Source organism: Drosophila ananassae, chromosome 3R (assembly GCF_017639315.1).
Source record: "Drosophila ananassae strain 14024-0371.13 chromosome 3R, ASM1763931v2, whole genome shotgun sequence".
Lineage (NCBI taxonomy): Eukaryota > Metazoa > Arthropoda > Insecta > Diptera > Drosophilidae > Drosophila > Drosophila ananassae.
The window spans coordinates 28,557,876-28,809,199 of NC_057930.1; the positions used below are offsets into that span (position 1 = coordinate 28,557,876).

The 251,324-nt window shown below is 41.3% G+C and overlaps 23 protein-coding genes and 2 long non-coding RNA genes across 54 annotated transcripts; 12 read left to right on the plus strand and 13 right to left on the minus strand.

The window, feature by feature from the left end:
* Positions 1-4,348: 4,348 nt before the first annotated feature.
* LOC6497754 (voltage-dependent calcium channel type D subunit alpha-1) lies at positions 4,349-28,413 on the plus strand. 5 transcript variants are annotated; one of them, XM_032451876.2, is made up of 34 exons: positions 4,349-4,492; positions 5,367-5,813; positions 6,145-7,009; positions 8,458-9,725; positions 9,794-10,013; positions 10,678-10,783; positions 11,029-11,168; positions 11,374-11,480; positions 11,852-12,004; positions 12,481-12,662; positions 12,854-13,373; positions 13,434-13,659; positions 13,717-13,927; positions 13,988-14,197; positions 14,259-14,374; positions 14,431-14,489; positions 15,395-15,512; positions 15,917-16,046; positions 16,206-16,372; positions 16,464-16,551; positions 17,113-17,220; positions 18,775-18,882; positions 19,782-19,834; positions 19,892-20,038; positions 20,098-20,569; positions 20,623-20,706; positions 20,766-20,828; positions 20,892-21,080; positions 21,146-21,394; positions 21,466-22,125; positions 22,245-22,696; positions 23,206-23,246; positions 25,763-25,893; positions 25,975-28,413. In XM_032451876.2, exons 2-34 carry the CDS (start codon positions 5,804-5,806, stop codon positions 26,488-26,490), a joined length of 8,169 nt encoding a protein of 2,722 aa, XP_032307767.1. In that variant the 5' UTR covers positions 4,349-4,492; positions 5,367-5,803; the 3' UTR covers positions 26,491-28,413. The 5 variants fall into 5 exon arrangements, 4 of the variants coding, with proteins under 4 accessions (XP_032307767.1, XP_032307765.1, XP_032307763.1 ...); XM_032451872.2 differs by lacking the exons at positions 4,349-4,492; positions 5,367-5,813; positions 6,145-7,009; ... (4 more) ...; positions 15,395-15,512; positions 17,113-17,220 and adding an exon at positions 14,705-14,831 and having other exon boundaries at positions 11,213-12,004; XM_032451873.2 differs by lacking the exons at positions 4,349-4,492; positions 5,367-5,813; positions 6,145-7,009; ... (4 more) ...; positions 15,395-15,512; positions 18,775-18,882 and adding an exon at positions 14,720-14,831 and having other exon boundaries at positions 11,214-12,004.
* Positions 28,414-63,055: 34,642 nt separating this feature from the next.
* LOC26514308 lies at positions 63,056-75,861 on the minus strand. The gene is made up of 3 exons (XR_004310054.2): positions 75,237-75,861; positions 63,482-63,722; positions 63,056-63,403 (listed from the first exon to the last, which is right to left on the minus strand). It is a non-coding gene; the product is annotated as an uncharacterized LOC26514308 (long non-coding RNA).
* On the plus strand, positions 73,761-83,937 carry LOC6497756 (voltage-dependent calcium channel subunit alpha-2/delta-3). Its single transcript, XM_001961383.4, has 11 exons — positions 73,761-74,524; positions 78,201-79,530; positions 79,591-79,764; positions 79,820-79,897; positions 79,963-80,339; positions 80,404-80,555; positions 80,620-81,125; positions 81,181-81,423; positions 81,481-81,574; positions 81,635-82,056; positions 82,223-83,937. The coding sequence occupies exons 1-11, from the start codon at positions 74,364-74,366 to the stop codon at positions 82,331-82,333; spliced, it is 3,648 nt and encodes a 1,215-aa protein (XP_001961419.2). The 5' UTR covers positions 73,761-74,363; the 3' UTR covers positions 82,334-83,937.
* A 265-nt stretch (positions 83,938-84,202) lies between these two features.
* On the plus strand, positions 84,203-86,563 carry LOC6497757 (cdc25-like protein phosphatase twine). The gene is made up of 2 exons (XM_001961382.4): positions 84,203-84,521; positions 84,586-86,563. The coding sequence occupies exon 2, from the start codon at positions 84,594-84,596 to the stop codon at positions 85,917-85,919; it is 1,326 nt and encodes a 441-aa protein (XP_001961418.1). The 5' UTR covers positions 84,203-84,521; positions 84,586-84,593; the 3' UTR covers positions 85,920-86,563.
* A 126-nt stretch (positions 86,564-86,689) lies between these two features.
* On the minus strand, positions 86,690-88,232 carry LOC6497776. Its single transcript, XM_001961381.4, has 2 exons — positions 88,007-88,232; positions 86,690-87,936 (listed from the first exon to the last, which is right to left on the minus strand). Exons 1-2 carry the CDS (start codon positions 88,070-88,072, stop codon positions 86,926-86,928), a joined length of 1,077 nt encoding a protein of 358 aa, XP_001961417.1. The 5' UTR covers positions 88,073-88,232; the 3' UTR covers positions 86,690-86,925.
* A 4,335-nt stretch (positions 88,233-92,567) lies between these two features.
* LOC116654891 lies at positions 92,568-94,032 on the plus strand. Its single transcript, XM_032451438.2, has 2 exons — positions 92,568-92,837; positions 93,961-94,032. Exon 1 carries the CDS (start codon positions 92,703-92,705, stop codon positions 92,820-92,822), a length of 120 nt encoding a protein of 39 aa, XP_032307329.1. The 5' UTR covers positions 92,568-92,702; the 3' UTR covers positions 92,823-92,837; positions 93,961-94,032.
* A 1,068-nt stretch (positions 94,033-95,100) lies between these two features.
* Positions 95,101-98,294, plus strand: LOC6497758 (protein tyrosine phosphatase type IVA 1). The gene is made up of 4 exons (XM_032451437.2): positions 95,101-95,243; positions 95,311-95,477; positions 96,693-96,824; positions 96,885-98,294. Exons 1-4 carry the CDS (start codon positions 95,124-95,126, stop codon positions 96,994-96,996), a joined length of 531 nt encoding a protein of 176 aa, XP_032307328.1. The 5' UTR covers positions 95,101-95,123; the 3' UTR covers positions 96,997-98,294.
* A 209-nt stretch (positions 98,295-98,503) lies between these two features.
* Positions 98,504-102,698, minus strand: LOC26514131 (nuclear pore complex protein DDB_G0274915). Of its 2 annotated transcripts, XM_014906813.3 has the most exons (5): positions 102,516-102,698; positions 99,602-102,326; positions 99,373-99,538; positions 99,169-99,306; positions 98,504-98,892 (listed from the first exon to the last, which is right to left on the minus strand). In XM_014906813.3, exons 1-5 carry the CDS (start codon positions 102,576-102,578, stop codon positions 98,682-98,684), a joined length of 3,303 nt encoding a protein of 1,100 aa, XP_014762299.3. In that variant the 5' UTR covers positions 102,579-102,698; the 3' UTR covers positions 98,504-98,681. The 2 variants fall into 2 exon arrangements, with proteins under 2 accessions (XP_014762299.3, XP_044572391.1); XM_044716456.1 differs by having other exon boundaries at positions 99,602-102,698.
* A 7,206-nt stretch (positions 102,699-109,904) lies between these two features.
* On the minus strand, positions 109,905-127,527 carry LOC6497775 (trafficking kinesin-binding protein milt). Of its 6 annotated transcripts, none has more exons than XM_014906331.3 (6): positions 127,082-127,527; positions 124,956-125,205; positions 124,676-124,885; positions 114,301-114,579; positions 112,526-114,140; positions 109,905-112,437 (listed from the first exon to the last, which is right to left on the minus strand). In XM_014906331.3, the coding sequence occupies exons 2-6, from the start codon at positions 125,125-125,127 to the stop codon at positions 111,357-111,359; spliced, it is 3,357 nt and encodes a 1,118-aa protein (XP_014761817.1). In that variant the 5' UTR covers positions 125,128-125,205; positions 127,082-127,527; the 3' UTR covers positions 109,905-111,356. The 6 variants fall into 6 exon arrangements, with proteins under 6 accessions (XP_014761817.1, XP_014761815.1, XP_032307710.1 ...); XM_014906329.3 differs by having other exon boundaries at positions 126,980-127,527; XM_032451819.2 differs by lacking the exons at positions 124,676-124,885; positions 124,956-125,205; positions 127,082-127,527 and adding exons at positions 118,733-119,703; positions 123,161-123,305.
* Positions 127,528-127,540: 13 nt separating this feature from the next.
* LOC6497772 (RNA-binding protein 39) lies at positions 127,541-132,476 on the minus strand. Of its 5 annotated transcripts, XM_044716175.1 has the most exons (8): positions 132,138-132,474; positions 130,964-131,038; positions 130,597-130,771; positions 130,372-130,523; positions 129,735-129,886; positions 129,264-129,659; positions 128,654-129,197; positions 127,541-128,560 (listed from the first exon to the last, which is right to left on the minus strand). In XM_044716175.1, exons 6-8 carry the CDS (start codon positions 129,440-129,442, stop codon positions 127,922-127,924), a joined length of 1,362 nt encoding a protein of 453 aa, XP_044572110.1. In that variant the 5' UTR covers positions 129,443-129,659; positions 129,735-129,886; positions 130,372-130,523; positions 130,597-130,771; positions 130,964-131,038; positions 132,138-132,474; the 3' UTR covers positions 127,541-127,921. The 5 variants fall into 5 exon arrangements, with proteins under 5 accessions (XP_044572110.1, XP_014761813.1, XP_014761814.1 ...); XM_014906327.3 differs by lacking the exons at positions 130,372-130,523; positions 130,597-130,771; positions 130,964-131,038 and having other exon boundaries at positions 132,138-132,277; positions 132,346-132,476; XM_014906328.3 differs by lacking the exons at positions 130,372-130,523; positions 130,597-130,771; positions 130,964-131,038 and having other exon boundaries at positions 132,138-132,280; positions 132,346-132,474.
* An 86-nt stretch (positions 132,477-132,562) lies between these two features.
* On the plus strand, positions 132,563-134,533 carry LOC6497759 (ras-related protein Rab-30). Of its 4 annotated transcripts, none has more exons than XM_014906321.3 (2): positions 132,563-133,029; positions 133,081-134,533. In XM_014906321.3, exon 2 carries the CDS (start codon positions 133,109-133,111, stop codon positions 133,784-133,786), a length of 678 nt encoding a protein of 225 aa, XP_014761807.1. In that variant the 5' UTR covers positions 132,563-133,029; positions 133,081-133,108; the 3' UTR covers positions 133,787-134,533. The 4 variants fall into 4 exon arrangements, with proteins under 4 accessions (XP_014761807.1, XP_001961411.1, XP_014761808.1 ...); XM_001961375.4 differs by having other exon boundaries at positions 132,563-132,925; XM_014906322.3 differs by having other exon boundaries at positions 132,575-132,663; positions 132,718-134,533.
* Positions 134,529-136,059, minus strand: LOC6497771 (mitochondrial magnesium exporter 1). 2 transcript variants are annotated; one of them, XM_032451594.2, is made up of 5 exons: positions 135,827-136,059; positions 135,655-135,775; positions 135,165-135,597; positions 134,926-135,102; positions 134,529-134,859 (listed from the first exon to the last, which is right to left on the minus strand). In XM_032451594.2, the coding sequence occupies exons 2-5, from the start codon at positions 135,772-135,774 to the stop codon at positions 134,687-134,689; spliced, it is 903 nt and encodes a 300-aa protein (XP_032307485.1). In that variant the 5' UTR covers position 135,775; positions 135,827-136,059; the 3' UTR covers positions 134,529-134,686. The 2 variants fall into 2 exon arrangements, with proteins under 2 accessions (XP_032307485.1, XP_001961410.1); XM_001961374.4 differs by having other exon boundaries at positions 135,655-136,058.
* Positions 136,060-136,290: 231 nt separating this feature from the next.
* Positions 136,291-138,824, plus strand: LOC6497760 (probable basic-leucine zipper transcription factor R). Its single transcript, XM_001961373.4, has 4 exons — positions 136,291-136,379; positions 136,554-137,191; positions 137,252-137,688; positions 137,936-138,824. The coding sequence occupies exons 2-4, from the start codon at positions 137,138-137,140 to the stop codon at positions 138,510-138,512; spliced, it is 1,068 nt and encodes a 355-aa protein (XP_001961409.1). The 5' UTR covers positions 136,291-136,379; positions 136,554-137,137; the 3' UTR covers positions 138,513-138,824.
* An 852-nt stretch (positions 138,825-139,676) lies between these two features.
* Positions 139,677-150,204, plus strand: LOC6497761 (trifunctional purine biosynthetic protein adenosine-3). The gene is made up of 7 exons (XM_001961371.4): positions 139,677-140,121; positions 144,820-145,067; positions 145,129-145,778; positions 145,845-146,070; positions 146,286-146,707; positions 146,778-147,827; positions 148,743-150,204. The coding sequence occupies exons 1-7, from the start codon at positions 139,945-139,947 to the stop codon at positions 150,044-150,046; spliced, it is 4,077 nt and encodes a 1,358-aa protein (XP_001961407.1). The 5' UTR covers positions 139,677-139,944; the 3' UTR covers positions 150,047-150,204.
* On the minus strand, positions 141,533-142,550 carry LOC6497770 (pupal cuticle protein). Its single transcript, XM_001961372.4, has 2 exons — positions 142,332-142,550; positions 141,533-142,260 (listed from the first exon to the last, which is right to left on the minus strand). The coding sequence occupies exons 1-2, from the start codon at positions 142,341-142,343 to the stop codon at positions 141,715-141,717; spliced, it is 558 nt and encodes a 185-aa protein (XP_001961408.2). The 5' UTR covers positions 142,344-142,550; the 3' UTR covers positions 141,533-141,714.
* Positions 150,205-150,316: 112 nt separating the features above from the next.
* On the minus strand, positions 150,317-151,738 carry LOC6497769 (dnaJ homolog subfamily C member 28). The gene is made up of 2 exons (XM_001961370.4): positions 151,403-151,738; positions 150,317-151,345 (listed from the first exon to the last, which is right to left on the minus strand). Exons 1-2 carry the CDS (start codon positions 151,496-151,498, stop codon positions 150,353-150,355), a joined length of 1,089 nt encoding a protein of 362 aa, XP_001961406.1. The 5' UTR covers positions 151,499-151,738; the 3' UTR covers positions 150,317-150,352.
* A 673-nt stretch (positions 151,739-152,411) lies between these two features.
* Positions 152,412-152,958, minus strand: LOC26515454 (essential MCU regulator, mitochondrial). The gene has a single exon (XM_014906948.3). It carries the CDS (start codon positions 152,856-152,858, stop codon positions 152,661-152,663), a length of 198 nt encoding a protein of 65 aa, XP_014762434.1. The 5' UTR covers positions 152,859-152,958; the 3' UTR covers positions 152,412-152,660.
* A 557-nt stretch (positions 152,959-153,515) lies between these two features.
* On the plus strand, positions 153,516-184,035 carry LOC6497762. Of its 7 annotated transcripts, none has more exons than XM_032451635.2 (14): positions 154,349-154,479; positions 155,702-155,951; positions 164,497-164,658; positions 169,431-169,512; positions 171,881-173,311; positions 173,375-173,577; positions 173,643-175,133; positions 175,198-180,516; positions 180,570-180,945; positions 181,017-181,142; positions 181,279-181,374; positions 181,654-183,041; positions 183,106-183,216; positions 183,280-184,035. In XM_032451635.2, exons 3-14 carry the CDS (start codon positions 164,544-164,546, stop codon positions 183,309-183,311), a joined length of 10,770 nt encoding a protein of 3,589 aa, XP_032307526.1. In that variant the 5' UTR covers positions 154,349-154,479; positions 155,702-155,951; positions 164,497-164,543; the 3' UTR covers positions 183,312-184,035. The 7 variants fall into 7 exon arrangements, with proteins under 7 accessions (XP_032307531.1, XP_032307530.1, XP_032307529.1 ...); XM_001961369.4 differs by having other exon boundaries at positions 154,349-154,474; XM_032451634.2 differs by having other exon boundaries at positions 154,349-154,474; positions 155,705-155,951.
* A 704-nt stretch (positions 184,036-184,739) lies between these two features.
* LOC6497768 lies at positions 184,740-186,694 on the minus strand. The gene has a single exon (XM_032451644.2). It carries the CDS (start codon positions 186,532-186,534, stop codon positions 184,912-184,914), a length of 1,623 nt encoding a protein of 540 aa, XP_032307535.1. The 5' UTR covers positions 186,535-186,694; the 3' UTR covers positions 184,740-184,911.
* A 241-nt stretch (positions 186,695-186,935) lies between these two features.
* On the minus strand, positions 186,936-209,327 carry LOC6497767 (cartilage oligomeric matrix protein). Of its 4 annotated transcripts, none has more exons than XM_001961367.4 (14): positions 209,231-209,327; positions 208,465-208,741; positions 202,570-202,745; positions 201,255-201,321; positions 200,869-201,184; positions 200,675-200,804; positions 200,423-200,563; positions 197,878-198,069; positions 197,591-197,708; positions 191,114-191,235; positions 188,911-189,233; positions 187,365-188,848; positions 187,173-187,306; positions 186,936-187,110 (listed from the first exon to the last, which is right to left on the minus strand). In XM_001961367.4, exons 3-14 carry the CDS (start codon positions 202,652-202,654, stop codon positions 187,040-187,042), a joined length of 3,183 nt encoding a protein of 1,060 aa, XP_001961403.1. In that variant the 5' UTR covers positions 202,655-202,745; positions 208,465-208,741; positions 209,231-209,327; the 3' UTR covers positions 186,936-187,039. The 4 variants fall into 4 exon arrangements, with proteins under 4 accessions (XP_001961403.1, XP_032307532.1, XP_032307534.1 ...); XM_032451641.2 differs by having other exon boundaries at positions 209,224-209,320; XM_032451643.2 differs by having other exon boundaries at positions 208,465-208,601; positions 209,231-209,312.
* A 2,465-nt stretch (positions 209,328-211,792) lies between these two features.
* On the minus strand, positions 211,793-216,434 carry LOC6497766 (gonadotropin-releasing hormone receptor). Its single transcript, XM_001961366.4, has 7 exons — positions 216,272-216,434; positions 214,983-215,215; positions 214,003-214,275; positions 213,751-213,850; positions 213,129-213,620; positions 212,731-213,053; positions 211,793-212,237 (listed from the first exon to the last, which is right to left on the minus strand). The coding sequence occupies exons 2-7, from the start codon at positions 215,129-215,131 to the stop codon at positions 212,198-212,200; spliced, it is 1,377 nt and encodes a 458-aa protein (XP_001961402.2). The 5' UTR covers positions 215,132-215,215; positions 216,272-216,434; the 3' UTR covers positions 211,793-212,197.
* Positions 216,435-217,645: 1,211 nt separating this feature from the next.
* On the plus strand, positions 217,646-219,354 carry LOC6497763 (protein Aatf). Its single transcript, XM_001961365.4, has 2 exons — positions 217,646-219,053; positions 219,112-219,354. Exons 1-2 carry the CDS (start codon positions 217,759-217,761, stop codon positions 219,212-219,214), a joined length of 1,398 nt encoding a protein of 465 aa, XP_001961401.3. The 5' UTR covers positions 217,646-217,758; the 3' UTR covers positions 219,215-219,354.
* A 67-nt stretch (positions 219,355-219,421) lies between these two features.
* On the minus strand, positions 219,422-228,511 carry LOC6497765 (homer protein homolog 2). The gene is given in 7 exon segments (XM_001961364.4): positions 219,422-220,909; positions 220,961-221,095; positions 221,313-221,585; positions 226,984-227,062; positions 227,131-227,561; positions 227,620-227,908; positions 228,375-228,511. Coding segments are annotated over 7 exon segments (1,605 nt in total). The 5' UTR covers positions 228,380-228,511; the 3' UTR covers positions 219,422-220,516.
* Positions 228,512-228,558: 47 nt separating this feature from the next.
* On the plus strand, positions 228,559-235,311 carry LOC6497764 (liprin-alpha-1). 3 transcript variants are annotated; one of them, XM_032451824.2, is made up of 15 exons: positions 228,559-228,776; positions 229,214-229,515; positions 229,576-229,677; positions 229,850-230,197; positions 230,264-230,365; positions 230,437-230,604; positions 230,663-230,782; positions 231,128-231,268; positions 231,915-232,838; positions 232,914-233,545; positions 233,606-233,808; positions 233,873-233,980; positions 234,040-234,359; positions 234,425-234,541; positions 234,605-235,311. In XM_032451824.2, exons 2-15 carry the CDS (start codon positions 229,267-229,269, stop codon positions 234,692-234,694), a joined length of 3,624 nt encoding a protein of 1,207 aa, XP_032307715.1. In that variant the 5' UTR covers positions 228,559-228,776; positions 229,214-229,266; the 3' UTR covers positions 234,695-235,311. The 3 variants fall into 3 exon arrangements, with proteins under 3 accessions (XP_032307715.1, XP_032307717.1, XP_044572487.1); XM_032451826.2 differs by having other exon boundaries at positions 231,128-231,256; XM_044716552.1 differs by lacking the exon at positions 231,128-231,268.
* Positions 235,312-238,061: 2,750 nt separating this feature from the next.
* Positions 238,062-239,192, plus strand: LOC123257436. Its single transcript, XR_006507515.1, has 4 exons — positions 238,062-238,300; positions 238,357-238,577; positions 238,672-238,960; positions 239,023-239,192. It is a non-coding gene; the product is annotated as an uncharacterized LOC123257436 (long non-coding RNA).
* Positions 239,193-251,324: the final 12,132 nt, after the last annotated feature.

A 251,324-nucleotide genomic window follows, 5' to 3' on the forward strand; every position in this document is an offset into this window, starting at 1 on the left:
CTTAAAACTGTCATTGTGGTGATGCGAATTTAATTAAGCCACTTTAAACTCATTATTGAATATTCTGTGAACTGTAATTAAATATCTCTGAAGACATTTTATGAGGCGGAGCTCTGTTTATAGTTACATTTTCAAAGCATCCCGTTTAAGATTTGACTGTTTCAGCATTAAAACGAAGTAAACACAGTAAAATCCTCATTTTCAACACAATTTTCACATTGCAACACAAATTAATTTCCTTGGAGATTTGACTTTTGCGCAACTTTATCGAGTGTCCTGTGAGTTGGCGAATGGTCGTCCTTGCTGCAGTAACGTTTATGTATATTGTTCCCCCTACTACCGTCGACGATGGCCTCAGAAAACCAGAAAGGTCGCAAAAGTATGAAATGTCACTTTACAGTTAAAATGTCCAGAAAATTATCAACTTTAACATTTTGTTGCTTGTTCGTCCTGCAGTGAGAGATAGGAAATGTAGTTGGCCAGTTATTTGCTTGGTTGGGCTCCTACTGCCGCAGACGGAAACTTATAATGAAGTCCTCCCGGACAAGGTTTCCCAAAAATCTCTCACAGTTATTTTAATGCAATTATCTTACCAATTGCTACTTTTTGGTGGGGGTTGCGTGTGTCTGTGGCCGTGCTACTGAACGCATTTTGTATTTTTTGAATATGTTTTTTACTGGGGAAAAAATCCCTGATAACAAGCAGTAAAAAACTTTTAATTAGCCCCACAACTTAATAACATGCATTTGCTACGTTGAGCCACCAAGTATCTCTCAAATAATTTTACTTAAACTCAACAGAAATGGTATACTTCAAAACTCAAACATGTATTAAAAATTTTTTGATATTATGGAATTAACAAAGATACTCACAATTTCAAATTTTGTTTAGAATAAAAACTTTTCAACATACATGTTTTTATAATATTAAAATATTTTTTTTCAAACGAATGAATTATACATAAATATGTTGAAGGGAATTAAGTGGCTTACCTTATAAAATTTAATTCACTTTGCCATTATGTGCAAACAAATGTACAGCAAAAAGAATTTTCGCCACATCCCACCTTATCCTGCAGCAGGGAAGGATATTCCTCTTCCTGTTGATGGAGTTTTGCTTACAATTTTCACTCATGAAAATATGCTACGTGTGCCAAACGCATACAACCAAAAGTTGCACTAACAGTTACAGTTTTCGGTGTTTTACCGACATAATCATACGTTTAAACATTTTTCCTGTTTGTTTGGATTTGTAATCCTGTTTATGTGTTTTGTAACTAATATTAAATGATTCTGTTTTGTTATTGAACACATTTTTGAATTAGTATTTTATTAAATGATTAAATGAGCCGTAGGAGATTTTTAACTTAAAATACTACTCATATGCTCTGCATTCAGCATCCCATTTGCACCTTAAATACTTTTGATATTTAAATTTTACGGTCTTAACTGCCTTTAATTGTACAACCTAGGACATAACCTTTCGATTTAGACACTATGCTATGCTAGACAACATTGCGTATGAGTAATATTTTAAAAAATCTCGTGACCTAATGAATCAAAATGGTTCATATTTTGTTTTGGTTTTACTTTATTAATATAATATAATCTTTTAGATACAATGTGATAAATTAGATTCTAAAACATTTATGGAAATCTAAGAAATAAAGAACATTCACAGAACTATGAAATTAAGGTGGTGCAAAAAAATTCCAAAATAATTTCCTAAATTTTCCCGCTTTGATATGGGAAAATACCGATTCTATTGTTCACCAACGAGGCCAGAGAAAATACACCCCATTCACCAATCTGACAGTTCTCGGCTGATCGTTCGCGTGATTTGGTTTGGGTCGGACCCTCGCTGCCAAACATCGCGCAACGCGCCCGTGTGTGTTCAGATTTATTTTTAAGCTAACCACAGAAAATAGTTTTTTTCTGACAGGGAAAATCCAAAAAGTTTCATTAGTTTTTGAACTTTGGCATCAGTTTTTGGTCATTTTCGATCTTTTGAATCAATCTGCAAACCTGAAAAATAAAATATTCAACGGAAATAAGTGAAAAGTTAAAAAAAAGTGAAAAATTATACATATAGAACATATATGTATTGATATTGCGTGAGGAAAATCTATAATGCATATTAAACTGGCACAACTCGAGCAGCTATATATAAATAAAATAAGGAATTAGGTTCATAAAAGAATACCAAATAAAATAATTCAACAGACATAAAACAATAGTAACTAGTTCACAGATCAGATCAGTGAAAATAAAAAGAAATCTTCTTAAGCGAAACAAAATATATACTAGCGAGAAATATCTCCCAAAAAGTTTAAAAATATCAACGCCACGTATGCTGCCTTTGCCTTCTTGGCTCGGGTTGTTGGTACGCACGACTGCCCCTCAACAAATAAAAATCGCAGCGTGTTTTTATTGTTGCCACGCGAGGGAGGCACCGAGGGATCATCTTGTAAGTGAAATGTTCAAACAAGCAGGCCCGCAATTAACTAGATCAAGAGTATACACTATATGCACCAATATAGCTGTTTAAAAATAGCAATTAAAGTGTTCCATGTCTTTTCAAGCTTTTGCATTGTTCTATATATTTAGGTATCGCTGAATTGTGGAATTTAATTTAACTAAATAGGAATAAATATATTTTTACTGTATGTTTTACAAAAATGGTTTGCAATTTTTGTAGTTTCTCACCCGAGATAAGGCCACAAAAGAAACAACATTGCCGCATTGACAGATCCAACTATGTGTGCTTGTTCTAATTATAGACGAACGCTAAAGTCTTCTGGCCCAAACAAAATTACCGAATACTGAAGATACACTTTTATCATTTACCCCTCTTCAGATTCGCCCTCGAATATCAGCCTCTGCAGATATTCTCTTGTTCTAAACAAAGAAAAAAAGGCATATAATTCCTTTTAAGAAATAATTTAAAAGTCCCATTTATTGTAACATTTACACCTTCATTAAAAATCATGCAAATTTTAATTAGAAACCTAAAAACAAGATCGAAACGACTAAAAGAGCTCCCCATAATCTAAAATATTTTTCCCATTTATTTATAAATTGGTAGTAAACAAATCACAAAAGGCACGAGCAACTAAACTGGAAATCATCACTGTATCCTATTACAAACATTCAGTTACAAACAAAACAAATTGCTTGACTAAAAGTTTTTCTAATTAAACGACAATTTGTGAAAATATATGTCACAGCGTGTTAAAAAATTCCAACAAAAAACCGGAAATATGTGTATCGTTAGCCGAAATATCTCGACAAGAAGTACTCGACAAGAAAAAATTAAATTGTATTAAGCGTTTTGATATAGAGCCGAGCGTCAGAAAAGATTTTGCAATGAGTCAGACAATCGCCGTGTTAGTGAAGTTCAGGTCGGCGGGTGTGAAAAGGGGACCAAGTATCGCCCGGAAAAAGTCTGTTTTTAAATTTTGACATTTGCTCTCTTGCATTGCTCTCCGAAAGAATTGACAGAAGCTCTTCCCAACTGTCAGAATCCCTAAGCGCATGCGTTCACCAACGTCAGCTGCTTGACAACAAATGTGAGTGCGAGTGGGAAAAAAAAACAAAAACTCTGAAAAATTCGGGAAAACTCTCTCGATCTTTTCATAAAAGTTGGGGCAGCTTCTAGTTGGGGCATCTTCTGGTAAAAATATCTATAGCAGCTGAGGGCGAGAGCAAAAAATAGACTACAAATTATCAAAATAGAAGAAATAAAATAATGTTCGGTCCCTGCTTTTCTTTCTTCGGCACATTTTAGTATTCGGTTTGTTTGTAAACAAATCGGATGCACTCTAGCTCTGAGAAATATCAATGGGGCTTCCCTGCCTTCAATAAATTCATAGGCTATGCATTTAGTTAAAATTTTCTTTGGCTTATGCACCAATACATTAATTTATATATTAATAATTAATCATTATAATATATTATATATATAATATTAATATATATAAATCATTTTCGATATCCAACTGTTTGGTATTCTAATATTCTAATAAATGCATTTTTGGAAAAAAAAAAATAATTTCCCAATGATAAATAAAGAATTTTACTTTTCCTATTTACTAACAAAAATTCGTAAGCCTAAAAGTGAAGGTTTATATTTAGGTCCTAGAAGTAATAAACAAGTCTTTGCCTTTATAAGTCATTTTACCAAGGAAGAAACTCCATTGAGAAAGCTCGTTCAACTCCAAAAAGTGTTTTTCCATCCGATTCCAAAACCTTCACAAAGATAAGCAAGTTTGAAAATGTAAGCTTTTCCTGAAAGCCTTGCCTTCGGTAAACGTCAACATTTTCGCAGTTGCCTTTGTGAAAAGCTGTAATTTCCTGCACAGTGTGCTTTTGTTGCTGATTCCTTAAACTCGTTCGCGTTGCTGCTGGTCGCGTGTGAAAAAAAATATAATCCAGAGAATATAACCCGCATAAAATAATATAAAACGCAGAGTGTAATCTCTAATAATGACCAAGTAGGAATCGAAAAGCAATATGCAAAAACTGCTGGGAATGAGAAACGCTTTCACTTTCTTCGCATTGCGCGTTTCAAATTTTTCACATGTTCATATGTGTTGGTGTTTCCACGACTCGGGTGTGCATGTGTGTGAGGGGTATTACATTTACGTGGGTAGGTCAATCGGTCAGTTAGGACCTTTTAGCGTGGCTAAGAGGTTACTGCTCAGACTAAATACAGTAGGTAAATGTAATCAGCGGGAAAGCCAACGCACAAAAGTATGCTCTTTGAATTTCCCAAGCGTGCCATCCAAAGCCAATGAGCAAATGAATTTTTAGTGCCGAAAGCGCGCACTTGACCTCATTTCGTTGCCGTGGGGTTTCTGGCACATTCCTGGAACTCGTGTACGACTGGTTTTCAGACGTTTAGGCACATTAATCAGTGACAGATTGTGTTGGGATGGCGGTCTACAATACAACACATATCCGAAAAAAACACTCACTTCTCTTTGCTCCCCATTTGAAAAACAAAATAAAACGAGATATAGTATTTTATTGCTTTTTTGGTACTTTTGAAAAAAGTTTTATTTTGTTTGCTGTAAAAAGCTTTCGCTGCAAACGAAGCTTAGCGGAGGGAAAGCGATAAGAGAAAGGCTCTCTTCCTCTCAACCAAAGTTGATTGGCCATTTGACAGTTTGTGTCCCAAAAATGTTGTTGCGACAACAAAGGTAAAACGTAAACATTGGGATTGTTTTCCCTTTTTATTTTGATGCTCACTACACACACATGCGCGACTTGGGTTATATATAGAAAATGATAATCAATGATAATTTATTATCTCTAATGGAAATTTTGGCTATTCACTTAACTGGAATTAATCTGATTCCAATAAAGTATGCGCTAAAATAACGAAACTTTTCGAAGGACCCAAAATATATTAATTCACTCCCGCGCTTTGGATCTCAACATCAGTAACTCACCTGAACGCCTAACGCAGACTTATTACAATTGCCAAATTTTCAAACCGTCGCTTTAAAATCGTCCAAAAACTCAACCAAAATCGACAAAGTATACAAAAATATTGCACCACCGACAAAGTTCTACACATTTTTCCGGAAAAAAGCTTTTATGCGTACTAGAAACCTATGCTCCTATTTGTGTGTAAGGCCAAGCACACCTGTTGCCGCAATGCTTCTGATTTGGCCGGCTTGTTGACCGCGTGTTTGGTATTGGCCACTTGGCAGGAACCTTTCTCTGCCAAGAAGAGTTCTTAAAAGTGTATTTTGAATGACAGGCAAATTAATATTGTGCGACCGAAGGAAACTTCAAATATGAATACAGGTACAAGGTGTTGAAAAATCTATATTGCACTTCCATTTCTTCACTAGTTCAAAATAGTTTGCTTTATAGTTTATTATTTATCATCAACATATTTCACTAGACTATGTTCCTCCGGAAACGACTAAAATACTGATTATAAGTTTGGGCCTTATGCCATCATCACAATGTTAGTCATTCCCTTGTTGTTTAGTTCAATCAAAAGTTATGATTTTGCTCAGCATGCCACATCGTGCTGCACATTGAGTGCCTGTCACACAGAGCTAATTAATTATCCTCTTTTCTCACCAACCCCCACCCACTCTGCTTAAAACTATAATAATTTACCGATAAGGAGACCATAAAGAGAAAGCCTCTCAACATCAGCAACAAACGCAACAATTACAACAACAGCAGCAACCCCAGCAACAGCAGCAACCACAGCAACAGCAGCAACAATTGCCGCAGCATCCAGACCAACAACAGCAACCAATTAACAGATACGATGCCTTGGACAATTCTAGTTCGAATAATAAATTAAATCGTAAATACAATAACGATAAGGATAAATCTAGCGATAGGAATCGGGAACCGAGCAGGGATTCGTCGCTGCTGCCCGCCAGTGTTGTCATAATCGATGAATCATGCCCTGTGAAGAGCCAGAAATCACCGACCGGCATCGAGCCGAGTTCGTCTATTATTCCAAGAGGTGGAACCTCCTCGTCGCAACGACGCCGGCAATTGCAATTCCAGAGACAAAAGGAGGCCACGCTTTATGACCGTGGAGATGAGGCGACTGCCGCGTCCTCGTCCTCTGCCCCGCCCCCAGCCACTGGCTCCAGCTCCAGCCAGAGTGTAAAAGGAGGCGGGGAGCTGGTGAATTGTATAGCCTACGATGACAACACCCTGGTTATCGAGCGCAAGACCTCGCCCACTTCCCCCGCCACCTCGCGACGCTATTTAAAGGCGGACACCCCCACGCGTGGCAGTCGGAAGTACAACCGCAAATCTTCGGCGGCCAAAAGCGATTTGGAGGTGGTCATGGTCAAGCCGGAGCACCATAACCAGCACCGGTCTCCGACGATAACGCTGCCGGTGCCCACAACACCACTGACCACATCGGCATCGGCGGGTACTTCTCCAACCGGAGCGGCGCTGGGTTCAGGACTTGGATCGGTGTCGGGATCAGAAACGGGAACAGGAACGGTCCTGCAACAAAGGTACTTGCAGCTCCAACTGGAGCACGAAAAGAAATACATTTTTCAAGCAATGCAAGAGTTTGATTATATGGAACAAACTAGGAGCTCTAGGGCATAGTAAGTCAGCTCCAAGTACAATTATACCCCAAACTGCATATCGTACTCCTATCGTGACTCAATGTTGTTGTCCATTGTCCTGTGTGCGTCGCCTATTTTTTGTGTGCCCTGTCTGTGAGACTGTCTCGATGTGAGAGTTAAGTCGCATGCAAATAAAAATAAATGTGTAAGTTCTGGATAATACGTCTTTCCATCCTCTAAGGCAAAGGATGGAAATATTTACAAAAAATATAGACAATTTTTAGTATGTGTTTCACAGTCTACATCGCATATGGTAAAATTGCCATAAGAGAGTCGGAAAAGGAATGTGTTCATATATGCAGAAAAATTAACAAAATGTGTTTACAATGGCTTCATAAATTTCATTCGTATTTGAGCAAAATTCAAATCATAAACTGCTGAAATAATTTTCACTTTTCAAATTTTATAATTTGGATGTAGTTTATGAGGCCATTCTTCTTCAAAGCTAGGAATAATTTCCAATGATCCTTTAAGCCACATTTATTTATTCCGGTGACCCTGAAAATATTTCAAATAATAAAATTCGGTGCTACTTTTATTTAAATAAATAAACCAGTTTTTATACCCTTGCAGAGGGTATTATAATTTTGGTCAAAAGTGTGCAACGCAGTGAAGGAGACATCTCCGACCCTATAAAGTATATATATTCTTGATCAGGATCACCTCCTGAGTCGATATGAGGATGTCCGTCTGTCTGTCTGTCTGTTTCTACGCAAACTAGTCCCTCAGTTTTAAAGCTATCGAGTTGAAACTTTGCACACATCCTTCTTTCCTTTGCAGGCAGTAATACGGCCGGGATCGGTCGACTATATCCTATAGCTGTCATATAACTGATTGATCGGAAATGCAATAACTTTGGTGTTTTTCAAGTTAGAAGGATGGGACTTTCTATGCATTCTAATTTGGGCCAACTTATCCGATCTGCCCAATTTCATAAGGATCAGCCGTCTAGCTGCCATACAACTGATTAATCGGAAATGCCATAACTTGGTTGTTTTTCAAGTTAGAAGGATGGAAGTTTCAATTGATGCCTCTTTGGGCAAAATACATCGATATGCCAAATTTTATAAGGATCGGCCGTCTATATACGATCCGTTACATATCTATTAATATAAGATGCGTGGCGCCACCTAGCGGACTGCGACTCAACTGCAAGGGTATATAAACTTCGGCTCCGCCCGAAGTTAGCTTTCCTTTCTTGTTTTTATTCAAAATGAACAATATACGAGATATTCTAAATGACAACCTTGAACATTGTAGTCGTACCGTAAATGATTGATAACATGCACATATAAAAGTTTAACAAAACCTTTTTCTCCGCCCACCCACAGTTGCAGTGCCCTTGACCAGCCGGAGAACGCCGGCCAGGCCACCACCTCCAGGAGGCGACCCACCAGCACCGAGCTCGCCCTCAGCAACGTCACCAGTCAGATTGTAAACAACGCCACATACAAGCTTGACTTAAAACAGCGCCGACGAAGGAGCAACAACGGGGCAAGTGACCTAGTAGCAGGAATAGCCTCAGGATCCGGGTCTGTTTCCGGGTCAGGCACGAGTCCGGGCCAGTCGGCGGCACCTTCGAACGGCGGAAGCCGGCGACGCAAGTCAAGTTGTACGAGCTGCGGGGGCGGGGGCATTAGTGCACCGGCACCCAGGCTAACGCCTGAGGAAGCGTGGCAGTTGCAGCCACAAAATAGTGTGACAAGTGCTGGCAGCACCAACAGCAGCTTTAGTAGCGGCGGAGGACGCGACGACGAGAGCAGCTACAGTGCCGTTGGTGGCGACAGCAGCAGCAGCAACAGTTGCAACTGCGATATCACCGGCGACAATAGTACGTTGCATGGTTTCGGGGTCGGTGACGTCAGCAGCTTCATTGGAGACGACGAGTGTGACGAGGACGAGAACGACGCTAACCACCCAGATCTCAGTTCGCAGACTCTGCGCACCGCAGCCATCGTTGCGGCAGTTGCGGCCGCGGCCAAAGAGCAACAGGACCAGCAGGATCAGTCCCTGTCGTTGGGGGCAGCGGCCACCGACTGCGAGAGCTTCAGCGACCGACGGCAGGAGGCCGATGAGGGCGTACGGATCATCCAAGAAAGTGGTGGGAACAACGACTCACTCGAGGACGTCGGCGAGGTCGATGACAACGCCGATGTTGTGGTGAGAAAGAATTCGCGCAACCGACCCTCGATCAGGAGGACATGTAGGATTACAGAAGAGGACGACGACGAGTTTTACGAGGAAGATCAAGACCAGCAGGGCGACGACGACGAGGAGCCCGAGGGCTCCACCATAGACATTGATGAACAGGGTCAGCAAGAACAAGACGACGACCCCGAGGACGACGAGGACGTGGATGAGTACTTTGAGGAGGAAGAGGACGACACTCAGGCCTTCTCACCCTTCTACTCAAGTTCGGCAGAGTTGATAGATAATTTTGGCGGCGGTGCGGGCAAATTCTTCAACATAATGGACTTTGAGCGTGGTGCCTCCGGCGGTGGCAGCTTCTCCCCAGGTGGCAATGGACCCGGAAGCGGAGAAAACTCGGCCCGGTACGATGGCGGCGAGGGGGAATTGGGCGGCGGGAACAACATAATGGGTAAGTGATCTAAGTTCCAAACTAACAGTCTCTAGCGCCATTAACTCCATTGCCACCCTGCTTTCAAGGAATCGACTCCATGGGCATTGCAAACATTCCGGAAACTATGAACGGCACCACCATTGGACCCAGTGGTGCGGGTGGCCAAAAAGCTGCCCCTGGTGCCGGCGGCCAAAAGCGTCCTCAACGGCGGGGCAAACCGCAACCGGATCGTCCACAGCGAGCCCTTTTCTGCCTGACCGTCAAGAATCCTTTGCGAGCGCTTTGCATTCGCATTGTGGAGTGGAAGTATCCTTTTGAAATCGAAGGCAAAACTAGAATAAAAACTTCGCGTAGAGCCAAAAACTGGATAACGCAGCATAATATGCCTTTTCCTTTTAGTTGGCCGCATACGATATTGCTTTCACTGAGAATCTTGCCTTCCAATGCAATTTGAAAAATTTGCAAATTTTGAATCTTGCCTGTTGGCTACTCTGACCCTAACCCTCCCTCCCATTCTTCATCATTTCCAAGGAGACCCACCAGATGATTCGACAAAAAAAATTACAAAATTATTCACTCATTATTTTGATATAAATTTAAACAGATTCGATCTACCAATCGTTTAAGGTACTCCAATGATTTCTTCATAATTTTGAAGAGGACCACCAGAAAATATGACAAAACGCCTGAAAAAATTAGTTTTCATTTAAATTTATCTAAAATACGAATCGGATGATCTTTGATAAGATTAGATAAGATTAAGAAGGTCAACCATACATCCTTCAATTTTTAAGTAGAGCACCAAAAAAAACTATATTTAATTTTTAATTTTGATCCTGATAATATAGAACATATTTAAAAAAAAAATTAAATGTATTCCGTTTTAGAATAACATAAATATGGCCAAAAATTGGTTGAAACCCCTAATAAATATTGTTATGGCTTTCCTTAACGGCATTTACCTTATTAGACCATTTGAGTTCCTTATTTTGTTAACCATATTTGCCAATTGTGTTGCCTTGGCCGTTTATACGCCTTATCCGGGCAGTGATTCAAATGTTACGAATCAAACCTTGGTAAGTAGTTTTGTTACCCAAACTAATGGGCTTATGATCTAAAATTTTACCTATAGTTTACTAATAAATTTGAATTTCTTGTATCTCTTATATCCATTTCATTCGCATCTGCACTGTGAATCCACAAAATGCATAAATACATCACCGATTCGAATCCTGAAAACAATCCAAAATCCTTATCCAAAACTGAATATTCATGCACTCCAACATCAAAAACTCCAAAACCACAAACAAAATCCAAACAGGAAAAAGTTGAATATGTATTCCTAGTTATATTCACAGCGGAATGTGTTATGAAAATTTTAGCATATGGTTTTATGTTACATAATGGTGCATATCTAAGAAATGGATGGAATTTATTAGATTTTACAATTGTAGTTATAGGGTAAGCATACAAAATATTCCAGTTAAAAGCGCTTAGCGCCCAGGCCCATCTCCGGCCTCGTTTTAACCATTTTCTATGTTACCTTATATCCAATTCAATCAAAATTTGCCCAATCGGAAAAAGAACATTGAAAATTATATTACAAAATTTTATATAGGTCGAAACTGAGACACGTATAAACTTTGTATGCCATACATTTTTTCAGAGCAATAAGTACAGCACTTTCTCATTTGATGAAGGATGCCTTCGATGTGAAGGCCCTCCGTGCCTTTCGAGTGCTGCGTCCACTACGACTTGTATCGGGTGTACCAAGTAAGCGCTTCTTTGCACCATAAAAAATTCACTAAAGCTACAAAATTGACTAGCCCTGCTATCTAAGACAAAATGTAGAGAAAACTGCGGTTCAGTCGTAGTTAAATGCTGCACAGATCTATAAATATATTTCAATTCAATCAGGGGGTTGTTTCGGGGTAAATTATATGTCCGTATTACTTTATGTTTTTATTCTTTTAATGTAGTACCAATTCTCCTACTTGAGTTACATTAAATAAAAGATATCCTGTAAGTCTGTGCCGTGTTTCTCTTGCTTTCAATGTAAGCACTAGTTTTCCCGCTAATCAATCTGAGCACCCCAAGAATTGATGTCCAACGCATTACTGGTTTTTCATAACGCTATTCTGCAGGTCTACAGGTTGTGCTTAATTCAATTTTAAAGGCCATGGTGCCATTGTTTCACATTGCACTCCTGGTCATATTCGTTATTATTATTTATGCGATCATCGGCCTAGAGCTCTTCTCAGGCAAACTGCACAAGGCATGTCGCGATGAGATCACAGGTAAGCGGAGATTCTCGCATCATCAAATCGTACAATATTTATACGTTGTGCGAATATCATTCAATGTCTTGAATGCCACCAGATATGTCGCATTAAAAAATCTGAGTCCAATGGTTCTATCACTACCAGATTAAACCTAATGGGAACTGAAGGCTACAAAAAACTCAAAAAAAAAATTGTACAATGTAAACTTGAAACACCTACCAACGGAGAATGTTCGCCTCCATTTCCGACTAATCTGCTAGTAAATAGATCTATTGAAACTATTTTTGGGACAAGTCAAATATGCCAAAGATGCGGCATATTCCGCAATAACAATTGAACACTGAAATACCCAAGAAACCCAAATGGCATTCCCTTAAACAGAACAGAACCGTATCCCAACAATATCATCTCATATCCATTCCATTTCATTCCAAAACCTCATTAAAATCCACAAACCTAAACCAAAACAATCCAAACGAATCGGGATCTAGGTGAATATGAAGATGACATTCGACCCTGCGGGGTAGGCCGCGCCTGCCCAGACGGGATGAAGTGCTACGGTGGCTGGGAGGGACCCAACGACGGTATCACGAACTTCGACAACTTCGGCCTAGCCATGTTGACGGTGTTTCAGTGCGTCACTTTAGAGGGCTGGACTGATGTGCTCTATAGCGTAAGTACTAATCCGTCAAACCGTTGAAATTGTATGTTTTTTAAAAGGATTCTTTGATATATATTTTAATTAACTTTTAAATTTTATATACCCTTGAATATTTCTCTTTCTACAGATTTTGCTTTTGATTACATTAATTTTTAATTTTTAATCCAAAGCCACTAATATACCATACATTTTTCACTGCTCAGATCCAAGATTCCATGGGCAGCGACTGGCAGTGGATGTACTTTATTTCGATGGTTATCCTGGGTGCCTTTTTTGTGATGAATCTCATTCTCGGTGTGTTGTCCGGTGAGTTCTCCAAGGAGCGTAACAAGGCCAAGAATCGCGGCGACTTTCAAAAGCTGCGCGAGAAGCAACAGATCGAGGAGGACCTTCGGGGCTATCTCGATTGGATTACCCAAGCAGAGGACATAGAACCTGATGCCGTGGGTGGTCTGATACCTGATGGAAAGGTCAAGCAGTTGAATGAAATGGATTCCACCGAGAACCTGGGGGAAGAGATGCCCGAGATCCAGCTGACAGAGTCCCGATGGCGCAAAATGAAAAAGGATTTCGATCGGGTTAACCGCCGAATGCGGCGAGCGTGTCGAAAAGCTGTCAAGTCGCAGGCCTTTTACTGGCTCATTATTGTCCTGGTTTTCCTTAACACCGGTGTCTTGGCCACAGAGCATTATAGGCAGGTGGATTGGTTGGACAATTTTCAAGGTTAGCTGTTTGAAATAAATAATCCATCTTTAATATATTTTAATGATTTCAACCTCTCAGAATACACGAACGTAGTCTTCATCGGTCTCTTCACCTGTGAAATGTTACTGAAAATGTACAGTCTGGGCTTTCAGGGCTACTTTGTATCCCTGTTCAATCGCTTTGATTGTTTTGTGGTGATTGGCAGCATTACAGAAACACTTTTGACAAATACAGGAATGATGCCGCCCCTGGGCGTGTCCGTGCTGCGTTGTGTGCGTCTTCTGCGTGTCTTCAAAGTTACCAAGTAAGTGAAAATATGAATAAGTCTAAACTTCCCTATTCAATAATACTTTTACTTTAGATACTGGAGGTCCCTTTCAAATCTCGTCGCTTCCCTATTGAACTCTATACAATCAATTGCTTCGCTTTTGTTACTGCTCTTCCTATTTATTGTGATATTTGCTCTACTGGGCATGCAAGTCTTCGGCGGTAAATTTAATTTTAACGGCAAGGAGGAGAAGTATCGGATGAACTTTGACTGCTTTTGGCAGGCTTTGCTCACAGTCTTTCAGGTTGGTAATTAGCTTTTACTGCCTCAAGTATAAAACCTAACTTAAAGCTATGTTTTCTAGATCATGACTGGTGAGGATTGGAATGCTGTGATGTATACCGGCATCAATGCCTATGGTGGAGTTTCTTCTTACGGTGCTCTGGCCTGTATTTACTTTATAATTTTATTCATTTGCGGCAATTACATTCTTTTGAATGTGTTCTTGGCCATTGCTGTGGATAATTTGGCTGACGCGGACTCACTATCGGAGGTGGAAAAGGATGAGGAACCAGTGAGTTTACTACTATTTAGGGAAAAAAAGATTGTGAGTTGGCCCCTTTTTCCATTTTTAGCACGATGACTCCGCTTTTAAGAAATCCCATAGCCCCACTCCAACCATTGATGGCGAGGATCATCTGAGCATCGACATAGACATGGAGCCCCATGAGTTGGATGACGAGGAGAAGATGTAATAGTCTCTATTAGAATTTTAAGATTCTAATTAATTTAAAAATTAAATTGCAGGGATCATGAGACCCTTTCCGACGAAGAAGTTCGTGAAATGTGCGAGGAGGAACAAGAAGGTATCAATTGAAACAAATATGTAGCTAACGCCCTGACTAAGCCTAGACTAAGATCTCTACATAATTTAAGGCCTGAAAACTTAAGTAATTTAGCTTATGCTTAGACCCACTAAAGACTAACAAGTATCGAAACCGAACAAATATTTCCAAAAACACGCCGCCGATGCCTATTTTACTTGGAAACCACAATTACACTCGTTAATATTAATCGAAAGACTCCCATTCTGAAGTATCAGCACATGCCACTGCACGACCCCGGCGTTTATCTGAAGTCAGCATGAAGAAGACTAAAAAGCCCATTCCGCGAGGCAGTGCATTTTTCATTTTCAGTTATACGAACAGGTAATTCAAACAATCAATCATCACTGACCGACAATCCGCAAACACTCTCGCTCACTTTTAATAAATGGTTATGTGTCATGTGATTGGAGTTATTTTCCTTTGATATTTTACCATTATTTGCACACTGGTTTAGCATGTGGCAAGAAATTGAATAACTATTATAAACTGTAATTCCTTATCCTTAGCTGTGTCTAATCCATATTGTAATATTGCCAATGTACATAAATAACTTGTTCATTTTTAACGAAACTCCAAACACCAAAGAAATTTGTAATGGTTTCGACTAGTTTTAGTTCTCTTTTGTTTTTGCATTTTTCTTTTAGGATCAATCGGTTATAAATAATATACCATTTATTTTTAGATTTTTAGACAAGGAAACTACAATAAAATATTTATTTTTTTTTGTTTTTTTGGTAAGGAACTTAGTCTAATTTTAAGGTAGTTTTAGATTAATTGTACAAATGGTCCTCGGTTAAATTCTCATAAATGTGTTTATTATTTTTTCCAAATTGGCAATTTGCATATATATTCGTAATATATGATAAAATTTGTATTGCATATAGTGGATGAAGAAGGCATGATTACAGCACGACCCCGACGTATGTCCGAGGTTAATACGGCAACGAAAATTCAACCTATACCACCGGGCACATCATTTTTTCTTTTCTCACAAACGAACAGGTTTTTATATTATAGTTTTAATTTTCCACAAATTTAAACCAAAACCGAACCAAAAACACTTCTATTTTGTGAATGTGTGTGTGCAATGTGCGTCTGTGTAAATCCTTATACAAATTAAATAATAATCATGTATTTGTCTTTGTTTAACCCATTTGTGTGTATTGTCCTTAGTAATCAAAAAGAACTCAATTTATATTTAGTTTGGTCAGTTTTTAGTAAACCCAATATAGTAGTCGAACCACGATTAGAACATAAACCCTAGATGCTTCTTATTATATGATTTAGCTTTTATAACGTGTCTTTTGAGAACTCTAACTGCCTGATCTGTACTTTTTTTTTGTATTTGTTTGTTTCTCTTATATTTATAATAGTTACTCTTAACTAACTAGCTTAATCCTCAACAGATTCCGAGTCTTCTGTCATTGGCTTTGTAACCACAGCAATTTTGGCAACATTATCCTGTGTTGCATCATGTTCTCATCGGCCATGTTGGCGGCAGAAAATCCTTTAAGATCCGACGACGATTTAAACAAAGTAAGTAGCTCCAGTTCCGACCCAGAGAACGGATACAGAGATTTAAAATTTGTAAGTTAACGATTGAAGCTTAAATCGAGTGGAAAAAATTTATTTATGAGCTATGGTAACAGCACTCACCTGTCACTCAATGTCCGACACCGTTCCTTTGTTTTTCAGGTGCTCAATAAGTTTGATTATTTTTTCACGGCAGTTTTCACAATAGAACTGATTCTGAAATTGATTGCATATGGCTTCGTTTTACACGACGGAGCCTTTTGCAGATCCGCATTTAATCTATTAGATTTACTTGTGGTCTGCGTATCTTTGGTATCACTAGTGTTCAGGTAAACAACCATCAGTATAACTACTTTAACCCAGTAGTTGTGATAATAATTATATCTTGAACATAAACAATAACGTCGATTTCAACTGCAGTTCGAATGCGATCTCAGTCGTGAAAATTCTACGTGTGCTCCGTGTTTTAAGGCCACTCAGAGCTATTAATCGTGCCAAGGGTCTCAAGGTAAGAACCCATCTTAAACTCCTTACTACTCAAAAATCAAATGCTTTTATTAAAATTGGGTCAATTTACTTTTTATTTTCATTTCTATTTTATTAATTTTGATTTTTATTATTTTTTAATGCACAAAAACTATTCTTCTTATTACTCTAAACAAAAACTTCTTTAAATAACCAAAAATAAATTCTTTCTTGGAACAAGAAACAAATCCTTGAAATGCTGGGTGTAGGGTGCACCGATATAAAATATATATATAATATAAAATTATATACCACAAAATCAAGAAATGTCCTATCCTACACACAAGCGACAAAGTAATCTATCTAATTTTGAGCTTCAGAACCTACCTTACGAAAATGGGCGTGGAATAGAAATGTATGGGCGTGGCTTGGGCATAGATAAACCTATGTAATAACCGATAATACTAAAATACACGACCACCCATCTGTAAGCGCAAACACAATAGGTCAAAAAACAACAAAAATACAAAATAAAATAAATTATAATTAGTTTTCTCTTTTAAAAAAGCAATACTATAACTATATATTGTCGATTCACATACAGCATGTTGTTCAATGTGTCATAGTCGCAGTTAAGACTATTGGAAATATTGTACTCGTCACATGCCTACTGCAATTCATGTTTGCCGTGATAGGAGTCCAATTGTTTAAGGTATGATTTTATTCTTAAGTTTTGATTCAGCTTATTTTCCAATGTTTACCTAGCTTAGAAATTAGGTTGAAAATGGAACAGAAACAGTTCAAATTAATTTATGAAATTTTTGTAAATACCTTTACTTTTCTAAAAAAGGGTTTTAAGTTATTGATTAAACTAGATACAAATTATAAAAAAACTCATTCAGAAGACACCGCATACGCACACCGGTACCTTAACAATTGCTATATTTTTACAAATTAAGTAACTATAGGTATTATTATAAATACATTAAATAGAGTTTACTCAGCTTAAAATAGGTTTAGTTAACGCAGATATAAGCTTGTACAAATTCTTACATTATTTTGGGTGCACACACATGCAACTTCAAAAAATTTCCTAACATATTGTCGTTTAAAAATACTTTTCGTTTCCGTTTAAATTTATGCATCTTCTAATCTTGTTTTGAAGTTTTGTTCATTGCTCATTATTCAAAAATTTCTTTAATTGGTCCTACTAAATAAAATCCAAGTGATTAATACCAATATGTAAATAATACAAACTCGTGCTGCCTCGTGAGTATTGCTTATTAATGCGCAGCATAATAATCAAGGAGATCTTACCAATGACAGATATAGCCATGTACCTTCCTCCAGTAAAAGTATTGTTAACAAGCCAGTGGGACAATCGGGGTTAATCTTATTATGATTTAATTTTGGGTTCTTCGCCACACACCTAACACAACTCACACGACCTAACACATTACACATATAAATTGTAACATCAATTCGTATATATTCCACACCCATTTTCTGCATTTGTCCACGTCTAAATGCAACAAACCAACAATAATAGGTAACCAAATGCAATCATGCACATTTATTAGACATTACTATGTATTTCGAAAGCACACACAGCAGCACATAAACTTTTTGGGTCTTTTCCTCAAACAGCAATCCTACCTTGCACCCTAGCATCAAGGCGAACCAATCTTTTCTGAAAATAATATCCTTTTTGTAAAGAACCTCTCAAGTTACGGACCCTCTATGTTAACAACTTCCACCAAGTACCTTATTTGGAAAAATATTGAATTCGCAGTAAACTATCCAAAGCTACAATGGATTCAATGATAATGTAAACTTGCCTAATTTATTATTTTTCTATTATTTTTATTTCCCCTAATTTTAAATATTTTACTTTGTTTTTTAGTTGAATTTTTTAATAGTTCTATTTATACAAGACCAATTCAAATATTTAGACATAAAAAAACCAAATACAAATAAAACCCCAATATTATAAATGTATTTTCTTCCTTTTTCTCTCCTTGAACGTGCTTCGGTTGGTTTGAATTGAATTTTGAAAATTAAAAAAAAACTTTTTTATATTAATATTGACACCAAACCGTTTGATTTCATTTCAAAAACAAATTTAAAAAATGCGACACTCAAAAAAACAATCACTCATTAAATCCAAACAAAAAATAAATTAATTTTTTAACTGTCAAACATTACAAAATATTGGCATAATTCAACCAATTGGCCTACACTGAAACAAATTCTCAAACTTCAACAGTATGTGGTCAAGTGCGTTGTAGTCGCAATAAAAACCATTGGTAATATCATGTTGGTAACATATTTGTTGCAATTCATGTTTGCTGTTATTGGAGTACAGCTCTTTAAGGTAATTTCTTTTGAATTATATTTGAAAAGTCGTTGGTAAAGGGTATTTTTAGACTTTAAAGGCTTTAAATGTGCGCTTCTATTTTCAAAGGATCGAGGATAATAAAATCGATGCATTATATATGTGTGCTTTGAATTTTGATGTATTTTTTGAAAGTGGGTTTCATGTGGTTAGGATTATTTTACGGGTACTTTGAATCTATCCGAAGGTAAATATCCTCAACACTCTTGATCTAAAGAGACCGAATCTGAGTTACGTTTCTTTTTATTTTTCTTTTAACTGATTTAAGATGCTTTGCAACTTTTTTGGTAAACCGAAAACAAAGATACTCTCATGTTTTATCAATCGGCTTAGCTCAGTTTCTAGCTCCTCCAGACTAACCTCAGAGCAAGTGTACTATTGTTAGCTAGCCCCGCTAACCCCATGTAATATATATTTCCGTAATACGTATTCTGTATTCCGCATTTCCTATGTTCCTAACACTCTTATTACTTCCAACCCAGTAACCCCTCGTTGGTGTTTCGTCTGTAAATATTGTGCCGTGACCAGAACTAACACTGTTTCGTCCATCAAATATTTTGAGAGCGTGATGTAAATGTGTTTGTTAATTAAACACCCTGTACATGTGTGCATATAATACTCATATATATATTTAGAGCTAGCCTACCGTTTTCTGCTCTATAATACATCTTAACTAGGTTTTAGAAAGTAGTCCGTACAGTAAAGCAGTTTTAATGATTGTGATTTAAAGTTGACATTCTCAAGCGAAGGATACTTCATCTTGAGACTGCCATGTCTAACAAATACTCATGGCACCTTCCATATTCTAATTCTATTATATTTTAATTCCGTGACCGTGATCACTTCCGGTCCCTCCTCATTCCACTTACAATATCCAGGGAAAGTTTTTTACGTGCTCTGATGGTTCCAAAATGACCGAGAGCGAATGCTAGTAAGTAGATCTATTATTTCCATAGAATTCAATTATTAAATTCCGAATCTTTTTTAGTGGCACATACTTGGTCTATGATGATGGCGATATTCACAAGCCACGGTTAAAGGAGAGAGTATGGAAAAATTATGGTTTTCATTTTGACGATGTGGCTAAGGGGATGCTAACCCTGTTTACGGTCTCCACCTTCGAGGGTTGGCCAGGGTAAGTTAAAAAGTTAAGGACTTAAGAGAGTAACACTGACATGCTTATTCTTCCTGCAGATTGCTGTATGCCTCAATTGATTCGAACAAGGAGAATGGCGGTCCAATACACAACTTCCGTCCGATCGTAGCTGCCTACTATATAATCTATATTATCATTATCGCCTTCTTCATGGTGAACATATTCGTCGGTTTCGTGATTGTCACTTTCCAAAACGAGGGTGAACAGGAATACAAAAATTGTGATCTGGACAAGAACCAGCGTAATTGCATAGAGTTTGCCTTAAAAGCGAAGCCCGTACGTCGATATATACCCAAACATGGTATACAATATAAAGTCTGGTGGTTTGTCACATCGTCGTCTTTTGAGTATACAGTCTTTGTATTAATTATGATAAACACTGTGACTTTGGCTATGAAGTTTTACAATCAACCCCAGTGGTATACAGAGCTTTTAGATGCCTTGAATATGATTTTTACGGCAGTATTTGCATTGGAATTTGTCTTTAAGCTGGCCGCTTTTCGATTTAAAGTAAGTATAGTCCTTTGCAGTTGATGGACCAGTATTTATTTTTGCCGTTTTAGAACTATTTTGGTGATGCCTGGAACGTGTTCGACTTCATCATTGTATTGGGCAGCTTTATAGATATCGTGTACTCTGAAATTAAAGTTCGTAACATGAATGGATTACATCTTCCAATCAATAACATTTTTTTTATAAATTACAGAGCAAAGATACTTCTCAGGCATCCTGTGATATTGTAGAAGGCTGTAAATCTAGAGCAAAAGCTGTAAGTTTTATCCGTTAATCAATTCACTTTATATGCTTCTATAATTGTCTGATAATATTTAAGGCCGGTTCAAATTTGATATCCATAAACTTTTTCCGTCTGTTTCGTGTGATGCGCCTTGTTAAACTTCTAAGCAAAGGCGAAGGCATTCGAACCTTACTTTGGACCTTCATAAAATCCTTTCAGGCTCTGCCTTATGTAGCTTTGCTCATAGTACTTCTATTTTTCATCTACGCTGTGGTCGGAATGCAAGTGAGTAAAAAATATTCCTTTTTTTGGAACCATTTGTTTTATAAAATTCAAACATATTATTTCAGGTTTTTGGAAAAATTGCTTTGGATGGTGGAGGTGCCATCACTAGCAACAATAACTTCCAGACCTTCCAGCAGGCAGTACTCGTGCTGTTCCGTTCGGCCACCGGCGAAGCCTGGCAGGACATTATGATGTCCTGCTCTGCCCAACCGGATGTAAAATGCGATTCACGGTCAGATTCGAAGGGTGAACTCTGCGGCTCTTCTATTGCCTATCCGTACTTCATTTCCTTCTACGTCCTCTGCTCCTTTTTGGTAAGATTTCTGTTTATTATGAGTACCAGAAATTCGAAGCTAACAGTAATATTTTAATAAAAACATTTTAGATCATTAATCTATTTGTTGCCGTCATTATGGACAACTTTGACTACTTGACGCGAGATTGGTCCATCCTGGGACCGCATCACCTGGACGAGTTCATTCGTCTGTGGAGCGAGTACGATCCGGATGCCAAGGGTCGCATCAAGCATCTAGATGTGGTGACCTTGCTGAGAAAGATATCACCGCCCCTGGGATTTGGAAAGCTATGTCCCCATCGAATGGCCTGCAAGCGCCTGGTGTCCATGAACATGCCGCTCAACTCCGACGGAACGGTCCTCTTCAATGCCACTCTTTTCGCAGTGGTTCGGACCTCCCTAAGCATCAAAACTGATGGTAACATCGATGATGCGAATGCGGAACTGCGCGCCACCATCAAACAGATCTGGAAGAGGACCAATCCTAAGCTACTGGACCAGGTCGTTCCGCCACCCGGCAATGATGACGAAGTGACAGTAGGAAAGTTTTATGCCACCTACCTGATCCAGGACTATTTCCGGCGCTTCAAGAAGCGCAAGGAACAGGAAGGCAAGGAGGGTCATCCCGACAGCAACACTGTCACACTGCAGGCCGGTCTGCGGACCCTGCACGAGGTCTCCCCGGCACTCAAGAGGGCCATTTCTGGTAATCTTGACGAGCTGGACCAGGAACCAGAGCCCATGCATCGGGTAAGTTTTTTGGAATATGAATACGGTACAGTTTGGAATACTCTGGAATATTTAATATTAAAAAGCAACCGAAATAGTGAGATAATAAAAAATGTACTTCATTCTGTATGAATTTTCAGCGCCATCACACTCTTTTTGGAAGTGTGTGGTCCTCAATCCGCCGGCATGGTAATGGAACCTTCCGACGCAGCGCCAAAGCCACCTCCTCTCAAAGCAACGGCGCTCTGACGCTAGGCGGATCCGCCTCAGGGGTCGCCGGTGTGGGTGGCAGCTCCTTGGTGCTGGGTAGTGCGGATCCGGCCGGGGGGGACTACCTTTACGACAACCTGAACCGGAGCGTGGCCGACGGGGTCAACCACATAACCCGGAACATCATGCAGGCCCGCCTGGCAGCAGCAGGAAAGCTGCAGGATGAGCTCCATGTGGCTGGCAGCGGCGGAGAGCTGAGGACCTTTGGCGAAAGCATCTCCATGCGGCCTCTGGCCAAAAACGGTGGTGCAGGCGGAGGTGGAGTGGTTGCGGCCACGGTAGCCGGAACGCTGCCTCCAGAGGCGAATGCGATATCTTATGAGTGAGTATGGGGGTGGGCGGAAAGCGTCAGTGGAGCCCATTAGGCCAAACTTGGAGTCGATCTTTTGGCTGTCACTTAGCCAAAAAGACGGAAAAAAGAATACACAACGCTCCATTACCATATTACATGTTATTGTGGCTTGCTGTTTAGTGAGTTTATCAATATTCTTTATTGCCAACAATGGTGGTTTTTGTTTTATGACATTTTGTTTGGTCACCTAGTGAAGAACGCCTTAAAGTTTGTAATGGACAAAAGGAGCTGAGTTTTAGCGACTTGGTACCACCCAAACAAATACGAGTTTTCAATTAGTTGACTTAGCGATCCTAGTTGCAATCACAGAATACCCTTAAATCTATACCTGATTTAACATAAACTAGCCAAATAAAAAATAATACATGAAACAAATTTTTTTTTTTTAATAAACAAAAATGTCCAATCAGCAACAGTCTCTTTGAGAAAAATGGAAACATAAACCAAACTTTTACTCAATCCCCAAACATTAATTTCAGCAACCGCAATCGTGGTATTTTATTGCATCCATATAACAATGGTAAGCCTAAAATGCTGCAAATTGCAATAATAAAAATTAAAAACAAAACGTAACACATAACTTCAGCAGTAACTACAACAGCAACCACTAAAATGCACAACACTTTATTCAATTTGTTTAATGTGTTTATGTTTTATTCCTTTTAAGCAACAAAATTCTAAAATTAATTCTGAGCAAATTGGTTCGTTTGTCGTTTACACACACTTCCAAATTGATCTTTAACAGAAATGCAAAAAAAGATAATAACACTCCCATATCTGGTTGTTTGACATTTTATTTGTTTCGTTTAAACAACGGTTATGTAGATGCTGCATTAAAAATATCGCAAATATAAAATAATGTACAGACTCTAGATCACCGCATTCTAAAATTTGTTTCTGCCTGCGGAATGCCAAAGTGTTGAAAACAATAATTCAAATTAAATTCAAATGCAACATTATTAACTAATCGGATAAGATAACAAAAGGTTATTTTGTTTTAATGTGACTACCTGGCTTCTTGTTAATCAATATCAAATCTAAGCAATTATGTTTTCATAACATTCGTAGTAAACATTGAACATATTTTCAGACTTAAATAGAACTTATTTAAATTAGAGTAGAACAGATTCGTAGATTAGTCGATTTGGAGTGCAGCTTATACGTACAGCTAAAGTTTATAATGCTTTCACTGCCACTTAGTTGAAATCAAGCCAGACACATGAACACCACGATCCATAAGCATTTATTTTCTAGAACGTTTTACTTTCAGAAAGAGCTCCCTTACAGGTAAAATCAAAAGTAATACTCATAATATGTTTTTAAAATTCAATAAGGGATTTGTCAAGGGTTTACCTCTAAAAGTGCAATACTTTATTTTTGAAGTATTTATTTCTTAATTTATTTTATTTCAAACAAAGATGCAATATTTAATGTGTACATCTGACATTTAAATTGGCTGATCTATCTGTCGATACTTGAAACTACTTATCTATCCCGGTCACTCTTTTTCTATCAAACACAATTCCGTTCTCCGAAGAAAATATAATACCCGCTGTAACCAATTAATCCAATTAATCACAGTGCCTCTGGCTCCTTTTGTAAATTACAAACTAACCAACGGAAGAAGAAATCGATGAATTTGGAAAATGAAATCATGTCAATTGTGTCTGTTAAAGTAATTTGCCTTTATAACTTTCTCTTACAAAAATCTTTATTGTAGCATAAGTGATTCGAGTTTAAAGACCACCGAGTGCTGAAAAATTCTAGCAGGATGACTGTCAAAAAAAGAAACTGGTTTTCTTTCTTTGGGGAAACCATTCCTAAAATTTAGTTTTCGTTTTGTTATGTTTTTATTGAGTTTCCGATGGCACGAAACATATTGTCTTTTTCCGCTGTCGGCTCAAATTATATAATATTTTGTGAAAACGGTTTGAGAGTGGAATAATGACATAACACCTACAACAAGTAAAACAAACTACAAGAACCAGAAACAACTTTAACAACAACAATGTTTAACACGCAACAACAGCAACCAGAAAGAACGTAATTAAATTCAAAACCAAAGCCCGATATCAATGTCTATATATTCCATATATATAAAATGTTTATATATATACATATGCCATATAAACGAACAGTGATGTTGTGCCCATCTACTCATAAGCCTTGGCCTTGGCTTTAATGAGCCTTGTCCCCCGAAAAAGTGTTAATGTGTGCCTTGCGTCCATATAAACCACATCTAGTATAAAAATAACCCCAAATGCAAATATTCAACTGAAACTCTAAACGTTGTCTCTTTGTTATTGTTCAGAAAATACGTGTTCCATTTTATTTCAATATTTCAACTTGCCGTTGTATTTCAATGTCGCATTATCGTCGCTTTAATTTTTATTTTTGTGTGCTGGTCCCAAAGGTTTCCGATCTTATTTTTGTTAAAAAAAAAACATGTAAGTAAATGTTAATACACCTACACATTAAAAAAAGTATACACCAAGCTGTCATTTGAAGACTATACACATATACATACATATTAGGGTCGCTTGCATTGTTCATAGAACGCCTAGTTTTAGAATCCGTATGAGTGTTATGCCACTTAGAAAAAGTACATACTTAATAAATTTGTATCGGTAACTGCCTGCTTTAGCTTATCGAACTTATGATTTGTCTTATTTTGTGCCTACGGCACTCATTGTAAATTATAGGCTATTAACCAGAATGAGAATATTGAAGTGTCATGTATATATTGCTTATATCGAATGCCTAACTAATAGTTAACTGTAACTAATAATTAAATAAAAACGAATAGGCTTGATGATCATTTAAAATCAAAAAATACATATATTAAGATGACAATAAGAGTAATAAATTGGTCTATATTTAAAAGTAAAAAAGGATTGTAAATAAGCATATAGCTAAAAATGGTATCTTCCTTATCTTTGGGATCATCAAGACCTATTCCACATTTGAATGCCCAATGAAACGTCTTGTTTTAAAAAAACCCTAAATATTTTGTCTTATATTTATGGAAACATGCAGTCTACGCACCCAATGGTGCTCTTCCTGGCCACGAACGCATGATCCAATCGACACCAGCTAGTCCTTACGATCAGCGTCGTTTACCAACTTCATATGAAATGAACGGCCTAGCCGAGTCATTGATTGGAGGGGTAAGTGTAATAGAATTACTTATAAATATAATGTCTTGGTTTTAGCTGGATTTGTCTCGATAATAAATGCACAAATTTTAGGTACTCGCCGCTGAGGGATTGGGTAAATACTGTGACTCCGAGTTTGTGGGGACGGCAGCCCGCGAGATGCAGGAGGCCCTCGATATGACACCCGAGGAAATGAATCTGGCCGCCCACCAGATCCTCTCGCATGAGCATTCGCTGAGTCTGATCGGCAGTAGCAATGGTAGTATCTTTGGGGGATCAGCCAGTGGCCTGGGAGCCTTGAGTGGTGGCGGGGGCGGAAGTAGCAGCATTCGGAATGCCTTTGGTGGAAGCGGAAGTGGACCATCCTCGTTGTCGCCCCAGCATCAACCGTATTCTGGAACATTGCAATCGCCACCGATACCCGACAATCGTCTCAGACGGGTTGCCACTGTCACAACCTCAAACAATAATCATAAGTCCCCAAATAGCCAAAACAAAACGAGTAATTTAAATAGCAGCCAAATGACCATGTCGCCCACAATGCAACAGCAACAGCCACCACAAAAATCGCCACCGCGAGGTCAAGGAAACCACACCTTTTCCTCTTAGCATCCACATTGTAATCTACACATACGAAATGTCTTCTTCATGGAATTTTAAACGTACATTTACTAGAATCAGTTCAGCGTCAACTGATTGTGTCCTTTTGTATAATTTTTAGCGAACAAAAAACAACACTTTAGTCTTAGCAACGAGAATTGATATATTTGGATGATGGTGTAGAGGAATTTGTAAAACTTGTAAAAAGTAATCAACATACTGTACATTTATAATAATTACACAGGCCGACAATTTCCAACTTTTTTTTTCCTCCACGCATAATTTTACCTGCTCCATAATCTTTAGGCTCCCCTGAACCAAAGTCCAGAACAAACATAGGTTCTATCACCCACCGTTTCCGCGGTACACGTAAGAGAAGAAATTTATCAAATTTTACCATATATTGAATTATGTAGGCCGTGTAATGGCTATGACCATCATTGTTTCCAGTACATTTCATTTTTTAAATGTATGTGTACCAACTAAAATTAAATAATGGTATCTAGCAGTTACCATATCTTTGGAATACTCATCAAAAGTTGAAATCTCAGATTTTCTACGTTAATTTTTTCTCTTCTATGATTTTTCCCCAAACATTTTTCTATGGAAGATTTTTATTTCCTTATTGAAATCAGTAGATCATACCATGTTTTAATTTTGGATTTAAGGAAAAACTCGAAATAATTTTATTGAATTTAATATAGGCGGTTCAACAATATTTTCTTCAATTAAATTGGAGTTTTTAATCTCATATTTTCAAAAAGTCATGGCTATCTACAACTGTAGATAAAGCTTTACTAAACAAGCTGAACCTGCAATAGATACGTTTTGAATATAGAAACAGTTGTAGATAGCCATGACTTTTTGAAAATATGAGATTAAAAACTCCAATTTAATTGAAGAAAATATTGTTGAACCACCTATATTAAATTCAATAAAATTATTTCGAGTTTTTCCTTAAATCCAAAATTAAAACATGGTATGATCTACTGATTTCAATAAGAAAATAAAAATCTTCCATAGAAAAATGTTTGGGGAAAAATCATAGAAGACCAAAACTTAACGTAGAAAATCTGAGATTTCAACTTTTGATGAGTATTCCAAAGATATGGTAACTGCTAGATACCATTTTTTAATTTTAGTTGGTACACATACATTTCAAAAATGAAATGTACTGGAAACAATGATGGTCGTAGCCATTTCACGGCCTACATAATTCAATATATGGTAAAATTTGATCAATTTCTTCTCTTAGGTGTACCGCGGAAACGATGGGTGATAGAACCTATGTTTGTTCTGGACTTTGGTTCAGGGGAGCCTAAAGGTTATGGAGCAGGTAAAATTATGCGTGGAGATTTTTTGCTGTTGGCCTGTGTTATTGTGTTTATTTGATTTTTGAAAAGTCTATCGTTGGCTTATCGCCCTTAAACGAGCTACAAACTAAAAAAAAAACAAAATATGTAGCTAAAAATCATAATTTTTATTGTAAACAACAGAAAAAATGTATATTTTTTAAAGCAAACTAAAGTTTAATATCCCAACTGATAACGCCTAAATTTCATTAGTAATGGACCTAAAAACAATTACAAAAATAAAGATTAAAAATAAATAAGCAACCACAAAAACATAATTGATTAGGTATTAATATTCAATAAAAAACATAAATTAATATACAACAACATTGTACTTACATTATTGAACGACAATGTAACTACATATTTCGATTTAGACGCATTTTATTTTTTAAGTATTTAATATTTGAAATCTAATGAATGGATTTGTTTTCTTAACACGACAAACAAATATTAAAATGTATAAAATTAATAGCAAAATTTCAAGAAACGGGAAACCCTTTAACAATGTAAGAAAACTGAATTTTAATTGTTATGATTGAATTTTATAAATAAAGTCAGACAAATTTGAGCAACTTAATAATGAATATTGTGATTTCTTACCGTCATACAGCTCCATGAGATTTTGGTTATAAAATTTATGGAATGGCCGAAACACTTTCCGCCATTTTCAATCAACCAATTTGAAATCTGTTCGAGCCAGGTCTGGGCTGTGCAAATAAAGGAACTCCAGCAATAAAGCATTTAACAAACCCGGTTGACAGAAGCGGTAGAAAAGGGAGAAAACAGAAGTTTAATTAAAAAACTGCAAATTGATTTTGCGTGTTAAACGATTCGAATAGGTTCGACTCCGGCAACGCGAAAGAGTATTAAATTTTGTGGAAATATGCATTGGTATACAGAAATTTTATTTTTTATTTGCACACAAACGGATATTCCAATTTGTATACATTCCGCTGGCAAGTGACCTTCTGACTTATCTTTATTTTTTGCCACAGCTCCGTGAGCTCGCACGTATTAATCTGCCACACAAAGGATTTAGAGTGCCTCCTCCCCCACAAAGGAGAAAAATCATAAAAAAAAAGAGAACAATAAAAATAAACAAATAAACACAACTGAACAGAAGAAAACAGAGGCAAGTGGCTAACTTTTTTCCATCGATTTTCTGTCTGGTGCATTTTCTTAACAACATTTGCCCCAGCCGCCCATTTGCCCCACCGCCCCATCCTTAGTCTTCTGTTGGGTTCTGCACGTTGCAATTTGGCGCTGCTCTTCGGTTTGCCAATGCCATTGTTTGACTTGGGCTAATACGAGTATGAGCCTCAGCTCTGTGGACGCTTCTGCAGCTGCAATCGAAGGAAAAAACAACAGAGGGAGCAACGAAAGAAAGCGGGCTGGGGACACGAAGCTGGAAAGGAATGGGAATTCAACTGAGATTTCCAAAGACAAGACAGGACAGCACTGGCACTGGACAGGACAGGACGGGACACGCCACACCACACCACGTCCCATGGTCGAGGATAACGCAAGAAAATGTTCTTAAATTAAATATTTGCTCGCTCCAAAGCGGGCTTAGAGCCTTAAAAGCAGGAAACTGGGAACTGGAAGCCAGAAACTCGGACTCTTGGAGCTGGTATTGGTGGGTTAAGAGAATATGCAACTAATCATCATGACATCCACAATGCCCCTCCATAAATATTTCACATGCTCTCTGGCGATTTCCGTGCAAATATCCAACGAAACGAATTGTCACTGTATGTACGGAAATCTTTTATCACGTAAGTGGGTTGCATGGTGGGATTAAAATAAAGTTTTAAATTCAGTTAAGTTTTTTTTAGAAGCTGCTGAGCTAACTGACGTTAGGCAAATACTTTGGTATTTGCGTTAATTTTACAAATGAATGCCTTATTAGCCTGTCCAATAATCAACATTTCTCAAACAAATGCATTATGTACATTGTACAATGTTCATACATATATTGGAATGTAAATGTATTGAAATAAAACCCAACTTTATCCCCGATTACCAAAAAGCATTCAAATAGCCTCTTCTAATTACACAATTTTTTAAGATAGCTGCAAGCTTTATTTTTATTTGTCACGAATGGCTGAACAGTATTAGTTTTAAAATAGTTTTTAATTATTTTCGCCACTTTTGTGTACCAAAATGCGCTTATCCTTGTGAAACAAAAATGCAATAAAAATGCAGGATATAAGGGTATTGATTTTGAAGTCTGAAAAATATGATCATTTAAAATTTAATAAATGGAACAAAGCTTATTTCAATAAAATTTAATAATATTATAGTTCATTACATTATTGGCCCTCTTGAGTGTGAAGCAAATGCATACAAAATATATTCCATGAATAATGGAAAATAAAAGGGCCACAGTAATGCCAATCAACTACTATTGCCACAATAAAAAAAAACTTTGACCAAACGACATTCCAGCCATTTTTAAGTAACAGAAAAGGGATCAACATTTGGTCCAAGACAAGTCATAAGACGTAAAATGAAACTTGAGGCAACTCTGGCAATTCAAATTGCATTCGCCTGTGGAAAGTTCCGATCCAAATGTGGCCATAAAATGGCGCATTGCCAATTGAAGGAGGTCGCCAGAAAGTCTGGGGAGCATCAGCATAATCCGAGCATCAAATGACTGACAAACAGCAAGAGAAACATTCAACTTCTGATGGGAGAACTTAAAGCTGTGAATGCCAATACGGTGGGACTATTTGAGGCCGCCTGCGTATCCGTAATTGCGAGGGAGTGTGGATGTTGTCTGGGGGGGAACGCAGTCTTGAATATTACGCATAGTTAGCCGAGCCATTACACAAACTGCACACGGCATTTAGTTTTTGCCTCCAGCCTAATTGGCCTCATTATGAGTACAAGGAACAGCGCTGCTCATCCGCGATTAACCGCACGTAGACCATAACTACAAACAAAGCGTGGGTTAACCAAAACAATAACAAAAAAAAACCCACAAACGAGAAAATTCCGGTTGAAAATCAACGGTGAGTTATATTCTAACGTATGTGTGGCACGGAAGGGATCTTCCAGTAGCCTTTGGCGGTATCCTTTGTGCTTATCAGTACAGACAGAGCCGGAGCACACAGAGCACAACCCAAATATATCTCGTATCTCTATTAGAAAACGGCTAATTTGGTTTTGGGCTTGGGTGCAAATACTTATTTACCTGCCGGATGCTCAGTGAAAAAATCAACGACTCCGTAGAAGAAAGCATTCAGCATCGGAATACAAATTACATTCGCCAGAGGGCTGCACAAAAAATGTTGATAAATGTATGAAAATTAGTTAGAAGGAGTCAGAAGGATCCCAATTACGGAGTTGCTCAACAATACACGTGCCTGTATTGTTACTTTCATTATATCCTGCATAAGTATTTTGCATTTTATGCCAAATCTGTCTCATAACTAGTTCATATTAAAGAACGTAAGTTCCAACAATCTCACAATTTAACATATTAAAACAATAAACCGCCCGGAGATGATATATGCAATAATTTGAGAAGAGCACACACGCTGACATTGTTTATAAGATTAAATAAAAAACGATTATAAAGAAAAAAAATACAACGGAAGGAGAATAAGCCACAAAAAATGTGTCTGGCTGGAATGAAACTTATCACGCAGCGGGTAAAGGAGGAAAATGGCTATAGAAATATGTCACAGCAGGCGAAAGTGAAAGACAGCTGCAAAATCCGAGGTGTAATATCCTGCTTGACAGTAAAAAAAGAAAACAACTACAGGACAGCAAAGTGGGGTTCGCGTTCCATCAGATTCTAAAGTGAAAAAATTGTTCAAAATGACAACACAGCGACGGGTGATGGACCCCAACCGTAGAGACGTTACAAGAGGGAGCTTAAGCTTATTTCTGCGGTCCTGTATTAAATGGGATCCCCATGCCACTTCCAACTACCAGTGTCATTCCATGGCGGCTTGGCTTAAAACACAATCGACAAAATCTTAAAAACTCAAGTCTGCTTGTTTTTGTATAAATGTACATATAAAATGTAGCTACAACTCTTAAATGAAACGGAAACCAAGCTTTAACAAAAAATCAATAACAAAAGAAACGCAAAAGGACATTCTATAAATACTTGATCTATCATCATTCTGGGTCGACGTCCCGACCCACAGGAGTCGAGCTCCAGACTAAAAGCAGCTGGAAAATAAAACAAAATAAATAATGTAAGCTGTTGACGCCATCGAGTCGGCCATTCCAACTGCACCAACCGAGGTCTGAGCTCGAAAGGGGGAGCCTGGGCTGCATTGGAACCAAATCCGCTTTAACAGGCCGCCTATAGACCAGGCCAACAGGCAGCCAAGAGCAGAAAGGAGCACAACTCTCCATTCAATTCATTCATCTACCTACTCAGTCCATACGAGAACGAATGATGCAAAGTTGTAAGCCGAGATGGTTGGACTGGTAGCTAAAAATGGGCAATACGAGTAAGTAAGTAAGTCGTTTTTCAGCCATTAGATATGCGTTTACGCATGTTTACTTCTTTAAAAAACACTAAAGACAACATATTATTTGATTGAGGGCTAACTAATAAGTTAACCGGCTATTCTTAATAATTATTAAAAAATGCCACTCAGAATATCATTCACAGAAGATTTACTTTGCAAATAATAATCACACCATATTTTTTTTGTCATAAAGATAAATCTATACCATTCCAAACTCTTTGCAACAATATGGTTAATTTTTTTAATAGAAATCAATAGATTTCTGTTTTTTAGAAAATATTACTCATACGTAGTGTGAACGTTCTATAACTTCTAGCTTTGTAATTCAAAATAATAATAAATAAAATTTATTTTAATGCATCAAACATTGTTGGCAAAAAAATAAATATGTAACAAAATATAAAAATTCACTGAAGACGTCAAGATTTTAGTCGTTCTTGACGACTACTTGTCACTTGGCAGTCATATTTATGAGGAAAAGATGTCTTCTGGTTCAGGGGAAGTTTATCACATTTGCAACAATAATAGACTATTCACTTCTTGGTTTGATAAATCAATTTTCTCGCATTGATAAAATTTGATTTCTTGCAAATCCCAGTAAATTGTGTTTACGGCTGTTGGCTGTTGAAAGAGGAATTCGAATAGATTAAATGTGTTTTCTGTTTGAATTATTTGAATTGCATCGCCCTGGCATTACATTAATCAGCGCATCCACTCTGATTTTCCACTCACTCCCATTTAAAGAGGACGTGGCTCATTTCCGTTTAGCCAAAAAAATCACTTGTTGACTGCATTAAAACAAATTTCTTTTACAATTTTCCAACGCGTTTCTGCCTCCACTATACTTACGCTTGCTTTTTTACCTTGGCACGTGAGTTGATTTAAGATTTGGAGGAAAAAGGTCGTTGAAAGTCAACGTGAATTTGTGAAATCAAAGGTAAAGGCAAACTTAATTTTTACGGAGAAGAATTTTTGATGATCAGAGATGGAATTTTAGCGCATGTAGGTAACAAGGTTAAAAAAGGAATTTTACTTGCATAAAACTTATAATGTAAAGAGGACTTAGTTTGATTAAATAAGACACGGTTTCCATTAAAAAGCTAACAATTTAGGGACATTCATTTGAATAATTTTAATCTGAGCCTGACCTATACTAAAGTCAATTAATTTTCTTGCTACGTAGCCGATACCCATGTTCTGTAATTTATGCTCAACTTCCATGGGTCAAACCTAATTTTCTGGCTTTTGACAGAAATGTGCGAAATTCCAAACCAATTTTTGGTGTTTCCGCCGCGCAAAAGTAGTTTTCGGGCGTGTAAAAGTGTAGAAGGCTGGAAGTGGCTCTTCAATTTGGTCCTGGCCGAGGGATATGCGTTCCATTGGCCTGCCAATGGGTCGGAGCGAAGTGCTAATTACAAACATGTCACTGTTCCATTCATTCGGCCGGGGACGGACTCTATTTTCATGTCCGGCTAGCATTTTGTGGGGCCCGACTGCAGCTGGTCCTTTTATTTTCTATGCTGGGTTTGATGGTCTTTGATTTGTGATTTCGCTTGCGGTTGAAATTACATTTTCAATCACCAAGCATACAGCTGATTTAGATAATTGTGCTGCACGGCCCGGGCTCGACTCAGCATAAAGACCATTGACCTATCTGACTCTCAAAATGTAGACAAACAAACAATGAATGGCTTTGTTCGCATTCAGCAAGATGCTGCCATTGTTTAGAATTTATTAAGTGCTTCCTGAATTGCTGGCACTTAGGATGCACTTACAGATGTTACAACTTGAAGTCTCACATATCACACATTTCGGGTTCAAAGTTCAACATTTCACTGGCCATTTCCCGCCACACATCGCCCCCGGTGTCATAAGCGTATAATGGAAATAGCTAGTCCAGTAATGGACACAGTCTGCTGAATATCAGAATGAGGCATATTTATGCCTTGACAGGGACTATCTCCAAATGTTTTAGTTTTTCCTGAAACTTGACAGATTAAGGAACATATTTCGGCAGCATTCTATGAACACAAGCCGGAGAAGGTGGACACAAATTGATTTATATCGCAAAGTGAACAATTGGAAGGTCTAAGAAACATTTGCTTAGTGTATTTAGTGTCTTTGTTGAATAAAATACTAGGTAAGTAATAAATTAGTAACAAAGAACAAAATAGTTTAATCTAAGACAACACTCATTAAATTTAGTTGATTTTCTTCCATTTCGACTTTACTTAGATATAAATTTATATTGATAGCCAATTAATACTACTTTGATGCATTTTAGTGTTTTCGTCCAATAAGCCAGAAACCAAATGATAAATATTTACTAAAGGGTAAGCCCAAACACTGTGTGTGATTTGGGCAGCTTCTCATGGTCTGTCACATTATTGGCGGCCCAAATATATTTGCATTCTCAATTTTACTGAGAACATGAGTTGCTAATTAGTTGCTATTCTGGCTACCTAAATTTATGTTCATTGATCGTATTTGGTCAGATTTTGGCTTGACTTGGTAACATGGTATTCGGTGTTTGCACATTTATGGCCACAACTATATGATGACAAAAGTTTCTGGCCGAACTTCCGGTTGGTTTGTTTCAGTTCAGTTTTGTTTTCCTTCCCTGTGCATATATTTTATGATGGAAGTCAGAATGTGTCGAGCCAGGGGCGAACGGGAATCAGGCCAGTGAAAATTTTTGGGGGGCTATGTTAAATTAGTTTAGAAATTGTTGTTGCAATAAATATGAAGATTTGCATATCTCCGTGTCCCTTCATGTAGCCATCCTTCTTCCAGTTCTTGTTGGTTACATTTCTGGACTAAAACGAATATAAACATTACATATGTTTGTGCTCTCCTGTGAACCTGAAGAGTCCTAATTTTCTTTTACGTTCTCAATGGCTATGCATCGGTATATTTTACTTCATTAAATCTTAATTTAAAACCTAAACTCTCAGGTCGGTTCGTGCTTCGTATAACATCTGAAGGAATGACTATCAGCTTTTCTTTTAAAAACTATTCTTATTTGTTTTTTCCATCCCTCCATAACACATTATTCAACCGGGGATATACTTTGGACCTCAATCCCACACACGGACAATCCAACAAACTTGACACGCAATCAGAAAGCCTCAAGCGCCTTGCAGTATGCAACAAGTTTTCCACATTTATGCTCATCTTACGCAATTATTTGCGCTACATTTCGCAAAACTTTCGCCAGCGGCAACTTTGACTCCTGACTGCGAGGCAGCCACAAAGGGCTTCGCATTTCTTTTCCTCCGTCTCATTTCACGTGACTGACGCCGGAACGTTAAGCGTTGTCACGTGCGATACACTTAAATTGTTTTTTGGACTTTCCCAGCGAAAGTATCCAGGGAAATGGGGAGAAACTATTGGACTTGAATGCAACATATCGAGTATGATTGCAAGGAAAGAAGATATTTCTGGATTGGTTTTAAAATTTAAATGGGAAAATAAAACGCGTAGTGAAATTTTCTAAAAACGTATGCAAATTGCGAATACATTTTTTATAAGTATATAACTCAGAATTTCGAAAATGTTTCAGAATTTTCATTTGTACTGACGCTTTAGATAATAACTCAAAATAATCCTTTCTTCGAATGTATGTTATTGCAAAATATAACGATTTATAAATGTAAGTATATTTAATAAATGTAAGCCTCAAGTTCACCATTGAAAACTGCTTGAATTCAACATACTGTATCAAACAGTTCACTTTTCGAATTTCCCCTTACAGGGGAAATCTATAATGCTTGAAGCCCCCAACAGTTTCCCCAACGAATAAAAATTATTTTGCCCCAAGCCGGCAACCACTTGTTGCTGTCCTGTGGTGAAATGCAATTTCCGGAGATGCCCCACTTTCAAGGAAGAACCTTTTGCGCATGCCTGAGAGTCTGGAGATTCGGTAGAACAAGTCATATGCTTCGTGTCAGAATTGTTGTCGGCCAAAAAATGTATTTTCTCAATGCGTTTGTCACTTCGTGGCCGGAATTCGGTTACCATCGTCATCATGGTTAGCGTTGCAGTTTTTTCAAAAAGGAACCAAAAAAGACAGACGTAAAATCAATGCCAAAACCAAACAACCAAATCAGACTACCAAAATTATGTTAGTGTTTAGACAACATTTTATTTCAACTCTCGCTTGAGTGAGCCAAAATGCTGGTCAATCATTTAAGGCAGGCAACTAGGGGTCAAACTGAAAGGGCTGATTTAATCCCACTTATACACCCATTCACTTTAAAAAATCCATTAACAAATAAGTTTAAAATCCTCTTTATTCATTCTATGAAGTGGTATTTAATTATATTAAACAAAATGCACTGCATTGCAAAGGCATCAGAACAGGACTCGATCAAAGAGGATAATACAATTGTTATGCCATGGTGTCATTTAGTAAAAAGTTTTCGCTTGAATGTGATTTTCCTCATTTTTCGGACGTCCTTTTTGTCTTTTCTACAGTTGTTTTCCAATTTTTTTGTTTTTTCCAGACAAACTAATGCAATAACATTCGATGCTGTTATTATTGACGAAGTTTTTTATTTTGGCCAAATTTGATTGTCCGGCCCCCACATGAGAGTATTGCTTTTATTTCGTTTATTTACTTCTGTTTGATTATTTTTTGCACACAAGATTTTCCTATAGTGCCAGAGCTTTTTGTTGCCACAATTCTCTTTGGATTGTTTGCATTCGGTCTTCTCGTTTAGGTGTTTTCTTTAATCTCTTTACGCATTCCATTTCCATATAAAAGTCAACGATTTCACATTTTCGCCTCTTTTTTCTTAAATGTTTTTTTGCGTAATTTTTATTTGCCAATTAATGGAAATATTGTTTGGGAAATTGCGTTGAATAAAAACATTTGCGAATGGAGAGACTTAAAATGTTTTTTCATGAAAATTAAGTTAAACCAAAACGATGATATTTTATAGTGACACTTAAAAGGGCGGATTATCCTTTTTTTGTAACTCGACTGATTGGTAGTAGTTTTTTTTCAAATACAAAAAAACTTATTTCTTATGCTTCTTTATCTAATTAATCAAACTAAAGAGACCCAACCCTTCTGATTTAAATCGCAATAAATCATGAGACATTAAAACTAGCTTCAGCCAAAGTTCATCAATCTAATGAAATGGAAACCAAACTACCAAAAAAGGTACGAAAAACTATTGAACAGAATAAAACCCATAGAAATGTACGATAATATTCGCGGTTGTAATCGTAATCATAATAATCCTAATAATAATAATGGCCATTAGGCAGGAACAGGAACCGAGCAGAGCAAGCCGGCAAAATGATTTTGCCATTGAATTCTGTTCGTGCGGAAATTATTCATTATGAATGAGAAGCCGAAGACAAGGCAAAAGCCAAAGGGGTAACCTGTGATGCTCGACCCATCCACTTCCCCCGGGGGCCTCACCGCAAAAACGCTCGCAAATCAATTCACGAAAACGTGAACGTGAGCCACGTTTTTCCTTCAGTTGTATAAGCCCCTCAAACCCCAAAAAACCGTTCGGGGCTGGCCGGAGGAGGAGGAGCCGCAGGGAAAGCCGCCGGAAGGAAGAGTTCGAATTATTTCTGGAATTCGGGCAACTCAAAGTCGTAGCCCTAAAATGTCAGCAGTCGGAAACAAATGCGTGCTTGTACCCTGTTTAATACAAATAGATATATTCGTAAATTATAGTCTTCCCCTTTAAATTAAAACGCAGACATACCCTAACAATCCAACAACAAAACTTTTCGAAAAAATGTTAAATAACTCTTTTTATTTTTGATTAAATTTATCTTTTCTATAAATTCTTTTTTGCTCTAAATATGATTAAGTCAAGTTTTGAATGCCGACATGGTTTAAAAGTGAAAAAATGGAGGAGAAAGTTAAAGTGAGAGTGCAGGCAATGCTTTAGAAACATTATGCGCAGCATAAGTCAGGATTATCACTTAAATGTAGCCCGCCCCGGGCACTTCTAGAGCTGCGTTGCAGGCACTCCAGTGAAAGTCGCGGGAGAAACTTAAAAGAAAGCCAACGCGAAGAATAGGAAAATGCACCCCGAACTGTTGAATGCCAAGTTACAAGAGAAATGGCCCGCTCGCATTCCTTGAACGTGTTGAAAGACAACGAGAGGAAGTTCACTAGGATAGCGAAACGGAGGGAAGCGAGACCCTTAAAGCCCGACAACTAATAGTCGAGGACAGCGTCTTGGCCAGGCCGTAATCATCATCGTTACAGCTCCGTTGCAGCCCACATCGCTTATTCTCTGCCAGACAAAAAAAAAAGACTGAGAAGCTTTGGCTTCTTCACTTCATTTAAAGGCCACTTGTCAATGTTGGAATGGAATGGAATTTAATGGAAAGAGGCCATCAGAACAATACAGGATTCTGCCCCTGGCATTCGACAGCCGGGAACTTAACCCTCCACTTAAACTCCGTCTCTATCCTTCGACATATTCATCCACAACTATGCTGTTTACTGTAAAAAATAGAGAGTTTGTTTTAAGATAATAAAAACATAAGCCAAATATATTTTTATAGTACTTATTTTTTGATATTAGAAAATCAATGTAATTCTTCCTGTGACTTGCAATAACAATTTCAATGCAGATTCAGAAGCACCTAAAGAAAGGCAAAAGACAACACATTCCGAATAAAACTATAATAAATACAGCTTTGTATCTGTGGAACAAATACAACCCCAACAAAAACTTTTCAGACCACTCTTGGCTTAAAGTGCGCTTTTGCCAGTCGACTTTACAGGCTCTCCTAGCTAACCGACACCAACACACACAATTGAATTTAAGTGTTTTTGCACTTAAAAGTTTAAAGTTTAATCCTTCAATAATATTTTTGCCAGAGTGCAAAGTTAGATCCGCCAACCCGCACCTGTTTGGTGGGACCCCGCTCCCCTCCAACAAACCCCATCGCCATGAAATCAATTATCCGCTAGGTGAGGAATTTAAGAGCGTGGAGGGCATTTCCAACACGAATTTACGTGGTAACTGGTTTCCCAAATCAATGAGCTCAACGAAAAATGCACCAGCGAAAACAATATCGAGTTTGAAAAATACCACCTTTCAAGAAGATAGGGCGGACTTATTTCCAACCAATTTAAACTACGTTTAAGTCGATTCAAATTTAAATTCAGCTTTAACTGAACACTGTTTCTCTCTCTTTCATGCTGCGGTTGCAATGCGCCATAATTAGCTAATTGATTTCAATTTGTGTTTCGTGGCTTTTTGCGACAACGTCGATTGGCTTTTTGCATCAAAATGCGGTGAGCTGGGCGGGTAAGCTTAAAGAATGGCTTTTGCGGCCTCTCCAGGTGCGTGTATTTATCTATTAAGATTTAATAAATTTCATACAATTCTTCAATATTCTTAATAAAAAGGAAATTAATTAAAAACTTATGCACTTTTAGGTTTTAAAAGAAAATAATAATGAATCGATCTAAAAATCCTTGAAGGTATTCCGCTTAAGAATCGGATGCTTTTTGGCAAAGTTAGAGCCTCTACTGAGGCTCATATTGGTCCTCTCATGCATTCTTCGTAATTTTAGCGGGTAGAAAATATAGGAAAAAATTTAAAAAATTATACACCTAAAGATTTTAACAGAAATTGATAAAGAATCGATAAAAAAATCGTTTAATATATTCTGCTCAAGAATCGAATAATTTTTTGCAAAGTTAAACCCTTTGTTGTAGCTCATATTGGTCCTCTCATGCATTTTTCGTAAGTTTGATGGGCAGAAAATATGGAAAAAATTTTAAAAATTAATTTTAGTAGAAATTGATAAAGAATCGATCTACAAATCATTTAGTTTATTCCACTCAAGAATAAAATGATTTTTGTCAATGTAAGCCATGTCATAGTTTTAACTGGTAGAAAATATGACAAAGAATTTAAAAATTATGCACTTCAAAATTTTTATGGAAATTGGTAAAGAATCGACATACATCGATCCGTATAAACCAATTTGTATTAAATCAATTTTTAATAATCGACATACATCGAACCGTATAAACCGATTTGTATTAAATCAATTATTAAACCGTTTTATGTATTCCGGTTAATTGACTAAAATATGGCGTTCCCTTTTTGTTGATAATGTTTAAAAACTGTTGAAATTTATAAAAATTTAATTTTTTATTTTGGGTCAATATTGATTATTCTTATCAATAATCAATATTGATTAACAATCAAGAATGATCATCAATACGGATTATGCTTTCAATAAAATAATATTGGGTTCTTGCTGAGATAAGAACGAGAATGAAATTAAGCCCTCTTAGAGTGTCCATCTTATAACTTAAACGTGTGTGTTTTTTTTCTTCTACGCTGTTCTCTCTGCAGTTTGTGTATCGTAGACGCAGAAAATGCAGGAACACTGAAGACTGCATCCTGACATCCTTTGTGGGCTTTCATCTCGGGTAATCAAATGCCTTGGTTTGTGGCTACTGTTTACGGTTGGGCTTACAGTTACAGCTACCTGAACTTTACTAAAATTTCACTGGGTCCTGGGTCTGTGCCAAGCCCAGGCCTAAAAGCAATTCTGGTTACCGACTTTCCTGCTCGGAGTATCCTTGCAAGGCTTCGAAAGCCCTGGCAATGGCTGGCTAATCAAAAAGCAAAAATGCGCAAATCGTCTTTGTCATCATATGTCTAACACTCGCCTCACTCTAACTGACTCCACTCTGGTCTCACCTTCGTCCTTCACAAATTTGCATAGGCGTTGATTTTGGTAGATGCTGCTGTTCAGTTCAGTTGTGTTTCTGCAGCTGAGGCGGAAGGATGGTGGGCGGATAGGTGTTGCGTATGGGTGTTTTTGATGGGTGTGAGTGGGAGGGCCCGTGCTTTGACGTTACGAGCATCAATCAAAGGATTACATATCGAAAGTTGAAAGGCTCTTTAACACACATGCCCACGTACTCGCTAGCACTACGGAAAAAAATGTACAGGTCGGCACGCCATTTGAATGTAAAATAGACTACCTTCTCTCTGGGATCTCTCAATCCATCTCCCAATCTCCCATCCGTCGCCCAATCCCCACCAAACATTAAAAATTGTATGTTTTCATGTGCACGAGGCTTAAAGCTTTCTTTTCGTATTTTAGGTGTGTCACATATTTGAATAACAGACATATCAATCATCAAAAAATACTGATGCAAGAATGCCAACAACAACATAACCGAATCGATTCACTGGGCTAATGAGTGTTGACAGATGTCAGTTACACAGGAGCCACTAAAATGAAGCCAGGGGAAAAAGCGGCCCTGATCCCATTCTGGATGATTGTTAACAAGCCGACTGACGCAACCGCAATGAAATTGAGCATTCCGGGGCATTAATTAAAGCTTTTGACGTTTCCCAAAAAAAAGACGATTGGGTTGTATTTAAATCAAACAAGGGGAATATAAATATTTGTTTCGAAAGCGATTATATATAACTTTTTATATATAAATGGCTTAAGCTAAACGCAAGTACTTTTTTCTCCACTCAATAGATAACACAAATAACATTTTTGTTATCTAATAAATAAACTTTTCAACTTTATTCAGGCTATTTATTTTATCCATTGGCTGAAACACCATAACTCCTGCAACTCCAGAAATTTCCTTGAATCATAAACATTTATGCTGGCATTCTGAGGATCGGATACAAACACGCCCACACCTTACAGCCGCATCGTTAATGACAATTGTGTGGTGTGTGAATGTAATTACTTGCCCAATACTGTGTTGTATGAACTCATCTAGGACGGCGTCACACGCAGTTTGCCAAATGTCCAATGTCCTGCAGAACGGTTAGCAATTGCCTCGACCAGACGCACTCACACGCACATGCCCACGCACATTGTGCAGTCACATTAATCTTGTAATTAATTAAACCAAAGTCCGGGCATAAGCACAAAAAGTGACTACTTAAGCCATTTTGTCTCGGAAGCCAGCACATGGCCTCCCTCACACACACCCAACCAGAGGTCAGGGGTGGGCAGGTAAGGTGCGGGGGAGCGACGTGGCAGCTGCTAACTGACATATGGACAAGCTTGTTGGACATTAACTTTGGCCGCACACACACACTTACGATGAGTGACAGGCGGCGGTTCTTGGTTTTGGCCCCACAATTCCCTTTACCGAAACGGAACAGCAACGGCAACAGTAGCTGAAACAAAATGAAACATTAAGTGAACGGAAACGGAAACGGCGGTCTAAATGCGTGGTTTAGTTTGCTCCCGGCATGGAGGTCGTAAACTGTGATGGCGAGGCCTACTTTCCCTGACCGCCAAGAGAGAACATTTACTGCGCCGCTAGTTTAGCTTTTCTTCCAATTGAGTTACCTGTTGATCGTCCTTACTAAAGAATTCAAACGTTTTCTTTAATATGAAATAAATATAAAATCCTTGGAGCATAAAACATTTGTGCTTTACACAAAAATGTAATTCAACATTCTATCCAAAAAGTTTTTTTTATAGAAACGGAAATATATTTTTTCGAGCCTTATGGATATGGATGCATGCAAATATATCTCTTCAACATATGCCCAAATTGCATATTTGGATTACAATTTTTATTTGTTTATGTCAGTCCAGTATTATTTTCAATGTTTAAAATTCAATCATTTACCATTTTCATAAGGCTCCTCATAAACAATATACATGCCAAGACTTTTTGCAGCATACTTGCTTCGTTTGAAGAAAACTCCCACATACTACATGTACATATGCAGTTCGGCTCGAATGCATTTTACATGTTGCATGCAACCCAAAGAAGGAAATGATAAACAGAAATGTTCGAGCGAATGCAAAGCCCTCGGAGGTCACGCCCAGCATCAGTGTCAAATGGGCATAGTGGGGGAAATGTGCAAAAAGATGGGAGAAAAAAGCTGAAAAGGGCAGGCATATGCAAATGAAGTTCACCTGCGGACATCTGAGGTGTTTCGTCTGCTTTTTCAGGAGATGCAGTCGCTGGGTGGGTGCAAGGCAGAGGTAAGGGTTGCTCCGGGTGGTAATAAATCGGACAGTGATAGCCCTACAGGATATGGGCGTTTGGTTAATGCAAGAGAATTTAAATGAAAAATTTTGACTAGCATCAGGATGCTGGTGAAAAAATTTAATTCGAGTAATAAATAGATTGAATGTCTCTGAAATAGTGCTGAATTAATTTTGCTCCGAAATTATTATTTTTCGACAAAAGAAGCCAAGAACCTTTACAAGCTTTGTTAACTATGAAAATGTATAAAAATGAAACATTTTTAAAACCTGCGTTTTGAACCAAAAACCAATTTTGTTTTTATTAAAAAATATTACATTTTTTACCTTCAAAAATACATTTAATATATATATTGCACATGTAATATTTTATTTACTTTCGCAAAATATTTATCTTTCATAAAAAATACCCATAAAATGTATTCTCTTTTCAACCCAGCCAAATGTACAGCTATACCCCTCCAGGCGACCCGCACTTACCGAATACAAGAGTTTTTTGTTTGGTGCTCTGTCATCCCATTGAAATCAATTGCAGTTCACGTCCATCAGAGGCGTAAACATTTTGCTGTCGGAAATTAACACACTTTCCGTTTCCGTCGCAGCCACACACACGCACACTACCGAGAATGAGGTGGAAAAGGCGGGACAACTTCCATTCCTATATGTAAACATAATTTATTCATATTCTGGCCACCAACGCTGTTCTCGTGCTATTTTTCTTTAACTTTGGTGGGGAAAACGGCCATTTTCCTGCCTCGCCTCGCAGTTCGCCAAACCTTCTCTCTCGAAAATTCGCTAAATAAAAATTAATGACTGCCGGAAGCGAATTGTAATCAAGGAGCCAAAAAACCGAAACAGGATCCAGGAGCAATAAACTGCCCCCAAGCAACAACAATCGAACATTAATGACAACAACAGCGGTAATAGCCAGATATATCCAGATCCATTATGGCATTCACATAACCAATCCGTCGATTCACCTTTTTTTATGGCACGTTTTATTCAATGTACATCTCATTTCCCCAACCTTTTTGTTACTCATTTCCGGTGGCCATTTTTTTATGCTCGTGTCAATCAATTTGCATGGGAAATATATTGCAGTTGTTCGCTCACTTTTTCAGCTATTGTTTGCGACAGATTATTATTTATTGTTCTTTTAATACACAGAAAAGCGGCCCTGAAATCTAAATTATTAAAAGCTGAATAAACAATTACTTCATATTATATATTGACAACTTTGGAATCGACAAACTGAGAAGAAAAAAAGATATTCCGTTATTTTCAGACATTTTTATAATTTTATTGGCCTAAATAGTCATATGTTTGCCTTGAACTCAAAGGCAATTTGTAAAATATAAATAACCACTAATCGGATTAAATATATTTTTAGAAATGATCAATCAAAAATGCAAACAAATAACATCATTGGAAGGCGGGTCTGTGAATACAAAATGAATGCAAATGACGGCCAGCAGCCGGAACTGAAAACTGAACCATCTGTGGTTGACATCCATTTTGCTTGGCCATTTGATGTTATGGCCTTGAGGAGGAGAATGGGGGAATGTGAGGATGGGTCCCCATGGCCAGAAAGCAAACCAATTGCACTGGCAATCGCTGGCGAGCGACCTCAACTTCAACCAGCTGCCATTCAAGTGTCCTGGCAGTGACTTCGGGCCCGGGAACGGGGTTAATCCAACCTGCCAGCTATCCTTGGCCATCTTTCCCCCATCCCGCATCCCGCATCCTTGGCTGTCGCTCAAGGAGTCCTTGCCGGGAGGTACTCATGTTGATGTGCCAAGCCATTGTTATCGGAGCTATTACAAAATTCTAGCCAGCCAGTTTATGGCATGGCGATGGACAAATTGCTTTTAAGGCCACTTCTGAGTAGACGGATGTTAAGCCGAGGCATATGCAATTAGTTTAGATCACATTAGGCAGTGGATTTTCTATTTTGAAATGTACTTGGCAGGAGTTAGCCAAATAAAAAGGTTTCTCTCACCTTATATAGAGGACTCTTGATAAAAACTTGCATCAGGTACAATCAATATAAAGAAAAAATGTCCACTAAAAGAAATCAGTATTCAGCATGCGTCGCTTACCCACGCATTCCGCCAATAAAAATATTTATTTTCTCTGTTTATTTACTTAAGAAGGGAAAATGCAAAAATAAATGTGTTTTTATTGAGTGGAATTTGTGGCTAATGGGGAAAGAAAAGGATTTACCTGGATTCGATCTGACGATGGCATGGCCTTGAATAATGCGCAAGGGTTTCCAGTAAACAGTCCTGAGAAATTACCAAATAAACTTTAAAAATAAGAAAGTCTTATTTTTGTAGAAGCTAATGGGCTGATAAAAATAATGGTATTGCTCACTATCAAAAAAGGAATTCAACTTTACTCCATCTAAATTCAAAACAAATAAAAATTTTTTCTCCAATTACTGCAAACGTCATTATTTCTATGAAATAAATTCTTGGTATTTATACAAGTAAGACGAACAATATGTTTGTTTAATTTTATTAAAACAAAGACTTAAAGATTCAATTCCAAAGAGACTAAACTAAACATGAAATAAATTTATTCGATTGCATTTATTATTATTTTGTTTTAGATTAAAATGTGCTGTTGGCAAGACTATAAAGCATTCATTCATGCCGAGACTCTCAATGAAATTAAATCAAAATGCAAATAGTTGTGTTTCTACACAAATGACCACGCCCACTTCATCAGCGTGCTCACTCAACGCCCACAATCACAGCCAAAAGCAATCAACAAATATCAAAAACTTCGCTCATTCGTGTCATAAACAAAAAGAGCAAAATGCAGACGGGCGACAAACCAAAGGCCAGTTAGCAGTTCGACCTTTCCCCCCGCACCGGGGAGTCGGCCTAACCTTGCCCCTGGAGCCCCTCGAGCCCCTCTAACCCGCCCGCCCGACACCCTGCAGCCCCCCTCTGGCCAGTCAACGGAGTGGCGGGTGTCGACGCACCAGGCCATGAATATTTTAGTAAATGCCGCGCAAGGCTTTGACTTTACCACTTGGTCACCCTTGGTGCCTCACTATTTACCCAAAAAAACCAAAAACAAAAAAGGGTTGGGAGGCTGGGGCGCCCGAGGTGGCAAAGGGTACTGTTTCTGGGAAAACCAACAATTTACGCCATTTTTGGAAAAACTTTTCCTTCTCTGGTGTGCTTGTGTGAGTGTTTATTTTCAGCTGTGCTCAGTTGCACCCGCCCCTCCCGCATTTTTTGGGTAAAAAAAATGTGGAAAGTTTGTTGGTGTCGTCGTCTACGGGCATTTGAATTACGTTATTGCCTAGAAGTATGCTTTAGTATTTTGCGGTTGAAAAAGTTTCAATTGCGTGGGTCGTCGACATCGCGTTTTTTATTATATAAATTGCAATGCCGCACCATTCCATTCACCTCTCACTTTCTCTGTCCCCCGCTCCATTTGTCGCTTTGTTATGCAAAAATTGCGGTGCAAAAAAGGGTTTGCAGCCCCAAACATCCCCATGTCTGTATCCTTCCCCTGGGCCGCGCCAAGTGTTGAATGAAAAAAGCCGACATTGAGTAAACAAGTCGAAAGTTTTCCATGCATGGCCAAAACTGAAAGAAACTTGTTTTTAACTAGAGCACTGATGTCAAACAGAGGTGAAGAAAGGATTGCCGCCGAGGCTTCATTCATTAATTAATGAACCGAAATTAATTTGTGGAGCTCGGTTTTGAGGAAGGCGTTTCAAGCCTAGAAAAATCATTCAAACACTTGGTTTAAAAATATTTAAAACAAACAATATAATCATCATTTATAAGGACATGCAACGGCAAACAAAAGGCATTAACACTTTAATTCTAACAGCCCCGCTGAGGCCAACTTTATATATCAATTTGATAATCCCCTGCGCTTAGCACATATCCGTGGCATGGCATCAGGACCTCCGTAGGCATCCTTTGCGTGCCCAGTTTATTGCCTTGGCGGAGGTTTTGTAATTGTTGTTGTTCCTGCTACTGGCGTTATCCTCGCTGCAGTAGCTTGTCGGCTTGTGCCAGCGGTTGTGCCTTCGCAGACTTTTGCCCAACTCCAGTTGTTAGTCCTAATTAATTATCGCAATTAGTTAAATGCAGCCAAGAAACTGGTGGCACGGAGGGGCACAGCAGATAGCGTCAGCTGACTGCGGCAAAAAATGAATTCTCCGCTTTCATTTGCACGAAATGCTCAGATAATTTTCAGTTTTCTGTCTGCGTGTCTAATTTTCATTTTCATTTAATTTGTTCTTCTTGTTTGCGAGATGTTTTTCTTTGTTTTTATTTTGCTTGTTTATGTGTTGTTTATACTCGTAATTGAATTGTTTAGAAAGGCCAAGAGGGTCCTGGGATAATCCCAGACTTAACACTCAATACTCAATGCCTTTGTTTTTATTTATTCCTGTGAAGAAGACTCAAACAAGACTGGAGAGCAATCGAGTGGGGTAAATCTTTCGATTGGTCGTCTGATGAACCACAGACTTTTCATTTCTTTAATATCGCGTACATTCATCAACCAGCACGCCAGAGCTCGGCAGAGCAGATTCCAGAGAGCTTGGGAAGTAAAAAATAAAATCAAGGCAATTCGCATCGGAAATTCGAGCCACTGCAAGAAGCCATCGAAAATAACATCTAACATCAGTAAACAATCTGCATTTTCAGAAACAAGACAATGCTTATAGAATTTCTAACGAAAGGATACACACACTGCCTTCAGGACTCTTCCACATACACATGTGCTAGATTGTTAGTGTGTGCGTATGGCACTAAGGAATCTTATGCTGCACACATGAGTGAGCCCAAGAAATGCATAGAAAGGGCGGCGAAGAGGCAACAAAGTAGTTGCACAATCTGCACTGATAAATAATAAATCTTCAACATCAGCAAGTAGTCCCAGGGAGGCGAGTCCGCAGTCTGCCATCCTGGCATCCCGTTGCCCTGGAGTTCTGGTGCCCTGCCGTTCTGGCGACGATTCAACTCAAGCATAGACAGGCCAAACTTTTGATATATTTGCATTTTGCTACAAAATGGCGAGCCAGACAATGCGGGAAATCTTTAGTAATGAACTTTAATGGTGTCGTCATAAAATATTCGACATATGCACAATGTCTCCAATGGGATTGGCATAAATTTATACATCGTAGGGATTTATGTTAAAAGTTCAAATAAAAATTAATGATAAGATTTACATTTTCAGATTTTAGCTGAAACTATGCTTAAATTTACGGGAAAGACGAAAATAATAATCATGCTCGATACAGTCTATGAAAACTATTGGTGACGGAGGAAACTCTATACAAAATTAGGTGGTTATATCAATAAATGTATGATACTTTTTCCGTTATGGAGTATCTACGATGCACTTGCAAAAATTAATAGCTTTTCGGTGTTTGCTCGGTTGCTGTGTTTTGGCGCAGATAAGAAAGCTGTGGCATCCCGTGCTTCCTGGGCATCCTCCAACCCAACAAACCGCTCCGTCACCAGGACGCCCAAAACTTTTTGCGGCCATGCTGAAGACACGCCAGAGGTCCAGCTCCAGCTCCTGTTTCGGACCCGATTCCTGGAACTGTTACTCTGCTTTTGCTTTGACACAAAGCTGCAAGGCAAGCGGAAAGTTTTCGGTGCACCAAACTTTTGGTCAATGCAGTTGCTGTATTTATATGGCCGGGGATGTTTCGGTAGCTGGAGTTTTGTGTGTAAACGGGCCGGACTGGCGTGTAATATGAGCCGTGCGGGGTCAGCTATCCTGGCCATGCTGCCTGGTCCTTTCGTGCATACACATTTTCCCAGACATACAAGCGCTTACGTACCACACATACACATTCGCTTATAATTAAGCATAATATGAGCCAGATCCTGGCCGCCAGCCTCCTACCAACTTGGTGGGCATTAAGTGTTGGCATGTGGTTTTTATTGTTGCCAGGATTGCGTTGTCCTCTCCGCCATGGTTGTTGCTGTTGCTGCTGCTGTGGTGGCTAGTGCTCTGCCATGTTCTGCATTTTGTTATTTTCTTTGTTTAGGACTTGCCCCGCATACGATCATACAAACATACATACATCAGTAGGAGTGTGTCCTTGTGTTTGTTTGTTTGAGGCTTGTTGGTCGGTATTCCTTTGCAGCATAATTTGCACAATTAACATTGCAATAAAGTTTTTGCGCCAACAATTAAACGACGGGGAAAGGAAAGTTTAATTGGCGAATATTCGTTTAAAATAATTATAATACCCAATTAAAAGAAATGACAAAAGTTCTGCGGGGACTAGCATTAAGGATATTTGGCATGGCATACGTTTTCTCCATTAAGGTAAGACATCTATTCAAGTAAGGTTTCTTTTCTTACTTTTTACTCATTCCCTGATCACAGTAGTTCACTTCCACACCTAGTAATTTATGAAAAGTCTTCATTTACTACTCAACTTGATTAAGTTAATTTCCGCCAACTCACTAATAAGTCAGACAAAGCAAGGCATTTTTCATCTTCGCCCGGGAGCCTGAGAGGCTGAAAGCCAGAAGCGAAACCATAAGGCATTTGCAGCTTATTACGGCTCATTTCACAGGCATTTCTGGTTCATCAACGTGGTGTGGGATAAAAGCGGGAAAACTCAGGGAAAAAAGCCGGACAAAGGAAACCAAACAGAATGGGAGTGAAGCCAAAGTAAACGATCCGTGCAGCAGCCGGTAATGGACAATGGCTCAACAAAGACATGTGAATTATGTCATCTATTGTTTCTAGATTACATCCAGGATCTAAAGCGCACATGGCTACTTTTACAGTTTCGGCTAAGAAAAAATCCCATGGCCCATCCCACTTGGTTCACCCGATCCACTCCAATCCACTCAACGCCACTCCGCAGCACTTCGTTTCGTTTCGATTAATTAAATTGTGTTTTGGTTCACTCTTCTTATTATTGCAAAAGCCAATTAAATCGGCAATGAACCACGGAGAGCGTTAAATGAGATTTTAAGCTTTTGACAGATTGACTCAGGTATTGAATTCTGATTGGAAACCAGAGCGCTGAGAGTGAAATTGGGATTGCACTTTTAGTGGGCGAATTGGCGACGGTGGCATTAATAAATTTCCAAGTACTTGAAAGACTCGTGTGTCCTGTGTGTGTTGTACCCAACCATATATTTTATGGTCTGGACCACGCACAAGTGTGTGAGCCGTGTGTTGGTTGGGTGTCGGACAGAGGGGGCGGGACAAGGATATTGTCCTGCCGTGCGTGAGGCCATAAAACACTGGAGAGTTATGGTCTTCCTCGGAAGGCTAAATGCATTGGTATGCGTAGCGTAACGAAAAACAATTAGCTGCGGCCAAATAAAAGTGGCTAACATATACCCACACTCATTGTTGTGCGTTGTGTTGGTAAAAACTTTTATATGGCTCGGTTGGCTTGTTTCCTGTCCTGTTGCAGGATCAGACTTCTGTATGTCCTGCCGCCACCCACATCGGGGGTCTTATCACTCTGTACTTCGTCCGCCACCGAGCTGATCGGATTGTTTGGAGGCGGTCATGTCCTGAATGACGAATTCCAGCCGGTATTTTGTTCACGGCCCACTCGCCCAAGCCTCGCAAGGCAAACGAAATTGTTCGGCCTCAATTGTTTGCATTTTACTCTCTGATATTCAATTAATTGAAGTTTTATTTGGCCGATTGTGTGATTGGTGCCTCCGACTGAGCCCCCGTTAAGTGTATAACGACGAACAATGAAAATAAATAAATTCATGAACACAGCTTGAATGTTTCAACAGGTATTTTTTGGCTTATAACTTGTTGAATCTCTTCCATCAGATCAGAAGTTGGCATGTAATTTTGTTAAACGTTCAGTCTAAAATATTTTCTTCAATACATTAATGACAACTATCTCTTTTCTAGCATACATTATATTGCTTTTAATTTCCTTTTGTCCTCCGGCTAGATACCTAGGAGTATTTTAAACATTCCACCTGGCGGCGGATGGAGGATATAGATTGCAGGTTGCCAATGTCCCTATTATAGTAAATTCCAAACTACGTAATCCTTTAATGCCCTTTTAGCTGGCACTGCAGGAGACTTCGGGAGACTACGGGTACTTCAGCTGCTGCTTTAGATCCCTTCAGTGCCGGTTGCATCTCGAATTCCTTATTTACTTTATAGGTGAAGGCAAAGTAAACCAATACCGAAGCTATTTTAGTCGCTTACCGTGTTTCCTCATTTTTTACTTTTCCGTCGCTTTTTTTGTGCTTTTGAGCTTCTTCTACGGCTGACTTTAATCAGTGGCATTCTAGGATGCTTCGCTTCGCATTCCGGCTTTTCCTTTAGGTCCTTCGTCCCAACCTCCCTTCCTGCCGTTGCAGTGCCGTTGTCCTGCACTCAATTCGTTTTCTTTATTTTCCATCAGGCGGAAGTCATGTGTGCCGGCTGCACATCCTTTTCGCCGTGAAAAGGAAAAGCAGTGGAGCCGGAGCCGGAGCCAGAGCCGGACTCCGAACAGGAGTCGTCTGGCAGCTGCAGTCTACCAAAGGCACTGCAAGGACTTCAGCCGGACGGACTAGTCACACACACACACACAGGACACACTCATTTTTGAGTCATACATACAGATAATCGCTTTACAATCAGGCAGGAAACTATTGCAAGCATGATTGTTTCCGCGGAACGTGTTTGTTACCGAACATTTTCAGCCAAATATCAAGAATAAGGAAATACAACTTTTAACTGGCTATTTTCCCTCAAAAAATATGAACCAGAATGGCGAAGCGACTTAAGAGGCTAAGATCTCTGGGGCTAATGAACGCTGCAATTTAGACGCTGCAATGTACTTTCAATATTACCTGTAAAATACTCTATTACTTCTGACCTTACCAGAGAGAAACCGCAGACCAAAACACAATTTGAACTGTCAGTCAAATAAGAAAATGGGCCGCTGGTGAAAATTTGCCTGACGGAGGCCAGACCGAAACCGCAAATAAATTACGAGGCCACGTTAAAGATTTGTTAATAAAGATAAATTTACTTATCGTTTATCTTGATTATGCAAAAAGCCTAAGTGAAAATTCAAAGACCTTTGGGGAGGGGTCGCCGCAAGGAATACAGGACTTCGGCGAGGAAAGCATTGGGAAGCACGAAATGCCAGAGACGCCTCCGGCAATTGAACAAGAAGGCCGAGTAAGAGCAGCAGATGGGCCTAAAACTTTTTCATTTCCTCAAGCCGACGAGCCAACAGAATGGCCAACGAGAACGAGAAGGATGTGTAGTAGGATGAGTCGGGAAGCTACGGCCGGCGGTATATGGGCCATGAATAAACATAATACATATTTCAATGTTTTATACTAAATTAAATAACTTGCCGGTCGATCTCGGAGAGGCTAAGCAGCAATTGCCATCCTCCACCAATCTTCTGGACTAAGCATATTTGCCCCGAGGCCAAGGAATCTTTTTCCACAAAATCATGCCGGCTAGTGTCATGGGTGCCCGAGTCCGGAGCTCCTTGAATAGCTATTGCCCCGCCACTGTCAACAGCTCCTGATTAAGTCCTTAACGGGTCCTTGAGCCCTAGCACAAGGAGTTTGCTATAGAATGGCATTGGTTTTCTTGTGGAAAGCACACAAAGAATGTTTACACTTTGGCAAGGAATTAGTGGAATGGTGAAAAACTGCAGGAAATTGCTTATAAATTATTGCGAATTCTTTGCTTTTGGCTGGGTAATTTTTTGGGCCTTTGAACATATGGAAATTGTGGCAATCTTTCAGTTACTTTTTTCATATTCAGTAAAAACTTATGTTTTGAAAGAAATGGCTTTCTAGGGCAGGTTTTCGGAACTACTAGGATGCAGAAAAAGGCGCCTTTGGTGTCTAATCTCATTGCCTTCACAAAGGCAAGCTGTTTATTATGGTAAAACTAGGCTCTTTATTAGAAAAATATAAAGTTCAGTTGAAAGTCCACCTTCATTAGTAAACCCAAACAAAAATGTAAAAATAATTCAATTTTGGCAGCATTTATTATGCAATCTAATGGCCAAAACCAAGTGCAAATAGTTTTCTGACAAAGCACAGGACGATGGGAGAATGGATACCATTGAAAAGCCAACAGCTCAATCAACGAGGGCAACTTGGCCGGAGCAAAGTTCAACTAACAATTTGTTTGAATCTACATCTGGGGCTATCTGTGGGTCATTTAGGAAGTGTCTCGGGCCAAACAGATTGGTGGGTTCGCTTGGTTACAGTTTGGTGAACACACTTTAAAATGTGCTGCTCGGCTTGTTGTTTTGGGGCCAGGCCAAAGGTTTTTATTTATTGGCATATAAACCACAAATAGCAAACATGCCAAGATGGCAACGCACCCACAAAACTTTCGGGAAACCCACAATACATAAATATTTCATGTCTTGACTTTCAATTTCAGTTTTTTCCTCATCTAAGGTTTTGTCCTTTACCGTTCGCCCTGGTTTGTTTATTTGTTTCCTTTCGTTTCCTTGCGTTCCGATTCGAATGTGTTCGAGGGTTTGGGGAGTAGACCACTTGATTTAAAATGTTTTATTTATGCGCACGATTATTATTTTGGGTTCTACGAATATCTTTCCAGAATCCTGATCCTAGTCCCTCTCGCCCTCTTTTTTTGGGCCCTGTGGTCACCTAAAGGCATTTTATCATAATCGAATGAAGAAACCGGATGGAATGGGTCGGAATTCAGTAACTGTGGTCATGGACTGCCTGATTGCTTCAATGGTTTCCTTTTCTTGATGCGGGTCCATTGTGCATATAGCCACATATCTGTAAGCACAAATGCACACATATGTACAAACACATAAATATGCCAGTCCCCCGAGGGAGCATTTTGTGTTATAGTTGTATTTTCCTGAAAACATTTTATTATCGTATTTATTGACCATCATATTTACAAGGATTTTATGACATGTTAAATCGCTTAAAAAGCTTGCCAAATTTCAATTCCTTTCTCTCGGTCCGCTTTCCTTATCGATCTTTCTCTCATAAATGGGACATCACTTAAATCACGCAAGCATTATAGCCAATTTAATGTTCGTCTCGGCTAATTAAATGCTTTCAAGTGAAAGGCTGCTGAGTTAACAATTAGAAACCTACAAATTCCATAACAAACCCATTTAATAAATTTAATGAACTGCTCTTTACAATAGCACAAATTCCATATCACACATTTCCATTTGACCATGTATGGTTGAGTGGATTAAAACCGATTTAGTTTGAGCTTTACCAATAATTGGTTACCAAAGTACTTAATGCAATTATGGGGCTCACTTCAAGCTTTGTGTGTTTTAAATGAGGATTTTGCCATTTTTGATTATTGAAATATCCTGGCTTTAGAAAAGTACTCTAGGTTTGTTTATTAAACTAATTGGCCAGATTAAGACAGGCCAGCTTACATCCGAATTTTTTGAATTTAATTATATTTGAATGAAATGAAAGTAATAAAAACAATTTAAATATTCATTCACTTTCTCATACCAATACTTGAATGCAGTTCACCCAATTCCGCTTAGAACCAATTTCAAAGCAAAAATTAGGTCAATTGATTTTCACAACAAAATGGTTGGCAAACATATGCCATAGGAGATACATTTATTTTTTTAAATCTATTTAAATACTTTGACAAAGGTAAATTTTTTATATGAGTGTTGTTCAACAGTTGGATAGTCTTTTAAGAACTCAATTTTTTCGTTGGCAGGCTCATTAAAACTAATAACTCTTTTATGACTTTTGGACTGGACGAGGAGTGTGTGAAGTTTCTCGAACACGCGCAGGAGGCAACATACGCCAAAAGTTCATAAAGGATAAAGTTAGGTAGGTCTAAGGACCAAGGATTATCTGATGTCATTAAACCTAATGACCATGGCTAGACCAACTTAATGGCTGGACTTTAGCTCAGTTAACGAGTCTCTGTGTTTTGCACTTTTTTTCAATTAAAACATTGCAGATAAACCGAATTTTTATCTTTTTTTTTGGTCAGATTCATATTTAGATTCAGATTCAGATTTTAGTATGCATAATTCAACCGTAATCAACATCCTACACTGATTTGTTTATTTTCTATTTGTTTTTGATTTTTTCTCCTCTGATGTAATCGTCGTATTCCTGGATTATTTATGAATTTGCTGAGCAACAGCAATGCATTTGACTTTAATTATGCAAATTGAATTCCATTCATGCATAAATAGACTGAGAGACTCATACTCCGGGAGTCTGACTTTGTTCTCGGTGACAGCCACTCACGATTTGCATTCACTTTTGAATTTTTATTAGAGAATTAGCTCTTATGTAAATTTTTTTCGAATTTAACTGCTTTCGAGTTTCATATTTTCCGTTTGGCAAGACGAGCTTCGTCGAGATTTCAAGTGATGAATATTAAAATGTCGAAATTTTATTGCTGCAGTCAGCAGGAAAATTGCTATATAGTTTTCGATTCATCAAACCATACTCACATAAATATTCAATGAAAGTTATTGAAGTAGAAGGTTCATACTTTGGTAAGCAAACATAAAATTCCAAAGAATCAAAAGAAAACGAAAACTTAAAAGTCCCTTCCGTTGAAGACTTTTTAGTGGCCTTTGACTTTAAGATATTTTACTCAAGTGCCAGGCATTTAACTTGATTTCATGCCACCTGAGGTCAAGGGAATTATTTATATTTCTTTGTTCTCTGGTGTCCATTTATTAAAATCATTGAAATTCCTCTTAAGCCTCTTTAAGTTAAGGCATTCCAATTGGCTACTTGCAACCAATCTTGCAATACTTATATTATATTACCCAAAATGTTTTTGTATAGAGATCAGCTGAAAAGTAAGTAAAGATAAGCGGATTTACAAAATTCGGTGCTAAATAAATTTATTAAATTAACAAAATTTCATTTTGATCAAGCTCATACGAACATACAAATCAATATATTAAATTTAGGAGAGCAGCATTCCCATTTATATTATTTTTTAATGAGCATTCCATTACACATTTTTGGCCAGGCTTTATTGAGTTATTTTTTTAATGGTTATTTAATCGCAGAAAATGGAAAATTTGATAAAGTTGAATAATTTTTGCATTTCTGAACTGTTTATTTACAAACGGGCATTACAGGTATTTTCGTTTGTGTTTATTTCATTATCGATTTCATCGAAGCCCATTGACCAAATTACGGAAAGTAGTGCGCTTTGGGGTTCTTGTTTAGTTTGGAATTTTGTGACTCTAATTCAATAGAATAATCAGAGCATATGCTCCTTGATTAATGATGCAGATTAAATGACTCGCTTAGCACTTGCTTTTGTTTTCATTTTTGTGTGGCGCTGTTTGTATTAGATATTTGGGATTCGTTTATCGCTTTTTATATTAGCTTAATTGCCATTGGGCTCTGAACTGACAAAACCGAATTTGCATGAATTAACAATAAAATGGGCATAGCTCCAGTGCGCTGGTAAATATATGGTAAATTTACTTAAAACAAGCATATGAATTTTGAACGTTATTTATTATTCAGCAAGGGTAATATCGACAAAACTAGAAAATGCCTTTAAAAATTTTAATAAACAAGGAGATTAAAAAGTACTTTGTAATACAACTTAAGCCCAGCAGACCTATCCGGCTCACAACTAATTGGCAATATTCTAGGCCTGATAATTATTTGGCAAAACTTTTGATCAAATTAGTAACAGAGATGGAAAGATACCATAGCTGCGTCGTCTGGTAAATTCAATTCATGATATTCTGGTAATTCAATACACTTTCTACCAAATTTTCTTCAGTTAAACTTGGCCAAAAGTACTAAATGCAATTAGCCTTTGTGCTGGGGATGGGAAGGAGATGTGGTCTGATTTGGTTTGGCTTTTGGTGGTCTTGCATAAATCATGAAACCAAAAACAGAAATTTACAAACGGACTACAGATACATTTATGCCACACAGACCACACAGACACGTGGAAATGGCGCATATATAATGGCTTAGAAATAGCTTGACACAGCGGACAAAACGCTCATTGTGTGCGTTCTTGGTGAAGCTGCAACGCATAAATCTCTGAGATTTGAAATCTCATTGACAATTGGAAATGTGACCAAAATCATGCATTTCCGCAACCCAGTCTCCCACCTCCCTGGGCCAGCCAGGGCCTGGGCCAATTGAAAATACATTTTACACAATTACAAATTGCAATGAAATTGATTTATCACGCACAAATGCACGAAGGTCACGCAATCCTCATAAATTTTGACACACCAGAGATGGAGCCCGGTTGGTTGGCTTTTGGGCCGAGACTGGTGCTGGTTCTGAAGCTGGAACTGGATTCTGCAATTTGCCACAGTTTTTGGTCCGCTCACTCCCCACAATTTACATACATATTAGGCTTATTACTGGACAACCATCTCTCAGCCCCTCCCACGCGGCTCGGACATTCTATTTAACGCTTTTAAGTCCATGAATTATGCGCATTGCACTTTGCCACAAACATCACTCCTCGTGTCGTATGTTTGTGTCCCGCTTTGGTGCACATTTTATTATCAGCTGCATTAAATTTCATAAAATATGTATGTTTGTCTGTCTGTGACTACTATCACAGTGTGGGTGTGGGCCTGTGGGGCGAAAGTTTTCATCGTCCGGTTCAGATGGTATAGCTGCAGCAACTGCAACTGCAACTACCACTGCTGATGCCCATAAAGTATGCCGAGTAATTGGGGAGGAAAGGGGCTCGCCTACGTGACGCTTCAGCAAAATTTCAACAAAAAAAGAACAAATAGTGGAATATAACATACGAATTCCAAATTCTGACCACTAAAGAATTCAATCCAAATTAAATTGTTTAAACCTTGGGATTTCCTCTTCTATTTAAACTCTAATATGTATTGGGAGGTACTGTTATAATGTGATTATAACATATAGCTACTAGCTTTAATTCAACAAGTGTATATTTTAATTTTATACCTAGTATAGTATATAGTACCCCCGTAGTTCTCTAATTAAAAATATTTCTTGCTTCCATTTTTCGAGTGGTCGAAATTTAAGGGATCTGGAATGTCAACCCACTTTTTAATGAGACCGTCCACGTTAATGCAATTAACTCGGACTCCTCCCCCATTGAAGCCTCAACTTGAGTTTGTCCAGCTGCCAGTTTGTGGACATCTCCAACCCAACCTCAGACCCAAAAACCCGGGAAAGAAAAGTCCCATATCCCGGGTTCATTCAAGACTTGAATGACTGAGTTGTGGAGTGTGTGTGAGTGTTTGTTGTAAATAAATGATAATCGCTGTAGTTGTGCGCTTCCATGACTCGCATGCATTCAGTGACGGACTTTCTGTCTGTTCCCTGACTACTTTGGCTGATTGTCGGACGTTTCTACCACTGGCGGTGTAATGTGCCTCCGCACTGACACCAACTCCATTTTCCATTTTCCATCTTCATTGTCATGACGTTTTATTTTTAGTACGTGTTGCTGCATACTTGCAGAGAAATGCTATTTATTATTGCAAAGTATTTTGTATGCCTGCCAAGGTATTTCCCCGGAATGTATGATGAATGTACATTTTTCATACTTCATTTTATGTTGATGTTAAAAAAAAGGTATTTATACTCGAAAAGCTTAAGACAGTAATTTTAGTGAATGATGCATAAAGTATAGTGCACTTTTTGGGGCAAGTGCCGAATTCTAATTTCTATCTTCAGGCTTTGATTAGAATCTAAACTATATTTACCCAAGCTAATAAATATTAATAAATAAGCTCTTCAAAAAGAGCATAATCAAAAAAATTTCAATCAAAACCAATTAGTTTTTGAAATTTGATTACCTTTTATTTAAAGAAAACATTAATTGATTTCATTATAGACTTGGATACCCGGCCCCCGGCCTCTTAATGCAGGAAACACTTCAATAACAAATTATTTTGCACCAAAAACTTATCAAATGCAATTTCATTACGCAACCCAGAATTTCATTTATATCAATAATGCTGCTTTAATGAAAAATAATTGAATATTTGTCATGCATTTCACCTGCAAACGCATTTACACACATGCCTCGCTGAACTTCCTGAAAACAATCAAATTGGGGTCATTTTTGTAAATTGTTGTTGCTGTCATTGACTTCTTTTGTTGTACTCGTTGTTGTTGGTAAATCTTTTGTGTTTTTGTTTTCGAATGAACCTTTTGAAATATGCTCGATTGGTTTTCATTAAGCTTTGCATACTGATAATAACTTTCATTTGGCTCTTGTGCCATTTAAATATAATTAATCGAAATTAGTTGGACTCGTTTTCTGTTTTTAATTATTGAAAACTTTTTAAATACTGAGTAAAGAGTGTTTCAAATACTGAATAAAGTAATTAAATCAATAACAATTTAAAAATGGCTAATAGAGATTTATTTTTTACGATGATTTTTTAAGCGGTTTTTTTTTTATAGTATTTATCCACTATTGAGCGTCCTCTGTCGAAACATTTGAAAAGCTGTTTATTCCACTGAAAGCTATACTTAATAGAAGCTTTTTATTACAATTATAGTTCTGTAAAGGGTGCTTTATAAAAGCTTTAACAGAGCTTTATGTCTAGACTACTGTTATCCTTTATAAAGCTCAAAATTCATTTTATTGAGTGACCTTACCCTTTTAAGTAAAATTGTCACAAGTTTGCGAGTTTTCACTTTCTACAAATGTTGGAAACTGATATAAAACATTTCCAGAATCCAAATCATTAAAAAAAAATATTTTCTGCGTTAAAAAAAACTAAAATATGTAATAAAAGATACATTTTAGTCTTCCAACTACCTATATAAAATCAGAGTACTTTTTAAATACAATTTTAAAAACTTTTTAAAATCATTAAGCCATAAATTATGGATTAATGAAGCCAAAAAACTTTTGGTACCATAGCAGTTATTTAAAAAAAAAAAATAGTTACATATCTACTTTATGTTACCTACAAAATTTAGAACCAAAATACCCTCTACAACCCTTTATAATTGAACTCGAAAAGATTCTTTTATTTGTGGCATGTAACAATTTTCTTTTTTTCATTTTGTCACGAATTTTCATATTCAATTATACCTCAAATCGATTTTACTGCAGTCGCAAACTCTTTAACACACAAGCCTCACATTGCACAGGCAGAGGCAGTGGCATTGTCATCGCAACATTTTCCTTTTCGTTGGGCTGGGCTAGTTAAACTCGTGAAATCCACAACCCATTGGTATTGTTGTCCTTTGGCTGCTCCTGCTGACGACTTTGATGACGACGATGATGCCACCATGCGTTGCATAATGCATGAGCGACGGGATTTTGACTAGCCTATGAATATTCAGGCCGGAAACCCACACCCTGGCACACCTTTCGCACCCCACTACGTAACCTATAGGGAAGCCGTTTAGTAAAGTGTTGACAATACTGCCAATCGTCTCCACAAAGGCGGATGTCTTTATGAGTACTTAGCCTTTCTGGTGTGTAAATTGCCTCCTGAAATGGATGGTGACCCTGACAGGCTCATGACAATGCCACCGAATGTCATATGCATTACGTTTCTGAAAAAAAGAAATTGGAAACCCATCAAATAAATTAAGTTTTAGTATATTTGCACCTAAAAAAAATAAAACTGTACATATTTCACCTTTCCCAAAGATTTTTTAGGTTAAAAAGTTTTATATACCAACTATAATAAAACCAAAAATTATTAACTATTTTTATTCTTATTCAAGCATCCTTATTTAAGAATGGGGTTGTGATCTCCGAATCTGTCATTCCAAGCCCTGTTGCGAAATTCCAGTTGAACCTCAATGTGTCAGATACGTTCCTTCGCCTTGTGACTGTCATTACCATTGTTTACCCTTAAATTAGACTCACAACGCAAAGGATTCTTGGCACTTGTCAACTCTCAGGCTTCTCATTCTCGTCCTTATCATCGGGACGTTGTGCAGGTGTCAGGTGTTTCTTTGCAATCAGCCTTCTTCGGCTAATGCGATGGGGCAATGCCAGTGGCAGTTCGGCCAGCTGGGTTAAATCTAAATGGGAGTAACCAGCTGAAGGCAGACCAAGTTATTTTCTTCACAATGGAAATCAAGGATAGACTTTTAGGGAAATTATTTCTAAAATGTTAAAGCAAAAATATTCCCCGATTTAATCCACCGCAATTTCAGTCAAAACAATTGGATAAAATCCTTGTCACAATGCTCTCATTGGATTTGTCTCCAGATCCCCGTAAAGCTATTTGCGACATTGTTTATTTCGCAGCTTAACTGTTTTTGGCGTGATTTGATGCGAAAGGAAATGGTCAGGACTTGACGCTTGTTTTCTTTTCACTTCCGTTTTAATTAAGCGAAAGAGCTTAAGGCCAGAATTTTTCTTTGAGCCCCTCGGCCAAGCACTCTTCTTAATTTTTTTGAGCAACTTTGGTCCTTGGCTGAACCTTGCTCTATCAACTTGACCCATTTCAAGCCGCTCCACAAAAAATCAATTTTAGTGAAACAAAAGAAACTTGTAATGTAAAACTCCAACCACTCCAGCCCAAAGCATCCCAACATTAATAGGAAATCGTTTGGCAAGTTCATGCTAATTATGCCAACGCCTCGGAGGTATAGATAGAGTCCACCCAACCAATAAATCGATAATTGCTTTTGTGGTACGCCTGATTCACAAGCTCAATTACGGGGAAATTTAATTTAGCGAACCACAAATTAGTTCCCTACTTGATCATGAGGTACATCTTAGAATATTGCTGTCGGTTTGCGGCCACTCCTAATGAAACCCGGCTTAATACTTCATCATTGTAAGGCATTTACGGAGGATTCATAATTAATTTCTTGTGACTTAACATCCAAAAGTCTTGCAATATGGGGCTGGACTTTGACACTTGCCAGAGAGGTGGACTACCTCCTGGGGAATCAAGAACGTTTAACCTTGTTACTCGTGACTCTGACAGACAACCGAGAAAAAACGCTCCTCATCCGCCCACTATCCATCCAACGTGGGTGTGGTTTCCTAGAAGGACACGTCCATTGTCCCGTTGACTGATGATGTGAACCGTATGATTTATGAGAAAGCTGCACAACATGTGGAACTACCTTATTCCTCTTTTTTCGGCATACATTTTCGGTTAACATCGAAAAACCGTTAACTGAAGTTGGCTTATAAGTCGCCTACAAAAACGTTACATTTTTTCCAATTTTGGTCACACACTCCTTACGAAGCGAAGTTGCCTTTCTGAAAAAGCTATCGGAAATTGATGAAATGTTTGATCAGGTTTGTTAAGTTTTTTTAATGCAGGATAAAGTTTATTTTCGTTAGAAGGAAGGCATAAAGTACATTGTATCTCATTTTATTTCCATAAAGTCATTTTATAGCTGCAATAATTTTAATATTAAAGTCCAAAAATGTCACAACAAATAACTAAAAGCCGTACGTGATTTTAATTTAGACATTTTGAAAGCCAACCACTAATTAGTGGTTAACGTAAACGAATAATACCATATGTCATACTTGCAAATGGTACAGTTATGGTGCCAGCGGGCAAATAGTACGAGCAAGTATTAGAGTTGACTTGGCATTAAATTGCATCAATTGTGTCGTGATGCTAATGAGGGCATTTTCGCTTCTGCCACATTAAAGAGACAAATGTGAATGGGGAAAACTGGCAAATGTATTAGTGTCATTGTCAGTCAGAAAGGGTGTACCAGAGGATGCCAGAGGGCACGTGCTGGGGCCGTAATTTACCGGGAAACAAGAGGCCATGAAGTGGGCGCTATAGTCCATAAATTATGGCACTGGCTATGCCAGAATGTATTTGACACTCAATTCGCCTCTCAACTGCCAGCACTGTGTGCTCTACCGTTGTGTTTGCATTTGGGGTTTTTAACACGCTCTGCGTAATTGATATCCAATTAAATCAAATGCTAAACACGAAATCCCCATAATCCCCAAAGTAATTAAATCACAACTGAAAATCCTAAAAGCCCTCCAGTAAGTCCAGGAAATTCAGGCGAACGCCATTTTTTCAATTTCGTAAAAACACCAACGTAATGATACCTGATACTTACAACTTTTTAAATAAAAATTAAATATATATTTTGTTGTTTGAATCCCGACGTAAGTAAGAACCTATTTAATTTCGAATAAAAATATATTGTTAGAAAACTAAGTAGGGATTAAAAACAAATATAACTGATTTATACCCACTTTAAAGGTATCACGTTATACACCATCATTATGGATTATTCGAAACAAGGTAGCTTGTCCAAACTCTTAACTTGCTCTGGGTGCCTGTTATTTCCGCTCAGTGAACACACATTTATCGATCACGACCAATACTTTGTACACACAAAGATACACCCGTACGAGGACAATTTCGGGCAAAGGACTTGCGGTCAAACTGTGTTGCGGCTGATGTGCTATTCGACTATAAACCGTAGCCAGTCATCTGTGAAAAAAACAAGGAAATGGATACAAAAAAATATTTAAAAGGAAACTCGTTTTCAGCAAAGAATGATGTTAAAGTTGAAAATATAACTCTTTTTAGCTTCACAATTTCGGTTTATTAATAGTGAAACACATTTTTGGACCAGAACCAGAGTTAAAGAATTTAATGTATAATAGCAGAATGAAAACACAAAAGGCCATAAACAAATGAAACATTCACAAGGACGTTGGCAAAATTGTGTGCACCAAATTGACATAAAGGATAAAAAACAACGAGTAAAGGGAAAATGTTCGCGCAATTGGCACCAATCCAAGCAGTAAAATGGAAATGACAACTGACACTGGTGTCAACCTATTTTCTTTATTTATTTTTTCCCCTGCTCTTAAAGTTGCAATGGTGACCCTAGTCAACACCAGCGGGAAATAAGGAAAAATTTCCTTGGTTTCTCATAAAAAATACACCCACATAGGGTGATGTTAAAGGATAATCAAATTTAAAAATAATAAAGATGAACACTTGTTAGGAACTACATATTCTAAGCCTCTTAAATATTTTGTATGATATTAATTCTCAAAAAAAAACAGTAAAAAAAGAAACCCCCATCAGAAACACCCTGTTTTAAAGAAATGGCAAAGGAGACAAAAGTTGATGTTGCGAAATATTGCCGAAGAAATTGCCGTCAGGGGTCCTTGCCTGGCAAAAAGTTTAGAATTGCCAAAAGTTGATTATATGCTCCAAGGCGTTCGACTCGATTGGAAATTCTTTTCTGGTCTATCTGTCTCTAATTGAAACGAGTTCTGCTGTGCTGTTGAAACTTCCCAGAAGGCACTTATCCCTCGCCCCTCGAACAATACTTTGCCCGAGAAAATGAATCGAAAAATAAATTGTACAATTTTGCGTATGTCATAATTTTATGCAAATGAAATGCACATTGCGAAAAGTTTGCGGTTTTTCAGCGCCTCGCTTTTTCCACACTTGAACCACCTAATGATTATAACGCCAAGCATGCTTGGTGGGGAAACTCACGAGCCTGTAGAAGGGGTAAGCAGTTGCAAGAAGCCATTGCAAATGGACGTTACCAAGTACTTGCCACGGGTGAACCCACTTTTTACTCATATAACCCTCTTTTAACACCGTCAGCGCTTGATTTCTTCATAATTAATGGATACTCTATGGACAGGCTACAAGTGAGAACACTCCATGAGCTCTCCTCGGACCACACTCCTATTCTAGCCACACTCCATTCTACGCCTGTGAAAAATCCGCAGCGCCCACGACTCCTTGCCAGAGGTGCTAACATAAACTCTTTCAAAAACCACCTAGAACAGCTGGGCGAGATTAACATTCAAATCCAGGATTCTTCTGACATTGACAATGCTATCAGTACTTTCATGCGCTTTATAAACCAGGCTGCTGAGATAGCTGCACCCAGCAATCATCGAAGTACAGATACCTCTAGACATCCCCACCTACCACCAAGAATTGCTGCGCTCCTTAACCTAAAGAGAAGAGTCAGAAGAGAATTTACAAGAACGGGAGACATCCGAATCCATCAGATATATCATCGGCTGGCTAACTGTCTTAGCAAGGTGCTCGCCCAGAGAAAACAAGATTCTATAGACCGAATTTTGGAAAGCCTGGACACAGACGCTAGTTCTAACTATTCACTGTGGCGTATCACAAAACGGTACAAAAATCAGCCAACTCTAAAATCAGCCATTAGAAACCCCTCAGGTGATTGGTGCCGTACGAGCCTAGAAAAGGCTGAAGTGTTTGCTAACAACCTAGAACAACGATTCAAGCCATTTGATTATTCGCCTGAAAGTATACGTCAACAAGTTGAGGAGTTTCTGGAATCTCCGTTTCAAATGAGCCTGCCTGCTAACCCTGTCTCACTGACAGAGGTGAAAGATCTTGTTCGTAAACTTTCGCCAAAGAAAACCCCCGGTGAAGACCTTTTGGACAACAGGACGATTCGACTTTTACCGGATCAAGCCTTGCAATTTCTGGTGATGTTGTTCAACAGTGTACTTACTATTGGATACTTCCCGAAAGTTTGGAAATCGGCGAATATACACATGATCCCAAAACCTGGAAAGTCGCTAACTGACGTAGACTCATACAGGCCCATTAGCCTGCTACCATCTCTGGGAAAAATCATGGAAAGACTGATACTGAATAGACTACTTTCTGACGAGAACGTCACCAGTGTGATTCCGGATTTCCAGTTCGGCTTTCGCCTTCAGCACGGAACTCCTGAGCAACTACACAGAGTTGTCAACTTTGGCTTAGAAGCATTAGAGAGGAAGGAGTATGCAGTTGCTGCCTTTCTGGATATTCAACAGGCTTTTGACAGAGTGTGGCACCCTGGGCTTCTGTATAAAGCTAAAAGTATATTTACACCGCAAATGTTCCAGCTTGTAAAAAGCTTTCTGGAAGATCGAACTTTCCATGTATCTGTAGATGGATATATGTCGTCCATTAAACCGATTTCTGCTGGAGTTCCCCAAGGTAGCGTCCTTGGCCCTACTTTATACTCCATTTATACTTCGGATATGCCTACCCAAACTCCAATTACGGAAGTGAACGAAAATGATGTTTTAATTGCGACATATGCTGATGACACTGCTGTCCTAACTAAAAGTACCAGTATCTTGGCGGCTACTTTTGCTTTGCAAGAATATCTAGATGCGTTTCACCAATGGGCTATGAACTGGAACATCCGAATAAATGCGGACAAATGTGCTAATGTTACATTTACTAATCGAAGAAGTACCTGCCCTGGAGTCAATCTTAATGGAAGTCCAATAAGAGCTTTCCCTGCATATAAATACCTTGGTGTCACCCTGGATAAAAAACTTACTTTTGGCAGACATATAACATGTGTTCAAAATTCTTTTAAAAACAAAGTTGCTCGGATGGCCTGGTTACTTGCTCCACGCAATAAGCTTACGCTAGGATGCAAGGTTCAAATTTACAAATCTATTTTAGCGCCAAGCCTTTTCTACGGGCTACAGGTTTACGGTATCGCTGCCAAAACCCATCTAAATAAAATCCGGGTTTTACAAGCAAAAACCCTTAGAAGGATCTCTGGAGCTCCGTGGTTCATCCGAACAAGAGACATTGAACGCGATCTCAACGTGCCCAAAATCGGAGACAAGCTGCAAAAGCTTTCTCAAAAATATATGCAACGATTGAATGATCACCCCAACAGCCTTGCCAATAGACTTGGCACCGCAGCTATTAACAATGCTGATCCACGAACAAGAGTCAGGAGAAGATTAAAAAGATTTCACCCTCAAGACCTACCAGACCGGATCTTGACTTAAAATTTTCACCAAACACATTTTATTTCTTTCCTGTAATCATATCTTGCCCTAAGCACCGCTTAGACATAGTTTTGTTATTAATTTTGATAAGACGATTAGATTAAGCTGCCATTTGGGTAGCAGTGCGCTAATCATGTGAATAAAATTTCTACATATATAAAAGTAAAAAAAAAAAAAAAAAAAAAAAAAAAGAACCACCTAAAAAAAGAAGGGTCTGCGGGGCCGTAACAGGATAGACAAGCACACACGAGTTGTCCCGCATTTTCATCCGGCAAATGTGTGTTGTACAGCTGCCACAATTATGTATGTACATTATCCGTGACTGCGGAGAACCGGGGCGAGGATGGCAATGTATGCCCTCAAAAGTATGCTCATAATTTTGCCGACCTGCCGTATGGCAGACATACCTGTGGAAAAACCAAAAAAAACGTAAAATGCCACTAGTACAAACTTTCTGCGCTTGTCCCTTTGTCAGCACAAACTACATGCAACTGCACTTCACGAGTACCCTCCATCATGTGCTCCTCTAGTTGTTGTTTTTACCCCCAACACCCTCCATCCAAATGGGTATGATATATATTTCCGAAAGTGTAAACATACAAAAAGTAAAACACGCATAAACCAAAATATTTTTATACAGAAAATATTTGCTTGCTATTTAAAATATATGTCCTATGTTAGCACTTAGTGGTGCCTAGTAGTTTCTTTTTTTTTAAAGACTTTTGAGAGACTTAAATAATAAATCTTAGAACTACTTGCTGTCGGAAAATATTTCTTGAATGTCAAATTACCAAGTATGCCATAGTCGTATAATCCTCAGTTATTACAGGCTCTCTGGGCAAGAGTAAAACGATGTTGAGTTCATTAAAAATTTGACTAAGTGCGTTGTCATCATCATCATGGCAACCTCCAACTCGGTCTGTGATGCTGGCTCCTCATAAATGTCGGCCCAGCTTCATGTGCGCTGTAGCCTAGCATCCGGCATGTCCTTGTCTCTATGAATGCCCATGTATGTATATGTTACTATATGTGTGATGTGTGGTAGGCGTACTTGAACTTTGACGTTTTGTGTGAATATTTTTTTTGGTTTTCGGTCGCCAAAATTGGATTTTTTGTGCTAAACGCACATAGAATGTTTGAACCAGGATTATGGCAAGATGATAGTCCCCAAAGTCTGTTTTCGAGCTCATAAAATATGCAGGAGGTATATGATTGTGACTTGGCAATTAAATTAGTATGTAGGTTATGACAAAAATCTAAAATATATTTTGTTTCAGGTATTACGCTTGCAAATCATATAATTGGCAAAAAAAAAACATTTTATATGCTAAAAACTTGAAATTTTTTATATCAATTAATAAAAAATCTACCAACAAATCGTTTAAGACATTCTACAATCGTATAAAATTAAAAAAAAATTTAGTTTGTAGGTTTTAGTCGAAATTGATAGAGAATCGATCTACAAATCGATTAAGCTCAAGAATCGGATGGTTTTTGGCAAAGTTATAGCCTTCACTGGGGGCAATATTGTCCTCCCCATGCCTTCTTCCAAATTTTTATGTGGAGGCTCGCGAAAATTGGACAAAAAATTAAAAACAAAATTCGTTTGTAGGTTTTAGTCGAAATTAATAGAGAATCGATCAACAAATCGTTTAAGGTATTCCGCTCAAGAATCGGATGGTTTGTGGCAAAGTTATAGCCTTCACTGGGGGCAATATTGTCCTCCCCATGCCTTCTTCCAAATTTTTTAAAGGAGCCTCTCCAATATTGGAAAACAAATTTAAAAAAAATTTCGTTTGTAGGTTTTAGTCGAAATTAATAGAGAATCGATCAACAAATCGTTTAAGGTATTCCGCTCATGAATCGGATGATTTGTGGCAAAGTTATAGCCTTCACTGGCGCGATATTGTCCTCCGCATGCTTTGTTCCAAATTTTTATGTGGAGGCCGCGAAAATTGGAAAAAAAATTTAAAAAAAATTTCGTTTGTAGGTTTTAGTCGAAATTAATAGAGAATCGATCAACAAATCGTTTAAGGTATTCCGCTCAAGAATCGGATGGTTTGTGGCAAAGTTATAGCCTTCATTGGGGGTGATATTGTCCTCCCCATGCCTTGTTCCAAATTTTTAAGTAGAGCCTCTCAAAAATTGGACAAAAAATTTTAAAAAAAATTTCGTTTGTAGGTTTTAGTGCAAAGTGATAGAATAGCGATTTACAAATCGTTTAAGGTATTCCGCTCATGAATCGGATGGTTTTTGGCAAAGTTATAACCTTCACTGGCGCGATATTGTCCTCCGCATGCCTTGTGCCAAATTTTTATGGGGAGGCTCTAGAAAATTGGACAAAAAATTAAAAAAAAATTTCGTTTGTAGGTTTTAGTCGAAATTAATAGAGAATCGATCAACAAATCGTTTAAGGTATTCCGCTCAAGAATCGGATGGTTTGTGGCAAAGTTATAGCCTTCACTGGCGCGATATTGTCCTCCGCATGCCTTGTTCCAAATTTTTATGTGGAGGCTCGCGAAAATTGGACAAAAAATTAAAAACAAAATTCGTTTGTAGGTTTTAGTCGAAATTAATAGAGAATCGATCAACAAATCGTTTAAGGTATTCCGCTCAAGAATCGGATGGTTTGTGGCAAAGTTATAACCTTCACTGGGGGCAATATTTTCCTCCCCATGCCTTCTTCCAAATTTTTTAATGGAGCCTCTCCAATATTGGACAAAAAATTTTAAAAAAATTTCGTTTGTAGATTTTAGTGGAAATTGATAGAGAATCTATCTACAAATCGTTTAAGTTATTCCGCTCAAGAATCGAATGGTTTGTGGCAAAGTTATAGCCTTCACTGGGGGCAATATTTTGCTCCCCATGCCTTCTTCCAAATTTTTTAATGGAGCCTCTCCAATATTGGACAAAAAATTTAAAAAAAATTTCGTTTGTAGGTTTTAGTGCAAAGTGATAGAATAGCGATTTACAAATCGTTTAAGGTATTCCGCTCAAGAATCGGATGGTTTTTGGCAAAGTTATAACCTTCACTGGCGCGATGTTGTCCTCCGCATGCCTTGTGCCAAATTTTTATGGGGAGGCTCTCGAAAATTGGACAAAAAATTAAAAAAAAATTTCGTATGTAGGTTTTAGTCGAAATTAATAGAGAATCGATCAACAAATCGTTTAAGGTATTCCGCTCAAGAATCGGATGGTTTGTGGCAAAGTTATAGCCTTCATTGGGGGTGATATTGTCCTCCCCATGCCTTGTTCCAAATTTTTATGGGGAGGCTCTCGAAAATTGGACAAAAAATTAAAAAAAAATTTCGTTTGTAGGTTTTAGTCGAAATTAATAGAGAATCGATCAACAAATCGTTTAAGGTATTCCACTCAAGAATCGGATGGTTTGTGGCAAAGTTATAACCTTCACTGGGGGCAATATTTTCCTCCCCATGCCTTCTTCCAAATTTTTTAATGGAGCCTCTCCAATATTGGACAAAAAATTTTAAAAAAATTTCGTTTGTAGATTTTAGTGGAAATTGATAGAGAATCTATCTACAAATCGTTTAAGTTATTCCGCTCAAGAATCGAATGGTTTGTGGCAAAGTTATAGCCTTCACTGGGGGCAATATTTTGCTCCCCATGCCTTCTTCCAAATTTTTTAATGGAGCCTCTCCAATATTGGACAAAAAATTTAAAAAAAATTTCGTTTGTAGGTTTTAGTGCAAAGTGATAGAATAGCGATTTACAAATCGTTTAAGGTATTCCGCTCAAGAATCGGATGGTTTTTGGCAAAGTTATAACCTTCACTGGCGCGATATTGTCCTCCGCATGCCTTGTGCCAAATTTTTATGGGGAGGCTCTCGAAAATTGGACAAAAAATTAAAAAAAAATTTCGTATGTAGGTTTTAGTCGAAATTAATAGAGAATCGATCAACAAATCGTTTAAGGTATTCCGCTCAAGAATCGGATGGTTTGTGGCAAAGTTATAACCTTCACTGGCGCGATATTGTCCTCCGCATGCCTTGTGCCAAATTTTTATGGGGAGGCTCTAGAAAATTGGACAAAAAATTAAAAAAAAATTTCGTTTGTAGGTTTTAGTCGAAATTAATAGAGAATCGATCAACAAATCGTTTAAGGTATTCCGCTCAAGAATCGGATGGTTTGTGGCAAAGTTATAGCCTTCACTGGCGCGATATTGTCCTCCGCATGCCTTGTTCCAAATTTTTATGTGGAGGCTCGCGAAAATTGGACAAAAAATTAAAAACAAAATTCGTTTGTGGGTTTTAGTCGAAATTAATAGAGAATCGATCAACAAATCGTTTAAGGTATTCCGCTCAAGAATCGGATGGTTTGTGGCAAAGTTATAACCTTCACTGGGGGCAATATTTTGCTCCCCATGCCTTCTTCCAAATTTTTTAATGGAGCCTCTCCAATATTGGACAAAAAATTTTTAAAAAATTTCGTTTGTAGATTTTAGTGGAAATTAATAGAGAATCGATCAACAAATCGTTTAAGGTATTCCGCTCATGAATCGAATGGTTTTTGGCAAAGTTATAGCCTTCATTGGGGGTGATATTGTCCTCCCCATGCCTTGTTCCAAATTTTTAAGTAGAGCCTCTCAAAAATTGGGCAAAAAATTTTAAAAACAAGAAAGGAAAGCTAACTTCGGGCGGAGCCGAAGTTGATATACCCTTGCAGTTCAGTCGCTGTCCGCTAGGTGGCGCCACGCATCTTATATTATTAGAGATAGAGAAAATCGTATATAGTCGGCCGATCCTTATGAAATTTGGCAAATCAGATCATTTTGTCCAAAATAGAATCTGTACCAAGTCCCATCTTTCTAACTTAAAAAACACCAAAGTTATGCCAATTCCGATCGTTCTATGACAGCTATAGGATATAGTCGGCCGATCCTTATGAAATTTTGTACATAAGATATTTTGGTCAAATATAACATGTGTAGAAACTCCCAACCCTCTAACTTAAAAAACACCAAAGTTATGGCATTTCCGATCAATCAGTTATATGGCAGCTATAGGATATAGTCGACCGATCCCGGCCGTTCCGACTTATATACTGCCTGCAAAGGAAAGAAGGATGTGTGCAAAGTTTCAACTCGATAGCTCTAAAACTGAGAGACTAGTTTGCGTAGAAACAGACAGACGGACAGACGGACAGACGGACATGCTCATATCGACTCAGGAGGTGATCCTGATCAAGAATATATATACTTTATAGGGTCGGAGATGTCTCCTTCACTGCGTTGCACACTTTTGACCAAAATTATAATACCCTCTGCAAGGGTATAAAAATTTCGTTTGTAGGTTTTAGTGCAAAGTGATAGAATAGCGATTTACAAATCGTTTAAGGTATTCCGCTCAAGAATCGGATGGTTTGTGGCAAAGTTATAGCCTTCATTGGGGGTGATATTGTCCTCCCCATGCCTTGTTCCAAATTTTTAAGTAGAGCCTCTCAAAAATTGGACAAAAAATTTAAAAAAAAATTTCGTTTGTAGGTTTTAGTGCAAAGTGATAGAATAGCGATTTACAAATCGTTTAAGGTATTCCGCTCATGAATCGGATGGTTTTTGGCAAAGTTATAACCTTCACTGGCGCGATATTGTCCTCCGCATCCCTTGCGCCAAATTTTTATGGGGAGGCTCTCGAAAATTGGACAAAAAATTTAAAAAAAATTCGTTTGTAGGTTTTAGTCGAAATTAATAGAGAATCGATCAACAAATCGTTTAAGGTATTCCGCTCAAGAATCGGATGGTTTGTGGCAGAGTTATAGCCTTCACTGGCGCGATATTGTCCTCCCCATGCCTTGTTCGAAATTTTTAAGTAGAGCCTCTCGAAAATTGGACAAAAAATTTTAAAAAAAATTTCGTTTGTAGGTTTTAGTGGAAAGTGATAGAATAGCGATTTACAAATCGTTTAAGGTATTCCGCTCAAGCATCGGATGGTTTTTGGCGAAGTTAAAGCCTTCACTGGGGGCGATATTGTCCTTCCCATGCCTTGTTCCAAAGTGGAGCTTTTCGAAAATTTGAAAAAAAATTTAAAATAAATTTCGTTTGTCGGTTTTAGTGGAAATTGATAGAGAATCGATCTGCAAATCTATTAAGTTATTCCGCTCAAGAATCGGATGGTTTTTGGCAAAGTTAGAGCCTTCACTGGACTATTACAGAAGGACCTAGAAAAACAACAATGGAACAAACCATAATTGTTTTGGAATCAATTATGAAAAATGATCCAAACGATTGGAGTGACCTTCGCAAAATAGCGAATAATAGTATATGCCTGAATATGAATAGTCAACGAACCTGAATATGAACTTCATTCGGAGCCTTTGAAAAATATTTATTTAAGCCCACACTTGAAGAGTCTCTCGATAAACACTCTTCTCGATAGAAAACTCTTAAAAAGTTTAAATAAAAAAAATATAAAAATAACAGAGACTTTCCTCTCTGTTGTGAATATGCGGCATAAAGCAGACGTTGAAAATTCTCAACGGATTCCCTTGTGACAAAATCAATAAGTAAAGGAAAGTCGAACCAGAACAGCTGTTCCTGCTCCAAGTAGTAAACAACATGAGCCACTAAATATAGGGCTTAGAGAGAGGTCAAAAGAGCGAAAACGTCGGAAAATGCGAGAGATAGAAGAGAAAGCCTGTCGCTGGCTGGCAATCCGATTGGGAAATCCGAATGGGAACATGTTTTCCCATTCAGTTGTTCGCAGCTCTTCATCATTGGCGGTTCGTGGCACGGAAAACGTGAAACGCGGAAAATTTAAAGCCGCCCGACCGCTCACACATACAAGCGCAGCCAGTAACAGTGTGTTCCATATGTGTAATCACAGAACGTTCGCAGCCCCGTCGCCACTAAGAGCAAAAGTTTATATATAGAAAATTTCAACGCAGGCATCTGAGGGAAACTAAAATACGAAAATAAATTACGAAAATCGTGGCCACTTTCAGAAACGAAAGAAAATATTTGGGTTTTTAGCTGGCTACGTGGCCTGCAGGCGTTAAACGCCGTTATTATTATTATTATTACTCGTATTACGCATACGCTCCGTGAACCGAGTCTACCGTGCTGGTGTTTGTGTCAGTGCCGCTGAGAGCGAGAAGATACGCAAAAAAAAGAGGAAACCGTCAGTGCTGCTGGCGTCGCAGTCGGCGCTGCGACTCCACCCAAAATTGTATATCAATTTTGAAGGGTTTTCCGAGTGCCGTTCTTGACCAAAAACGGGGCCAAATGCTCCTAGAGTTCATAACCAATCCCCAGTGAGAATCGACGAAGCACAAAAACAACAGGGAAAATGCGAGAAACATGTTTGGTTTTTTCGAAAAGTTGATGACACATTTCGCTGTCATTTTGACCGCATTTTTCCTCTCCCAGCCGATACTGTTGTTGTTGATCTGCGGGCCGCATGGCGGCTTTATCCCCTCATCCTCCTCTATTTTGGCGGAGGCCTCGGCTGCGGATGAAGCGTAAGTTGTCAGTCCCCTAGACTGTTAGTCCCCAGAATATTCGTCCTAGAACTGGATGCGTCCAGTGGAAAAAAATAAATTAAGGGGCGCGTTCAAATCATCCTTGTTGTCAGACCTTCCCCAAGCTCCTACCCACTGTGTTCGCCTCGTTGTCAACGTCGCTCGTTAATTTTTTTACATTTTATGCTAATTTCCTTGGCAGGCTTCTCCCACCACGTGATTTTTCTTTTACGAAAAAATCCCCCAGGGTATTAAAGGGGCCTAATGGAGTAGTACTCACTCATACCCATAATAAAATAAACACATCCATACATCTCTCATATAAAAATACAGCATCGATATTCTCTCTGCACCTATGTATATTGCACCTACATTCCTACACCTACATCTATATTCTAGCCTATACGCTTATAAAAGGACTATTAATATCAAGATATATCATATATTATCGATATCAAATACAGATTTATATTAAAATTTGTCTGTTTAAAAAACCTTAATTAAAATTATGTTTATTGATTATTCGAATTTTTGGATTCTATTTCAATATGTAGTACGAGATGGACCTGCATATAGTGTTTTTTAAACAATTTGAAGGTATTCCTCAAGTCGAATCCCTGTTCCCATTTCTCTATCATCACACATTGCGTGTTTTTTGTCTTTTGTTCCCAACATTCTCTCTACTTAATTTTGCGTCAGCATTTTTACCTACCGTTACTCATTTCCACCACTTTTCCTTCTTCGATGTCTTTGGTTCTGGCTCGAGGGTAGCGGCTTTTCGCATTTTTGTTTCGGGCCCCGAAACTTTTCATAAAGTCACATCAAGAAATTATTTGTGTGGAATTCTGGCTGGGGGATGCGAACAGGTATGGCTGGCAGTAACTCTGGCGCCTATTTGGGCTAAATGAATATTTTATTGGACATTTTGCTGGGACCGCTAAACACGCTGCCGAAAGTTGTGCAATTAATTTAAGTAAACGCGGGCCCCGCGACCGCATAATGTATTATTGCGGTATTTATCTAATTTCGTTGTAAACGGCCTATGAATAAGAGATTGTTAAATTGATTTAAAATAATTTTTACAAAAAAACTCTATACATGATTATGCAGCTGTTTTCCGTGGGGAAAATTATTTGATTAAAAAACTATAAAATCGAAGTGAGTCACAAGCACAAGTATCGCAAAGCTTGATACATAAAATAGAAGAATATATCCAATTAGCGATCCCTAGGCAGCATCATAAATAATCAAATATTAAAGACTCCTAATAAAAATCCTCCGTCGAAATTAGCGCTGCTTAATACCCAGAAAATTGTGGCCTAGACCAAGAGGAGGCTAAAAATCATTTGCTCGCATTACAAAAATGATAATAAATGGATGTCGAGACTCGGAGCAATGCGGAATGTCGAGCATTGTCAGAATACGACCTTTAAAGCCCATGGGAATAGTAATAAAAAATCAATCCAAAACTTACGAGTAAAACAATGTTAAAATTTCGCTTGGCCAAACGCTACAAAAATGTGGACGTTTTATATTCCGGCCCGGACGAAAACACATTTTCATTGGCATTAGATTGTAGTTGTTGTCGGACGTGGATAACAAGGGACCTCTACAACAATGACAGAAGAGATACTAAAGGCAATGGCCAAATTAATTGACCAACCCCTGAATCTAAAAAAAAATAAATAAATAGAGGCCCTATACGTTTCCATACAGTGGATATTGGTTGCCGGAAGCCAATACATAAAAATTTACTGCTAATCTTATTATTTGAAGATTCACTGTGCCCAAGTTTATGTCTATGAATGTTTTATTTTGAAATGGCCAACTGACAGTTTTTCTTCACCTTCCATGTCTTAGTTTAGGACAAATTAAACGACCTATCGAAGGAATCGAGTTGAATTATATTGCATATAAGACATATTCACTGTAGCGACGTACAACAAACATTTTTTTGAGCACCCGCCGGGCCAAAGCACTCGAGTGGGTGGCTATCGGTGTGTGTGTGTGAGTGAGTGTGCCAGCGGAATAACTGTGTCAAAGGCAACGCCGGCGACAGAAGTGAAATGAAAATGGCCGAAGCAGCGCCGCCGGCGGCGTCGGCGACATCAAAAGCCACGTCGAGAACGAAAGAGAGAGATGAATAGTGCGGTCATGCGCAGGCATTGCTTCGAAATATAAATGTTTATAATAAATAGAAACTGAAACTCCAACGCATGTTAGGCCAGCGTTTCCCCTAGGCGCTGCAATTTTAATTAGGTTCAAAGCCATTAAGTTATGCACGTGCAAAGGTCGTCTGTCAAAGAGGTCTTATATTATATTGGAAACACTAAATCAATTCAAGCTTCAGCTTAGTGACTCGTTTTTCGGATGTGAAATGGTTTGGATGGTCCCTAGCCTTTAATAGGCTAAAGAATAGGGATAAAAATAAGGAATTTGCAGGAACAAATACCACATTTATTGGGAAAAGTAATTCGGGATCCACAACCCTGTCACTATTTACAGATTTTATGTTCCATCGAAAATAAAACAAGCAATGGTATTATTTCAAAATAAAGTTTTTAAAGATGTTCCAAACATTGCCGTAATTTTGGCTATTTTATTGGGCGTGTTTAAGGATTAATTTCAAAATAATCACCGCTTTTTTTATGTAAATACTTTTAAGATGTTACCATCAAAATCTGTTTATTTGAAAATAAAGAAATCCCATAAACATTATAAACTCATATATACACTATAATGCCTATAGTGAATTTATTTGTATATTTAGTTAGTTAATATTTGTGTACATTTACTTTATTATAATAATTATTAAAAACCCATAAGTACAGTATTTTAAAAGTACACTTCGACTCAAAGTTCCTAAGCACTAGTCCAAAAATGTCTACCAAATCGTCCTTAACATATTATATTCTAATCACTTCCATCAACTAATCAAATCACCCGACAGCACGCTATAGGTTAAGAGAAAGTGAATTTAAGAGTTCAAACGAGAATTAGGAAACCTTTTTTAAAAGAGAGAAAAACTGCGCACGCAGGCACTTGTTGATTTCTCTCAACCAGCTGTTTGTGGTGAGACGCTCGCGACACTGGCCGTAGGACGACATTGTCCCCTCGACCAGGTGCGAACACACCTTTTGACCCCCCTGCGCGCCTCTGGCAAACATGTGCGATAATTGAATTAGTGGAGCTCGGACAGGTGGTTGGCATTTCGCAGGAGAAATTGTGGCGACGACAAAGAGTTGATTACTTTTGCCTTTCAGAGACAGCGGGCGTATGAAAAAGTGCAGAACTTTTTTGGATTGGCAATCAACCCAATAAAATAACTAAACTACCTATTTTTATAACTAAATTATTTAGTCATTTTCTTTATATGCTTATTTACATATTAAGTCAACAAATATTTATTTTAACGTTGCGTATACGTAATATTAATAAAACTATAAAATTCGATAAATATAAAAAAAGAAAATAGTTAAAACTTGTGTTTAATTATTAATATTTTAAATTAATATTTTAAAAATAAGTCTTAAATATATAATAGACTTTTGTATATATTGCTACACTAGGCGTATACTTAATATGTATACTCCGCTTTAGTGCGTATACTTAATATTTTTTTTAAATAACTACACTTTTTACGTAAATATTCATAACTTTTCCCTCATTTTTCCAGCGTCGGAAAATGGGCCACCAAATTCGGCGACGAGCTATTCCTGTTGGCCCAGAAGATCACCAAGTCGCAGGAAATCAAGGAGAAGTACAAGGAGTACAATGCCCGCGTCGAGCTGAAGAACGGCACCGAATTGATCCAATCGATCACGGACAATGTGGGCAAGATGCTGGCCCGCAAGATGGATGCGGTACGGTGCATCCAGGAGCGGGCGGAAACCGTAAACGAGAACTTCGAGTTCAACCTTACTTGGGCGGAAACAAACTTCACATACATCTCCAGCAAGTACTCGACCTTCAACGGAAACAGTTCGGAGGAGCTGCAGCCGAATGAGGCCGACTACGCGTATATGTACCGGAAGATGGACCTGAACCAGGACACGCACTTCTACAACACACCGGTAGACACGGAGCATAGTTCGGTGCATGTGCCCTCGAATGTGTGGGACCGCTCGGAGCGTGTCCTAAAGACGATACAATGGTCAGAGCAGTTGGACGAAGTTTTTCGCCAAAACTACCAATCCGATCCTGCACTCTCCTGGCAGTACTTTGGCTCCGATACGGGCATTCTGCGACACTACCCGGCAGCTCAGTGGACAGATTCGAGGGCGAACCGGCAGGATGCCGACACCTACGATTGCCGAAAGAGATCCTGGTACATTGAGACGGCCACCTGCTCTAAGGACATTGTCATTCTGTTAGATCATTCTGGTTCGATGACAGGATTCCGCCATCACGTGGCTAAGTTCACCATCCGAAGCATACTGGACACCTTCTCAAACAACGACTTCTTTACCATTTTTCGGTACGCGGCGGATGTGGAGGACATCATACCCTGCTTCAATGGAGCCCTCGTCCAGGCCACTCCCGAGAACATTGAGGTCTTTAACGAGGCAATCGAAAAGCTTGACGATCCCGAAGGATACGCCAACCTCACCCTGGCCTATGACAAGGCCTTCCGCCTGCTCCGGACCTACTACGACAGTCGGCACTGCAACAATTCCTCAACCTGCAACCAGGCCATCATGTTGGTCACGGACGGTGTGGCCGGAAATACCACCGAAGTTTTTCAAAAATACAACTGGGGCGACGGCGAAAACGGCACATCCGAGATGAACGTTCGCGTCTTCACTTATTTGCTGGGCAAGGAGGTAACCAAAGTACGCGAGATCCAATGGATGGCCTGCCTCAACAGAGGCTACTACTCCCACGTCCAGACCCTGGACGAGGTCCATGAGGAGGTGCTCAAGTACGTCGACGTGATTGCTACGCCGCTGGTTTTGCAAAACGACAAGCATCCGCCCACCTGGACACACGCTTTTACAGATAAGACGGTGGGTTTTATGTTTATTGTTGAATTATCAGTTTATAAAATTAATTTTGCATATTTTCAGTATGATCCAAAGGAAACCGATACGAAACCCCGCCTCATGATAGCCGTCGGCGTGCCTGCCTTTGATCGGTTCTATCGCCACGAGAACAGCACAAACCGGAGGGCACGTCTGTTGGGAGTCGCTGGGACAGATGTGCCCGTGGAAGATATAGACAAGCTGACATTGCCCTACAAGGTACGTTTTTCCAGATATTCAAAGATCAAGAACAATAACATCTTGCATTTCATAGCTGGGCGTCAATGGCTACTCTTTCGTGGTGTCGAACAATGGTTATGTCCTTCTGCATCCTGATCTGCGGCCCCGTGGAGTATGTATTGGAGTATCTATCAGTTTGAGTTCCGCTCTACAAGTTTCTCTCTTTAAATAAACCAGGAAAATGGAATTATAAATCCGAACTATAATAGCATTGACTTCACGGAAGTGGAGCACCTCTTTGAGGACCAAAGTCCTAGGGAGCCGGGAGACTCCATTCTGATGATTCGTAACGCTATGGTACGACATGAGAGTCAAGAATTCAAGGATATATCAGTGAAATTCCATTACGACAAGATGCGCCGCGTATCCGAGGAGAAGCAGGACTACTTCTTCGCCCCCTTGCCCAATACTCCGTTTACCTTGGGCATCGTAATGCCCACTGAGTATGGCAAGACCTGGATAAAAGTGGGCGAGGAGGTTCTGAAAAACAAGCACATGAAGGTCAATATATCGGATTTCTTCGTTGGCGAAAACTGGAAAGTTCACCCCGATTGGTAAGTCATAAAACTCCCTCTTAATTTTTAAAATTTAGACACATTTTAATATTTTAAAATTTAGGGTCTATTGCAAATATCACTATCTGGAAGGCCACGAGTTCAACAACTCCGAGGCAGAGTTACGTACATTTCTGAGCAAGATGGTAAAGAGCGACTGGAAGTGGTCCGAGCAGTACGACGAGGACGAATCAGATCGGAAAGGCAACAATGATTGTAAGTACTTTTATTTTCACAGATTTTCTATTAAATATATACTAATCCTTCCTATTTCGTTCAGTGAACTGTGGACGCAAAACTCTTGACGACGACGCCTACTACTGCAACAAGGAGCTGGTTCAACTGCTCATTTTCGACGCCAAGGTGACCAATTCCAGCTACGGCGAGTGGCGATTCGAAAACGAGGAGGAGAAGAGGTTGATCGAGCGCTTCGGCGCCGACCTTCGGTTTGTGGCCACAATGAGTGGCCTCACTCGCTGGCAGTTCATCTTCGGGGAGGTAGAAGTGGAAACGGACCGGGAGTTCGGTGACTATCACAAGACGGCCATCGACGAAACCTGGTACAAGAGCGCCATCCTTCAGCATCACGAGGACCGAACCGAAAGCTTTGTCTACTCGGTGAAGTACTACGACGACCCCATGGAGGACAGCGAGCTGAAGGTTACCGCCTCCCATGCGATCTTCCCGCGAGACGGCGGCAAGGAGGCGCCCGCCTGCGTGGTGGGCTTCCAATTTTCACACGCCCTCATGTGGGAGCAGTTCTTCGCCATTACCGCTGTGGATCATGTAAGTGAAGAGGAAGTACACGATTCCATGGGATTTTATTAAAATTTCATTTTAGTGCGACGGTTGCATGCCCATCTGTACGAATGATGACGTGGACTGCGTGGTAATCGACAACAACGCGTACATCGTAATTGGCCAAAACATCAACACCACCGGCAAATTTTTCGGCGAATTCCACGGCGATGTCATGGCCGCTATGGTGGAAAGGGGCATCTTCCTGAGCATCGAAGTCTACGACTATCAGTCCCAGTGCAAGGAGGAGCCCATAACCAATAGCGATGGCCATAGTCTCCTTCACGTAGGTGCCAATATTATACATTATCCGATACTAATAACATCTATTTGACTATTGCAGCCTCTTCGTTTATTAAGCTTAGGCTGGAGGTGGTTTGTGGCCCAGCTCTTCTTTCAGTATCAGAGAATACAGTGGTGGGTGGATGGTGCCCCATGTAAGTTTGATCTTATCATATTCTCATTTAAACCCATTTTAAATCAATGACGTGATTTAGTTATGGAATATACGGACGAAATCGAGGATGAGTACGTTGCTGTGGGCGATGGCGGCAAGGCCTCGGCCTCCAAGCCCAAAAGTGATGATGACGACGAGGACGCATTATTCGATGAACCCGAACCAGATCCCGTTTACAAGCCCTGCGACATGCGATCCACCCTGTACGTCCTGCAGCCCAATTCCCTGGTGGGCATCAACGATCAGGTGGTGGCGCCGTCGACTAGGCCCTTCTTTGTCAAGAAGATTCCCAACTCGAACCTGGTGCTGGTTGTGGTCAATGTCCTGATGCCTTCGCGCAGTATCCGTCTGACAACGGAACCCCAGCGCATGAACTACCAGACTAACTTCCCCTGTTACAAGCTCAACATGAGTTTCTACGAACGGAGACGCATTGAAGAGTGCTATACAATGCACAAAGAAGTAAGTATCCTCTTTTAGCTGTATATCCAGCCGGTATTTTTAGAGTGCAAGGCTATAAAACTATTGCCTATCTAAGCATTTTTGTCGTCGCTTCAATATAAGAGATTCTACGGACTATATCTTAGATAAAATATGCAATTATTTAACATTTTTATCCAATTCCCAGGAGGAACTGTACACCTATTGCGGAAAAGCCTCGCGGCTGGGTTTGACGCTTCAGCTCCTGCCGCTGACCATGATTTTGATGTTTTACTTGACGCGCTGCTTTATGCGTTAGAGGATATATACACACAACTACTTATATATTTTACAACTACTATATGCGACCACGATCGGTTTGTCGTTTATAGATGAATATATATTTTTGTTTTCTAAAGATTCTGAACTATGCCGTAGTCCAATATTTGTCGAATGTTTAACAACTACGCTAAAAACAAACCAAACAGGCACAATCTTCGGAACTAAAAACCACTTTTAGCAACACTTCAACACTTAGACTTAAAACCGCGCCAAACTTGAGGAAACTGGTCTTACTTTACTTAAATGTTAAAACAAAACCGAAAACAAAAAATGTAGAAATTTTGATGGATGCTGCTAACGAAGGTGGCGACTTAAAGACCAACCGCAAAAAGGATGAAACCCTTTTAAAACAATAAGTTTCCCCAGCTGCTCCATCAATAGTCAGTTTCATAGTGAATTAACGAAAGATAAGTTTTTATATTTGTACCTACCTAATGCCTATAGCTAAAACCCACATTTTATTGACTATTTTGATAGTTTAATATGGTAAAACCAACGCCAAATATTGAAAAAGAAACAAGAAAATGAGCAAAAAAAATAGTAAAAGGAAGCTAAAATAATTCAAATGACAATTATTTTTGTAATTTTACAAAACTAAGTTGAGTTTTTACAACAATGACTTATAAATTTGATAGTAGGAGTAAAACGATGGCAACAAAAACACAGACAGACGCACTTATATTATGAATATTTCGTCCTTTGTCCCAATCGAAAATATGAACAGATTAAACCATTTGTTTAATTGTGAACATCAACAAAATTGCTCGTTTTGTATGAAACTAATATAAAATGTTGAATGTTTAAATAGCAAAAAAAAGGGATTCCTCCGTTGTTTTGTAATTTGTAAAATTTTTACGGTTTTAATGGAAAAACAACCTTAAAACGCCCACACAGAATTTTAAAAAACCACAACTATAGGACCACCTGTAAAGTATGCAATACTTTTCGAGTTTTTAGTTAAAATCCCATCTAGTACGATTATTTAATGCTCCTTTCTTAGCCTTACTCTAAGTCGGAAAACTTTAGCAAGATTTACACGGCGACGAGACGGAAAACTAAAAACATAATAAATACCAAACCTAAATGCCTTCGTATCGTATTTCGAATGTGGAAACAATTTATGAACTTTATGAATTTATGCATAGATACAAAAAAAAAAAAAAAATAATATTATAAAGATGAAGACAATTTAAATTAAGATTATTTTCAAGGAAATGAAATCAAAATAAGGACGGCGTGTTTATGCTGAGCTAGAAAGAATGGAAAATTGAAATGAAAACAGTTAACTATTAAATGTAATTTTTTAAACAAACTGAATTACTAATATAATATTTATTTTTTGGAGTGTTTAAACGTTGTAAAATGTAAAAAAAAACTAAAATATTACGAAATTTAATCTAGTCATAATGGTATACGTGGATTCTCTGCAAATTCATCGTCCATATGAGTTTTAACTCCTTTCTAATTAAACTTGTTTCAATTTCGACACGTATACACATAAAAAATGTCCACTACAAATTAAAAAAAACTATAACCATTTTAAATTTCCTTAGCCAAATAAATGATCTAACCGTCGAGTAATTTATGGTCCTTTTTTTGGGAGAGGGAGTACAGTACATATATGTATGTAGTTACTAAAATACTCCTGGTGGTGGCACACACACCTCCATACTTTCTTTGCGATCGTGACAATAGTTTCAAAATGGCTGCCGCCAATTTAAACTTTATCGACTTTAAGCGATAAATAAAAGGATCTTTTTTTTTTTTTTTAATTTAAAACCAAAAAGTTAATTTATTTGAAAAAACTTATATATTTAACTTATGAAAAATTGAAAAATTTTCAATCTCACTCTCATATAAACTTTCACTGCTCTGACAAACAATTTTTCCTAACATGCAAAAATCTCCAAAGTGATAATAGATTCAAACAATAGATTTCCACCACGATTAGGGGCGACTTCGCTGTGGTGAGTTCGCCTCCGCGTGGTGAGCTTCTGCGGCTCCAATGCGTAGGATGGAGGTAGGAAGACAATAGGCGCGAATAGAAGAGCCGCGAAAAGCAATACTCGGAAAAGCCACCAGAAACCTGAAGTAGTGTATCGGCTGCGGATTCGATAGAGAAAACCCTTATTTCCATTGACAACTAGCGGCGCCAGCCATCCCAAGTGAGTGAGGCGGAGGAAACCGGCTGGCTCTTTACTTTTTACAGCTGATTCCAAACTTTTCCAACTGCCGCCATGGCCAGCAAACGGCTGATGCTTAATGAGGAGGAAGAAGAGGATTTGTGCGGTTCCGAGAATGACGAGCAGATCCAGGAAAATCGGTCGGCTAAACGCCACAAGAGCGGAGCGGGGGAGACTCCGATGCAACGCCTGCTGAAGCGTCACATCCTCGCCGGAGGATCTGCGGGCACCACAATCCTTTCGCCCATTACAGAGCTATCGCAGAACATGCGTTGTACCACCTTGGATTCAGGGGGCGGAGGAACACCCAAGTCCACCCAGCGAAGCTCCAAGACCCTCAATCACTTCAACAGCGTATCATCCCGTGCCCTGAGCAGCTTCGACAGCGTGTCCTCCAGCTACGATTCGGGAAACTCACTGGACGACGAGTACTTGGCCATGTTCGAGCTGGAAGCCGAAGACGATCCCAAGCTGGGCCTGCCCGGGGACCTGGAGCTACTCATTAGTGGACAACTAAAGACCCATCAATTACCCGACGCTGCGGAGCCTACAACGCGGTCAGTACGTCGCTGTCTAAGCATGTGCCCAAGTGACCAGCACGACGGAAAGGAGGAGTATCCAAGCACAGAGACTTTTAACCATATAGGCCACAAATCCCCAGTTCGGAAGCTTCAGAGAAAAACGCTCTCCATGAACGATGCGGAAATTATGAATGCTCTGGGCGACGAACCAGAGTTGATTGGAGATCTCAGCCGGCCGTGTGCGCTACCTTGCTTGCTCTCCGGCACCCGACACCGTGATCTGAAGACCATATCAAGTGACACTCTGGCCCGTTTGATGCAGGGTGATTTTGCCGAGCAGCTGGGCAGCAAGGGAGGGTACCAAATCATCGACTGCCGATATCCATACGAATACCTGGGCGGGCACATACGCGGAGCCATGAACCTTTACACCCGAGGACAGATCCAGGAAGCCTTTCCCAGCTTTGCAGAGCAGCTGCAGCGAACCGAAGAGCGTCGCATCTACGTATTCCACTGCGAGTTTTCCTCGGAGCGTGGTCCAAAGTTATTGCGCTTCCTTCGGAGCAACGACCGCAGTCTGCACGCCCACAACTACCCGACTCTGGACTACCCGGAGTTATATCTGCTCCACAACGGTTACAAGGAGTTTTTCGGGCTGCACGCCGAGCTCTGCGAGCCGGAGGGCTATGTGCCCATGCTGGCTCCTGACCACAATGAGGAGTTCCGCTACTTCCGGGCCAAGACCAAGTCCTGGCAATGTGGAGAAGGCGAGGGCGGTGACAGTGGAATCGGTGGGGGCGGTGGAGGTGGCTCGCGCTCCCTCAAAAAATCCCGCTCTCGTCTGGTCTACGCCGAGTGATATGTCGAGGAAAAAGCATCCTCCAACTACCCAAAAACTTTTCTAGGACGCAAATTTTTAGTTTCGTTCCGTTGCGTTGTCCAAAGTGTCCTTTAGATTTACTCTACGTTGTATTCCGTACTTCAGTTTTTTGTTCAGCGTTGTGAGTGTTCATCGACCGGAAGGGAAAAGGAGAGCCTAAGCATCGGGAACAGAAACGGAAAGTGAAAGTTGTTCTCTAGTCAGTGAAAGTTAAAATTTCGAAATTTCATATAGTTTCATTTTTGTGTTTGGCATTTTCTGGTTAAGTTAACAGAGTTATTCATATTCAATTATAATTAAAAATAAAGAATTATACAAATATGTAATCATAAGTCCAACAAATGAAACCTTTCAAAGAACCTTATGTTGATGGAAAAGCCCTTAAGCCCTTTAAGTTTTATTGTCTCACCAAGTAGAAAGGTGGGGCCTGTTTAAGGACTAAGTCTAGTTTAAGGAAAACAATATAGGTTTAAGAAAAGACTTGAAAATTTGTGATTAATCCCCTACCAATTATAGGATATTCTATACACATTATATACTTTTAATTTCACACTCCTCTGCAAATCGAATAGTGTAATGTATTTTAATGAATCAATAAAACTGTAAGCAATATGTGAATGGGACATTTGGTTTTTTCCTCTTTATAAATTTGTGTAACTAACTATATAAACGAAAATGATTATTGTTTAGTTTCATTGAAATTTTATTCCCCTTGCTAGGACCCCAGTCAGTAAATAAAAAAAAAAGTATTTAGAGAATACTTTCCACTCTTAAATCTTTTTATTCTGATCATTAAATGACATAATTTTTCTAAGACTATAATTCGAAATACAAAAGGGTTTTAAATAACGGCTTGTGCGGTGATAAATTCAAAATATTCGCATAAAATTGAGAAGAAATACTTAAAAAACGAGCAACAAACCAATGACGATTCCGAAAACGAATTAACATTTCCAGGAAACCAAAAACTAGCCGGAACCAAATCTTAATCTTCGGAAACTGCATCGAAGGGCGCCGTGCAGCCAGCCTTTTCGTAAAAGGCCAGCGGCAGGGGGTCGTCAAGATCAAAGTAATCCGAATCGCGGGAGCAGCTCGGGCCCAACTCCAGCTTGACCATCTTCTCTCGCCAGAAATCCAACAGCTCTCGCTTGAGAACTTCATCCCGGAGCGTCACAATCCATTCATTAAAGCCCCACGGGCTGTAGAACCCGGCATCCCCCTTATACTCTTCTAGCAGCTCCGCCGCCTTCTCCTGATCCTCCTTAGACGGTGTGCCGTCGAATAGTAGCTTCCAGATGATGTCCCTGGCGGCCGCACCCATTTTATCCACACTGGCCTTGTGCACATCGTCGGGGACAATTATGTTGACCAGCACGAACCGTTTCATTAACGTTCGGTATTCCTCGAGAGGGTTTTCTTTGGTCAGAACTGCCTCGAACTGGCCGGTTAGAGCTGCTGTTTGGTCAGGAGTGAGCTCCCCGGGGGTGGAAGGCTCCTGAGAAGCGGGCTCTAGTGAAGCTTGGTGCTGTAAGGCCGCACGCACTTTCAGGCTAGCCGCGAACGGGGCTGAGCACCCGGCGTGAGCGTAGAACTCCAGCGGTGGCTCATCGTCGCCGTCAAAAAGATCGCAGTCACGAGACCAGCATGGTCCCAGCTGGTTCTTGACAATCGACTCACGCCAAAATCCCAGCAGCTCCCTCTTGAGAATCTCATCCCGCAGCTTCACAATCCACTCGTTGTAGGGCCAGGGGTCGTAGAAGCAAGCATCGCTGCGGTACTGCTCCAAAAGATCTGCCGCCTTCTTCTGACGTGATTCATCCGCAGACGTTGCATCGTCGAAGAGCAGCTGCCAAACGGCCTCCCGAGCAGCTGCAGCCGTGCGGCGGAAATTCTTCTTGGTGACATCATCGTCGACTATTTCGTCTACCTGGACTCGCGTCTCGATCAGCCTCTGGTAGTCCTTAACTGGATCAGCTAGTCCAATGGTGAAATCATTCTGCATCAAAACATTCCGATGGGTATGATTGGATACAAATATTTTGAGAATGACACTTTTTGGTACACACCTGTGCATCCTGTGCTGAAGCGGCCATAGTTTCCCCAGGAGCGTCCTGTGCTTTTCTCTTGGGCATAAGCTGAAATAATATTGAAAAGATCCTTTGTTCTTCTAAGCTAAAGTTCTTTTAATTTTGGCACTGAGCTGCTTGTTTGCCGGCGTTCAATACAAAATCCATTAAATGAGTCATTTGTATAGATCACCAGTATTCCAGTGTGACCACACACAGGAGAGGAAAATACCAATTGAATATTTCGAAAATAAATATTTAAGTTATTCTATATTCGCTAAAAAAATGTAATTATATTTTAGTTTACGTTTATTTTATTCCTTAATATTTCAATTTTCAACAGTGGATACATCTGATACTTCCTTTCTTCTGGAAAATATTTTCGTTTTCGTTATGTTTTGGTTCGTAAAAAACTTTTCTATTGAATTCAAAGAACTAAAAACCGTTTGTATTTGTTTTTGGTTTGGTAAAAAGTGTATGTGCATAATATATTAATTTATTGTGACAAGAGCACCCCCTAAGTCAACAGTGTTTACACACCAAATGAAAAGTCTCGAAGTTTTTGGTATATTCTTGCAAACAACACTCAGCCACACTTGGCACAGATTTTTCGGGACAATTGTTAGCAGGTCGGTGAATCTTCTTCGATTAAACATTGACATCGAGGAAATCTGTTCAATTGTGTAATACAGGATCGATTAGAAGCATATCCTCTTCGCGTCGCCCGTTGTGAATCGATAAGCAGCTGCTCCGTGAGGCGATCCAGTGACTCCGCTCCTCTGCGTTTGCGTGTGTGTGTGTGACAAAGAAGTTTGAGGTTAAGCAGTCGCTCACGGCAGACGAATACAGCGTTGATGTCGCCCAGAAGCAACCAACTGCCCACAACATCCAGCATAAAACACTCTTAGTGCAAGGAACAGCGCCAGGTAGCAGGAGACGGGACCCTTGGTCGGACAGTCGGTGGAACTGCATTCGTGGAATTGTGTCTGTGGGAGTCTCTCGGCGCGTCTGTGTGCGTGTGTACGTGAATTCCGTTCGCTCGCGCACGAAGGCAACGAAAAAGCTTCAAAAGTTATACTCAAATGTGTATGGCAATTGTGGTAAGTGAATGTGGGTGTTGGCAGCCACCGCAAGACTTTCGTCGAAACCCAGTTACTGATAATCGCTCGATTTTAGCCAATTGTCAGGAGCACGGCTGCCCAGAGTGGGCCAGAAGTACCCCTTCCACCAGAAGCTTCCACCTCAAATGTTTGCCTTATCTGACCCAAGTTTGCTTCCCGTGTTCCCTCATGAGTGGCGGAATTATGTAAATTGAAGACTCTGCCTCCGCTGGCCCAGTTACCTGGTTGAGTTCATTAATTGCCTGCCCGACGTCGCCAGTCGAAGTAAGTGTCGGCAGTCGTTGGTGACCCAGTTTGCCGCCGAGTAGAACTAGGACGGGCCAGCAGGAGCGCTTCTGCGTTGCCCCAGAAAGCCCGCAAACATTGCCCTACAAACGCGATTTTTGCAACATTTTTTTTCTTCTGCGGTCACGTAGGCTGAGAGATGTGTCTTATCTGAGGGGCATTTAGGCGGATTTATCAAAAGCACCGAGAGTGCAAACCGCAAAACAGCAGTGTCTAAGCACCCGAATCAGTTTCCATCTCATCCCAAGCTGCAGAGGACGCACAACACTGTTGGTAACTAGTCCATAGCCCATCAGCTGCTTCAAAATATTCCAAATCTCAGGCCTGATTGGCTTTATCTCTTGCCTGTCGTTCTCACATGCCTACTTTTTATCTTTATCGCAGTGTGCTGGTGCCAACAGATTTAATTTAAAGATAAAGTGTATAATTGCGTCAATCGGAGTGGAGTTCAACGGAGCTGGGTGTTGTTCCAGAAAGGCTTACTTAGGAATTCTTCTCCTCTGTGGGATTCCGTTCTCAACCTCTTCTTTTTCAACCCAAAAGCCTCTTGTCCTTGAACAAGTTCAATGATACGGCGACCGAAAAGCACTCGGCTGACTGGGCTTTCTCTTATAATGCTCGTTTGTTTATTTTTAATGAAATCTATGGAAGATGTTCAGCTGGTCGAATCGAACGTAGTTCTACTAGGCGTGATATAGGGCTGTGTTTTGAATAAATATTAAAGGAATAGTTCTGAAAGGGTCAAGATTGTATTTTTGGATATTTGACGTTATCTGAAGAATCTTTTCAATGTAGGATCACTTTAAATTGTTCCATCTCTTTCACTTGGCATCGCCTCCCCTCATCGCGGGCAATAATTGCCTTTTTCTGGGCTTATCTGCTTTCAGCCAGTTTCCATCCAACCGAGCCAGCGGACGCGAGTGCCTCGATTCCGGAGAGTACGCGGCTCCCTCGCATCTATCGGTCTTTAAACTGTCTTCAATTAGTGCGAGGTCATTCGACCTTATTGAAATTTATTAGAGTTCAAACGGCAGCTCCTGGGGCAGAAAAAGCGGAGCTGATTGGCAGCCGAGGAGTTGCGACTTTCCGCGATTCCCTTCCCGCTAACATATAACGCTGCTGTCACGTTTTGGCAGCTTGTGTGCAGAATTCCACCAATACTTGTCATTTCTAAAAATACACCGAAAACAAACAGCACAACATGCAATTCGATTTACAAACGTCAGAGGGCGCGGGTGGCAGGGTGCCCCTCCGCCCACACCAACCACCATCGCAGGCTATATATAGCCCTATAAATGTCGGGCGGCCTGTCCCCAACAGCGCCCTGCCCTTGGTTAAGGAAAACCACTGAATAATGGGCCAGTTGTTTGCAGTTTTGGTAGTCGGCCTTGGAAGACATGCACTTCCCAGCCAGCCCGAGCGACGAGCGCTGGATAATTGCAATAACAGATTCTGCTTTTTTTTATCAAAACAAACAACGCCAGCGCCCCGCTCTCAACCCCCCCTGGGCCAAATGCGATAAAACTGGATGACACATAAGAAACCCGACAGCGTCACGGAGCGGCGACTTGGCGCTTGGCAACTGAGACACGGATACATTCTAGTATCCTGAGCTTCCATTTCCGGCTCATCTCCTAGTTTCGCCATAATTTCCATTATGGCGAAATGGCTCGCCTGCGGAAGGTCGTCGCAAATCGATAGCTTAGTCCTTCGCCATTATTTCACAGATCAGGAAAGTGTCTGGTTTTCCTGGCAATTCTGGCCAAAGTCTGGCAGTTTTGTTTAGTCTTTGAAGGAATACTTGCACTGGTGTTCTTTCCGTTCTTGTTTATGCCGCGTGTGTCTGCGTTGTGTCTGGGGTGTCTGGCCTGCTCAGCACTCTCAGCCCTTTGTTGACACCTGTGGCCACGAGCCTGGTCGAGTTGCAGCTTGGGGACAGCTGCCCTATTGGGTTTCTCGTTAGACGTCTTCAATTTGTTTAAAAAGCGCCGAGTGCCATGTGATGGAACACGAGTGAGGTGAGACCGAACGCCCTGACTGCGAAACACAATGGAATCGGAGTACCTTGAACCCTGGCTCAGAGCTCTCACTTTTCGCGGAGTATCCCTCGAACTTCCCTTATCGAGTCTTCCCTTATCGTTTTTTCGGTTCCTGCTGGAGTTCTTTGTCCCTGCGTGGTCTGCTGTCTGGTCCTCGTCTCAAAAGAGTCAATCAACTTTACCCTCAGAAGTACCAGCTGCTGGGCAAGGGAAGTCCGTAAGCTCCCGACCCTTTTTTGGGCTTAAGATTTTAGTAACTGGGATTTGATGGAAAGTAGATTTCATTCCCAACACTTTCCACTTTCCTGGAATAAACTTCCGTCTTGATACGGAATTCCAGTCCAGTCCAGAACTAACTATAAGATATAACTACATGATGTGAGCAACTTGAATTCGAACTATATTCATATACAGTACTAACTGGCATTCGACGGCCTCAAGTCCTCGTATTAAGTTACAAGTTATGGCAACAGATAGCCTTGATTTGCATTTAATAACCAGCATTTAGCTTTGTTTATTCTCATTAAATAACGCCTGACCTTGAAAAGCTAGCTCGCAATGCCACTGAAAAGTTAGTTTAATGCTAAGAACATTTTTCATTTAATATAATTACTTAAAAGCGGCAGTGGCATTTATTCCATCTCTATCTCTGTGGATCAAACCCCTCAAAAAGCTGAAATGGCTGGCCGCCATTTGTTTGTTTAAATTATTTATTTAGCGATGTTCACATTTCTATACAAATATTTTGCATATAGAGCGGTACAGGCCGCTGTCCATTTGCACGACCGACTCTTCGAAGAGCTTTAAATATGCAGCAGACTGTGAAATGGCTTGTCGGCGAGGAGGAGTTGCGGGGGCGGCTCGCGTCAGAGAGTGGCATGAAACTTGCGTCATACAGAGGGAGAAAATGTGAGTTAGGGATATAAAATGTGCTCAGGAACAATTCAATAAATTTAAAATACATTTCGAGGGTAATCATTGAGTCACTGACTCTAAATATTTGTTTTTTGAATTAATTATTAATAATTCCACGTCCGAGAACTCTTTCTCGCGGTGTAGCTACTCAGGCAAGTTTCACACTCTCCGGACTTCGTCACTGGCCCAACGGCTCTCTCTCTCTCTGGCAGTAAGTTTCCATCTTTGGCTGGGGGCTTTGGCTTTCTCCCATTTCTCTGGCAGGTATCCACTGGGCCGGAGAGCCAGTACATATGCCGGAGCGGAGGGCCTGTGATAGCCAGTCGATAGCAAAACATGAGAGAGTGCTCATCGCGCAACAGTCCGAGTCTTAGTGTGGCAATCGATCAGCGCTTGAGAATCGACACCTGTCGGTATTTAATCGAGATCCTGTCGCGTCGCATCACCGGCGACTAACGGTGCTAATTGCAGGTGATCCCCGTTCTGAGTGAGAAACTCTCCGCTCTGAGAGCGCCCCTGGCCAGAGCCGAGCGGGTGGTGATGAGTGGTCCGCTGTCAGTTGCGGTCATAACACAAGACAGTGCTCATCGAGGGGGCGAGTGATAAGGACGGCAGCTTCTGCGGATCGATACAATATAGATCTTATCACCTCCAGCCAGCAACAACCCGTTTGTTATCCGAGTGCTACAGCGCTGATTTCCCTCACTCGCGATTCTGGCAGTTGTGTCTGTGTAGGAGCACTTATTTTCGTTGTGCGACTTTTCAATTTCGCCAAGACGCAAATAACAAAAAATACATTGCATAAGTCACAAGCAGCCGTCAGCAATAGCATCAACACAAACTTTTGTTGTCTACGTGTGTCATGAGGTAAACAGACCCGAGCACACTCGCACCTCTTATCTAGTATGTACTGGTCCGCTCGCCATTGTACCTTACCTCCCAGCGCAAGTGAAACTTTCGAGTTCCGCGGAACAAGTCCGTGTAGCGATAAATCGGTTCATTTACTTTGCACTCGCCTCCTAATTTTTTGCACGCGCATCTATTGGTCTGATAAATAATCCCCAATGGATTCCCGGCACTACTCCAGTGCCCTTACCGGCGAGTTTCAGGGGAACTGCTCGGCTGGGCTACCTGTATTTCAGCCAAACAGTGCGAAAATAAACAGAGCCAGTGGCTGTGCAAATCGAATGGTTGCCCAAATCGCTCTCGTTTAGATATTCTCGTGTGTACATGGCGGGTATATACTTTCTGTGGCTCCTATATATGTATTATACAACCATTGTTCTGGCCGTCTTATTTGTGGACACGAATAAATATGCTTCTTCAGCGATCAACAACAAAATTTAAATAATGTAAATCGGGAAGATGGGCCCCGTTGGTGTTGGTGGAAATATCTGGACCGCCTTTGGGAAATGTTAAAATGCCTCCGTTCAGGTTGGGGCGACCCACTTATCGCGCATCTATAAGTTTTAAAATATTCACTTCGCGCGACACCCGCCTTGTAGATCACAAAGGAAACGGGTGTACTTTTCAGATTTTATATTTAAAACAGTTTGACTCGATGAGTAATACGTGTGTTTGTTTCCCTTTACAGCTGGCTAGACCTGTTCCCACATCTATGGAGTTTCATCTAGACAGTGCAGAATACTGCCAGGCACAGCACAAATAAAAAGTAAGTTCCATTCCGAAGCTCGAAGCTACTATTGCGAAAGACGGGCAGTTTCCGCGTTTCGTTTCTAATTAATTGTCTCGGTCGGCCCACGCCAAGGGGCGTGGGTGGTTGTGGAAAGGTCACCCGCCTTACACACAATGGAAGCGAGCTCGGTGACCTTTCGGGCCGGTTGCTGACTGGCTGTCCAACTGGGGCAAGAAACAGTGAAGCGTGTCCGACGAAAATTGCAAAATTCTCAATTATTTTATTGCGTGTAATTGAGCTAAATTGTTATTTAGGCTCCCCGAATTGTCATCAATTAGTGGACAATGAGGCCCAGTGCAAAGAAGCTCAGTCCGATTAGAACCAGATTTTTCCGAGCCACTTGGCCAAGCCCCGACTAAAGTCTTGTTTCATTCTGTCGCAGGTAATCATCCTCGTACAAGGCGGAGAAAGCCCGAGTGAACACGGTCACCTCTTCGGGAGTCGACCACGAGCAGTAGTGTGGAGAACAGCAGCCTGATTCAGTCAGAGGACCAGCTGGAAGGAGCGAGAGGAGCGGGCCCAGGACAGCCCGAGCGCCACAAGAAAATTAGGATTTTGCATCGCAGCGATCGCAGCTCGCAGATCATATCACAGAAGATACATTTTAAATTATAGCATCGAACTTGAGGGAAATCGTAACATTTTCGAAAAACATTGCGGCACCAAATCGATTTGAATAGATTGAAAATCGTGTGACACTAACAGGGAATACTTTGTGTGTATAAGAGAGCGTCAAAGAAAACAAATCAATTTTCTTTGTGATAGAAGAACCCCAATTGTACTTAATTATTAAAGGATAATTTTACTTAAGATTCTATAGATTTCTGTCTTGATGTAAATCGCCTAAGCCTACGATAAGAGAGGGACTTCATTATATTTTTGTAAGAGCAAAATTTTAAGTGTGAGCATCCAATCGCTGAATTTTACATTAGAAATCGAACTACTTCCGTAAAGAGAAAACAATTAACTTATTTTAGTGTAACTACTTTTGTGAGGGCGAACCCAATTAATTAAGTGCACACGATTCAGATTGTCTCCTTCCTACCGCTTTGTAATAGTTTATGAGCATCAACATGCGTCAAAAAGATCTGCGCCCCGCCCCCGCTCTAATCGAGTACAAGGGCATGAAGTTCCTAATCACCGATCGACCGTCAGACATAACAATTAATCATTACATTATGGTGAGTCTGTGAGATACTTATCCGGCACCTTCTCGTCATTAACCCGCTCTCCCACTACCCCTGGCAGGAGCTTAAAAAGAACAATGTCAACACTGTGGTGCGTGTGTGCGAGCCGAGCTACAACACGGTGGAGCTCGAGGCACAAGGTATTACCGTGAAGGACCTGGCCTTTGAGGACGGCACCTTTCCGCCTCAACAGGTCGTCGACGAGTGGTTTGAGGTCTTGAAGGATAAGTAAGTAGAGACGATAGTGCCGCTGCGTTTATGTAGATTGTCGGCTCAGTTGTTCTTTAAACGTTAGTCCCATTTCTACATCGAGCATATGACGCTTAAATATATTTTATAACTGACTGAGCTTGAGCCTTGATTAGAGACCGACCTCCCTTACGCAAACGGTTATCATTTTGTCTTATTACCACACCAGGGCTCTAGTTCACACACATACATTACCTAGCCATAGCTTAGACCTGAAATATTGTGTTGTTTCTTAAGCATTTTGTTTGCTAGTTGCCATACCTCATTCTCGAATTATACAAATGCGAATTCTCTGAGAAAAACCTCAAGTGATTTTTATCAATTTAATCAGTATTATTTGTTGCTTTGTGGTCACAATAAAGTCAAGGACTATGTAATATTTTACATTCTAAACAAAAGCAATTAGGCTGTGCTAGCCAAAAAACTCAAGGAGCCTCTAAAAATCGAACTCAATCATAATGTATAAAATAAAAACACCGCTTTTAGTAATCGCCGTCGCCCTAGCTGCTATCCACTTATTATTTAAACACGCCCTGCCACTTAGAAGTCGGACATCAGTTGCTGTACAGTTTTATTTAACTTATTTTTAATACAGTCTTGGCACATCCCCCCCTCATACTTCTCTCAACCTTTTCGGTTTGTACATTTTGAATTTACCCTCAACATCCAACTTTGAACTTGTAACAATCAATCTTGATCTAAGAGAACTTACCTACCTTCCTTTATGATTCGTTTCGTATGTGTGCTATTTATGATACCGCCGCTGCTGTGCCCTAGTTTTAGAAAGTCCACAAGCGCTACACTATCCTACTACAAACATAAGCGTTTCTCGCTTAGACACATACCAAAAACAGATCCACCAACAACAGTAACTGCAACAGCAATACGAACTTCAGCCACCAGAGCCAGTCTCTCTGCAGCATCAGGTCGAGCATCCGACACCCTTCCCCTAACAGCCAATGAAAAGCTCAATGACACTGGCGAGGCAACCTCCGCAATTTATAATAATACTGCATTTGTTGATAATGAAACTTGTCGGTAAGCGTAGACCCAGAATAAGAGACCAAACAAAACAAGCTAGCCAAAAACAGTTGTAGTTTATTATCTAAAACTAAACATACATGTCGATTATGTGTAGAAATAGCTACGTGGTTTAGCAGTTGAATAATGTCGTTTCCGTTTGTCTCCACTCAGATATCAACAAACTCCCGAGGCATGCGTCGCCGTTCACTGTGTTGCTGGTCTGGGACGAGCTCCTGTCTTGGTGGCCTTAGCACTGATCGAATTGGGCTTGAAGTACGAGGCAGCCGTTGAAATGATCAGAGAGTGAGTATAAATCAAACAGGACAAGAGCCCCCCATACAATGACCATACTTTTCATTCTAGTAAACGACGCGGCGCCATCAATGCCAAGCAACTTTCATTTTTGGAAAAGTACAAGCCAAAGGCGCGGCTAAAGCACAAAAATGGCCATAAGAATTCATGTTCTGTGCAATAGATTTCCAAAACCATTTGTATATTCCCACCAGATAAAAAGTGTTCATTTTTTCAAAAACAAAAAAAGCAAGCTAAAAGTAAAGCAAGTACAGAAATGTGGGAGGATAGGTAAAGAACAAACGATAGCCGACATATTCTAGTACCACAGAGATCGCAAAACATAGACGAAGAAATTGAATCACAGCCCCAGTAACTATTAACCCCAATCCCCCCAATCTCAACTTAAAATGTATTGGCATCAATTATGTTATTTGTATGTATTAATTAATGTAACTTATTATTATTTTACGATTTGATTTCGCCACCTTGTCCGAGAAGAAAAAAGAATTTTCATTTTGTATCTAACGCATATATAAACAGACTTAAACACATAATTGTGTGCGACCCCCATACCCCATTAAATGGTTGTAGAAGGCGCGCCATTGTAGTTGAAAACTATTATTCTGGGTCAAAATGTAATGGAATAAACCAAATACTTAAATGCAACACATAAAACACCAACCGTAAAGTGAATTAAAGCAGTCCCGTAGGAACTTAACCAGAAGCAAGTATAGAACGATAAAACCTAACAGTTATGTGCTAAAGCAGACAAGATATTGTTGTACTGATGACAGACGGTTCAGATGAACGGAAAATGTACTTAATCGCATATTAGTTGGAGCTCAGCACCCCGAAAAAGCTTTTAATATATTTTACTGTTATATTTTTTACTCTGAACAATCTTAGCTATCAACGACGCGGAGCAGATATCTATACATTGGGTTTTAAAGTGCATTACGCAAAATACATATACTTATATTTGCCAACTTTTTTATGTGCTAACACAATGCTTATTTGAAGGATACAGTACCAATCAACTTGCACATATATACATAAATGTGTGTGTGTTGCAGATCTGTGCATGAATATGTATATATGTGTAATAAAGGATTATATATATAAATATATATGTATATGTATTATAGAACTTAAAAATTTTACATTAATGACTACATACATTCAAACTTAAAAACTAAACAGCAATAACCAAGAAAATAAGCAAAATTACTTCAAACAGCAGCTAACAAAAAATACAAAAACAAAAATTGAGAAAATGAACATGAAAAAAAATTAAACCTTATTGTATACAACAAATTAACAAATTATAGTTTGTGTGAACATAATGATGAAAAAAGGAAACAAGCCGAAAATAAAAACAAATATAATGCTTACAAAACAATTTATCCAAAATATTAAATTGTAATTTTTTAAAATGTTAGTCATTACAAGGAAATAAAATGATCTATATTAAACATTTAACTGCTGTTTTTTATATATTTGATTGGCGCATTAGAACTAAATACTTCGGTTGCTTATTTATGGATATTAGAAAAAATGTTTATTTTCAGTAATAGTTTGGTTTCTCGATGATGAACCAAATTTAACAGCATTATACGTTTTTAAATGATCTTTGAGTTGGAGTGTGAAAATGTCTTTTCAACAGATTTTTCTAATCCCGATCTGCTTCATCTTAGACCTTGGAAATTACCTTGGTATTATCCTCGGTATTGGCAATCGCAAATCGGTCGAAGAAAAAAAGTAATTTCAAAATCATCTTGAATTTTCCAAATCAAATATTGAATTGAAATTAAAAGAAAACAGTTAACATATAAATTTAAAATTGATCTTTTTTTGTCACTACATTTTTTAATAATCTATAAACCAATTTGATGAATCATTTACATTAGCAAGCAATGGAACCCTAAAATGGTCAGTTATAACCTCTGAGAGGTTCCAAGGTTTCGATTCAGAAAAGGGTTCATTTATTGTTGTGGACTTGGTAGTTACCCATTCACTCTCAGTAGAGTAATTCAGTGGGAAAAAGCTGGAACGATATTCATTTGCAATCAGTATCGATCTGAAAATAAAATATTTTAAATATCTTATATAAGAATGTATTTCTTCAATATTTTTCTTATGAAAGGTACTGTTTGTGGCGGTAAGAAAGGTAGTATTTTTGTGAGACGATAATTTCGGAGTGTGGTCCTCAATTTTTTGTTGCACTGTGGAGTGTTGCTCCAGGAGTTTGGAACTCTTAGAATTATTGCCAAAATTTAATTCAGATGTTCTCTAAGTTTATGTTTATTTCCGCCTAAAAATATGTAAATTTTGTATCATATTTTAAAATGCTTACTTTTGCTCTTCATTTATTTCCTCACTGCTGCCGTTTTTGGATTCCTGGGAGTGTATTATTTGGGTTCTTGGTTTGGTCCGCTTGTTTGAAGATTTTAATTCCTTTAGATCTTGCATTACTTTCATTATTGTCTCCATTCTTTAAAGATTTAAATAAAATAAATGAATATAAAAAAATGCAGTGCTAGATTACTTATAAGTTTACCTGTCTACTTGATCTTTTTTGAATGAATTAAAGTCATGGTACACTGCCATTTTCAGCTGTTGAATTCCGTCAACAATGGCCTTTAGGTCCAGGTTTCCGCTAATATTGTAATTATTGTTAGTTCCCGATGGTGCACCAGAGGGATTGATGGTACTTTGGGTGGTATCTAAATTTAAAGAGGTTGTAGTAAAAGTCTCTGTCTTGTAATTGATTGTTGTTGTAGCGGTACCTGTGGCTAAAGGAGTTGTGAATGAGGAAGTCTTGGTTTTTGTTGTATAAGACTCTGTGGTTGTTTTACCAGTTGTTGGTGTAGACCCGGTGGTCGATTCTGTTGTTGACGGAAGCTGTTCTCCCAATAATTGCTGATACAACTTTTCAAAACTGTCTAAAAGTTGGACCAGTTTCTCTTTCGACAAGTCTGATCCCTTTGATGTATTTGGTTTTATGGTTGTGGAAAGTAGTTGCTCCAATTCAGCAGAATTGGTTTTTTTTAAATCTACCTGACCAGTTATGATTTGATTTAACATTGATCGTACTCCCTCTATTAGCTCCGGTGAAATTTTTCCATCTGACTTTTCGACTATCGTGTTTAATATTTTGCGCAATTTTTTTAAAAGGCCGAGTATATTCATTAGTTTAGTTATTGATGCTTCGTGGGAATTATGAGTCTCCGCTGTTGAATGAGATGTGGTAAAAGACTCTGTCGTTTTGGTAGACTCAGAATCGGTTTTTGTTGACGTAGGAGAAGTGGATGTTGGGGAAGTTGTGGAACTACTATGAGTGGTCGTTTCCGGAGGTTTGTCAGTCCATGTAGAAGTTGATGAAGGAATGGAAGTGGTGTCATGAGATGAGGCAGTTGGAGTAGAAGTTGAAGAACTCTCTGTTGCAGATGGAGATGTATCAGTGGTTATGAGGGTCGTTGCAGTATCCGAAGGTTTCTTAGGCGAAGTAGAAGTATATGAAGGAATGGAAGTGGTGTCATGAGATGAGGTAGTTGGAATAGAAGTCGAGAAACTCTCTGTTGTAGATGGAGCTGCATCTGTGGTAATGTGGCTAGTACTTGTATCCGGAGGTTTATCTGTGGATGCAGTTGATTGAATAGAAGTCGATGAACTCTCTGTTGTAGGGTGCGACATTTCTGTGGTCAGACGAGGAGTATGAGTTGACGGAAGCTCTGAAGTTGTGGATGATATTTTAGGAGTAGAAGATGATAAATCTGATTGCGTTATAGATTGTTCTCTAGTTGTTGCGCTGGATGCTACTTTCTGTTCCCCCAGATGTTCAATTAGTTCTCGCAGCCTCTTGATCAAGTCCTCCATTGCGATTTCACTAGCGTTGCTCTCCAAACCTGGTTTTGTTTCCGGCTTGAGACCTGTTAGCTTACGAACAGTATCTAAAAAGGAATCGATTGGGGTTTTTTGAGTCTCTATCCACTTCTGAAGAACTCCGTCGATATGCTCCTTCGTGTCCTTATTTGTGCTTCCATGTGATCCATTTTCCGGCTTTTGACATTTCTCTTCTTTTAACTTTTTTATAGCGTCCACAACTTGCTTGAGCAAGTCTTCTATACCACCAAGCTTTTCTGGAGTAACATTGTCTGTAGGGATTGGGTTTAAGTCGTGTGATTTTAAAATTTCAGTTATTGCTTTAACGAAGGAGTCCACCATCAGGCGTTGACTTTCAGCCCATTTTTGAATAAGATTGGTTGCCTTTTCACGCACACTTAAACTTGCTTCCTGGTCTTTTTGACCGGAGCGAAACATCAGTCGTCCTTTTTTAGAATTTATTTCTGAGACTGAATCATTTACAGACTTTCTTTGGTTGTCTATGGGTTTGTATTTTGCTTCTGTCTCTAAAGTCCTTTGTATATTTCGCATTTGCTTTTGAGCTTCACGTATTTCAGCAACAAAATCCGTTTGTCCCTTTGCACTCTTCAGTGTTTTATTGATATTTTGTATCGATCTAATTTTAGGAATCATCTTTTCCATAGTCAACTGTTCTTGAGATAGTTGGGATAATAGGTTGTTTACATTTTTCTGTAGGAGCTCGTTTTTATCTCTTGGACTTAGTTTGCTTTGATTTTGTATAGTTTCAGAATTTTGAAATTTTTTCGTATTATGCTTCTCTTCATTTCCATTATGCCAAACATTTGGTCGTAGGTCCTGGTTGATAAAACGATGATTTCGACGTGAATCGGATAATATATCATTCGATATTCGGTTTCCAAACGAAATTTCGTTTCCATCTGGATATCTATGGGTCTGGTGTTGATGATTGTAATGGCGTTGCAAGGCATTATTTCGCTTGAAGTTTTCATACAAGTTTTCGTGATTTCTATTTTGTGAAAAAAAAAATCGATTCCGTTGCCGTTTAATTGGTTGGCTTACTCGCCAATTTTTATAAAAATGATTTTGGTGACGCTCATTTGGAATCATAAATCCTTGAAAGTGTTTATTCCACTCTTGATTATATTGGTCTCTATTATTAAAATGGGAATTTCGTTTCTCATTTTTAAAAACTATATCCTCGTCTGGGCTTCTTGATTCTCGTTCATTGTTCTGATATTGATCGGCTTCTTGGAACCGCTGAGTTTTATTTTGATAATTGTGTACATTATTTTGTTCCATTGATTCTGATTGATTTTCTTGAAGTTCTTGCTTTTCATCGTTTTCAAATTTTTTTGGTTCATACTGATACTGATTTTGATCCAAGCTCTTGAGTCGTGGATACCGTTTATTGTATGTTTCTTCAATTGAATGTGGTGTTTTTTCTTCAGACAAACTATCGTACTCATTAAATGCGTTTTGATCTCCATCTTTATCAGTTTGGTATGTATTATGAATGTTGTTTACTGGATTAAAGTGCTCATCACTATTATAATTTTTATTGGATCGAATTCCGTGGTCGCCTCGAGGTGCATAATGTATCCATTTTTGAATATAACCTTGGGGATACTAAGAAAAACTTACCTTGATCTATAATCTTTGGGCACATTTCATAAACCATATTTGAAGTGAGACACTTGATTACGTTGGGAGCCATTCAATACCCAGATTTAGCTGTTTTAATTCGTACCAAGATGACAAATTTTTTTGTATTTATGAAATGTGCCGCTTAGTTTTTGAAATACTTAATTCTCTTACATCTGCGTAAATTTTGGAATACATTATATTTAGTAAAATTATTGCTTGACTAAAAGAATACATTTTAACCAATTGGTGGAATAACTTATCAATAGTTAGTTGCAGTTTAAAACGGAATGAAATAAACTACGGCAGAACAATATATAATTTCAACAGAGCAGAAAATATAATTATGCACACTGCTAAATATACACACATGAGCATATTATTAGCTACACTTACCCTACTTTCAAATAATAAAAATATCATTTTAAAATTATCAAATGGAACTGGTGGCCATTGTCGTCTATGGGTGGTACACGATTCTGTCTCCAGAGTAAAATATGTTTCATATGTCAACTTTTTAGAAGGCGGCTTGGATGAAGAGGCACAAATATAGCCTTTACTGGGGGCGATATTGTCCTACCCATGCCATGTTAAAATTTTAAAGTAGCGCCTAGCTAATTTGATAAAAAATTAAAAAATAATTGTTTTTAGGTTTAAGTGGAAATTGATTGACAATCGAAATACAAATCGTTCAAGGTATTCCGCTCAAGAATCGGATGATTATTGGCAAAGATATAGCCATCGCTGGGGGCTATGTCGTGGCTCTATGAATTTTTGAAGGGGATCCTCCAGGAAACTTATCAAAAAAAACTTAAAAACAAGAAAGGAAAGCTAACTTCGGGCGGAGCCGAAGTTGATATACCCTTGCAGTTCAGTCGCAGTCCGCTAGGTGGCGCCACCCATCTTATTTTATTAGATATATAGCGGATCGTTTATAGTCGGCCGATCCTTATGAAAATTGGCAGATCAGATTGTTTTACCCAAAATAGAATCTGTACCAAATCCCATCTTTCTAACTTAAAAAACACCAAAGTTATGCCAATTTCGATCGTTCTATGACAGCTATAGGATATAGTCGGCCGATCCTTATGAAATTTTGTACACAAGATATTTTGGTCAAATATAACATGTGTGGAAAGTCCCAACCCTGTAACTTAAAAAACACCAAAGTTATGGCATTTCCGATCAATCAGTTATATGGCAGCTATAGGATATAGTCGACCGATCCCGGTCGTTCCGACTTATATACTGCCTGCAAATGAAAGAAGGATGTGTGCAAAGTTTCAACTCGATAGCTTTAAAACTGAGAGACTAGTTTGCGTAGAAACAGACAGACAGACAGACGGACAGACGGACAGACGGACATGCTCATATCGACTCAGGAGGTGATCCTGATCAAGAATATATATACTTTATAGGGTCGGAGATGTCTCCTTCACTGCGTTGCACACTTTTGACCAAAATTATAATACCCTCTGCAAGGGTATAAATATTCGTTCCTAAATTTTGATGCAGATCGAGAGGGAATCGAAATACAAAAAGTTTAAGGTATTCCGCTCAAGAATCGGAAGATTATTGGCAAAGATATAGCCATCGCTGGGGACCATATCGTGGCTCTATGCATTTTTGAAGGAGATCCTCCAGGAAATTTAACAAAAAATCGTAAACATTATTCGTTCCTAGGTTTTGATGCAGATCGAAAGAGAATCGAAATACAAAACGTTTAAGGTATTCCACTTAAGAATCGGATGATTATTGGCAAAGATATAGCCATCGCTGGGGGCCATATCGTGGCTCTATGCATTTTTGAAGGGGGTCCTCAAGGAAACTTAACAAAAAATCTTACATATTATTCATTCCTAGGTTTTGATGCAGATCGAAAGGAAATCGAAATACAAAACGTCTAAGCTATTCCGCTCAAGAATCGGATGATTATTGGCAAAGATATAGCCATCGCTGGGGGCCATATCGTGGCTCTATGCATTTTTGAAGGGGGTCCTCAAGGAAACTTAACAAAAAATCTTACATATTATTCGTTCCTAGGTTTTGATGCAGATCGAAAGGGAATCGAAATACAAAACGTTTAAGCTATTCCGCTCAAGAATCGGATGATTGTTGGCAAAGATATTGCCATCGCTGGGGGCCATATCGTGGCTCTATGCATTTTTGAAGGGGATCCCCCAGGAAATTTAACAAAAAATCTTACATATTATTCGTTCCTAGGTTTTGATGCAGATCGAAAGGGAATCGAAATACAAAACGTTTAAGCTATTCCGCTCAAGAATCGGATGATTGTTGGCAAAGATATTGCCATCGCTGGGGGCCATATCGTGGCTCTATGCATTTTTGAAGGGGATCCCCCAGGAAATTTAGCAAAAAATCTTAAAAATTATTCGTTCCTAGGTTTTGATGCAGATCGAAAGGGAATCAAAATACAAATCGTTTAAGGTATTCCGCTCAAGAATCGGATGATTATTGGCAAAGATAGAGCCATCGCTGGGGGCCATATCGTGGCTTAACAAAAAATCGTAAACATTATTCGTTCCTAGGTTTTGATGCAGATCGAAAGAGAATCGAAATACAAAACGTTTAAGGTATTCCACTTAAGAATCGGATGATTATTGGCAAAGATATAGCCATCGCTGGGGGCCATATCGTGGCTCTATGCATTTTTGAAGGGGGTCCTCAAGGAAACTTAACAAAAAATCTTACATATTATTCATTCCTAGGTTTTGATGCAGATCGAAAGGAAATCGAAATACAAAACGTTTAAGCTATTCCGCTCAAGAATCGGATGATTATTGGCAAAGATATAGCCATCGCTGGGGGCCATATCGTGGCTCTATGCATTTTTGAAGGGGGTCCTCAAGGAAACTTAACAAAAAATCTTACATATTATTCGTTCCTAGGTTTTGATGCAGATCGAAAGGGAATCGAAATACAAAACGTTTAAGCTATTCCGCTCAAGAATCGGATGATTATTGGCAAAGATATAGCCATCGCTGGGGGCCATATCGTGGCTCTATACATTTTTAAAGGGGGTCCTCAAGGAAACTTAACAAAAAATCTTACATATTATTCGTTCCTAGGTTTTGATGCAGATCGAAAGGGAATCGAAATACAAAACGTTTAAGCTATTCCGCTCAAGAATCGGATGATTATTGACAAAGATATAGCCATCGCTGGGGGCTATATCGTGGCTCTATGCATCTTTGAAGGGATCCTCCAGGAAATTTAACAAAAAATCTTACATATTATTCGTTCCTAGGTTTTGATGCAGATCGAAAGGGAATCGAAATACAAAACGTTTAAGCTATTCCGCTCAAGAATCGGATGATTATTGGCAAAGATATAGCCATCGCTGGGGGCCATATCGTGGCTCTATGCATTTTTGAAGGGTGTCCTCAAGGAAACTTAACAAAAAATCTTACATATTATTCGTTCCTAGGTTTTGATGCAGATCGAAAGGAAATCGAAATACAAAACGTTTAAGCTATTCCGCTCAAGAATCGGATTATTGTTGGCAAAGATATTGCTATCGCTGGGGGCCATATCGTGGCTCTATGCATTTTTGAAGGGGATCCTCCAGGAAATTTAACAAAAAATCGTAAACATTATTCGTTCCTAGGTTTTGATGCAGATCGAAAGAGAATCGAAATATAAATCGTTTAAGGTATTCCGCTCAAGAATCGGATGATTATTGGCAAAGATAGAGCCATCGCTGGGGGCCATATCGTGGCTCTATGCATTTTTGAAGGGGATCCTCCAGGAAATTTAACAAAAAATCTTAAAAATTATTCGTTCCTAGGTTTTTATGCAGATCGAAAGAGAATCGAAATATAAATCGTTTAAGGTATTCCGCTCAAGAATCGGATGATTGTTGGCAAAGATATTGCCATCGCTGGGGGCCATATCGTGGCTCTATGCATTTTTGAAGGGGATCCCCCAGGAAATTTAGCAAAAAATCTTAAAAATTATTCGTTCCTAGGTTTTGATGCAGATCGAAAGGGAATCAAAATACAAATCGTTTAAGGTATTCCGCTCAAGAATCGGATGATTATTGGCAAAGATAGAGCCATCGCTGGGGGCCATATCGTGGCTCTATGCATTTTTGAAGGGGATCCTCCAGGAAATTTAACAAAAAATCTTAAAAATTATTCGTTCCTAGGTTCCTGATGCAGATCGAAAGAGAATCGAAATATAAATCGTTTAAGGTATTCCGCTCAAAAATCGGATGATTATTGGCAAAGATAGAGCCATCGCTGGGGGCCATATCGTGGCTCTATGCATTTTTGAAGGGGATCCTCCAGGAAATTTAACAAAAAATCTTACATATTATTCGTTCCTAGGTTTTGATGCAGATCGAAAGGGAATCGAAATACAAAACGTTTAAGCTATTCCGCTCAAGAATCGGATGATTGTTGGCAAAGATATTGCCATCGCTGGGGGCCATATCGTGGCTCTATGCATTTTTGAAGGGGATCCCCAGGAAATTTAGCAAAAAATCTTAAAAATTATTCGTTCCTAGGTTTTGATGCAGATCGAAAGGGAATCAAAATACAAATCGTTTAAGGTATTCCGCTCAAGAATCGGATGATTATTGGCAAAGATAGAGCCATCGCTGGGGGCCATATCGTGGCTCTATGCATTTTTGAAGGAGATCCTCCAGGAAATTTAACAAAAAATCGTAAACATTATTCGTTCCTAGGTTTTGATGCAGATCGAAAGGGAATCAAAATACAAATCGTTTAAGGTATTCCGCTCAAGAATCGGATGATTATTGGCAAAGATAGAGCCATCGCTGGGGGCCATATCGTGGCTCTATGCATTTTTGAAGGAGATCCTCCAGGAAATTTAACAAAAAATCGTAAACATTATTCGTTCCTAGGTTTTGATGCAGATCGAAAGAGAATCGAAATACAAAACGTTTAAGGTATTCCACTTAAGAATCGGATGATTATTGGCAAAGATATAGCCATCGCTGGGGGCCATATCGTGGCTCTATGCATTTTTGAAGGGGGTCCTCAAGGAAACTTAACAAAAAATCTTACATATTATTCATTCCTAGGTTTTGATGCAGATCGAAAGGAAATCGAAATACAAAACGTTTAAGCTATTCCGCTCAAGAATCGGATGATTATTGGCAAAGATATAGCCATCGCTGGGGGCCATATCGTGGCTCTATACATTTTTAAAGGGGGTCCTCAAGGAAACTTAACAAAAAATCTTACATATTATTCGTTCCTAGGTTTTGATGCAGATCGAAAGGGAATCGAAATACAAAACGTTTAAGCTATTCCGCTCAAGAATCGGATGATTGTTGGCAAAGATATTGCCATCGCTGGGGGCCATATCGTGGCTCTATGCATTTTTGAAGGGGATCCCCCAGGAAATTTAGCAAAAAATCTTAAAAATTATTCGTTCCTAGGTTTTGATGCAGATCGAAAGGGAATCAAAATACAAAACGTTTAAGGTATTCCACTTAAGAATCGGATGATTATTGACAAAGATATAGCCATCGCTGGGGGCCATATCGTGGCTCTATGCATTTTTGAAGGGGATCCTCCAGGAAATTTGACAACAAATCTTAAAAATTATTCGTTCCTAGGTTCCTGATGCAGATCGAAAGAGAATCGAAATATAAATCGTTTAAGGTATTCCGCTCAAAAATCGGATGATTATTGGCAAAGATAGAGCCATCGCTGGGGGCCATATCGTGGCTCTATGCATTTTTGAAGGGGATCCTCCAGGAAATTTAACAAAAAATCTTACATATTATTCGTTCCTAGGTTTTGATGCAGATCGAAAGGGAATCGAAATACAAAACGTTTAAGCTATTCCGCTCAAGAATCGGATGATTGTTGGCAAAGATATTGCCATCGCTGGGGGCCATATCGTGGCTCTATGCATTTTTGAAGGGGATCCCCAGGAAATTTAGCAAAAAATCTTAAAAATTATTCGTTCCTAGGTTTTGATGCAGATCGAAAGGGAATCAAAATACAAATCGTTTAAGGTATTCCGCTCAAGAATCGGATGATTATTGGCAAAGATAGAGCCATCGCTGGGGGCCATATCGTGGCTCTATGCATTTTTGAAGGAGATCCTCCAGGAAATTTAACAAAAAATCGTAAACATTATTCGTTCCTAGGTTTTGATGCAGATCGAAAGGGAATCAAAATACAAATCGTTTAAGGTATTCCGCTCAAGAATCGGATGATTATTGGCAAAGATAGAGCCATCGCTGGGGGCCATATCGTGGCTCTATGCATTTTTGAAGGAGATCCTCCAGGAAATTTAACAAAAAATCGTAAACATTATTCGTTCCTAGGTTTTGATGCAGATCGAAAGAGAATCGAAATACAAAACGTTTAAGGTATTCCACTTAAGAATCGGATGATTATTGGCAAAGATATAGCCATCGCTGGGGGCCATATCGTGGCTCTATGCATTTTTGAAGGGGGTCCTCAAGGAAACTTAACAAAAAATCTTACATATTATTCATTCCTAGGTTTTGATGCAGATCGAAAGGAAATCGAAATACAAAACGTTTAAGCTATTCCGCTCAAGAATCGGATGATTATTGGCAAAGATATAGCCATCGCTGGGGGCCATATCGTGGCTCTATACATTTTTAAAGGGGGTCCTCAAGGAAACTTAACAAAAAATCTTACATATTATTCGTTCCTAGGTTTTGATGCAGATCGAAAGGGAATCGAAATACAAAACGTTTAAGCTATTCCGCTCAAGAATCGGATGATTGTTGGCAAAGATATTGCCATCGCTGGGGGCCATATCGTGGCTCTATGCATTTTTGAAGGGGATCCCCCAGGAAATTTAGCAAAAAATCTTAAAAATTATTCGTTCCTAGGTTTTGATGCAGATCGAAAGGGAATCAAAATACAAAACGTTTAAGGTATTCCACTTAAGAATCGGATGATTATTGACAAAGATATAGCCATCGCTGGGGGCCATATCGTGGCTCTATGCATTTTTGAAGGGGATCCTCCAGGAAATTTGACAACAAATCTTAAAAATTATTCGTTCCTAGGTTCCTGATGCAGATCGAAAGAGAATCGAAATATAAATCGTTTAAGGTATTCCGCTCAAAAATCGGATGATTATTGGCAAAGATAGAGCCATCGCTGGGGGCCATATCGTGGCTCTATGCATTTTTGAAGGGGATCCTCCAGGAAATTTAACAAAAAATCTTAAAAATTATTCGTTCCTAGGTTTTGATGCAGATCGAAATAGAATCGAAATATAAATCGTTTAAGGTATTCCGCTCAAGAATCGGATGATTATTGGCAAAGATATAGCCATCGCTGGGGGCCATATCGTGGCTCTATGCATTTTTGAAGGGGATCCTCCAGGAAATTTGACAACAAATCTTAAAAATTATTCGTTCCTAGGTTTTGATGCAGATCGAAAGGGAATCGAAATACAAAACGTTTAAGGTATTCCACTTAAGAATCGGATGATTATTGGCAAAGATATAGCCTTCACTGGTGCCGACTTTGTTCTCCCCATGCTTTTTGAACCATACAAATAATAATTCGTTCCTGGTTTGTGTTTAACGATGTTCTCTTTATTTTGCAGATTTAAATAAATATATTCGTAATTACAACTAATAACTTTTACATTCGGTTTTCCCCTTTTCTTTAAATTTATTGTTTGAGGAGCACGTACTCAAAGGCGTGTTATTTTAAATATGCCAACTCCTTTTCAAATAGAATTTAAACAAAAATTCTCAAAAACGAGTAGTTTCATTAAAGTATGATAATTCTTGATTTTTATAGTAGTTCTCTTATTCTTGAGAGTTTCGATTCTCGAATCAAAATCATAAAGTCGGAAAAAGAAAAATTTAATTCAATTCGATTTTGCACCGTTTAGATATGGGAATCCAGCTAATAGACTGCCACTGCCATAGTGTGTTCGTGTTTCAATAACATGTGTGTAATTTATGCTAATGCTTCGATAGCCTTCGGTGCATTGCTTACCATCAGCAATAATAAATATTTGACTGAATATTGCTGTTGTTCTCGATTAATGTTCCTACCAGTATGCATTCTTTCACACAATTTGTTCAACGTTATATGTTTTGTTTCTAGTGATGTGCGCTCCGTTTGAAAACTATGCTTTACATTTTCCGCATAGCCAAACGAGCACTGACTGACCCAGAAAAGGACTAGAAAAATAATAGTTTCTCGGTAGATTTGATGTATTTCGTATGGCAGTGCACAAAGCACCAAAATAAAAATTGTGATTCAAAGCGATAGTATTTTGAGTTACGGCTTTTGTGATATATGTATGTTTGGGGTGGTTGGAACAAGTCCCTCTAGTGGAAAGCAATAGGAGACTACGGGTGTAAAAAAATATATGTCCCTTTTTGCTTAGCCACAATCAAGTTACAGATTGGTTCCTCTCATTTTTATATACAAATTTTCATCTGCTTCGACTCTATACATAAATCATTAGCCCAAAAGAAATCATTAAAATAAATGTATACACGTTCTAGGTGTCGTTTAAGTCGTAATAAACACAGGAAAATAAATACAAAATTGGCAAAGTATTGTTTAAATTAATAGTAGCTGCTTTGGAACTCGGTTTTTAACGAAAAAACTGGCCATCGTTTTGTTCCTCTATATACGTATGCCGTTTGTTAAAGCAAAAATAATAATTATAATATGCGAAGTACTTGATTAATAACTACTAAATATAAACATTCCTCTAAATGTATTTACAAATCACAGCTACGAACACTAAAACATCCTTCCAGTGTTTCTTAAGGTTGCGATGACAGGCATTTGTGGGGCTTTTACGGCTGGGCGGCAAATAAAAATAAACTTAGTATACAATACACACGATTACATTACAATTCGTTATTTAACTCGTTCCGCATTGTGCTTAAATAAAAACTAATTGCAGCTTGCAAAGGCGCTGTTCTTTAGATTAAAACTAAACTATAGTCACCAGCAAGCGTAAGAATAAGGTTGTGAATGATATCAGCTCTTATTTTTACAGCCAGCCGCCCTTGCGGCCGAACAGCAGGGAACTAACTGAACCCACAAACGCCTGTGTTATGCTCTGGGGCGCCGCTTCCTCCTCTTGTGCCGCCTTCACATCATCCCGCTTTCCAGTCATCTTGCTGCCGCTGTTGTCGGACACTCTTCCCAAGTCGGGACGCACTCTGCCGCCGCCTCCTCCGGCCCCGGCAATGGTGCCCAGGTCAGGTCTTTGGCTAGCCATGCCGTTCTTTAACTGCCTTCGTGATTTTTGGCGCTGCATCTGCTTCAGTCGCGTCTCGCTGGCCGTGGCCCCAGGTGCCCCCGTTGCTGCACCCGCCCCTGACGTTGGCTGACTTTGTGCTGCCGCTGTTGTGGTTGGCGTCGAGCTTTTGATCTTCATAACCAAGCCCTGGTCGTCGCTATCGTCGCTATTATAGGCGCTGGTACTGCTGCTCGTGGATATGGCAACGCCTCCGGCAGCAGCACCTGCTGCCGATGCTGCAGGCGTCGGCGACTTAAGTCCACGATGCAGGACACCCTTGATCTGGGCCCGATCAAAGTGTATGTCGTCCACAATGCTGTTGCTGCTTGTATGCAGACTTTGCAAACTACCACTGCTAAGTGGCGAGCTGCTCCTGTTCGCGATTCCTGCGCCCAATCCGCGCTGTGCGCTGATTATATTCTCCAGTCCAATACTCTCCACCTTCTCAATCAGATTCAGTGATCGCAAGGCCCGCCGCTCCAGGTGGGACAGCATAATCTTTTGTTGCTGCTGCTTGCTAAGACTGCTTCGTTGCTTCTGTTGCTGCTGTTGGTGTTGATCGCCAACGATTTTGCGGCGGATGAGATCCGCCCCAGAGGAAAGAAGACCAAAGAGGGGCTCTGGCGACTGGGCACGCGGAGGTGATCCTTCAGGGCTGTTGCATGGTGTCACCGTGGGCGAATAGTTGGGACCGGCGGGTGTGTTTAGGGCACTGGGCGTCACTGCCTTAATTCCTCGCTCATTCAGCATTCCAGCGAGTCCGAGGTTCACCGAGAAGGTGGAGCAAGAATTCTTGCGCGAAAGTCCAGCTCGAGGCGTAGCAGGGCAACTGAAACAAACGAAAAAGAAATAAATATATGTTGTATAATATTAAATCCCAAAACCCATAAACATATCCACCAACTACGATCCCTTACCTGGGCTGTCTCGATGTCGATGTAGAAGCCATGCGCGAGGACATTTGCGACTGTGAGAGGAAGGAAAGGTCGTTGACAAAGCCATCGTCCGGATGCATAACCATGCTATTGGTGTAGGTGAAGGTACAGCCGGGCGCATCAAACTGCTTTCCGGGCAGATCCTCGCTGACGTCTTCTTCGACGTCCGACAGCGTGTAAACTTGCATTCCCAAGTCATCCAATCCACGGCCACCTCGAATTGTGACGCCGGGTCTCTCATCTAATAAACCGCTCAGAGTTGGCGTGGCTAGACGCGACCAGTGGTGCAGCGTTTGCGACCCCTCCATCGGCTTAATGATTTGCAGCTTCTCGGGCAGACGCCACTGGTGCGACATAGAGGCGGACATATGATTCGACGATCCCGACATTCCAGACGAACCCGTGGACATAATACTGTCCGGCGTTCGCACGCCCAGCGGCAAGTTCGAGTTTCGCTCGTGTCCTGCTCCCCCAGCTCCGTGGGTCATTGGCTCATCGTAGTTATAGGTGCCGGCAGGAGCGTAGGAGAGCATTGCACGGCGGGCCAGAACCTCCGCTGGCGTCAGCCGCTTGAGGGCCGCCTCCAGCTCCTTGGCGCCGGGCGCTCCTGGCACACCAGAAGGCTGGGCTGGGTAGCCGTCATCGGACTGGGAGTTGAGACTTTCGTTGGATAGAGTTTTAACGCCCAGTGATTGATTGCTACCGCCCCGATAGTACGAGCCCGCTGGATACGCCATTGAGGCCATGCGTGGGCCCGAGGAGCTGCTCATCGACATGGCTCCCAACTGGGTCATTGACACATTGCCGCTGTCCATGTAGTTGCCGGTCTTACCAGCGCATCGCACTGTGTCGAATACCCTCTTGTAGGGCGGCACGTTTCCGGCGCCGGCATAGATACTGCCGCCCATTCCGGAGGAGCTCATGCTGCCGGGTGGCAGCTGCATCATCATGCGGCTGATACGGTCTGCCGACCTCTGGCTGTCGCCAGAAATGCCCGAGTCGAGACTATTCTCCGAGTACATCGAAGACTCCATCAGTTCGCATTTTAACGAATCGGGCTGGAAGAAGCCACCGCTCAGTCCGGCTCCGCTCGTTCCCATGCCGCCCAGGAAGGAGCTCCTTGCCTGCGGTTGGGATCGCTTGCGCTGCTGCTTTAGTTGATCCTGCGCAGAATGCAGCAAGGCCAGCACCTCCTCATAGCGCTGCTTAAACTCCACCAGCTCAAGAGCCAGAGCATTCTGGTTCTCCTTGGTCACGTGCAGCAGGGAGAGGTGCTCGTCATTGTCCTGCGTCAGTTGATGCAGTCGCATCTCCGCCTCCGCCAAGCGAGCGGTCAGGCTGACGATCTGCTCGTGCTGCAAACGATTCTCCTCCCGCTGGCGCTCCAGCTCGAGGCTGAGGTTGTCATACTGCGAGTTGGCATCGTTCAGCTGGGCACTGATGTCCGCCATCAGCTGACGCTCGTGCTCCTCCACCTCATCCGTCTTGTGGGCCAGCTGGGTGGCCTCACTCTTTAGAGACTTGTTCTCATCCAGCAACGTGTTTACTTTCCGCTGCAACAAGTCCAGGGTAATGGACTTGGACATGGTGGGCGTGTCTGCAAATGAAAGGGCAATTAAACTAAGTGTTTCGAAAAGACGAAGCTATTTTTCAAGCTTTTGTGGTCTCCAATTTGGCTAATCCCTAACTTCCTATTGCAGCTATTGAAGAAGACTATCCATGTACGCCTGAGCTAAGTACACCCCAAAGGCACTCACCTGCATCCGTGCCATCATCTGCATCGTTGGTCAGCACCGAGATGAGCTCGTTTTTCTTGTGCAGCTCGTGCACCAACTGAGCCCGATCGTCGTTGGCAGACTTAAGGTCGGCCTCCAGGTCGGCGACCCTGGCCTCGAGGGCATTGTTCTGGGTGAGCAGCTCCTTGCCGATCTGGACTGTCAGCTCCAAGTCCTTTTCCTTCTCCTCCAGCAGTCGGGTCACGGCTTCAATGTCATCGTACGCTCGAGTCATCTGGCTAACGCGGTTCCCACATAGAACTGCAAAAAATATAAAATGGAAACTCTGTTATAACACCAACTGAATCCAGGAAATACAATTAGTAATATAGAGGTTGGGAATTGGGAAAGCTCTCTAGTAGATGTTATAGATTTGACAGGGACTTATCGATCGTCGCCATGCCAACTAGGGCCTAGCTGCTAACTTTTAACCACCTTCCATCAGCAACTGCTCGTTCTGGTGTTCTCCGGCTGTCAGAGACTCCATTGGCACTGCCGCCCCGGCCCCCGGCACTCCGGATGCGCTGTGGCTGCTGCACAACGAGAGCTCATCGTCATACTCAAGTTCATCGTCCACGATGCAGAATTCTTCGTGCAATTGCGCCCAGCCGCTTGCGGCCGCTTGGCTTTGGCAAGCCTCGAAGGCGAAGTCTTCCAAGCAGGTTATTGCCGTGGCAGCAGCATCCACGGCCTCATTGCTGCCACTGGCTAAAAATCGATGTTGCACCTCACTGCCGGCAGCAGGCTCTTCCTCTCGCTCGCGCCCTCCCTCTGGCTCTCCGACCCTCTCCATCTCCCTGCTGGCTTTAGCGTTGTTTACGTGCGTCATGCTATTTCTTCAATTGAAATTCTTCTCTTAGTCACCACCGCTAACTTGCAGCATTCCTTTCTTGATTTAGATTTAATCTGAGCAGCGTGGCAGCGCCTGGTGCGTTCTGTGCGATTCCCTTTCGCCGTATTATGTAATTTTAAGACATTTTACAAATTCTGCCAAGGCACTTTCGGTTTGTTTGGCGGCGGTCGCCAGCAGAGCAGGGCTAAGGATGGAATTTTTCACATTCCCCTCTGTCTCTGCGCTTTTCCGAGTTCCGAATTCCGCTTTCCCGGGGTCACATGATCTTGCCGCTTTCCGCCGAGCACTTTTTTTCAATTGCGATGATAGGCACAAACATTAAATATAATTGCTAAATTAATGCGAACCGCCGAGTCACAAGAGAAACTGGCTGACTGTCACTTCGGTGGCGCGGCTCTCTCGTCGTCACTTTGTTTTTGTTGCTCCTCTCTCCCTTGTTATTCGTTCTCTCCTCCACCCACCAGCTGTGGAGCATGCGCAGTGCCGATTGGAGCTCGTTAGTTTATTTTGAAAAGTTGTGCTTTGCCCAAAAAATTACTCGCTTGACTGGTCACTGGTGTCTTTTATTTTTATTAATAGCCATGAGCGCAGCTTGGAAACCCAACCGAACCTCTCGCGCGACACTCTCACACGGACTGAGGGCTGCGATGCTGGCGCGGCAGAGGAGAGCCGGCAGCGCAGCCAGGCAGCAGCCTGCAGAGGAACTCGGACAACAACAACAACAATAGACGACGATGACAACAACAACAAGGCTGGCTACAGGAGCAGCCGCATTCAAAGTAAAAGGCGTTTTCCCACACATTGCGAGTGAAAGGAAAATGGCAATGGCCATGCATTTTTGCCGAATTTTTCGACTCTTGATGGAAATTCTGAACTGGAAATCCTAGCCATGAAACTCACATGTTCGAAAACAAGCTGCTTCCTCCTTTTGGTGCGTTTCTCTTCACTGCACAATAAGCCAATACACATAGCAGCCAGACAAGGCTATCTAAGGTCCAAAGGTGAGAGGCATTAGCCCCAACAGACACGAAAATCGCGAAAACTTCCAATCTTAGCCGAAAGAGCAGCAGCAATAGAAACAATAAAGCAAACTACGCTCCAAAAACTCGTGACGAACTACAACACACACCACCAAAAAGAAAACACGCACAAACACAGCCGTCAAGTAAGTTGCTCTTGGGGGTTATTCTTCTTCTTCAGCTATTTGCGTGCTGGGCTGGCTTCTGTCTGGCACAGTTCTTTGTAAATATCATCTGCTATCACTAATACACATACTTTGGCACTTTATTCCTTGGCTTTGGCCACTTTCCCAAATGGCTCCGTAGCTGCACTTCGAATTTTGCACAAATTGTGTAATTTACAGATTGCAGATACTCGAGAAACCCAAAGAGAGTGAGAATTTTGATTAAACTGCTTGTACACCCTGTGTGCAGCCGTTTTGCCGTAAACGCCCTGTGCGAGAGCACGTAAGAGAGAAAAAGTGTTGCCAGCGTACAAAAATATATACATATATATTGCGGCTCGAATATTTGATACTTCTTTTTTAATAATTAATTTTTTATTGAAATTAAAAATTACAGTAAAATTCTCCAATAATTGTCAAGATATCAATGTTCAAAAATTATTCCTACTAACAAATAACTTTATTTTTGAGGTATTGGGCAGATTCTGTTTATTTATTTTTATTCTTATCTCATTAGAATATTTTAAAATTCCAGATTATTCGAAAACTGCATGTTTTGCCAAACACTTTCCCAAATACCATGTACCCTCTTTTTCAGGTAAACGACATGCATTTAAAAACTTCAAGTTAAAACCGGAACCATTTTCCGCATAATCCTAATCCCATTCATGAATAGGGCGCGAAAAACTACCCGGGGAATTTTCCGCGTACCACATTGATACAGAATTCCGCGAATTTTATATAACCAAGATAAGCCAGGTAAAATCACTTTGAACAGAATGAATCCGTAGGATTAGAGATAAGTATACATTTTACGATACTTCCGAACTAGACCCGAAACTTTAAACGGAGTTTGTGAAACGAAGGCCCACTTAATGATTTACAGCACGTGTCGGCCAGTCGTAAAATCGCAGTAAAAACTTATTTATCTTATATCTGTGGTTTCAGATAGTTTTATATTCCTTCTAAATATTGCTACATTCGACTGATTCCTTACTATAAAGTGGGAGTAGGAGAGGGAGGGTCCTATAACACTCATGAAAATATAAATAGACTAAAAGAAATGGCACTTGTATTAATAACCGAAATATAAACCCATTCGATTGAGCTATCTAGGGGCATAAAGTTTCCATGAACCGATGTTATCTGGATAGCTTTTCTAAACTAACACCAAGTCATGGAAGTACCTAACGCTTAAAAAAATCCAATAGAGCGTAGCTGCTTAAAAGTCGTAAAAAGTATAGTTTGATGGCTTTTTGGCAGATTTGCGCTAATAGAACTTCAATAACCATTAAAAAAAGGGAAGTGGTCATGTGTTTTCGGCAATAAGTGGCGGAGCTTTCGTCTGAATCAATTAGGCAAGATAGTTCGGCGCAAACACATGATAAGTAAAGTCCAAAGCTTCCCTCCCGTACAGTCGAACTAAATTAATATGAAATTGCGATAAGCGGCGGCCCTAGCAATTTGATCCCAGACGCAAGATGAGATCATGTGCTATTTGCTTTCTCTCCCCCCCACCGACCCAACAGAACCTAATAGTTTTCCTAATGAATTGGGGGAATAGGAGACCATCATGTTGTGCAAATATCGAAATGGCAGCGAAGGCTCTAATGATATGGGCGCACGATCAGTATAGTATTCCGAAAACAAACACAAAGTCTGAAATACACCCCATAAGCAAATAAATACGGAGAAATGGAGAATACTTTCAAGCCTATATGTGCAAAAGTGGCAGTCGTGTTTGTTCACACGTCGTCCACAACAAAGGAACTTGAGTGAGCCGAGGAAACAACAATAAATGAAGTCTATTAATTGCAAGTACACTAAACCTCTCGATAAGATACGCTTGGCTAAAAAAGCCAACACAGATGAGTGGGCCGAAGCCCCAAACCTTGCAGGCTGCACTCGAGTGATAAGCGATCGAACTGAAGCCTTTATCGAAGAGGCATTATATTAGGCCTGTTTAGGGATTATTTATTTGACACTGAGAGAAAGAGAAATGGGCTTATTACACATATATCACAAAGACAAACTACTTAGTCGCATTGGTTGGGCTTAACTTTCATTGATGAGTCGTCTGGTTAATTTATTGTGTGAATCATACATTAGCAGATCGGTCGATTGCACTTTGTTTGAAGTACATTTAGGTTTTCCCTTTAAAACATTAGCACACATACTCGATTGCTGGTTGGAGTTGATTATCGCCGGCCCCATTATCCACTCCACCAGTTAGTATCTCATTTAAGTGAGCCGAGTTACATTACACCAGATAGATATCTGAGCTACTCAGAATCTGAACTTCAGGGCAGGTTCAAAGGTGCGATTGGGAAGATGAACAACTAGCCATTACTCTGCAACCACCAAGCTGTCACTCTTACCTTTGTTAGTCAGCAGACTGCGAACAACCTTAAGACAGTTCGTGCCATCGACGTTCTTCGAGGCGTAGTACATAAGCTCCCCGGAGTTGGCGGCCTGCAGCAGCTCAGGAGGCAGCTCGAACTGCGGCGCCTCCAGGGGACCACTGATGGGACTGGGGGCCGGTGTCCCCGGGGTACTGGCCTGACCCTTGCGTTCACCCTTGGCAGCAAAGTCGTGCAGCAGGGCCAACAGGGGGGCTGAAGCCCCCAACGCGGCGTCCTTCGACCTCGGCCCAGAGGACTTCATCTGCCGGATGATGCAGCGCATCCGATCCACTGCCTCTAGTTCCAGTTCCAGGCGGGTGGGCGGCGGCTCGGTGCCATTGACGATCGCAGACATGGAGGAGCTGGTGCTCGAGATGCTATCGAAGTCGGTGCCCGATCCGGATCCATGCAACTGCAGCATCTTGTCCGCCGTCCGCTGGCCCTTGGAGTCCAGGTGCTGGCCCAACAGCTTGTAGGTGTTGTCGAAGTGTTTACTGGAGTTTGAGGGCTGGCTGGTGATCAGGGTGCTGGCGCCGAGCGACTCCTCCTCCGAGGTGTTGGACCAAAGGGAGCAGCTCGACTTGCTGGACACCATGGAGGCGTCTGAGCCTCTGGCATCGGCTCCGTCCCCCTCATTGCAGGTGCTGTTCAACTGACCCCCGTTCGCAAAGTCGAGCCCATACTCGTCCGCCTCCTGTTCGGCAATAATGGGCAGGGAGTCCAGCTTCTTGGCGGCATGGGGCGCTTGAAGCTGGCGCAGAAGCTCGAAATCCGACTCCGGTTCTGGCAGATTGCTTTTACTTCGCAGTGACTTGTTGAAGAGTGGCATTGTGGCCCTGGTGCATTGTGAGCTCGGCTAGCCTCTAGTTATTTGTTATTTTTTTTAATTTTGAAGCACAAATAAACACACGATGAACTTATGACGAAGAATTTAAAGTTTTTGTTTTCTGTGTGGTGGGGTAATTAGAACAAGGTGTGAGCGAGTGTTGTGTAATTTGGCAAATGTCAAAGTTCAGCAGTGTTGGCACCGAGACCTGCTTTCTTTCTTGGTCTGTAGTGCTAATCTTTACTACCGGAATTTTGATTATCGAATGTTACTTCTGCCCGCGACTGCCGGACTAGGGGCGGCTCTTGAAGCGCTGTCTGAATTTCTAAGCAAGGCAGCCGGAAGGTTTCCAAAAAACCAACAATAGAAATTTGTAAACATGCAGATGCACATAATTCCCAACATTTGCATACAATGCCAGTCGAAAAATAAATCACAAATATTTCAAAACGGCGTCTTCACACCACAGCGCCGAATAAAAGAGTGGACAGACTGTGAAAGACTGATTTCGTGAAAAGTTAGTGGCTACTGCTAGAGGAGCTGGTCCCAAACTAGTTTCATAGACAACACGATGCTGCGAGGCGTCTGAATGAAGATTTCTGGGTCTGGAACATGGCCAAGATCACGTAGGTCTCTGGAAACACTGCGGAGTCGAGAACAGGTGGGAAGCCAGACGGAAAGGCGTGGGCTGGCCCAGAACGCCGCCCAGCGAGTGGGAAATGGTGCACATCCCCTGAAACTGTGCTGGACCATCTCACTGGACGCTCTCAATGGCCATCCGATCATAATCTACACCACCATATACCACCGTCTGAAGTGAAAGAAAATTGAGCTGAACCCATCAGCTGCCTAAGCTGCGCTAGATACGAGATGCTAACGGTTGCGCCAAATGAACGGCAAACATGAGATGACCAACATAAATCTGGCCCAGCAGAAGCCCCGGCCATGGGATGATTCAACCGAAGCCAGTCACCGTTTTAGCCGATCTCGTCCCTGCGACTGTGCTATGCGTTTTGCGAAAAAACCACATTTCAGGCGCAGTCTCCCAGGTTCATCGACATGCACAGAGCGTACAAGCCGTGTGCACTTATGAGTCATGCGAGGCCTTAACGACCCGCGGCTCAAACCTAAAAACTTAATTCATTCGAAGGGAGTGCGAGGCGAGGAACAAATCACATTATGGCATAGATAAATAATACGGCATATGACAAAACGAGCTCCAAGAATGAAGACACACGCCACTCGATTGGTTGATTGGCTGATTGGGTTTGAATAAAATTTAATGAAGGGAAGCAACTGAAAAGTGGCCGGCGCGGGGTAATTATGTAAAGACAACTGAGTAAATAGCTGGGGGAAAAGCAGCAAAACATCCGAAAAGGCCAATCAAGTCGTACACGCGAAAATAAAACGAAAACGGCAGTGGCAGTATCAGCAAACTCTGTTTTTAAGCTTTTTCGATGTATTTGGCTCACAAACTTTCACAAACGTTGCTGGTAATTAATTATCGGCTAAGTTTGGTGCATTGTAGCTTCATGGTCAGTGCGAGATCAACCTGTTGGCATTTCTTGGACGAAAACAACACCCACATGGGGACAACTTCGCCAAGCACTTGCAAAGAAATGGAATTGATTGGTGTTGGAGCGATTCGGGGAAGTTCGATGGCCGTTGCAGTCGCACTGTCCATTTGTTGGATCACATGGCAATTAAGATGAAACAGCTCTCCGAGCCACACTTGTTGCACTAATTGTCGGCGGCAATGTGAATGTCCCGCTCAATAGGCCAGTGACACACAGAAGCATCGCCGGAGGCAGCGGAGTGGCCCGCAGGTGGTGTCTGTTGCGAAATGACGCAACGAAAGTGTGTCAATCCCAGCGACGAAAGCACACAAAAATGTAAACCATCTCAGAGGCGAAATATGTTTGCTAAAAAACGAAGACAAAGTGTAGCATGACCAGTCGGACATAAGCGGCTTTGCAGCGCCCAGCGAACATGACACAAATTTCGAGTGTGCCATTTGGTTCGGCGGAAGCTTAGCGCCAATAACAGAACAATTGCGAGGCCGGTTATGACTGGCTATTAACGTGCCAGATAGCTCATAGCGGTTCACACATTGTATCCATTGGGGCACTGGATGAGCCCCAGCGGCATCGGCAACGGAACGCTTTTTCAGCTCTCCAGATAAACCGGTGATTGATGCGGAAGAGCCACTGATGATAATGGCGATCAATCAAGCCGTGCCACGAGTCTGCAGTGGCCACTTGCAGCAAAAGAACACAGTGATAACGGCTCATTTCAGTCCATCGGAGGTGGAAGAACTTTTGGTGTGAGTTTAAATCATAAAATAGTTCGCACTCGTTCTCTAAGATATTTTTTTTTTCATGAATCATTCATCACTCATTTTATTTATTTATCGTATGTCCGTTTGCAAATGGGCCAAAATAGGGTATTACAATTATCTGTAAAAGGGGTCTGAGGGGTTCTGCTCCTACTGAGAAAGATATACTGCCAAGATTAGGCCGAAATTGGAGCGAATAAAAGAGGGAATATCTCTGAAGATAAGCTATTTCGCGTAGGAATACTCCAACATTTATTTTCTTATATTGCCATTTTCTTGTTTTCGGTGCCCTCCGCACATTAACCCGTGAAATTTGTCAGCATTTCCCAGTTCTACGACCTTCTAATTAGCTAGAGATCACTGTAAACCGGCTGCACTCCAAGAACTGGACGGGTGGCATTCGTGTAACGGTACACACCCAAGACAAACAGCGGCCAACAGCTGGCTGGAATGGGAGAGCAGGACGGAGAATCGATCCGAAGGAGGGGGAGGGCTGGATGACAGGAAATTCCGATAGAGGGCTAGGCTAGGTAGTGCCAGACTGCGCTGTAGAACGTCTCTTATCAGCGCCAGAGGCGAAAGACGGAATAGAGGCGCATGGAAAAGCGATTATGTAAAGAGTGAAGGCGAGGCGGGACGAGACAGAACGAGGCGACAGAACCTACAACTGCAGCCAGCAGAGTAGCCGTACAAGGGCGGCCCCTTTAAAAAAAGGAGAACAAATTGAGCTGACAGGCAAGCCCTGCCCGTGGCCTTAGCACACCCACTGGTCCCATTCATTAATCGCGCTCCCTTAAATGTTTACAACAGAAACAGTTTTCGTTTTCATAATTCACGAAGAGCCAAGAAATAAAGTTTAGCACTCAACTGCACACAGATACGGAAAACACACACTCGCTCACTAGTCGTCCTAAAAATAAATTCAATTTGTATGACGGCACGAGTGAGTTCGACTGAGCGACTGAACACTTGGAGAAATTCCAAATGTTCAGCTTTGTTTTGGCACACACGGCGTATGAATAATACACTACAAGTATTAATAATTTTGCGTTAATGATTTTCGGTGCCAGTGGCTCGGTTTTGGCGTTGGTTTTGCTTTCGTTCGGCACACATATTTCTGAGTATATTTTTGGCAATTATGCCAGGCGCGCACGCACAATTTCACTGCCAACAAAACACATTTTGCTTTTCTTTTCCCAATCTAGTTTGTGTGTTTTTGAAATGGCTAAGCAGCGCCGCTTACATTTTTGTTTGGCACACGGTTTCGTATTTATTTGAGGGGCGACGGCGCGGCGCTAAGACTTTTGAAATCCGCACACATGCTCCATTTCCTTTCTTTTCCCCACCGGCGCGTTCAACAGACAGAATCAGTATTGCCGGGCGCCCCAATACAAAACGCCTCACAAAACGCGTGGAAATTATGATGTTGCCTGGTCTCACTACTATTAGCTCCATCTCTTTTTCTCTTTTGTTGGAGCCCAAACATCTGTTGTGGGGGCATACGAGCGATGGGGAATGGCAATCAGCTGTTATCAAACAGCACCTAACAACACTGCACACGCAACAAGTGTTGAATCGTGGTATAAATAAGAAATTTCGGAGTTGTTGAAGTTGGCGCAAAAATTTAAATTATCCATAGCTCCGAAACAAAATTTAGGGTATACGAATTTTATTAAGTGAAGAGAATGAAGGGAAGACCACATAAAAACTCTTTGAGGACTTTTTTTTTATAAAATAAGCAATGTCTTCATAATATGAAGTTCACGAACGCAGAGATTTATAATTTTGTCCTTGTTCATGGTCAGATCCTTGAGTCTACTATTTTTTTTTTATGTTTGTTGCTCGACATAAACAAATAAGCATACACTCTTCCATTTTATCAAATCTTAGAAAAGAGCATTTGAAACATTAACAAAAATATTGGCACAAATGGCTTGCCCACAACAACAAAAATACAAAATATTTGCATGTGATACAAAAAAGCTGAATATAGTATATTTAGAAATTTATTTTTAATCTGCCTTCTTGCGTAGATAAAAGAAAATTGCGTTTCTTCAAAGTGAAAGTGGATAAACAATCTGAGGAATACTTAAAAACCCATAAAAAATACAAACGGGAAAGTATTCTAACAAGGGAGATGGCAAGCAGACATGTCCATGAATACATTGACATTTATATAGGATATATAACAATAAGATTGAATAACACTCTGTGTGAATATGATTGAAACACTGGCCCCGCAAGTTCCGCTGATAAATTTGTATTAATTGAGCAATTGTACGAGCAACGCTAACCACCAGGGCTATAAAAATACATCTATTAGGAAACTCGTCCCCTAAAAGGCTTCGAATGGGTTTGATTGTCCAAACTGTGTTTAGAATAATGAAAAAACTCTTCGCAGAAGATGCGTCACTTCTTTGGCTTTGTCTCAAAAAGGTGTACTGCAAACTATTCCAGAAATAAGCTCTCGAAGTTGAAAGACATGTACCTAAAATTTGTTATTTGTTAGATTAAGCCCTGAGTTGTTCTGTTTTGGTTCACAATTTAGGCCTTTAAATACATCATTGACAGCAGATTTTCCTTTATGCCTGTTCTTATTGTTGACAGAAAATCAATCATAGCTAAGTCACGCAAATTATTGAGTCATTTTTGGAACGAAAACAAAGCAGTCTCTCCAAATTGATTCAGTTCATTGCAGTGATAAGGTACAGAGAGGAAGTACCTTAAAACGATAAATCTTAACCAGATATTAACTTACGGAAATAGTTTAGGCACTCTCTGGTCTGCTCCTTTGTTAATCCGAGGCCCTCCACTGGGATAGGCAAAGCTGGAGCCGGAACGAACCAATCCTCGTTCGCATAGCCAGAGAAGTTGGTGAGGAAGTCGTTGCGCACCTTGTACTTGGGTATCTGCTCCTCCAGCAGCGAAAATATCTCCACCTCGGGCAGGTTCTCGCTACTGCACAGCTCTGAAACGGTTATATGTGGAACATTAGTGTCAAGCTGTTAATTAGTTCCGAATTGGAAATCATGGCTCACCCGTCAGGCAACTGGCATCGCAGGTCTGGGGCTTCGGCGATGCGGACACCTGGGTCGCCGACTGCATCAGCCGCTTCGCCTGGAGGCGCGGCAGATGTTTGCTGAGCGTCGCCTGGGCGGAGGGACTGAGCGGCTGTGGGCCGCCATTGGCCCCCAGAGTTGCAGATAGCATTAAATGGTGAGGAGTTCTGTATTGTCGTCAATTTGTTGCACTTTGATTGTGGTTACGGGGGGTTGCTTCGCTCCTTAGCTGCAATGGGAGAGAATGGAGACGGAGGCGGGGCCGTGATAATTGTCTGGCAATCACATGAAACTAATAAGCCAACTGCCAGCGACTTTTTCCACTCTATTTTCACTGTTTGCCTTTCATGGCTAGGTATGAGTTCACTGCCAACAACCGATCGGGGGAACGAACGTTTGCGGCTGTAGCTTATCTTTGCTGATAAAGACGGCGGGGCAAAAAAAGAGTGAATGATGATTATTAATACTATAAATATTAGCGAAACGTCAAAGGATTTTCGCCCATATTTATCAACTTCTAAATTGGCAGTCGCCAAGTCCCCAACGCTCACTCGAACACACGTTCGTAATGCTCCAAATTATTTATGAAATTCTATTCATTTAATGAAATACTAAAGGAGGCTCTGAGCAATACTGATGCCAGTAAGCTTCGCGCAGGCGTCTACTGATCTTTCTTGGCCGCTGATGATCGAGTGAGCCGAGGTGGCGAGCTTTGCCGAGTCACTTGAGGCTTTCGAGGTCGGAAGCTGGGTAGTCGGAGGCACTCGAAGAGCAAGACCGAGATCCAAAGAGATGGCCTAAACAAGTGAAGCAGGCAGAGTACGTGCCCAGAGGCGCGTTGGCTGCACCCCGGTGGTGATAATAACGCGGAGGCGAACGGGTATGATGAAAAAATGTGTAATTGGGCTATAAACATCGCGATAGTGGGGTTTGGGGGCACGAGAACCACGGAGTGTGAATTGGAGTTTTCAATTCGCATCTTTTTTGTGAAACACGGTGACGCACAAAGTGCAGACTTCAATCCAAATGACGTTGAACAAAGGCCTCCTGGTGGGTGTTCCCTCTTCGGAACCGCGATATGATAACACGAGGAAGCCGTTGGGAAGTGCCATTCTCTTTTTTCACCTATTTGGCTGCAGTTTGCCGACATCGGTGTTGCGTAACTCGGGCAGGAAAATAACAAATAGAAACTAGAAAATCGAAAAGCTGAGAGCGATTTGGGTATAGCTTGGGGCATAGCCAGAAATAACAACAAAACGAATTCGTGAATGGAAACCGGCGGACGGTAATAGTTGGACGCGCCGTCGCGTCGCTGCTGCTGCGCTGCAACTGCGCCGCGATGACGCTGCCAACTGTCAAATAGACTTGACCCCTTGCCCCCACCCCCCTCTCTCTTCAACGCATTGAGTGGCGGAAGGCATTTTTCATTCCTTTTTTCAGGCGTAAGCGCGCAATTGTCCGCCAGAACCGAACCGAAAAAAACACTGGCGTGGATGGCATAATGCTCTAAAATTAATTTCGAAGCAACGCCAACCCTCAGACGCTTGCCAAAAGCGAAAATTTGTTAAAGTTGCCGCGTTCCTTGTCGAATTGTTTTGGCTTGGCTGATGGCTGATGGCGGATGGATCGTTTTGTTGTTATTCTGGGCTATTTTCACGCCGCATACGCACACACCGACACCCAGTCACTTATATAAGCCGCGCTGTTTGCTGCCAGTGGGGCAGGGTCATTATACGACACCAAGCAGTGGATCTTCTACACATATTCCCATATCTTTGGGGCAGTGTAAGCGATTGAGGGACGAGCTGCGTGAATCAGCTGGGGCAGAGGCTGGACGCGTAATTGGCGCTTGATGGGACCAGGCGGGGTGGCGGATGCGTGGGGGAGGTCAAAAATTTAAACACAATCTTGCGTGGGCGCAGCTGAGCGAATTATAAAACACTGTCACACTTCTGCTGGTCCTCTCACATTTCATAATAGCTCTTCGCTCTCGGAAAACTAACCTTTGCGGAAAAATCAGCCAAGGCGTCCGATTATTGAATTTTCTAGTTGACCCTACAGTGCTTGGCTTTCATTGTTGTTGCCGTTTCTACTCTGGTACCTACATTTGTTGTATTTGTGCGCTTGTATTTGCCATTTTTTTCGTCGTGCTGCTTTCCCGAACACACACGCACACCAAATGGAATTGAGGGGTCACATGGATTTTTCTTCTATTTCGCGCCACTCCTCACGATCGTCAACGGTTGGAAAATAATTGCAAATGGTTCAACTTATAAAAGACAAACGTCGAGAGTCTGGGTGCGTGCCCAGTGGCAGAGAATTAAATTAAAAACTTTAACTATGTTCCGATTTAACTAAATTTTGGATACAGTATGACCAGATGGGTAGGTTTCGGATATACCAAACGCTTCCTTATACCAACGTATTAAAAATACTCACTTTATGAAAATACCAGATCTCTATCGGCTGTTTCTGCTTGAAATATAAAACCAATTTATATGCTTGTAAGATTTTATTTTTATTAAATTTTTCCTAAAAATATTAAAACAGTAAAACTTCGGAGGTTATGTATTTAAAATTTACTCATTTTAAACTTAAATAGAACCCAATATTTTTCTTTTATTCCTACATTTTTGGCGGTCAAACAAAATTAAACATAGTTATTGATAATCAATAAATTCATAATTTGCAGCATTTCAGGCGATTTACAAAAATTTTCGACAAATGAAAGTTGTATTGAAAAAATCCCCAAAAACAGCGATTTTGCGTGTTAGGAATGCCTAATTTACATAATTTTTGTTATATATTTGTATAGATATATATTTGTATCTTAATATGTGCCCCTAATTTTCAGCTTGCTTCGAGTCTTTAAAAAAAATTAAAAAAGTGTTTTGACCAAAAAGTATTTTTGTAACGAATAATAACAATTGTTCGCCGCCTGCCGACTAGTCGTCGGAGTTCTTGCGCGTGGATGCAATGAGGTTGGCGGCACTGGTGGCATCCGGGAACATGGAGTGGTAGTTGACAAGGGGAACATACGCCGCCGTTATGACCCGACCGGCGAACCAGCGGCCATGCAGAGCGTTCACCGCCAGAACAGCCGTCGTGGTGCTCGGACATTTTACGTAGACAGTGCCCGTCGGCGACACGGTATCCACATGTATATGCAGCACCCCGCCGTGCTTGGCGCACTCCTCCAAAACGTCATCCCGGATCTCAGCATCCCAGGTGGGGTTTGTCTCCGTGCGGGGATCGAACATGTTGGACAATATGAAGCACTGCGTAGCTATCGATGGCGCCTGCTGTTGCTGCTGCACCGGCGCCGGCTGAGGGGCAGTCGCCAGCAGAGCATTGGCAGCAGCCTGTGGCACCGCAAGTCCGGCTCCCTCCGCCAGTTTGAACATTAACTGCAAACGACCCGTAGCACCCAGGTCGATGCCGGTGCGGTCCATTTCGTCAGTATCCAGCGAAGATGTATTCATGTCCAGGCGTTCAGTCACGTTACCAACCTTCATAAGGCGACCGGCTAGCTCAAACCCGTTCAGTTGCTCCAAAGCCTTTTTAGCGTCGTCAGCATTGTGGTACTGCAAAATATACAAATTACGTTTGCATTAAAAAAAAAAAAATGATATATAGCAAGAAAATCAAAAAATTAAGTATTCGTTTTAAAAACTTACCGTAATAAATCCGTATCCCTTGGACCGACCCGTCTCGGTATCCATAATCAGTTGAATGGCATCGATCTTGCCAAATGGTTCAAATATACCCCTCAGCATGTCCTCGGTGATGTTAAAGTGCAGCGATCCCACATACAGTCGCATGGGTCCTGTGTGGCTCTTAGGCTGGAATGCGGGGGCAGCATTCTGGAGACGATTCTTTTCAGCCTGCGTATGTTGTACCATGATAGGCACTCCAAGCAACCGCTGGCCAGATAGACCGAGAGCCAAGGCCACGGACTCGGGGTCTTCGAATTCAATGTAAGCAATGCCTTTGAATCGCTTTGTCTTGTTACACAGGATCAGGCGCACATCCCGAACCTTGCCCACACTGGAGAAGAACTCCTCCAGATCTCGAGCCCGCACACGTTGTGACAGCTGGATGCAGAAAACAGTTCTCGCGTCCCGCTCCTCAGGGCTGAGCTCGGTGGGAGGAGTTCTATCGCCTCCAGCTCCGTTTGCCGGGGAGCGGCGGCGGGGAGAGTAACTGCCACGCCGGCGACTACTGCAATTGAAAAAGGTTATTTTGTTATTTTTGTTCAAATCATAATTCAAAATGACTACTACTAACTTTCTGTCCTTTGACCTAGAATGGCTGCGTTTGCGTTCACGGATAGGACTCAGCCGTTTCCGCTGATCCCGCGAGCGGCTGCGACGACGCCTGTCCCGAGACCGATCTCTTTGCATGGACTTGCTTCCGCCGCGACGGTCTCTAGAGCGTCGTTCCCTTTCCCGATCGCCATACCGCATGCGACGATCATCTCCGCCACCTCTTTCATCCCGGGATCGACTCCGGCGAGATCTGTCGCCCCGGTCACGCTCCCGCTCCCTGTCGCGCTCTCGGTCTCTCTCGCCACCACCACGTTTGTCCCGATTTCGGTCTCGCTCTTTGTCCTTGTCTCGGTGACTGCTGCGATCATTGCCGCGATCACGCCGGGATTTGCCATCACGCGACCCGCTGCGACTGCTGCAAAGTAACAAATACATTAGGATTTAGTCTAAGCAACTATTTTCTATTGATAACAGATACTGTAAAACTTACCGGGATCGTTTGCTATATTTTTTGTTAGAACTTCCACTGCCGTTGCGAGCTCCTCCGTTGTTCTCGGCATAGTCATCATCATGGCCACCTCCAGGACTGTTGCTGCCGCTGCGCCGGCGTCCGCCACGTCCCACGCTGCCCGCACTGACACTCTGCACAGATAGGTTTGGTTTTGTTCGTTTTTTTTGGTTTTTTTTTTGTTTAGGATTGGATGTGGGTTGGGCATAGAGGATGGGTGACGAAGGGAAGACGTCAAGCAATAATTTACATACAAACAATTGAATTATTTTTGACGATTGGTATCGGTTTTGAAGTGGGTGGGAAGACAACGGGAGGAGTAGATCGTTCGTTACGATGTCGTTGATGTTGGTTGATTTTCGATTATATCATTTGAGTTTGTTATGATATATTATTTTTCAGTTTCGTAATTATATTTTTTTTGAATAAGAGAAAGCAAATCAAAGTAAATTAGTTAAATTTTGGAATCTGCAAGTATATAAAATAGAAATGCTTAAGTCAACAATGACCATGGCGGGATCATTGCCAATTTATAGCAAGTTGGTAATAGAGAGTATAGATATCTTATACGTATTCTTGATTGATCAATAGATTAATATATATTGTATATGGCACACACACAGATGGTTCACGACGACGAGAAATGTTGTCTCCACATGGGCAAATTTCTCATGCTCATTCTCATTCTCAATCAGTTCAGTTTTGGGGAATGTTTAGCGCTGGCTAGTGGAGTGGAGTGGACTGGTTGATTGGTTCTCAAAAAGACGTCGTCTATATATATATAGGACATAGACATTATATAAGTAAGATTGTAATGCTATATAGTTTAAGAATTGCTTATTACTTTTTGTTTATTGGTTCAAATAAGTTTGCTTTGACTTTTGTGTTGGTCATTACTTATTTTTTGACTTTCTGTTTATGGTAATTCTTTAATTTTTGAGCGATACTTTCTTGTCTGTCTGTGAGTGAGAGTAGTAGTAGTGCTGCCTGCTGCCCCAGACAAGTTAGGAGGAGTTTATCTGAAATTTAGTGCACGTTCAGTTTCATTGGTTTACAAAAAGCAGTAAAGTAACGGAATTCAATTGGATTGTGTTCAAAAAAACTCAAACATAAACAGATTATATGGATTACAAATGCCTAGATATGTTTTGGTTTTTTTATTTTATATTTGTAGTTGGTTTTTTTCAGTTTCTGGCACATTCAAAACTTACCAAATGGTCTCCAGCTTATTGTGTTTAGAATGACCAAAACAATCTTTAGCAACAATATTGAGCTTATACGATTCTCTGCAAAGACATTGTACCCTTGAGGATTATTCTAGCTTTTTGTTTTCTTTTTAATGGTGATTGTGTGAGGGTATTTTTGATTGATCTAAGTGAGACGGCAGAGAGGGAGAAAAAGAGCACTTAACTCCAATGTTGAAGATTTTCGACAAGTAATCGAAAAGATAGACTATTTTTGTTTTGGAAACAAACAATAACTCCGTTTGAACGGAAACTTTTTATTTAATTTCGAAGTTTCAATAATACTTCCGGTGTTTGCTACAAATTACATGTTGGGGATGTTCAAGTCGGCAATTAAACCTCAATCGGACAATGATTGGTTTTCCGAGAATCATTTTCATAAGCATTACTAATATGAAATCACACTACTATTCATAGCTATACTTCCACTAGTATTGTTGAGCTATAAATAATTATAATGAAAATAATAGTGTCTCAAGAAAAGGCATATAACTTTTAAAATGCACACATATTTGCATATTTAAATCGCACCTAACGTTGATGGCGTAGCTAATGTCAAAAAACATAATTAATGAACGCAGATGCTAATATTGATATTGAGGACTCCTGAGCCAAACCAAACCTCTGGTCCTACCTTGGCTCCTTTTGCCACCCACTGTACCTACCCCTCTTTAATCGGATACGTATCTTTTTACCTGAACAAAGTAAACAACGTGCTCGTTGCACACAATACCTACACAAGTATACTTTCGCCCGCCGTGAAGTTGCCGAAATATTCTGCTCGCGTGCAGGCACAATGAAAAGATTCAAAGGAATACAGATACAGCGGCGTTACGCCTGACGACTTAATTCAGCAAAAAATTTAGGCTAAAAATCGATCTAGACTGGCGGCCAGAGTGCATTTAGTGCACATGTATGTATGTACATAAATAGGTTTCGGCGTGTGTGTGCCCCAGACGACTTACATACAAACACAAATGCACGTACGACGGCGCGCGTGTGGGTGTCTATGTGGAAAAAGTATACAAACAGACATATGAAGTAACTGTTTTTTTCGCAACAAAACAACCGCATTAATTGGTACAAACCACTTGGACTTAATTTAAACATAATCACCTGGTGGGTGGAATTAGAAACTTACGTTCTTCTGGTATGGCGCCTCTAGCATCGCCTCCACATCAAAGTCCTCGGCCATGTTTGATTTCGGTTCGCTGATATTTTTTTTCACTAGCCAACCTTCCGCTTCTGGTGCGGGGTGTCCTTTAAAAGTCTGCTGCTCGGCTTCTGACACGTTTTGGAGAAATCAAAAAGGGGTGCAGGTGCACAATGCAATTTGCAGAGCCACTTACGATCTTCGTTTGCAATGATAGCGCTAATCAAGATGCGATTCTTCAATTTTGTCACTAGATTTTTTTCCCTAGCGTGGCTGCTTGTTTTTGGCTTCAGAGATGTTATGAAAACTATCGATTTATCGGAATATCGTTAGGGTACTTCAAAAAATACTGTCTTAAAAGATGCAACTTTATTTTACGGTATATTTTTAAATTATGATACTAAATTATGATACTGAAATACTATTTTATTTTTATGGAATCCTAAATACGTGAAATGGCTACACTAAGTTCAATACCATCACAAAAATCGAAAAACGGCAAAAAATTCTGTTGGTAAACATATGCGAAAAAACGTTGGCAATTAATGCACCACCATGTTATCAGTAGACTTGAGTGAATGCAATCTTCCTGAACTGACCCAGGCATTTTGAATGGATTCCTGCGACTTACCTGTGCTGAGATAGAGATAAGCACCTGCAGCTGCCGTTGAGTCATCAACCAAATAAGCCAAAAACAAGAGCAACAGAGCAGCCTTGGAGCCGTACGTTAGCACCACCACCCGCCTCCAGGAAGAGAGCAGTAGTAGTAGTCCCAGGTGAGAGGCAAGGCGTAGTCTCCAGTTGGATGGCGTAAGCCGATCCAACAGCCACCCCCACCGACAAACTCATTACTATCTAACGATACGCGTCGCTGACTAAGGTGTGTCTAAACTCCGAATTGGGACCAACTAACTTTCGTCTACGTTTGCAGCTCGAAGCACAGACAGGGAAGGGTAGAAATGGAAGACTACAAGTTCCTGTTTAAAATCGTCCTTGTGGGGAACGCTGGCGTTGGGAAGACCTGCCTGGTGCGGCGCTTCACTCAAGGGCTGTTTCCTCCGGGACAGGGAGCCACTATTGGTGTGGATTTTATGATTAAGACTGTGGAAGTTGAGGGGGAAAAGATTAAGCTGCAGATCTGGGACACGGCCGGACAGGAACGATTTCGCTCCATCACTCAAAGCTACTACCGATCGGCTCACGCTCTGATCCTCGTTTACGACATCAGCTGCCAGCCCACATTTGACTGCCTGCCCGACTGGCTACGCGAAATCCAGGAGTACGCCAATTCCAAGGTTCTCAAAATCCTTGTGGGAAACAAGACGGACCGGGATGATCGCGAAATTCCTACACAAATCGGCGAGGAGTTTGCCAAGCAACATGACATGTATTTTCTAGAGACATCCGCCAAGGAGGCGGAGAATGTGGAGCGACTGTTTTACGAGATCGCCGCCGAACTAATTGGCCAGGCACGAAGTAAGGACGGAAGCAGTGCTGCAGCAGCGGCGGCAGCTCATCGACAGTCGGAAGGCAGTTCTATAGGTCTTGGGAGTTTCAGTGCCAAAGCAGCCCAAAGCAATTGTTGTGGTGGAGGGGCAGCTGGAAGCGTTGGTTCTAACTCTAGTCAAGCAGGCTAAAGATGGGGCCAAACGGGAAACTAAGAAAAGTTTGAGTATACATAGTTTAGACTTAATCGTGATATTCCATTGATCTTTTAAGATCTTTAAGAATTTATAGTTTTTTTTACACCCCTCGACTCGACAAGATCGCCTCTATTCTAGATACCTTATCCATTTTACTAAACAATTTTATTTGTAATACTTTTTTGATTATTTTTCTATGAAGTGTTCCACTATTTAGATACAACTTAGATTCACTAACGATTTTATTTTAAGTTCCGATTCCGAATATCACGATTAAATCCACTCCAAAACTAAATGTCAATGACTATGGATGCTATATATTTGTGTTAAGAAAAAACTCCATTGGATGTGTAGACTTAAAGCGCCTGATTTTCTTGATTAGTATTATTAAAACGTATTAATTCCATTGTGGATTAGTTACCAAGTGAGCATCACATGCAGTGCTTCAATGAATTAATGATATCAGCAATGCTATGCACATAGTTCTGTTTTATTAAAATTGTTTCTTACTTGTATATTTTATAAATTGTATTTTTTTATATATATACATTTTGCAATATACATATTTATTTAGTTATTTTTAAATTTTATGATTAATGTGCAATTTTAAATGGTACTCAGAATAGCAAGTAAGGTGATTTTATGACATTCCAAAAATTAAATATGTAGTTGAAATAATGAGATAGGTCAGGAGGATAAATGGAAGACAAGAAATAAAAATAAACTACTATTGTAATTAAATTTTTAAAACGTTTTATTTATTCTATATTTCAGCCGCATCTTTTGATTCAGCATAATTCTGGTTGATTCATGGGTAATGAAAGTAATTGTGTAAATTTTTCTAACAACGTCATATTATATAAAACAGCCTCTCTAAAATATAAATTTACAAATCTATGCTTTCAAAAAATCATTGGCCAGCTCCACACCAAAGAATACAGCAGCGGTTGAAGGAAAAGCACGTAATAAAATAGGAAAAATGCCGCGAAAGAGAGCTTTAGGGCCTTCGTTAGCCATGAGGTTCCGAAACACACTGCGAATTCCGTGTTTATAAGTGCCTTCCGGTGCTGTAAATCGAGAATGATTTATTAATCCCTGCAATTGTTAGAGAGTCTGGTGAAAAGCTGACTCACCCGATTGGAGGCGACTTTTAAGTACGTCGAAAGGTACGGCCAAAGTCCAAAACACCATGCCAGCTGTACCTCCGGATAAAATGGTCGATGCAGTGCTGATCTTTCCCGTCTGCGACTTCTTTCTGGCCAAATCCTGTAGGAATTCGTAGGTCACAAAGTAAAAGCCGGTAGGGGAATCTGAAAAATTATGAAATTTTAAATACAATTTTGTTAAATGCTATTTGGGTTAGCCCAAAAACCTCTAAGAATACAAGCGCAAGTTCCCTTGAATAGGCTCTTGATGCCCCCCTGCCTGTAGAGTTTTATTGCGGTGTCTAATGTGCCGTGATAGAGCACGGGTCCACTAGAAACTGTTTGTGTTTGCAGGAGGACTTTAATGCGATCGGAGGGCACGGTGACTAGAGCGGAACAAACCCCCGCCAGAGCTCCGGCTACAAAGATCTGCGGATAGGTGAGCGCTATATTGTCGTCCGATTGAAACAATCGCTTTCCCGCTGCATAAACCGCAAAGTCTACAGCATAAATGGGTGTAACGCCCATGAGGGGAGCAGAAATTCCTCTATAAAAGCCTCGGATTCCCTCCTTTCGAAATGTCTGTACGGCACAATCGGCGACTCCTTTGTATCTTGCGGATTGTCCTGGTAAAGGCAATGGCATGGTTTGAAGGCGAACCTAGTTTAAAACCATGAAGACATTAATTTAAAAAGTCAACTCTATTTTTATGCTTACTTTAATCGTGTCCAGCGGATGTCCAACAATAACGTTGCACATCCCGCCAAAGCCTCCAGCAATAAAGGACTTGACGGGATTGGCCTTTTGGGCTGAAGACTGGGTAGTGTTCTCCATCATTCTGTAACTGGGACTGTTTATATAAACAAAGCAGCAAATCCGTCGGACGCACGTGTGTGGGCTTCGAAGATTTTCTACTTGCGCCTACGTTATCTTTTGGCAAAGTGTGTGCTGACCTATGCTAATAGAGTTGGATTTGGGAGGCAGTAACGCTACTTCCATGATCAGTTGGCGGAGCTGTTATCTATTTAAAAATTTCATTTGATTCCATGGAAATTGCAGCGGTTTAAGACCTGCCAACCTAGGCGAAAAGTCAGACACCACAGACGCCCTTAAAAGTTTTGGCAGTGATTAGTTAATAATTAAAATGTAGCTTAAAATTTAGCTAGAATAGTACCAAAAATTTACAAGCGCTGTAGTCCGATTTTTACTGTACATATAATTTTCCCCTAATAATATGAAGATTTGTGATATGTGTACACAATGTGTATATGCATTTGTTCTAGAGAATCAGTGATTTCAAACTTAAGTAGCATCTCAGCAATCACTGAATATTCTTTGTCATTATTTAATTCTCAAATATAAATACATTTACATATGCTTGGAAAATATGATTTTTAAATTTTCTCCAGTCTAAGAAGCTGAGATGTGGATCTAATTTCAATGTAAGGCTCTTAATGTCTTCTTACTATACAGCAACCAATAATTGCCAAATTTGCACAAACATTTGAGAAGTAAATGCAAAAAATATTTAAGATATAAAATTACAATAATCATTTGATTTTGAACTGCTAAATTGTTTTGGAACATCGATAGTAATTTATTTTTATTGTTTTTAGAAAGAGGCTGTTGCGATTTTGTTATCTCTAACTAAAATGCCATCGCTGAAACACAAACGATAACACTATCGATAACTTGTCATCCCCATGCAGAAAAGCAAGAATGTTTAAAAATTAAAACTGAATGCAAAACAACTGTTTTTATCAGAGGAGCAAGTGTAAGAACACGTTTGGCATCACGCATGGTGCTGTTTTCGCCGCTTCCGTTTACCAAGCTGCTATCGAAAACATCAAATACCACTTCCATTTGCTGCTGACGCAGAAGAAGAAGAAGCAGCAGAAGAGCAACAAAAACAACACGAGCAGCAGTCCAAATTGTTGCGTATTGTTTTTTTCATTTGCTGTCGAGAACGGATTTCGTGCAAATTGTGGTGTCCAGCATATGCATAACTTATGTCTGATAAAAGTGCGAAGGAATCATGTATCAGTCGTAGTGCGATCTGCAGCAGCAGGCGCAAAAGAAGAAAGTGAGGCGTGGAGTGGAGGAGCGATCGAAAATCAAGCAACGTATATATATTGAAGCGCTAGCAGGCACGCAACGTGTTCTGACTGCCATCAGTCAACTCAACGAGCTGTGTTAAACAATGTCCCATGGCGAGGATGTGCTAGACAACTGGGAAGAAATTGACGAGGCAGGGGTAAGCGAGTAACTGCATCTGAAATCATTGTCTATAATTAACGAATACAAATTATCTTAGCTCTCGACGACATTGCAAACAAAATTGCAGACAAGTGACGAAAGGCCCGCTAACAAAATGAAATTGCTCCAGCGCCCGCAGAGTCTCCAGGAGAGCAATGCCAGCGCCAGTGCCAGTGGCGGCAATCCACCGCCTAGGCAAATAACTATTGCGCGAAAACCGCCTGTGACGGTGCTAGAGGCTGACCAGCAGGCCCAACCCGTGATGATGGTGCTGCACAAATCGTCGAACGAGTACGATGCGGCCACCTACGCAACTCCGACCAGTAATCAGACGGTAAAGATTCTGCGACGGCCGGCGCAGGCTGAAGAGCGCAGGGACACCAACGGAGTGCGCCCAAAACAGCCGATTAAAACGCTCAAGCAGCGCGAACAGGAGTATGCTGAGGCCAGGCTGCGTATTCTGGGTGCGGCCAAAAATCCAGAGGATGATAAACCGTTAGTAACCTTGCACTCTGACTGTAGTTCTTATAAATTATATTTTACATTCCATTCAATTGACCATTTGGTTGGCTTAGACTTTGGTAGTTAAACGATCTCTAATGATCTTGTTAACCAAGTAACTTTAAAAAATCAAACATTTGCATGCTACAGCTTTAAAACTAAAGTTTGAAAAATTGAGATCATACTTTTACCCGTTTTTCTAATTAAAATTAATCATAATTGTTAATTTTCATTATTCCAGACCCGCCACTAGCACCCCAGCTGGTAACAATAGCACTGCAGCTTCCGTGGCCGCAGTGCCACCTGCCACTCAAGCTGCAGCCAGCAGCAACAACAATGTGAACAACAACAACGGCAGTCATCCGGCCTCTGGAATGCACCGATCGAGTTCGGCACCCAAGATGTCTCAGGTGTCACCCATGTATAATAACTACAACAGCTACTTTCCGGGGCCGCACAATCAGCCTGGTCTGAACTTTTACTACCCGCAGCAGCAGCAACAACAGCAATCGCCTTCGATTCAGCCGCATTACAACCAACGTTTGCCGCCATACGGAGTTGGCGGAGGGCCTGTGGGAGGCGGTGGGATGTCGGTCCAGGCGCCGACACAGAACGTGCCAAATTCCCAGCAGAGCTGGTCGCCCGTAGTTGGTGGCAGTGTGTCGGCCGCCTTGCTGCGTCAGCAGTCGCTGCAATCACCACAGCAGCAACAGCAGCAGCAGCTTGCTCAGCATTCGCATCCTTACAACGACAATGTCCTTCGACTGCCTAGAGGTCCTTGTCCAAACGGATCTATTGGCTTCCAGATGCGCCGGTAACAGACTGCAGCAATGGAACGTGGTGTCTCTAATTCAACAGCTTCTATTATCATCTTGGTACATTGATTCCAAATGCATGTTTTTATATAAAACACCACTGAAAACCACCCAAACAATTCATTTTGAGATTCTGTGGCATTAAACATTGTGACGTTTACGTGTTGCTTTATCCACAGGTTGAACACAAGCATCAACAAATTATCTAAAACAAATTTTATGACGGACTATGGTAGATATTTTGTAAATTTACAACTCACACCACACAATTTTGTATAATGCGTACTAATAAAATAAAATTATTATTTTAAAATATTCAGATGGACGTTAAACTGGATAATAGCTTAAGTTGATTAGCTAATGAAATAACAAAATAACTAAGTAATCGGTAGAAAGTGTGAAAAATAGTTTTAGTTTTTCTTTACATTTTAAATTCGGTTTTTTTCTATCCTAAATAGTATTAAAACTCAATGAATCATCCAATATATTTTCCGCCTTTCACGCAGTATGGATTTGTGTGGTACAATGATCCCTTGAATTTTTCATCCCAGAATTTGATATTGTTTATGGCCTTTATACGTTCAATGACTAATTAATCACAATATGTTTCTGAAAAATGTGAGTGAGCTCAAAATACATTTGCAAATACATATATTAAGAAACTCGTATCTAAGCTAAGAAGATTGTATCTATTTTAAAGTATCTTAAGTTTGGCCAGTGTGACCCTATTCTAGGGATTGAATTTATCGACGCTGAAGGACGGATTAAGCTTTAAGCCATTCTTCTAAGAAAAGCTTTCCCCGACAGCTGATTCAACAACAGCCAGCAATAGTGCAACTGAATTCCAGATCTTTCTCAGATCCTTCAGTGATAAGGACTTCGACCCCCAGTTGTAGCAAATACAGTTACATTTACCCCCAGCGATCGTTCGGTTTTTGGGGTCTTGGGAGGCTATCGACGTGTTTTTGTTATTTATTCCCAATTTCTACAATCTACTGGTGGAAAAGAAAACAACAAACTGCAATCGACGCCCATGGAGACGGGCTCTTATCAGCGCAAAAATAGAAGGAGAAAAAAACAAACATAATCGGACGCTGACGTCGCAGTCTACCGTCTACCTAGGCCTAGGCGATGCCCCACACATGAAAATACATTCAACTCCGATTCCAGATTTCAGTTCAAAACGAGGCGTCGAGCTGTGCGGTTTATTAAAATAAATTTGACCAAAAAGTGGGATCCAAGAGAAGCATAGTCAAAAACATACAAAACTCTCTCAGTCCAAACACGCACACTCTTTGTTTGAAGCTCTCTCGCGCCACTCTCTCGAATTGGACGACACGCTCAACACGTGGGCGCGTCTCGAAAAGAAAATATAATCATTTCGCTTTGGAAACGTGATTAGTGCGATAAGTTATTGTTGTATCCGATCCGAAAGATGTCGCATCGCGTGTTGGTCATTGGCAGCGGCGGCCGGGAGCACGCCATTTGCTGGAAACTGTCGCAGTCCCCAAAGGTGGGCCAGATCTTTGCCCTGCCTGGTAGCTACGGCATAAAGCAGGTCGCCAAGTGCCAAAATCTGGAGGCCAGGACCCTGGATCCAAAGGATTTCGAGGTACGTTCGGCCCTTCGTCCCCTCGTCCTTGACTTGACCTTCACCTGGAGCTTAAAGTTGCAAACGCATTGTGTCTGGGATCACGTTAATTAAGTCGGGGTTTTCGATCTGCCGTTGGGGCAAAAAAAAGTTTGGTTTACTCCTTATTGCCTCCACTTTGCTTTTTATGGCTTCCGATCTTAATGACTATTTTATGCTCGTCGAGAGTCTAAAAGTCACATTGAATCCGCAATCGAGATGCTGGGAAAGCGTTGCAGTTGCTGTGAATTAACCCTTCGGTGGAACTGGGGGCTTGCGATTACGAAATGTGCTCCAATTACTGATAATTCTGCCGATCTGTGAGTTGAGGTTTTAATCTTTAAGTGGAATCTGAATTGCGTGAAAAAAAAAACTGTGCTCTTGTAATATTTCAATTATATTTAAAAAAAACTAATGGTATTAAGTAAAATTAATTAATGCAATTATTTGTTAATGTTTTATGTTTCATTGCTTTTTTTCATTTTGGAAATACAAGTTAAAACTCAAATATCTTTCAAGCTGAAAAATTTAAAAAGTTGTTCATTTCCAATTTCCTTAAAATTTTATGGTAAATCTGTTCTGTTCTGTTTTTATTTACTAAGCAAATTTAACAAGCAAATAACTCATTTATTTACTCTTGTTATTTTTAACTGAAATAAATCTGTGTTCAAACAAGTTTTTGAACTTTTAACATAATTAATTGCAACAAATGCTTGGCGAGAGCTCCAGTTACATCCAGTTACAGGTGCTTCAAAACATATATATACTTTATCTTTTCTTCTTTATAAAAAAAGGTTTCAATTTTAACCAGATGGTTAGTCTTCTATCCTGCATAGTTAATTCCATACCATTTAAGTTAACATTTAAAACTCAAAAATTTATTGTAAACAACCCAATTATGCTCTTCCGTTATGTTTTTTATTCGTTGAAGTTCATTAGAAAATATTGATACTTTTAGTAAGATTATTTTTTATTAAGCGGAATTCAAAGATCAAGTTTTATTATATATTAAGGTCTCCCTAAATGGCTTTAACGATTTAAAAAAAACGGTCATTATTTATTAGGTTAAAAATATAAATCCGGGTTATTCCTTCAATACTGTATAATATTTTAAAGCGTTTCCTTATTAAGGTAGGAATTTCGAAGAAAAAGAAAAAACTTCTCCCAAGTCCGAAAAAATCCACTAATGAATTGTTATCTGGCCTAAATTGAGTTTGCATTTTCAATTCAAAAATTTATTTAAAAAAAGTATGCAGGAAAACAAAGCATGTTATGATTTATTACTTGAGCAGTAAAACAAAACGACTTCCCATATGAAACGTAAATCGATCGAATTTCATAAACAAACTCCACTTTATCGTGATCTATGGTTCCCAATAAACAATCCAGCAGATCGGCTAACAAAGACTGTCTATTTTGTTATTTTTCACACTTTAGCTTACGTTTTCTTAACACTTCTATTTGTTGTTGGTGGCTTAAATAATTGTTTAGATCAAAATTCACAGATTCGCATGGTGGTTCGGAGACCGGCCCCTTCCCCGCCAAGTGGCAATAGAGACTCTCAGCCATCAGTCATCAATGTCTGGAGTAGCTCCGTCTCTGGCGCAGAGGTCGCAGCGTTGTCGTGGGAGGATGGGTCAGGTAGATGGTCTTGGGGGTGGTGCTTGGACGGGAGCGCGGAGTGGTTGACTCCTGGAAGTTGCGGGTGTACACATTGAAGGCGGCAGCATCGTGCTCCACCGTCTTGAGCTCGCCAGTATAATAGTCCTTTACCTGGTAGGGATGCGTTCTGATGTACTCCAGGGCACGCAGGATGTAGTCCGGCACTTGGGGAATGTGCTGGCCCACCGGGTGGTAACCGAACTCATCGGCCACGTAGTTCACACTGATCACCTCGCCCTCTGGAGATGTATAGCTAGATCCACCCTGGACAGAAACACCGCCCAAGCCGGCCTGTGAGGCGGAAATGCCGTTGGAGGTCTCGTAGGCGTACCGGTAATTGCCATCCCTGTCCACCTGCAGCTCGTTCTGGAGAGTCCGTGTGTCCCGATCTGAATCCGGAACGTAGGCGGCCGCCTGCACTTGCAGCACGCCCAGAACCATGACGACGATGGAATTTACCTGCGGGGGTGGACAAGAGACATCGATTATAATCCATTTTGGGGAAGTCCCAGGCGACTTGGTGGTCTTACAAGCAGATACATTTTGGAGGTGCTGCCGCGTTCAAGTTTGGTTCTAAACTGATTGCCTGCTTGTCGGACGCTTTCGTTTTTATATCCATCCGCTCGCAAGCAATATTTTGGGCAATTTCTCGACTCGGAAACCCAGTCGCCGAGCCGTCGTCGCCGCCGTCTCCATCAGTAACTTGGCTCGTCGTCATCATCTCCTCATCATCGCCGCTGGTTGCCTTAGTCAGTCATAAATAAAATGATTTTATTTCTTATAAGTATTATTTTATATAGGTATCAACGACGTTATTTGTCGCGGTCGCCGTTGCAATTCCTAAAGTGTGGGATGGGGGACCAACAAATAAAAATCCAGACCCAGTAAAGAGTCAAAGTGGAGCCAAAAACATAATGAAATGATTCGTGAATGGTATGCCCTACCCGAAGGTTGGGGCACTTACAATATGATAAGTATGGTGGCTGATCTTGAAAACACCTTATTGCCAGGCTTGACTTACATTCTCAAGGAACTCTAAATACCAAGGCGTTCACTGAACTCCAAAGTCGTAAAAAGGCTTGGTCATTTAAATGTTTTTCAGTTTTTAATTAAACTATTCTAAGAATGCGATTTAGTTTCTAGCTTGTTAAAGTTTTGTAAAGCGTAATCTGCCCAAAATGGAGAAAGTGCTTACTGCTTGGATATAGGCGGCTACTTTGTAAATTTTGTGCGATTCGCAAACTTGTTTGATGACAATAATTATGGAAAATTCTGGTGCTTAAAAGCTTTGGATTAGGTTACTTTATTCGAGTATAATGGTGCTTAATTATATTTTGAACCCACTTCGGCTGCCGCCGTCTTTGTTTGGTTAGATAATTTTAGAAATTGCATAGTTCAATCATTAAGCTCGGCTTAGCACAGTTATTCTGATAAATGATCTCTGAAGTGGTATCTCCAAGCATATAATTCAATCGTGCGGCAGAACTTTTTTCCCAAACATTTCAGCAAACTCCCAGCTGTCTCCAGTTTGATACTTTTTTGGCCGATTCCCAAAAACCCGTCCGACTAATTCAGCAAAGCGTATCTAATTCCTTAACTTATTCGCAAACAAATGTGGCAGCATTCTTTGGCAACCTCCCCCCTCCAGATCCCATACCATCACCCACTTAATTTGCATATAATACAGTAAATCATGAGCGCACTCTGTAAAGCATAAAGACGAAAACGTTCTAACCAAATTTGGCAAGTCCCAGCTGAAAGAATCAACTAAAATCCAGTATAAAATGCTGTTGATCTGCTCCATCTCTACATCATCTCCTTCCCCTTTTTCTCTTGGCCAAATAGCCCGCTACAAGCCAAAATGTTTTGGGAAGCCTTTCGCTTCTTCTTAACCTTCGTTACGGGAAATTAAAGCCTTGGCCGGGTCTTAATTCGGAAAGCCAAATAGCTCAATAAAAACGTCATTTTTGGACATCATCCAACGACCGTGCGACCGTTCTTGAACTCTGTGAAATTGGTGAAGGGGAAGAGGAAGGGGCTTGGACGTAAGGAAATCGGGATGAATCTTTGCCAGGTGCTAAATGGTCTGGAACGCAGTCAAGTGCACCTGAGTGGGTAATCCGCGTTCTGCGTTGGCGCCAATTCGAATTAGAGCTGAGTAACGATATCGAAGTCACGCCAACCACCAAACCGGATGAGCCAGCTCCGGGCTGGAGCTGGGATTAACTTGGTTTATTGACATGACTTGGTTGGCATAGCTGGTGCCTGAGTCAGTTGCTTGGATTCACCCGGTGGAAAGACAATGCACCCACCGAGACCGAGACCCAGTTTAATGGCAAAACAATTAGGAAGGCATTTAGTATTTTGGCGACAAATTGACGATGGAACCGGTTAAGTACTTAGAGGAGTGTTATCTCCCACTTGGAATGTGGGTACAAAAATCAAAACAACACATCGGTTATGCCAAAGAAATCGGCAAAGGCTTATGACCCGGTTAGATGGGAAAAACCAATTATGATCTTAATTTTAAGATAGTCTTTTTGAACGCCAAACAAAGATTGTAGTGCAATTAATGAGATTACAAAGGCTAATAACTAAAATAAGTTAATTTAAGGCATGAATGGTATACATTTCTGTCAGTGTAGCATTTATTTAAATTAAAGCCATTGCCAATTAAGTAATTTGATTTGAGTTTAACAAAATCAAACGCAACGGTTCTTTCATTATGATTTCAAGGCTTGAATTTATATGTCTTAATATGTTTTAATTTCTGCATTATCTTTTTAATGATTTGGCAAACTTGTGTGGATTTGTATCACTTTCAAATAAAGCTTTTAAGTTACAAGTTTAACTTATAGAAGTGACACTGATTAGTGTTTCTTTTTGTGTAATTGGGTTATTTACTGGTTAAAAGTGCAAAAATAAAACATGAACTTATTGCATTTACTTTATATAAATAACACATTATGTTTAACACCAAATATCATTAAATAATTCTTTATGTTTCTTATATTTTAGGGGATTGCCATGTGGAGCAAGGAAAACAAGATCACCCTCGTGGTCGTGGGCCCCGAAGATCCTTTGGCTCTGGGCTTGGGGGATGTTTTGCAAAAGGAAGGCGTGGCCTGCTTTGGGCCTGGAAAGCAAGGAGCCCAAATCGAGGCGGATAAAAAGTGGGCGAAGGACTTCATGCTGCGCCATGGCATTCCGACGGCACGATACGAGAGTTTCACCGATACGGAAAAGGCCAAGGCGTTCATAAGAAGGCAAGTTAAAAACAAGAAAACCTATTTATTTTTTTGAAGTTTATACGGAAAACGTTTTTAGTGCTTCCTACCAAGCTTTGGTGGTGAAAGCGGCCGGCTTGGCCGCCGGAAAGGGTGTAGTAGTGGCCGCTAATGTGGACGAAGCCTGCCAAGCCGTCGACGAAATTCTGGGAGACTTAAAATATGGTCAAGCAGGAGCGACGCTTGTGGTTGAGGAGCTGCTGGAGGGCGAGGAGATATCCGTTCTGGCCTTCACGGATGGTAAGAGCGTACGCCCTATGCTGCCTGCTCAGGATCACAAGCGCCTAGGCAACGGGGACTCCGGACCGAACACCGGGGGAATGGGCGCCTACTGCCCATGCCCGTTGATCAGTCAGCCGGCCCTGGAACTGGTCCAACGGGCAGTTCTGGAGAGGGCTGTCCAGGGTCTGATCAAGGAGAGGATTAACTATCAGGGGGTCCTTTACGCGGGACTTATGCTAACACGCGATGGTCCTCGTGTTTTAGAGTTCAACTGTCGTTTTGGTGACCCAGAGACTCAGGTCATCCTACCCCTACTCGAAACAGATCTATTCGAGGTAATGGAGGCCTGCTGCAGCGGCCAGCTTGAGAAGCTACCTCTGCAATGGCGAAGTGGGGTCAGTGCTGTTGGTGTGGTCCTGGCCAGTGCTGGTTATCCGGAAACCTCTACCAAAGGATGTGTTATAACAGGTACGATTTAAAGCTTCTCTTAACTTGGAACCTATTGATTAATAATTTATCTTTCTTTTTTAAAAGGCCTTCCCACTGAAAATACGCCTACACAACTGATATTCCACAGTGGCTTGACCGTGAACCAAAAAAATGAGTCCCTGACCAATGGAGGACGTGTCCTGATCGCTATTGTCCTGGACGGAAGTCTGAAGGCCGCAGCAGCCAGGGCCACTAAATTGGCCGGCAGCATCAGTTTCTCCGGCAAGGGAGCTCAATACAGAACGGACATTGCCCAAAAGGCTTTTAAAATGTAACGAAAAGTTAAAAAATCTTAAATTGGATATCAACAAAACTCAGCCATTTCATTTCTGTAGATCATAAAATATACATATATTTAAATCTAAAATTAAGTTGCAATGGAACCTCATTTTGGTTACTAATGACTTTTGTCTAAGGGTTACTTTTCACAATTACATCTATCTTCTACTGATCTATTTACTTTTCTCTCCAAAAAATCCTAAATAGAGCCACAGCCAATCCCCCGAGCTTGAGCTACAAAGACAGCGGGGTGGACATTGATGCAGGGGACGCTCTGGTCCAGCGCATCAAACCTCTGTCCCGTGGCACTCAGAGACCTGGCGTTCTCGGGGGTCTGGGTGGTTTCGGTGGACTGTTCCGCCTAAAGGAGCTTAGCTACATGGAACCTGTAATCGCCGAGGCAACGCAGGGAGTGGGTGCAAAGATTCATCTGGCCCTGCAGCATGAGCTCTACGAGAACGTGGGCTATGATCTCTTTGCCTTGACTGCCAACGATTTGCTAGAGGTGGGAGCCGAGCCAGTGGCGTTCCTGGACTATATTGCCTGTGGCAAATTGCACGTTCCCTTGGCTGCCCAACTGGTCAAGGGAATGGCCGAGGGATGCCGGGATGCGCGGTGCGCTTTAGTAGGTTAGTTAGTAGTTTAAGATCCTTAATGGGTTGTACGGCCTAAAAAAATCTTTAAAAAATTTCTCTGCAGGTGGCGAAACAGCGGAGATGCCTTCTCTCTACGCGCCTGGTCAACATGACATGGCTGGCTACTGTGTGGGAATCGTCGAGCAGTCACGGATTCTTCCCCGTTATGATCTTTACCAGCCAGGTGATCTGCTCGTAGGACTTCCCTCATCTGGCCTCCATTGCGCCGGCTTTAACGAGATACTTACCCAGTTGGTCGCCTTAAAAGTGAATCTCAAGGAGCTTTCTCCGGTAGAAGGTGGAGAGGACGGCCTTTCGCTAGCTCAAGTCCTTGGTACACCCACCCGGCTGTATGTGAAGGAGTTGTTGCCACATCTACAGAAGGGAGAAGAGATCAAGTCGTTGGTTCAAGTGACACATGGTCTCATTAAGGATGTGCAGCGTCTCTTGCCTGAAGGGTTCGAGACAACGTTGGATTTCGGTGCGGTTCCAGTGCCGAAGATCTTTGGCTGGCTGGCGGGAAAGTTGAAGCTTAGTGCCCAGACATTACTGGAGAAGCACAATTGTGGCATAGGAATGGTGATGATCCTCCCACAAACTAGTCAGCTTTGGAGGACATCCTTGCCGGGAGCCAAGGTATTAGGTATCCTACAAAAGGGGACAAAATCCAGTGGTTCTCCAGTGCAAGTTCGGAACTTTGTGGAGCAAATAAAATCTGTAGCCTCGAAATTCGGAGGTCTCGGTGAACGAAAACTGCCTGAGGAGCTAAAAGAACTGTCGGCGAAGAGCTTCGTGACGGCTCCTCGCTCTGAGTGCTTTGAGAATGCCGCAGGCCGAAGACTAACTCGCGTTCCCAATAACTATAAGGATCCGATTCTCATCCTGGGAACGGACGGCGTTGGAACCAAACTTAAAATAGCTCAACAAACAAATAGAAACTCTAGCGTGGGCATTGATCTAGTGGCCATGTGCGTTAACGATATTCTCTGCAATGGAGCCGAGCCCCTCACCTTCTCCAGCTACTATGCTTGTGGTCAGTGGCAAGAGGATTTGGCAAAGGAAGTGGATGCTGGAGTCCAGGAGGGTTCCCGTCAAGCTAATAGCAGCTTTATTAGTAAGTAAAAAATAGTTATTGCATGTGAAGTCTTTGAAGGTATTCCGCCCCAGAATCGGAGAATATTTGGCTAAGTTATAGCCTGTGCAGTGGGTCATATTGTACTCCCCATGCAACTTTCAACATTTTGAAGGGGAGCCTGTAGAAAATTTGGAAAAAATTTAAAAAATAATGTGTTTGTAGGTTTCGATGGAAATTAATTCAGAATCGATCTACAAATCGTTTAAGGTATTCTGCTCAGGGATCGAACAAAAATTGGCCAAGTTATAGTCAGTGCAGTGGGTCATAATGCACTCCCCATGCATCTTTCAACATTTTGAAGGGGAGCCTGAAGAAAATTTTACAAAAAATTTAAAAAAAAATGTGTTTGTAGGTTTCGATGGAAATTAATTCAGAATCGATCTACAAATCGATTAAGGTATTCTGCTCAGGGATCGAACAAAAATTGGCCAAGTTATAGTTGGTGCAGTGGGTCATATTGTACTCCCCATGCATCTTTCAACATTTTGAAGGGGAGCCTGCAGAAAATTTGGCAAAAAATTTAAAAAATAATGTGTTTGTAGGTTTCGATGGAAATTAATTCAGAATCGATCTACAAATCGTTTAAGGTATTCTGCTCAGGGATCGAATAAAAATTGGCCAAGTTATAGTCTGTGCAGTGGGTCATATTGTACTCCCCATGCATCTTTCACATTTTGAAGGGGAGCCTGAAGAAAATTTGGCAAAAAAATTTAAAAAATAATGTGTTTGTAGGTTTCGATGGAAATTAATTGAGAATCGATCAGCAAATCGTTAAAAGTAATCGCTCCCAAAAATCGCTATGATTTCCTATAAATACCCTTCTTGTTTGGGTTTTATTTTTTGTGTAGACAATGGAAATCAATCCATTTTAATTCATTGCTTTATCCGTTTTAGGTTCGCACAGTGCAGCGGTACCGCTTCTTTATGAGCCAAAGGTTTATGACTTGGCAGGTTTTGCTCTGGGCATTGCAGAACGCTCAGGAATCCTGCCTCTCTTGGATGCCATTCAACCTGGTGATGTGCTCATCGGATTGCCCTCTTCGGGAGTTCACAGCAACGGCTTTAGTTTGGTCCACGCGGTACTCAAACGCGCTGGTTTAGGACTCACCGACAAGGCGCCTTTCAGTGAAAAAACGCTGGGAGATGAGCTGCTGGTGCCCACCAAGATCTATGTCCAGGCACTGGCCATCCTTCTTACACGCCCAAATCACGGTGTGAAGGCGCTGGCGCACATAACTGGCGGAGGATTAAGTGAGAATATTCCAAGGGTTTTGCGAAAGGATTTGGCTGTTCGGTTGGATGCCAACGAGTTTCAATTGCCGCCCGTATTTGCGTGGCTGGCCGCAGCCGGAAACATCAGTTCTACAGAGCTACAACGCACTTACAACTGTGGATTGGGACTGGTTCTTGTGGTTTCCCCCACCAAGGTCGAGGATGTTCTTAAAGAGTTAAGGTATCCGCAACGTGCTGCTATCGTGGGAGAAGTGATCGCCCGCAAAGATCCTAAAAAGCCGCAGGTCGTGGTGGAAAACTTTGACGCTGCAGTGACGAGGACCCAGAAGCTTTTATCTTTACCAAGGAAGCGAGTCGCTGTGCTTATCTCGGGTACCGGCAGCAACCTCCAGGCACTCATTAATGCCTCACGGGACTCTGCCCAGGGAGTGCACGCGGAGATTGTTCTGGTGATTAGCAACAAGCCCGGCGTCCTTGGCCTAGAGCGCGCTGCTAAAGCGGGCATACCTACACTAGTCATTTCCCACAAAGACTTCGCCAACCGAGAGGTCTACGATGCTGAGCTTTCGCGAAATCTTAAGGCAGCTCGTGTAGACCTCGTTTGTCTTGCCGGATTTATGCGAATCCTCAGCTCTCCATTCGTCAAGGAATGGCGTGGCCGTCTCATCAACATTCATCCATCATTACTACCCAAATACCCCGGTCTTCATGTACAGCAACAAGCTCTGGAAGCGGGCGAAAAGGAGTCTGGCTGCACGGTTCACTTTGTGGATGAGGGCGTGGATACTGGCGCTATTCTCGTCCAGGCTTCGGTACCAATTTTGCCTGGCGACGATGAGGAAGCTTTGACGCAGCGCATCCACAAAGCCGAGCACTGGGCATATCCGAGAGCTCTGACACTGCTGGCCAATGGATCAGTTCGCCTGAGTCCGGAGGGAAAGTGCATTGGCAGGGATGGCCAGTAAAAATGTTTAGTTCGTAATAGTTTGTAAAAAGCCCTTCAGGGTTTTGCCCGGATATCACAGGGATGAATTTTTATATATATTTTGACATTTTTATTTTTTGTATGAAATTTTGTTTAAGACTGCACATGATTTTTAAAAAATATCAATTATTTACAATATTTGGCTTTAATTTTTTGGGGGTAACCTAAATGTTTCATAACCATTGCATTTTTGACTAGTTTATTGTTACTATCTACTATAATTCTTACTATTTTTTTATCAATCACTAATTTGGGAGAACTACACTCTAATATCACCATTGCCCTATCACAAAAAGTAAGTAAAAAGTGAAAATAGACTTGAACCAGAATTCGACTGTGTTTCCCCCTGGTCACTTGACTTGGCATCTGCTAAAGGCCGCTTGACATTTCGCTTTAAATCCGGATCTTTGAATATGGGCTCGGCCATTTTGTCCAAGTGTAGCCTAAAGAATTGGTTTTGCAGGACGGGCACAATCAGGTTATACTTGTCAATGAGCTTGTTCAATTGCTGAACATCCTCCTTGTGCTTTTCATTGAACTTTTTCCATGATGCCAGCTCTTCGGCAGTCTGCATGGGCCATTCTCCGTAGTATATGCGTTCCTGACGCAGTTGGTTTTTTAGCTGCCTCGTAGCATCGCGGATGTCCTTGCTGAGGCTGATCCACTCCGGTGTAAATCCGTTGTCCAGCATTATCTTGTTCAGTTTGTGGGTGGTGAAGTCCAGATATGGATTTTGCGACTGTAGGGCCGAGAGAGGCTTGCCAGCGCCATCGAGATTATTAAAGTCACCCTTGGACATGGCCTCTTGGATTAGATCCTCTACGACGCGCTCGATGCCGTACTTGGTTTTGATGGCATGCTTACGAAAGTGATTCCCTTCCTTAGACATTAGTGTGTTCTCGCCGGCAGCGGCCTTGTCGATGCGGTGCTCTAAGACCCTTTCCTGAGCCTTCATTGCGCGCACCTGTTGGTACTGTTTCTGGCGCTGAAAGGGGGTGCCCACGCCGATACCCTCGTTTGACAGATACTGACGATGTTGTGGAGCCGTGTGCTTGATGTCGAACTCCATGGCTTCCTCTTCGTTCTCTGGGATATTGCGTCGCCCCTTGGCGAATTTTTCCTGCAGCAATCGAAAGGCCTCGTCCACCTTTTGGAATCGTTCGGCGCTGGCTTCCTCGGTTCCAGAATCCGGGTGCACCCGCTTGACTAGATCCAAGTAGGCATGTCGTACGGTGTTCTGATCCGCTGACTCGTGCACCCCCAGGATGCGGAAACATTCCTACGGAATCAATATTCCATAACTAGGAGTTTAAATAGAGGGAGTTGCTCTTCTCACCAAATAAACCTCCCTGCGTTTCAGGTGCAACAGGCGATGGGATCCCTCGGATAGAATTCGAATGGATCCGGCGAAAATTTTTCCCGTTAACAACATTTTCTCCTTTGCATATGTACTTAGATGCTACTTTGCTTTTCGGGTCTGAACTGACATGAAATTATTTCATATTGAGTATTTTTAACAATTAATTTTTGTTAGTTGTTGCTTTTGAATCCATAACAAAGGAGAATATCGTATAATGGTAATTTTAAAGGTCCTTTATTATAAATTAATCACGTAATAAAAAGAGATTAACTAAAAATATAAACAGAAATCAGCTGATGTTTAAAGCAATGAAATCCACAACTGTGGATCGTCCCTCATGTAGAGGTATATTGGTATTTTTTGGTATTAATCGTTGACTGCGAACAAAAAATGTGTAAATACGTTAAGTAAAGTTTTTATTTTCTTGTTTTATGTAAATTTTTTTTTTTAATTTGAAACTACATACTTAATTTTTAAGTACTTATTTTTTTCTTATTCTAAAGATTTGAATCTAAACGGTCTGGATCATTTTAGAAATAGGTGTTGTAGTTAAATCATTAGCTAGAATTAAGAATTTATTTAAATTCAAAAAATTATAAAAGGGAATCGGTCTAAAAAGTAAGTAGAATGTGTTAACCTAAAAATTTAAAAAGCCGACGCTCCATTCTATCATAAACTTCTGGCGCTAATGCTTGGATAGAAGAGAAGTAATGCGTGTTTATTTTTAATGATTGTCTACCCGAATCCATAATAGAACATTTATTTAAAATATTTAATATATAAGCATACAAACAATGTTGTTTATCAAGCTGCAAGAATCAAAAAACCTTCACGCTCTGTTTAATTTAGAATAAAAAAAGTTTAAATTTATTAGATCTTTTCTACAATAAATAAAAATACTTATAATCTTTTATAATGCTTTTTACAAATGACTAATTATCAAGATCAAGTTATACAAAATTTAATTAAGAAAAAAATTACTTCGTAAACTAAATTTATAAAATTTATTACGAAGTTATTCACAACTTAAGATTTTGGATGTTTAAATATATACATGTTCGCGTGTCTTTGGCTTTACTCTAGTTGGTATATTGGGGAACAAATATTTCGCAGCATCCCGTTGGCATGTTTGGTGTGACACATTAGCATATATAAGAACAGGATGTGGAACAGGCTTGCTCCCAATTCTAAAACTTTATCATGCCACATCAGTTTTTACTGTGCCACATTGGCTTTAGTCGTCATCCACAATATCGGGCGTGAACAAATTGCAGATTTCAAGGAAATGAGCCAGTTTCTTGCCAATATAACCACCCAATAAAATACCTGGTATGATCGTGACCATTAGACCAATTCGCGAATATTTGTCCCGCCTGTGAGCACCCCTCACTTCGATATAGTCAATGTGTTGATCATTGCGACCATAAGGCATGTTCAATATTTTTGAGAGAGGTGGTGTTTTTATTTTATTTTTTATGAAATGATATACAACATTTTCTGATGGAAATGTCAAGACTTTCTCCAACCAAAAAGGGACAGGCACGCCCCAAAACCTAAACTCAAACACAAACCCTCATCAAGTATACGTGCCGCTAGAATATTCGACTGTGCGCCCTATATGGGACTTCCGTTCTGGTGGCCGTGCAGTTTGAATTTATAGTCCGTCTGATTGTAACTCTTCAATTGTCTACATTTTCTTCTACGGGACAGTCGATTTTAGTTAAAGCCGAGCAGCAGAAGCCAGAGTTTTAACAGCTCCAAAGACTGTAGAAAGGATGGTTGAAATCAAGGGGTAATAGTGTGTCCCACAGTGGAATGTGCAATTAGAGCAATTATTCGTAAGAAATTTACTCATCGTGTAGTTTAATAGTCATTAGTTAGAATTCGTTCAGGGAACAGTCCATTTGGTCTAGCATAATCACATGAAAAAGACACATGAAAGAAGAATTCAATTACGATAAAGTATCTATAAAAAAAATTAAATTTGAAAAATTTTGACAGAAACTTTACATGTGTATTTTAGCTTCTAAAGAAAATATATTGCTCAAAACCTCCTAAGACATATATTAAAACCTAAAAACTGGCGTCAGGATACTTTATATGATTAAAAACAAAAACCAAAACAAAGACCAAATATCCCAGGGAGTAACAAAGGACTGCTAAGGGTAAGTGTGACAACCCAAATTTTATGGCCGACTCTTTTAGCAAGTTCCTTGCTTGAGTCTTTTGATTGTCTCTTAGTGGATTCCGCTTCCGTTTGCTATTTTATAGCATTTCGAATTTATGGCTCTGTAAATGTTTGAAAACATGTATTGGGTATGGGTTAAACCCACCTAGATAGCGCACATATCCCGTGCAATTAGATGGAATTTCGCAGGAAACAGGGACAACCCCTCGACTAATCCACCAGCAGTAGGTGAGTCCACGTACTTGGCGAATATCCGTTAGGTAGATGTGCTTCTAGTTCGCTGTTAAATTGAGTGCCGGCTAGAAACTCCGAGCCGTCTTTTAAGCCGAACGATCGCCGGCAGCCGGCTGGAAGATATGAGGAAGCTTTAACATTTCAGTATGCATTCGACTGTGGTGGACGACGGTGTTGAAAACGGCGGAGAAACGGCAAACTCGTATCCGTATGTATCATCTCCCAACTAAAGCAGCAGAAACATCATAAATGTGAGTGTATCTGAGTGAGGCTGTCCGAAAGCCGTTAAGAAGCCGTCGGTTGAGTCGTCTGAGTTGGCAAAGACATACTCTGTAAGCCGCGCAGCCACAAGAAAATCTGTAAAACGGGCACGTTGAGCTGTTTTATTTTCTTCGGTTGTCTCCCATTTCTACCTATTTTTCTGCCTCGCCTCTACCTTCTTTTTCTCTGTACTACCTTTTTCTCTTTTACCTTTTTTGCTGTCGTGTCTTTTGGTCTTTAGTGGCAGTGTGTGAGTTCGTGTGCCCGAGATTGTGTGTGTGAACTGAAACTTCAGGTGCAGGCCGCGTTGATTTTTCTTGAACAAGTTTCAGTCTGAGTTTGGCCTTCGTGTGGTACAGTACATGGTACAGTATGCGATCTTTCTATCGGATTTTTACATATCTATATTCAAACAATAAGTGCCTGTTCAGTTTTTTGAATGTATTTGCCTTGAAACTGGATTTTATTTAATTGTTTTTCCAACCAATGTGATTGATATTGTGTGTGTGTATAAAAAGGATTTCTCTGCATTTTAATCGAGGCGCGTGTTGAGATCGTGTGTTCAAAATATGCCAATCCAATAAATAAAAATGGCAGAATCCAAGGAATTTTTATAAAAGTGACTGCACCATTCAGGACAAAGTGAATCTTAAATGTTATGTTTTCATGAATTTATATATTTTGAGAAACTAAAAGAATGCTATTTAAAGTCGCTTAAGACAAAGCCGCTATTATGTTCGCTATTGTTTTTGGTTTGTTGTAAGTCAGTCAAGTTAGTTGAACTTCTGGTAAAATTTCTTCTTGCCATTATCTTTGCTTCTTTATAGTGAGGCTGCCCGGTTTTTACCACTCCATTAACTTGTCTGTGCCTTTTGCACTTTACTTTGTAGCTGACATTAGTCTGCTGCTATGAAGAACACCATAGATCAAAGCATATGTAGTACATCCATCCATAGGGAGTAACACACTCTGGTACTCGCTTCACATGCCAGCTGCGCATTTACGCTCCCATTAACCGGGTAGAAATAACAAACATTTGGGGTAACAAGAAGCAACAGCCGATACTCAAAGCAACAACTGGCCAGAAAGTGTTTTGCGCAATGGCCAAGAGAAATAGTGCGGCCAACAAAAAAAAACGGACTGCAACACACATCAAGTTACCAAAAAATAATTAGGGATACAAAATTGCAGTTTTGTGGTTGAATTTAGTCTACAATAAGTAAGTTTAGTTTGGTAGGGTAACTTAAACCTTCGCAAGTTTGTTGCTCAAGTCTTTCGTCGCACAAAAATCTGGAAAAAGAATTTTTTCGGTCCCTTCTCAGGGGACATGGTTTCACCTAATTAGCATAACTAATCTTCGAAGATTTTGGTGAGCTCGAAACTAAAATGTTCCCAGCACATTCCAAAGACGTGCTTTGACTTGAGAAGAACTCTTGGCTTGGCTTGTTTCGGTTGTCTTCCACGGCATACATAATTAAACAGACCCAACCCCGATAGAGAAAATATAGATAGAGTCACTAGCCGAACGGATCATAAATTACTTTTATGCGTCGCGTCTCTTCCAACTTATAATCAACAAAAATATCTCCCAGTAGTGCACCACTGGCCTTGTCCATTAAAAACTAAAAGAAATACTAAAAGATCCGAAAGTTGCCATATAAACCCGAAACCGATCGAGTTGTCGAAAAAGGGGAAACAAAAACGTCGGCGTTGTGGCTTTTGTCGACCTCAAGGATAACCAGCTGTTATGCCACATAAATTGGAATACTAAGCATACGCGAAACGATACATAACGCACCTATAAAGTAGTTATATTTATACCAACTGCTGCATTCATAAGAGGTGAGTTGCATATTGAAATGACGGCGAATGAGCCGATAACGATGAAGGAGTGTATAACTGGTGGACTTTCGAAAAGTTTAAGGGAAAGAATCGTGCTCTTTCATATTTTGAAAGATGGTGGATATTGACATCACAATCAACGAAACAATAAGCTTCCAACTATTAATCAATAATCAATAAAAAACACAAAATAAAAGTTCAAGCCTCGCCTCATTTTGAATTTTTTCATGGCACACATATTTGAATATAAGTAATTGAATGCTTTCGTCCCAGGCAATAATATTTAAATATAATTTGATTTTATTGTGTTTAATCATTGATTGGTTCCTGCTATTATGGTAATAGTGTGGGCCACAATGTAGTCCGCCATTTACCCATAAAAAGTAGCACACACACACATCGGCAGCACAATAAGAACAATTTCTTTTACTTTCTATTAAACAAAACCCGAAAAAAAACTTCGATTGTCTACCGGCCGTGTCTGACGCGCCTTTGTTGTCACACTCATTCAATAAAGGCGAAGTCGGCTTCCTCCAACCGCCCCCCGGTGACCCCAAGGAGCTCTGGGGGAGTCGAAAAGCGAGAGCTACCAAGCAGTTAACCTCAATTTCAAGACGCACTCGGCAAGCTGTTGCCTTTCTGTTGTTGTTTCCTAATAACATAAACCGAAACAGCCACAATGCCGCATAGAAGTTGTAAAAAATTTCACTCAATTTAACTTAAAGTGAAAAGCAGAACAAATGACTCATCCGATCTGTAAACAGCGGATAAAATATTTTTTTGCCAAAGTTATTTGGCAAATATAAATAAACTCGTTTCTATATGAAAATTTGTTCCATGATTAAGAAAAAAATCTCTAAAGAGATGAGTTCTACTTAAGTCATTTCCATAACTCTGCTAAAAAGTATCGAAACAAGTAAAACGTGTTTTAGCGCGTGCTTTGTGGCTTAATCGCTATGGCTTAGTCATAACTATTTTTTTGTATTGGCTTTTACGTTAAAGCATCTCAACGGAAGTTGTGCCAAAAAATGGGAATCTAATTTTTGCTTTTCAAGACTTCAAGTGTTTGCACGTTTGTTGCCTAAGTCTTTTGATTTGGTCATGTTAAATTTATCCCATTATCTTCTGTAATACAAAAAATCAAAGAGGGTTTCGAGATTCTTTTAGCCTTTGCACTTATACCTAATCCTCAAATTCAGAGAAATCAAAGACAAAGTCAGATCTCTGAGTCAGATGATGAGTATTGTAAAAAATCTACCTTTTCCGAGGGTTTATAACTGGCAGTTGACGCTGATGTGCCGGCAGGTAGATATACACAAACACCCTAAGAAACACAATAATAGCAGAAGTAAAAATCAATTCACAAAAATAACAGGTAACAGCGTAGAATGCATCCATTTTTCAATCTATTCTGAATGTGCAAGAGGTCATAAGAAGTCAGTAGATAGGGATTTATATTGAGGCTCCTTTTTTGAGGATTAATGGAGCCTGAATTACGGCTAAGTGGAATTGTGATTAATCTCCTGCCACAAATCAAGCCGCCATTACAAAAAAGAAATGAGCTTTTTACAGACGCATGTCTGACGATCATCAAATCATTAAATAATTACAAAAATTTGATTGGGTCAATAATTTTCTAATCAACAACTTTTTCTCTGTAACAAAAGTTTTAATTTTTAAATTTTTTTTCCTATTTTGTTATTTTCAAATTCTCAACTTCCGCCTCATCAACAGTGAAAGTCCGCACTAATACCAAACTCATTCTAAAAGCGAATTAATGGTCATCTTTTCGCTCTCTATTTCTGTCTTAGGAAAAATACAGCTTCATCATGTTTGAAAAGCAGTTGACAATTTCATAAGTTTTCCAAAGTGGGCGCTTTCACGGCGCCATCATCTATTGCCCGACGATTGGTTACAATTGCCACAAATTTTCTTTTTTTTTGTCTATCTGCACCGGCAAGTGCGAGTGCGTTTTCTGTTTTCTTCTTTTATTTTTAATTGTGAGAACTATTTGGAAAAGTGGAGCTCTCTCACTGGGAAAAAGCGAAACAAAACAAAAAACATTTTACGCTGTCATTGTCGACAATTGTTGAAATTAAAAAAAAAGTGATTTGGCTTTGTGAAAGAGATCTGATTTTTTTCACAATTTTTTAAAGCAGTCCTTATAATCAGGCTACACTTCCTAATTTGGACTTATTTTTCGTTCTTAACTCCCATTCACTTTCAAGATTATCGGCGCTTCCTGATCTACCGAAACTTCAAATGCTCATTCAAAAATAATTTACATGGCTTTTTCACACTGTTTACGTATCTTTATGTATACGAAGCTTCTTTACTTCAGACTGTCTGACTCTTAATACTGGTATGCATATTTTCGTTAACCAGTTTTGAGTCTGTTTCTTTTGCCTTTTTGGCTGCATTCTTGATGGCTTCTCGTCGCGGGCCCCGCAACCAACGTCTTTAGTTTCAAAAAGTTGTTAAAAAGTGCAACAAATAAAAAAACATACTTTAGTCCGAAGGGTTTTAGTGTGAAATAACGATACTCTTTGGAAAGGTGTTTCATATTTTAGAAAACAAATTTTTTTCATTAAAAACTTAAGAAAGTTTATAATTAATAATATAATATAATAAATAATATTAAAGTTCATAATACTATTTATAGTTTTCATAAGAGTACATAGCATTCGTTTTTATTTTTAATTAAAAATTTTCTTCATTGTTTTGAATTATTTATCCCAAGATACCATGGGAGTGCCTTTCAGACTTGGTGGTTGTTTGACGAGCTGCTGACTTCATTTTAGCAATTCGAGTGCTTTTGTGTCGGTGGGAGTAGCTGTGAGGTGCGGCTAGCTCTTGCATTTCAATTTCTTTGCTCGACCAAGTCTTTTATTTCCAATTACAAAACCATCAGCAAAACAAAACTTTTCCATGTCTATTTACGAATTAAATATAAATTGCACTCGGCACCCTCTTTGGGCCCCCCACCGCGCTTTTTTCTTTTTTGCTTGTGAAAGCGTTTGCCAGTAGAAATCACTTGACCATTTGGTGTCCAGCTTTCGTCGGCTCGGCTCTGCCTCTTGCTATTGCTCGTGCTGGATATGAAAACAAATGGATGTTGTCGGAACGCGTTGCTATCGGTGGCAAAAAAACATAAATACAAATATGAGTATAGTGAAAAGTGTTTAGTGGCCAGTCAGACAGGCAGCAGGAAAACACCAATTTCGAAGATCAAACAAGTTTATTAACTGCCAGTGATATGGATCCAATTTTCTAGTGACTAAGTGCAGTTTAGTGACTAACCTCAGGTCAGCCTTCATAGCTCGATAGGTGCCTTTTCTTGGTCTGGCTGATAGAAACCCCATTAAAGTATTATTGGTTTGGCCGCAACTTCGGCCACAAACACAATTCATGTAACCCAAATACCAAGGCATTAAAAAAAAATCAACTTACATACCACACGCCCGAAACTAGTTCAATGGGTCTCTCTACCGATCGGGGCAGCTGCCCCAGCTGGTTTTCTCTTCATAAGCTCTGCTCCCTGCGGCTCCAGCTACCTGACCAACAAAATTAAACACAAATTTTTATGTTCGGCCAAAAGATCAATAGCAGCAAAAGGCAAAAGAAATCACGAAGTCTATAAGAACATAAATTTACATAAAGAGCTGGTTTTTTCCTCGATGCCTTCTCCCTCTTTCCTTTGTGGTATGAAATTATACCCATAACGGTGGTAAAATACTGGATTATGGAAATATCTTAAATCCAATGAGAGTGAGTCTGATCGGAAAACAAAGAAGCCGTCTTGATGGTCTATATTTGTATGTAGTATCCACTTTATACAATTAGATCAAACATAATTTCTTCTGATCAAATAGATCACGAAAGTAGTGAAATGTCACTATTATTATATTAAAGTCAATCACAATCGATCTGAATAGTAAATTGGTATTTTTTCCAGCTTAGGATTCAATTTTCTCTGAAAAAATCAATACTTATCTTAGGCATTAAGTTGTCTGGTTGAGATTTATCTAGTCTATTCGTTTGCTTTCCACAAAGTAAATGTTTCTCCAACTGATCCGAATTAATACACAAATACCTATCAAATTAAAACCGGACACTGATGCACTCTCCCTGCCACTATAAGACATCCCAGTTTCTCTGCAACGCCATGGCCATAAAAAAAGTTAACTAAATTTGCTGGAAATAGTAAAAAACCAATTGACCTTCAGGCCAAACGAAAAACCAAAGTAAAATAATATTTGGTCATTAGTTGGACAGAAACACTAAAAACAGAAAACATGTTTTCCATGGCCCCCCTCACCCAGGTATCGTTTCGACAACGTCTTCCAGTATCGATTTGTGCGAGCCTAATATTGGCAAAAACAAAAAAAAACCAGCTACAAATAAAAAACACCAAAAAGCCGAAATGATCAGACAAGTGTAGAAGTGAAAGTCTTTGGTCTTAGGTGGAAAACTGTGATCTCGTGTGAAGAAATGAAAATGGAAAATTTAAACGCTGGCTATAAAAGGCAAACATACCAACAGCAGCAGCTGCATTTCCTATCACCTCAAATCGAATACCAGCAGCACATAAACTTCACCAAATATTATTTGCACCCCGTTTGACTTTTACCATTTGCTCAACTTAGTCATCATCTTCAAGTTTTCGTTTTTGAGGTTTGTTTTTCTTTGTGCATTTGTTTTTGTTGTTGGCATTTTACCCCGCTAAATGTCGGAGGTGTCATCAATGGTGGCCGAGCCATGTATAATACAAACCGGTTTGTTCACAGAGCGTTCCGTTTCTTGTTTGATATTCAGTTTGCATACACACATGTGTGCCTAGAAAATATTTGAATTTTGATTGCTACTGATGCAGCCGTGATGCAGATGGCGATTACAAAACGTCTGCAATTTCGGATGGTTTTTCTGTTTGGTTGCCAAATTCTCGATGGAGGCTGTAAAGTTCGTTTCCTAAGTCATTTGTTTTCTAGCGCGTATCAGAAGGTCTAATATTAATTTATTTTCAGGAAAGTTAATTAATGTGACCGTTTATCTAACCACCTTACCTAATAAGCTTACATTTGCCTATCTTCGGCTTAATCAACCTTTAAACGATTTGAGTCTTGGGAATTACGAAAATCCACACCGAAATTACCACGAAATTATATTAAAGCTTCCCATGCCGCCCATTTTGATGCAAATTTTTTTGGGAATCTTTCGAAATGATTTTTAAGACATTTTGCTGGGCGTCTGCATATTAAAGACACACGCAGACATGTAATCAAAGACAAATCAATGGGCAACAAGCCGTAGACGCTAAATCAAATAAAATGCTGCCATCACAGACCTTTCACTCTTGTCGTCGTGTTTTTGCTTATTTACATGCTAAATGGCTGTTCATTTTACTTTTGTTTATTATTATTTATTATCCAAGTCAACATTTGCATACATTGTATGTATTTCAGTCGAGTGCAATCGGTTGCAGTTTTCAGCTTGCAGTGAAGAAAGAAGAATATGGCTTTGCTTATGCAAGGCTTTTAGCTCGTTTCGTGCTTTCGTCATTAGTCGTGATTATATAAGGCCCTGTTATTTTAGCCACAAATTTTTGTTGCATTTTTCCTTCACAATCAAGAAATTACCTACCAATCTAGAAATTAGGATCCCAAAAGCAACCATTAGTATTATTATTGGTGCGGGTTAGGGGTATTTTAAATTTATGAAATTAATCAATTAAACTTTAACACTGATGGTAAAAATTTAAGTCTTAAACAAGTTTTTGTTTTTAATTTTAATGAATATTCACCTATAGCATCCCGTGTTAATGATGATGCTGTTTAACCTTCAATGAATTCACAAATATACAGACTTCCCAGCCGGCTAATGACAATGCTGTCTTTTGGTTGGGTCAAAGCCTGCACCCACGCCCTTGGCTCCGGCCACTGGGCCCGGTCCGCCTCTTTTGCCTTTTTGTGTCGCTTCATTAAACAGAAAAGTAAATAAATACTGGGTAAAGCTGTATAATTTTCGGCGCCTTTTCGCTGAATGCTACCAGACATCAATTTGCCTTTAGTTTGTCTTGACTTTACGCGACATGGTTAAGACAAACAATGCCAACTTCACCCACACACAAATATTAAAAGCCACCGGACAAGTTGATAAACAACGAAAAACAGTTAGCCATCGAACAAGTTTGTGGTTTGGTGGCTGCAAGTTGCTTTCTGGGCCAAACCACATAGCCAACTAATTGCACAAAAAATGTGGCATGCCGCAGCCGCAGAAGCAGTGTGGCAGGCAGCTGCTGCAACTAAATTTTCAAACTTTAAATTGGGAAAATGTCATGCGAAGGAAAACAACAACGCATTGCATAATTCGTTGCCCTTTTGCTTATATTACTATTTTAATTATAATTTTTGAAAGAGAAAAAATTACAAGCTTAAAAACACACAAAACAAGAAAGGAAAGCTAACTTCGGGAGGAGCCGAAGTCGATACACCCTTGCAGTTAAGGTTGTTCCATTTCCGATCGTTGAAATATATGGCGTCTATAGGATATAGTCGGCCGATCCTTTGGTAGATCGGATTGTAATGCCCAAAATGGAATCCGTAGAAAGTCCCATCATTCTAGCTTAAAAATCACCAAAGTTATGCCAATTCCGATCGTTCAGTTATATGACAGCTATAGGATATAGTCGGCCGATCCTTATGAAATTTGGCAAATCGAATTATTTTGAAATTTTGTACATAAAATATTTTGGCCAAGCATGTGTGGAAAGTCCCAACCCTCCAAAGTTATGGCATTTCCGGTCAATCAGTTATATGGCAGCTATAGGATGTAGTCGACCGATCCCGGCCGTTCCGACTTATATACTACCTGCAAGAAAAAGAAGGATGTGTGCATACTTTCAACTCGATAGCTCTAAAACTGAGAGACTAGTTTGCTTAGAAACCGACAGACAGACGGACAGACGGACATGCTTATATCGACTCAGGAGGTGATCCTGGTCAAGAATATATATACTTTATAGGGTCGGAGATGTCTCCTTCACTGCGTTGCACACTTTTGACCAAAATTATAATACCCTCTGCAAGGGTATAAAAATAAACAAAACAAGAGTTGCCATAGCTATTTTTCTTAATTAGCGTCGAGAGGTGCGTGCAGTTGGGTTACTTGCAAATTTATTTAGCTGTCTTTTTCTTTCAATAAAAGCCGCCTGTCTGGGATTTAAACCGCTTCTCAATGGCTTTTATTCATTTTTTAGCTGTTGTTTATACATTTTTTTTTACTCTAAGCCTTTGCTCGCATGCAACAAAGTTATCTAACATAATGTTTCGCTTTTGTTGATACTTCTGCAGATGTTGATGTTGCAGAGTCTTTGTATCATATTGAAAATATGCCAGGGCGTGTGCCTTCGCATTTGACTAAATTTTAAGCCAGTATAAAGATTTTCCCCACAGACAATTTCCGGATATTGTTTATGGTTTTTGGAGTGTGTGAGTGGTATGTTTTATGGTTTTATATTACTAATGCAATTGGGAAATATTTATCTTTGTTATTCAAGAAAATTAATAACATTATTAAATTTTGAAAGGTTAAAACATAAAAGTTGATGAAAAAATGCCACTAGAAGTCTTCACCTCAATTATACCAGCCTTAACCCAGCCTCCACCTCAAATGCCAAGTTTTTAGGAAATTTTAATAAAAAAAACTGTAACAACAGCAACTGTACATCTAGTGTAAGCTAGTCTATAATTACTTGACAATAACGGCAACCTTGCGCCTCGATCTTCGTTTTCAAAAGTGGCAGAGGCGGTGGCCGGGGGTTGGGCGGTTAAGACATGAATAGAGCTCACCTGAGAAACCTTAGAAACCCCAGACAGACTTTATCTGGCTTTGGATATGAATGAAAAGGCACACACGCACATGCAAGCACACTGAATGCAAACAGGTTTAGATAAATAAACGTTATTTGACAAAAACAACAGAAAACCTCAAACTTTGTGTCAAATATTTAATTTATAATTAGAGAGTTTAGTGTAGTGTGAAGTTAAAACCTAAAATTAAATTTCTAAGCACATCCAGTTGTTGTTTGGAATTTCCAAATTAATTTCTCTTGCTCGAAAGTCATCTTACACGAATACCATTATCAATTAAAAGCAACGCATTAAAGTGAGCATGAACATTATTTATGGCAAACTCTGTGTTAAAAAACTTTTTGCGGAGAGAGAAGGGGGATCGTAGTGTAAGCAAGTGTATGCAAATTCTTTTGCTAGCTGCGGTTGGCAGACTTCTCGACAAACTTTCTAAAACCGCATTCACTAAACGCGAAAGGCCGCAGAAACACGTGCTCCGATCGCAGGCAAGTTGATTCTGAGTCATTTTGGCATAAATTTGCTAATCATTTATTTTTGTGTATGAGGTGTGAACGAGGCAACTAGTTATTATCGATAAAGTAATGTTGCTTCGATTATTTCACTCGATTAGGATGTTGAAAAATCAAACGGAATTAAATTAATATTTCTTTTCCCTTTTAATTTTTACTCGATTTCAGATTGGTAACCAAACTCTGGGCTTAATTGTGAATTAAATCGGGCCAACATGAACCAACCGACGGCAGCCAATTCGCATTGGCTGGCCGCTTTGCTGTCGTCGTTACTGTTTTTCAATTTGCTGCACTCAATCGGAGCCGACGAGGCGTTTTCCTGTCCAAATGGTAAGTTAACAAGCCTGCCTTTAATCCTATATCTACCAATACCCAAATTAAGTAAAAATTCAAAATTGCATTCCAAGAAACATGTGCGTGGATAGCGGACGCAGGTGTGGCAAGCCAAAAATCGTTTCGGCAAATAAATCATAAGCGAATATATTTAAAGGCAAGCTGAGCCAATTGGTAACGACATCGCTCTCTGGGGGTGTTCCTGTTGGGTGTGCTTCTACCATTGGCAATTATATGTTTAAGAATGTTTTGTCTTTTATTTTATAAAAACTTATAATTACCTAATTGAATTGGTTCGAATTTTTTTTGAGTTGGTGAACGATTTCCGGTTGTTAAACTGCCTAAGAAACATAAAAAGTTAGGATATATATATGCATGATTTTGCGCCATAAAAATTCTTAAGCTAATGACAAAATCCACAAAAGTCAACAAGCAACCTGCTAAACGAGTTAACACTCAACGAAACCAAAAGAATCCTAAAAAGAATAACCATTCAGTGAGCTGAAAAGTTTTCAGAAAGTGTATAGATGACGGAAGTTATGGCGAAGCTAATCAATCAATGTGTTTTAGTGTCTTTGGTAATAGATTGGGTTGTGGGGAGAGGGTGACATGGTGTACAACACTTAATACAGCCTTTCACTTGGCTTTGCCACCTACAACACCTGGTGGAGTGAGATATAGATAACGGTTATTGCATATGCCAAAACATGTTTCTCTCTTGGCCGATTACCATGTTCTCTTCTTCTTCTTCTGTAGAATTCCATCACAGCATATACATAGTAGAATGCTCCAAAAGTAGAATTTCCAACTCTAGACCGCAAACAAGATTTCTTAACGGTTTTCCGCTGCCGCGTTTTCAGACGTAGTTGTTTATTTTTTTTTTTTTTTTTTTACTTTTTTTCACTTGGCCGACTAAGTGAGTGAGTGACTCCAACTGGCTCTGGCTCCTGGCATCTCTTAACTATCTGCAGCCTGTTTTGCTGATTAACACTTGTGCATGCTTGCACACACAAATCCAACAAAAGCACACACACGTCTACTGTGCCACCACCAAACAAGTTCGTTGCCTAAGTCTTTTATTTTTGAAATATTTTTTTTCATCGCACTTAAGTTTTTTCCATATGCAGGTGTCTAGGTATCTGAGACTTGTCTTTAGGTGCAGTCAGTTGGCTCTGGTTACCGACACACATACAATGCGGCTCAAAAAATAGGCCAAACTCTTGCTAGTTATTGCAGTTTTTTTTACCACTCCATATTGCATATTGATAGTTGCTAATACACCGAAATCGACCAACATATGGGCTAACAACTGATTTATTTTGATTTTATAACTCAACTAATGGAATTATGATGCTCAGCCTTTAGTTGAATTGTTAAATACGAATGCTATTTGGCGGATGACAAATGATGATGATATGGCCAATGGAAATTATGTACTTCTGGAGTCTTGAAAAAAATCAATTCTCCTGCGTGTCTTGGAGAATTCCTCAACTCATTTTTAGTACAACCAGAAGTTTAACGCTACCATCGGCCTTTGTCGGCCACTTTTGGAATCACGCCTAACTGTAAAAGCTTCAAATTGATGATGACCAACCTGACTTAACTGATAGGCTGAAAAATAGAAAATAAAAAACATAGCTTATGGCAGTACTGAGTCGATCGTGAAGACTTAGAACAGCAACATCCACACTTGAGCTTGAGTTAACACTGGCGTTTCGACAGTTTCAAGCCAATTAAATTAGCATCTTTTTCCTTCTTCCCTCGTGCCTACACTGCCAGAAAATGATCTCGATTTTGATTTTGATACAACATTTTCTAGGTCGTTGGGCACACACCAAATGATTTATGAAATAGCGACAATGTGTTACCACCCCATATGTAAAGTTTTGTTTTTTTGGTTGAGAGTATTATTTATTATATCAAGGTATTTAGAAAATCATAAAGCGTGAAATGCGCATATGCTTCGGTTAGATTAAACAAATTCTGTTTATTTTTCGGCAGCATATGTGCTTTTTGTCGGTTTGTTGGCTTGTCGGTTGGAAGTGAACGCTTTTTCACTTGACTGACTTCTGTGAGAACCAAACAGGTGTAGATGTAATGTAACTACGATGAAACGCATACGGATACAACTCATCAGAGATCGCATAGAACTTCCCAGAATCTCTTGCTTAAGTGCCCTTACTTTTCTACCAAGCTTTCTACGCACTTACTAAAATTGAGATCTCGTTTTCTTGCTCAGCTTCGTAGAGATTTAATGTGCAAGATACTGGGTATCTATGCTGGTAATGGGGTTAATGAAATGAGCACAAAGAAGAAGATTTATTATTTCTAACCGCAATCAGGTTTTCACTTTTTCTTTTTCTGCAACCAAAAAGCTAGTGACACTCCAAAATGAGTAGTTGGCCAAAAAACAGGGCATGGCATATTTTTGTATTCCAAAACTGGTAATAAACCTGCTGGCCAAATCTGATATGCTTATGAAATTACATGATTAGGGCATTAATGCCCTAAGAGCAAAATAAAACGAAACCAACCGGGTCGGCTCTTGTGAAATACAAAAACTCATTGAATTGCCTTACTAACCTCACACTTGAGATTCTCACACCTTGACATGATCTGAAAAATTGCAATTTACTGATGTTTATTAAAACATTAACTTTCGCAAAGTGAGAAATTGCAAAGGCCCTAGCACACCATAGAAAAATCGTTTGCATATTGCGCCTAATACACCCGAGAAATAAAATCATATGTGCTGGTAAATAACTAGATGATTTTTACGTAAGAAATTCCCACATTATTAATTTTGTATTGTTTTCACAAGATCTTTTCTGTGCTGCAATCACTGAGCTTGCTCTGCACATTATACATATATCAACTTATATGTGTATCTATATGTATATAGACAATGATCGGGTATAGTCACACAACCATGGATTACCAAAGCAGAGACTGAGAGAGAGAGAGCGAAACCCTTGGTGAAGTCACGCAGCAAGCATTTGCATAGGTAATGGAGCAAAAAGCAGGAGAAACAAACTTCCTGGCAAGAATTTAAAATATCTGGCACACAATTCAATAAAACGAAAAAAAACTCCTACTTGGCTATTGCTGAAGCCAAGGCGCAGTCGCGGATGGAGTCCACAACAACAAAAACCGGCTAACCTTGTCCAGTTTCTCGGGCTGCACCCAAGTGGTCGAAGACCAAAAGAATTTCCGAAGCCAATTGGCAGTTACGTGGCTTTAATTGCTCCTCGCAGAACCCAGCACTTCGTCGAAGTTCTCGGTTGGCATGTCACGGTGACATGGCCCGAAGGTGCAGAATTAAACACACAAAAGCGCAGAAAAGTATCTTGGCCGTAGAATGAATTTGCAGCCATTAAAAACAATTACAAGAGGCTTCTGCGCTGATTTAGATTTCAATTGAAGCGTGTTAGGTAACCCAGAAAATAACCACTATTCCCCCCAAAAATGAAGTCCAGAATGTCCAACTTTTCCGTCTTCGTATTCGTCTCTGCCGCCGTCTCCGCCCCAAAACTTCTCTTCCCCCACTTTTAGGTGGAACACCTTACAGTTAAGTGTGGTTATTTTGGCATTGAAGCATGGCTAACACAAAAATTGATAGTGGTAAATGGGCAGACAAATAAATAAATTCGAACAAATTGTGTGGCACATAGCGGTTTACTCGACCAGTTAGCCGAACAAATAAGCCGCAGACAGAACGTTGACTAACTGTAAATTGGGCGGAGCTGATTATACAAATTGGTAACATCTATGAAATTTATGGACACATCGATAAGGTGATTGAAAGAAGAATTTTTTGGGGGTACAATGTTATATGGAAAAATATTTGTATAAATGATAAAATATAATAAATCATATATTTTTAGGTAAATTTTATTTTTAATTGAGTATAAATACCAATTTCTAGTGGGCTTGCCTTATCGACAGGAAATGCTTGTTTCTTGGGAAAGCCCGCCTTTCATTCGAAATCGTCACGGAATCGTGAAAGTCCTCTGAAATGATGTGTGGTTTTTGGCACCCATACGAATCAGAGTGCCCCGAGACAAGTCGGCTTTTCTGAAAAATCTGTAACAACTCATTGGTTAGCCACACAAAACACCAAATATGCACAGCTCATTCGGCAGACAACACTTTCGGCGACCACTGTGACTTTTAAATGCAGGCGCGTGCTTGTGCACATAAAAACCACAAATTGTTTAAATACTTTTGCTTTTTGTTTTGGTTTCGCCTTGGAGCATATATACATATTTGTCGATTTGATTTTAAATGAAAGCTGTCAATCAAGCTGAATGCAAGGCGGGCCGTGTCCACGACTAGTGTGCAACTTTCCCATTTTTTGTTGTTTTTGGTAGAAAAATCCTAAAACATTCGTAGGAAAATGAAAGCGACAGATCGTGGCCCAAACGTGGATTAGGTTAACAGTGCCCACAAATCTAATGTTCGAGATCACAGCGTCTTTACTAGATAGTTGCACAAAATTCTTGCTCTCATCGAAAAACTTGATAGAAAAGGCAAAACAAGTTTAAAAACAGATTGGGCCACCTCTCGCTCTCTTTCTCCAGTAATATATAATGATATAATGCATTTTATTTAATTTCCAAAAACTCTTTGGGATTATGATTAATATAAGATACAAGTCTGAGTGGTCCAGGAACTGAAATTCTTGTAGTAGGGGGAAAGTTTTAAAATCTTAGAATATTATTTAAAAAATCCTTGAATAATTTGAAAATATGTTTTTCCTTATTTTTCAGGCTGGGAACTGCGCGGCCTAAATTGTTATAAATATTTCAACATTAAACATTCGTGGGAGAAAAGCGCCGAACTGTGTCGAAGGTGAGTGGAATCCCAACCATAACTATATGATAATTTCTGTAGCCATGTGAGATGATGATAATATTTTTAGAGAGGAAGTGAACAGAGGGGCTGCATCGCCGCCAACTTGTGTTCCGCTCTTAGTCAACAATCAAACCAGAGAATAAGGCAACAAAAGCAATCAAGTTTGATTTTTTTCGCCATCCACGCTTGAACAAATGCGCTACCTGTTGTTCTTGATGGATAGAGATGGCTAGATCGATGGTTGGTTGGTCAGATATAGATTTATATATGTACTTGTTCCAGCAATTGCCGTTACAGCACCGCATTGCATTTCCGTTGCCGACAGTTAACTGTCAATGCCAAAGTGAGCACCAGTCAGAGCCAAAAAAGTTCAAAATAAAAGGAGAAAAAAGAGAAACAAGTCTTTGGCGGTTTTGCTGACCAAGTAAGCAATTGCCCGACTGGGCAGGCAGGGCCACCAATAAGCCAAATCGGTACTGAGGTGATTCATAATTTTGTTTTCCTTCGCCGGCAACTCCCTCTTTATTCTGCGATCCAAAAAGAAAGTCGATGAAATGCTTCCGGAAACTTGTTCCAGGCTTTTATTTTTTTTAGTTAACTGCTGACCCAAATATTTGAGGAGTGTGGTCCACCTGACAAAGAATCTCCCAACCCTCCTGAGTGGCCTCTGGAAATTGAGAGTGTTTTGATAAGAGAGCTTGAGATTTCTGGTCGCGGCTTAATGAACGTGAGAATGGTGATCTGACCCGCAGGGCAACAAGTGTGTAGGGTGAAAGTTTGGCTCTCCGGTTTTTTGTTTGGCCTGGTCAGTTGGTTTGGCCCGGCATAGACGGAAAATATTAATAAAGCTGTTGGCATTTGGATGATTAGCCCCGTCGAATGTCAATGCCCTACGCAATATCTCCGCACCATCAACGGCGTTAAATGACACTTAACTATGCCCGGCACATCGTGGCTCCACAGATACCACTCTCAGTCGACATGGCTACTCGAAGACCACTGCTCCTAATGTAATTTACATGCCATAGACCTCGCCCCAGTCAAGTCCAGTTCATTTAAATGCCAGCAACGTGGCTACTTGGGTTCAACAAACGTTAGCTAGCAGCCAATTGTTGACTCTGTTTCTTAAAATGGTGGACTTGCCAAAATGTTAAGTGTAAGTTTTGGCCAACACACATATGGCCACAAGTATTGTGTTTATCAGCGATGGGCGATTGCGTTGGCAGGTGTCGATGGCCAGTCCACCTGTACAATATTTCTGCAATTTACTTTTGGACTTTTTTGGTGAAATTTCTTTTTGACGTGCATGGCATGAAAAATGTGGTAGAATCTTCCAGCCGTTGACAAGGCGTTAACATTTCTAGTTAACCGTGTTGAAAAATAAAACTGTTGAAATGGCTTGTTGTAAAAATTGATTTGTTTTTACAACAAAATTTAGCATTAAGAAATGTTTACCCTTTTTTAACAATGATTTTAAAATCTATTTTAATAAAAATTGTTTATTTCTAAACTAGAGATTAAACCTTAATTCTTCCTCTAGAGATTTGAACCAGAGATTTCCTTAATTCTTCCTTAACTACAGCGTTTTAGCCAAAAATTTCTTAAAAAGAATTTGAAAAGTAAATATACATTTCGCTAATTGAGAAATTTTTTTAGCGAAAATTGTAGAACTACCCAAGTTGATAAATGGTAATTTAAACATACCCAAACCATTTTGGCTTACCTTTAAATACTCACTCACATCCACACCCATATATGCACAAATAAAAAATCCAAAAGAAATAATGTTGACTTATGGGCCCTCGACTGAAGTTTTCACTCTTGTGAGACCCGTAACAAGTAATTGATAGCAAGGGAGTGTCTGACATACATAATTTTGTTAATTTTTTTCACTTTTTTTGGCATGAACAACTGCAGCGAATGGCCAACGGCAACCACGTCCCACGTGGCGAATGCGTAATGTCGCAATGGGCTTCAGATTGAAAACTCGTTTTTCATTCGATAGTCTTGCGAAGAACTTGGAGTTATGAGATTGAAATCAAAGAGAGTTTTGCGATTGCAAATGAAAGTTTTACTTGGCGCAGTGTTCAGTGTACAATAGTACTATGTAGAGTGTGTGCTGGATTTCCCCTGATCCGCATGGGGCACTATAATTGAGATAGAAACCGAAAATAGAAAGTAAAGCGCAGCTGCATAATTGACGTTGCATTACGGCTGGCAGCGGAAGTTTGATCAACACCAGCTTACTAATCGTTTGCATCCTATTTCTTGTCTCAAACGTTATGAAAATCATTTTATTCAGAAGAATATAATTTTCTTATAGTTAAAGTTTCTTTATAGTATGTCTTATGTTGTTATTTTTTAGATACGGCGCAGAGCTAGTGGCCATTGATAGTTTTGTGGAGAATAATGAGACCTTGTCTATTGCCCGTGCTAGTGATCCGAACCAAAGGGCTTCGGACAAGTACTGGCTGGGGCTCGCCTCCCTTGACGATCTCCGTACCAACACCCTGGAGTCCGCCTCCGGGGCTTTAATCTCCCAGTACTCTGGCTATTGGTCGCTGAATCAACCGAATGCCGATTCCGGCGAGTGTGTGGCCGCAGGATTTGCTGGAAAATCACAGAGCTGGGACCTGGGAACCTGCGAATCTCTTCTGCCCTTCATGTGCCGTGCCCAGGCGTGTCCCCAGGGTGCCCTGCACTGCGCAAACGGTAAGTGCATAAACCAGGCATTCAAGTGTGATGGCAGCGACGATTGTGGGGACGGCACGGATGAGCTGGACTGCCCGGCCCAGTGTCATTTCCACATGCAGTCTGGAGGAGATGTGATTGAAACACCCAACTACCCGCACAAGTACTCTGCTCTGAGCAAGTGCAAGTGGACTCTGGAGGGACCTCTGGGCAGCAACATCATCCTGCAGTTCCAGGACTTCGAAACGGAAAAAACCTTCGACACTGTACAGATCCTCGTAGGTGGTCGCACCGAGGACAAGTCCGTGTCGCTGGCCACTCTGAGTGGCAAGCAGGACTTGACGACCCAGCCTTTTGTCTCGGCTTCCAACTTCATGATTGTAAAGTTCACTACTGACGGCAGTGTGGAAAGGAAGGGTTTTCGGGCTACCTGGAAAACAGAGGCTAAGAACTGCGGCGGAACCCTGAAAGCCACTCTGCAGCGGCAGATCCTGACTAGCTCTAATTATCCGAAGCAATATCCCGGTGGCCTAGAGTGTCTCTACTTGATCAAGGCCCAGCCTGGTCGCATAATTTCCATTGAAGTGGACGACCTGGATGTTGCCGAGGGACGCGACTACCTTCTAATTCGTGATGGAGACTCGCCCATGAGCCGCACCATTGCCAAGCTGACTGGAAAGACGGCCCAGAATGAACGTATCATTATCTCTACGGGAAATTCCTTGTACCTCTACTTCAAGTCCAGCTTAGGAGAGGCCGGCAAAGGCTTTAGTCTGCGATACATCCAGGGCTGCAAGGCCACGATCACCGCCAGAAATGGTACTGTCACATCACCTGCCTTTGGATTGGCCGACTATCCCAAGAACCAGGAGTGCTACTTCACCATCCGCAACAATGCTCGAGCTCCTCTTTCACTCAAGTTTGACAAGTTTACGGTTCACAAGAGCGACAATGTCCAAGTTTTCGATGGATCCTCCACTTCCGGATTGCGTCTTCACTCAGGAAATGGTTTTACGGGCACTGCTGCACCCAAACTTACCCTGACTGCCTCTTCTGGTGAAATGCTTATCAAGTTTACCTCGGATGCTCTTCACAATGCAGCTGGGTAAGATCTGTAGTAAGATCTATACATAAAAGCTCTTCTTATTTAGCTGTTCCTGGTTTTTAGATGGTCCGCCACCTTCTCAGCTGATTGTCCAGAGCTACAACCTGGAATCGGAGCATTGGCCTCCAGTCGCGACACCGCTTTCGGTACGCTGGTCAGCTTTACATGTCCCATTGGACAGGAGTTTGCCACCGGCAAGACGCGTCTGGTTACGGAATGTTTGCGCGGTGGCAACTGGAGTGTCTCCTACATACCGAAGTGTCAGGGTAAGTCTCAATTGATTTATTTTCTGGCCAATGTTCGCTCAAAATATAATTTTTATCTGACAAAGAGGTCTACTGCGGTCCTGTGCCACAAATCGACAACGGCTTCTCCATTGGCTCTTCGAACGTGACCTACCGCGGGATCGCCATGTACCAGTGTTATGCCGGATTCGCTTTCGCCTCTGGTACCCCTATTGAGAAAATCTCGTGTCTGCCGGACGGACGGTGGGAGAGGCAGCCTAACTGCATGGCCTCCCAGTGCGCTCCGCTGCCTGAGGTGGCACATGCCAATGTGACGCTTCTAAACGGAGGCGGTCGTAGCTACGGAACCATTGTTCAGTACGTATGTGAATCGGGATACGAGCGGAACGGACATCCGGTGCTGACCTGCATGTCGAATGGAACCTGGAGCGGCGATGTGCCCAGGTGTTCCCGCAAGCGTTGTTACGAGTTTCCCGACATTGACAACGGATTCGTGGTGGACTCAACGAGGGAGTACCTTTTCGGAGACGAGGCCAGGGTTCAGTGCTACAAGGGATACAAGCTTATTGGAAGCAACATCATGCGTTGCAGTGAGGCCCAGAAGTTTGAGCAGCCGCCGATCTGCGAGGACATCAACGAATGCAGCTCCTCGCAGTGCGATCTAACCACCACCGAGTGCCAGAACACCAACGGATCCTTCCACTGCCAGTGCCGTGCAGGATTCACTGCCACCACCGAGTGCCGACCAGTCGCAGACTTGGGACTAGGCAATGGTGGCATTCCGGACGACAGTATCAGCTCTTCCGTGAGTGAACAAGGATACAGCAAGACCCAATTGCGGTTGAACACCAATGGCTGGTGCGGTGGATCCTCGGAGCCAGGTGCCAATTGGATCCTGATCGACCTGAAGGCCCCGACCATACTGCGCGGCTTCCGCACCATGTCTGTGCAACGACCAGACGGCAATGTAGCCTTTAGCTCCGCGGTACGTCTGCAGTACACCAATGATCTGACTGATGTGTTTAAGGATTACGCCAATCCCGATGGTACTGCAGTGGAGTTCAGGATTCTAGAGCCCACATTATCCATTCTGAACCTGCCCCTACCCATTGAGGCTCGTTATATCCGCTTCCGCATCCAGGACTACGTAGGTGCTCCTTGCATCCGTATGGAGCTGATGGGGTGCACCCGATTGGACTGTGTAGACATCAACGAGTGCAGCAAGAACAACGGGGGTTGCGACCAGAAGTGCATCAACTCTCCCGGCGGATACGCCTGTGGCTGCAACACTGGCTACCAGCTGTACACCTCCAATGGAACAGCCGGCTTCCACCTGGAACGCTCGGAGTCGGGTGAACGCGACGGAGATACATACCAACGCAACAAGACCTGTGTGCCTGTTATGTGTCCGGAGCTGGATGCCCCCGAAAACGGTCAACTTTTGAGTGACAAGAACGATTACCATTTCGGCGATGTGGTACGCTTCCAGTGCCACTTCGGTTACATCATGAGCGGAAGCTCGACGGCTTTGTGTCTCTCCAGCGGTCAGTGGAACGCCAGCGTACCAGAGTGCAATTGTAAGTATTTTTCTAGGAGTCTAGCTTATCCATTAAATTTCAAAATAAATTGTCTTCTCTTCAGATGCCAAGTGCGTATCCTTGCCTGATGACAAGCTGGAGGGTCTTACCGTAGCCCGTCCCGATCCTGAATCCGTCCTCGTTCCATTTCGTGACAACGTGACTATCACCTGTGGCTCCGCTGGTCGTCAATTGCGTGCCACTGCCTCTTCCGGCTTCCGTCAATGTGTCTACGATCCCAAGCCCGGTCTGCCAGACTACTGGTTATCGGGAATGCAGCCTTCCTGCCCCAGGGTGGACTGCTATGCTCCCATGCCCACGCCAGGAGCAGAATACGGGCAGTTTGTGGACACACGTTTCCAGAGCAGCTTCTTCTTCGGTTGCCAGAACACCTTCAAGTTGGCTGGACAGACCGGACGTAATGACAACGTGGTGCGATGTGGTGCGGATGGCATTTGGGATTTTGGCGATCTGCGCTGCGAAGGACCCGTTTGTGAGGATCCTGGGCGTCCAGCCGATGGTCGCCAGATTGCTCGCAGCTACGAACAAAGTTCGGAAGTCTACTTCGGTTGTAATCGTCCTGGATACATCCTGATCAACCCGCGACCCATCACCTGTATCCGCGAACCAGAGTGCAAGGTCATCAGGCCCCTGGGTCTGAGCTCTGGAAGGATTCCCGACTCCGCCATTAATGCCACTTCGGAGCGACCCAACTATGAGGCTAAGAACATCCGTCTGAATTCGGCCACTGGATGGTGTGGTAAGCAGGAAGCCTTCACCTACGTGAGCGTGGATTTGGGACAGATCTATCGTGTCAAGGCCATCCTAGTCAAGGGTGTGGTTACTAACGATATTGTTGGTCGTCCCACGGAGATTAGATTTTTCTACAAGCAGGCCGAGAGCGAGAACTATGTGGTGTACTTCCCCAACTTTAACCTTACCATGCGCGATCCTGGCAACTACGGAGAACTGGCCATGATCACCCTTCCCAAGTATGTGCAGGCGCGATTCGTGATCCTGGGCATTGTGAGCTACATGGACAACGCCTGTCTGAAGTTCGAGCTGATGGGCTGCGAGGAGCCAAAGCATGAGCCTCTTCTGGGCTACGACTACGGTTACTCCCCGTGCGTGGACAACGAACCGCCAATCTTCCAGAACTGCCCTCAGCAGCCGATTGTGGTACGTCGAGATGAAAACGGTGGAGTGCTGCCTGTTAACTTTACTGAACCCACGGCTGTGGACAATTCTGGATCGATTGCCCGTTTGGAGATCAAGCCACAAAACTTCCGAACCCCCAGTTATGTATTTAAGGACACCGTGGTAAAGTACGTGGCCTTCGATTACGATGGAAATGTGGCTATTTGCGAGATCAACATCACGGTGCCAGATGTCACTCCTCCGCTGCTGCAGTGCCCTCAGAGCTATGTGATCGAGCTGGTGGATCGCCAAGAGAGCTACGACGTTAATTTCAACGATACGCGCAAGAGAATCAAGACTTCCGATGATACGGGAGAAGTGAGGCTGCAGTTTAGCCCGGAGAGAGCCACTATTAAGATTGGAAACTTTGAGAACGTGACTGTGACAGCCACGGACAAGTTCAACAACAGGGCCTCATGCCACTTTCAGGTGTCTTTGAAGGCCTCGCCATGCGTGGACTGGGAACTGCAACCGCCGGCCAATGGAGCCATCAACTGTCTTCCTGGAGACCGAGGAATTGAATGCATTGCCACCTGCAAGCCAGGGTTCCGTTTCACTGATGGAGAACCTCTAAAGACATTCTCATGCGAGACATCGCGTCTGTGGCGTCCGACCTCCGTGGTGCCCGACTGTGTCTCCGAAAATACGGAGCAAGCTGCCTACCACGTAACCGCCACCATCACATACCGTGCTAACGGAGCAGTAGCTCAATCCTGTCTTGGCCAGTACCAGGACGTCTTGGCTCAGCACTACACTGGACTTAACCAGCTGCTTTCCCAGCGGTGTTCCGCGGTTAATGTGAACATGAATGTGACTTTCGTCAAGTCTGTGCCCATGCTTCTGGAAGAAAATGTGGTTAAAATGGATTTCATTCTGTCCATTCTTCCGGCTGTCCGACAGCCGCAGCTCTACGACCTTTGCGGATCTACTCTAAACCTTATATTTGACCTGAGTGTTCCTTATGCCAGTGCCGTGATCGATGACCTCCTGAACATTGCCAACATTGGCAACCAGTGCCCGCCTCTGCGAGCTTTAAAGTCACAGATCTCTCGGGGATTCAGCTGTAATGTGGGTGAGGTGCTGAACATGGACACCAGCGATGTGCCCAGGTGTCTTCATTGTCCAGCGGGCACCTATGTATCTGAGGGTCAGAACAGCTGCACGTACTGTCCACGAGGATACTACCAGAACCGGGATCGTCAGGGAACGTGCGTTCGCTGTCCCGCTGGAACTTACACCAAGGAGGAGGGCTCCAAGGCACAGGCCGATTGCATTCCGGTTTGCGGTTACGGAACCTACTCTCCCACTGGTCTGGTGCCTTGTCTGGAATGTCCGCGAAACTCTTTCTCTGCCGAACCCCCAACCGGAGGATTTAAAGACTGTCAGGCTTGTCCTGCCCAGACTTTCACTTACCAGCCCGCTGCCTCGAACAGGGACTTATGTCGTGCCAAGTGTGCTCCGGGAACATATTCTGCAACGGGGCTGGCACCCTGCTCGCTTTGTCCCTTGCACCACTATCAAGGATCTGCAGGATCGCAGAGTTGCAACGAATGTCCTAGCAACATGAGAACTGACACAGCCGGCTCCAAGGGCCGTGAACAATGCAAGGCTGTAGTCTGCGGAGAGGGAGCATGCCAGCACGGTGGATTGTGCGTACCCATGGGCCATGACATTCAATGCTTCTGTCCGGCTGGATTCTCTGGGCGGCGTTGCGAACAGGATATTGACGAGTGTGCTTCCCAACCGTGCTACAACGGCGGCCAGTGCAAGGATCTGCCACAGGGCTACCGCTGCGATTGCCAGCCAGGATATTCCGGCATCAATTGCCAGGAGGAGGCCAGTGACTGTGAAAACGATACCTGCCCCACACGAGCCATGTGCAAGAACGAACCTGGATTCAAGAACGTAACATGTTTGTGCCGCAGCGGCTACACTGGAGACCAGTGTGACGTGACCATCGATCCATGCACGGCCAATGGCAATCCTTGCGGAAACGGAGCCAGCTGTCAGGCTCTGCAGCAGGGTCGGTACAAGTGCGAGTGTTTGCCAGGATGGGAGGGCATCCACTGCGAACTGAACATCAATGATTGCTCTGAGAATCCTTGCCTGTTGGGTGCCAACTGTACAGACCTCGTCAACGACTTCCAGTGCGCCTGTCCACCAGGTTTTACGGGAAAACGTTGCGAACAGAAGATTGACCTTTGTTTATCAGAGCCCTGTAAACATGGCACCTGTGTGGATCGACTCTTCGATCATGAGTGTGTCTGCCATCCGGGTTGGACAGGAGCCGCCTGCGACGTAAACATCGATGACTGCGAAATCAGACCCTGTGCCAACGAGGGCACCTGCGTGGACCTGGTTGATGGCTACAGTTGCAACTGCGAGCCTGGATATACCGGAAAGAACTGCCAGCACACCATCGATGACTGCGCCTCCAATCCTTGCCAGCACGGAGCCACTTGCGTGGACCAACTGGACGGCTTTAGCTGCAAATGTCGACCCGGATATGTGGGCCTGTCTTGCGAAGCTGAAATCGACGAGTGCCTGAGCGATCCATGCAACCCCGTTGGAACTGAGCGCTGCCTGGACAAAGACAATAAGTTCGAGTGCGTATGCCGTGATGGATTCAAGGGCCAGCTGTGCGAGACAGACATCGACGATTGCGAGGCTCAGCCTTGCCTAAACAATGGCTTGTGTAGGGACCGAGTGGGTGGGTTCGAGTGTGGCTGCGAGCCAGGGTGGAGCGGCATGCGCTGCGAGCAGCAGGTGACTACTTGCAACCTGCAAGCTCCTTGCCAGAACGACGCGCACTGCATCGATCTTTTCCAGGACTACTTCTGCGTCTGCCCCAGCGGCACCGATGGAAAGAACTGTGAAACCGCTCCGGAACGATGCATTGGAGATCCGTGCATGCACGGTGGTAAGTGCCAAGACTTTGGATCAGGCCTAAACTGCAGCTGCCCAGCCGACTACTCAGGCATTGGTTGCCAGTATGAGTATGATGCTTGCGAGGAAAAGGTCTGCCAGAATGGAGCTACTTGTGTTGATAATGGCGCTGGATACAGCTGCCAGTGCCCGCCCGGATTTACTGGACGCAATTGCGAGCAAGATATTGTTGACTGCAAGGACAATTCCTGCCCACCCGGAGCCAGCTGTGTGGATCTTACTAACGGTTTTTACTGCCAGTGTCCTTTCAACATGACTGGTGACGATTGCCGCAAGGCCATCCAGGTGGACTACGACTTATACTTCAGTGATCCGTCGCGATCCACCGCCGCCCAGGTCGTGCCCTTCGCCACGGGCGAGGCCAACAGCCTGACGGTGGCCATGTGGGTGCAGTTTGCCCAGAAGGACGACCCCGGCATCTTTTTCACGCTTTACGGCGTAGAATCCGCCCGCATGACTCAGCGTCGACGCATGTTGCTCCAGGCTCACTCTAGTGGCGTTCAGATTTCGCTGTTTGAGGATCAATCCGATGCCTTCCTAAGCTTCGGGGAATACACCTCCGTGAATGACGGGCAATGGCATCATGTTGCAGTGGTCTGGGACGGGATCTCCGGCCAGTTGCAGCTAATTACTGAAGGATTAATCGCTAGCAAGATGGAGTACGGAGCGGGAGGATCTCTGCCTGGCTATCTCTGGGCAGTGTTGGGTCGCCCGCAACCCTATGGGCTCACCAACGAACTAGCCTACTCTGATGCCGGATTCCAGGGCACCATCACGAAAGCTCAGGTGTGGGCTCGTGCCCTTGATATTACCTCTGAGATCCAGAAGCAGGTACGCGACTGCCGCTCGGAGCCAGTTCTGTATCCTGGTCTAATCCTTAACTGGGCTGGGTATGAGGTCACTTCCGGCGGAGTGGAGCGCAATGTGCCATCTCTGTGCGGACAGCGCAAATGCCCTGTGGGCTACACCGGCCCCAATTGTCAACAATTGGTTGTGGACAAGGAGCCACCAGTTGTGGAGCATTGTCCGGGAGATCTGTGGGTGATTGCCAAGAACGGATCAGCCATGGTTACCTGGGATGAGCCTCACTTCAGTGACAATATCGGTGTAACGAAGATTTATGAACGTAATGGGCACCGCTCTGGAACTACTCTGCTCTGGGGCTCTTATGATATCACCTACATAGCGTCCGATGCTGCCGGTAATACTGCTTCATGCAGCTTTAAGGTTTCTCTGCTAAGTGAGTATAATTATCCTCTAAATGGTATGTGAATAAAAATCTGTTGTTTACAGCCGACTTCTGTCCATCACTGGCCGATCCCGTGGGTGGATCCCAAGTGTGCAAGGACTGGGGAGCAGGAGGACAATTCAAGGTCTGTGAGATTGCTTGTAATACTGGTCTGCGGTTCTCGGAACCGGTTCCAGAGTTCTATACCTGCGGAGCCGAAGGATTTTGGCGGCCTACTCGTGAGCCCTCGATGCCACTAGTCTATCCCTCTTGCTCGCCTTCGAAGCCCGCCCAGCGGGTGTTCCGCATCAAGATGCTGTTCCCCTCGGACGTTCTGTGCAACAAGGCTGGTCAGGCTGTGCTCCGCCAGAAGGTTACCAACTCGGTGAATGGCTTGAACAGGGACTGGAACTTCTGCTCCTATGCCGTCGAAGGCACAAGGTATATTCTGAACCATCCATATCTATTTTATCTAAGAACTAATTTTTATCTATTAATCTTTTTTTTACCAGGGAGTGCAAGGACATCCAGATTGATGTCAAGTGCGATCACTATCGCGCCGCCCAAAACAATCGTGTCCGTCGCCAGGCCAAGGATGGCGGTGTCTATGTGATGGAAGCTGAACTGCCAGTGGTCAAGTAAGTATTGCATGAACGGACAGGTGACCCTTTAGAGGTCAAGCATGTTATCTGTCTATGTACTGTTGTGTGTATACTCTATGTATTGTATATGTTACATGTTACATGTTTGTATGTTCGTTAACACAATTTGCAGCGAGGATGATGACGATCTGACATTGACGGGTCGCCAGGGACGCCAACAAACTGGCGGCGATACGTATACCCTGGAGATAGCCTTCCCGGCTGTAAAGTATGTCTAGCACTTGTTCGTTCGTTCAGCCTACGAGTAACACAAAATCCTCGACCAATTGCACCCGATCCGCAAAGCATCAATTCTGCACCTAGTACTACCAACTACTAGCAACCGTCTCAGTCTAATCCAAAGCCCATAAAAACAAAAACACCAAACCAAACTAAATCTAATGCTTAACTAATCTCACAATACATGTCCTTCGTTTTAACCCATTTTATTTCTCAATCCCTGTCCTAACCCTTTAATCAACTAATTTTTATACTTTCATTCCTCCAGTGATCCTGTAATCCATACATCGACGGGCGAGCGCTCTAGCGTGAAGCAACTTCTGGAGAAACTGATTCTCGAGGACGACCAGTTCGCCGTGCAGGATATTCTTCCCAACACAGTCCCAGATCCAGCCTCGCTTGAACTGGGCTCGGAGTATGCCTGTCCCGTTGGTCAGGTGGTCATGATTCCCGACTGCGTGCCCTGTGCCATCGGCACCTTCTACGACAGCGCCAATAAAACGTGCATTCCTTGCGCACGTGGAACCTACCAGTCGGAAGCTGGACAGCAGCAATGCAGCAAGTGTCCGGTGATTGCGGGACGACCGGGAGTCACGGCCGGACCCGGAGCCCGTTCGGCGGCAGACTGCAAGGAGCGCTGCCCTGCCGGCAAGTACTTCGATGCAGAGACCGGATTGTGCCGGTCTTGCGGCCATGGATTCTTCCAGTCCAACGAGGGAGCCTTCGGATGCGAACTGTGCGGCCTGGGTCAGACTACCCGCTCCACGGAGGCCACCTCCAGGAAGGAGTGTCGCGATGAGTGCAGCTCCGGCCAACAGCTCGGCGCTGATGGTCGCTGCGAGCCTTGCCCTCGAGGAACCTATCGCCTGCAGGGCGTTCAGCCCTCTTGCGCGGCCTGTCCACTGGGCAGGACTACACCCAAGGTGGGCGCCTCCTCAGTGGAGGAGTGCACACTGCCGGTATGCTCACCAGGAACGTATCTCAATGCTACGCTGAACATGTGTATCGAGTGCAGGAAGGGTTTCTACCAGTCAGAGTCACAACAGACCTCCTGCCTGCAGTGCCCGCCGAACCACAGCACCAAGATCGCCGGTGCCACCTCGAAGAGTGAGTGCACCAACCCCTGTGAGCATATTGCCGAAGGCAAGCCGCACTGCGACGTAAATGCCTACTGCATCATGGTACCAGAGACCTCGGACTTTAAATGCGAATGCAAGCCCGGATTCAATGGCACTGGCATGGCCTGCACGGACATGTGCGAAGGCTTCTGCGAGAACTCGGGCACTTGTGTCAAGGACCTCAAGGGCACTCCCTCTTGCCGCTGCGTTGGCTCCTTCACCGGACCCCACTGCGCCGAAAGATCTGAGTTCGCATATATCGCAGGCGGCATCGCCGGTGCCGTGATCTTTATAATCATCATTGTTCTGCTGATTTGGATGATCTGCGTTCGCTCCACCAAGCGTCGTGACCCCAAAAAGATGCTGACCCCGGCCATCGATCAAACAGGTTCCCAGGTGAACTTTTACTATGGCGCCCACACGCCCTACGCCGAGTCCATTGCACCCTCACACCACAGCACCTACGCCCACTACTATGACGACGAAGAAGATGGATGGGAGATGCCTAACTTCTACAACGAAACTTACATGAAAGATGGTGAGTGTCTCTTAATATGTGGTTATTTTGTTATGGTTTTAATGTATATATTATTTAATTCAAGGACTTCATGGCGGCAAGATGAGCACATTGGCTAGGTCCAATGCCTCGCTCTATGGAACTAAAGAAGACTTATACGATCGACTGAAACGTCACGCCTACACAGGCAAGAAGGGTAAGTTTATTTCAACGTCCTAATGTTGGCCAAATGATAGCATAATCCTGTTTCCTATTTTAGAAAAGAGTGATAGTGATAGCGAAGTGCAGTAAAAAACAAAAAACGTCTATTAGCAATGATAAATTACGGATAACCTTACTGCTTTAATGTAAAATGTGGTCATAATCAAAAAAAAAGGAGAGAAAGTAAAGAAAGCAGCTAGCACAGCACTGTCCATATAAGCCGTGTTCCACAAAAAAAAGGACGGCGCTCACAAATACTCACTGTAATGAGCCTTGCATTGAATCAACGTAATAGCTGTGTCGGCTCTATTTTGGTCCGAAATTCAGTCCCAATCTGGGATATTACGTGGCTTAATGTAAGGCTTTGGGAGCTGCTTGAAGAAATAAATTTAAAAAAGGAGAAAGACCTTCAGATATCTTTAATTAGTAATACCAACATGTGCTCTTTAGGTATGCAAACTAAATGAAATTAAGTCGAACTTATGCAAAATGTAACAAATGAAATATTGTTTTAATCTTAAGTATTATATACCTATACTGATTATCAAAATTTTCCTACCTGACAGGGTACCAAATTGCAATACATATAAACTTGTGTTTACTTATAGTAATATATTTTGCGAAACATTTCCACTTTATCAAAACTTGTTGAACAAATTCGCGAGTGCTGTAAAAAGCAAATCAAATATAGTCGTTATTTTATAATTTAAAAAAGAAATTTAATTATTATATTGACACTTAATTTTACAAATTCTCTTGTATAAATAAAAGTAAAAAAACAAACGAATCTAATTAAACAACAAATGAGTCATTTTATGCGTGTACTTTATTTGTTTTGGTCGGTGCTGTTAAAGCGTCTCTTCTCTTATGGGTATTAAGAGTGAACGTACTTGAGAAGCCTTTATATGGTCTTCGAATATGACTCTTCGTAGACTCTTTTTTCTGGATTTTTAAAGATGTTCGAAATTTTTAAATATAAATCTATATATATATAAATTAAACTATTAGCAATTAACTTTTAATTGCTAAGGATTCTTTTAAAGTTACCCAGTTGAAAATCGGTTGGCTGTTTATAATAATATTGAAAGGGACACAAATCCTTGGAAAACCATATTTAATAACTTCTGAATGGAGCCAACAAATTTATCGAAGCCGTGGCGCGTAATAAAAAATATATATTATTATATACATATGTCATAAGATATCATAAGATATCAGACGGAAAATCGAACAAATAAATTGTTTATAGGTTTTGGTGGAAATTTAGAAAGAATCGAACTATGATTCTTTTAAGCGGTTTCCCGCTCAGCTACCGTAGGATTTTTGGCAAGTTATATCCAAGTTATTGTAGTGGATGGTATTTCGTCCCTTTGTATTTTTGAACATTTTGAAGGGACTCCCAGAAAATTAGACAAAAAGTCTAAAAAATAATTTGTTTGTATGTTCAATATAAATTGCTAGATAATTAAACTAAAAATCGTTTAGATGTCTTTTGCAACGAATATTAGGAATTAGGGATTTAAAAGATATTTTTTTTTATTTGGATTTTTATTTAAAAAATAGATCTAATTTAGAGCAACTCAATGCCAATGGGTTCGTACGATTTTGAAGTGCTCGATTGGTGCGTTTTAAGTTCGGAACTGAAGAATGGCAGGTCGCGCTTTCGTCCGTTTTCTTTTCCGATGGTGGTCTAAACCTTGCGCGAGAGATAGATTAAACTGAAAGCCAGGCCACAAAATAGCAAGGGATAGCTGAGTTGGGCCATTTTATTCCCTGCGAGACGCTGCACCATGGTGAAGAGGAAGCTCGACGGCTTTCCAGATTCGGATGAAGCCTGCAGCATTGCCTCTTCCCTGTCTTCAGATGCCTCCTCGTCCCCGTTGTCGTTTATAATTTCATTTTCGTTTTCGTCCTCGTCGTCATCCTCTTCCTCTGCTTTAGAATCCGTCTCTTCACTGTCCGCCTCCGTGTCGGTAACCATATCGGATGCCGCATCATCCACATCGGTTCCACCCTGGAGTAACTGACGCAGCAGCTCCACATTCCGTTCGGCATCGAGCAGCTCCTCCAGACGCACCATCCGGCGGTCACTGCCCACTGATCCATCCATATGGCTGACCTGCGACGGGCGCCCCACCAAGGCCACCTCCGAGGTCGCGGAGAGGTCCTCATCCGCGATCTCTGTCGATGCCGTTGTCGCCACTCCTGTTGCATCTGCCTGTACCTGGTGCGGAAACTTCTGGCCCAGGAATCCCGCTGGGCTTGCAGGATCAAAATTTTCCAGATTTTCACGTCTGAACTTCTCTTCATCGGTTTCGGGTGCTGCCCGCATAGCTACTTGCAGTTCAGCCAGTAGCTGTTTTGCCCGCTCCAGGCAGGGATCCACAATCGACTCCTCCACCGACTTTTGTAACTGCTCCTCCATAAAGGATTTTGAAACTGCTCCTCCTCCAGAGGTCGTTGGTTTCTCGCTGGAAGTCTCAGAGCCCAACAGCTCAAACAAGTCCTGCTTTGGCTTGAACTCCTCTAACTTCCATGATTCCTTCAATGACTCCTCGGCTGTTCCAGGATCCGGCTCGTGCAGCGACTTGAGCTCCGCATATCCCAATGTGTTCTTGAAAACCTCCTGGTGGACCTCTTCGACTGGCGGCTCCACATCTGGAAGTACCTCGAAGATTGGTTCCCCATCCGAGTGCGATTGCTGCATATCGTCCTGATCGTCCAGGGCCACTTCAGCCTCCATTTCGGCGACCACACGTTGAAGTTCCTTAAGAGTTTGCTGCTCGGCCCGCTCCAGTTCCAGTTCACTGGTGGTGGTCGGAATCGCTTCTAAAATCGTCTGCAGTATGGGACCCGTTTCACCAGAGCACGACGGCTCGATGTCAATCATTGAAAACTCCATGTTTATGCCGGAATCATCAGTGGTGTTCTGGCCGCCACTAGTGCTGTGATCCTGATGGTGTTCTAGATCTTTTGCACTTTCCACCGAGGTATGGCTCTTGGCAAGGCGCAGCACGCTGCTGTAGTGGCGTCGAGTAGTCTGGATAAAACTTCCGCTGGGTCCCGGCAAAACCGGACCCGGAATTTTGGTCATTTTTGTGGCAGAGCTGACAGATCGCACTTCACCCTCCGACGTGGGCGACAGATCCGTATCAATGGCCACCGCTGCAGCCAAAGCCACAGCCGCAGTCATTTCATCTTGGGAACTGACTTTGGCTTGATCACGTTCCTCCGAATTTTTAACATTCTTGATTGTTTCTTTTTGCTTTAACTCCTCCTGGGAGGGAGTAGACTGCACATCGCAGCTGGCCATCGTTTCTAACTGGACGCTCCAATGGACTCAACTTAATTTAGAACAACACTCTCCCGCTGTAGGGCTCTGTTCTTACTTACCCTTAACAATTTGTAGCGAGACTGACCGAATTTTATTTGGTTAACGAGTTGACTGCTATGTGTATGGTGTTTTCGTTAAAAGTCTGTTTGCCTTTATTTCATAAATCAAAAAAATTGTCCCTAGCTGAGGTGTCTGTTCCTATGAAAATTGAGACAGGCTGTATATGTAAATGCCAGTGACAGCGTCGTTTTCTACACCCTTTTTCCATTCCCATGGCCTACTCAGAACTTTTTTATTATGTTTTATCCAATAAAAGTTATTCGGAAAAGTGTTTCTCAATTTTCAAGTAAACTCTCCCATAAATAAACGAACCGCCTAATTCTTGGGCAGTCACTTTCTTTACTTAGTATATTATTTAGTTTAATGTTAAAAGCAATTTGGTTAATAATGATGGCATGTGAGGCTTTCGCCCCTAAAGGCATCCTCAGTTCTGCAACTCAACTTTCAGCTTGAAATGATCGGGAAGATCGTTGTAGATGAAGGAGTCCACATGGTCTGTTTTTTAAGTATAAAAAGGAGTACAAATGTCAATCTAAAGGGCAGACTGCTCTACTCACTGTTGCACTTGTAGTTCAGATTCGACCATATAATCATTTCTTGGGAGAAGCAGAACACGCCCAGTCGTCCGCCCTTCAACGTGGAATCGTAGACATTGCCCGAGTCGACTATTAGTTGATGGCCATCGAACATTCTATGGGAGATGTAGAGTGAGTATCATGGAAACCTGTCGTAAAATATCTATAACTCACTGCAGGCGAATGAGGCCGATGGCCGGACGATGCACCAAGGACCAGCGGTAGGGAGTACGCTCTTTCCAACCGGCATTCTGCGGCTCCTTCCACAATAATCGCGCCTCGCCAGGAGTATCACCTTCGTGCCACAGGCTATTTCGCATCCATGAACCTGGACCCGTTAGGCTATCCACAAGCTTAATCTGGATGCCCGATGAGGCGGACGCAATAAAGGGTTCCGCGTCCCAGTACGTCTGGGAACCCTTCTTCCACTGAACCACGTAGTACTTGTGGTTACTTTGGTAACTAAACACAAATCCGACATAGTCATCATCTGTGTCATCGTTCACATAGAAGGTACCCTCGAAGTCCACACCACCGAAGGCATCGCGGCCCACCGCCAGGCCTGGATCCGAGTTGAGGGTCTGCACGATCTCAGTGCCATTGGCATGAACCACCCAATGGGGATCTTGCTGCGAATCACCTTGTGGATCCAAGGCGATCGTGCGGAGGGATCGGAAATCAGTGTGATGGATCATCGAGTTGTTGGGGCAATTGTCGATGATGTTTGGCACGCCGTCATCGTCCTCGTCCTCCTGGCACAGATCTCCCTTGCCATTACGATCAAAGTCCAGCTGATTGGGGTTCTTCACTAGCGGGCAGTTGTCCCTGTAATTCGGAATACCGTCGCCGTCCATGTCATCGTCGCAGGCGTCGCCTTTGCCATCCTCATCGGTGTCCAGCTGGTCGGAGTTACTTACCATCGGACAGTTATCCTCCGAGTCCTGGATGCCATCGTCATCGCCATCGATGCCACTGTCACAGGCATTGCCTACGAAGTCCATATCGCGATCTTCCTGTGTGGGATTGGGAATCGTTGGGCAGTTATCACAGCCATCACCTACGCCGTCGTTGTCCACATCCGCTTGGTTGGGATTTGCCACCAGAGGGCAGTTGTCTTTACTGTTGGGTATCGAGTCGTTATCTGCATCTTCGTCGCACTCGTTGCCCCGTCCATCTCCGTCGGCATCCTCCTGGCGGGGATTATGCCAGTGCACGCAGTTGTCGCACACATCGCCCACACCATCCCCATCCGTGTCCACTTGCTCGGTGTTGTACCTCAGTGGGCAGTTGTCCTTGTTGTTCAGCACCAGGTCCCCATCGGCATCTTCGTCACAGTCATCGCCAAAGCCGTCCAGGTCGGCGTCCTCCTGCCCTGAGTTTGGCAGATCTGGGCAATTATCCCGCCGACAGTGGAGCTCCAGGCAGGAGAGTGACTGATCCGGCCAGCCGTCCAGATCCCGATCCCTTCCACATACCAGTCCGTTGCCCGCCCAACCTACACTACAGTGACACTTAAAGCGCTGGTTGTCCAATAGGATACACTGGGCATTCCGGTCGCATATGTTGCCATCCGGACAAATAGCCACGGAGGATCTGTCCAGGCAGCTGTAAGTGCCGTTCTTCACAAAGCCTTCATGGCATTGGCATCTGTAGGAGCCCTTTGGAAATAGCAATAAAATAGGATTCATTCAACTCTGGATTTTTTTCAATTAAAACTTACAAGTTCGTTAATGCATGTGGAATACTCCGGACATCGAAAGAATCCTGATTGGCATTCATTCACGTCCTGGCAGGTTTGTTTACGATAGTCCACCGAAAGATGCTCGGCGTAGTAGCCATGGACATGGACTCCATCATAGCCGGGTGGACAAGGACCACATTGAAAGCCAGGATTAAGGTTAGTACAGATTGTGCGCTCATCGCAGGGATTATAAAGATGACACTCGTCTACATCTCGGCAGCTGGTGCCGTTGATCTCCTGGCCTTTTTTGCAGGATATACATTGGAAGTGAGGTGGGAAACCCACCTGAAGACACTGGGCACCTTCATAAAATATGGTAAAATCAATTTAAAAACCTTGTCTCATCTAGATTATTTTCATTTGTTTTAAAAGAGGAGAATATAATTCAAATTCTTTGGGATTGAATCGAATACTCTTAATTATCGTGTCAATATTTTTTGTATTACAACATACGAAATATAGACAAAAATATACTTTAAACACATAAAAACCCCCGTTTGTTATAGAGAATGAAATGTAATAATCCCATTCACTTACCTACACAGGTATCTTCGAAGGCATGACCAGAAAATGATAGTTTATAAACATGATGATATGATAAATAGCAGTGAAGAGAAAATAAAAATTATTTCAGAAACAAAAAAAACAAATTCTTGCCAATGGTTGAGTTTATTTATTTTATACCAAAAAATAACAGCATACATATATTTTATTTTTTATTACAATAATTCAGAGATTTCGGGCTAAGGGCGAACAAATTTCGTTACACGTTTATAGACTCCACTTTCTGGGCATTTAATTTGCAATTTGTAATGCATCTCTATTCTATAATTAATTTCCAGAATATATATTTGTTTTTAATGTTGGTTAAGTAGCAAAATGAATAATTATTTAGTTATTTTTTTTCGTGGATTGCTAATACTTTGAATTCCGCTGTTTGCCAATCGTAGAGCTTACAACTTATGACTATTTTATATAGGTAGTTATTCAGTATCTGCACTTATGGATTCTTCTGTTTGTAATATATTTATAGAATATATCTTAATCGATTCGGTGTTCGTGCTTCTCCCGCTGTCGATTAGTTCGTTACGACCGAGTATTTGCGGGCCGTGTACTGGCTCTGCCTCTGATAGTGTTGAACATTGTGCGAGGGCACGAGAATGTTGCCTAATACAAATAAGAATTGTATATTAATAATCAGATAATTCATTTTTGATGTACCCCATATGAGTGCGCCGACTCACTCCGCCTACTGTCACGGTGCCCTTTGTGCTTCTGCCGCAAATCAATTAGCCAACTTAACATATAAGGTTCCAACAATCCTAAACGCCTCAGCCACTGAAGGCTCTCTGGGTCTGCGACCTGGGCATACGAGCTCTGATTAGTCATTTTGATTCACACATCCGCAGAAAGCCAGAAATTACCCACGGGTACCATATAATTTTCCAGGGTATTTTATTCAATCAAAGGCCGGCATGTTCTCAGAGCACCAAATTTACCCATGGTGAACCTTAATAAATCAAATAGCCGTGTGAATTGAGTACTCTACATGGGATTGAATGGGGTATGCTTATGCTTTGGATTGCTTGCACTATTTTTGTATAATATTTAAATAGAATATTTAATTATAATTAATAATAAATTTACTAATTTCAGCCTCTTTTTGGACAAATTTCCAAAAACAAAAAAAAAATAATGCAAACTTCCATTGCCAAAAAAATTAAATATTACCAAATAAAAGACATTAACTTGAGTGTAAAATTGGTTCCTATTATTGGGTATTGTGTAAAATGTATTATTTTACAACTCTGAAATTTAAAAACTACAATTTAACTTTAATAATTTAAATCTGAAATGTATTTTATTTTTAATTTTGTGATTAATCAATGAAAACCTATAAATAAGAAAAACCCCAATCCCTGTTTTCTTATTCAATTAACATCATTTTAGCTAACTCAAAAAAACCTATAATAAAATTAAAAATAATCAAAGTATATGATTCTATGTCTGGTAATCAACCCACTCAAACCCGAATTCATGGCACGGCAATCCCAAATTAGCCATAAAATAAATCTGTACCCGAAAAAGAAACTTCGCTTGGCTAACCTGAAATGGGATAAAGACCGGTCTCAAAATAAACCCAAAAGAGACCACTCCAAACCAATTGATTGGAGGAACTTACCTGAGGGGCATGGGGTGTCCAGGCAAGGATTTCGTAGGGAACATGTGCGTCCATCACCTTCGTAGCCAACCGGACAGGAGTCACACTGCGCCCCATTCACAGTATCACGACACTGAACGCCTCTGCAATGGAAAACGACAACACATATTGTGGTTAATGCCGTCGAGTATGAAAGAATCTGTGCTGGGTATATTGTTTATTGCTATTAATACCGACAGGCAGGAATAAACAGCAACAAAAGGCTGTTAATGTTGGGACACGGTCTCGAGCACACAAAGGCATATTTATAAATGATGTTTAGCCGAAACGGTTACAAAAAAGTCAGTAAGCGGTGAAAAGGTTATAGTCGCCAAGGTATTGCAAGGGTGGGAGGGATCTGGGCTGTCAGGGGTACTCTGGCGAGGGTCCCAAAACACCGACAAAGCAACAAGACATGAGGGATTCTCCGACCCCAATTCCACCTCAGGTGTATGTTCATACAGAAAGACAAGAGAAGATTCCAAAAAGAAAACAAATTACAATTACAAGAAAATCTTATTAAAAGCCAACGAAACAAAAATAAATAAAGGAAGACCAGAGGAGACGGACTGGCCATGTGTGTAGGCCGGATAGCCGTTGGCCAAAATAACAACATTGCATGCATGTAAATTTCTCCACAGCCGTTCCTTATTTATGCTCCAAAGTGTGGTATTGCTTATGGGTTGCAAAGTATTTACATATCATGAAATGGTCATTAGTTCGCCAGGGTTCGAGGTTACAGTTACTAGGCCCCTGTGGCTTGCACTAGCCAAGCACTTGGTCGATTTTGCCCTATCTCCATTCAAGTCCGTCTATAGTTAGGCAGTTCCTTTTGCTTCCAACTCTGTCAGGACATTACTCATAGGAGACCATTTTTCTTAGAAAGTCATCCATCTGCAAGAACTACCGTGCCCAACTGACCCAGAAGCCATAGTTTGCAATATTTTATGACTTAGCTCACAGAAAGCCTAATCCTGCCGGAAGTTAAAATTTTAAGAGAAGTTTGGACCTGGCCCAAAGCAACACAAAAAGTTTGCGTTGGACAAAAGAAGATAAGACCTTAAGAAAATCTCATTCAAATAATTACTTGAATTCTAGCAGTTCTTGCAGTTCTAGAGGTTTATATGAGACACTTATAAAACCGAATAAATGAAATCTTTAAAATGTATTTGGAATCCAAACAATAGTTCCTACAGCCAAATAACAAAAACGATTTATGATAAGTATTCTAGCTTCAACACTACTGTGATATTCTAAAAACTCTTCTGTAAATGTTTTGGTTACGAGTAGAAACCCGTTTGGCAATTTAAAGATCTGAATACAGAGTATTTAGGATTTGGTGAACTTTGTTAACGAGCAAGTCGCAGATAAGTTCAAGAGATGTATTTGTTATTTTTGGACCTGTCATTCGTTGGGATTCATCAGCTCCAGGCCCTTGACTTCGAGCCCACCAGTATGCTCACCGGTGGCCAACCGGCACACTTGTCAAGATCCACTCGGAGTTCTTGGGTGGAAGCATTTTTGGGCTTGCCTCCATCTGGTAAGGCGCAATTAGTAAAAAGTGTTAAGTACTTAAGTGGCAAGCATTTGGTTGGGAGTCGAGGCGGAGTACCTGGACTTTATCCGAAGTTGCGTAGGGGTTTTCGCTTTCCGGCTTCATTCTCAGGTATCGCAAGCTCCTTCTCCACTGCATCTATTGGCCCTCCTCCCGGCGGCCCCCGCCGCTGGCCATCACTTTACACTTTTCTGCTTTGTTTCAGTTCATTCGACCATTTTGTCTGGGTCTACCGCGTTGTGGCATTTCGGCATCGTTTGAGTGCTGGGAAAATATCCAGTCAAGCGCACCGAGGAACGCATTAGCATTTCAGCCACTGACCCTCCTCCTACCCAGCCCAGTCTTGACTGCTGTTCTCTTGGGACGTTCGTTTTATTAACCACGTATTCATAATTCATAATTCCAATTTGCTGGCCCGAGCCTCCGATCCTCCGAACCTCTGAACCTTTAAGTCCAGTTCAAATACCGGATCCAAGAGCCTTAGAAGGAGGGTAGGGCCTGCTACTCCCGACAAGGAGCACTGTCTGAGTAATGTGTGAACATGCATGGAAGCATGCAAAGGTTTTAGGACTAGTCCAGACCAGTGATGGTATCCATAGGTTACAGTGATTAAAAAGAAATAAATATTATAACCTTACGATGTAATATTATTTAAGGCCACCCATATACTTAAGCCGGAAAAGTACCTTTTGGGATAGTATTATGGTCAATTAGCCCCTCGACTCGCTCGTAACCCTCATTCTTGTGGCATACTCTCTAAAATTTCGCTCTTCAGCCATTAACCTCTTCCAAGGGCTTCTAATGGTAGCGTATGCCATGCAAGTGCCCACCAACAAAAGAGCTGGAAAATACACCAACGAGCTCCCTTTTTTCATTTCAAAGCGCAAGGAGGAAAGCAATGCCTCCGTCCTTAATCTTCGACAATCCTCGAATATGGCGCACGCTTTCGACAAACTGAAGCTAACTGCCATAAAGCGGCGTCTATTTTGCCACAGGCCACTTATATATGCGGTTGAGCCACTAACTCCAACTCCATCTCCAGCTCCAGCTCAAGATCTTAGCTTGACTCAGGTTCCCTTGGCTCGGGACCGATCTCGACTTGGCCTGTGCCTGAGCATGGGCTTGTTTTTGTTTCCATTGCTGCGCCTGAGCTTTGCCAAGACAACTGGCGTGGCAACAGCACTGGGGCAACATAAAAAGTTTATGCGGCATTGCAACATTATACAATTCTAACGTGGGACGCACATCAAGAAACCCCATCAAAGCAATAAATTCATGGCTGTAGTTCAATCTGGCGTATGAAAATTTCATTTAATAAATTATTTTCTAAAACAAAAATCATTGGGGCTTTAATTAGAGCATTTACTAACTTAATATTATAGCTGACTATATTAAAACAAATATACGGCCTTGGCGTTAGAAAACGTTGTATATCAAGTTATCGTAAACTCTCCCTGGTATAAACATAGCCCGAGCTCAATTCGCTGCCAGTCAACTATTAATTTGAATTCAAGCAGTCCAACGCGAAGTCAACATCCATGGCTACAAAAACAAGCGGACAACAGGAAAAAAAGAAAAAACAACAAATCCAGCGAAACGACTTGGAATCAATGGATCCACTTTTTCCAATGCGTAGGCGAACTTGATTCACACTGAGATATATGCGTTCCACCGAACTTTGATGTCTCGAAGCTGTGAACCAGCTCTCCGCTGCTTCCTTTCATTCGGTTTCCCGCTTTTAAACGTTTTGTTTTGGGCCAACAACCGCCGCATATGACCAGGGGCAAAGTGGGGACGAGACTTTGTGGAGAAGAAAATTGAGATTCTGTGGGAAAGTTTCGACAATCAAATGGTATTCTGTCGCTGCATGAAACTCTATGTCCAACATGCGCGAACACATGTTGCAGCTGCCATGGGTCTAAGAATCACACTCCCAATCGGTATCTCCCATCTTAAGATGGTAATATAATCTTGCTTTTGATCCGAAGTTTGAAGCTTGATTGCATTGCTGATTATTTCATCATATGCATAATTTGAGGTGAACAAAAAAGTGTGCGCAGTGAAAACATTCTGGGCGGAGGCGCCCCAACGGTCTTCGACCTGGGGCCAAGTTATGATTGGCTTTTTAGGTGGTCGATTAGGCCAGGCTCACATAAGTCTTAGCTCTTAAAAATGGAAAGTGCTGTACAAATGCAAAACGCAGATACATATTTGTAGAGGGTTTAAGTTACTTAAAGGTATACGACGAGGTTTATCTGAATTTTACCTATTTTTGTGCCCTGTTATCAAAGTAAATTTTAGTGTATAAAAAAATTGTATTACCACTCAATTTTTTTTTTAGAAATTTTAGATGTCACTTTATGGATTTAGGTGTTAAAGCCTTCTATTCGCTTAGCAATAATTGCCTATGCGGTTCATAGAAACACAAGCCCATAAAAGTATGCAATGGTATAGTGTATCTCATGGTAATCGTAACCACTCCCTCAAAAGCCATTATTAAAATAAACAAAACCTATCCCATGTTTTTTATATACCTTTAAAGGAAAATAACTTTTAAGAAAAATCTTCTTTCAATTTAGAACGCTTTCAAGACACTACCAAGCCCCCCATTTAAGGAATATGATTTCAGATATCACAACCCATAAACAGAAAGCTCTACAACCAAAGGAATATTTTATACATAAACCAGTGGATACCCCCACAAAACACACACAATATCTGCCACGACAAAGGATCAACAGGTGTGCCTGTCATTAGGGCAAGTTTTACGACCTTTTAATAGAATCGATCGAGTTCCAGGGTCTCGAAAAAAAAGGGAACTCGAAATCCAACTCAATAACACAAAGCGCAGGCCATATTTAACCATGACGCCGCATTTGATTCAGATGACATTTGGTGGGTTCTAAATTAAAATGATTGGAATAGAGTTTCTTTTTGGGCCTACCACACACATCGGGCCACATTTCATCGATAATGAAAGATGACAGTAACGAGTCGGCGTCGGCGAGCGTCGTCGTGACAACATTTAAAACAATTTTATGCAAATTAAAATACGGTCAGCCACGGGCGCACCTTGCCGGCAAACAGAGAGTCAGTCCAGACAAACCAATTCAAAAGCAAACAAACCTCAAGCCAGTGGGTCCATCCGATCTCTAGACACCTACAATATACCCGGTTCTATAGGTTCTTATTGGCCGGTCCGGGGGCTCTTTTCAATAATTTACACAAATTTATGGTCGAATGCTTCCTATGCGCGTGGCCAGGAGGACTTGCTTCTCGCATTTCCCCGGGTTCCTGGTGGTCAGGGACCAAATATAAAAATAAAACAGAAATCACTTTAAGTGTTTTGACACAATGAAGTCAGTCAGTCCTCAGAATAGGAGAGTCGGAGTGCTCACACTTTGTAGTATCAGGATTCCACCGAAATGGGTGCGGGTTTTTTTATTCCGGATCACATTTAACTAATTTATGCGGTTTTTTCAAGTGCCATTTGTGGCCCAGACCTCACTGCTTCTCGTTCTGTATTGCCAAAGGTTTTGTTGCATTTTGTAGAACAATACCCGCCGCGGTCTCCGTAGCTCCGTTACATCGCATAACTTGTTATAGTTTTGTTTAACATATTTATGACATTTTCGTTAGCGAAGGCTGAGAGCTGGAAATGTCCCAGATATAATGGTTTTTTTAGGGTCCCCCGGGATATATTTTTAATAATGCGGGTCGCCACAATATTGCCAGCTTTCTAAATTTCAAAATTGTCTTAGTAGCTATTCTGAAGACCGAACAAGCATGCAAAAAAAACTACTCAGAGCTTTCCTTATAAAATAGGTTTCCAGTAATTGAAACCTAATCAATAACAACAATATGGAAGAGGAAGGTTTCATCATAGTTTCATTTATGGATAATTTGCAGAATAATTTTGTAAACTTTAACTCAAGTTTGGTAATAGGAAAACAATACTTTAATGCTTAATGTGTCTCCGACTGCGACAGACTCTTCCGGTCTGAAATCATCAACTTGATATGATTTTGTGGGTGTTTAGTAAAGTTATCATTAACTATGAAAGGGTTTTCTTGTGAGGCAAAGTTTTGATGTTTAAATTATGTTAGCAGTAATGACCAGATTATGAATCTAAATTGGTTTGATCAAATTTCCACCTCCTTAATAATCTTATACACATCAATGAGATCATTTGCTAGATAAGACCCCCTTCTATGAAATCATTTGAATATTTATCTCTAAACTTCATTGATCCAAACAATCTTAGCCCGCCTTGATAAAAAACGAAATGTGTAAAAAAAGGGAAAACTTTCTATGTGACAAGGGATTAGGAAGTTAAATTGACATATCTACAATCTCCAAGAGCTTTATCGAAGGAAGAAATGTAAGAAAACTGGTTCCAGAATATCTTACATGACTCCCTGCCATTAAGCCCAGTCCACATACTTGGTTTTGGATAACTAGCTTAAGGCCATGGCCATTCGTAGAATTAACTAAGCAAATAAAGGCCTAAATGTATCTTCTAAATATGGCCATCACGTGCTTATCAATCACAGATAAGGATATGTATATGAGCGAGAAAAGCGTCTCCGACATTGACGTGTCTGTCAAGGAGTTGCAGCAGGGCCGTTGTTTGGCTAGACCATCAAACTATATACAACATCATATTACCATTAAGGCCAAATGCAAATAATTGCACAGTCAGCTAGGGAAGAATCCCTTCGGATGTCGGCGCCTTTCAACCTCGAGCTCACAGCATTACAAATAAAATTAACATTGATGCGGTGCCACGCCCATGACGCCATTAAAGAACTTCACAAGCTGCGTTAATTTTCGAAAGTTTCGCAAAAGTGCATGCCCAACAGTATGGTTGTATGTACATATATAAGGATGCAGGTACGACTTACGGATAGCACACCAATTGGGCGCAGGTGACGCCCGGCTTGCAGGTTTTGCCATCGCCAATGAATCCAATAGGACAATGGCCACATCTAGGCCCAGACGCCGAGTCCAAGCACTCCACTCCTAAAAGGAAATAGTGGATTTTTAGGTATTGTCTTTAAATAATGGATAAATAGGAGTATTTTAAGAGTCTTTTCTTATTTTCTCTCTTTACCTTTTTTTAAAAGACATAAGCTTTTTCGACGCCACTCAAAATTAAATTATTATTTCTTTTTGGAAATATGTATCTTACCTGGATAACAGGGATTCGCACTCCGGCAGTCTTCGAGACGCAATTGGTTATCAGGAGTCAGGGGACTCTTGCAGCCGGAACAATTCTCCAAGAGCATCCGTAGGTAGGCTATCTCCTGGCGCTGGTGGGCGACGTCCTCGCGGAGGAGCTTAACCAATGCCAGTAAATCGCTCAGCGAGCGTGCGAGGGCGTCTGTTTGGAACAATGAGCCCAACGTACAGTTTAGCATTAAGACGGATTCGAGTTATAAGGGGATAGGGACCTCAGATGTTCGGGACTTTAAATAAAGCAACAATAATTTACCAACACCCTCCAGGCCCTCCCCGACTAAGCGAGGGGTATACGGAATATTGCAAATGTGTGTGGGAAGCGTTCGAGCGTCTGACAAGATTAAGGTCTAACCGATGCGAAAACAACAAACGAGATCGCGATTGGAGAGAGAACAGTGTGTGTTTGGAACCTCTGATTGCAACCTAATCCGCTTATTCGCTCCAATGGACTCCTGCCTCCGGACGTTGGGATTCTAACAGCTGCTAATGCGTTTGACGTTTAAGTACAGCTTAATGCAATGAGACAACAAAGCGTGACTTTCGATCCCGATTTTACGGCTCTCTTTTAGAAACATCTGAGGGGTTTTCTTTGCCAATTAATCTATTTTATGCCAATATTTCGTCCGTGGGTTAGTTTTTGCTAAGCCAGGTTTTAAGCTGAATGGGCTAAGCTGAATATGGTTTAGGGTAAACCTCGCTTACAGTTTTCGATAATTAATTGTCGGTCGGACTTGCCAACTCCTTACAGTGTCCTCATCGATTTTTTCTGTCATCTCTAGACCCTCTTAAGATGTACAACCCCATGTAACAACACACATGGTAACAACTAAACTAGCTCAGCTTCGTGATCGGTACCATAAGCGCATCTGTCCCATTTTGTCGCTCTGGCCAGGGCCCTAAGTGTCTGAATGAGTTTTGTCAACATTGAAAATACCGCCGCCGCCTTAACGCCCAAACGCATCCGTTCCGAGTCAGATCTGGGGCCTCTAGATCGCTCCTCATCCTCCCGTCCCAGTCCCCCGATGCCTGGGTTTAGAATGCTCCAATCTCGTTTTGGTTACATTTGACAACCTTCGCTCGTATCTGTATCTGGTAGGTCGGTCGTCGGCGTAGCCACGTAATTCATTCATTACGTTTTGGCGTTGCTATTACCATTGCCTTTGCGATTTATATGCCGCCCCGTACTCGACTCAAATGTACTTGGAAAACCATCATAATATTATAAATAAAATTTTAACATAATTCAAGAGCTTGAAGTCATGTTAAAATGCCCTTTTTTCTATAATTTTTTTAATATATCATTTGAAATAATATATAACTTGACGGATATCTTAACGCCCATATTATTAGTTCCATTATATTTTTTTAAGTGCATAGTCGAGTTTCTTACTATACATATTTGCAGATTGTGTGGGTACAGATCAGAACGGGCTACCAATTTGGTGTCTTTGCTCTGAGCCAGATAAATTATAATTATGGCGGCTCAACACCAGGCTCAAAACCCATACATACTATTTAAAGGGGCTTTGTCGTATATCGGTGTTCATTAGTGTTGTCGCACTGTGGGCGCCTCCTTCTTCAATCCCCACAGACTCTCTATCATCCCTACACCAAGCACTTAACGGCGACTTATTGGCCAGAAAGTAATTTCAACGAATATATTTATGGCTATATCTCGCTCAAACATTAAGGTGCGTATGCGTCGTTATTAATTGCGTGTCACATTTATAAGGCATTAACGGGTTAAGTGAAGATAGTTTATTGCAGCCTAATGAAGACTGTAATGCACAAGAAAAAAAATTGGTAATGGCGGTAACAGACGATTACAAGGGTGTCAGCGGAGTCCGGATGCTGGCAGTACGTATAAGGAGCGAGGTTTTGCGAATCTGTTGCTTGTTTTGAATTTTAGCCAGCCCACATATGTTATCGGCAATCTTATACTTATTTTTGAATATACTACATCAACAACAAAAAATTTATTATTCTTAATATTTATTACCAATATTTTTTTCATGGAAGTAGAAAAAAACGAAGAACTTTTTCATAACATTCTTTAATTCTTTTTTATCGTTTGATTTTTTTAATATTTTTCTGGCCATTATATGAATTAATGTTGCACTTTTTCCGATCAAGGCCTCGTTCTTGCACATGTCATTGAAATATTAAGCCCCCACTTTGTGCAACAGTCCACTGATTATTTAGGTCTCCAACCTACATGCATACTCTGTTCCGATTCTGGTTGCTCCACAACATTTGCCTAATTGAATTATCTTCCTTAAGTGACATAACGCCAACTGACAAAAGCCAAATAATAATTTCATCAAAGCCAACACCATCGGCCTAACCCTCGATTTCGTGGGAAGCCACCGTTTTGGTAGGGCCACGCCTTTGGGACAAGATCCGTTGACTGGCCCGGGGCTACCGACTATCAGCCGTGGGTAGGGTGATGGGTGGCTGTCTGTCTACGTGGTTGGAAAAAGCACTGGGCAACCTACCTTCACAGTCGCCATTCAGAACAGGGATATCACCACGCTCCACTTCAGTCGGCACCTCCTGATTTCTGTGGTCCTCCCGGACTCTGTCCCCGGCGATCGTTGGCTCATTCCAGTAACGTACATCACGCTTCTTGTTCTTCTCTGGAGTGTTCGGGGTATAGGGAAAAAGTAAAAGTTGTTGATGGTAAGTACATATTAAATTTAAGTTCATATTTTTCTCTTGTCACATGCCGAAGGCGCTTTGCAACTTACCACGTTCGGTAATCTTGTTGCGCAGCATGCGACGATTGCCGCGCCGATGCAGGCCCTTCTGGCAATTGGCCCGTTGCAGAGAATGCTCCATGTCCCCGTCAAAAAGCAGGGGATACTTGCGCTCACGAAACTGTCAGTATAGAAGGTTTTTTCTCTGTCATAGTTTAACTAATCCCACCTGGCTCTTGACTCACCAACTTAATCACCGGATCATCCATTTGAGTGTATAACTTAGCCAGGTTCATGTCAATGTCGTGATGCGTGCTCGCCTTGCAGTCCACATACAGGGTAATGCGATTCTTGGAGAACTGCAAAGCCAGGGACCTGATGGTGCTGGTCTCGTTGATGTTGGGTATCTCGAAGTTGCGCGACTCGGTGGCGCCATTGGCACTGATGTCCAGGGTAACACGCTGCTGCTTGCGGTCCAGGAAGAAGGACATCTTGTGCTTCAACATAGGGAAATCAATCATAAAGAGGGCCTCTATGGAGATGTGCAGCTTACGACGAGGTCTAAGAAATGATTATGGTTAATACCCTCCTTTTACTTTTCTTTGATTTTGGGGATCTTTGAATTTCGTACCTTATATGACGTGTTGAAATAACCACATCTCCTTTTCGTATAAACTGTTCGAGTTCGGCTGAGGCAACTGGTGATCAAAATATTTAAATTAATTATATTTATTTCAATATTTTCTTTATTTTATCAACTGCCAAGTTTAAACATTCCCATTCGTGCCTTATCTTTGTTCCAATTCGGTGATCAGTGGAATCCCTTAAGCAAACTGTTAAGAACCATTTCCGTTCTACCGAAACTAAACATATTGTATTACCAAATCAATACAAATAAATATGAAGATTACGAATAGCGACATTGGGTCATGTTTATCTCCACCGGGTTTTAGCCACTTGCTCTATTTATCCACAAACATTGGCAATCGATCACCACACTTCGCCACGAAACATGAAACTATTTATTTTGGTCACCCCGAGAGATCGCCCCTAATGCCGCGGGCCGTGTTAACCCAAATAAATACAAGCAGTATTTGCACAATCCACCCTAGGAATCCAACCCGCCTGCTCTATTTAAAATTTCACGCATTTGTGCGGTTATTTGTCATGCTGTCTTCGGGCTGCTTTTGACAGGCTCATGCCAGGTGACCTTCCCCACATGAATATGGCTTTGAGCATGAGTCTTTGGGACACGGGCATAAAAAATGCAATCGTGATCGGATACCAGCAGCGCCATTTACGGCATTGGGAGGTCGCTAAGTCAATGACTAGTGACCCTATCAGTCGGGACGGCGACGTTTGCATTGGGATTTACATACAGTTCGAGATTTACATAAATCGCAAAGTTGGTAACCACAGTTTTTTCTTCGCGCGTTTCTCGGCAAATATTGACGTTTGGGACCTTGTGTGATCGTTCGTATTCGAATTTTTCCCAAAAAAACGGTACAAATATAAATATGCTTACTTACACTGAGAAAAATTTCGAAAAAGCATGTTATAGCAAAAATTCGTTTACGAATTCTTGTTTTAATTAAAAATATATAACATGACCTATCTTTAGAATATTTGTCAAGAAAGGTCTTTTGAACAAAATAAGTTAGATCTTCTTATGAAGTTAGGCTATAAAATGTCAAGTACTTCTGTCAATCAAATGCATCGTATGTAAGAACTGAGTTGTACGCATTAAACTAACATACTAATCTCGTCTAAAATAAAAATGCAATTACTATAATTTCAATACTATAAAAAAAAATGTTCAAATGTGCTTTTCTTTTTAGTGATTGGACCTACAATCGAGCGAAAGGTTTTAGCGGATTAAAGGTATGGTAAGGCGGCCGTTTTGAAATCACGCACTCATGTTAAGATATATGTCTGTATGTATGTACCTGGATCCAGTGAGAGTGATGCAACCTCCACGAACGTCAGCGCCAAGGCGGTCAACCCGATTAGCAGCACGCGCATCCAATTCATCGCTGTATTTTTCTTTCGACGTCTTCTCCGGGGAGTTTTGGGGTGCCCGAGTGGGACAGCCTGGCTCTTCACTTCAATGTGTTTCCGTCCACTACAATATAAATAAAAAGAATGAAACGATAAAGTAAAAAATAAGATCCATCCCACAGCCGGTGGTTGTTTATTTACGTTTAAAAATAAATCTTCTAGCTAAAAACATTACGTGGGGCGGAACGGAAGACAAAATAAAATCGTATAAAATAATAAATAAAATTCAAATTAAAAGACTAGAAGGAGAAATGAAATTAGTTAAGACAGCATAGACCTATCGATAAATATTTGGCAGCATTTTTGGAATATCCAACATGATGATCCACAAATTCCTCCTTTCATTTGTCGGTCCCATCCACGCCGGAAGTACTCGGTCGGGTATCACCTAGGTATATCTATATAAATATACATATCTCCATGGACCTTCTCCGCCATATATCTCATCTCATATAGCATCTGTGGGCGTCATGATAATAAAGCATTCCGGAGCTTAAGTTTTATATTTCTTTCTGTAATTTTCTTGTGTTCCAAATGTGGAATCTTTGAGCTTCCAAAGATTTATATTGGATTTTTGCAATCATTCTTTCTGACCTGACTCGTGTTAACTTAAATAAATGTTTATTTAATGTGCACGTTTAGTGTTATTTTCGCCTGCTCTGTATTTTCAGGTGTTTCCCCAGCGGATGTTCCGTGGAAGGGCTGATGGAAGCTCTATGCTTTTCGTTATTCTTTTTTTTGTAATTTTTAGTACATCGCCTAGAAGGTAATACGACCATCCGACAAAATATAATGATTCCAATTTAAGAGCATTCTTACTTAAATTTCTGATAAAATTCTCTTCTCAGACACAATTTTATTTCAAGCAGGAAAGAAACTCACATCGCTTTAAGTGATCCTCAATTCGGTTTAATACACAGATTTAACGATCAATGAAATAAAACAAAATGTAGTAAGATCTAGCTCGTATACTTAAGTACTCACTGATTGGCATTAAACAAGCGGCGATCGTAAAATGGATTGAGTATTCCGCACCCCGCCTCATACAAAAAGAGAACCAGGTTGCAATTAGGCATTTGGCTCATCACTAGAGCACCCACAAAACCGTCAAGAAGTGTTGTAAACTGCATAACAAACAAATCCAATCGAGAGAGTGTTCTCGGCCAGATGCGATCGCATGCTCCAACCTGCAGCCATTTCATGATAAAGTAAAGACAAGAAATGTTGCTAAGATGATGCGGCTGCTGCCCCTTGGTGTTGGCTCAAAAGGTGTCTCTGGAATGTTGTAACGGTCGCAGATGCTCCAGGCAGCAACATTAAGAGTTAAAGTCCGAGTCGAAGTCACAACCAAAAGTAAACGTCGTTATGACCATACCAGAGACGACGACCACTCCACCGATACTGGTTCAAAATGTTGACTGACAGTTATGGATTTATAGTGGCAGTTGTTATTGCTGTCGAGTTTTCGTTCTTTTGGCTACAATGTCACCGAGTTGGATCGAATCTATTCCATTTATGGGTATAAACGCAATTGCCAGAGACCCAAAAGCCCCGCATCGTAACCCAGCACTAAAAGTAGGTAAAATGGTTGCCTTATCCAAAGTAATTTAAAAATATTTCAGAGTCTTTATATCTGAGTACCATCTAGTAGTTATAGTATTATTTAAATAGTTTTTATATCGAACTACTTTTATGATGATGCTGAGGTATTTATTTCTCAAAAGATCTTGTCTGAAAAAAGTTCTATCAAGGTCCCATAAGTTCTTAAGTCATTTATCCATTTCCAAATCCAAGAAAGGTTACCAAGAACTTAACCCAAACATAATGCCCAAAGATCTGTGCCAAGTGTTCATTGAGACGTTTATTAATAGCCAGTTAAGCTGGTCCATCGGCTACCGATCCCAGAACATTTCCCACAAAATGTCATTCGAAGTAATCCCCTTAAGATATAAAAATCAGAAGAGGAACCACCTTCCCAATGTACACCTAAACATATAATCCTCATGCCCAAAATTTATTAAATACTTTTTAATGCCATTGGCTTGGTATAGATCATGCCTAGTCCGGGCATACATATATACATATATATATATACATCTATCTTCCCTGTCTAGCGCCCACGCAAGCCAAATAGAAAATTTCCCTACGGCGACGCCAGAGGGACAACCGCACTCGTATCAGCACAGTGAAGACGAGACCACATCAACTTAATAAAGGGGACAAATCATAAACAAAGTCGGTTGCCATAAAACGATGAGTACATTGATTGACATTTAATTAAGCAAAGGCAAATGCACACGGAAGCCGCAAAGCGATCAGCCGGCAAGAAACCTCAACGATGGATATGAAGGGGGATTAGGAGAGATAGAATCCTCACCCACTAGTCGGGTTAGACCTGAGCGACCCTTACTGATCTGAGCCGATTAAACAAGCTTGGCATCTCGGTCAGAAAGGCAACTGTCACTCTCGTCTCTGGTTCATCATCAGGGGAAATTTGATGCTTATCGGAAAACTCATTTTTATCAGATTAAATGGGCCGACAGCTCGATGTGGTGGGGCAGGAAATCTTTCTGAGAACACTGGGTAGCGAGGGTTGGAAAGCCGATTGTGCTGTATACCCACAAGTTTTAAGCCAAGTTTAAAAAGTGGATTGCACGGGACCAAATTATAGCAAAAAGTTGTTTGATTTTTATCATTAATGCTGTATGACTCAATTACGTTAAAAATTTCTAACTTTTTTGACTCAGTGGGTCACTCTTGTGCCGGCCCTCAGTTAGCATTAGAAATTCAAATATTTTGACTCTTTCCTTAACGTTGCACCAGCATGCAACCGCCGTGTTGCTGTCCCCCAGGGCGTTTTAAACGGCGCAAAAATTAAAACGAAAAGAAAAACGGTTGGTAAGCTACTGCGCATGCGCGACTTTTTCCGATGCTAGTTGTTGGTGTTGCTGCTGCTGCTGTTGGTATTGCTGTTGTTGCAGCTGAAGCCCGACTGAAGTCGCGTGTGGGCAGGACAAGTTTCGCGTCCACTACCGCCCCAGGCGTCGTGTCACTGAAATCAAATCAGCCGCGCTTAAATGCTCAGCCGAAAACTTCGACTTCAGTTCGAGACTCAGCTCGGTATTGCTGGCAAACCTGCTGTCAGTTGCTGGTCTGACATGAAAAAATCTATGACGGCGCCTACGCATCTCTAGTGGCGTGAATGAGTAAAAAAGAGGCAAGACTTGGGGCAAGCTCAGATAGAGACAGAGAGAAAGACATAGAGAAGGCATCGCATAGACCCAACTAAGCCACTTAGGGAAATTCTTCAGCGGATTTTCATTTGCAACAAACTTTCTTCAGCCTTTGTTCAATGTTTCTTCCAGGCACTCCATAATTGGAGGCAAAATTGACTGCAACGCTCTGAACTGAATTGATTTTGTGCCGCCTGATAAATTGGTTTCATCATAATAGACTTTGTGTAACTTCCGGCGCAATCTGTAAGCATGAAAAGTGACACGATTAGGATTTGATTCAAAACCGATTTCAATAGTCCGGAGCCGCACTTGACGTCCTCGTTTTATTGATTTCTGTATCTCTATCGATCGCACTTTTTGTCGGATTTCTCTCATTCACATTTTGACTCTAATTTTTTCATAAACGCAAAGTAGTTGACAGCTGAAGTGTTGACCATTCAGGTGTTGCCCCATAGTGTCCTATTTCATAATATTGAAAGGTCTCTCAATTGCAAGGTGGGTGATGGAAAGGGAATTCTGGTATGGTAATTGCCATCTGCCATATTGTTTATTCCCAGCAACAAAGATGATAAAATTATAGAAATATAAAAAGTAGTAAACAAAAAAAATTTGATAGCAAACTGTCATACATTAATCACATGTTCAACTAGCAAGAATATTATTTATTCATTTATGATGAATACATAAAACGCTAAATCGATTCCTTAAATACGCCTTAACTTTAGCCAGCAGCTAGAATTTGTCTCAAATCATGTTATAATGCCATAAACATACCATAAACAGAGGGCGTATTCCCACCATATAATTAAATGATTTTTTCGGGTGCTTGTAGGACTACAGAATATCAAATTATACAAGTTAAGCAAGTAAACCATAGTCCAGCTGAGTATAATCAACAGGTTATAAATTATATTTTTACGCCCAGTCAGGGTATACATTTTGGCACACGGTTATTCTTTTTTGTTAGCACTCTTGTCAAAACGTTTGAGATCGTATTTAATCTATCATTAGGCAAAAAACCGAAACCCCATTAACTTATGCTGATGAACCATTAAAACGAAGCCGTCTTCTCCATTCCTGAATCAGTTTTGACGCTGCCAGTCCAAACAACGAAAACAAAAAGTCTTAACTTTTATTGTGACTATATATTTGAATTGCAAATTTCGGTTCGAGCCAATACAAAACATTAAAATTTGTAAGACCAATTCCGCCTATGAGGTGTCTGAATGACTTTCCACTGACGATGCGCTAATTTGCTGCTGCAACAATTTTCCAGTTCATTTGCATTTGTTTATGAACTCATAACTCGCTGCCAAGCGGAAATTCCAATACACGAACCAACAATACCAATATTATTTATGTTTTAATAATTTCAAACTCAATCTCCGTATATGGTCAATGCAGGAATATTTATCAATAATAGTGAGTGGGCTCAATTAAGACAGAGGGGAATTTCCCCTCTATATATTGGGGGATCAGTGTTAACTTTCCTAAAAAATTAACTCCCCTTTAAAGTATATTTATCAAATTCTCATTATATATTATAGATGTCTCTGAAACCATTACCCCTTTCGGCCAAGACGCCACTGCCAGTGAGTAATATATTCAAATAATAAAATAACCGCAAGTCTTTGAGACATCTTGGGAAGGCAGTTATAAATTGGAATGGAGATCTTGGCTGTGGGCGTCTTTTAATTGAATTGCTTGGAATAGAGTAGCAGCGGAGATCACAGACCAGAGCCCAGTAGAAAAGAGCTGCCCCATGGGGAAATCAAACCAAATAAAATGAAATATACTACCACAAAATGTATTTAACGTATTTAGGGGAATCAAGCCATTTTTGGGAAAGAGCAATAACAAACTGGGGCTGCAGCTTAGATCCAATTCTTAGCTTCGAACCTAATATGATTTCATAACCATAGTTCTCATGGAGGTAAAAACCTCAATCTGATCTCTTAAATATGTGTGGAAAGTCCAGTAATTAATAAATTATGACTTGCCGCTGGTATTTATGGCGCCTATGCAGATAAGACCCAGAGATCCCCCATAGATTAATGTTGGTCGGTGCCTGTGGATGCCACAGGCCGCTTCGACTGCGCGTTGCGGTTGTATCGGGTGTGGCTAATTAATATGTATCGATAGTATTTGAGTTACAACAACAATTAGCATTATTTATTATCCGATACGAGAAGGCGGTGAAGTATCTTGTTATCTTACGAGGCGCTTATGAAAAATATTCATAAATTTTCAAAGATTATCGTGCAATAAAAGAAGAATATAAATTGGAGCTCAATCACACGATCTTGAAAACATAGTGACAGAAGTAGAATAATAAAATGTTTTCCCTAAAGACCTCTCTATATGACTTGATTGTTAAAGATGTAACTCAAAAAGTTAAGACACTCCCTGTTATTCATTTGGAATGCACTTTGCACCTGACTGCTTTTCAGTCTTAGCCCAGATTTTGGACAAACAAACATTACATATTTATAGTACACTATTCAGCGCCCACAACGCGGTGGTCTGGGTGGTAACCTTAGCACTCACCTCCAAGTCAAGGACGCTTCTCGTCGCTCGAGAGGCTCCCCCGGTTGCTGGTGTTCCGGCGATTTAAGTGAATCACTCGCGTGGACAGACAGCTGGAGCTCCTTGGGCTCTGGATTTCACTTGTGGCTGTCAACGCGCTATTTAGAATGGAAACGGCGTGAGTTATTTTTATGAGTATTTCCACACTTTTCCGCAGCTTCACTTTTTTATTATCTATGTAGGTATTTTCCTTGGACGAAGATCAAACAAATCTCACACTGGCGGGTTGTACTTTACACTAAAAGAATCGATAACGAAACGGATGCATTAGATAATTTAAACCCTTTTGGAAATCCCACCAAATTACTCGGGAAGCTACGGCTTCGATTCAGGCGACTTTAATGGATCCGCGTGGAAAGGGGACACACGCGACGGAGCTGATTTTATTGGAGAAGATAGAGGCGAGGCGCACGCGATGCAATCCTCCGGCCACGGCAACTGCTCCTCAACTGAATCTCATTCGTGCTAATAAAAATTAAAACACTCTGGAGCCATTAATGGAAACGCAGTGCGATCTTGGACCAGGCGAGGATGCTGTTTGCGAAACGATTACGAACATGGAAGATACTATGTCGCCAAAGGATTTATTTAAAAAATTAAGGAAAAATCACATTGCCCTGCTGAAATGGAACGGGCTTTTGTCTTGAGAATTTGTCACCTGAAAGGTGATCTCCAATATCTGATCACTAATCAACAATCTCTAAATACTGGAACCCGTACCACGTACCGTCTCGATCAACGTGCCAACGACCACTAAACGCCGCGAAGGGAGCTGCCGAGGCCATGGCAGCAGTGGCACAGCTATGCTTAGCCGCGACTGCGACGACGGCCGCGACGGCGGCAGCGGCAACTTGTTGTTGCCTTTGCCGTGTTACCTGATTGCAGTTTGTTTTGTTCTCAGCTGTTGAGATGAGATGCTGTTGACTTGTTGCTGAGCGGCTGCCAGCGAAGTTGTAGTTGTTTTCTGAGAGAAACGCGGCGTCGCGGCAATATTTTGTCTTCGTTTGTGTATCTTTTGACGCGTGAGTAAGCTGAGACGCCCACGTGCAAAATTTGCGTAAACATCGACAGAATAACCAGGTAGGAAGCCACCTTACAAAGGTTTGGCCCCCAATAATTGAGGAAGTGAAAAATCGGTAATGGGTTTTTCGCGATACCAAAGATACATGCCTGTAAGATACATCGAGTGAAGATACATCTTTGATAACGGGTGATAGACGTTAGGTTTAGCATGGTCAAAGAAACCAATTATAGAAGCAAATGTTCCATTTTGAGTGAATAAATATATGCTTTGTAAATATGACTAAGATCCAGGAAAACATTATTAAAATTCCACTTTTCAAGGTATGCCACTCTGCGTATACTTGATATTCCGAATGATATAGGGTAACAATTTTAATAAATAAATCAATCGTATAAGAAAACTTGTCAAGTTGGATTGGACCTTATTAACCTATGTATCTTATTTACTATTTTATTATTTAGGTATTTTAGGCCATTTATTAGGGGTAATTACACCAATCCACATTGTTTTAAGCCATTAACCGGAAATTTAAATCCAAAATAATCGTACATTGTTGCTCTGTTTAAGGCCATTAAATCGAATTCATGTGAACCCTTTTTCTTTAATGTGTCCAGCCTTCTTTCCAGGCAGACCTCCTGCCTGGCCTCTGTGTGATCCTCAAATCGGAGGGGAGATGTGCCCTCCACTCCGACAGTCAACAGCCGGCAGACACTCTTCCGAAATGGGGATCGTAAATAAACAGCACGCTCTGAAGGCATTTCAAGCAACCAAAATACTCGTAAAAACTAGACCCCAAAACGATATGCACATGGCACCTATTAATGGCTACTTATGCACTACAAGTGTCTCCTATTTTCGAGGCATCCGTCCCTTTTTACTTTTTGACACGAGACTGATGCGTAACACGACAGTAGCAATGCATTCCGTGGCCCTGTCGGCGGGGCAACTCCCTCCCTCTTAGTTGGAGTGGAGGGTCTGCTCTGCCAGTGCCACGACCTGTTCATCATTATGTCGCTTGCTTACATGTCAGCGGGCAGTTCGCTGCTGCATTGTCCACATCTGCATATATCATGCAGAGTATAGCACCACACCCTGCGAAGAAACACTATCCCCATCAACGCTGCATATTTTTGCCGCTTTTTTTCGGACAGCGGCGACCACTTGCTGAAATTTCATTATGGTCGTGATTTATAAATAAGCTTCACTGCCTCCGACTCCTCCGACCTGCACTCAATCGTTCCGATCCTCCTCAAGCTCTCTTCAGATTTTTCCCAGCATCTTGAGTAAGTGCACTGAAAATAAATGTTAAATGGCACATTAAGAATTTAATATAAAAAATATATTATAGATTCTTATGTCTTCAAATGGGTATAGGTAAAAACAGTTTTCTGATTAATTTCTCAAAACTCATGCGTTTTTTCCAGTGCACGAGGTATGAACGGCCCACGCACTTTTTGAATGCGTTGCAGCAAATACAAAATATCAACATCCAACACAACAGCGATATCTTGCATGTTGGACGTCTGCTTCCCCTCCCAACGCACAACCCCTGTCCAACTCTTTCCTTAGTTCCAGCTCATTTCGTATTAATCATAAAATTGTATTATTAACATGTTTATTTTTCGATCTTCAAGATTCAGTTACATGCAATCTTCCTCGCTTTATTTGATCTTAGAGGCTGTGCGTTGGTAAGTGTTTTTCAGGGAACATGATTTTTTGGCGCAGTGTACGGATGAAAAGTAAGCCACTTTCAAACATGGGTTTTCAATTGCATTAGCCGCATTGCGGCTAATTGGGCTAATGACTGCGGACCAAATATCTGCCACCTGGACTTTGTAAAGGCGTAGGTGGGATAACGGCTTAAAGGCAGTTAATTGGCCAACTGGCAGGAGCGTCAAGTAATTTCCTAGGAAAACCCGATCATAAGACAAAACCCGGCTTAAAACAATTTTGTTCAAACCATAATAATTAATAAAGATTACCAAGATTGATCACAATTTAGTTATAACTTTATGATTGTATATTAGACGCCAATATAGAAACTTTAAAGCATTTAAAGGTCATTCCAGAGATAAAACTGGTTAACACCAATTTAATCCAACATAATGAAATAAATATTGAAGAATCCATTCAGACTGTGACATACACGAGTGTGTAATTAATGTTTAGGGCTTTGGCTATAAAGAAACTGACTAACGCCGTCTTAACAATAGATCCAACACAACTCAATACACATTTATGAAAAAAGAGAAGGGGGAGCTTTAGTTATATTTCATTTTCCATAAATTTTTATTCGATTTCCGTTTACTTTGACTATGGTATTATGAATAAATTATGATAAATTAAGCAATAATCCAATAAACTAGAGTAATCTTATATTAAGCATTATTACGTCTTTGTCGTATCTTGTTTTACAAATATTTGATGGCCTAGACCAAAGACGATTTGGAATTGGAATTTTGACCTGTCCTGGGCCAAGTTAGTTGTCTGACATTTTAATTATTCGTTTAGCTAAATGCAAATGCCAAAAGAATTTATGATAAAAATCCCAAAAACAAAGCAAAGGTTAGCAATTAAATGGCCTTTGTTCCAAGCCGACATCTTCTTTAGACAAACAGTAGCAGATCGCTTAATTAATCCAGTTGCTCTCGCAGCTCCATTTGTTATTGTTTATTTAACCACACTGGTCATTTCGATGGAGTCGCCACAGCTAAAAATATATACAAAATCTAGTTAGACCTTGCTCTTGTGAAAATTTCAATGCGTTGACTTTGAAAGGAGTGTGTTCGGTAATGGATCTTTTGTGACTCTATGATGTAAGACTGCATTAACCCAAATACGTTAAAGGTGCTTTCAAGATAGGATGGTCTTTCACAGTTACTATTAAAATTTATTCGAAGAATTAATTAAACTATACTGTCCACTAAAGGGTGCAACAAACTTAGTTATCAAATACTATGGAATAACCTTTCAAGTATTATATATACTAGCCATAAATTTAAACTTTCCCTTTATCCACAATCCTGAAAATCAATTAAAATTGTAAAAATTTAGACCGCAAAATAAATTTATGAATTTTATGGCGACAACTGTGTGAAAATCGAAAATGGAACATCTTCTCGCGTTGTAAGTCGTTAAAAAACAGGATGCCCTGAAGATGGTCGGTGCTGAGAAGTTATAAAAGGTGTAGAGACCGAAATTACTTCTGGCATATCCTTGGCGGCTCCTGGCATCTGATGGTGACCACACTAAGGCTGGAGTCTTCGTTGGCTTCGCTGTCACTGGCCAGGGCAGCACTAAGATGGCCTGCCGTGAGAGGAGGGGTCGTGGCCAGAGTGGTGCCTTTCGAATTGGCGGTGCTCTTCAGACCTACAACGTGGACCAACTTCGTTGTGGCTGCCACAGCCGCAGCCATCACCTGGCCATGTCCGTTAGCCATCGAGGAGTTATTGGCAGGCGGCTTTTGCACCAGCTGGTTGGAGGAGTCCAGGCGATTCGAAAGTGATGTGTGCCTGTTATTGACCGACTGTAAAGAGAAAAGATTATTAATTAATACGAAATAAAATTCATTAGTGAAGACAAAATATAAATGCAAACCCACCGCATTGTTGTTGTTATTCATGCGACCACGTATATTGTACAGTCCATAGACCAAAGGATTCATACAGGAGTTGGTGGAGGCAAATATGAAAAGTGCCTTTCTCACCAGGGAATTCACTTGCGAGACAGAGGACTTGTCCAGCGAGTACCATATGACGATGGTATAATACGGGGTCCAGCAGATAATAAATACAATCACAATCGTGATGGTCATCTTAAGAGTCCGTTTCTTTGCCCTGCTTAAGACATCGTCGTTGGAGCGCCGGAAGCGCTCTGCAATTACGTCCTTGAGCACCCGTTGGCTCTTCCGGTAGATTTCTAGGTAGATAGATCCGTAGCAGTAGATGAAGACGATCAGGGGAAAAGCGTACATGGCAGACATCGAGGCGATCTGATAGAGCCTGTTGTCAAATTCGTTCCTTAGAGTATGAAAGGTGACGCACTGAAAGTAGCCTTTAACTACGGGATGCTCCTCCACATGAAAGAGAAAGGCCTGTCGAAAGTTGATATCAATTAAGCTATTAGTTTTACAGAGAAAATAATTAAGACCTTAAAAAAGCTTTAGGTAGCCTGATAATTTAAGTAAGCTGATTTATATCACAGTGTATACCTGGAAAACTCACCTGGGGAATGCTGCAGACGATAGAGCCGAGCCAGGCACAGGCCAACATGACGCGTCCCCGGTTGTAGGAGCGCTTCAACGGCTTCAGGATGGCATAGTATCTGGCGATTAGGAGAGCAGGGAGCAGGTGATGAGAAAGCTGGAAAGCCATAAAGAAGGCTGGCAGGCAACAGCCTGGCATCGATTGACACATCGAGCTGCCTTATCTGGCTATCAATTTGGTCCATTAGCGACAGTCAACGGATGGACTCACCTGTCGAGAGATATGCAGACCATCACGTAGCTTGACAGGTACAGACCGAAGACGCGAAAGAAGGTCATAAGGCGGCACATCAGATCCGTGGAGCGCCACTGCACTGTCCAAGCCCACACAATCTCCAGCGGCATCAGGAGGAACGTCACCATTAGATCGGCAATGGCCAGATGCATTAGCATGATATCAATCCTCAAGGGACCCCGCAGTCGTCGTTTGGTCAGAAGATATAGTACTGTGCTGTTTCCAATTGTTGAGACTACAAACAGTATGCTGCACCGCAGGAGAAGCCGTTTCACATCCAGCATACAGCACAGATGTGGAGGCGGTGGTGCAAAGGTGCGGGAAAGGTTGAACAGCGATTAAATTGGTGAGTGGGAAATTAAAGAAGTTCTAGTGACGGTGAACAGTGGGCAGTTGTGTATAAGCGTTAGTGTGGGTGCCACGTGACCGGTAAGTGTGTCAAGAAATAGCAGTAAGGAAACGTGAAATTAATTGGGCGCCAAAAGGCTCCTGGGCAGCCAACTCAGACATTCAGAGATTAGAGTCAAAGAAAACAATCGGACAACCCGTGTGTGTTTTGTTTTATGTTGAATAGCTAGAAGAGTCATGTTAATCAATCAAGCAAATCTGAGTAATTTGAAATGGTGAACCCCATGATGAACCCCGAACGATCAAATTCCAAATAAAAATTTCTGAGTCTCAGACAGATAGCCAGACTAAGAGCTAAGGAGGCATCAGAAACGATGAGGTTAGCATGATTTATACTTATTTATAACAACATTTACAGCTACGTATATATGGGGACTCGAACACCTACACCTCCGCATCGATTGATAAGTTTATACAGATAGTAAAAGTCAAAGCTTATCATCAGCTTGACTGAGTTGTGAGAATAATATTTTAAAAACAATGTAGGAGGTGATGTCTAAGATTGGGCTATAGGATGAATAGGTTGTGTCACCCCCCATCTGACTCACCTGTAGACGATGATGGAAAGGCGATGGCCATCATTGAAGACCATATCCTTAGACAAGTGCGTGGTTCCATTCGTATTGTTGGTATTGAGATGGGACCAATCGTTCAAAATGCGATGATCGTATTCGCTCACTTCACCGGATTGCGCCATTTTTGTTATTATCAGTTTAATAAAATCACTTTTTCGGCTTTTAGTTTTTATTACTTCACGTAAAGAAACCTGTACTCTAACAGTCTAAAAACAATTATTAATTTGATTATATATTAAATCACTCAAAAATATAATTAAGTAAAAACCGGAAATTGTAGGCCTTGATAGAGGACCTTCTGGTATAGTCGTATTGTTTTGGGGGCTTGTCATTTAAGTGCCCAGAATGTATTTTGTTTAACTTTTATATGTTTGCTTATGCCTGCCCGAGCTATATCTAGCGGTGGCGATTCCCCTCAATTAACCGAATCAATTTCACTCATTTCAAAATGTACACTTTGCGATTTCTTTTTGTTTGTAAGGTTCAAGAACATGTTTATTATAATTTTGTTTGTTTTTCGTTTTATTTGCTGCACACAAGGATGACCTTGAGCTAATTACAATCGCACCGCTCTGGAATATTTCTATTTCCAGTTGATAATAAAAATTCCACTTATGCTGAGGCATCTTCCTCAACTCGACATTACAATAGCACAGGAATTATTACACCAGAGAGAATCTCTCGCTGGCTTATTAATCTTTTAATCGATTGTGCTCAATGGAGCAATTGTTCACTCAATTGAAAGGCATTAGAACAGAGTGAAACGGTGCCAAATTATTCTCCCATTAATCCTTGAGTTAAAACTGAGTTTAGACGCGCCGCATTTAATGCCCTTTGAACTTGACATCTAAATGGGCGCAAAAACAAACAATTATTGATGTTTTTAGTACAGCAAAAATAACATTAACCAAATGGCGCTAAAATATATAAAATATAGTCTTCAGCGCCAATTCTATAGCAATTCTATAGATCAAAGATTACCTAGTATTTCAAATAATTCTCTTCCAGCTAATCGATCTTGTTTCGTATATATACTAATTGAAGGCGTAATCAATGATTACGAATGCCCGTACGTGCTATATAATTTCTTTTCATCGAATATGTTCAACTATATCTCTGGCTATATATAAACTTTTTCAATTTCCGTTTTGTTTTGTTTTCTAAACACGCGGGCACACCGTGTTTTCATATTGAACTATAAACTCAGTAGATATTATACATTCTGGAGCAATTTTCGAAATATCCTCTGAGTTGTTACACACCTCAGAGCCTCAATATGGGGTTGGGGGTGGTCTTGCGCCACGCCCACATGCAATGTTATCGTAATCGCATTAACAGTACACGAATCCAGCGGATCGAGCAAATTTATCGCACCGAGCGGATCTAACGGTTCACACCGGGCGGCAAGCAGGAACTGACTGAATCTGCCGCTTGGGATAATACTAGGGAGGCTGCTGGTGCTGCCGTGAAATCAAAATCTCCAACAAAAACTGATAATCCAGCTGGAGGAATAGCAAAAAGTGCGACACGGGCGATAACAGCAGTTGACCTCAATTGTGTATCTGTGTTGTCGACTGTTTGAATGTCGTTGCAGGTCCCGCCCGCATAAATTTCACATTTATCAATGCGTGTGTGCGACTCAAAGTTCACAGGCTGAGAAACCAAAAGTCTGAGAGCACCAAGTATGGCGACTCCTTATCACCGCCGTGAGTCTCACCCAAAAAAGCAATTAAATTGGCATTACTTATTGGCCTTATCAGCGTCTGCTTGATGATTTTGCTTCCCCTGTGTGACTATTGCAAACCTACTTCGGTGTTTATGTATCCTTTACCGTATTGGCGAAGCCTCCGATCCGGTCGCAAGTCCACTGACTTCTGGCACTGGCCACGGCCAAGGTTGACATTTTAACCCCTGAATCCGAGTCTGTCAACACAAATCATTAAATTTAATGAGCGACCAGGAACAGAGTTCGACAAAGGATTTCAAATTCACGTTTACCAACGAGCTTTTGTATGCTAGGAATGTGTGGGTCACCGGTGTCATGTGTGCGCTCTTATCAAGATGCACCTGGCCCACCTGATAAGACGCCATTTAGTCGGTTGGTCCGCCCTAATGAGCGCTCATGTGGCATGTGCATTGGCAACTGCACACTGCAGCTTTAATAGGAGTCTTTAAATGATTATCCCATTTTTATTGACAATGCTTTTGGATAAAAACATGATTAAATGGAATTTGATATGGACTAGATTGATTTGATATGAAAAATATATTTACGGAAATTTTCAAAAATAATTAAAAAAGCATTAAATTTATAAAAGCTTTTTGGTCCTACGTTCAATATGTATGATTTTAAATATAAACGCACAAATTTTATTGTTAAAAATAGTATTGTATAGTATTGTATAGTAAATAGAATAAACTTCGGTAAATATAAAGTATTTACTTCAAAAGTATCCAGTTCGATTCCTCTATAATAAAGTTGAGTTTTTAAAATTATAATCCCTTTTACACAAAATTTCAAAATGAAATTTCTATTTGAAATTTTTCAAATAAGGCGCCTCTTGCAATAAAAAGCAACTATAATATTAGCGCCACCCCGCGGAAATATTATGAACCAACAACAAAGTGCAGTATTTTATGGTATTTTTCATAAATTTATTTTGGAATTTATACACCTGGTTACATTAAAGTCCCATGTGGGTATCAGCTCCAATTAATTTTTTAATTTTTTAAATGAAACTATAGGACAATGCTGCGCAAATCAAAGAAACAGCCCGAGACTGTGGCCGAGAAAGTCAACATGCTGCTCGCTCATCCAAACGAGAGCGACAGTGCCGAGGACTCGGACTTCGACGTGTCCACCGGTCCCAGGCTGGCCGATTTTGAAGAGGGCGAATATGACCTACCGGATGCACGGAGCACATCGTTCCGAAAAAGGAATGCTAAGATGCTTTCGGAGGAGAGCAGTCGTTACAAAGGAAAGATCAGCAGTCGCAAGGAGCTGGAGGAGGAGAATGATTCTGAAGGCGATGAGTTACCCTATGAGGAAAGCGATGATGAAAAGGACGCTCTGGTTGCATTTAATAAGAAATTAAAAGCCGAAAAAGTCCCTGCTACAGCTGAGGAAGAAAATGGACACTCCGAAGAGGATCAGGAAGATGAAGATGACTCTGAAGAGGACATATCCGATGAGGAAGATAATGAAGAAAGTGAGGAAGGGAACGACTACAATGATGATGATGATGATGAAGAAGATGACACCATCAGACCCTCAGATGTCATGTCCAAAACGAACCACGAGGCAGAAATTCAAAAGGGGGTATGTGTTCAAAATCAACTTCGAATCTGGGAACGTCTCCTGGAGTTGCGGATCAACACCCAAAAGTTCACCAGCAAGGCTAACCAATTGCCAGCACCAGAGACCCTGAAGATTCTTGCAACCGAAAACCACGAACTTCAATCGGTTTTGGTTGAGGCTCAGGACCGCTCCTCCAAACTTTTGCAGCAACTCTTGGCCCTCCAATCAGCCCTTCATCACCAAAATTCGGAGATGAGAAAGTCGGTGAAACGTAAGCAACCCGAAGAGAATGAAAGTTTTCCGCCAAAACGGTTTGGTAGTGTTCTGCAAAGCAATTTTCAGCAGATAACTGGCTACAGAAATGATGTTCTGCTGAAATGGGACGACCGCACCAAGCTTTTGACCCCGGGAGCTGGTGTGAAACGGAAGTCTGCCCAGGAGGACTACGACATCATCAAGAAAATCGACAGTGCTTTGGACAATAGGGAATTGATCGTGGAAAAGTCACAGATCCGAAAGAGCAATCAACCTGAGCAGCAACTGGAGAACGCTCCACCGCAACGGCTAACGCACATCTATGACGACACTGACTTCTATCACCAGCAACTGCGAGAACTGATCGAGTATAAAGCCAGCACCGCATCAAATATGAGCGAGATCACAAAGCAGTTCGTGGAGCTGCAGAAGCTGCGTCAAAAGATGAAGAAGAAGGTGGACACTAGGGCCAGTAAAGGACGCAAGCTTCGGTAAGTGTGTTTAGTTGACTGTAATAATTTTCAATGCATTAAATATGTTACTTTTTAGTTATGTGGTGCACAAGAAGCTTGTTAACTTTATGGCCCCAAATGAAGCAAGTGAGTGGACGGATAGCGCCAAATCCGAGTTGTATAAATCACTATTTGTTTAAAAAAAAATACTTAAATTTACAAATCAAAATAAATCTAGTTAGTGAAGCAAATATTATAATGAATAAAATAATATGAACTGAAAAACTACCAATTCCTAAAATAAAACTTGTATATCTTTATGCTAAGCATGAAAACACCATTTCTTGAATTTGACTTTAAATTATATTATATGTATATATATTTTTTTATGTATATTTAATTTTTTGTTTACTTTTAACTGCTAAATTGTATTTTCAACATTTAATTTTTATTATTAATTATTATTTTTTCAACTGGATAATTTATGCATCAAGTGCATAACAATATGGCTTGAATATAACCGCAAACGTTTGTAATTACCCCTTCATAACCATTTCGTTTAGTTGGTGTGATTTTGTGAGTTGGTTGAGTGGTAATTTAGCTGGCTTATTCTGAGTTACGTCTTTATTTTTCATTATTCGATATAATATATATGTACGCAAGCATATATACGAATTATAGTATTTTTTAAGATATTAAACTAGTTTTTCACTGATGCTCATACTTGACTCGTTTTTGTTTATATTTACTTTTCTAGTGTTTTACTTGGGCTTAATTCAGTTTATAATTTTATTTTCAGTTGCTTTATATTTCATACTGCTCTAGTGTGTTCGTCGTCTAAGTCATTGTTAGTTATGAAATGCGTTTATTTTATATTTATAAATATCATGTTTAATTCCAATAAATCGGTGCGTAACTGCAATAAAGGGAGAGGCTTTCGAAATGTGTTTTAAAAATTCAATTGCGATACACCGGTCAAATTAAATTACAATAAATAATCACTATGAATTTATGACTAAAATTTTGAGAATACAATAGGTTTCATATAAAAATACTTAAAAAAATTCGAGCACGTTTAAAAGGTAATCAGCGTGTCAATTGTTCGACAGAAATTCTCGGATTATTCTTTGGGAAATGATATTTTGTCAAGTCCTTTAAAAATTAATTAACAAGTAGCTGAAAGTGAATAGAGCACATAATATCATTCATACATTATTGATAAATATATATTGCACTTTAATGCGCACGAGAATCGATCGACTAAAGCCTACAAATGTGCCACGACAAGGACGTTGAGGAAATACTGAGCCTTGGTTTAATCTATTTTTGAATTGAAGTTACTAAATGACGTTACAACACACAAATGACGATTATAAGCTTGCAATCAGTGATGGAAACTAGAGTGCGTGGGGATTTTCATTTCCCTGTTCTTCTTTACAAACTACCAATATAAAGATTACAAAAATGCCGCTGACTAATTTTTCGTACTCTTTGATTTTTCCCTAATTGTTAATGGAGTTCTTCAGCAACAGGGGCAACCCAGTTTTGGTTTTTGATTTAGAAACGAGTATGGTGGCTGTTTTTGCCCCTCCCGAACCGGTGGCAGCAGCTGCTTCAGCGGCTACGACGGCTGCACTGCGTCTGGGAGCCGCCTGCCGGTGATGCAGCTCCTGCAACAGGGCGGAGTGCTTGTCTAGGGCCTTCAGCTGGGCTGTGTTTTGGGTCTCGTACAGCGACGACTGAAGTTGAGTGTGGATAGAAGTGACGTTGGAGAGGGTGTTCTCGGCTTCGCCTATAGGGTAGTTGCTTAAATATCGTTTACTAGTCGTGGTTGCTGAAGTTGCCGTTGATGTCGTTGTAGTGTTTGCTATTGTAGACTGTTCCTGCGCTGAAACCTGTAGCGAAATCCATTAATGCTATAATAATATTAAGCAAAGTGATCATACCTTTCCCATAACCGCAATCTCTGTGTCTCAAGTGCACTTAGCAGGATGAATAACGTTCTCCATATCCTTTTGCACTGCATGAAGTTCCGAAAGCTGCTTGGCAAATTTGACGTTCAACTCGCTCAACTTGGCCAACTGAAAGTCATTATTTATTATTTACTTTAAGTAAAAAAAAACTCAAGTATGGAACTCAATTTAGGATAAGGAAAATTCAAGTTAGGAATTTCAAAAAATGTATTCGTTCCTTGTATCATTATTATTTTTTAATATAGTCATTTCAGGAAGATGTTTTCACCGTTCAGATTAAAAAAAAATAAAGAGAAACCGTTAAAGAGAATTAAAATTTGCGTACCGTTTGATCATTACATTTTTCGCGTAAACTAATATTGGCAGATTTAAGTTCAATTTCCTGTTGAAGCAATTCGGTTTGCAGTTGCTCTGTTCGCGCCTTCAATGTGGCTACCTCGCGTCGCAGCTCGTCCTCCGTTGCGCCACCACTGCCGGAAGCGACACCCACTCCACCTCCGCCTACTCGAAGCAAGTCCATCTCTCGCTTAAGACGAATGTTTTCCTCCTTGTACGTGTGTAATTGGCGCTTCCATTCGTCTACGTTCGCCGTAGATTCCTAATATAATGATAGATAATATAAAGTTATTTTTTTTCCGTTGAAAGTTTAAACATTTACACTTGTTCAATAAAAATGTAACAAATATTCGATTAGATGTGTGAATCCAATGTTAAATGGACATACATAAGAATGATAAATTGAAAAACACAAAAATCGAACACTAACTTCGGGCGGAGAGCCGAAGTTGATATACTCTTGCATATATTATAAGATAAGATAAGATAAGATAAGATCCTTATGAAAATAATCCGCAAAAAAATCGGACGGAAATTGGTTAAGATACAGCCATCGCTGGAGGCCATATTGTTCTTCAATGCATTCTTTACAAGTTTCGAAAGGGAGCCTCTGAAAAATTTGAGAAAAAATCTATAAAATAATTTGTTCTTACATTTTGATGAAGAACGAAAAAGAATCAAAATACAAATCGTTTACGATATTCATCTAAAGAATCTGATAGAAATTGGTAAAGATTCAGCCACCGCTGCGACCATATCGTCCCCAGAAAACTTTACAAACAATCTTTAAAACATGTTCTTCCCAGATTTTGATGCATAATGATGGAGAATCGATCTACAAATCGTTTAAGATATTCTGCTTAATAATCGGATAGAAATTAGCCAAGATATAGCCATCGCTGGGGCCAAATTGTCCTTGCATGTTTTCACAAGTTGTAAAGGGGATCACCAGGAAATCTCATAAAAAATCTGAAAAATATGTTGTTCTCAGATTTTAACACAGAATGATGGAGAATCTATCTACAAATAGTTTAAGATATTCCGTTTAATAATCGGATGGAAATTAGCCAAGATATAGCCATCGCTGGGGCCAGATTGTCCTTGCATGCAGTTTTCACAAGTTTCGAAGGGGATCCCCAGAAAATTTCACAAATAATCTTAAAAATATGTTGTCCTCAGATTTTAATGCAGAATGATGGAGAATCTAACTACAAATAGTTTAAGATATTCCGCTTACGAATCGGATAGAAATTAACCAAGATATAGCCATCGCTGGGGGTCAGATTGTCCTTGCATGCAGTTTTCACAAGTTTCGAGGGGGATCCCCAGAAAATCTCATAAAAAATCTGAAAAATATGTTGTTCTCAGATTTTAACACAGAATGATGGAGAATCTATCTACAAATAGTTTAAGATATTCCGTTTAATAATCGGATGGAAATTAGCCAAGATATAACCATCGCTGGGGCCAGATTGTCCTTGCATGCAGTTTTTACAAGTTTCGAAGGGGATCCCCAGCAAATCTCATAAAAAATCTTAAAAATATGTTGTTCTCAGATTTTAACACAGAATGATGGAGAATCGATCTACAAATTGTTTAAGATATTCCGCTTACGAATCGGATAGAAATTAACAAAGATATAGCCATCGCTGGGGGCCAGATTGTCCTTGCATGCAGTTTTCACAAGTTTCGAGGGGGATCCCCAGAAAATCTCATAAAAAATCTTAAAAATATGTTGTTCTCAGATTTTAATGCAGAATGGTGGAGAATCGATCTACAAATTGTTTAAGATATTCCGCTTACGAATCGGATAAAAATTAACCAAGATATAGCCATCGCTGGGGCCAGATTGTCCTTGCATGCAGTTTTCACAAGTTTCGAAGGGGATCCCCAGAAAATTTCACAAAAAATCTTAAAAATATGTTGTTCTCAGATTTTAATGCAGAATGGTGGAGAATCGATCTACAAATTGTTTAAGATATTCCGCTTACGAATCGGATAGAAATTAACCAAGATATAGCCATCGCTGGGGCCAGATTGTCCTTGCATGCAGTTTTCACAAGTTTCGAAGGGGATCCCCAGAAAATTTCACAAATAATCTTAAAAATATGTTGTCCTCAGATTTTAATGCAGAATGATGGAGAATCTAACTACAAATAGTTTAAGATATTCCGCTTACGAATCGGATAGAAATTAACCAAGATATAGCCATCGCTGGGGCCAGATTGTCCTTGCATGCAGTTTTCACAAGTTTCGAAGGGGATCCCCAGAAAATTTCGCAAAAAATCTTCAAAATATGTTTTCCTCAGATTTTAATGCAGAATGATGGAGAATCTATCTACAAATAGTTTAAGATATTCCTCTTACGAATCGGATAAAAATTAACCAAGATATAGCCATCGCTGGGGGCCAGATTGTCCTTGCATGCAGTTTTCACAAGTTTCGAAGGGGATCCCCAGAAAATTTCACAAATAATCTTAAAAATATGTTGTCCTCAGATTTTAATGCAGAATGATGGAGAATCTAACTACAAATAGTTTAAGATATTCCGCTTACGAATCGGATAGAAATTAACCAAGATATAGCCATCGCTGGGGCCAGATTGTCCTTGCATGCAGTTTTCACAAGTTTCGAAGGGGATCCCCAGCAAATCACATAAAAAATCTTAAAAATATGTTGTTCTCAGATTTTAACACAGAATGATGGAGAATCGATCTACAAATTGTTTAAGATATTCCGCTTACGAATCGGATAGAAATTAACCAAGATATAGCCATCGCTGGGGGCCAGATTGTCCTTGCATGCAGTTTTCACAAGTTTCGAGGGGGATCCCCAGAAAATTTCACAAAAAATCTTAAAAATATGTTGTTCTCAGATTTTAATGCAGAATGGTGGAGAATCGATCTACAAATTGTTTAAGATATTCCGCTTACGAATCGGATAGAAATTAACCAAGATATAGCCATCGCTGAGGGTCAGATTGTCCTTGCATGCAGTTTTCACAAGTTTCGAGGGGGATCCCCAGAAAATCTCATAAAAAATCTTAAAAATATGTTGTTCTCAGATTTTAATGCAGAATGGTGGAGAATCGATCTACAAATTGTTTAAGATATTCCGCTTACGAATCGGATAAAAATTAACCAAGATATAGCCATCGCTGGGGGCCAGATTGTCCTTGCATGCAGTTTTCACAAGTTTCGAAGGGGATCCCCAGAAAATTTCACAAATAATCTTAAAAATATGTTGTCCTCAGATTTTAATGCAGAATGATGGAGAATCTAACTACAAATAGTTTAAGATATTCCGCTTACGAATCGGATAGAAATTAACCAAGATATAGCCATCGCTGGGGCCAGATTGTCCTTGCATGCAGTTTTCACAAGTTTCGAAGGGGATCCCCAGAAAATTTCGCAAAAAATCTTCAAAATATGTTTTCCTCAGATTTTAATGCAGAATGATGGAGAATCTATCTACAAATAGTTTAAGATATTCCGTTTAATAATCGGATGGAAATTAACCAAGATATAGCCATCGCCGGGGATCAGATTGTCCTTGCCTGCAGTTTTCACAAGTTTCGAAGGGGATCAGGAAATCTCATAAAAAATCTTAAAAATATGTTGTTCTCAGATTTTAACACAGAATGATGGAGAATCGATCTACAAATAGTTTAAGATATTCCGTTTAATAATCGGATGGAAATTAGCCAAGATATAGCCATCGCTGGGGCCAGATTGTCCTTGCATGCAGTTTTCACAAGTTTCGAAGGGGATCCCCAGAAAATTTCACAAATAATCTTAAAAATATGTTGTCCTCAGATTTTAATGCAGAATGGTGGAGAATCGATCTACAAATTGTTTAAGATATTCCGCTTACGAATCGGATAGAAATTAACCAAGATATAGCCATCGCTGGGGCCAGATTGTCCTTGCATGCAGTTTTCACAAGTTTCGAAGGGGATCCCCAGAAAATTTCACAAAAAATCTTAAAAATATGTTGTTCTCAGATTTTAATGCAGAATGGTGGAGAATCGATCTACAAATTGTTTAAGATATTCCGCTTACGAATCGGATAAAAATTAACCAAGATATAGCCATCGCTGGGGCCAGATTGTCCTTGCATGCAGTTTTCACAAGTTTCGAGGGGGATCCCCAGAAAATCTCATAAAAAATCTTAAAAACATGTTGTTCTCAGATTTTAATGCGGAATGGTGGAGAATCGATCTACAAATTGTTTAAGATATTCCGCTTACGAATCGGATAGAAATTAACCAAGATATAGCCATCGCTGGGGGTCAGATTGTCCTTGCATGCAGTTTTCACAAGTTTCGAGGGGGATCCCCAGAAGATCTCATAAAAAATCTTAAAAATATGTTGTTCTCAGATTTTAATGCAGAATGATGGAGAATCTATCTACAAATAGTTTAAGATATTCCTCTTACGAATCGGATAAAAATTAACCAAGATATAGCCATCGCTGGGGGCCAGATTGTCCTTGCATGCAGTTTTCACAAGTTTCGAAGGGGATCCCCAGAAAATCTCACAAAAAATCTTAAAAATATGTTGTTCTCAGATTTTAATGCAGAATGGTGGAGACTCGATCTACAAATTGTTTAAGATATTCCGCTTACGAATCGGATAAAAATTAACCAAGATATAGCCATCGCTGGGGCCAGATTGTCCTTGCATGCAGTTTTCACAAGTTTCGAAGGGGATCCCCAGAAAATTTCACAAAAAATCTTAAAAATATGTTTTCCTCAGATTTTAATGCAGAATGGTGGAGAATCGATCTACAAATTGTTTAAGATATTCCGCTTACGAATCGGATAGAAATTAACAAAGATATAGCCATCGCTGGCGGTCAGATTGTCCTTGCATGCAGTTTCGAAGGTAATACCCAGGAAATCTCATAAAAAATCTTAAAAATATGTTGTTCTCAGATTTTAACACAGAATGATGGAGAATCGATCTACAAATTGTTTAAGATATTCCGCTTACGAATCGGATAGAAATTAACCAAGATATAGCCATCGCTGGGGGCCAGATTGTCCTTGCATGCAGTTTTCACAAGTTTCGAAGGGGATCCCCAGAAAATTTCACAAAAAATCTTAAAAATATGTTGTTCTCAGATTTTAATGCAGAATGGTGGAGAATCGATCTACAAATTGTTTAAGATATTCCGCTTACGAATCGGATAGAAATTAACAAAGATATAGCCATCGCTGGCGGTCAGATTGTCCTTGCATGCAGTTTCGAAGGGGATACCCAGGAAATCTCATAAAAAATCTTAAAAATATGTTGTTCTCAGATTTTGATTCAGAATGGTGGAGAATTGATATACAAATCGAGTTAGGTTTTCCGCTTAAGATTCGGATGGAAACTGGCCAACAAATAGGCTTATATTGACTTGGAAAGTGATTCACTAAATATAGACATTTTACAGGGTCGGAGATGTCTCCTTTACTTCTTTGCCCATTTTTTCCCAAAATTATAATACCGCCAGCAAGAATATAAATATACTTTTATGAAAACTGAGTTCTTATAAAGGTTCACCGTAATAAATAATTTTTTAATGTAAATAATAAAATAAAATTAATGATTTAGAACAAAGGTTCACTTTAGTCACAAACTAATAGATGGGACAATAGTCAATTTTAAATTCACCTGGAGCGCACTGGTCAGGCGAATGTTGTTGTTCTTCAAGGTGGCTAATTCGATTTCCCACTTCTTGGCGTTGGCGCAGCTGGAAAGAAACGGATAACCACGAAAATACTTTAATCACCCAAACGAATTTTTATAATAAAACCTTACCTTTGCGCCAGGGCCATTTTCAGACGCTCATTTTCGTACTTAAGTTGCTGTTCAGCTGTGGCACCCGCTCCTGGACCCGTGTGCATGCCAACAATGCTGCCACCAGAGGAGATGGTGACGCCTCCCCCAGCTCCAACGGTGGGTTGAGGCGATGGCGTAGCCGATCCTATTTCCGATTTCACGTCGTTGGTGTTCAGCAACTTGTGTGAGGGGCTATCCGGATTGGCGTTCTGGGAATTGGTGTTGCTCAAATTCGGCGGCTCCACGGTATGAGGATCGATGGCCGTGTTGTCATTCTGCATAGCACCAACCGCCCGTCCTGAGATGGGCGACGTATTGGCCGATGTGGTAGGCGTGACAGCGTTAGAGCCGTTAGCAGATTTCATTGCGTTCTTTGTGGCCTCTTTGACTTCCTGGAACTTTTCCACAAACTGCAAGGGTAGATGGATTGGGTAACAGTATTCATAAGTGAAACTTTTTCTATCATACCTTAGTTAGCTCCGCCTCGGATGCGAATCCCAGGCCATATACCGTGTTCGCCCTAACATCACTCCACTGGCCGAACTTCTGGGATGTCTGTGTGAATGTCATGTTGGGCGTGATTGTGGAATTTATAACCGCCTTGGAGCCCTCGACACTGATGATGCGGTACAGATTTCGGGAGTTGTCGTAGAAAAAGCTCACGTTGACCGCCTTCATGCTGGCCGTGATCCAGGTTCGCTTCGTCTTCGGATCGATGTGGAAGACGTGCGCCTGGCAGGTGAAAATTGGTTGCTCGCTGTGGGTCATAAAGGGATTACGCGCGGGACCAGGTGTGATTAATTAAAAATTCAATTTCGAAAAGGTAGTTTAAGGCAGCTACTCGTGCTTGTGTGGGTGCTTATCTATTACCTATCCGGTGACATGACACCTGTCTTCGACACTAGTCGTTCTTAGTTCTTCCTGTTATCGGTGGCGACGGCCGAACGCAGACTAAATTGCATTATGTACTTAAACCTTTTTAGAAGCCTTGCTTTTGATTTTGTCTAAAGCGTACACATACACCCGCACACCCGAGCACACACCCAAATAAAAGGCCTACCCACGCATGGTGGGGCAGGGGCTGGCATATATTCACGCCGCTCGCTACACACAGAACGCCAACAACAACAGAAACATGCAAAAATTCCAGCTAGTACGGCGTTGATTTTTCCCACACAATTTTCACTTTTTGCAGCGCTTTTACACTTCATATTGGCCCTTACCCCATCGTTTTCGTTGGCTTCGGCGCTTTAATGAGTGCTATTGCAACGGGTTTACCGTTTATAGGTGTTTATACTGCTAAAAAAAATAAAACTGCCTCAGTGCTGTAAAAAACTCATTTTTAATTTCAGTGCTGTAAAGGCTCATATTAAATAAATGTCTGGTAGCACTCCTTTATTCTAAGTAGCCATACAGTTTCGAAAAACACAACACAGGCCATCACTAATTTCACGCACACATTCCCATCTCTAGTTTCTTTACGTTAATAAATTTTGGGGAAAAAAATCCAGAATTTATATTTGCCGTGATTAAACTAAACCACCCGGATACATATGCAAAGGCCAGTCAGCGGCAATAGTTGTTGTTGCTGGTGCTGCCCCGTCGCCGTGCGATCGATCGCTGGGGTACGTGAAAATAGCCGATTGTAGAGGGAGTTTTTCTCACAGGTTTTTTTTCGCACAAAAGCCGTCCCTAAAAATTAATGTAAAGGTGAAAAATGCGTCTAACCGCAGTGAAAAACGCATTAAACTCGCACCTGCCAAGCTATTGGCTCGCTTTCAGCGATTTGTTGTTACAAAATGCGCCAGCGACACACCTAGAGCATTAAAAATATGTCAGTTATGCGAAAGAGAAAAAGTGCTGGGCCTGTTTGGATGTATGTGTATGTGTGTATTGTGCTAGTATTTGTGTAGAAAACTTGTTATCAATGCGGCGCCTATGATAAAAGTCTCATTAGACATGTTTCTCCCACTATGCTGGCCATTCCATTTGGAGTCGGTGTGACACGGTGTATGTGTGTGTATCTAACGATTTCTCCCCCTCTATCTCTCCCCTTGGGCAGTCTTGGATGCCAGTGTATGTGTGGTGGCGTGCTCTGGCGGCCCCAACTAAATAATGTGGAACATGATGTGCGACGTAATGCCCACAATTTCGGAGGACAGCATCTCGCAGCGGTCCTCGCAGTTCAGCGGCGAGGATGCCAATTTCGAGCAGCTTATGGTGTCCATGCTGGACGAGCGGGATAAGCTGATGGACAGCTTGCGGGAGGCGCAGGAACGGCTTGGTGAGACGGAGTCCAAGTTGCACGACGTTGAGAAGGAGCGGGATAGCTTGCAGCGCCAGATAAACGCCAACCTCCCGCAGGTAATTCTTTTTTCGGCAAATTTTACTCGTAAAATCCACTAAAGGTGTATATATTTACAGGAGTTTGCTACACTCACCAAGGAGCTAACTCAAGCCCGTGAGACTCTACTGGAGCGAGATGAGGAAATTGGCGAGTTAAAAGCTGAGCGGAATAATACTAGGGTAATTATTTAAAAGACAATATTAACAAAGCTTCGCAAAATTATTTTGGCAGCACTTTAACTGAATCCTAACTCCTTTTGATAATGTGAAATTGATTAAAATAAATATAAAATGTAAAATGTTGTAATTATATTGACTAAAAAAGTTAACCAGCTTTTTTTTCATGTTTCAGTTACTTTTAGAGCATTTGGAGTGCTTGGTGTCCCGCCATGAACGCTCGTTGCGAATGACCGTGGTTAAGCGACAGGCTGCGGCCCAAAGCGGGGTCTCCAGCGAGGTGGAAGTATTGAAAGCCCTCAAATCTCTGTTCGAGCACCACAAGGCCCTAGACGAGAAGGTCCGTGAGCGTCTGCGTCTCTCCATTGAGAAGAACAATGTTATGGAAGAAGAGCTAAATGGCGCCAAGGAGGAGCTGGCTCAATACAAGGCGGGTGTTTTGCCACTGGGTGTGGGAAGTACCACAGGAGCGGGAAGTGCTCCAACTGCGGCCGGAGGCACTGAAAACGGGCTCAAAGAGAAGGTAGCACCCCTTGAAAAAATTATTCAACCATGACGGTGATTAAATGTATTTTTTGGTGGATTTTAGATGGCCGGCGTGAGCGGAGGCGGTGGCGTCAACGGCGATGCGAATGAACTGAACGATTACGCAGCCAAGACCCATGAGCTGCAGACGATCATAGAGAAACAGGTGAGACACAGGGAGACATCTCTAAAATGACATTCGTGTTTAACATTTATATTCCCACCCCCTTTATTTAGACCGCTGAACTCTCGCAATGGCAGCGTCGTGTCTCGGATCTAAATAACAAAATCAGCGAACTAGAGGAGAATATGTCGCGGGTTCAAAAAGATCACTGCAAGGCCCAAGACACATGCTCTAAATTGCAGCGAGACCTGCGCGAAAATGTGGCCCAAAAAGAAGATCAAGTTAGTTAATGGTAGTATCTGTTATTGTACGGTATCTAATTAATAATTTTCCGTTCAGGAGGAGCGCATTGCTACGCTGGAGAAACGCTATTTGAATGCTCAAAGGGAGTCTACCTCGCTGCATGATTTAAACGAGAAACTGGAACAAGAGCTACGACACAAAGAAGCTCAACTTAAGGTGAGTAAAATAAAAAGTGCGGACTGGGCTTTTGGGACAGGCAGCACAAAAGATACAAAATATTTATAGATATTAGATTAATATATTCAAGGGTCGGACTTTATTACTTTGTAATCAATTTTATTTGTCATTCAATAATGAATATCCGCCCCAATGAAAATATATATATAAATGAGTCGGCCCAACCAGCTCTTTAATCGTGCCTAAGCCTTCTCACTCATTAAGTTCCTTCAAAGCGTGACTAATAATTGCATTTACATACTCCTGACCAATCCCTGACAACTAATCGAACCCACCCGTCTCACACTCGAAACTTGAACGAACTTTGTCAAACGGCCAATTCAGCTGCATGAGGAGAAGATCGGGGCCATCGAGGAGAAGCTGGAGCTATCCGAGCAGAAGCTTGCCCAGCACGCCAAACTTCAGCCGGACATGGAGGAGCAGCTGAAGGCGCGCATGGAGGCATTGACAAAGGTAGGAAACAAGGTATGCACTCGAACTGATATGCGCGCCGGACAGGTTCCATATGACAAGTATCTCAATTTTGTCCTTACAATAAAATATTTTTTTAAGCAAAGCTCTCTTTTTTTACGTATTTTCCACCACAAAAAACTACTAACAAACTGCAAGTCTCTTTTGCCCTCTTTTTCTTCAACTGTACTGCACCGAACTTTTTACTCTGCAGCACCCTATATCACAACAAAATCAGACCAAACAAACCCCTCTGCCGCTTACAGAATAAAAGTTATTAAAGGATATTTCATGAATTCGAATCATTAATAACTCCACAATAGCTTTAAAAATATTTAAAGAAAATATGTCATATGGCTATGTATTAAATTATTTTGAATTTTTTTTTTTATTATTTTCTATCCTTAGAAATACAATTTTGATCCAGATCCCATTATCGAAGATATATATCTTTTTTTTTTATTTAATATTATCACTCTTGACTTACACATGACTTATTCGTAGTTTATTCTACAAATCCTGAAATAACTCCTGTATTTGGAACACAGAGGCTTAATTTACTATTAGCTTTCATTACTAAAACCTTTGTTACCTTTATTCATATTAAAAATTAAATGGAAAGAGCAAACTTAATGAACTGGCTGGCCCAACCAAATTTCAGGCTCAAGAAAGACACGGTTCTGCCGAGGATCGTATCCGGGGACTTGAAACTAACCTGGACGAAAAGACTGCTGAGGTGGTAAGACTGAACCAGCGTCTCAAAATGAACGAAGAGCACAACCTTCGCCTGTCCTCCACTGTGGACAAGCTACTCTCAGAGTCAAACGAGCGATTGCAGGTGCATTTAAAGGAGCGCATGCACGCGTTAGACGAAAAGAACGCACTTACTCAGGAGCTGGAGAAGGCGCGTAAAGTAGCGGAGGAACTGCACCATGAGAAGAGTGAAATAATGAAGGAGCTGTCAAAGACGCGTCTGGAGATAGAGAACTTCAAGCGCCAGCTGTTACAGCAGGAGATTGCCTATAATATTCAACAGACTGAGGCACTCACCCGTAGCCTCTCGCCCAGCAGTGTAATAGATCCCAGCGGCGCGTTCTCTCGGAGTGCTTCGCACGCCAGCTTTGAGACGCACTCGCTGCGTCGCCAAAATAAGCAGCGGCTCTCTGAAGAAAACGCCATAGCCCGCTCCATGGCAGAGCAGGAGTGGGAAAAACTACAGCAGGCAGCACACGCCCAGCAACAGGCATACGAGTTGGTAGCGGCTGCCGCCGACTGCGACGACTCCGATGCCTTGTATGCAGCGGCCACGGCTGATATGATGTCCCCATCGGGCCATACGGACGCCCAGACGCTTGCCATGATGCTGCAGGAGCAGTTGGATGCCATTAATAATGAGATACGCTTAATTCAGGAAGAGAAGCAGTCTACAGAAGCGAGGGCTGAGGAGCTAGAATCACGGGTGGGCAGTCTGGAGCACGTCAATCTGTTGGCCAGGGGCCGTTCTATAGATAGGCAGAGTCCTCCAATGAGTGGCCGCAGTACGCCCAATAGTCCGCAAAGGGATTTTATGCAGAAGTACCACACGGTGAGTTTATGAGTACCGTAAGTCAAGCCGGTCTTATAAAACAAACTTCCCTTTTTTTTTTTTAAATATTTTCAGCTCAACTTGCCAGTAATGTCTAGTGATGCTTCGAGAGAGGAGCTTCACGGAGGTATGTCTACTACCGGAGACTCGAGCTCGGGGGGGGCGGCGTCACCCCTGACTGCCCGTTCTATGCGCTTGGAGCGCGTGGCTCAGGCTCTAGCCCACAGTCAAGAAGAACTGCGACGGCGCTCTATCGGATTAAATCCCAATGCCCCTAATCAAATGCCGCCCAACCACAGCGGCGGTCATATGCCGATGAGCAGCCATAGCTATGGCCTTTCGCCGCTTAGCTCGCGTTACGGTAGTCAGGAGTCACTGCGTCATTATAATACCATGGGCTCAATGTCCATGCTACAGACGCCAACCTCGGGAGTTTCACGCGATGCGGCCGCGGCAGCTGTCCAAAAGAAGAGGGGCATTAAGTCGTCACTGGGGCGATTCTTCAGCAAAAAGGAAAAAGTTAAGGGCGTAAAAGACACACTACCCGACGGTTCGCCTAGCATGATGTCCATTGGCAACTTGTCAATTGGTTTAAGTGAGGTTGACTCTAACTACGATGCCATGAGCATGACCGGCGGTATGATGCCGCGCATTGCCAGTTCTCAGGGATCCAAAATAAGCAGCGTGGACTATGGCCGACAGAAGAAGTAAGTTCCACGGCTTTGGCTAGCTTAAGAGAATATACTCTGATTTGTTTCCGTTTGCAGAGAGCACGATTACCGCAACGATTTGTTGGGCGAAGCCATGAAGGCTGGTACTCCCTTTGCTCTCTGGAATGGCCCCACAATTGTGGCCTGGCTAGAGCTGTGGGTTGGAATGCCAGCTTGGTATGTAGCCGCCTGCCGTGCAAACGTCAAGTCAGGAGCCATTATGAGTGCGCTTAGCGATACGGAAATTCAGCGGGAGATTGGTAAGGATCGTGGTTATTATATTATTTTGTCACAGACTAAGTTCTTTATGTTCTCTTGAAATAGGAATTAGCAATCCACTGCATAGGCTCAAATTGCGTTTAGCCATACAGGAGATGGTGTCACTCACTTCTCCCTCAGCGCCACAAACCTCTCGTACCACACTGGCGTTTGGTAACATTTGTTTTTACAATAAATTATTTTCTTATTAAAATATTAAATTTTTAATGCAGGCGACATGAACCATGAATGGATTGGCAACTACTGGTTACCCGGCCTTGGCCTGCCGCAATATCGCACAACCTTTATGGAGTGTTTGGTGGACGCGCGTATGTTGGACCACCTTACCAAGAAGGACCTTCGGGGTCAGCTCAAAATGGTGGACAGTTTTCATCGCACTAGCCTGCAGTTTGGCATATCTATGCTCAAGCGTCTTAACTATGATCGCACGGAGTTGGAGCATAGGCGTAAAATGAGTGAAAACGGATTATGCGATGTGCTCGTTTGGAGCAATGAACGGGTTATTCGATGGGTGGGAAGCATCGGACTTAAGGTAGAAACTCTACTGTATTTTGAATAGATAAATAACAATTGATTATAATTATATTTAATTCAAAGGAATACGCCAACAACTTGCTGGAATCTGGGGTACATGGGGCTCTGATGGCTCTGGACGAAGGCTTCGACTCCAATGCCATGGGTTTGGCTCTTCAAATACCCACACAAAATGCTCAGGTTATATTTTTAATTATTAACACTTATATATTTTTTAATTAACAAACCTTTTCAATTATTTAGGCTCGCCAAATACTCGACACAGAGTTCAATAACCTGCTGCAAATCGCCACAGATCGCAGGCCGGAGAACGAGCAGCGTAGTGCTTCCTGATGCAGCTATAGTCCTCCCACTACGCCAGTGGATGAGTGAAACGTAGAAACATGATAAGGAGGATCGACGACATAAGCAACCTAAAACAATAAGACCGAAAAGACCAGGGGCAAAGTTTCCTAAGCCGCAACTAAAGAAAAAGAGATAAAAGCTAGCAGCAAATAAACCACAAACAATTCTAACAAGAAAGACGCAACGCAAGAGACTCCCCAGCATGATGCACGTCTAATCCACATATTTAACATATATATAAACACACATAGTCACATAATCCATAACAAGACAATGTATACAAGACATAGCACATACTTTTCATAGGACATTTGTAGTTGCAATGCCGCCAAGTCGCTGCCGCTGCCAGGCGTGTACAAGTTTTAGAAGCTAAACAGTTTTCGATTGTATAATTATTATTGTACTATTTTTAGTGTAATTGGGCCTGCAATAGACTAACAGTATTTTGTTTTAGATGATGCAGAGATGACAGCTTGCTTCGAACCAAATTCGTGACCAAACTTGTTTGTTATATAATTTTTATGGCATTTTGTACAGTTTTTATTTTAATCAAATATTACTTTTTTTTTAATTTCGATATATAAAACTAACATACGCTTTACATATGACATTATTGTTTCTGGTTATGTTTTCGGAGAGGGCAGAGACGGCGTTTCAATAGAGTTTATGAAATGAACAACATGCACAACAATCAGGCATACATATATATTAACAGCTGCATATATACGATTTATATATTAAAATAAATCTAATTATAAAGGATTATCAAGCATATGTGTAACTAACAAAAGAAAGTATTAGAAGTAAATTGAGGGGAAGGATAGTTGGAGAAGTCGCAAGCGCCCACTAAAATCAACTATTTACGTACATATAAATACGAAATCATTTATTAATCGAAAAGCTTTAAAGGCGAATTAAACGTAAACCTAGACTCAAATCGTAGCCCTTGCTTTAGCCCATAATAAAGAAATCCTGTACTCACTGTCTAAAGGAGAAAGATTTCCGTTTCAATACCTAATGTCTGATTTCAAAACTATTCATAAAATGTAAAAGCATATCCATTGTTTTTTAAACCAAAACAATCGTAACAATTTCCAACTCTTGTTATGTTGCTCAGTAAGATTTGTTGCATGCACGGCAAAGAAATGTACTCAACTATGTTCACACTTTTGTTAAAATCCTTTCTAACTAAAAATCTTATTTTAATTTGGATGTACTTATTTGTTTACAAATACGTGAAAGCACTAAAACTGCCACAAAGCATATTCACATTTAATCAAACATCTTAAAATCCACAGCATCTTACAATGTTAGTTTTTGGGGTCTTATGTGCATTATTTTTAAGATTTTACTTATTTAAACAAAACCAAAACGCAACTAACGCTTGCCTTTAAGTTCGAGTATATATATAGAAGAAAACATAAAAAATCTTAAAGAGTATATAAATCTAAATTAATTTATACAACTAAAATATATATTATAACATATACTAACAAGAAAATACTTAATGAAATTATTTCAACTGTATTAGCAAAATTAAAACGAATCAAATGCGTAAACAAACTTAACAACTCTAAACAGAAACTTATTTATGTATGTAACTGTAGCATTATCTAAGTAAATCCAAGATTAAAGCAAATATTTATGATGTGTAACCTAAATTTACTAAACACTAATGCAAATGATGTAAGTTAATTTCAACAAGGGATTGGTTTAATTGTTAACTTTTGTTGAAAATTCCGCAAAAATAAGTTTGAGAACGAACATAACTAAACTAAATGCATAACATTAACGTAAAATTGATTTTGCCCTTACACATACATATGTAAATATATTTATACAATATTGTGAACATGAAAAGGAAACATACAAGTTGAATAAAATACCAACATCATAGGCAAAAATTCCATTTAGGAATTTTTTATATGTACCATATATATTTGAAAAAAGCAAACCACAAAAATAAAATGAAACAAATATAATTACAAACTAAAATTTATTTAAAAAACTATGCGTTTGTATATATTATTGCATTTTTTTCCTCAAATTTTATAAGGGAACTTCTTTAATTTTTTTCAATTCCTGTGGCAAAAGTCTCAACCCTTAGGCCGCATTGCCCACCAGTTCCGGAGGAGAAGGAAACCTGGCCACTAGAGCTGCTCCGACAAAATGGCAAAGGAGGGAAAAGCTGTAGAGAATCCATGGTTCTGCAGGCGACATTATAAGAGGTCAAGATAATTATATTTTTTTTTGGATTTTGTATTTTTTTATTGTACCTTTTTGTTATGTATATTTATTTATTCTTGGTTTTTTAATGTGTTAAATGTTTAAGAATATTTTTAATAATTATATTTAAGTATGTGTGTAATTGTTTCTATCATTTCTTGCTTTTGTGATTATTGTTAGTTTTTTTTATTCGTTTAATATATATTGAGGATCTGCTATGTTTTATTTTATTGGTCGATGGGTTAAAAAACAACAAGAGCAGTTGAATATTAACAAACATTTCTCATCTCAACAGTGATTGGTTATAAAAAAGAGAACTATTTGCCGATTGGAGAGCGATGCTACGACTGCAGTTGCTACAATTTTACTCTGTTGTGATTGGTGCAAAGCAAGAGAGACATTAATAACAATGGCGGCAAAGTTAGGGAGCACACTTCTGCATAAAAAGCTTAGAGCAAGAAACACTAACAAACATTTCTAATCTCAAAAGTGATTGGTTATAAAAAAAAGCGCTATGCCGATTGGAGAGCGGTGTTACAGCTGCAGTTGCTACGATTGTTCTCCTGTGTGATTGGTCTAAAGCAAGAGAGACATTAATAACAATGGCAACAAAGTAAGAGGGCACACGTAAGGAGGCGGCCCCATAGGCGAACAATGCTAGATATCGTTTTTGTTGCAAATATATTATAGTTTTAATATAACAGATGTTGTGGTTCTTTAGATATCCCAGTGCCATCATTGTATATACAATAAATAACACAAACATTAACAAGTCTTTTAATAACTGGCACTAAATTAACTTTAACAATTAAAATATAAAGAAAAAGAAAAGGGAGCCAATCGGCCTAATTTGACATGTCGCACAGGGAGGAAGAAAAAGTTCCCGCACAGAGACAGACAGAAACAGACAGAGAGAGACTTTTTTCTCAGTTGTATTTTAATGATTATATTTGACTTTCTTTAATTTATTTAACAATTTCATTTATCAATAACAACGTAAAAAAAAAGAAGTAGGAGAATTTACACAATTTAAATTTTAGGAAAAAGAAGAGGGAAAGGCAGAGCCGCGCTACCGTTACATTTGCGGGGAAGAAAGGGTCTAGGCGTATTACCATAGGGAAACTTATTTGCTTCGACCCTTCCCACCATTTTAAAATTTGTAAAAACGGCCATATTAATATTGCACAAAAATACTAGAAATTAGAAAAAAGAAAAATACCAGAAAATTTAAATGCCAAAAATACCAGAAAATTTAAATGCCCTAAAAAATCCACCTATCGATAGGCAGTAAAGTCCCACCACTGCTTACAACTATCATCTCTACTATTTATAGCGTGGGTGAAGCCAGCAAAGGAGAAGCGTGAAATGGTGAGTAATTATTAATAAAAATATAAAATAGGAAAATAAATTTAAAATTTCTCCAGGAACCGACGAAGAAGCATGGAAACGTACTCCCCGGAGGTCATCAAAAGGATTTACTAGCAGCAATTGGCCGGCGTCACTGGAATTCTCGGAAGCGTCATCATTGAGTTCTCAGAAGTGGACGCCTCGGCCCGACGCCCATACATATTGCGGCGTCACATATTTGGCAAGCAGCATTTAAATTGCATGCAGTGGCTGTGGCAGCAACATCGGCGTCCAACAGGTGAGTCTTTTAAGCAGGTGGCTACTTTTCTTATATCCAATTGGAAGAAAAGGGGTCATTTGGGCATATTATTCAAATTCATCCATATTTCTAGAAAAATGTCGACGGCGGCGCAATGGCAGCAGCGTCGTCAAAAAATTGGCGTCGACGTCGGCAGCAGCATCGCCTCAGAAGGGCGTCGGTGTCGGCGTCTCACGTAGGCCGCGCCGTTCCCAAGAAGCGTTGCTATGGAACAGCGTCGGCAGAGACATGGCCCGCAATATGAGCTACATATTTTCGGGAATCGTCAGTTCCAGCTAGCGTCGAGGGAAAGAAAGCATGTTTGCCACATACATGCGAGCAGATTTAGAGGAAATCTGTGAGCGCGGCTAAGTGGGCATGAGGTAAGAACAATTTAAATTGTGCTTGTCGTCAATACATTTATCACAGCGTGTTACTTTCGCAGGTCATTGCCGTGGTGAGGGTGCGTGTCCCAAAAAGGAAGGTCATCAGGAACGGATCGTAGACAATACAGGTGAGTCAAAAATTGCAGTATACAGAGACAGACAAAGACACACAGAGACAGACAGAGACAGACAGACAGACAGAGACAGACAGAGACAGACAGAGAAAGACAGAGAAAGACAGAGACAGACAGAGACAGACAGAGACAGACAGAGACAGACAGAGACAGACAGACAGACAGAGACAGACAGAGAAAGACAGAGAAAGACAGAGACAGACAGAGACAGACAGAGACAGACAGAGACAAACAGAGACAGACAGAGACAGACAGAGACAGACAGGGACAGACAGGGACAGACAGAGACAGACAGAGACAGACAGAGACAGACAGAGACAGACAGAGACAGACAGAGACAGACAGAGACAGACAGAGACAGACAGAGACAGACAGAGACAAACAGAGACAAACAGAGACAGACAGAGACAGACAGAGACAAACAGAGACAGACAGAGACAGACAGAGACAGACAGAGACAGACAGAGACAGACAGAGACAGACAGAGACAGACAGAGACAGACAGAGACAGACAGAGACAGACAGAGACAGACAGAGACAGACAGAGACAGACAGAGACAGACAGAGACAGACAGGGACAGACAGAGACAGACAGAGACAGACAGAGACAGACAGAGACAGACAGAGACAGACAGGGACAGACAGGGACAGACAGAGACAGACAGAGACAGACAGAGACAGACAGAGACAGACAGAGACAGACAGAGACAGACAGAGACAAACAGAGACAGACAGAGACAGACAGAGACAGACAGGGACAGACAGGGACAGACAGAGACAGACAGAGACAGACAGGGACAGACAGAGACAGACAGAGACAAACAGAGACAAACAGAGACAGACAGAGACAGACAGAGACAGACAGAGACAGACAGAGACAGACAGAGACAGACAGAGACAGACAGGGACAGACAGAGACAGACAGAGACAGACAGAGACAGACAGAGACAGACAGAGACAGACAGGGACAGACAGGGACAGACAGAGACAGACAGAGACAGACAGAGACAGACAGAGACAGACAGAGACAGACAGAGACAGACAGAGACAAACAGAGACAGACAGAGACAGACAGAGACAGACAGGGACAGACAGGGACAGACAGAGACAGACAGAGACAGACAGGGACAGACAGAGACAGACAGAGACAGACAGAGACAGACAGAGACAGACAGAGACAGACAGAGACAGACAGAGACAGACAGAGACAAACAGAGACAAACAGAGACAGACAGAGACAGACAGAGACAGACAGAGACAGACAGAGACAGACAGAGACAGACAGAGACAGACAGAGACAGACAGAGACAAACAGAGACAAACAGAGACAGACAGAGACAGACAGAGACAAACAGAGACAGACAGAGACAGACAGAGACAGACAGAGACAGACAGAGACAGACAGAGACAGACAGAGACAGACAGAGACAGACAGAGACAGACAGAGACAAACAGAGACAGACAGAGACAGACAGAGACAGACAGAGACAGACAGACAGACAGAGACAGACAGAGAAAGACAGAGAAAGACAGAGACAGACAGAGACAGACAGAGACAGACAGAGACAAACAGAGACAGACAGAGACAGACAGAGACAGACAGAGACAGACAGAGACAGACAGAGACAAACAGAGACAAACAGAGACAGACAGAGACAGACAGAGACAGACAGAGACAAACAGAGACAAACAGAGACAGACAGAGACAGACAGAGACAAACAGAGACAGACAGAGACAGACAGAGACAGACAGAGACAGACAGAGACAGACAGAGACAGACAGACAGACAGAGACAGACAGAGAAAGACAGAGAAAGACAGAGACAGACAGAGACAGACAGAGACAGACAGGGACAGACAGAGACAGACAGAGACAGACAGAGACAGACAGAGACAGACAGAGACAGACAGAGACAGACAGAGACAGACAGAGACAGACAGGGACAGACAGGGACAGACAGAGACAGACAGAGACAGACAGAGACAGACAGAGACAGACAGAGACAGACAGAGACAGACAGAGACAAACAGAGACAGACAGAGACAGACAGAGACAGACAGGGACAGACAGGGACAGACAGAGACAGACAGAGACAGACAGGGACAGACAGAGACAGACAGAGACAAACAGAGACAAACAGAGACAGACAGAGACAGACAGAGACAGACAGAGACAGACAGAGACAGACAGAGACAGACAGAGACAGACAGGGACAGACAGAGACAGACAGAGACAGACAGAGACAGACAGAGACAGACAGAGACAGACAGGGACAGACAGGGACAGACAGAGACAGACAGAGACAGACAGAGACAGACAGAGACAGACAGAGACAGACAGAGACAGACAGAGACAAACAGAGACAGACAGAGACAGACAGAGACAGACAGGGACAGACAGGGACAGACAGAGACAGACAGAGACAGACAGAGACAGACAGAGACAGACAGAGACAAACAGAGACAGACAGAGACAGACAGAGACAGACAGAGACAGACAGAGACAGACAGAGACAGACAGAGACAGACAGAGACAGACAGAGACAGACAGAGACAAACAGAGACAGACAGAGACAGACAGAGACAGACAGAGACAGACAGACAGACAGAGACAGACAGAGAAAGACAGAGAAAGACAGAGACAGACAGAGACAGACAGAGACAGACAGAGACAAACAGAGACAGACAGAGACAGACAGAGACAGACAGAGACAGACAGAGACAGACAGAGACAAACAGAGACAAACAGAGACAGACAGAGACAGACAGAGACAGACAGAGACAGACAGAGACAAACAGAGACAAACAGAGACAGACAGAGACAGACAGAGACAAACAGAGACAGACAGAGACAGACAGAGACAGACAGAGACAGACAGAGACAGACAGAGACAGACAGACAGACAGAGACAGACAGAGACAGACAGAGACAGACAGAGACAGACAGAGACAGACAGGGACAGACAGAGACAGACAGAGACAGACAGAGACAGACAGAGACAGACAGAGACAGACAGGGACAGACAGGGACAGACAGAGACAGACAGAGACAGACAGAGACAGACAGAGACAGACAGAGACAGACAGAGACAGACAGAGACAGACAGAGACAGACAGAGACAGACAGAGACAGACAGAGACAGACAGAGACAGACAGAGACAGACAGAGACAGACAGACAGACAGAGACAGACAGAGAAAGACAGAGAAAGACAGAGACAGACAGAGACAGACAGAGACAGACAGAGACAGACAGAGACAGACAGAGACAGACAGAGACAGACAGAGACAGACAGGGACAGACAGAGACAGACAGAGACAGACAGAGACAGACAGAGACAGACAGAGACAGACAGGGACAAACAGAGACAGACAGAGACAGACAGAGACAGACAGAGACAGACAGAGACAGACAGAGACAAACAGAGACAGACAGAGACAGACAGAGACAGACAGAGACAAACAGAGACAGACAGAGACAGACAGAGACAGACAGAGACAGACAGAGACAGACAGAGACAGACAGAGACAGACAGAGACAGACAGAGACAGACAGAGACAAACAGAGACAGACAGAGACAGACAGAGACAGACAGGGACAGACAGGGACAGACAGAGACAGACAGAGACAGACAGGGACAGACAGAGACAGACAGAGACAGACAGGGACAGACAGAGACAGACAGAGACAGACAGAGACAGACAGAGACAGACAGAGACAGACAGGGACAGACAGGGACAGACAGAGACAGACAGAGACAGACAGAGACAGACAGAGACAGACAGAGACAGACAGAGACAGACAGAGACAAACAGAGACAGACAGAGACAGACAGAGACAGACAGGGACAGACAGGGACAGACAGAGACAGACAGAGACAGACAGGGACAGACAGAGACAGACAGAGACAAACAGAGACAAACAGAGACAGACAGAGACAGACAGAGACAGACAGAGACAGACAGAGACAGACAGAGACAGACAGAGACAGACAGAGACAGACAGAGACAGACAGAGACAGACAGAGACAGACAGGGACAGACAGAGACAGACAGAGACAGACAGAGACAGACAGAGACAGACAGAGACAGACAGGGACAGACAGGGACAGACAGAGACAGACAGAGACAGACAGAGACAGACAGAGACAGACAGAGACAGACAGAGACAGACAGGGACAGACAGGGACAGACAGAGACAGACAGAGACAGACAGAGACAGACAGAGACAGACAGAGACAGACAGAGACAGACAGAGACAGACAGAGACAGACAGAGACAGACAGAGACAAACAGAGACAAACAGAGACAGACAGAGACAGACAGAGACAAACAGAGACAGACAGAGACAGACAGAGACAGACAGAGACAGACAGAGACAGACAGAGACAGACAGAGACAGACAGAGACAGACAGAGACAGACAGAGACAGACAGAGACAGACAGAGACAGACAGAGACAGACAGAGACAAACAGAGACAAACAGAGACAGACAGAGACAGACAGACAGACAGAGACAGACAGAGAAAGACAGAGAAAGACAGAGACAGACAGAGACAGACAGAGACAGACAGGGACAGACAGAGACAGACAGAGACAGACAGGGACAGACAGGGACAGACAGAGACAGACAGAGACAGACAGGGACAGACAGAGACAGACAGAGACAAACAGAGACAAACAGAGACAGACAGAGACAGACAGAGACAGACAGAGACAGACAGAGACAGACAGAGACAGACAGAGACAGACAGAGACAGACAGAGACAGACAGAGACAAACAGAGACAAACAGAGACAGACAGAGACAGACAGGGACAGACAGAGACAGACAGAGACAGACAGAGACAGACAGAGACAGACAGGGACAGACAGAGACAGACAGGGACAGACAGGGACAGACAGAGACAGACAGAGACAGACAGGGACAGACAGAGACAGACAGAGACAGACAGGGACAGACAGAGACAGACAGAGACAGACAGAGACAGACAGAGACAGACAGAGACAGACAGAGACAGACAGAGACAGACAGACAGACAGAGACAGACAGAGACAGACAGAGACAGACAGAGACAGACAGAGACAGACAGAGACAGACAGAGACAGACAGAGACAGACAGAGACAGACAGAGACAGACAGAGACAAACAGAGACAAACAGAGACAGACAGAGACAGACAGAGACAAACAGAGACAGACAGAGACAGACAGAGACAGACAGAGACAGACAGAGACAGACAGAGACAGACAGAGACAGACAGAGACAGACAGGGACAGACAGGGACAGACAGAGACAGACAGAGACAGACAGAGACAGACAGAGACAGACAGAGACAGACAGAGACAGACAGAGACAAACAGAGACAGACAGAGACAGACAGAGACAGACAGAGACAGACAGAGACAGACAGAGACAGACAGAGACAGACAGAGACAGACAGAGACAGACAGAGACAGACAGAGACAGACAGAGACAGACAGAGACAGACAGAGACAGACAGACAGACAGAGACAGACAGAGACAGACAGAGACAGACAGAGACAGACAGAGACAGACAGAGACAGACAGAGACAAACAGAGACAGACAGAGACAGACAGAGACAGACAGAGACAGACAGAGACAGACAGAGACAAACAGAGACAAACAGAGACAGACAGAGACAGACAGAGACAGACAGAGACAGACAGAGACAAACAGAGACAGACAGAGACAGACAGAGACAGACAGAGACAAACAGAGACAGACAGAGACAGACAGAGACAGACAGAGACAGACAGAGACAGACAGAGACAGACAGAGACAGACAGGGACAGACAGAGACAGACAGAGACAGACAGAGACAGACAGAGACAGACAGAGACAGACAGAGACAGACAGAGACAGACAGAGACAGACAGAGACAAACAGAGACAAACAGAGACAGACAGAGACAGACAGAGACAGACAGAGACAAACAGAGACAAACAGAGACAGACAGAGACAGACAGAGACAGACAGAGACAGACAGAGACAGACAGAGACAGACAGAGACAGACAGAGACAGACAGAGACAGACAGAGACAGACAGAGACAGACAGAGACAGACAGAGACAGACAGAGACAGACAGACAGACAGAGACAGACAGAGACAGACAGGGACAGACAGAGACAGACAGAGACAGACAGAGACAGACAGAGACAGACAGAGACAGACAGGGACAGACAGGGACAGACAGAGACAGACAGAGACAGACAGAGACAGACAGAGACAGACAGAGACAGACAGAGACAGACAGAGACAGACAGAGACAGACAGAGACAGACAGAGACAGACAGAGACAGACAGAGACAGACAGAGACAGACAGAGACAGACAGAGACAGACAGAGACAGACAGAGACAAACAGAGACAGACAGAGACAGACAGAGACAGACAGAGACAGACAGACAGACAGAGACAGACAGAGACAGACAGAGACAGACAGAGACAGACAGAGACAGACAGAGACAGACAGAGACAGACAGAGACAGACAGAGACAGACAGAGACAGACAGGGACAGACAGAGACAGACAGAGACAGACAGAGACAGACAGAGACAGACAGAGACAGACAGAGACAGACAGAGACAGACAGAGACAGACAGAGACAGACAGAGACAGACAGGGACAGACAGGGACAGACAGAGACAGACAGAGACAGACAGAGACAGACAGAGACAGACAGAGACAGACAGAGACAGACAGAGACAAACAGAGACAGACAGAGACAGACAGAGACAGACAGGGACAGACAGAGACAGACAGAGACAGACAGAGACAGACAGGGACAGACAGAGACAGACAGAGACAAACAGAGACAGACAGAGACAGACAGAGACAGACAGGGACAGACAGAGACAGACAGAGACAGACAGAGACAGACAGGGACAGACAGAGACAGACAGAGACAGACAGGGACAGACAGAGACAGACAGAGACAGACAGAGACAGACAGAGACAGACAGAGACAGACAGGGACAGACAGGGACAGACAGAGACAGACAGAGACAGACAGAGACAGACAGAGACAGACAGAGACAGACAGAGACAGACAGAGACAAACAGAGACAGACAGAGACAGACAGAGACAGACAGGGACAGACAGGGACAGACAGAGACAGACAGAGACAGACAGGGACAGACAGAGACAGACAGAGACAAACAGAGACAAACAGAGACAGACAGAGACAGACAGAGACAGACAGAGACAGACAGAGACAGACAGAGACAGACAGAGACAGACAGAGACAGACAGAGACAGACAGAGACAGACAGAGACAGACAGGGACAGACAGAGACAGACAGAGACAGACAGAGACAGACAGAGACAGACAGAGACAGACAGGGACAGACAGGGACAGACAGAGACAGACAGAGACAGACAGAGACAGACAGAGACAGACAGAGACAGACAGAGACAGACAGAGACAGACAGAGACAGACAGAGACAGACAGAGACAGACAGAGACAGACAGAGACAGACAGAGACAGACAGAGACAGACAGAGACAGACAGAGACAGACAGAGACAGACAGAGACAGACAGAGACAGACAGAGACAGACAGAGACAGACAGAGACAAACAGAGACAGACAGAGACAGACAGAGACAGACAGAGACAGACAGAGACAGACAGAGACAGACAGAGACAGACAGAGACAGACAGAGACAGACAGAGACAGACAGAGACAGACAGAGACAGACAGAGACAGACAGAGACAGACAGAGACAGACAGAGACAGACAGAGACAGACAGACAGACAGAGACAGACAGAGACAGACAGAGACAGACAGAGACAGACAGAGACAGACAGAGACAGACAGGGACAGACAGAGACAGACAGAGACAGACAGAGACAGACAGAGACAGACAGAGACAGACAGAGACAGACAGGGACAGACAGAGACAGACAGAGACAGACAGAGACAGACAGAGACAGACAGAGACAGACAGAGACAGACAGAGACAGACAGAGACAGACAGAGACAGACAGAGACAGACAGAGACAGACAGAGACAGACAGAGACAAACAGAGACAGACAGAGACAGACAGAGACAGACAGAGACAGACAGAGACAGACAGAGACAGACAGAGACAGACAGAGACAGACAGGGACAGACAGAGACAGACAGGGACAGACAGGGACAGACAGAGACAGACAGAGACAGACAGGGACAGACAGAGACAGACAGAGACAGACAGGGACAGACAGAGACAGACAGAGACAGACAGAGACAGACAGAGACAGACAGAGACAGACAGAGACAGACAGAGACAGACAGAGACAGACAGAGACAGACAGAGACAGACAGAGACAGACAGGGACAGACAGAGACAGACAGAGACAGACAGAGACAGACAGAGACAGACAGAGACAGACAGAGACAGACAGAGACAGACAGAGACAGACAGAGACAGACAGAGACAGACAGAGACAGACAGAGACAGACAGAGACAGACAGAGACAGACAGAGACAGACAGAGACAAACAGAGACAGACAGAGACAGACAGAGACAGACAGAGACAGACAGAGACAGACAGAGACAGACAGAGACAGACAGAGACAGACAGGGACAGACAGAGACAGACAGAGACAGACAGAGACAGACAGAGACAGACAGAGACAGACAGAGACAGACAGAGACAGACAGAGACAGACAGACAGACAGAGACAGACAGAGACAGACAGAGACAGACAGAGACAGACAGAGACAGACAGACAGACAGAGACAGACAGAGACAGACAGAGACAGACAGAGACAGACAGAGACAGACAGAGACAGACAGAGACAGACAGAGACAGACAGAGACAGACAGAGACAAACAGAGACAGACAGAGACAGACAGAGACAGACAGGGACAGACAGGGACAGACAGAGACAGACAGAGACAGACAGGGACAGACAGAGACAGACAGAGACAAACAGAGACAAACAGAGACAGACAGAGACAGACAGAGACAGACAGAGACAGACAGACAGACAGAGACAGACAGAGAAAGACAGAGAAAGACAGAGACAGACAGAGACAGACAGAGACAGACAGAGACAGACAGAGACAGACAGAGACAGACAGAGACAGACAGGGACAGACAGAGACAGACAGAGACAGACAGAGACAGACAGAGACAGACAGAGACAGACAGAGACAGACAGAGACAGACAGAGACAGACAGAGACAAACAGAGACAGACAGAGACAGACAGAGACAGACAGAGACAGACAGAGACAGACAGAGACAGACAGAGACAGACAGAGACAGACAGAGACAGACAGAGACAGACAGAGACAGACAGAGACAGACAGAGACAGACAGAGACAGACAGAGACAGACAGAGACAGACAGAGACAGACAGAGACAAACAGAGACAGACAGAGACAGACAGAGACAGACAGGGACAGACAGGGACAGACAGAGACAGACAGAGACAGACAGAGACAGACAGAGACAGACAGAGACAGACAGAGACAGACAGAGACAGACAGAGACAGACAGAGACAGACAGAGACAGACAGGGACAGACAGGGACAGACAGAGACAGACAGAGACAGACAGAGACAGACAGAGACAGACAGAGACAGACAGAGACAGACAGAGACAGACAGAGACAGACAGAGACAGACAGAGACAGACAGAGACAGACAGAGACAGACAGAGACAGACAGAGACAGACAGAGACAGACAGAGACAGACAGGGACAGACAGAGACAGACAGAGACAAACAGAGACAGACAGAGACAGACAGAGACAGACAGAGACAGACAGAGACAGACAGAGACAGACAGAGACAGACAGAGACAGACAGAGACAGACAGAGACAGACAGAGACAAACAGAGACAGACAGAGACAGACAGAGACAGACAGAGACAGACAGAGACAGACAGAGACAGACAGAGACAGACAGAGACAGACAGAGACAGACAGAGACAGACAGAGACAGACAGAGACAGACAGAGACAGACAGAGACAGACAGAGACAGACAGAGACAGACAGAGACAGACAGAGACAGACAGAGACAGACAGAGACAGACAGAGACAGACAGAGACAGACAGAGACAGACAGAGACAGACAGAGACAGACAGAGACAGACAGAGACAGACAGAGACAGACAGAGACAGACAGAGACAGACAGAGACAGACAGAGACAGACAGAGACAGACAGAGACAGACAGAGACAGACAGAGACAGACAGAGACAGACAGAGACAGACAGAGACAGACAGAGACAGACAGAGACAGACAGAGACAGACAGAGACAGACAGAGACAGACAGAGACAGACAGAGACAGACAGAGACAGACAGAGACAGACAGAGACAGACAGAGACAGACAGAGACAGACAGAGACAGACAGAGACAGACAGAGACAGACAGAGACAGACAGAGACAGACAGAGACAGACAGAGACAGACAGAGACAGACAGAGACAGACAGAGACAGACAGAGACAGACAGAGACAGACAGAGACAGACAGAGACAGACAGAGACAGACAGAGACAGACAGAGACAGACAGAGACAGACAGAGACAGACAGAGACAGACAGAGACAGACAGAGACAGACAGAGACAGACAGAGACAGACAGAGACAGACAGAGACAGACAGAGACAGACAGAGACAGACAGAGACAGACAGAGACAGACAGAGACAGACAGAGACAGACAGAGACAGACAGAGACAGACAGAGACAGACAGAGACAGACAGAGACAGACAGAGACAGACAGAGACAGACAGAGACAGACAGAGACAGACAGAGACAGACAGAGACAGACAGAGACAGACAGAGACAGACAGAGACAGACAGAGACAGACAGAGACAGACAGAGACAGACAGAGACAGACAGAGACAGACAGAGACAGACAGAGACAGACAGAGACAGACAGAGACAGACAGAGACAGACAGAGACAGACAGAGACAGACAGAGACAGACAGAGACAGACAGAGACAGACAGAGACAGACAGAGACAGACAGAGACAGACAGAGACAGACAGAGACAGACAGAGACAGACAGAGACAGACAGAGACAGACAGAGACAGACAGAGACAGACAGAGACAGACAGAGACAGACAGAGACAGACAGAGACAGACAGAGACAGACAGAGACAGACAGAGACAGACAGAGACAGACAGAGACAGACAGAGACAGACAGAGACAGACAGAGACAGACAGAGACAGACAGAGACAGACAGAGACAGACAGAGACAGACAGAGACAGACAGAGACAGACAGAGACAGACAGAGACAGACAGAGACAGACAGAGACAGACAGAGACAGACAGAGACAGACAGAGACAGACAGAGACAGACAGAGACAGACAGAGACAGACAGAGACAGACAGAGACAGACAGAGACAGACAGAGACAGACAGAGACAGACAGAGACAGACAGAGACAGACAGAGACAAACAGAGACAGACAGAGACAGACAGAGACAGACAGAGACAGACAGAGACAGACAGAGACAGACAGAGACAGACAGAGACAGACAGAGACAGACAGAGACAGACAGAGACAGACAGAGACAGACAGAGACAGACAGAGACAGACAGAGACAGACAGAGACAGACAGAGACAGACAGAGACAGACAGAGACAGACAGAGACAGACAGAGACAGACAGAGACAGACAGAGACAGACAGAGACAGACAGAGACAGACAGAGACAGACAGAGACAGACAGAGACAGACAGAGACAGACAGAGACAGACAGAGACAGACAGAGACAGACAGAGACAGACAGAGACAGACAGAGACAGACAGACAGACAGAGACAGACAGAGACAGACAGAGACAGACAGAGACAGACAGAGACAGACAGAGACAGACAGAGACAGACAGAGACAGACAGAGACAGACAGAGACAGACAGAGACAGACAGAGACAGACAGAGACAGACAGAGACAGACAGAGACAGACAGAGACAGACAGAGACAGACAGAGACAGACAGAGACAGACAGAGACAGACAGAGACAGACAGAGACAGACAGAGACAGACAGAGACAGACAGAGACAGACAGAGACAGACAGAGACAGACAGAGACAGACAGAGACAGACAGAGACAGACAGAGACAGACAGAGACAGACAGAGACAGACAGAGACAGACAGAGACAGACAGAGACAGACAGAGGACAGACAGAGACAGACAGAGACAGACAGAGACAGACAGAGACAGACAGAGACAAACAGAGACAGACAGA

What these genes read in the sequence shown, in the direction of transcription:
- LOC6497754 (XM_032451876.2), top strand. An exon ending in ATGTTACGAATCAAACCTTG is followed by an intron (nt 10,784 to 11,028) that starts GTAAGTAGTTTT and finishes AAATCCAAACAG; the next exon opens with GAAAAAGTTGAATATGTATT. An exon ending in AACCAGAGCCCATGCATCGG is followed by an intron (nt 22,126 to 22,244) that starts GTAAGTTTTTTG and finishes ATGAATTTTCAG; the next exon opens with CGCCATCACACTCTTTTTGG.
- LOC6497756 (XM_001961383.4), top strand. Translation starts at nt 74,364, where the DNA reads ATGTTTGGTTTTTTCGAAAAGTTGATGACACATTTCGCTGTCATTTTG. An exon ending in AGCTGACATTGCCCTACAAG is followed by an intron (nt 79,765 to 79,819) that starts GTACGTTTTTCC and finishes TGCATTTCATAG; the next exon opens with CTGGGCGTCAATGGCTACTC. An exon ending in CCATTACCGCTGTGGATCAT is followed by an intron (nt 81,126 to 81,180) that starts GTAAGTGAAGAG and finishes ATTTCATTTTAG; the next exon opens with TGCGACGGTTGCATGCCCAT.
- LOC6497757 (XM_001961382.4), top strand. Translation starts at nt 84,594, where the DNA reads ATGGCCAGCAAACGGCTGATGCTTAATGAGGAGGAAGAAGAGGATTTG.
- LOC6497776 (XM_001961381.4), bottom strand. Translation starts at nt 88,072, where the DNA reads ATGCCCAAGAGAAAAGCACAGGACGCTCCTGGGGAAACTATGGCCGCT. An exon ending in CTTCAGCACAGGATGCACAG is followed by an intron (nt 87,937 to 88,006) that starts GTGTGTACCAAA and finishes GTTTTGATGCAG; the next exon opens with AATGATTTCACCATTGGACT.
- LOC116654891 (XM_032451438.2), top strand. Translation starts at nt 92,703, where the DNA reads ATGAGAGAGTGCTCATCGCGCAACAGTCCGAGTCTTAGTGTGGCAATC.
- LOC6497758 (XM_032451437.2), top strand. Translation starts at nt 95,124, where the DNA reads ATGAGCATCAACATGCGTCAAAAAGATCTGCGCCCCGCCCCCGCTCTA. An exon ending in CAATTAATCATTACATTATG is followed by an intron (nt 95,244 to 95,310) that starts GTGAGTCTGTGA and finishes TACCCCTGGCAG; the next exon opens with GAGCTTAAAAAGAACAATGT. An exon ending in GCCGTTGAAATGATCAGAGA is followed by an intron (nt 96,825 to 96,884) that starts GTGAGTATAAAT and finishes TTTTCATTCTAG; the next exon opens with TAAACGACGCGGCGCCATCA.
- LOC26514131 (XM_014906813.3), bottom strand. Translation starts at nt 102,578, where the DNA reads ATGTATTCTTTTAGTCAAGCAATAATTTTACTAAATATAATGTATTCC. An exon ending in ATTCCAAAATTTACGCAGAT is followed by an intron (nt 102,327 to 102,515) that starts GTAAGAGAATTA and finishes AGTTTTTCTTAG; the next exon opens with TATCCCCAAGGTTATATTCA. An exon ending in GAAATAAATGAAGAGCAAAA is followed by an intron (nt 98,893 to 99,168) that starts GTAAGCATTTTA and finishes TTTTATTTTCAG; the next exon opens with ATCGATACTGATTGCAAATG.
- LOC6497775 (XM_032451819.2), bottom strand. Translation starts at nt 119,585, where the DNA reads ATGCCACTCTTCAACAAGTCACTGCGAAGTAAAAGCAATCTGCCAGAA. An exon ending in AGATGATGGCACGGATGCAG is followed by an intron (nt 114,141 to 114,300) that starts GTGAGTGCCTTT and finishes TTTCATTTGCAG; the next exon opens with ACACGCCCACCATGTCCAAG. An exon ending in TCGACATCGAGACAGCCCAG is followed by an intron (nt 112,438 to 112,525) that starts GTAAGGGATCGT and finishes CGTTTGTTTCAG; the next exon opens with TTGCCCTGCTACGCCTCGAG.
- LOC6497772 (XM_014906327.3), bottom strand. Translation starts at nt 132,191, where the DNA reads ATGGCCGAGGACTTTGATGTGGAGGCGATGCTAGAGGCGCCATACCAG. An exon ending in AAATATAGCAAACGATCCCG is followed by an intron (nt 129,660 to 129,734) that starts GTAAGTTTTACA and finishes GTTACTTTGCAG; the next exon opens with CAGTCGCAGCGGGTCGCGTG. An exon ending in TCTAGGTCAAAGGACAGAAA is followed by an intron (nt 129,198 to 129,263) that starts GTTAGTAGTAGT and finishes TTTCAATTGCAG; the next exon opens with TAGTCGCCGGCGTGGCAGTT.
- LOC6497759 (XM_014906321.3), top strand. Translation starts at nt 133,109, where the DNA reads ATGGAAGACTACAAGTTCCTGTTTAAAATCGTCCTTGTGGGGAACGCT.
- LOC6497771 (XM_032451594.2), bottom strand. Translation starts at nt 135,774, where the DNA reads ATGATGGAGAACACTACCCAGTCTTCAGCCCAAAAGGCCAATCCCGTC. An exon ending in ATCCGCTGGACACGATTAAA is followed by an intron (nt 135,598 to 135,654) that starts GTAAGCATAAAA and finishes GTTTTAAACTAG; the next exon opens with GTTCGCCTTCAAACCATGCC. An exon ending in TAAAAGTCGCCTCCAATCGG is followed by an intron (nt 134,860 to 134,925) that starts GTGAGTCAGCTT and finishes CTCGATTTACAG; the next exon opens with CACCGGAAGGCACTTATAAA.
- LOC6497760 (XM_001961373.4), top strand. Translation starts at nt 137,138, where the DNA reads ATGTCCCATGGCGAGGATGTGCTAGACAACTGGGAAGAAATTGACGAG. An exon ending in AAGAAATTGACGAGGCAGGG is followed by an intron (nt 137,192 to 137,251) that starts GTAAGCGAGTAA and finishes AAATTATCTTAG; the next exon opens with CTCTCGACGACATTGCAAAC. An exon ending in AATCCAGAGGATGATAAACC is followed by an intron (nt 137,689 to 137,935) that starts GTTAGTAACCTT and finishes TCATTATTCCAG; the next exon opens with ACCCGCCACTAGCACCCCAG.
- LOC6497761 (XM_001961371.4), top strand. Translation starts at nt 139,945, where the DNA reads ATGTCGCATCGCGTGTTGGTCATTGGCAGCGGCGGCCGGGAGCACGCC. An exon ending in GCCAAGGCGTTCATAAGAAG is followed by an intron (nt 145,068 to 145,128) that starts GCAAGTTAAAAA and finishes AAACGTTTTTAG; the next exon opens with TGCTTCCTACCAAGCTTTGG. An exon ending in TGCGCGGTGCGCTTTAGTAG is followed by an intron (nt 146,708 to 146,777) that starts GTTAGTTAGTAG and finishes ATTTCTCTGCAG; the next exon opens with GTGGCGAAACAGCGGAGATG.
- LOC6497769 (XM_001961370.4), bottom strand. Translation starts at nt 151,498, where the DNA reads ATGTTGTTAACGGGAAAAATTTTCGCCGGATCCATTCGAATTCTATCC. An exon ending in AACGCAGGGAGGTTTATTTG is followed by an intron (nt 151,346 to 151,402) that starts GTGAGAAGAGCA and finishes TTGATTCCGTAG; the next exon opens with GAATGTTTCCGCATCCTGGG.
- LOC26515454 (XM_014906948.3), bottom strand. Translation starts at nt 152,858, where the DNA reads ATGCCTTATGGTCGCAATGATCAACACATTGACTATATCGAAGTGAGG.
- LOC6497762 (XM_032451640.2), top strand. Translation starts at nt 164,544, where the DNA reads ATGAACCAACCGACGGCAGCCAATTCGCATTGGCTGGCCGCTTTGCTG. An exon ending in GGCGTTTTCCTGTCCAAATG is followed by an intron (nt 164,659 to 169,430) that starts GTAAGTTAACAA and finishes CTTATTTTTCAG; the next exon opens with GCTGGGAACTGCGCGGCCTA. An exon ending in CTACATACCGAAGTGTCAGG is followed by an intron (nt 173,578 to 173,642) that starts GTAAGTCTCAAT and finishes TATCTGACAAAG; the next exon opens with AGGTCTACTGCGGTCCTGTG.
- LOC6497768 (XM_032451644.2), bottom strand. Translation starts at nt 186,534, where the DNA reads ATGGCCAGCTGCGATGTGCAGTCTACTCCCTCCCAGGAGGAGTTAAAG.
- LOC6497767 (XM_001961367.4), bottom strand. Translation starts at nt 202,654, where the DNA reads ATGAATTGGATGCGCGTGCTGCTAATCGGGTTGACCGCCTTGGCGCTG. An exon ending in ATGATCCGGTGATTAAGTTG is followed by an intron (nt 200,805 to 200,868) that starts GTGAGTCAAGAG and finishes CTATACTGACAG; the next exon opens with TTTCGTGAGCGCAAGTATCC. An exon ending in GGACACCCCATGCCCCTCAG is followed by an intron (nt 189,234 to 191,113) that starts GTAAGTTCCTCC and finishes TATTTTATGAAG; the next exon opens with GTGCCCAGTGTCTTCAGGTG.
- LOC6497766 (XM_001961366.4), bottom strand. Translation starts at nt 215,131, where the DNA reads ATGGCGCAATCCGGTGAAGTGAGCGAATACGATCATCGCATTTTGAAC. An exon ending in GTCTGCATATCTCTCGACAG is followed by an intron (nt 213,851 to 214,002) that starts GTGAGTCCATCC and finishes CCTAATCGCCAG; the next exon opens with ATACTATGCCATCCTGAAGC. An exon ending in TCGTCTGCAGCATTCCCCAG is followed by an intron (nt 213,621 to 213,750) that starts GTGAGTTTTCCA and finishes AACTTTCGACAG; the next exon opens with GCCTTTCTCTTTCATGTGGA.
- LOC6497763 (XM_001961365.4), top strand. Translation starts at nt 217,759, where the DNA reads ATGCTGCGCAAATCAAAGAAACAGCCCGAGACTGTGGCCGAGAAAGTC. An exon ending in AGTAAAGGACGCAAGCTTCG is followed by an intron (nt 219,054 to 219,111) that starts GTAAGTGTGTTT and finishes GTTACTTTTTAG; the next exon opens with TTATGTGGTGCACAAGAAGC.
- LOC6497764 (XM_032451824.2), top strand. Translation starts at nt 229,267, where the DNA reads ATGTGGAACATGATGTGCGACGTAATGCCCACAATTTCGGAGGACAGC. An exon ending in TGACAAAGGTAGGAAACAAG is followed by an intron (nt 231,269 to 231,914) that starts GTATGCACTCGA and finishes ACCAAATTTCAG; the next exon opens with GCTCAAGAAAGACACGGTTC. An exon ending in GACTATGGCCGACAGAAGAA is followed by an intron (nt 233,546 to 233,605) that starts GTAAGTTCCACG and finishes TTCCGTTTGCAG; the next exon opens with AGAGCACGATTACCGCAACG.